The sequence below is a fragment of the Phaenicophaeus curvirostris genome, chromosome 6 (assembly GCF_032191515.1).
Source record: "Phaenicophaeus curvirostris isolate KB17595 chromosome 6, BPBGC_Pcur_1.0, whole genome shotgun sequence".
NCBI lineage: Eukaryota > Metazoa > Chordata > Aves > Cuculiformes > Cuculidae > Phaenicophaeus > Phaenicophaeus curvirostris.
The window spans coordinates 15,933,599-16,204,523 of record NC_091397.1 but is presented as its reverse complement, the minus strand read 5'-3'; the positions used below and the strand labels follow the sequence as shown (position 1 = coordinate 16,204,523).

Here is a 270,925-nt window from a genome sequence, read left to right as displayed (position 1 = left end):
AAGTGCAGGACCCGGCATTTGGCCTTGTTAAACCTCATGCCATTGGACTCAGCCCAGCGGTCCAGCCTGTTCAGATCCCTTTGCAGAGCCTCCCGACCCTCCAGCAGATCAACACTTCCACCCAGCTTAGTGTTGTCTACAAACTTGCTAAGGGTGCACTCAATGCCTTCATCCAGGTCATTGATAAAGACATTGAACAGGGCTGGACCCAGCACTGAGCCCTGGGGAACCCCACTTGTCACTGGCCTCCAGCTGGATTTCACACCATTTACCACCATTCTCTGGGCCCGGCCAGCCAACCAGTTTTCCACCCAGGAGAGTGTGCGCCTGTCCAGGCCAGAGGCTGACAGTTTCTCAAGCAGAATGCTGTGAGAAGCTCTGTCAAAGGCTTTACTGAAGTCCAGGAAGACCACATCCACAGCCTTTCCCTCATCCAGCAGTCGAGTCACTTTGTCATAGAAGGCGATCAGGTTAGTTTGGCAAGACCTGCCTTTTGTGAACCCCTGTTGACTGGGCCTGATCACCCGGTTCTCTTGCATGTGCTTCATGATAGCACTCAAGATCACCTGTTCCATGACTTTCCCTGTCACTGAGGTCAGACTGACAGGCCTGTAGTTCCCTGGATCCGCCCTGCGACCCTTCTTGTAGATGGGCACAACATCAGCCAGCCTCCAGTCCAGTGGAACTTCCCCAGTAATATGACAGACCACTTTTAATGGCATATTACAGGTTCTACTAAATTGGTTCAAGCAAATTTAGAACTACAATTCCTAAACTAAGCCTTCTGACCTACAGAGTGTTTAACGGCTCAACTGTTGACTGAGACTTCAACACACATTAGAAAGCTTCAAGACATAGTTAACGTGGAGGAAAAGAAAGGAACTGAGCACACGGCAGTACGAACTGAAGAGCAGAGGGCTGCCACTTAAAGGTAGGAGGTATCGCATCTACTTAAACCCGGGCATGGAAGTAGGCAAGTCTTTGGATAAAGCTGACTTTGGACCGCATGAATCCCAACGAGGCCATCCCTCCCCTTGCTTCACTGCCGCAGGCCTTCCAAAGCTCTTAGGCTGTTTTCAAACACTTCCCTCCTTGTTTTGCTCCATCAGATCCCTCGGAGCCCGGGAGGAGCTCTTTATTTCATTATTACCCCTACAAAAAACTTCTAACGGGTTCCTAAGCCGTCAAAACCTCAGCATCCGCCACACACAGAACCGCCCAGGTTGGGAAGGACCTTTAGGATCAGCCAACACACCCCCACGCCGCGGAACAAACGAAACCCCTGCGGCGGGAGGGTCCCTCCCAAGCCCTGAGGAGCCCGCGGGCTGCGACCCCGCTCCCAGGGCGGCTCCGCGGCTCAAGCGCTCCCCGGGCCGCCCCGCCGCCGTTCCTGCCCCAACCCCGCTCCCGTTCCTCCTGCCCCGCCGCCCCCCCCAGCCCGGCCCCCCGGCGCACGGGGGCGGAGGGAGCGGGTGCAGCCGCCCGTCCCCCCCACCCCGCTCCCCGGGCCGCGGCCCCCTCCGCCGCGGGGGGAAGGGAACTCACGCGCGCGCCCCTCGGCGTGCTGCGTCACGGCGGCGCTGCGTCACGGGCACGCGGCGTCTGACGTCACGGCCCGCGGAGGCCGCCCCGGCGCAGGCGCGGAGCCGCGGCCGGCGGGGAGCGGCGGGGCAGGGGAGAGGGGGGGTGTGCCGGGGCCGCCTTCCTTTATTTTACCTTTTCCCTTCTTTTACCTTTTCCTTTCCTTTGTCTCTTTTCCTTTTCCTCGTTCCCTTCTTTTCCTCTTTCCCTTCTTTTTCCTTTCCCTTATTTTTCTTTCCTCCCCCTTTTCCCTCCCTTCCTTTCCCCTCCTTTTCCTCCCTTCCTCCCTTTTCCTTTCCCTCCCATTTATCCCCTTCCTCCCTCCCTTCTCCCCTTTTCCTCCCTCCCTTCTCCCCTTTTCCTCCCTCCCTTCTCCCGTTTTCCTCCCTCCCTTCTCCCCTTCTCCTCCCTCCCTTCTCCCCTTCTCCTCCCTCCCTTCTCCCCTTCTCCTCCCTCCCTTCTCCCCTTCTCCTCCCTCCCTCCCCTTCCTTTCCCCCTTCCTTTCCCCCTTCCTTTCCCCCTTCCTTTCCCCCTCCCTTCTCCCCTCCCTTCTCCCCTTCTCCTCCCTCCCTTCTCCCGTTCTCCTCCCTCCCTTCTCCCCTTCTCCTCCCTCCCTCCCCATCTCCCCCCCTCCCTCCCCCCCTTCCTCCCTCCCCCCCTTCCTCCCTCCCCCCTTCCTCCCTCCCCCCCTTCCTCCCTCCCCCCCTTCCTCCCTCCCCCCCTTCCTCCCTTCCCCCCTTCCTCCCTTCCCCCCTTCCTCCCTTCCCCCCTTCCTTCCTTCCCCCCTTCCTTCCCCCCTTCCCCCCTTCCTTCCCTTGCCCCACAACGGGCTGTCACCATCCTGCAAGTGAGGGGCAGTGGGATGGGGGATGTAAGGGAGGCACACTGGAAAAATGAGTTTCAGGAAGGGATAGGAGTTGTTCTGGCAAATGTGCATGATGGACCAGCAAGCACCAGGCCAGAGGGAAGCAGAGCAGGTCGCCAAGGTGGCCAGCAACATCCTGGCCTGTGTCAGAGATGGTTTGGCCAGCAGGAATAGGGAAGTGATTGGGCCCCTGTACTTGGTGCTGCTGAGGCTGCACCTCGAATCCTGTGTTCATGTTTGGGCCCCTGACTTGATATTGAGGAGGGCAGCAAAGCTGGTGAAGGGTCTGGAGCACAGTTGCTGTGAGGAGCAGCTGAGGGAACTGGGGCTGCTTAGTCTAGAAAAAGGAAGCTGAATGGGGAGACCTGGTCGCTTTCTCAACTGCCTGAAAGAGGTAGTAGTGAGGTGGGTGCTGGTTTCTTCTCCCAAGTAACAAGACAAGAAGAAATGGCCTCCAGTTGCTCCAGAGGGGGTGTAAATTGGATGTAAGGAAGAATTTCTTCACCAGAAGAGTTGTCAGGCACTGGAAAAGGCTGCTATGTGTCAGTGCTTAGGGACGCAGTTAAGTGTCAGGCTTGGCAGTGTAGGTTAACAGTTGGACTTGATGCTTTTAAAGGTCTTTTCCAACCTAAATGTTTCTATGATGCCACAAAAAAAGGAAAAACTGAAAATGTGACAAAAATAGGATAATACGGGATTTAAGGGGAGACTGAAGGGAGACGTGAGTTGAGATGGAGGGAGTCGAGAAGGTACAGAAGAAAGAAAGTGTAAAATATATAGGTAAGGAAAGAGAAGGGAATCATAATATTTTGGGGGAAAAACAGGAACCTTTTTTGTTTTTCCTTCTAACCATCTGTTCTCCAACAAAGGTCATCCTTATGGGGAAGGAATAGGCTTCCTCTTGCAGGGCTTCAAAGATTAACGCACATTGGAGACATCTTCTTTTCCAGTATAATAATGTGATGCAGGACTGTCTCCATCTTCACAACCTCTCTTGCATGTGCTCTGCCAGTACACCCCCATCTTCTGGAAGCTCGCACTCAGCACAGCTGTTCAGTTATGCCGTAGCACTTTGCTGGAAAAAGGGGGTGACAGGGAACCCCCAGCTGCTGCTGGAATGAAGAATCTGTGAAGTAGCTTTGGCACGGCTCCTAGGAAGTGGAAGCAAGGGAAAGGGGGACGAAGGGGTTAGGCTAAGTATGTAATTCTGGTGTCTTTTGCTGTCATGTGCTTAGAATCATGATGCTGCTGTGGTATTAAGTCCAAAAGTACTAAAAATGACAAAAAAATATATCAGTGTGAGAGAAGACATAAGGAATATGGAATACCTTCCAAATATCTCTATTTCTTTACATGTACCTAGGGCTGAAATTGGAACAGTGTAGGTTTACATGGTATGCTAGCAATTAGAAATATTTTTAAAATACATGTACAGTTTTCTGAAAATCTGTTTCTGCAGCTCATTGCAAAGTCTCAGCTAAGGAGGAAGCAGATATCCTGAGTCTTTGTCCCTGAAAACTGATGTTCCAGTGCAGCCAAACAATAAAAAAGAAAAAATTCAGGTTCTTTTTAAACTCAGATTATGAGAATTAGAATTTGTTATTTTGACCATAAACATGATTTTATGAGTACAGTTACTTTATCTTGGCAAATTAAATATGGTAAAACAGGCAGACTGGCTCAGAGTCGTTTTAGAACCAATGTACATGTATGATACAATACTGTCCTTCAGTTGTGTGTGCATCTTGGAGGCTCTGTATCAGAAATAACTGCTCCTGTGCTCAGAATACTTCATTTAAAAGTCATTTACAATGTCAACAGGAACTGAAGTTTAAAATTAAACGTACTTATTGTTCACCTTTTTTGTGCCTATGAAAGCTGTGGTGTTTTGCAGTGGCAAAACCTATAAAATACAATTAGCTTGAAGGTGAATCCTCCAAGCAGTCTTAAATAATTATAATTCCTTTTGAAGTCATGCAAATCTTAGTTGTTGGTTAAGGAAAACCATTGCTGTATTCAGTATGTGTACTGCCTTTCTGAACCACAAATGAGGCATAATTAGCATAAAATGGTTCTTGATATATTACATGCCACTTGGAGAGACACAAAATATTCATTCTGATGTGCAAATGTGTTTGTGCCTTTACCAGCTGTTAGTTTTCATTTAAAAATATATAAAATACTTACTGTGGTGGATTTATCTGTTGCTGGTGAAAAAGAAAAGGGATCTGATGACAATATAAACTTATATTATAGACAGTTTTCAGTATTCATAGGAAAGATCGGTTATTTATAATAAAGAGTATTTTAATTTTCCTGAAACCTCACTTCATGATAAGCTATAGAAACTTTGAAGATTAATGTCAATCTGGAATATCAAGTTTTAAAACAATACTAGGAAAAATAATTCATTGTGACTTGTTGAAGATAGTATTTTCTGTGGAGTAGCACCTCAGTATCCTTGGTTATGATATTCTGAAGTAGTGTTTCTTGAATTATTTTCTGGAACGGTGTATCAGTGACCTGAATTCTGTTTTACAGGCTTTTGTGAATGAGTTTTTGTTAAAAGAAAATTAAAAGTAAATAGAACTTGGTAACTAATGAACAATTAATACAATGAAAAAAATGAAAGCTGTGATACCAGATGAAGGTATTACTTTCTCATTTTACAACCTACAATGAACAAAGAGATACTGTTTTAAAGATTGCATTCATAATATTTTAGAATAAATATTATGTATAGAACATTCCTCCTCCATCATCTACGAATTATAAGAGTGGTAGTGGACTGTCACATAGAATAAACTGAGGAGTATACCTGCACAATTAGGAATTTTATGTTGTACAGTATTAACATGCACTACTTAGAATCAGTAGTAATAATTTAGGGTAATAAACTGGATAAAGCCAATTCACACTATTAAAGCCCACATTAATTTTTTCATATTTAGCAATGTAGTATAGTTTCAGAAATGAATCAATTGCTGTGTTTGCAAAGAAATGCATTTGCTATGTATCAATGCAAGTGGAAGTGCCAGTCTGTTGTGATAAAGGGGTGAACCACTGTCTCTGCAGTGCTTTGCACTAAAGTATTTCTGGGGAGAGCAGCTTGAACCAACAATGGCAATACTTCCTTCCCCCACATAATCTGTGAAGTTTTAGTGCATTAATTGTTAGTCTTCTGTTCTCTCTTGCACTCTAGTATACATGGAGTAATTTTACATCACATTTAGAGAAAATCCACCCACATGCAGTAGGGTATTGCATAGTACCAGTTTGGTTTAGACACTGGCAGAGAATGACTAAGGTTAGTTTGGGTATAGATAGTTGAATCTGGAGTACTATGGCAAGCTTTGAGATTAATATGTTTTTTTTTTAAAGATGGGTAAGGTATTTAAATTCACTGCATTAAAGCACAGACTCAAAGAGTTTGGGGAAACAGGACGACACCAAACACAAGCTTTGTAAAACCTCTAAGTACCAGACTTCTCCTGCTTCCCACAGATTAGACCTCCTGCTGGCTATTTGTACCTGTTAAGTATATAAGACGGTTAGGCTTTAATGTCTGCACCTCAGTTCCCCCAGCTTTGAAACAGCAGTGATAATTCTGACTTAAATATTGTGAACATACATTAATAAATATGAGGAAAACTCTTTGAAGTTGAAAAATATAATGAGGTTTAAGCATATTCCTTTTTGTCATCATTAACCTGTCAAACCTTTAAATGCTGAAACACTGCTCTTGGATAAAAAAAAAAAAAAAGCCAGAAATGCCAGTTAAGATAATAAAGCCAAGATCCAGATCAACTAAGTGGAACAAGCTAGTAGAATAAATACGGAGGGGGAAATTCAAGGAGCAGAGCAGATCTAAAAAGATGTAGGTCAGAAAAATGATAAGAGTATCTGAAATAAATGGTGTCAACAAATGGAAGGGCAGTCAGTATGACATTAAGAAGCACCTCTGCATAAAGTTCAGAGTCCATGAGTGTTAATGTGTCAGAGAAGTCCAGGTAGCAATTTATCTCCTGAAGTCTCAAATGGATCAGTGGTGCTCTGAAAGTTCTTGTTCTCCTCTGGCTATAAGAGGAGCGTACGGCAACTACCTCACATCCATGAATCCTAGCTCTTTTAGAATTCAGGTACCTCCAGTGTTAGGGGATGGCTGGGTGGATGTTTTCAGGTAACAATTATAATCTAATCTTAAAAACCAACTGTACAAGAAGACTGAGACTGGGCAGAGGTCCGTAAGTGAGATGGGTGATAGACTTCAGTCTGCTGAAGTGGGAGAAAATAGACTTGCGAGAGTAGGTAGAAGGAGGAAGGATCAAATTTAGAGACAACAAGCAGAATACTGTTGTATGCAAGAGTGTATCCCAATCCAAATCCTGGAATGGATCCAAGACAATTTTCATATTTACCCTTACAATAAGATATTTGCAGACTAAAGGTTGAAACCATACAACTTCATTTGCACAGGGGATGAGAGTCCATCACAGCAGGTGGTTAGCCCAGTAGCTGAAAAAGAGGTCTGTATGGTGGATCACCTACCTAGCCATAAAGCGAAAGCAAATACAGAGTAACTGCTCACTTAGAGCAGTTTTGCTCTTTTTTTTTAAAAAAAAGAGTGAATACTCATAGCTAAGAACTGTATCATCAGGCATAAGTGCGTGAAAGCCAAAATAATGCTGGTTGGCATTTCCTGACTTCTAGTGATGTGATTTCTCAACCTCCTAATATTCTTTCAACATAGCTTTTGTGTTGTGATATGTGGAAGGCTAGAATTTATATCTATTATTATTGCTTCGTGGAAGAGAGTAGGAACGTAATTTTTAGTATTTATTATCCTTCTTTTGAGATGACACTTTCAAAAGCTTCTAAGAAATCATAAAGTAAGAAAAATCTCTCTTTGAACTGATGTTGTACCAGCTTAGGATGCCTGTTTTTTCAAAGACAGCAATAGATTTCAGCAACATGAAAGGCTTGACTGGTGATGCCAAATAAAATTATTTTAATAAAGCAACAAGCTGCTTGTTGTAAAGTTTTCAATTTGTGCCCAGCAAGTTGATCTCTGTCCTTCAAGGTAATAAAGTACTGTGACAAGCCAAGAACGTGCAGTTCTTGTCTGTCTTTTTGTTGTTCTTCATGAGAAATCAAGGAAACGTGCATGACTGAGAGGAAACCCGCAGGCTTACAAGCAGGAAGAAGTAAACTCACTTCTCCCACCATCGCAAAATATTTTTTACTACTGTCTTTACAAAGAACTCTGACAATGGGAAGCAGAGAGAAAGAAAATTCATTTTGGAAATTGAAAGATAAGAGATGTAAGTACATAAATAAAAATATTGTAAAAATAGAATGATAGTAAAAATGAAATTAAATATGTGGGAAAATAAGCATTCATGAGCAGAATAAAGAGGAGGAAAGGGAAACTGGGAAAAAAAAGCACAAGATTAAAAGGGAAAGATAGAAACAAATTATTCCGGAATGAAGATGCTGTTTTGTATTTATTTGGAATGAAATTTCTGTAAAGGTTGGACAACTTGGAAATAACAAAAGGTTTATAAAAATAGCTGTTCCTAAAAAGCAGCTAAGGAAACATTTGAAAAACATGCAATTTTAAGTCCGTCAGTCAGCCAGTTGCTACGCATCCTAAGGGATAAAAGATATTTGCTGCAAAGCTTTCTGTGGCGTTGTCAATGAAGCCTGAAAAGAGGGACAAAGGCAAGGAGACTGAAAAAATTCAAATATGGCCTCTTTTCCAAAGGAAGCATAGAATACCCTGTGTAACTACAATCAAGGAAATAATACTTTACCACTATATATCTTATTCTAGATGCTGCGTAGCAGTAGAGGATGCTGTGCTTTGGAGACTGAAGGATTGATTATTTTTGCTTAGAATTTTGAGTTAGTTGATGAAGCTGTTATAGTGATGATGAAGAGATACTTCATAAAAATAAACCTTTCAGTGAAGTTTACAGCTAACAGAGACCTTTCAAGGCAGTGACTAGAGCAGGAATCCTGCACGTATAGCCCTTCTTTTAACCCTGATCATCCGTGTCAAGGATACACTGCTAGTTTTGTAGATGGTTTATTACATGTTCCTACAAAAATCTTCAGTTGTGTGTGTTTTTGCAGTACATCTGTGCTGTGATACCAGGATCCATATCTGCGTTTCAGTTTCATAATGCAGAAAACTTACTCATTGAGTCTTCACTTCCAAGGGATGGTTGTCCCAAGATACCATTTGCACAGGACATACTGGAGTGTGAAGGCGGCACGCATGCAGCACTGTCTAGCAAGGCTGCAGAGTGGAGGGTGAGAGAATTGCTCTTGAATCACAAAATCAACCAATTGTTTTAATGAAAATTACAGTCTTTTATGTTGCTTCAGGACTTGTTTTACATTCTGTAGGTTTCCAAAATCTATGGGAATAGGTTGTGTGGGAGACTGTGAAGAACTTTCTTTGTTTTAACCTCAAGAAATTTAAAGTAGTTCTTCAATGCCTCCTAAAGCCGTTGTTATCTCGTATTTCCTTTCTTTCATTTTAAAGAAATAATTCATATACTTTCTCTGTACAATGCCCAGTAAGCAAGAAAATTATATTCTCCTTTTCCAGTTAGGCAGTGATACGAGGAAGCTGTAATATTATTGCAAGGTTTCTTGGAGGACCCCAGCCAATCTGCTCTGCCCAAACTGTTAAATGAGATGGAGGCTCCTCTTAGAGGCAAACCAGATAGGTAAAGGATCTTGGTATAGAAAAGCTGAGTGTCATTGAGCTATTGGCAGTCTTCTTTGGAAAGTTTTGGGTTTTTTTCCTTGTCTGCTATATATAATAGATATTTAAAGTCATGTTTGTTTTTTTTTTTCTTTTACCATTACTGGCAATCTGCAACTTCTACATCTCTTGTCTTCCCTGTACTTCACTACACAAGGGAGCTATAAATACATCTAAATTTATTTGGTCAGCTTCTGTATTTATACAGTTCTGACTGAAGTGAGGTCACTGAACTAGAGAACTGATTCTCTGACTGGTTCTCAAACCCCTGTAGCTGTCATTCTTGGCACGTGAAGTGTAACCTCTTGTTCCACAGTGGTAAGGCATATTACCAAGAGGTTTTATCATAGTTACTTGCTCCATATTTAATTAGTAATATTTTTTTCATGGCAGTGCATTTACATGGCAGTTTTATTTTTTGTTTCCAGTAATAACTCTGTGGCCTACAGATAGAAGTGAGAAAGCAAAGGTACTCATAAATGCTTGCGCTTCTTGAAAAATTTAACATGGAATTAAACCCCCAAAATTATATTCAGATTTTATGTACTCATATTCTCCAACAGAATTAAAAAATCATGGGAACCAGCTTCGGTCACCATGAAGTATCATGTGCTGAAACCTCATCACATCAATGCATCACCAGCTAAGTTTAGAGTAAACTTCTGGATGCGATCAAGTGACCCATGGCATTGGCAAAGATCTCACTTGAAGTCTCATGGGGAAATAATTTCTGGCTCTTAATTTAAGACAAGGTCAAAGAAATTGAGCTCAGCGAGTCCTACAGTTAAAACCCAGAAATCCTGTTTTGATTTGAATAGAGAGCTTCTCTGTTGTTAGCAGGTATGTGTGTAAGAGTTTGTGAGGCACAGATCTCCTGCTACTTTGCCCTTAATGTGGAAAAAATCAATCACCCTTTTTAAACGTTAGACTTCAGATAAAACACACAGTGCCTTGGTGGTTGTGAAAAGGCTTTCTTTTTTCAAGACTTTGATAAGAAGAGGCAGTTAAACAGAATTTTAACCTTTTTGTGAGTACATTTGAAGTGACTGAGGACCTGATTTTCATTTGCATCAAGGCTTCTGCATTAAGCTTGAAGAACCTTAAATGGGCATAAGCTGTAATTAGGCCCAGGTCCCCTGTCTCTTCTACCTTAATGTATTTAACAACTCTGAATCTTTAATGTCTATAGATGCAGCTCCAGGAGACAACCTCTGATGTCCAGAGATTCAGCTGTAGGGAATAGTGGCAGCCTGGCAACAGCCCAGAAATACAATTAAACAAAAGACTGTCCTTGGAAACCCCCAGAAAATCAGTATGTTTAGAAGCATTCCGAATTTATTTATTCTTATTATATTAATTATTATTTCTTCTTTATACTTGCTCTTTTCAGGATTAATATTGTACATATATATATGGAAACAACTAGTGTAGTTTTTAATCAATGGTGAAGAAGCCTAATAATTTTCATAGTTAATTATCCAAGTATGTTACATTGTTGACACATTTACTGTTATTTTATTTTTCATCTGTATTATTTGTACATAGGTATATTAAAATGTTAACAAGGTAAACCAAGGAAAACTTGAGCTGTAGTTTAAGTGAGCAAAGCCACTTGACATGTTTTACTTACTAATACATCAAGTGCCTAGTTTCAGAAGGTGTGTGTAAATAGTCTAATGCTTAGATAGTTCACTGTGATTCTCAAATACAAAAGTTATATAAACACAAATCTCAGTTTTAGCTTTGAAATCATAAACAGTATGTTCTTAGAAGGACAGCATGATGCAATAAAAGAAGTTGTTCCAATAGCCTTAAGATTCCTGAACCTTGACTTCCTATACATTTCTCCACCTCAGTCTCATTCGGGAATATCCTGATGCTCCCAGTTTTGCAGGAGGCGCCAGTTCTGTGGCGAGCATGCTATGATCTTGCTGACTTATCAGCCACTGACACCTAAAACAAGTGATCATTTCTGTCCAATAATCCCCCACATCAGTATTATTTTAGCTCACTGTTCTTCCCTCCCTGCTTATTGCTGCAAACACAGTAAGAATGTAATTTTCTTTGAGGCTTTACCTCTTTCAGATGTACACGAAGTTTCTCAGTGGATTCCTATGTTACTACCAGGGCACAGAGAGACAGAAAAAAAACCCCAAACATATCAAAAGCAGTGTTGCAAACATCTTATTTCCTTAGGCAGACAGGTTAAGAAAAGAAGCTTGGGAGGCCTGTGACAATCCAGCTCTTTGCAGTGAGAGGAAGGAAAAGACCAGTAATACTGAGCTGTGATTCTTCAGTGCAAATCCTGTGCCAAGACATCTGTGTCCTGAATAGAAAGGAGTAGAACCATTTTGGTAATGTCTCCTGGGTTGAGGGCAAAATATGTCACAAGAAGGATGCAGGATATCCGAGGGAATTCCTACTAATTATAGTCCACGTAGTAACAAGAACACAGATGAAGGGAGGTTTAATATACTCAGTGAATTGCTTAGCAGATGTAAAAGCAGAAAGAAGACGCCTGGTCTCAGGAGTCTTGTGATATCTCTGCTACAGAGGACAGCAAAGGAATAAGACAGGTACTTTTCATTACATGACAGATGTGCCCAAGGTGCAAGAGGATCCATTCAGTTTGAAGCTACTGGGATTGTTTTCATGCTGAGAGCTTGTTGCCGTGAAGTCTCCCACGGCTGCTTCCCCCCACGCTGGGTTCCAGAGCAGCAGGGACTGTCAGGACAAAAGTATGGAGGGCACTTTTGTTTAGCACAATCTAGCTAGAATTTCCAGCTCATGGAGTGAAGCTAAAGAAAGATATTAGCCTAATAATGAAAAAAAGTGTATTTAATAATATAGAGAGAGCACATATGCTATTGTATTTTAGTAAAAACATCATATCAATTTAGGTTAAAAGAAAGGTAGCCCCAGGACCACAAATAATGAAAAGTAGGAGAGTGTTCCAAAGAAGTACTAAAATATGCTTTTCTTTTAATATTCTTCCCTACATATCTGCTAGAAGATAGGACACTGGAACAGACGAAACTTTGGTCAGAAAAGCATTTTAATAGTCCATTTGTTCCTACCTTAGTTACTGAGATTCAAAGTTGAGTGTTTCATGCTATAGTCAGAGAAATAATTCAGTGAATCTGTTTCATAACAATGATAACATATACCCTGCTGTTTATTTTCCTTAAAAAATGTAACAACTATCTTTTAACTCATGACCATGCATATTATATAATTTAAGTTACATGAAATTGAGAGTCAGAGCATTATACCTCGAGATTCAATATAATGGATGTAAGTTGCACATCTGAAAGACTGAGTATGACGGAGTCAAAGTTTGATTTATACCTGGAAGGAACAAGGGAAAAGTATTAGTTTTGCGATTGCCAGGTTTTTTCCATATGTCACACAAAAAGGTTATTTAAAGCATCACTAATTAATTTATATTGACACTCAGTACAAGATTTTCCAGCGTTTAAGATATAAGTGTAGTCCTAGATAGATTAAATACGTGCATCTGAGAGAAAAACCCAAATGTTCTAATGTATGTCAATGTCTATTTAATATTTTTTTGAATGACATGCTTTAGACTTGAAAATGTAGTCAGGATTATGCTGAAATAAAAGAAACTCCTAGGAATGGGAGGTAAAAGCTGAAGTTTAGTAACTGTCATTAATGATTCTAGATCTGATGCTTTCATGCATAGCGTACTAAGCCAACTGAAGGTGTGTAATGAAAAATGTCACTGAATTGAGAATGTTAATTTTTCAGGAGATGATGTTGAGATGGTAGTTGTCTTTTTTAATATATTTAGCTAGGAACACATACCAAAGCATGTTCTATGTTATGTATAAATAACTATGTCTTTCCCTCATGCAGAGAAATCATGTCTCTGAATTTGCATTGATAAAATTCTAACTGCCAAAATATACACAATACAAAACCAGAATACGGGAGCAGGGCTGTTTTGATTTTCTTTCTATAGATGAGAGAATGAAACAAAGTTTTTGTAGTGCTACTCTTAATTGGAACAGGCTGAAGAAGAAAGTATATGAAATTAGAAATCTTTTTAATAAACAATAATCAGGAAAGATGCAGAGTGGGTATGCCATGGAGGGCATCAGTGGGAAAGTCATGGAAATGTCTACTTGGGTTTGTTCCATTGGTTTAGTTTATTCATTCATTGAAAGAGCACTGAGTAAAGTGCATGAAATAGAAGCACACCCTTATGACCTTTCTTCCCCCCAGTGAAGGTGCTTTTCTTGTTAATTATAGAACCTCCACAACTCTGCCTCTCTATGAATAAATCCTTCAGTATTCTGTGAAGCTATTCTGTAGTTTTTTATCCAATGGTAAATTCTAGGATGCCTACCAGAACTTCCAGGACTTTGGAGACTGGACTTAAAACTAGCAAGTCCCATGATTCTTCTGCTGGCATTTAATGATTTTACCAGTGCCACTTTTCCTCTGCTGACGGGCAGCATAGGGGTTGCTGCTGAGTTCCACAAGCGTGTCTATCAGAGTGTACATGCATTGGCAGGCATGTAGGCAGACAGATTTGGCAGTGTAGCTTCATAGGGCTTCTGAGGATATGTGAATATGCTTAATGGAGAAGGAGCAGGAAGATGAAGTCTGCAGAGCTGTTTTTCTGGAATCACTGCGCGTGATATGAAACATTCTGGTGGACTCAGCCAGCTAGCAGAGCTCCTGGGATAGATGGTGAAGCCAGACTCAGATGACTTGGCATCCTAGGAGATTGTCAGAAAGGCAAAGGACACTTCCACATCTGTGTCCTAGAAGTCACCTATGAGGTACAGGACTAGAGCAGCAGTGTGAAAGTTGTCCACAATACAGGAGAAACAGGTTGCTCTTGTTATTTGGGAAGCTGGCTACCCCCACTTACTGCCTGCTAGTAGTTAACCAGGTTGGGTCTGGCAGGTCGGCTTCTGGGCTTGCTGCCATGGGGGATTGAGATGTTTCTTACGGCAGTACTGCTCCACCAGGTGTATACACAGGAGGAACTGGCATCTCTTCAGAAAGCAGAGGGGAGATATTTGTGTCCACTGATTTTTGGGATCACCTTTTCTGCTTCATTTGCTCTGACAGTGCCTTCTAGATGTTCATGTTCAGTGACTCCTAGATGGACTAAATGTACCACTTCTGAAGGGCAGGACTGAGCCCAAGACCTCTGCAGCAGTCCACACACATGCATGGTAGGGCATTAATGATTACCACCTGGCACCTATGGCTAGATTTGGCTCAGAAAGCAGTAGAGGTTAAAAAAACCACAATAATTTCCCATCTAACTGTCACTGATGCCACTTACAAACATTAAAATTCTGCCAACCCTTGCAAGAGCTAAAAAGGAATAAAAAATAGACTTGGTGATATTCTAGATGAGCAAAGTAACATAAGAAAAGGCAGAAACTTCCTTGATTAGGCTTTTGGAAAAGAAACATACGGTTGGCATGTAACTATACAGGCTGGCAGAGGCAGTGGCAACAGAAGCCATTTTCTAGTAGACTGGACACCTTAGAGAATTTCACTGTAGTCCTCCCTTTTCCACAGGTCTATCCTTACTTTTACATCCTTATTCAGCTGTAAAAAAAGCCTTTAGTTTCTCTTCTTCCACCTAATTTGATGAAAAAGAAAATCTTTAGACAAACCCTGATCGCTATCCCACAGATGTAAAACAAGATTAACTCAGTTGACTTTAGTGGCACTGACTGGGACATACTTTACTGAAATTCAGCAATGATTAGATCACTTGGCTTAAGTCAAATGTATAAATAACAAAGGCTTTTCCAATGTTTTCTCTGTAAGGTGATTTCATTTGGCTGTCCTTGGAGTCATTCTTTGCCTTGAGTTCAAAAAGACCTGGATTTCACCCAGAGGTGTTCCATCAGCATAAATCTGGCTTAAATAATACCAGAATACCCTCTACCAGCTTCCAGTGAATCTTCCAAGCATCCTTTCAAGTGCAAGTTTGAGGCTTTCAGTACAGCTGTCCAGTATTCTGCTGAGGTTGGAAGGGAACACATTTCACCAGTGATGGGAAAACAAGACAAGAGAAAAATATTTACAATTCAAAAAGAAGAAAATGGAAAAGCATTGCTCGGATAAAACTCTGCACACATCCTTGCATAAATATCCTTTGTCTGTGGGTCAGGGCTAACTTGTGCTGTACTCTTTGATGTGGGATTTTATTTTCATACCACTGCAGACAGACTTTTTCAAAGCAAAAACTGTACTATTTACTGCACACCACAGCCAGTTTTAGAAAGAATTGCCGCAAAAATGTAATTTTAAAAGGACTTTCATGTGAAACTCACAAACTTCTAGGTCTTCTTTCTGAATATTATGTATTTCTACCAAAAAATAAGCTATGTTTCATTTTTCTCAAGAAGTAGTATCAAATGATTACATAATTCTTTTCCTCAGTAGACATGAATACTCCATCCTTTTCTTGTATGTTATAGGAGGGAACAAGAGGTTGCTTTGATTCTGCACTACTTTGTGTTTATGTATTATACTTATAATGCAAAATAAATGTAGGCTACCACCAGGTACATGAGCATTTTTCTATGCAGAGTTTGCAACCGGTTTGCCCAGACCACTACATACAAAGCAGTGCATTGGAGAATCGGGGCCCCACACTCAACTGAAGACACATGTAGACTGAGGGCCATGCCCCTGTTTGATTTACATCAACATTGTTCTATCTGTCATTGAAGGGTGAGCCTTCGAGGTTGAGCGTTTTCAGCGTCTGCCTGTCTGGGATGCCCAGAACTATGGTTTATTCTAATTCAGTTTTTATGTTGAAGTCTGGGCAGATTGCTGAGTGGAATAAAGTCATCTAATTTTGTTCTTCACCACTGCTGTGTGACAAAACAAATTAGTGACAAAACACAGAGGACTGGAACTGACTCAGATACCCCTGCCTTTAGCTAATTAGTGCTATAGTATAGATAGGCCTTCCAAAGAGTAGAAGAGACTCCAGCATCTTGTCTTCTTTCATCTCATGTTTTGCAGCTGTCTTCACCACTTTTTTATTGAGATAAATACAAGCAAATATATGTGCATATTACCCACATTGTTATTTTATATAACTCAAGATTTACCTGCTATTTATATACTATATATAAGCTCAAGGAGATTTTTCTGGCAGAAAATTTAAGATGACAACTGAAAAGCTAGTTCTGGGAGAAATACATATTTTCATAGATGTGAAAGCGCTATCCGCTGAGGAGCAAAGCTCTAAGCAATGTATGTCATTTTCTCCCAGACCCCTTTCCTATTGTACTCCTTCCTCTGCCTCTATTGATGCTGCTGCACTACAAAAAAAAAACAGCTTTAGGGCAGACCTTGCAGCCAGAGTTTCCACCAACCTCTTCCTTCCTTATTCTCAGTAGCAGAGGCTACTGCAAGGTTACTTTGCGATCAAGAAAAGAAGTTTGTAGGATGCCCCAACTCTATAGCTTTCAACTGTTCCTCATTTTTCCAGATTAGTACCTTAATTAAATCCAAATGTTTTTTATTTTCTCCCTTATGGTCCCTATTCTGAAACCTGATCCTGGCCATGGACGCTGTCCTCTTGTGACCTTTTCTCTTCCTGTTCCTGCTGCTGATTGGCTTTTAAATTGTGAGCAATAGCAAAAGGGTGATGATTGCACACTTTCTCAGTCTCTGCAGACGCCTGCAGGGCTGTTCCGTGTCCTACTGAAGTCAGAACCAGTCAGGAATCTACTTGCTTTTTCCTCTCTCTACAAGGCAGAAGTGAAGCAGAAGAAAACAGATTTTTAGCGGGTGGATAAAGCACTTCATACCATCCACCTGAGTCACTCTCAGCATAAACTCTTAATACATTGCAGCAGTAATTTATCACATCACGTAAAATGTATTAACCAGGTTTCTTAAGACTGGCTGTTGATTTCCAGATTATTTTTAGGCAGTTACCTTGTAAGTTGGGCCTGCAATTTCATACAAATTATTTTAGCAAAGCACATGGGTGCACATGAGGGCAGAAAGACAGCTGAAGTGTTCAACCCAGAGGAAAGATTTCAGTAAAACACAACAGCAGAAGTTTTAACTGACTCATTTGAAAGTTAACTTGTAACTATGACACGCAAATACAGTAAGGTAATGTAGTTGCACTAAAGGCAACAGAGAAAAATTAAATCAGCTAAGAATCTGGCCTAAGAACTTCAGAAAAGAAGAGCTAAAGGAAATAAAAAAGGGCTTAGTTCTCTTCTTATGGCATAAGTAGCCCTGTTTACTGGAATTACACTGATGTAAAATTGGTTTATGTAGCAAGAAAATTGAATCAGACATCAATTGGAATTGCATGACTGATGATAAACATGAAAATTAAGCATGAAAACTATGGCCAGTGGAGAAGGTGTTACAATGTGAAAAAGATGGCAGTAGTATCTTCAGTATTTGCATGACACTACAAATAAGTTATTTTTTATATCTGCAGGAACTAAAACGGAACTTCTAACACTTTTATGACTCTATTTTATCTTAATACAGACAAACAGTATGTCCGGCTTCTCAAATACAACTTTGTACCACTAACCTCATTTCTCTTTATAAGGTTTAATAGGATTTGTAGAAATCATGAAGATGTGTCTATAACAATTACAAGTACCAGAAGATGAATGATGTTCAGGAAAGGTAACAGTTTATTTTTTTCTGTACAGGGTTTGTTTGTTGTTCCCCTCAGGGAAACAGATGTGCAGACAGTATGATGTGCTGGGTGAAATGAGTGCCCTTTCTTTTTTGTTGCCTTTAAAATTATTAGAATTAAACCTATACTTTGCTGAGTGAAATGTTTCAACTTAATCAAACTGTGCTGTCATGACTATACTTACATTAAGAGTTTAAGAGCCCTACTTTGCCCTCAGCTAATCCTTCACATATGAGGTTTTCATGGTTAAATTGTCTGCTGCGTGAGTAATCAAGTACATATGAACTCTGCTGCTAGGGAAATTGAGCACAAGTCCAAATCCCTAAGAATGAATTGCTAAGAGGAGGATGGTTAAGGAAGAGAGGAGGAGCTGGCCTCATTCACCAGGTCCTCTGATTCTCTTTCTTAACTTGCAAATTCAGTGAAAGCCTTAAAGATGAACAAAATTTGCCCCTGTACAATGAATTTGCATTCAAGCCATGTGCTCCTGCTGCCACCTTTCATTCTTCTAATCATTCTCCTCTTTGCATTTTGAAGGGAAAACATGCATCATCTTAAAATTCTGACTGTGCTTACCATTAATCTAGTCTCAAAATACTCTTTTTTCTACCCCCCCAGGTACATGTTCAATATCGTCTATCTAGGAACAATAGCATAGATGGGAATAGAACCAGAGATCCTGTTGGTGTTTTATTTACCACAGGTACAAAGTCTCAACTGATGCTAAGAATTAATGTCCCTCAAAACAGTCTAAGGAGCTGTATTTTGTGCAGACAACATAGGGAAAATAATGCTGATCCATGGAATAAGATGCAAGACCTAAAGGACAGCGTCATTGTGTAAGAGTTTCCAAGTGGCAGGGAAGTGTGCCCAGCAGGAATGAAAAGGGCAATAACAGAACTTGCAGTTCAGAGGATTTTTTTGTAAGATCACTGGAAAATCTTGTCATTAAAAATGCAGGGACTGTAAACTTGAAAGCAATAGGACAGTTCAAAATTTCCAGACACACAGAGGTATACTAGCCAACGCAGGACCATTATTAATTTTTACACTGAAAATCCACAAAAAAGGAGGTGATAAACAGTTAAGATTTAGTTCTGTATGTAATGAACTCACTGCAAAGTGGCCATGTGAACAAATCACAAAATTGACTGATAAATGGAGCACAGCTCCACAAAATTGAATATATGGCTAGAAAGATAGTCAAGAGATCATGCAGCCCACTGCTTTACCCACTGTTGGGGAAAACTGTTTCCAGGTGAATTTTGACAGTTGTCTCACCTGTTCCTAAAAAACTCCCAGCGATGGAAATTCTGTGATTTCCCTAATCACAAATAATCTCAACTACCTCTCTGCTGCCTTACCACCAGACAGTTTTACCTAATGCTTAAATTAAAAATTTTGCTATAATCTAATCCTGTGATTTTGCAAAAAAAAAAAAAAAAATATTTTTTTTTATGGGGCCTTTCATCTGTTTGAGAGTAGTTATCCTGTATAGTTCCTTTTCCCTCTATCTTCTCTCTGTGTTCTTTAGGCTGTGCAAGTGTGTTTCTCTCCAGTTTCCTCCCAAGTTGTGTTTCCTATCGCTAATCACTCATGTTTGTCTCCATTGGATTGTTCTGAACTAGTTTCCGTGCTTTTTGAAAGGCATTGGATAAGCCTGCATATGATGCTCCAGCTGATGCCCTAGGGTTTCGCCCCAGAGCAGGTGAAACTTCTAACTTACACTCCTGTTTACACAGTCCAGTATTGAGCTGCCTTTTTGAAACAGCATGACTGTGTTGTGTCCTGCTCAGCTCATGGCTCGCTACAACTTCAGACTAATTTTTGTAGAGCTGACAGGTAGCCAGGTGCCCCCACAACCCATATTTGTTCAGGTGATCATTGTTGCATGAGTGTAGCTCTTTAAACTTGTCCCTGTTAATTTTCATTCTGGTTTTGCAGGTATTTTCTTTTATAAATTTCTTCAAGATAATTTTGAGTTCTAATCCCTACAGCTCCATGCCATCTGCAAACTTATTAAATATATTGCATTATCCAGGTCCTCAGGAAAGACATCAAGCAGAAAATTATCCAGAACAGATTTCTGTGGAAACCCTGCAGAAATATACCTATGCTGCAATAGAGAACTGCTGACAGATTTCTTTTCATGATGCAGTTCTCTAATGAAGGTTTTGTGACATCTGCAGATGGAGTTTATCAAGCAAGTGCAACTGATCTGAAAGCACCTAACCTTGTCTAAGAATTCCTTTAGCTATTCTTTGTTCTAAGCCCTGCAATCATTAGTCTTAATTGTGCTAGACAGCTGGTTAGAACCAATTATTTGAGTGAAAACTAAAGCAAAATTATATACTTCAGCCTTCTTGGCTTTTAGTTTTCCTTCATTTTAAAGCAGAAACCATTAGTTTCCTTGGATTCATCCTCATTACTGCTGAACTTGTCGGCCTCACATCTCTTGCTCTTTGCATCTAATTTTGGATCAGAAAAAAATGAATCAGAAAAGGCAAAGCATGGATTTTGGTCCTACATGATCAGGGCTACTATTTTTTAGTGCCCTGAGTGATCTCACTTGGTTTTGTTTTACTTCCTTTGGACATATATTATGAATGATCATAGCTTAACCAGTTTGGTCTATTTTTACACTGTCTGTAGTTTCTCTGATGTGGAATAATGTATACTACTGTCCTTAATGTCCTTAACTGTCTTTAATGGTCATATTCCCATAACTACCAGCTAACTGGTAATTTATCGAAGCCTCTGCGCTTCTAGTCCATCTACATTTTTTGCTCTTTTTCATCTCCTTTCCAAGGATCTTATATCCAGTGACTCCAAGGTTACTTACACATCTTGTCTTTTACCTTCACACTCTCACAGAGTTCTTTACTGCTCAGCATAACATCTAGAAGAGCCTGCTTTCTGAATACTTCCTCCACTTTTTTAAACAACATTGCCAGTAATTTCAGGAACTCATTGGACATCAGCATTCTGTTGCGTTCCTTCACCAATGAATATCTGATTGTTAAAATCCCTCATTTATATAAAACTCTGTCCTTTAGCTGATTCTGCTTTTTGGACACAGAAAGCCTCAGTTTTTCCTTATTTGGTATTTTGCAATTCCCACAATCAAAACCCTCATGTTCTTTTCTCCTTTTACCTTCTCAGATTGTAACTTGCTCCACATTCTGGATCTCCCAGCACACATATGTACGTTGAATGCAAAGCAATATATCTTTTTCAATCTAATCTTGCCTGTCTTTCTTGAGAGAGCTAATGTTTTGTTTATTAATATTCTAGTCACGCCACCACCTCAGCACAATTTGTGAGTGTACCAGTGAAAGCAGTACCCACTAATGGGTTAAAAAATCTTAGTGCCATTAAGAAGATGCATTTTCTGGAAAGTCCATGGGCTTTAAAATCTGCAGAAGAATTAGGGAAAGTCTTGAGGGGAAAAGGTAATCTCTCAGAAGCACAGGACAGAGCAGAGAGAGCGTAGCATGACAAAGGCTCACACCAATCTCCTTGAGGCAGGAGCTAAAATGGGACAAAATAAGTGCTCTGAGAGATCTGAGAAACCACAAGTGACTGTGCTTATTGGACACTGCAGCAGGGAAAGGCAGAAGTATTCACTTCTATAGAGAGAACCGAAATTAAATAAATATATTAAAAAAGGAATATTTTCCACTACCTACGAGGAGAGAAATCTTTGGAGACATGGCTTGTGCCAAATATTTTCCTGTGCTTGATGCATCAGCAGGATTCTGGCAGGTGTCCTTAGGAAAACAGAGTACACGTTTGTGCACATTCTGCACCTCCTCTGGGAGACACCGTTTCTGCAGGTGGCTGTTTGGGTTGTGTTTGGCACCCACAGTATTTCACAGGAAAATACATGAAAAAGGCAGTGACGGTGGCGAGGGTGCTAAAGTAGTGGGTGATATTTTTACCTGGGAAAAACTTTTGAAGAGCATGACCAGGAACTCTGATCATCCAGAGCCAGAGCTTTACCTAAATACCAACAGTAAATACCGTTTAGCAGAAGCAACACATCTGGGAGAAACATTAGGCAGGGTGCAGATAGGCCACTATGTCCATCCCAAACACATTTGCTTCAGAAGACAGGAAAGGTAAAGACTGAATTATCCAGCTGTCCCTGGCAGGCAGGGGAAGCACTGGCTGCTCAAGCCGTCCAACCCCAAACCTGCAGGGTGCTCCTGGATAAAGATGTCCTCTGACTGTGGCCACAGGGACTCATGGCACCAGCCTGTGGTGGCTTGTCAGCAGCTGTGGTAGCATGGAGAGCAGCTGGATGTTATTAGGCAGTGGCTTTGTCTGGAGCACAGTTCTGCTACGACATGTGCAAAGCCAGAGACCAACAGCTTGCGCGTAATGGGTACAAACAGAAACTGTCACTGCACTGACGCAGAGCAGGAGGCTTCAACCTGAAATCATGGATGGAAAAGAACTGTATTCTCTAGAAAGCTGGGATGACGTTGGCTGACAGTAAGCCATAATGTGAGGACCTGGTAAACTTTCTGTCAGGATTTGAAACATTTTTACAGGTCTCTGATTTAAAATCAGATACAAAGTTGGGAAAGTTTTATAGCTACAAGTACCTTTTCTATACCACAAAAAAGCAGAGAGCAAAAACTACTATTGAAGTATATTTCTTCTGATAAAACAATACAGTGCAGCCTTGGGCAACATGATTGCCAGAAGTTCAAGTACATATTAGGCAGAGCACGACTATACTTTTTAACAGTCTTCTCTAAGTAATCACAACTGATCTTTGTTGGTGACAAGGTACTTGGCTAGGTAGACCTCTGGTCTGGCAGTCATTTTGTTCCTCTGAACTACTCATGAGAACAGGGTGTACAGAAAACAGTGAAATCCGTGAGCAATAGTGTAGCTGGTACAGCTTATTTCCTTCTCCTGCTGAAACAGAGTTCTCATTGCTTGGAAATACTTCATTTAAAGGCACCGAGTAGTGATTCCAAAGTCACCACAAAAAAATGTGCTTAAAAGGATACATGAAAGTCAACCAACAGACTGAAAAATCTAAGAGAAGGGCCAGGGATGTTTTATATTGCCCTTAAATAAACAGTGCCGTTGTAGGAAGTTAAATATGGTAACATTTGCCAAAAATACTATTCAAGCGAAAGAGCCTGTGTTGGTAGCAAAAGAAATATCACCCCTTTCTCTCCTCCCCTGGCATGAAGCAGGCATAGGTTTGTTTATGTTGGCTCTATAAACTTGGTTGCTCCAAGAGAATTATTCTCAATTCCTGAAATAGCCTCATTTGAAGATATTAGAGGAAAAAAATGTTGATGCCCTGTAGCAACTTTTTCTCAGGGCAGCAACTTTTCTCCCGTCTATCCTTAAGCTGACACAGAGATTTGAATGTCTCACAGATGCAGAACTAGGACTCACATAGTCACGTTTTTCAAGAGAGTCTTGTACACGCAGTGACCCCAGGAGGGTGAGAAATTTGAGTTCCAGAACATAGTATAAGCAAAACAAAAATCTTTACAACCAGTCTGAGAATATGAGACCTGTGGAACAAAGTTTGTCCCTCAACTGTGTAAACAGAGTAGCTGCATTTTACAGCTCCGAATTCGAGAGGTCACTCTTTGCCCTAAAATGTACCAGCATGTGCTTAATGTCCATTGAAAACCACTGTAATCTGAGCTGTACCCAGTCCAGTAGGCAGGTCACGGAGGAAAAATATCTTCAAAACATACAGAGATTTACATACAGAAAGACAATCCTCCTGTGTCTAAAGAACCACAAAGAGCAGAGAAGGTACAATGACTTTGTCTAATGCAACTGCATCTGAGCAGTGGCTGGGAATCTGCTTCTTACATAAAGCAAAATGGCACAAACCACAATTTCTTCTCTCTGGGAACTAACAGAGTAGTTGAGCTAGCCTCCCGCATGCAGCCGAGCATTTTCTGCAAGGAGATCGTTATATTTAATCCAATGAGGCAGTCCCTGTTCAGGTCTTTTCCGTATGCTGCCTTCAATTTAATATTTAATGATTCAAGTTGCCCTCATACCTTTATGAATATAATATGAAATGGCTGGAAAAAACTATTTGCCTCTAAGATTCATTACCATCAGATAAAACTATGATATTTATGTGGTGCATGATACTAAAGAAAATTACTGTACTGGGGCATAGCTCAGTGCTGGCAGTAATCATGAAAGAGACTAAATTTCTGGAACTGCTGTGAAAGACTGTAAAAATTCGTTATTTTGGTATCCTAATAAAAATGTATACATTTAAATTTTATTCCATATAAGTCCACATACTAACACTCAACTAATAAGATCTTTTGTTTCAAGTTTCCCCCCCCCAAGCATTTTATTCAGGTCACACCTCAGAAATGAACAATGAGAACATTAAATTTAAACTTTTACATTAAGTTACTCAAGGGCTGAGTAGACTGAGTGCATATGGAGAAAAAAGCAAACTATTTTCTTTTCTCCACTTAATCATGCTGGTTATATTCTTCTGTTGTTCTGACTTGGAGATATGTAGGACGCAAACAGTATTTATAGCGTGAAGTCAATTTCACTTGCCTTACTTAATGCTTTCAAATGGAAGGTGTTGTGAAAATGCCACTGAGATTTTTATTCATGTAAATATATATCGTTCTGTTTCACACATTTTTCATGCCAGGTGAATGCAAAGAATTGAATTTGACAGTTAATTTCTAATCACTTCCTTTATCATCCATTGTGGTGCAGTAATAAATCCTACTTCACTTCTCTCTTGGACTTTTTTCATTCTGGTCACTGTGTTTCCATGGCTGTTGTTTTCATACCTCGGCCTCCTTTTTTAGGCTCTAATGTATGCTTCAGGACCCACTGCTTTGCAAAGCCCGCAAGCACCTAACATTTAGAAATATTACATTACAGAAGAGAAAGAGGTTTATAATTGAATTTTTCTCAATGTCTCTAGTTCGTTTGGTGATGTATATCCTTTTAGAATGTCATCTTCTGGCGTGATTCACATAAGAAAATGGTTAGCAACTTATAAAATAAGTTGGTGAAACCTTATCTGGAACACTGTTCAGCAATAGACTCCTGGGTCAAAGTTGACATGAGAACAAGGGCAGCAAAGAGGTACTGTGATGATGGGAAATGGAAAGCCTACTTTGCACACAGAGGTCAAAAGAGCTTGACTTATTTAGTGTAGCAAAACAAAACCTGATACGAGATGTTATTGCTCACTATAAATACACCAAGAGGTTAAACATCAAGAAAGGAAAAGATCTTTGAAGATAAAGTACAGTGCTGGCACTAGAACAAATGGGCACAAACTGCCCATGGATGCATTTTAGCTGGAAACTGAAAGACATTATCTAGCCAGTTGAGCACTGGAGAGAGCAGATTTCCAGTGCAAGTATGGGGGCACAAAAGGGGTTGTTAGATGGAGTGTGAACAGCTGATGAAAGACATTGCGTGATGTGCCTGGGGCTAGCAGGACACTGGGCTCTGAGACACAGGGGGTCCCTTCTAGCCCTCTGTTCCTTTGTTTTAATTTTCCTCAAAGGTATTTGGAGATTCTGCATGGTGATCTCTCACAGCTGGTAAATGATATCGCTCAGAGAAGAAAAAGAAATAAGCAACATGTCTTAGCTCGCCAGATGTATGCTATTACTTTATTCCCAATTCACAGGAAATGAACAATCATTTAGTACTGACAGGTACATACTGGAACTTACTATCTTTCTTTTAAACCTTAAAATAATGTACTACAGAAGTTTAGCATTAACCTTAAAGCAGACTTCACATTTTTGCCAAGGTTACTGTGGTATCTTGTGAAACCTTTTGAGGAAAACAGAAGAAGGAGGCAGTGGGCAGAGACTCTATGAATTGCTGCCAGCACATCTGAAACGTTAGCAAGGTTAAAAAAAAATCATCCAAAGGTTTTCTGCTCATAGAGATACATCAGTGAAAAGTCCCTTGGGAGCTGCGGAAGGTTAGGTATATCTGACTTTAATTGGGGTGTAAGCCAAATTACCTTCTTAATAGACAATTAGACTTAACACAAAAGTAATGGTAAAAGCAGCAAGTGTCTACAGTTTTTGCTGCAATGGAGTGGGTTACAGCCATATAAAGGTAGGTCATTGCAGGTCTAAGACAAGGACAATATGTTTTGCATTTGTTCACTGGGATGATTCAGTGTGGCTTTTTACATAACTTTCTAGTGTTTGGCCCTAAAGAGGTGAAGGTTATGTATGATATCAACTAAAGAAGAGTCAGGCCAATACTTTCTGATGTTGCTAGAGAGTTAGTATGCGTTTTTTAAAATACGGAAAAGACTGGACTCTCAGAAGCAGGCGAGTGTCCAGCTCCATCATCAACCAATTTGTCTAGAGGAAGAATCTGAATGGCATCTGAAACCCTGCAGGCGGCGGCTCAGAGTGCAACTGTCCCACTTGCTCCTTATCCACTAAGCAAGTAAAGGCCGGAAGTTACGTTGGAATGTCCTGGTTTCCCCACTCAGTTCTTGAAGTGGCAAGTGAGGATAGTTTCTAAACAGCAAAAAGAAATAGAATTATTCATGTTTAAAAGATCTTCCGGAAGTCACCTTTTCCAACCTGCTTTTCAAAGCAGAGTCAATTTGTCCAGCTGAATTTTGAGTGTCTCTGAGGATAGAGTTATCACAGCCTCTCTAGGCAGCCTGGCCACTGCTCAACTGTTTTCACTAGGATTTTTTCTCCCCTATGCCCATCTGGAATTTCCCACTCTGTTGTTTGTCTTACCTCTTATCTTCCTGCTGTGCAGCTTCAAGAAGAGTCAACCCTATCTTCTCTACAACCACTCCTTACGTAATTGAAGACAACAATAAGATTTCTCCTATCCTCTTCCCCAGGCTCAGTAAAGCCAGTTCTCTCAGCCTCATCTTATGTGCCTTGTGCTCCAGTCCCTTGAACTGGGCTTCTTATGGGCTCTTTACCACTTATTAATGTCTCACTTATACCACATTGTCTACTGACACGTTCAACATATTGTTCACCAGGACTGCCAGCTCCTTTCCTGGTGAAAGCTACCCAGCCTGTTTGCTGTATGGGGTTAATTCAGCCCAGATGCAGGACCAGTGTTTCCCTTTGTTGAGCTTCAGGAGATTTCTTGTGGCCTGTTTCTCCAGCTTGCCAAGGTCCTTCTCAATGGTAGCTCTGCCCTCCAGCATATTGATCACTCTTCCAAATTTAGAATCATAGATTCATAGAATAGTTAGGGTTGGAAGGGACCTCAAAGATCATCTCTTTCCAACACCCCCGCCATGAGCAGGGACATCCCACTAGATCAGGTTACCCAAGGCCCCATCCAACCTGGCCTTAAACACCTCCAGGGATGGGGCAGCCACAACATCCCTTGGCTTTGATGTCATCGGCAAATTTGCTGTGAATGCATTAGAGATTATTGTCCAAGTAACTAGGGAAGACATTAAACAGTGTCAGTCCCACTTTTAAATCTATAAAACCACTCAACTGGTTGCCAGTTAGACTGTGAACCATTGCCTGTTGTCCTCTGAACCTGATGGTTCAGCCAGTCCAGCTGTCCAGTCCTTATCTCTCTAGTTTGGCTACAAAGATGCTATGGGAAATAATCTTCAAAATCTTACTAATGCCATCTGTTGTACACCCCTGTTGTACAGAGTTAGTCATCACAGAAAGCAATCAAGCTGGTTCAGCACAAATTGCCCTTAATTGTCTCTTTTTCATTCTGAGTTTCATATTTAAGTTCTGAAATTACTCTACCACCTTTTCCAACACTATCCCTCCAACATTGTCTCACTATGTATCACTTTCAGTACATCAATAACATGATTAGTTTTCATTCTTGAGGCAGGATCAACTACCCAAGACTTGCAGATTTCTTTCACCAAAACCCAGAAGATGTCCTGACAATCATCATGGTCTTTCTTGCCTCATGAATCCATGCAAACATCTTAAAAAACAAGGCTAAGCAAAGGCCCCAGCCCTTCCTTCATGAATTAATTTTAGGCAAGCCATACTGAAAAGATACAGGTAGGAAAGTTAACTTCACTTTGCACTTTCCATCTTTGTATTTTTCCCTTGTGTGTACTTACATTTGTTTCACTAGAATCTATAAAGTCTGTTTTTCTCTTTTTATGTTGCTCTAGGAAGGAAATAAATAGGCTAGCACCCTTTTTTAAGCTTATGCACATTCTCATTTTCTTTGCAATATTTTTAATGGATATTCACGTAGCATTGGCCAAACTGAAGTCTTGCAAGTGACTGTAAGGCTGAACTACCTGCAGATAATTTTTAGTACCCTCAGAGGAATGCAGTTAACTTCAACTCATCTCCAGCCTGAGTTGGTGCTTTTTGAAGTAGGTCTTCATGGGGTGAACAGGAAGACTATGAGGGTTTTATTATAGTTGGCTGCCTTTACTGCATTAGCGTTTATGTTTTCCCAGTAGAAATCCCCAAATTGAAAATATAGAGGTGTCAGCTAGCACCACTTTAGTTAAGGTTGTGTCAACATTTCCTATAAACGTTGTTTTTCTAGGGTTTATAACTAGACCGTAAAAATGTGCTCAGCACAGAAACTTGGCATAGAAGAGTTTAGCCTGGGAGAGAATTTTCACAATTAAAAAATAAAAAGTCCATTCAGCTGTTTTAAAACTAATATCCATGTAATTAAATGGAAATGAGTTGATATAAAGATACATTTTTGTTCAGCATACTTCAAAGCAAACTTTAGTTTTAAATAATAAATTAATCAAGAGATTATTCCATTAATGTTGTCCTGTTGCACCTGGTGATTTTGACTTTTCAAGCTATTGCATGCTAGGAAATAGTGACCGCATCTGCAAATGCTAGTTTGTATAAAGCTCTTTGCTACACATAAGGAAATATTTTTAATAGGCAGGGCTAATAGTGCAGAATATGACGTTTGCCCAATATTTGGCATTATAAAACCACATTTTGAGACTTTGTCAAACTTCAGCCGTTTGGGCTGATATTTTATATTCCAGGTATATGCCCAAGGCTGAAGTTTTGGAAAAAAAATTTTGTCAAAACAGGTCAGCAGATTCTGGGAACGGGAATTAAGACAACATTCTGTTTTGTCCATGCTACAAAAAGTGTTAACAAACTGCTTTCAAAAGGTATAACTTTTGGGGGGATTGCAGCAGTGACTTGAAATGCAGGAGTGGAGGCAAAATGGTCTTTTCAGTTGTGAAATGCCTATTGCTGTTTTCATAGAATTGTCTCATCTATGCCTGGTTAGAAACTTTTGAAATAATGTCTACTTTGTCCATGCTGAATAGACATTTTTATTTTAGGAACTAATATCTCCATACATCCCATCTTTAAGGCACACATACAGATTTCTCATGGCTGCTGGAGAGGAGCAGAGAAGATGATGTTTGTCCATGCAGTGACTGTACATGTTCTGTCCTCTTGCAGCTCCTGCCTGGGACCAAGCTAATGTGTGCACCATCTTCACTCCAAGCTGAAAGCACTCTATCCTGAGTCAAAGAGTGTGGTTTTCTCCAGTAATGGTTGCTCCAGGTAAAAGTCAGAGGTGGGAGCTCTCAGAAATGTCCTTGCTGCCATCCAGGCAGTATAAGCAAGGAATTCTTAAAAGCGACTGGAAAGGAGGCAAAAACTTGACTAAAGGAAAAACACAAATAGCTGGTGGGACTAATAAGCAGAAATAGATTAGGAAGGGGAATTCACTGACCAGAAATGGAGGGAGGTGACAGTGGTGGGGTCTGGATTGTTTTGTTAATAAGGCTGCAGCTGAGAGCATGGATCTGGGACTGTGGTGGACGTTGTGAGAACTAGGCAAGAAATAAATATTCTTTCTTGAGAAGTTCTTTGTTCTCTTTGATTTCTTTATGCTGAAATTTCAGTGCAAAGCCTGTGCCAGTCACCAGTTAAGCATGCAACATCATTGTCATCTTCCCCAAGACTTTCCTTTCAGATGTCAAAGCCTGTCCCCTGCCCTGACTCAATGATGGAAGAGTGTGGAGAGAACCATGCTTATCCATGGTCCTGCATTTGGTTTGTGTCTTATGCATCTTAGGAATCCTGCACCATGTGCAGCATATAAGGGAATGGTATTTAGAGACAACAGTACTCCAAATGAGTTGGCTTCAACCCAAGCCTGGATACACCATTTTTAATATGTAGCAATTAGAAGGCAAGATTTCCATTGCTTTCCCTGAAATGGGAGCAGATCCTACTTCCTGAAAGGCTTCCTTTCCATTCTCTCTAACTGCTGCAGAGGTCTCTTGAAAGAAATGTCCCTAAAGAGATCTCTCAGCTCAAATCCCAGGTTAAGGGTTAGAAGAGTTGAAATCCAGCTGTCCTCCTTGAGATACAGGATATATCTCCAATGGTCAGGCAAGGGCAGAGTTTTAGACACACAGCTGAATTTCAGTGAAAGGGTTGTGGACTTGGAGTATCGAGTCAAGTACAGCTCTAGATTCTGGCAAGTCCTGAAAGGTGGCCTGCAGAGACTGTGTCAGTAATTCCAAGAATTCATCACCTGGATGGTTTTCTCCTTCTCTGTGGTAATACTGTAAAGACATCAAGACTACATTATGGTGTACTGTTATTGTCACTTCTTTACATAGCCAAGTGATGTAACTGAAGTAAAAATGTTAGTGATAGGATGAGAGGAAATGGCCTAAAGTTGCACCAGGGGAGGTTTAGATTTTTAGATTGGATATTAGGAAAAGTTTTGTCACAGAAAGGGTTGTCAAGCACTAGAACAGGTTGCCCAGGGAAGTGGTTGAGTCACCATCCCTGGAGGTATTTAAAAGACATCTAGATGTGTTGCTTAGGACTTGATGTTCTTAAGGATCTTTTCCAATGTAAATGATTCCATGATTCTATGTTCAGCCACTGCTGGGGAAGAGCTGCTCCATGCAGCTGTGAAGAGCAGAGGATAGTCTTCTGACTGGAAAGAGCAGGTGAATACTTACAGGTTAGCCTCCCACAAAGCTCACGGACAGTACTAGAGTCCTTGTTCCACCAAAACTTGGTGGCCTAAATGGTTCTTTCTTTCTGAGCAAATAGAAGAACAACAGCAGAGTGAAAGATCTAAAAGAAAACCTCTTTGGTGTTGAGCTCTCTGTGTTGGAAATACTGTATATCCCAATTAAATACAGCCAGGCTGTTTGAACTGCTGTGTTTTAGTAAGCAAGCAGTATATCACAGCAACACCTGAGGGTGCTGCTTTGATCACAGCCTGTCAGCATTTCCACTGTGAACTTTGTTTATTAGATGTTGGCTGCAAAAGATTTCTTTATGCTGAAATTTCAGTGCAAAGTCTGTGCCAGTCACCAGTTAAGCGAATAAGGAGAATAGAAACTCATATAATAGTGCATATTCCTATGTGGGATTTGTCTTTCAAAATCCAAGGCTTTTATTTCTTTTCTGAAAAGTAAAGTTTCTATGTCACCTCAAAGTGCATTAATCCTTACTGAAGAAGAAAATCAAACATCTCAATTATTAAAAGAGGTGCTTGAATGGCTAAAAAACTTCTCATCAAATTTTCATCCATTCATTTTGTACAGTTTTCAGGACACAAATGAAGCATTCTTCATCCTGTCTTTCTGCTGGACTCTGAGGTGGCTACACCGCATCTAACTGGCATGAAAGACATGGTGGGGAAGAGAAGGCAAAGGAAGTGTCACATCCTCTGTTGTGAATAGCTAACATGCTCACAGCCACGCTGAGCAGAACACTTAAACCCTTCATCTGACTGCTTTGGAGCAGGGACCTGGGATCAGGTCCTTCTGTTGTGTACTGTGATCAGTGGGTCTTGCTGCCCAGGCTCCCCTGCTGAAGCTGCTTTGCTTTGTATGAGCTGATTAAATATTCAGAGGATGGGAGTGAAAAGGGCTCTGCAGCTTGGGCTGGGGGTGCTCAGCCAGGAGGCCGGCTCCTAGTCCCCGTGCCAATGAATATTTAATCGCTTTGTACAAAGTGGAAGAGTTTCAAAAGGAATCCCTGAAATCTGTAGCTTGGCAGCTCAGCTGTTTAACCGAGGAGAGTTTCAGGTTGGAGCCCATTTTCAGAAGGCATTTAGAAGTGAAAACCTGAGAAGTGCTTTGGCCACTGCATTCTTCGGGATGCAGCTTCAGGGTCAGTGTGTGAGAGCAGGCTTAGGTATCCAGCTGAGTGGAAGGAGCAATGTCCTTCCCACCCTGAATTAACCACGCAAAACAACTCCAGGAGAGCAGTGCAGTCAGTGCTCTATAAGATCTGCTGGCTTTTGCTGAAAAGTAAGGCACCCGCATTGCACGGGCTGTGGAGGGCAGCTAAAACTTCACCATTGCAATACAGCTACTGCTCAGTCCATCTGTAACTTTTGTACTTGTGGCTGCAACTTAGCGGTGTAATTTTTCACCCGCCTGACAAGCATCTAGCTGTTTCCTTTGACAGTGGTGAGGTTGCACGCTTGCTGTGGGTGAGCCTCTGCCTGCTGAGAAGACAGTCTGAGTGGGTTCTTGCAGGCTGGGATGGGAACATAGTGCTGGTCAGCTTGTATTGCTGTATTCTTGGTCTGTGCCTGTCCATAGGAAAAGAGGAGACTTCAGAAAGCCCAGCAACTTCCACTGCTACAATAGTAATGGAAAAAGGAAGGAATCTAATTGTAGATATTTGGCCTCCTCCACAGCAACCTTCCCTACATACTTTTATAACTGGCTAGGAAAAGATAGCTATGTTATCATAGGCTAATTCAATTTGTATCTACAACTCTATCTATATACCCTATAGATAAAATAATACATATGACTAGCATACATACATAGAAATGTATACACACACACGTGTCAATAAAACTTTGGTGTTTGCAGAGTCTGGAAGTGATCATGCCTGGCTAGTAACAAAGCCGTCCTCCCCAGCTCCCTGCCAAACATCGCCAGAGCTTATCGTATCACTTCAGTAATCAAACAACAAATTCATTATGGATGAAACCCCAGTCTGGATTCAGAGAAATGCTTACAGATGTGCTTAACTTTCCATGAGTGAAATTCCACCCCTATTCTGCAACACATTTGATTTTGGTAAGACCCAGCTGCTGCACTCAGACTCCCATCCCAGGACATGCTGGTCCTTCTCTGAAGCAGGCTGGGCACATCAATATTAGTTGCAGATTACTGCGTTTTTTTACGACAACTTGATGAAAAGCAGGCTAGTTATTCTATGTCGAATTCTGTCTGTGGGAGACAGAAGGAGCAAAGGCTGAACCCCAAGAGGGGTTCCCTCCATCCTGCCGCTGGAGCCAGCAGTAGTCTGCCCTGCCTGCAGCGCTAACCCTGTGGACCACACTGCCTCTGGAGCTGGGACGTGCTTCAGCCAGAGCTACAGGTGGGTGCCTGTGGGTCCCAAGGGGCTGCACTCACAGCTCACTTCTGGCCTTGCTGCTTTCCTTGTATTCCCCCTCAAAGAAACATGACGCACAGGAAGCATCCTCATCTGCTTTTACCCCATGCCTGCTGGGTCACAATCTCAATGTGAGAAACCTTCCTGGCTTTCAGGTGAAATTGGACCCCTCGCTCCTGGTGAAGTTGACCAGATGTCACGGGTTCATCCGCAGCACCAGCACTGTGAGGGGAACCATCAGGTCACCAAAATGCTGGGCTCTTCCAGGCCCCACAGTGCAGATGCCAACTTGGAAATCCTGCCCCGAGCGCTGTTGCATGGGAGATGCCAATCGGCCAGATCTGCTGCCGTCAGCAAAAGACAAAACCTCTTGCAAGCCATGCGGCTGCCAATAAAAGGGAGCAGGCACAGGAGCAGCCCTGCAGAGGCCCCTCAGGAACAATGGCAATCCTTTTGGGAGCCAGCGACTGAAGGCCAGACAAAGGCACTCGCTGCCCCCAAACTCCAGCTGCTGCCTCAGCACAGAACAGGGGGGTGCAAATTTGGTTTCTTTCATCTAAATCCTCTTGGATTTTTTCTAAATCCAGTGTGGTGCAAATGCAGAGAGCAGGCGTGCAACCTCGCGTGTCATGCTCCCTCCCAGCGCCATCAATGAGCGCAGCCTCGAGGCCAGGCAATGATTTATTGTGGGTTTTTTTTTACTTTACGGGAACAAGGTGCTTTCTATGGTGGGAGCAGAGCAGGGACAGGGGCAGAGGAGGGGCATGGAGAATATCACCCTGGGAAACCGTGTCTGCCCTGCGTTTTGCCTGGAAAAGGCTGAACTTTTCATGTTCTGAAAAGCCAGATGAGCAGCACAAGTCATTAGTCACCCAGGTATTTACAGTGTTTTTCCTATTTCCTTTCTCCCATGGCCTCTGTGGTCAGCAGTATAAAATTCCTAGGCACTCCCACCTAAACACAAGTTTCCTGTTTATGCTCTCAGTGGCTTTTATGTTTAGCTGTTAAAACCCGTTGTCTAAAGTACCATAAAACAATATGAACAGAGACTGCAGGTGAGCAAGGCAGGGGGAAAATAAAAGACGCAAATCCTTGACCAGGCTGCATGGAGGTTGGGAAGCAGGGCCAGAGGAAACAAAGGAACAAAGATTGCTGTCAGCCAGCCTGCTGTCCCAGTGCTGCTGGACACGACAGCACCACTGCCTCTCTGCCACAGCAACTTCAGCCAGAGAGCTGGAGTGGCTGAGCTTCTTCACCTCGCATCAGCTAAAAGCACTTGACAGCAAAGTTAAATGTGTCAATGGGTAGTATAAGTTAATCAAGGTTTGTGGATTTAATGTTGAGTTATAATGCTTCTTTTAAGGATTTGCATTACAATAACCACTTGTGCTGCTCCTCTTTGGTCTTAGTCAGCATTTACACTATAGAAGTTCCTCTTCTAATGTCAGTAACGCACTTCATCCTGAAACCTAGGACAAAAGTTGTCAGAAAGAGCAACACTGAGATTCTCTAGAGCCACAGGTAGGGAAAATATCCAGCTGATCATCAAACTAGAGCCACTGTAAAATCCTGCTCTGCTGCAGGCTTTCATATGCATTGGTCAGACTGCAGGAACATTTTCAAGTGATGCTGACATCAGGTCATCCAATTTAAGAAACTTTGTTGTGATCACATGATGCCAAACTTGCTGAAGACGCAAAACTTGGTAGCAGTCACACTTCAGATTTAGACAGCTCTTCTCAGAACCTTTAGGTAACTTTATGTCTGTGTCTGTATCTATATCTGTATCTATCTAACAAGGTGATATACACTGATTAAGTCATTTTTATCCACTTCCCAAATATGCCACTTGTTCAATATAACATTCTCATTGGCTTTTATTCCTAGAGAAATAAAAATGAATAATCATAACAGTACAAAATAAACCTTAACCTACTGTAAAATTCATTATTAAAACTAATATGATTTCTGTGACAAACTTTTATTCACAACATTTTGATGTAAGAGCCTCTGTCAATATTGTCTTTGAATTTTTTTGTCAATTTGGTTTAGCCAGACACTTACAGCTATTTAAACATAGTTTTGTGTATTTAATTATATCATGCATGATGCCATTTTTTACTACAAATGCCCTTGACATTTAATTTATTTCAGCTAGTAATTAGTAAAGAATAATTAAGCTTTCACTACTATAACTGCTTTACAGGATTCTTGTATCCTGCAGAGCATGATAGAGCAGCAGCGGCAAAGTTTATGATTCAGATATTAAGATTTATTTGTTTTCAGATTATACATCAGTAATTTAACAGTTCTGTGTGCAAAGGAAGGGCTGGGACAAAAAAACATGTTGAAGAATCTATGTATTCCCTTACAGAGATCAGCATGAGTAAAGAATAGATCCACTGTCTTGAAAATCACAAAAGACACAGAGAGACTATTTTATGTATGCATATATATATATAAATACTTATGATCTATATATTACATAGATATTAATATTTGTATTTTTAGGAACTCCAGAAGGGTTCTATAATGTGTGAGACAACTCCATATGCAATACATGTAGCATCTTTTAGATGTCTCTCTTTTTACTGATAAGTCTCTCATGAGTGATCTGTCAGTTCACAAACATTTTTGAAAGCACAGTTACTGGCCATACATATTTTTATCCCCAAATATCATTAGATTTTCTGTGTATGATGCGCAGTGGAGTAGTGGTCACTCTTCCTTTGTTCCTGTTGAAGGTTTGATTTGTTTTATTACTCTAAGCCTAAAATTTACGTCCCTCAGCAGCTGCCACATGGGAATGATGTGCCACCTGAAGCATGGTGTGGACTGAATATGGGTTTGTACATGGAAAACACCAGATGGGCTCCCAATATTCAAGTATATGTGTGTCATCTGAAAGGCATCAAGTTAATGTCTTCCAGATCTACTCCACAAGTCAAAAAGAAGCTCAGCAACCTGGGACAACTGGGTACTTTGAAAGTTGGCTCCTGGTCCAAACTAAGAGGCTGGTGTAGATGCACCAGAGTGTTCAAGTATGGACCTTACTGTTGTGATTCCTTTCAATCTTCTGTTTAAGTGCACAGACTTCACAACAGTTTGTTTCCAAACTTCGGCATTTGATTACCTCTGTCTTGCCCTGATTATTTGAGTGTCTTCCCTGTCTTCCCTGTGGCAGTTTGCATATAGTCCTCCTGGTCTCCAGCTGACACCACTCTTTCCCATCTCTCTTTGGTCTGGCCATCAATGTAAAACCAATACAGCCTACAGACCATGGTAATTTGTAGATATGATGAAACAGTACAGTAAGAAAGACAGTGGAAAAAAAGACATGGGAAATTGTTGAAAAAGTCAACAAAAAGGCATTAGTTCAATGTAGTCTTGATTTAGCAAATAACTTTGGGTTCATGCTCAACATCCTAGTGAAGCCGTCAGCACCTGGACTTTGTGTAGGCAGAAGGTAGACAGGGAAATGAGTCACTGGCACTGAAATACATAGAGGAAGCCACTGAGCACAAGCTGTGGGAACCTTTGAAGGAAAATGAAAGTGTCTCAGATCACAAAAGGTTACAAACCTTCATGCTTGTTCCAATATGAACAGCCAACTGACAGCACTATTCTAAGAGCAACTGAGAAAGCAGGAGGGGAAAAAAACTAGTATAAGAGAAGCAATCCAAAATCTATACTTAATTCTACAAGCAATAAAGCTTTTGCCTGTACTGAGGCAGGAGAAGACCTGGCAGAGTGTGATCTTTGCCTTGCTGCTAGTTCTCAAGCAAATACAAACAGGGGTTTCAGCAGAAGACAGTTTGTTTCCTCTACCAGTTAAGGGGCTGCTATGTGGCAAGTGAGGACCCTTCTTGTGGTCATCTACCACCATTACTGGTGATGATACATGAGTATGTCCTTCACCTCTCAGTCTCTTAGAAGGTATGACCTTCGCTTCCACCCGTCGCAGAAGTTCTATTGCCAGTAAAAATATAAAACAGGTGTAACAAATTGTTATTTCTTTGTTAGGTCACTCAACAGCTGTGCTCCTGTAAGCCGGAGGACTCTCAGTGACCCCAAGGGAGTCAGGCAGCAGAGGAAGAGACCCCTGACTGCGTGGGCTCGCTCCCCTAGTGTTCACACAAGTGGCAATGATACCATTCCCCAAGGCAGTGGTGCCACCAGCTTTGGGGGCTCACACAGTTAGGGCTGTGTCCACCAAGATGCAGCTCCAGAGTAGAATTATCTCAAGTGAATTGGGGCTGCCCCAGAAGCATCTCACCTAGGTGATGGTGTTCCTGCTGTGGCCATGGTCCCCACCTGTGCCACTGGCATTTCTAGGACCATCTCCTACCAGTCACTGAGCTGCACGGGGCTGCGCTACTCCCTGCAGTAGGCAATGTAGAGGGAGAGCAGCACCTTCTCTCTAGCCCATATTCCCTGCCAGGTTAGGGGTTTGTGTGGATAGGCAGGAAAGAGGTGAAGGGCAACTCTTAAGATGCAGCCCAGCTAATGCTGCAGTCGAGACAGCTCCTGCACCCGTGGAATGGAAGCCGTTTCCCATATGCCCAGACACATTCATAAAGAGAGCATTCATCTGCTTCCTCCCTGCGCTGCATGATAATCCACAGCAACTCAAGAGACTTCCTTTCTATTCTCTTGCTCTCCACGAGAGTTGCTTCTCCAGCTTCAAGCTGGAAATTCAGCTTTAAAAGGAAATCATTGCTTTCTGTTCCACTGACATTCAAAACTGAAATACCAAAATGGGTCTGGACACAGATTTGACTTTCCCTGGGGATGCTTGCACTGGGCCCATTTTTAACTGCATAAAGTAAAACAAGCGAATGAGTGTTCCCTAATTCATATAGACATACTACTCTTTCCCTCCTGAATTTTACACATCTCTTATTAAACAGGAAAACAGAATTTTCACTGTTTGCTGTGCTTATGGCTGTTGTTTTTGCATTTTGACCCGACCGATATCTTCATTCTGAGTTTCATATTTAAGTTCTGAGATTACCATCTTTTCCAACACTCTCTCTGCAACACTATGTGGTAGTCCTCCTTAACTTAATAGAGCTCCAAGGCACCATCCCACAGATATCACAGGTGGTCCATCTCATAAATGAAGCATGACTTGTACTACCCCTGAGCTACAGCTGAGTGGATCTTCTGTAATAAGACAGGAAGCCAGGTGGACGTAGATATGGATCCCAGGCCAAGTTTGGTTCAAGTTTGCAGAATCACAAACCTTTCATGGACCACTTTCTTCTTCCAGGTGGGAGTCAGGCAAAACTCTGGCTTTGACTGTTTCTCTGAAAATCCGGAAACAAAGCACAGCTCAGCAGCTCGAGAGAAGTTTGGCTCTGTCCTTATGAATTTAATAGGAAATAAATCCCTGCAAACCCAAACTGCATAAAATAGCTTCAAGAACCCCTGAAGCTAGGATTGCTGAGATTAATTTACTGTCCCAGATTACTTCCCTGGTGTAAGTACACAATGATTTCTGCTGTCCGGCTCCCATGAAGTCAATAGTTTTGTAACATGTTCCATTGCTACAGTCACTTTCCATTATCCACGGGTGGCTTCTCCATTGGCAGATAAGCTGCATCCCAGGCCTGAGCCAGCTGAGCCAGCTCGGTGCAGCTCAGCTGAGCCAGGGCTGTTAGCTCAGCCCTAGCCCCACACACCTCTGGGTGACCACTGAGCAGATGCTGGAGCTGGCTGCTTTGATCTGTTGTGAAGTCAGGAGAAACTTTCAGAGGATTGGGAAGGGGGAAGGGAGGGTGACTGAAAGCAGTAACAGGACTGGGAATAAATAGTTATAAGCCTTTGGAAAACAGTGAGATGTGTACCTTGAGAATTCACCCTTCACCGAATTCACTATTGGCTGCATTTTTTAGCTGGAAGAAAAAGGTCTCTTAAGTGTAAATTCTTCTTGGTGCTTGTGAGCCCCAAGGCACAAGGGAGGTATTACAGAGCTGTACCTCCCTGTGGGCACCAGCCAGCCTCATCCTGCCTGAGGGAGGGTGCTGCCTGCTCTCATGCCCATAGGCAGACATTGCACCATTCTCCATCCATTGCTGGATGTTGGTGGGGAACAACCACAGACTCCACTCCCGTGCGGTCCTTGCCTGCAGCCCACTGTTCCAGGCAGCATTTAGCCACTAGTGGTGCCAGCACAGCTCCATGTACAGCCTCAGCCAACTTGCTCTACTTGTACTCGAGCTCAACACCCAGATCTGCTGGCCCAGGACTTTGGCTGCCTTGCTCATATTGCCTGACTTACACAAATGCAGCAGCCTCAGACCCGAGCTCTCAATTGCAGATCAGGCATCCTCAGAGTAAAGAACTGCTCCGACACAGACAAACCTTGCTCAAGTGAGTATTTTCTACTTAGTCTCTTTCTGATGAAGAGGAAAGGAGGAAAATGAAATGCAAAAAACATCTATTGCCTAAGTTTATGCTGATGCTAAACAGTGGAAATATATATAGTCCTGCCTTTATAGAGGAGGCCACATACAATATACATCTTTATACAGAGCCACATGTTACAGTTGCATGGCAACTTCTCTGTGGGATGGTGTCTTGGAGCTTTATTAAATCAAGGAGGAATGCAACTACATAGATTTTGGGGCAACTCAGGGAAGAGGTTTTATTGCTAGATAATCCAAATGAAAGAGCGTTAACGAATACCTAGAGTGCATGTGATAAAGGTTAAAAAATGAGTGAGCATGGAAAAAAACAGGAGCTCAACTGGTCAAAAACATATAAGACAGGTCTCTTTAATCAACCGCCTTTTTATTTCCAACCGATGAAATCGTTATTCATGGAGCTCTGCACCTCAGGTCTCTATGTTTTCAGTGAGTTTGTGTGGTGAGGGAGCTGTCTGTAGCAGCATGGCATGGACACAGCGTTCCTGACTGTCACAGCAACCTTATCCCACTTCCCCAACAATAAATAAGTTCTTCCCTCTGGCCTTCTATAACACACAAGGTTTCCCAAGGGTGTGTAAATAAGTGCTCTAAAAGATACCAACCCACTGCTAGACAGTTTTCAGATGAGATGGAGAGGCAAAGTGGCCTGTGCTAGGACAGCTTCTCTGGTGCTGTATTTCACTGAACATACAGAAGTCCTGAATTTTTCCCCACTGAATTCAGAGCTGAAATGCCAGGTCGACACAAAGGTCCATTTCAGGGCCTGATCTGGCACTTTCTGTCTTTCAGTGATGGACAGTTGCTGACACTAGCTCCTCCTCAAACCAAACTGTGTAGTGAAAGAGAAAGTTCACTCCAGTTATTTCATAACAGAAAGAATGAGAGTGCACTTAGCATTGATTTGCAGGTAACTTCAGCTTCTCCAGTTGCCACTGAAAGCAACTCTTTCCTTCCAGCACTGTGTGGTTTTGAGCTGTCACTCCCTAGCTGCGTGGGGGCCAGAGGAAGGGTTGGGACATGCTCCACAGTCAAGCACCCATTAGTAGGGGTGAGCCTCATAAGGGCCTTCTCTGGTCAGTGTTCCAGGCTTTACTCCACAAATTTGCAAGAAACTTTAGTAGAAATTCCAAAATTACTTGCCAGAAGCGTGTTGCTGATGGCAAAAACCCAGGAGAAGATAGAGAAGGAGGCTTGGTGCACTGCAGCAATTTCACCAGCAGGTCGTGGGAGCATGTTCTGCACAGTGCTATCGAGCTACATTGCTCTTCTGCGTTTTATAAGAAGGTGGGAAACACCAAGAATCAGAGTGAGCCAGAAGTGTCCTCAAACCACGACAGTAATGACCCTAACTAAACAACTCCAAACTGAATGGTCACACAGAGCTATAAATCTTGAGTAATCTCGCATGGCTGAAATTGTGTAACTGATGTCAGATTTTTTCAATAGGAAGACCTAACACACCTCAAGCCGAAAATTACATTAAGGATCAGAGAATAGACAGAATCCCTGTTTTCTCCTCCCAAATGGGTCTCTCCTTGATATATAGCTCCCAAAGAATCAAGAGCAAGAGGTTCCACAAGTAACAATTAGCTGAAAGTGTGTAGGATGACAGGAAAAAGAACCTCAGACAAAAACACCGCTGGAGATCTGGCAGCACCTTGTATCAAGCAGAGTGAAAAATTCAGACATCAGCAGTTTGGTCTAAACCCACTGTCTTGTATGTGGGTTTTACAAAACCAAGCTTGTACAACAGATATCATAAAAAGTCCTCAGACATGTCTAAGAGACAATTTACAGGCAGCTCACACCTTCTTGCATATTTTATGGATTTAATCCATAATCCAAGAATTTGATATCAAGCATGAAAATGTTTGAACTAAATGCTTGATTTGGACCTGGCTCCCCAACCTGTCTTCTTTCTGCTTGGGTTTGTTGGGAATACAATCCTTCAGACTGTGGATGTGTCATCTATTTTGTTTCTGCTGACTTTGGCATGTGAACATATCCTGCTTGTACAGACGATGAGGCCAGCTGAATGTATCTCACAAGGGACTACCTCCTGTTGAAGTAAATTGGTTTTTTTTTTCTAGAACAGAAGCCAGGAGACTTCTACAATAAATGGCCCAAAATATTGGAATGCCTGAAATCTCCAAGAAAACAGATTTTCAGAGCGCTACAGAGGGGAGTGGTGGCCTGCTGAATTGACCCTCTCTGATTATGAGACATCCAGAACTTTGTAGTGCAGGGTCATACTGTTAGTGACAAATTTGATAAAACCCACAAAAAGTAAATAAACTAAACTAAACTAAACTAAACTAAACTAAACTAAACTAAACTAAACTAAACTAAACTATCTGCTGTTTTGTATGCATGGATCTGCTGAAAGGTGCTGGATCCGCACAGATGCCTTGCAGAATAAAGAGCATGCTGGGAACTGGAGAACTGCTGCCTTGGGTGTGGTAAATGATACCTACATCCAAGCAGTCCTGCACAAGCCCTATGTGCCCAAAGACAGCAATGACCATACTGAATACATTTATTAGTACTATTTCTTAGTGCACAGTTATTGTTCATCTTAACAAATCTCACTATTGTGCATTCCATACTTCAGTGTTTGATACTTCTGCCCATAAGTACTGTGTTGCTACTTCTCAGGGCAAACACAGTCCTGCCCTAATGAGGTTTTGAGGAGGCAGTAGTGTAGCCTTTTCACATGATAAGGGGGGACAGACCACTTCAGCCAAGGATGTGCGGAGAAGTGGGAAAGGACTGAAGCTCCAGCACAGTTAGGTACCACTGACTCTCAAAGGACTCAGTATTCATAGAGAGAACCTGCATGATCATCTCAAGGGGGTGCCCATGTGCTGTAGCCTGGCTGGTCAGGACTGCCCCAAAAGCCACAGAGGTGGGTGGGGCTGGAGCAACTCCAAGCTGTACATCCCTGACCATGCCACAGCTCTACTAAGGCCTATCCATATGAATTTATGGGGCATTGAAAGTGGTGAAAGCTGTTCTGCCTTAGTACAACTTCCAGGACTGTGGAAAAGGAGCTGGTGTAGCCACTGTAGCAAAGATCTACACCTGTAGATCACTGTGCCTCTGTCTCCGCAAGTCAAAAAGAGTATAACCACTCATGAAATGAACAGATCAGTCAATATTTTTACATTTTCTCCTCTTTCAATTTTTTTGTGCTTAGATGCAAAATGCACTTGACCCCAAGGGTAATGGCCTGAAGAAGAGGGCAGATGCCTAAGCCCATGTGCTTGTCACCCCCATCATCACTCTGTTGTACGATGGCTACATAACTAGTTAGAAGAGCTCAAGGTTTGAGAGAATGCAAAGGATGCAGATTAAATTTTACTTATCACATATCTGAATAATTATTTCTACAGTAACACAATTCTCTTTTCATTCTTTGTAAATTCCTCCATGATGTCCTCCTAGGAGGCCACTATCTGTTCCAAAAGCTGTTGTATCCTCTTTTTAATGATTATCAGATGCATCCTCATAATTTAGACCATTTCATTCAAGTTGGTCTGCTGTAACCCAACTTTTAGAAATAAGTTCTACATTCATATGGGAAGAAAAATGGCACTGAAATCAAAACCACAAGAAGAACTGGGCCCGGTGGTCCAGGGCTGTGTTTGGAATGAGATGCTCTTCAACCTAAAAGTACTTGAGCAGAACCCTAAATATTTGTCTTCCATATGAAGTGAGAAGGTACCTGCTAGAGTCGCGTATGTTTCAGTGTGTGCCCATACATTGAATTTATCCTATCATTTTCTAATCTGTTAGATGCCACCTCCTCTATGACCTCTCATTTCCCTTCCCTGGAGTGGAGGCACTTAGACCTATGGACTGGGATCCTGAAAGCCTGGACTCATCTGAAAACACACAAGCCTGTCTAATCTACCATTTTGCCTCTAAATTCCCCTTCTGCGTTGAAGACCCGCTGTGAATACAGACATATGTTTTTTAAAAGACACAATTTTGTCTTGCTGATCGCAATGTAATTAGAAAGCTATTTGGCACATACAGGAACTTCTGTACTAATTTGGCACTATCCCATCCTGCTACTGGCAGCATTGGTTTTGCTCCCTGTTGGCTTTTCTCCTAGATGTCTTACAGCTCCTGGAAACATCAGCCATGCCTATTCAGGGAATAGGTCTGGCAGGATGCTGACACCTTTGCAGTACATCCAGCAGCAATGTGGCTGTGTGATGTTGGCTCATTATCAGACTCCACCACTGTATCTTCTGAGGGGATATGGCATTGTAGAGACAGGAGCATGGTTTGCATTATGAAAGCCAGCATGACACTTCCCATTGACTCAGCTTCAATTACAGGGTTTTATCTGCGTTATGCTTCAAAATGGGGTCCTATGTCAATTCCTCATTAGGTTTTTGCTGAAGAACTTGAAGGAGAAAGTAAGCATTATCCCCTTGGTCCTCACTTGCTTTAATGGGAAAAGACACATACAGCTCCAGAGCTGTGATATTTCAGATTTCAAAGGTCTCAGATATCCTTGTTGATGATCCATGAGAATATGGAGTCCTCTAATCTATCACACTGTCTCCAGCAGTCTCTTGCCACTTTTACCAGTAATGAAAATCCACATATTGCTGGTTGTGGCAACTATGGAAGAGAAGAGCTTATAAACTTTGCACTAGAATTTTCTTATAGCTTAGCCAATGACTACTTTTTTCCCACTTTGGATGTTTAGCTGTCCCGCTTAATTAAAAACTCACGCCCTTTAAATGAACACACATTCAAAACTTAAAATCGTGCTGAAGACCTTGCCTGCTCTTCTGCAGGTCTGAGCCCTCCTTCTTGGGACTATTAATCTTCATTTTCAGCAGTCTTTTGAAATCCAACCTTCCTTGTCTGCTGGATTATTTAAGCTTCTTCCAGAGCCTTTTCAGGCGAAGCAGGGAGTTACAGAGCCACTTTCTCTTTCCTAGCTCTTCCGTCCTTTTTCTCAGTCTCTTGGTGGTGTGGCTGTTTGTACCTCCTCATGCCTATTGAAATGTTCCTTGCAACTCCAATTTGCAATTCTGAGGAGCTATTCTGAGTATTGTCAACACAAACCACTCACATATTGTGACCTATCAAAACCAAACGCATGCAGACTTCATTAAGGGTTTTTTTGTTGCTTTTCTGAGATGTCACGAGTCAAATTTTAAAGCTTGTTTCTACAGGTATGAAAGCAAGAAATTAGCTACCTTCTTTTAATGAAAACTTTGATTTGTCATGCAGTATTACTGCCACTGGGAAAGGCCACAACAAACAACACTGGGATGAGCTCCATAATAAAGAATGAACAGCAGAGTATACCTCCTAGTTCCACCCTGGCTTGAATTGAACTCAGCCCACTATGCCAGGCCAGGTCTGTGCTGCCTCCAAGAGAAAACATTTTTGCTCTTAATATCATTTGCAGCCACTGAAACTAGTGCAGCTGCAAATGTAATTTGCATAAATGACTGGTGCCTTTCTAATCCTGTAGAAACCAGTAAAAACTTCCATCAGTGAATTCTACAAGTTTGCTTTACCCTACTTATTCACGGTTCTCCTTATCATCTTTAAAAGTGCCACCTTGTGAATGTGAGCATCCCTCATTCCTTGTTTTCTGGGACAGGCAGAACAAGACTGTCTGACTGGCAAAGATGTTGATCCTCTGTGCTCACGAAAATGTGGGAGGAATTAGGTCCTTCCTGCAGATTTGACTGTGTTCTCCAGAACCTAAGCTTTCATTTAAAAAGCTAATGAAGTGTTTAGCCCTTCTGGTTGTGAAGATAACCCTGCTTCAGTTTGCGTTTTGCAGAGGTTATCTTGTTGCGTCAAAGCCAGAGAAACTGCAACTAAGCCATGGAGTTATGGGCTTCCTCTGTTTGTCTTACAAGGAGGCTAACTGTAAAATGATGCATCAGGGATGTTGGTGCAGCACAGACCTGGGGACAGAGAAAAACTTTGCTGGAGTGAGGATATCTGAGAAGTCGGTCCAGCCTGGATGGGGGTTTCTGTGAGTTTCTGCTGTCTCCTGCCTCCTCTCTGCTCCTTATTCCTTACTGGCATCACTCTCCTCCAGCTTCATACTTCAGTCCTTCCTTATATGGTTCCTTCATGGGCCCTGGCTGACACAGTTTCACTTTCCCAAACCCAGACCGTAAGTATGTCAATAATTACAAAATGTAAGAGGCAAGATAGGTTATGATCCTGATTGGAAAATGACAGAATGGTGAATTTTTACAGAAACAAATGGAAATATGCTGAAAAGGAGCAGCAGGGCAAATCCTAGTGAGGAGTCTGAGTTCTCAGACACCCCTAATGCCAATGCAAATCTTTCCAGACTCCCATTGGTGCATTGCCAGAGATTGGCTGGCTCCTAGATCAAGTGACCAACTTCATCATGCTCAGCCCATCTACTCACTTGGGAAGCATGAATTATTCAGATCTTCTTTTGCCAAGCTCACATTTTACATGCAGTATCTAAAGTCAGATACAGCAATGAGTCTGATGGGCCACCCCTCTGTGTGCACATGTGGCTACATGTGCAGCTACATCTGCACACCAGGGTAGGTATGTTCTTATCCACTTCTTAATGCATCCCCCCACTTCAGCATCTCGGGCACATTTTTCTGCTACTGCTGCTTAGTATCTTTACTGAGCTGTTCACAATAATGCTCTGTTCTTTTCTCCAGAGATTACAGTTAATTCAGAAGCCATCAGTGTGTCAGAGTAGTTTAAATTAATTCTTTCAAACGCATTACCTTTTAGTTCAAGTTCATCTGCCCTCATGTTAGGACAACCACCAGTGATATCAGAGCTGCCTGGTGTTTCAAACAATCCTTTGCAGCTTCTCTTTTCTGATCAAGTTTCCATCAGCAGCATATTTTGACATTTCGTTGTTCTAATTCTTAATGTTATTAGGAAATGCAGTACTTAGCAAATCCACCGAAACTGTGATCACAGTCTTAAGACATGGGAAATAATTCCAAAAAATCTCTAGAACACCTAACAGGTATATTTCTTACCTGCAAGTCTGGTTTTGCCGCCTATCTGTTGTAAACAGATCCTCATAGGAACTTAAGGAAAACAGTGTAATATATGTACAACATATTCCCCTGTACATGGATAGATAAAAAATAATTCTTATAGACATCCTTAGGGCACTTCGCTCTTAATATTTTTCCACCTCAGGCTTCAGACATTTATTCCCACTGCCACCATGTCTCTTCTGCAGTTGTTAATCCAGGACAGGATTTTACCCCACCTTCTTGTTACTGGGCTTCTTTCATAGTCTCATGGGCAGAATCCTATTGAAAGCTTTTCAACACTCTAAATAAATTATATCCATCATCTTGCCTTATTGTACTGGGTTTTTAACTCAGAGAATTCCAGGAGTTTAGGAGAAGTGTAATTTACTTTTATGTATGTCACATGAATGTGTCCTTATCAAATTATGAAGGTTTTTGTGCTTTATTACCCTAATGATTTTCTCAGTATTCTACACTGAAGTACTTGATTAAAAAATTATCCTTTGTTCCTCTTTTACATGTGGGCTCCATTTTGAGCTCTTCTATCTGGATCAGTGCCGCAGCCTTTGCTTCTTATGAGGGAAAACTCTCTCAGCTTGTTAACTACATGCTGCCTTCAGATTTTATAGTAACCTGGTCAACTCTCGGGCTTGACTGCAGTAGAGAAAGCAGCATAGCTTGAAATAATAGGTTTCAATATTTTTTGTTGAGATCATTTATGGATAACTGTCTTATTGCAAATGTTCCGCACAGCTTTAACAAATCTTGTTGTAATAATTCATTTGGCATAATGCACAAGCTACTGTGGCGCAGTCGGTTTCATGAATGGCTTTATTTGGGATATTATTGCAATCTGAGGCAAACAGAAGCTCTGTGGGAACTTTAACTCTATCAGCTAGACTACTGTACTTAGCTATGAGAACTATTATTAACCCAGTTACAGAAAAAGTTACGTGAATAATGAATGAGCTATTGTTGCATGCTGTAGGCTCTGAGATTTAAAAAGAAAATCTGAAGGTGTTCACTCGGTGAAGTGGAGGAAAAATACAGGAAAAGGAAGTGTGCCATTTTCTTTTGTCAAATATTTAGTTTGTATTTCAGGTTAGTTTTAGAGAGGTATTGATCAACATCTGAAGACAATGATGTTCTTCCCAAAGACCGTGATGAAAACCAGTCTGCATGAGAAACTGCACCTTTGAGAGGCTGGGATAGAAGCTGGTCCTCAGAGACAAAAATCTTAATTTTTTTCTTCACTTCTCCTCCCCTCTCCTCTCCTCTCTATATTTATTATTATTATTATTATTATTTCTAGGGCTACTTTTGCTGCAAACATTTCATATGTACTGTATTTTCTTAATCTGAGACTGTTTCTTCTTGAGGACACACGGAGGAAGGATTTCTGTTTTCCAAAGGACAGCTGGATGGCTCCAACAACCTGTTCAGTCTTTCTGCTTAGCCATCTGGCAGAGGGAGCTGCAGGGACCCAGGCCTGGCCTGTGTGTTCATACTCTGCCAAATACAGTGCCTGCTCTTCTCTCAGTGGGAATCACTCTGCCATGTCCTTTGAACTTCATATTTATACTCTTATAGCTCATGTATAAGATCAGTCTGAGCTAAACATTCACCAAACAGAATGTGTTGAAGAGCAGCTCTAGATCAGATGAAATGTGCCACGGAGAGAAGAGGAGCTGCACTGCGCATCACTGGGAAGACCTCATTGCTTTGAAACTTCTGGCTTTAATTCACTTTTTCATTGGTTTCGCTTACTAGGTTTTTTTCTCTCACTTGTCACCTAGAAAATAATCCAGAGTTTGTACAGTGACACAAAAGTGATTTGAAGTAAGACTAGATTAATTTCTGTATTGCAGTCATTCCACGAAACAGCATAGCTAATATTATGCCCGAGGGTAAAACATATTTGGACTGCTTTCATATTTTAATGAAAAGCATATTCCACTGAGTATTAACACTAAACAACATTACCTAGAGATACGTTAATAATAGTTTTGTAGCTTACTGGAAGATTAAGATTTGACAATTCCCACAGAAGCACTGCATTCTATGTAAATTCCTCTTAAACCTTGACAACAATTCTACAGAACTGATTATTTATTTTAAAAATGTCAGTAGGGTATGACCACTGAGCTGAAATATCTCATTTTCAAGAACATCTTCAGGGATGATGGCAAATTACAGGCACTTATAGCAATGCACTTGGCATTAAAGAATACAGCGTATGATCAAATATGACAAGTAGAGGACTTAGGGTTTCTTTATAAACAGAACAATAAATTTGCTTAAGAGGCAGATAAATTATGATAGAATGTAATATTCTGTACTATGATGTTCTAGTCCAATGGCTCTGAATAACCAAAGAATTTTGTTTGTTTTTTATTTCAGAGAATTTAAACTCTTCAATCTTCACAGCTTTCAGTCTCTGTTAGTCATCAAACAGAGCCTGATATTGCACTAGGCAAAGAAATAATCACCTAATAAACAGCAAAACTGGATTTTTTTATGCAACTGGATTTTTTTACTCCTCCCTCCCAGGGAAACTGTTGTAGAATTTCCTGCTGCTACTTTATATAAGACACTGCTGTAGGGTTTGTGTTTAGTCAATTATATGACTTTAAAAAATAATTTTATCGTTCATTCTTCTTTGAGATTTATTTTTCACATTAAAAAAATCACAGAATTTTCACTGTGTTACAGAAATGATCCTGTGATCAAAACATACCAATGGCACACATGAAGTTTCATTTGCTGAAATAAAAACATGGGTATCTTAATTAAAAAATCTGTTTTCCATCAGAGCAACAATGGTCTGGGAACTACCCTGTCAGTAAATGTGCGTCCAAAGATCACAGAAGATATAGAAACATTCTAAGGGCTCAGTGTAAGATTTTCCTAGTGAAGAATGGCATGCTGTACATTTTTATTCCTTTTGGTAATACTGGCTTGGTAGAAATGCCTTTTTCCAAAGAAAACCCAGGAAGCACTCTGTGCTGCACAGCTCCTAGATGTAGATACTGTCACGTTTTAAAAGCATTAGGGTCAGATCCTCACCCAGGTCAGGTCAGCATGGCCCCACTGAATTCAGTGCCAGATCATAACAGCTGGGACTTCAGCTTTCATTACTTTAGTGAAGTCTCTGTTCTTATAGTTTTGTTGAGTACATGAATGTTTCAAAAGTGCCTGATGTTGAAACACAAGTGTGTTGCCTACAAGATGTTTCCCCCCATTTGACCACAGGGCTGACCATTGACAGGAACACCCCTGCAGGGCTGCGTAGGTACAGTAGTTTTGCTTTATCAAGACTCGCCTATCTGAGCGTGTTGATGCTTCATACCTGGGGCCTGCGTGTTGCCTGCCTTGCTCCCTGCATGCACATTTTCCCCATGATCACTCAGGTGTCACTGTGACTCTGCAGGACCAGGGCACACCAGCTGGAACCTACAGCACAGGAGCAGAGCACACAGACCAGCACCTACAGCAAACCCTCTGAAGACACATGTAAGACCTAGTAAAGCTGCGCCTACACCAAGTGACACAACCAGCAATTTTGCAGAAGCTCCTGAGAGCTCAAGTGTCACTTCTTCAATGGGAAACTATTTTTCAGTTCTAAACTAATGAGGGCTGCATTGAGCGAATGGCAGCTGCTGACTGCAGAGTGCCTGAGCCACCGCTGCAGCAGAGCCTGCCTCCTGCCTCATTCATTTCCCATACGCTGCTAGACACCCAGACAGACCAAAACCCCAGAACTAAAGCCATCCCAGCCCTCAGCTGTGGCATAAATGACTCAAGTGCTGGAACAAAAATCCAGGAAACAATCATATCCACCACATTGCTGGGATACTTTATGCTGTTTTACTGAGGGAAAACTTTCTTTAACATCCCCAGGATTCCCTTCAGTAGGGGAATCATCTAGTAGTAACAGCTTCTTTACCACCTCCTGTCACAGTCCCAAAACTAGGATGATGATTAAGGAAAAGAGGTCTTGAGCATGTATTTATATTGAATGTCCCTCCAATGTCCTGCTCCTACCACAGGCCTCGAGACATTCAAAGCAGCAGCAAGGTAGTCTTAGGATTGCATTCACATGCATCAAGAATGGCACAAGCCCATTGTTTTCCTCCTTATCCTAAGCTACACTGGATGCATCTTTACCATTGCTGAGATTTGGCCTGAATCCTACGGATCACTGTTTCAGCATGATGTCCTGCTGCGTTTTCCTTTTGGGAAGTTTGAGATTATTATCTGCAACAATCCTTGTGGACACTGTGGTTAAAAGCCTTATTCACAACTATTTTGTGTCTTGTGCCCACCCCGCAGCTAGGTGAACCTTGTGTTTTCTGCCCAGTTCTCACTTTCTGCCGTGCCCACAGAGCAACAATGACTGAAAAAATGTTCTGCCAGAGCTTCTGCCTTCACTTCAAAACAAAGGACTGACTGGAATAGTGCATATGCACCCAGGAGCACAGCAAAATCAAGGCAAGGACTCATTCCTCCAGCAGGCACCTGCAGCAATTGCCTCGTTCTCCAGCTATTGCCCATGATCCTGCAGCGTGCAACCCTGAGAGAAACTGGGGTGCTCAGCAAAGCTGAAGCACTTACCATTGTCTGCTGCATCTTCATCCCACATCCTCCAGCAGTCCACTGGGCTGGGCTTTAAGGCTGACTCCTGAACACACAGGACATGACAAGAATCTCATAAGATTGAATAAGAAATCTATAATCCCAAACAGGTTGAAATGCAAGAGGAGAGATTTCCACTCCGGACTAGACCAGGGATCTGTACAAAGATTGGAAAAAGGACTGATATGTAGAAGGAGAGGAACAGAGCTAATATTAGCACTGCCAAAGGAAAATTGAGATTGACCTCACAAAGCTTGAAACAGAAGAGCAACTGTCCTTCATGAGCATATACGAAAACAGAAGTGAGGCACTATGGATCTAGACTTTGCCTCAGTTTCCCAAAAGGGTGATGAGCCCAATCATGAAAGCAAAACACAGATGATGGGAACAAGAGCTGGAAATCATGGAAACAAAATTCAAGGAGGTCAATGCACTTGGTTCAGACAAACTGGACGATCTCGTCCCCGTGCTCCGGAAAAAAAAATAGCAGAAAAACATGGCGAGATGGGTGCTTCAGAAGAAAAACAAAGTGCTGAGATCAAATCTAGATTCATTAGTCTTTCTCAGTGGTATTCAGGATTTAAAACAGATTCTGAAGAAAATCGTAATTAAAGACATGAATGTGAGAGGAAAAATGTGATAAAATGCAACAGGGATGATTTTAAAGCAGTTTCTGCCAGATTGTCTTTCATGAGACAATAAATTCATCTAATAAAGAAAATGTTCCAGTCGAACTCTCTGGACTTCAGTAGGATATTTTGCTATAGGTCATACGGAAAGCCTTTCTTTAAAATGGAAAGGCTGGGGTCAATTGGGAAAGTGAAAGGTGAGTAAGAAGCTGGCTTAGAGATAGGAACATGGAAGAAAAAGGAGGCAATGAGTAATCCTGCAAGAAGTATGTAGCTGGAGGGAGGTTACTAAGCAAAACTCCAAAGTCTTAATATTTTGATAATGACCTTGTCAAAACCATTAGAACTGTGCTGATAAATTAGCTGGTGACCTAATGTTGAGGAACATCATGAACACAGAGGAATAGCAGAATATGAAATAAAAAGAGGTAAATGGCCCTCAGGGCTGGAGTAAAGGAAAGGGATGAAATCTTATAGTACCACAAATGAGCTCATGCACTTGGGAACATACAGACCCAGTGCAAGCTTCAAACCTAGGAATTTACTCAGTCACACCAGCCTAACACAACAGTTATGTAATTCTCATTGGCTGGAGTGGGAAGGAGTCTCCAAAACACCCTTAAATTATAAAGCATAAAGAAGATGATGGACATTAAATATCAGTCATTTTTCTGGGCAAAATTCATGTTGCATGGCCAAAGGAAGAAGAGGTAATGCTTGACACTCTGCTCCAGGGTGTCCCATCAGCAGCACCTTCATAAAACCCTCCTGTGTCTCACAGCCTCAAACACAGGACTAGTACAGCCACTGGAGCTCACAGTGCTGGCAGGTACCATACTACCCAAATGAGACAGTCTGTCACCACTTGCTGGCTGGGCACCAGGCAGCATGGGGTCACAGGAGACTTGAGGTTGCCCAGACTGCAAGGACTGTCTTACCACAAGTTTCTCAACAGTCATGCTCAGGAACAGGGGGTTTGGAGCAGGTTCAGTTAACAACAGATGGTCAGCCTCAAGGGACAGGTTTTGGAGCAGAGCTCTCCCAAACCCCTCAGTAAGAAATAGCAGTAGCTATTTTTTCCCCCTAATGTGGGCATGGCAACCTTCATTGCTTGGCACTTTTTTTTGGTCACTTTTCATGTGCTACAGAGGGCATGGGCACAGATGATGTTTCAAAGAGCAGTTTCTCTTGAGGCCTTGCAAAGCCACTAGCCAAAACACAAGCAGAAGCAGACTCTGAACTTGTTCCTTTGCCATACTGCTTTGCCATCACAGAGGCAAGCGGTTGAATCCAGGTCTTAGCACACGTCTGCAGAATAACAAATGCATTTCCCAGAGCTAGAGATACTTTGTGTGAACTGAATGGAGGCAGTTTAGATTAACTTGACTATAGATAGAGCACAGAGCCATAATTTGGGTCTTCACACACAGTAGGCTAGAGGAAAATGAGCCACCTTCCAGCTCGCTACTGGATAGTATTTTCAATAACCCTTACAGAGCATCTGTGATGACCAAACCTGATTCTATAAGCAGTGGATAAAGACCTCTGAGGTTTGAAAACATAAATGTTCTAAATATCAAGTCCTAGCAAGGTGCGCAGAGGGCCAGTGCTGTATGTGAACAAACTCTTAAGGTATCTATAAAAAGCCAGAAAATAACTTGCACAAAAATCTCTCAGGTCAGAAAAATAATTTTAGTGGCTATTTTTCTACTTTTGAAGGAAAGGGCGCCATAGCTTTATCCAATTTCCACATGTTAAGATCTCAAAATTGCAGTCAAATATGACTTTCCAGGCATTCCCACCGCAATATCAGGAGTTGTCTATAAAAAATGCGCAGAAAGAATTTGTCTGGAGAACAGGAATTCTCATGGTATGGTATCAGCAAGGAGCTTGCTAAAGACCCCAAATGCATCTATAAAACATGGGCTGAAATACTGGTTTAAATTTATTGTTCAATTACAGCTTCAGGCTCTTGGAGTTTATTGCTGCCAAGAAATATATATGACATTAAATTATAGAATATTTTGTTAAATATTTTAATATGTTTGAGTACTTGTAACATTTTATTTAAGCATATTATTCAGAGAACAGAAAACGTTACTCTTTCCTAATTAAAGGTGTGAGTCAGCAAGACCAACAAACTGCTTACTCCAGTGTTGGATAAAGCTCTTAGGAGAGAGAGAAATCCTATTAGAAAGTCCCCTGTTATCCTGGCAATACCTGCCTGAGTGACATCTCAATGTATTTTTGCTGAGTTAAGCCTTACAAGGCCCATCCACTTATGGCACAAGATTTCATGTCACCATTAATTTATTTGATTTGTCAAGAGATTAATAGGCATGTGAGAAGTTAGTTAAAATTTCACAGCACATTGTGAGGCTCTGTCAGCTAGAGGAAGGCTATTATTAGTGGGAGCATAGATTCTTTTTGAAGGGTGGAAGGCCACAAAACATGAGGTGGGACTGGCCACCTTTTTGTGAAAAGGGCCATGCAAACAGTGAGCAGCAAGTTCCTGCTGCTTTGGCCAATTAACTCTGTAGCAAGACTCATCAAAAAAAGAACCGGATAAAAGAAGATAACTTAATTCAAAGAATATCTGGCAGGGTTTGAGTCCCTTTACTTCTTGTGATCACGTCTGCAAGACATGCTTCACCATATAGCTCTGGAGAAGCATGAGAAGTAGCAGACTAACAGTTTGATTTCACTTACAAGGCTGGACCCACACCTGAAGAGCTCAGAAACTGCAGGCTCAGCTATCTCCATCTAGACTAGGCAGGCATACTCCTTGGGCAAATCATCATCGTCTATCATCCAGACCAGTGAGAAACAGTTTTCTTTTACTGTTTCCTTTCTTTGGAAACCACAACAGATAATGGGTGCATCCAGGTCTTACCCCTGTATGATTTTAGGATTTCAACAGGCTGTGCAGCTAGACATGAGAGGTAGGAAGCACCCTTGATCCTGCAGTTTAGATGGAGCTCTGTGGAGCAGCAAAGCCAAAGCAGAGGATTACTAAAAGAGTTTCACATTTACTCTAGCTTTTTTCACTGTTGGATGGATCAGTCATTAAAGGGGCTGTATTTAATCCACATTCTGTTAATAGGAATCCAGTATTTAAACCATGATCCCCTCTTAGCTGCAAATTTTTAATAAAATTTCTAAATGGCAACATTACTTTCATTACTAATGAAGTAGATACAATTATTGCTGAGTGAGCAGTCGATACATATTAATAGCATCTCATCCAAACATGCAGTAAAATTACATTAGTTCTAGAATGTACCCGGTAGGGAACAATCTCTCACTGCCAAGGCCAGATTCCCATGTTGTTCAAAACCATAACTAGAGGAATAATTCTGGTAACTTCTGATAGGTTTGAGAGAAATACATTTTCAACAAACTTGCCCAAACCAAGGCTCTGATCCCTTGTGATTGAAAGGCAAATTCACGGTGAAGCGTGGCCACTGGAATGCTTTGCACCCTACTTCTGCTCTGCAGCCTCCCTGCTATTCCCTTAACCCATCACCCTAAGTCAGTCAGCTGGGTACACTCCAAAGGAGGAGATGTTGGCCAGAACCTCTTCAGGCCATGTCAGCATCTGAAACCAGATTTCTCCTTCCTGGAATGTTCTCCCACCACTAATACACAGGGTAAAACCAGGCATCATGGAGCAGTGTGGCCACCTGGTTCTCAAGCTCTGTGCAGCTGGGTGCTGAACGTTAGGAGAAGACTTCCACCTCTGGGTCATGTCTGAGCAGAGCCAAGTGACATGAAGCTCTGAGTCATCTCTAAATCCTAGAGAGCAGTGATACCTCTGCTATTTTCTATTGCCTACTTCTAGGTAGCTACCTCAGCAGTAGCCAGGGTTTTCTGAGGACCTAACCCTCTCAGCCACTCTGTATGCATGAGCAGGCTAGATCTAACTCCTGCAAGCTAGACTTAACTCTTGCTACTGCATCGAAGTCCTGAACACCATATTGTAAAATATTGCCTGGATTGGAGCCACCTAAAAGGTTTTTTTCTTGGTGGCACCATCACACATCCCTTAGTCCCATAGCATCTGCCGGTGTGTCATCTGCCTTCTAAGAATCATAGACTACAAGGTTGGAAGGGACTTCGAGGATCATCTTGTCCAACCTTTCTTGGCAAAAGCACGGTCTAGATAAGACAGCACAGCACCCTGTCTGGCTGAATCCTTAAAATGTCCAGTGTTGGGGAATCCACCACTTCCCTGGTGAGATTATTCAAATGGCTGATTGTTATCATTGTTGAAAGATTTTCCTCTTGTGTCCAATCAGAATCTTCCTAGTAGTAATTTGTACCCATTACCCCGTATCTTTTCCATGTGACTTTTTCTAAAAAGGAAGTCTCCATCTTCTTTGTAGCCACCCTTTAAATACTGGAACATGCAGATAAGGTCTTCCCTAAGCCTTCTTCTCTCAGGACTGAAGCAACTCAGTTATCTCAGCCTTTCCACATTTGGCTGGTTTCCTGGTCCTTTGATTATCTTTGTACCCCTTCTCTGGACCCTCTCCAGCTTGTCCACATCTTTTTTTGCATAGTGGGGACAAAAACTGAACACAGTATTCCAGGTGTGGCCCAAGAAACGCTGAGTACAGTGGGATAATGACTTCTTTATCTCTGCTGGTGATGCCCTTGTTCATGCAACCCAGCATCCTGTTGGTTTTCTTTGCTGCAGCAGCAGCACAATGTTTGCTTCTGTTGAGCTTGTTGTCCATGAATAGTCGAGTAAGAATTGAACTCAGTTCCTATATCTACTTTTAAGGACTATTTGAACCAAAGTTATGTTTTTTAGTTGCAGCTATAGCTATCTCTTAAAGCAATTAAGAATCTGGTTTGTGTTCAAAATAGTTAGCTTTTGTGGAAGAGCTGGTATCTCTTCATTGGACTTCAGGTAATGCTCTCTTTGACCATGAAATGCATATACTGAGACAATAATGCCTTCACTGTAGCCACTCGACCAAGAGACATTTCAGAGTCTGGCAATGTTGCTACTGTACAGATATCCTGAAAACAGCTGTCTGCTGAAGTTTGCTATATCTTCACATATTTTATGAAATCCTTATAGAAGCTGTGGCTGAAATTAAAGCTGGTAGGAGAATCTGGTAGGATTTGAAAAGCACAATTCACTGAGAGTCATGAGAGTCATTGGAAGCAAACCTCTCTGAAGTTGGTACAGTCACTGTTCTGGATGAACATATTTGCCTTGACTCTATAGGAGTGGAGCACAGTCCCCACCAACGCAGAGTCTTGTTCTAAAGAGGGATTTTCTGAACATCAGCAGCTTGTCCAAATGCTAATCCTGAAATTATTAAAGCAACTCTCTAAAGACTCTGATTTTTCCAAATACATGTTAGAGCTTTATCCTGAACACTGTTTTCCTTTTCATTTGTCCACAAAATCTACAAGAGATTTTCCTATTTAGGACACAAGTCGGCACCTTTGAATTTAGTGGAAATGTTATAATAGAAATAATATGAATTATGATTTTTTTACAGTGTACAGAAAATAGGACATTTAAAATAGCTATGACACTTGAACATCAAGTAGTTCCCCTTTCTTGATGGGGAGTGGAATAGCAGTACTGCCAGTAGATAATATTCCCTGTTCTTCTTCCATTTCTCTCTCAAGCACTCACAACTATAGTGCATGTCAAGAAAATTACAGCGTCAAAAATGAGAGTTTAGAAGATGTCCAGAACTATAAAAATGTTGGACTGAAAACAGGTAGGAAGAGCTTCTGATTTGCTGAGCACTGACCATGAGTGCCACAGTGGAAGAAGATGGATTGCAGTAAGACACTGGCAGTCTATTTAGTGAACTCTCACTCACTGTAACTGAAAATAACCCAGATAACAGATATACCCAAAGCCATTTTGACTGAGACATAGATCTCCTCCTAGCTCCAGAGTTGGATTTCTGCACATTTACAGTGTCAGTGTTAGTGCTATTAGCCATCATGCTTAATTCTTTCCCTTCTAGGCAGCTCTGTTGGTATAATGCCATATTTTCAATCTAAAGATCACTTTTATCTCACAGTTAAAGGCCCCAGTGTAATGTTTTCAGGGGACTGGCAACCCAGAATTTACCTGGAATGTGTGATTGCAGTCAGAGGAGCCAACATTAAATGCTGGAGACTAAGCAGGCAGATCTAGACATCAAGGTCTCCACTGTAAGCACTACAGCACTGTAGCCTAGATGCCATAGCGCCCACGTCCCACATCTTCCCTTTGCACTATGTCTTGCTTTCATTACCACTCTTTTTCTGTCTTCAAAGCTCAACATTGCATGGGCACAGGGTGGTTTAAAACTGTTCTTGTAGTTCCTCCATTGTCCATCAGGGGAATACAAATGCATTTCTCCATAGCATATTTTCTTAAGTATTTCATTTAAGACCAACCCATTTATACAGCAGACATTAGATTTGAGCTTTTCAAAATCAGAATCAGCAGTATGTATCCAGATAAGGCAGGGCATATCTTAGGATACCTGCACTGCTCTTCCCATATATATGGGAAAGATGTGGATTCAAGACACTATGACTCCATGATTCGTAAGAACAACTCTGTAGTTTACAGAGTTTCAGCTTAACATGCAAAGCAATGACTCCCTTAATCCTGAAGATTTTCCCATAGTCTTCTAAATGCTGCTGGTTACTTGGAAATTACAGCAGTAGTGGGAACTTTCTGTGGGAAAATATCCAGACAGGTGAATTTACTCTTCTGCTTGAGGAATACATCTGTTAGTGTGGCTGTTTTCCCATAGAACCCACCAGAAGAATGCTGCTCTACACCTCCCACTCTTAAAAAACTAGTAGTCTTTTCTAAAAGTGAATGTGCAAAATACAAATTGACCCATAATGATTCATAGTTTTCGGTGGGAATAAGAAACCCAAGACTGAGTAATAAGCATGGGTAAATATTTTAAGCAAAGAAGTTCTGCTAGTAGCCATCTAGGTTAAACACTCTCTTTAAACCTCATACAGGCAACCCTGTCGTGACTATGAAACAATCGTGGCAAAGGAGAGATGATACTGTCAGTCCAAGGACATAGCTGAGCTTTACATGTTTTGTACCTGGAAATGGGTCAAAGATTTTCCTGTCCTTCTTGTCATTATCCCCACATGGAATGGGGAAATAACTAGTGCCATAAATTTCTCAGAACAGATGATCTGAGTGATGAGGTCTCATGCTTCTTCTTAGCCCATGTCTCTGTAGATTTTTCTTTGAATTTACTGTATTTTCCTTTGAGCTTTTTGCAGGTGGAAATGTTTCCTGGGAAAAATAAAGCTCCCAAAGAGAAGTAACCTCATTGTTGAAGCAGCTGTAAGCATGGAGCCTTCCACAAACATTTTCACAGGCTAAAGGAGTAGCCAGGCAATAGGCGTTTTCAAATTGTTGCTATCTACCTTAAATCATCCAGCCTCCAGGACAGTCTTGTGTACTCCCAGCCTCCAGTTTTTGGCCTGAGATGTGGGTTTCTTGAGCCTCCTGGAGTAACTCCAAATCCCGACTGAGATGACAGTGCCAAGGCCTTAAGTGCTGCAGCCCTGCTTCTATCGCTGCACAGAGCTGGGGAAGAAAAGCAATCTGGATCCTGCCAAGCAGCCCACAAATGACTTGCTGAGCCCTTTTTTGGTTTCTTTCCCTCAAAATAGGGGTTGTCTTCTTTTCCTGACTGTGTTTTGTACCCGTATGTAGTGCTGATTCCTAAACGTGAAACAAGACCCGGGGTGGGGGGAGGCTCTGAAGCTGCAGGGGCAGGAGGTTGGTCAAACAAAAGGAAAATCTCACGCTTGCTTTCCCAGCTTTGCCAGAGCTGACGACTGTCTCTGGCAGCAGGTGGATTGCCACCCTCCTGGAGGCAGAACCCATATCCATGGTGTCTTGGGCTGGGCCAGTCCTGGGTTTCCAGCTTTTAAGTAACCCAAATGACAGCAGCAAGAAAGTTTTCCTTTGACTGTACAGCCCCCCTGAGCCCTTTCCTCACCACACTTTCCACTTCTTGCAATGCACCAGTGGTACAGGCTCTGCTGGGCTGGAGGAGACCAAAGAGAAGGAAAGCAGGGGCAGTAAATGAGTGCACGTTAAAAGTTAACATCATCAGTCAGAAACCTCACATATGGAACATTATCAATCTTTGAAAGTTATTATGCAGAAGCAAACTGCTGAGTGCATAAATATTTTACAGGCCTTAAACTATTGAACAGTTATTGGAGCTGGGATTTAATCTCTTTCAGTCCGACTTGACAAAATAACAGAAAAGGGCTCATAGTGAGAAAACAGACTGCAAACTGATGTGATGAAACCCTGGAGTATATCCAGGGAACCCATTCTCCTCCCATAACAGTAATTGTTATCAGTGTCATTCATTGACTTTAAAGAAGTTACTTTCTATTCACACTCAAAATGAGTGGGAAAAGAATACAGTGCAAAGCTTTTTATTAATCTTTGAGAGATTTGCAGTATTTGAACCTAATCACTCATGATGCCAAGAGCATCTCATGTGCTAAATTTTCCTAGTGCCCTTCGACTGCAGATATGGACTCAGAAAGATTTTTCATTTTGTGATAAAACTGAAGGGATGGATGTGATAGATGAGGACCTCAACACAGGCCATAAAGTTCTTTCCATAAATACACAGGAAATTTCCCACTGTTTTCCTGAAGAAGTGATTTATACTGCAACTATAGCCCTTTCCACAAACATGATGACTTTATTTGCTGTGTGAATTTCAAGAAAAGTTGGGAAACAACCCAGCATGGCTTTGCATCTCATATGGCTGGGCTTCTCCCAGCTACACAGAAAAATCCCACTCATTCACGCAGCCATACTAAACAAGGATGAACCCACTGTTCTGCAAAGTAGGCTTTGCAAACACTTTCCTTTTTGGCTGCTTCCCATGTACCACGCAAGGAGCTCTGCCGGTGGACTCCAGACAATTAAAATTTGCTGCCTGCCTCGGGAGCAGCTCCTAAAGAGCTTCCACCTCCTATGTGTGGCCCACGCTGGTTGCCCGTGGTGGCAGGCACCATCTGGGGGGCTCAGGAGCAGGGCACTGGAGCTCTGTGGATATGTGGCAGGTGGAAGGTGAAGCCACTTTGAATGGAAACACAGCACCAACTGCTTTCTAGCAAGTCAGTGCGGCTCACCCTGCCCTCAGAGCATCCCCTGAAAGTCTGCCTTTCTCCCTGGGAGGGGAAGAGCAAGCCCTGCCTGTCCCTCTCCTGCTATCATGAGCCTCCAACTTCTCTCCATGTGCTCGCCAAGCAGAAGGAATCTACAGCGCAGAAAATGCCTGCCCTAAGCAGAGCCTGAAAAATGTCTTCTATTTTTCTCTTTTCCCTTTTTATTTTTGTCTCCCAAAATTCTGTGTGTGTAAGGCAGGAAGGTCTGCTTTCCTTGAGTCGCTCTATAAATTAGTTGACAGGCTCTGACCCAGTGGTAGAAAGGAAAACTCCTCTGTCAATCTATTAGAAAAGGGTCTCATTCCTGTCAAAAGGAGCTTTGTTTCTAGCTCCTGTTTTCACTGAATATTTTCATAAATTTTCTAATCCAAAATACTGGAGCAGATTTTTCAGTAAAGGTAAAAAATCCTCTTCTTTTGAAAAATTGTCCCTTTCTGTTACCTTTCAGACCTATCAGCCTTTGCCATGCTGAGGGGAGGTGCCCAAGGAGGACTTGTACCAGCAGTGACTGGAGAAATACTGGACAGGATTAGACCATGGATATATGATAGCAGTATAGCTTAGAACGCATTAAATTAGACTCCCCATTAAATTAAATTAGACTCCTCTTACTTCTTGGGCTCACCTGACAAAAAGAAAACTAATTGCTGTGATTTGCATGCTGCTTTGGCTTGTACAATCTTTGCGCCTCTTGATAGACACACATTTAAATCCATGCAAAATAAAGTAAATTAAGGCTGATTGAAGAAAACACAAAAAGGATGCCACTTTGACCAACTTTTACATGATTTTGTCTTACTAGTCTCAGCCCTAGCAAAAGCGGGAAGCCTTGAAGGGCACAGCAGGATGAAGGCCTTTCTCCATCCCTCCCCTCACTATGATATGACACCTCCCTGACCTCTGTAGCTGATCGAGCCCCATTGCCATTCCTGGGTTTCTTTGGTGGGAGCGTGGCATGTCTTTTAAATTTCCTAACTCCCTTCTTCATCCTTCCTTACTCCTAAACCTGTGACAAGCAAGGAATAACCATTCTTTTATTACCACTTAAGAAAAACTTTTAACATTTCATCCATTCATTAACAATTTTTGGTACAAGCTTCCTTCCTGCATATCTGTGAAGCTGGATACAGAAAGTGAGTCTGCTTCATTTTGACTTTCTGCCTACTTAATACCCCTCTCCTGCTCTTATGCAATAGCATAGCATATTAAGAAATATTTTCTGCATTGCAGTGACTATTTCCAGAAGCAGCTGATACAGAAACATTCTGTTAAACTTAGGCTGTGTCTTATTTTTAAAGATACTTCTCCACAATGTAAATTATGACTCTGGACGTTTCCTTCCAATGTTCAATCAACCCTTGGGAAATGCACTTCGCAGCAGCTGTTCTTTTGAAACTGGCACACCAGATCAAGCTCTGTGTTAGATAAAGTGTTTCTCATATATTCATTCAGAACAGTCAACATTTAAAGGCAGAGTTAGATATCTTTCAGATTCAGCAGTGCTAACAAGAGTCCACTCAGCTTGTGCCTTCAGCTATATACTTACAGACTCTCAGGACTTTATAGAGCTTTAGGAGTTCAATACTGCATCATACACTAATTGTAAATTTGCCTTAGCCAAAACCCAGGTTTTGTCTTTTGTCTGATTTTTCATTCTATCCTTCCTTCCTTCACTTTATTCTTTGTTCACAGACACTTGTTTGCTAGCGTCTACATGTTTGAGGGAGGCATAATCTTTCCCGTATGTCCACCTTGTATGCATTCAGGAACTGTTGAACATGATGCTGAAGTTCTCAAAAGCCTCAATCTCAGGCTTTAAGTAATACTATATTTTAGAAATATAACTTTATCAGATAATACAGCTGAATTAAGCTCAATGTCAATGATGCTGGAGGGAGCTTGGTCTTCAGAACATGTCCCTTGCCTGTGTAGGGCATTGCTGGGAGAGGTGCTGCAAGAGCTGAAAGAGGCAGCTGCATCACGAGACTCTTTTTATTATAGATCCTCTAAGTCACTGGGTTTTTTGTAAGCAAATACCAATAAAAGACACATTCCTATGCTTACACAAATTAGACAATACTCTGCCTCCATACGTTGTGCCACATTCTTTCATTATAAAATAGCAGTCTGGTTTTATACAGCATGGAGTAAGGCTGGTTTACTTTTTCTGCAGCCTTAAATTCACACAAAAGTGGCATTCAGTATTATTGATTTCTTACTTTTATATACATTGTCATTTCAATATCAGAATAGCTCAGACTGTCTTTATCAGCCAGAGTCAACAATTTTAGTCCTAAACATAGCAATATGAGTAAAACTACTTCCACTTTTAGAGGTGCAGGGAGCAAAATGCCTCTGCTGGGAGTTACCTGGAACAGAGATAACCAGCAGCACAAGGACTCAGGAAGTTTTAAGACTCTCCAAACTCCCAATTGAGAGTCTCTTTCAAGACAGATTGATATAAGTAGACTGTAGATGCCAGCAAATGTTAACTATTGTTTTAGGTTTAAGTTCTGTTTGGCTGGTGCGCTGCAAGGTGACTGTTGTCACGCTCATGTATGGTCCTGTAGATAACTAACGGCCCCAGCCTCTGCGTGCACAAAGCAGAAACACAGCCCCCTCACGCTACAGCTATAGAAGAAGATAACAGCAATTGCTGCTAAGAGCATACCAGAGGCAGCTGAGGATGCCACAGGGGCAATAAAAGTAAGGGACACAACAACTAGTGTCCAAAGCCCATTGGTACAAGGCAGAAGCTGGGAGGAGTCCCCTGGCTGTCTTGCATGGCAGGTTTCATCCCTGCACTCTCTCCTGCCTAACTCTAGGCTCAGCTCATCATGGGTTATGCCAGGTGGCACACACACTCCTCGTGATATGTTAGAAGAGAAAAGCCCTCCTCATCCTGAAGCTCTACTGACTTACAATGTTGTCAGATATGATTATTTATAATTCCTGAACAAAAAGGAATTGGTCCCTATCAAACGTTTTGAATAACTTACATCTGCTCTTGTTGTGAGATAAAATATTTAGTGAAAAATAATCCAAGACACAGCCCAAAATACATTATAGCCTGGCTAAAATGGCCAGTGAAGGTTTTTGAATTTCACCATACATGTTCTTAGAAGTTACAGTAATAACGTGACTCAGGCCAAGAGGTCGATAGATGGGGAGAGGGAGAGAAAAGCAAAGCAGAAGATGCAAAAAATGAGCAGTTGTGCACAAGTGAGCAGTGCAAATGCTATGATCTCCTCTGGGAGTGCCATTAGTAAGAGAAAAATGGATTATTTTGGAATTAAAATATAAATTGGAGCACTGAAATTTGGCAAAGACCTCCAGGATTGTTATGTCCCAAATATGGAATAGTTTGTCCCACATCTTAAGAAACTATATTCAAGTCAGCTGAGTGAAATCATTTGGTTCAGGCTTTGTGTAATGTCACATACTTCAGGGTTCAGCAACTTAGAAAGTACCTAAGAATTGTTCTCTCAGCTTTTTTTTTCCTTTAACAGTCTTCAAAATATGGTCCAGTATATTTTTCACTCAGTACTTTGATATCAGGGTGTTGTACACAATTTAAGCAACTGAACAAAAAAAAAAAAGAAAATAAATGAAATTTAGTAATACATATGAATCCCATGCTGTTTAGGAGCTTGGCAAAAATACTACTGAATATACGCTTTTCCAGACTCCTAGCTTAGGCTAAGCAAAATCAAGGATGTAGCTCAGGAAGATACTCTTAAAAGCTTGATTCTCACTACAGCATGTGTTTAAAATGGTCTATAGTACTCTGTAATCTAATTTCTGGTTTCCTTCCAGGCCTCTTCATTGCTATCTCCGCTTGCTGCAGAAATGGAGAAGTTGTGTATGTGGGAGGCATGGTGCAGCACGGATTTATCATGGGAAAACAGAGCACTCCTTATTGAAAGCACAAAGCTAATACCTCTGAAAGGCTACAGGGCCCGTTGGAGGGGACTTAAATCATCCACTGGTATTTATTTCAGCTCAAAGTTATGCATGCAAAATAGCCATAAAAAGGGTGTCTCAATGAATCTTTCCTGCCCTGAATGTGCAGTGCCCCTCCTAGGCGACCTGCTCTGGCACAGACACATGGTGCACAACCTCTCCCATCCCTGTCCTCCTCCCTTTTCTTCAGGAAAGAACCACCAGGTTTCAGCTGCAAACCCACTGGCTGTATCCTCCGAGACATGCAAGCCTCTGGGCCAGCCGTGCCCAGCTGGAGCCACCCCATTCCTCGGCACAGACTCCCTGCATGGGGCCACCAGCCCCAGTGCCAAGGCCCCTCTGGCAGCCCCCTGCTCCAGCCAGCTCCCGAGCAGCGGCGTTGCTGCTGCTCTAGGACATTTCGCTGAATCTTGGGGGTTTCCCATTCTCACCTCACACTGCTGCCTGAAACGGTTTTTACATCTCAGCCCCGATGATTCATTTCAGAGGTAAATGACATGATTCCTGGATACATTTGCTTTCTCAGTTTGTCAGGCACTTAAGTGCCTTTCATCTTGAAGTATCCTAAATGATAATACGCACTTATATAGCTCAAGCTCCTCTAATGAATGAGGTTCTTCATAAACACTTAGTAATTAGGCTTCACAACAGCCCGATGAGCTGGGAACAACTCTTTGCGGTGCTGCAGAGGGATGAGTTGAGGCTGCATGGAGACAAGCAGGGTACAGCCTGCCAGCTGGACACACAATAGCCCAGTGGCCACGAGGTACTGGGAGTTTGCTGTGCCCTGAGGATGGTCTCCTTCAGGCCCAGGAGCGAAAAAGCATAGAAACCACAATATTTTTCCCAGAGATTACTTCCCACATGAACAAGGAGAGCAAATGCTGAAAGGTTTCTGCTTCCTGAGTGCCAGCCCACTCCTGCAAAGAGCTCATGGTGACCTAGCCCAGCTCCTTGCCCCGGCACTGGTACTGTGGCTGGTGGGATGGGACCCCTGGCACCACTGCCAGGTCCTGTGGGGCACAGGCCCTGAACTCAGTCATTGCAGCTTCCTGGGAAATTCGCATCCATTTTGGCACAAGAGGGACAAGAGGGTTTTAGGAAAGCAACCAGCTTCAGACATGCATTTGAAGGAAATTAAAAAGAGAGATGTCAATATAATTGAGCAGGCACTTCACATCAGAAAACATTCCAGGCAAAGGGAGGAAAAAGGCTCTAAGCCGGTCTGCCTGCAGAGTTCCCTTGCTCTGGCTCTTTTTCTACCTTTCTCAGCACTGCTGTCATCTGTCACTGGCAGCTCTACTGTGGGAATTTTCTTTCTCTCTGATTTTTCAGCACTGTGACAGTCAGGAATTGTATATACCACAATTGTAGCTTTCAACTAAAGGGAAGGACCTCTTCTGCAAGGTCTTTTAGTGTGTCTTCCATAGTCTCTTTTCTAAAGATATAATGAGAACTACTTGCTTGAGTCAGATGAATTGGCACAGCTTAGATGCATGCAGCTGCTACTTTTCCTCTACTAGCATCTTATACAACTTTCAGATACTGAACTACCTTTTGCATGTCATCTTCCTAGCTCCTTGCTTCTGCCACTTGCTTTTTACTAACCCACAGGAATCAGTTCTCCTGCTGAAATACACAGAGAACTGATGGTAACGTTGTTGCCTTCCTCCAGAGATGACCATGAATTAATAAACGTACCTATTTCTCATTTTTCAAAGCCCTGGAGTTACCCTCCCCAGCAGAAAAGTGTTTTGCCTTGCTGACACAGCAGCAAAACTAAGACACCAGCAAGGCATTGCGGGAGACCTGTCCCCATGATTTTCTCAGTTCTGTTGTGTCTTCGCTGGTGGTCTTGAGGTGTTTTTTGTGGCCTATTCCTGCCCTATGGGGATGGTCTCCTCTTGCCGTTTGCTGCAGCTTTTAATTGAGTCTGCTCCCTAGTTCTCCTGCCAACTCCCCCCCTCATCTCTTTCTGTCCGTGCTTAGGTTTTCCTGCACTGCTCCCTGTCTCCGTCCAGCTCAGCAAGCCTTGGGACTGCCTCAGTCCCCAGCAGTAAGGGATGCCTGCCCTGTCCCCCCACCCCAGCATGCGCTTACCAGTGAAGCTGAACTCATGTTTTTCTTTGCCTCCCTTTTTCCCCCCTCCCTCTCTCTTGAGGTGGGTTCTGTCTTTCCTTATAGCAGATAGTGTGAGAAGAGAGAAACCAGACTCAAGGCAAAATTCCCATTAACTTCAGCGGGGGCAGGATTTCACCTCAAGTGTTTCATGTTCTGGGCACTGGACAACAACATGAAAGGGCTCCACACTTGTAAAACCTGAACCGCCACCGCCATTCGAGCCAAACAGACACAGATGCAGTTCCTGTTGCCCCTTCCAAGCCCCTCGCCTTGGCCACGCATGCTCCTTCCAAGAGCTGTGAAGGTCATTAATCCCCTCTCTTAGCTGTTTATTGTTGCCATGTTGGCAGCTATTGCTGAGTGCGTAGGTACCTCTGCATAGCCTGAACTGGGCTCTGACTTTTACTGCTCCCACCCAGCAGCACCTCAAACCTTCTTGTCTTTCAAGCGTGCTCCTCTTCAGTCCAGCCTTCCACATCTTGTTTGTGTTATTGTTACTGTGAGGCTTTACAAGCCTCTCTGGCTGCCTGAGTCCTGCTGGCTGGTGCCCTGCTGCTCCTCTGATTTCCTGGGACACATTTCCCCAGCACTCCTATGTCGAATCAGTTAATTCCTGAGATACTGCAATGCTTTCCTTGTTCTCCTGTGTGCCTGCCAGCTGCCTTCTGCTGATCTATCTTCAGTTTTATCTCCACTGCTGAAGACAGTACCAGCTGGGGTCACACTGTTGCCTCTTGTCCAATGGTTGGTCTTCCACTCAGCCACTGTCCTGTAGTGGCCTTATCCTCAGCTTCCTTTATTGTTGCAAGCTGCTGTTCTATCCTATTGTTATCGTGCTTGTGGCCACTGACAGCCTGTCTGTTAGCTTACCCCGGGGTCTTGATTTTTACTACTCACTGGTCTCTTGCTGAGTTGGTGTTTAGCCCCTGGGAGAGTTGCTGCAAGAGCACAGCATTTCCAAGTAGACATCTCTTCTTGTCTGTGCAGTTTTTGCTCCTGGCTCTTTTTACTGTTATTTCTGCCGTTCACTTGTTTTGTAGGTACCCAGGGGAAGAAGTCTTGTGCTCAGATTCCCATGGTAGTGAATCATTTGAATTTTGCTGCACTGAATTACAACCTCCTGTCTGAGAAAATGTACCTTGTGTTTCATGATCTTAGTTCTTGCTTGAATGCCCTCCATATAGTCCATTTTTTTAGAAAGAGAAGTAACAATTTAATATGGCCATGCAGTTCCTGTCTTTAAGTTCTGACTGCATTTTAGGGCTGGTATTTTCCTGGCCTGGTCACTGAATGCTCACAATGTTTGATGTACATCAGCTGAGCATCCCATTCTGGCTGGCAGGGATACTCACTGGCTTGCCTGCAAGTCCATCTCCAGATGACAGTCTGCTGGGATTACTGCTCTGCCTATTGCCATGATCATGGGCGGTCTCTTAGCAAGCAGCAGGGGTGGTTTCTTTGGTACTATCCCTTTACAAGTGGCAATGAGCTGCTTTACCCTCTATAGCACCCAGAGTTTTTCAGTGATTTGTTAGATGCCTCCACATTCCCAACACACTGTTATAATGTATTAAATACCGCTTATTTTCATCAGAGAAATACAGTACCTTATTTTCCACTGAAATACAAAAAAAAATATAAAGTAGTTGCTTGATGTAATTACATGTGTCATTAGGGCCTCTCTGGGATACCAGCGATGCTCAAAAACTCAAAGCTCAACTAAAGGACCCAAAGAAAACAGAGGAGAGAAACTCTTCTCTTGGTCCTGCTCTCTTGTTAGGTATGCTGGGACTCTGCTAGCAAATGCCCAGGGCTGGTGGATTTTGCTTGGCCTTACTCACAGCCATCCTCCCGAGCAGCAAGCTGCAGCACCGGCTGTCCCATAGGGACTGAGGCTGGTAGTTCACTGAGAAGACTCCTGAGGTCTCTTTGTGCCTGTTCCTGGGCTTTTCAGACTGCGGAAAGACAGCTGCCTGTCTGCACAAACAGCCAGATTTCTTCTTTTGGTTGGGGTTTGTCAATCAACGTCCTTCAGAAATCAACAGATGTCAGATGTTGAGGATTAGCATTGGGCTAATTTTGCCCTAATATTCTCCTTCTGACCTTTATGCTGAGGTTGCAGAGCACAGCCACGCATTCCTGTCTGCTTCCTCTGGCACGCAGCTCCATCTGCAATGCCCCCACAAGCGCTGGGAGTTGCTGGTGCAGGTCAGTTTGTGCTGCAGTGCCTTTCCGCCTGGCCTGATGCCCAGGGGCATTTCTGCCAAGCTTTACTTGCCAGGAGCCGCGTCCGGCATTGGTAGGTGGCTGAATGGCTCATCTGTCTTGGAAAGCCAGGGCCCGTTACTGTGCTGCAAGTGGTACACGCTCTTCCATACACTATTAGGTAGTGTCTCCTCATCCATTAATAGTGCTTTTCAATATTCAATTTAACTGCTTTCGGCCAGTGCAGATGCTTTGGTTACCTGATGGTTTTCTCCCAGCCACAGACAGACCTACTCTGCGCTGGGATTAGAGGATGAATGATGCCTGGTTTTGCAAGCCTGCCTGTCCTTTATCACTGTCTCGCAAAAACAAATGGTTCAAAGCTTGGCAGTCATGGGTGAGCCCTGTGGAACGGAGCAAGGGAGACTATTTGTAGCTTCAGCTCAGGCTCTCAGAGGCAGCTTCCTCCCTGGAGGATCATTTTGATTCTGCCCAGGGATCCACCTAGCCTCTCTCCTCCAGCAGAAGCAGTGGATGTTACTGGTAACAACAGCTCTGGCTTTAGAAGACTCAACAGATGCCTGTACGCCCTTACTGGACACAGAATGGGTTTGTGGTATCACACAGCTCTTGCAGGCTTTTCTCTACCTAATCTTGCTGCTCAGGAGTGCTCCATTCACCCAGCTGCACCCACAACCAGAATAAATGGTTATTTTGACAGTGCAAGAGAGGACAGAGAGCTTTCACTATTATCCCGTATCTGTTCTGCCTTTGTGTCCATTTTCTCCCAAAACAGTTTAGTGGCCCTCACTATTTTGAGGCATTTATCTATGATTTAGAACTGTTTCTTCTACCCATCACTCCTGCAAGCTGGAAGCACGTCTCACAAATAAACCTGTCATTAACTGGGTAATTTTTAATGTCTCCAAATTCATAAAGGATTCCAAATTTCTCATCTGTGTGGTATAAATCTCTGTTTTCCTCTTAGGCTGTCTCACCTGTCTGGAACAGGCTATTCATCTGACACCATTATCCACCAATTCTGTAATTTGGGTGTTATTTTTGCTGAAGTTTCACTCCTTGTCATTTCATCTGTGTACCGAGAGCAAGAGAAAGACAAGTAAAAAAAAAGTTTTACCTTCAGTTTCTTCTTTTCATGAGTATGGCTGTGGCTCTGTACAAGCATTCAAATTTTTTTCCTGCTTGCGCCTTACTCAAAGTATCTTTTGCCTGGAAATTCAGTGCTGGTCCACCCTGACTCTACCTGCTTTACCTACTAGATTCTGTTTGTTAATCCCACAACCTCCTAACAGCACATTCAACTACTGGGGCCAAAGCTGGGAAAATACAGAGGATGATATACAAATATGTTGCACCTGTGGCAAACACCAAGCCACGAGCACACAGATTGACCTTTTACTGCCATCTCCAAAGTACTGAGCCTTGCAGGCTGTTTTCCTCCCCCAGCTTCTGTGCAGGTTTGTATACCCAGAGTATAGCTTGAGACCTCCTACCAGCATGACCTCCAACCTTGAAAGTGCCCATTTTATTAAAACATTTCTCCAAGGTAGCCTGGTCCCATTTGACAAATAGGGAACCAGAAATTTCAGAAATTCAACTCTTTCCTCTGGCCTGGGGGGGACGGGCGGGGGGGAGAGTGGGTGGAAGAAACAGGTACAAGAAGATTCATTTTAATAAAAGCGCGTAATAAGAGGCAAAGAGTATTTTACTCCGCTATAATGATATACGAGCAGAGAAGAGAAAGCTTTAGATGGTATGATGCAATAGCAGATTAGAAAGTCAGACACTTCTAAATTCATCGCAAACTAAGAGCATATGTAATAGTATAATTGTTTTTATGTAAAACAAGGATAACTACATTTCTTTATTTGGGAGGAGAGTAGGACAGGAGTTCTAGGATATCATGAAATTTGGACTTTACAAATATAAAGAATTTTACAGAGTAAAAAAGTTACTCCACTAGGCTCCTCAGTTTGCTTCATCTACGCAACACAGGTGCTTGCAGTTCCCATTCCAAATGTATTGTATATGTTGTATTAGGGCAGTATCTGGCTGGTATCTTGAACTAATAGAGTTCTATCTTTCTTCTACAATGAGGAGAAACCACAGCTTCAGAAGCATATTTTGGAAAAGTAAATAAGTAAGAAAGAAGAAATTATGGCCTTTAAAGGACTTTTAAAGTTTCAGTGGAAAAGAAGGCTGGATACTGTGATTCTTTAATTTTAATTACACATTTTTCTAAGTAGCAAGAAAGAAAACACAAAATTAAAATAAAACCCATCAATAACATAAAGAACAAAACGAGCTTGCGGTTGAAGGATTTGTGTCAACATCTGGACCCAGGGCTTGAAAACTAGGTGGCTGAGGTCATCCCATTTTATAAACCCAGCTTAGGAACAGTATACACAGCACATGAACAAGTGCAAAGCCTGAAGTCACATAAACAGTGTTATTTATTCCTGGACATTGAAATAACAAAAAAGACATAGTCAAAGGGCTCCTCTCAGTATATGCTCTTTAAATATATGTGGAGGGTCCATATGACACTGAAACAACAACACTAGGAATATGGAAAATTAGACTAAGCTATATTTATATTACATTTCCTTTTTACTGGGGTGAAGGATTAAATACAGTTAACGACTGCCTGATTTGGTCAAGAATATGGGCTCCATCACCTTTCCAAAGTTCCATGAACAAATAAAAATAATAAAATGTTCTCATAGGATCAAATTCTCCTAGTAATCTGATGCATTTCTCCTAGAAAACATTTTTACTTGTTAAAGCAACTAAGAACACACTTGTTTTACAGTGCAAACTGAAATAAAAATATTAAATAGACAATTCCTTCAAACCTTTGGCATCCTTCTCTCCCATACACCTTCCCATCCCAGATAGGTCAGAGCTACCTGCTAGTGCACAGGGATTGCATTTCACAGCTGTGTATTTCACCTACGGTTACCTTAGCAAGAAGCCTTCTCTATTCTCAACATGACAAAGGAGAGCTCTGTCTGCAGCCATATATTGGCCTCATGATTTTTGGTTGACTTTGTCAATCATGGTAAGTTTAAGTGCAGCTCTACAAACAGAAAACTCTCTGCCATCTAGAAAAAAACAGGCTCTTGTTGCTGGGGGTGTGAACGCTACCCTTCATGTGGGATTTGCATTCAAAATCAGCTTAATTTATCTACCAAGGAGTGAACTGTGATGGTGATATCTTTTTGGTAGATACTTATTGCCTTCTCCTAGCTGGTGACCCATAGAGTGTGCCAATGATTTCCATGATTCATACCACAAAGCATTGGTTTAAGTTTGTTTCAAAGAAAACTGCCACGAGGCAGTCTTTAGCTGAGTCTGCGGAGGAAAAGGCTGGGTCTCCACTGCAGCTGCTCAGTGGATGGGCAGAAAAATTTGTCTCTCCACACGCTTGTTTCTGCTCAGTTTTACATGACCACCAAGTCCAGTGAGGGGAAAGCCTTAGTTAGAAAAAGAAATACTGTTTTTTTACTTCAATATTGCATACTATTTCCTGAACTTGTACATTCAAAGAAAATTTTCCAAGAAAGCCGATAAGATTTTTGTTTTATACTTTGTCACTTGAGACCTGTTATTTTCATGTTTTGAATTTTATCAGTCATTTCAAGGATTTCAGAACAGAGAAAAACATCTTGTCTCCATACACACAAACAAATAACAACACAACAAAGGAGATACCTCTTCCAGTTTCAGGCTCTATCTAACAATTTATCACAGAAAAAATTTTATAAGATTTCTGAGTGATTTCATTTTGCTGCCACTGAAATAATTTCTTATTCAGATTCTCAAGTTCAACATTTCTGCTAATGTTGTGTTTCAGACACAATGTGCAAGGTGGGTGCTTCTGCTGCCTTTTTCCTTTAGGAATGGAAGGTGGTGACACTTTAGTTACTTGTGGGATTTTTTTAATGACTACTTCAGAAAAATTTGTCCTCCTTTTCTAATGTAAAAATAAACATATGTGCTTAATGTATGCCTTTACAGTGCTCCAAAAATGTATGCGCCTTCCTTGGCCAGAAATATGTAATGAAACAAAGCCTTATTCTGCACTCAGTAGGGAGGTTGTATATCACCAACTCTGCTGAGTTCTGTAAGTGTGCAATGTACAGTTTTGTCTCCATTTCGAAAAAAATTAATCACATTTTTTATTTGCATATTTTTCTCCCCAAATCCTTGTTATGACAGCTTGCATATTTTATTATTAAGATTTATTTCCTTCCTATTACTTAATGCTCCCCAGAGACGGCAAACCAGCCTGACTATCTGTTAACATAAATTTTAAAATGGAGTGCAAACATTTAATTGAATTGGTTGTGTCAGTGACTTAATCACCTAATTGCTGGAATTTTATTTCTGTGATATAGATTGTCTGAATTTGGAAGATCAGTTACATTGCTGGAGGATGGAAATAATCTCTGTCCAAATGACATAAATAGTTGAACAATACTGGCAGAATATGCCCTGAATGTACATCCAACACAAACTTTGGCTTAAGCAAGTCAGAAAATCATGTCTCTTTTTCTTTAAATTGATTTTTATAGAATACTAGGTGCCTATTTGAGTTATACTTAAAGACAATGGCAGTAGTAGTATCATGCTTTTGCACGCATATGCTCAAAACCATATTAATGGTTCTTTTTCCTAAGTGTAGTCTTACATTACTTAGAGTAAAGATACAGAGTAAACAGCTCATTTTTAAACATATGCAATCAATATCATGATCGTCCACCATCTGCAATGCAGAAATGGAGAGAACCTGGAGGGCTGAGGCTTTCCAAAAATAAATATTGTAAGATAAGAGTGAATCAATCTTTGGAAACTACATCTCATATCTTTGTCTTAAAGACAGATTCTAGATAAAATCTCACCAGACTTTCCGTTTTTATTCAAATAAATCATGTTCTTCAATGGTTAATAACAGCATCACTCTGAATCTATATATTATTATATGTTATACGTTCCAAGTATTTTTTATATTTGCTGGTTGGTGAGTATATATCAAACCTGGCAAATTCATCCGGTGCTCACTCAGTTCCTCAGTTCCAGTGGGAATGAAATGAGAGCCAAAACACATACTTGAAACCAGACGAGAAAAGCTGAGGTGTGGCACAGATCAAGAGCTGGGAGTAGATGTGCTCCACTAAAAGGTGCTTTGCCTGCCTTTCTAATAGTATTCGCCTACTAACACACTAACATCTTTGGAAGTGGTACGTCAGTGGCAAATCTAAGGATGCAAACTTACCCAAGTTATGTTCTAGTATGAGTAGGAGCGGAAAGCCTTGTGATAACTCCCAGAGGTCTCATGGAAACTTTGGGCAGGGACTGTGGGTAGGTGATTGCTGCTGCTGCAGAGGTTTGTGGCTGTGCGGTGGAGGCACTGCTTCCCCATTGCCCACCAAGGGCTGCAGCGGAGGAAGGACACCTGACCTTGTGGTCTGCAACACTATAAACTCTCAACAAGCCCATAGGGAGGACATGGCAGATTCAGTCTCTGAACATGAAACCTGATGACTTTAACAGCTCCACTGTTTATGGGACCTTTTCCTAAGTGACTGATAGGAAATCAAAGGCAGGCCATGGGGGCCCCGTGAGTGGAAGGAAGCCTGGCTTTCTGCACAGCTCTGGGCTGCAGGGAGCCCAACACTTCTGAAACCTCACCTTTTGAATTAAACTCACTGTAGTGTGCAAAAGTTAATGAAATATTGGCTTTGATACACTTGGATTTTATGGTGACACCTTAAAATGCAAGGCTGGAGCAGGTGGATACTTCACCAAGATCCTAAACAATTTTAACTTGGATATGGCCAAACAGATATTGTATTGTTGTCACTTTTTGTAAAATAAATTCATTGCCAGACTGAGACTTTGCATGCCAAGTTTCTGGCTGTAGTGCATTTTATGGCTAAGTTATAAAGCCCTGGAAGAAGAGGTTTGTAACATAAATGCTGACACAGCCAAAGCTATAACAGAGTGAACAGTATTGCAATGATATCTTATTTACCTCTAGCAAGGAGCATCTAAGGAAAACTAAATAATGTATTCCTGCTGCTACAGATCATTTCATGAGGAAAACTTATCTCCGCTTTTATTTGATAGGTTAAAACTACAAGTTTCATGCATTGATTAAGAAAGAGTAGCAACAGTCCGTATATTCCTATGCATCACAAGATTCACATAGTCACACATGATAAAGCATTCCTACATTCACTTAAAATTTATTAAACACTCTTTTACAGAAAATACCAATTGAAAAAGAACAGAAAAGCATAGCACAGAGTAAGCAAAACTATTGCAGCTTATTGCAAATGACTACAACCATTTAAAAAGGGACATACAGGTGACTGCTGTATGTGATTGAGTACCCAAATATGAACTGATGTTGCTTTTTTTTCCAGGTATGAATAATTTACAGCAGAACCCCCAGAAATACTCTGCTGTAGCATGACATCTGCTTAATTGAACACGAGTGCATTGCATTAAGCTAGCAAGCTGAAAACAGGAGGAAAGTCATTCATAGGTAATCTGAAGAAAGCGGTCTGGGAATTATGGCCACTGCCTGCCAGTCTCTGCCACTAATATATATACAGCATGTCGGTTAGGGATGTCTGTGGTACAGAATTTGCTTGATCAACCTCTCTCTAGATTGGTCCTGTACAAAAACCATTGACTATGCTTTGGCATTTCTCTACTGTGACCTCTCTGATGTCCATTACTGGGTCTGGAAACCTGGGCTTGGCAAGCTGTGCTACAAAATAAGCCTACTAATTTTGAGAAGTGGTTTTTCAGGCTCTGCTGCCACTTCTGGGTGAAATACATTCAACCTTGTAAAGCAGACAAATAAGTCTACTCATACAGTGTGGAGTGTTTTCTTTTGTCCTTTATGGAACTGAAATGACTGAAATAATATTTCAAGGGAAGATTTTGCTATCCTTGCTCCAGTGTGCCTTGGCAGTCCCCACGCTGTGAATAGTTTCTCCAGCTTCAGTGGAATGCCTCTTGGACGGAAGATAGGGCTCATGGTGAATTTAGCTGGCTTGCTGCTGCTGCAGGAATTCAAGGGCACATTGCTACACGTTATACGGGGAAATTACACAAATGTCCAATGACAACTGTATATTGTCAACACTGTATCCAAGAAAAATCATTGTATACATTAAAGAATGTGGGGGTTTGGCACTTGCTGAAATAAGAACAGTCAAGAATTTGTGGCCTGGGCTTTTTAAAAATCTTTACATTATGAAATCAAACAACAGTTTCTGAGCATTTTTGCAGCACTTTCCTGTATCGGTCTCCTCCCCTGCTCCTCGCCAACAACGCTGTACAGCCTGCTGAGCGTTTACTTGAGATCAGCCACTACTGGTAAATCTTTACTTTTCTGCTTCAGTCCCTTTTTGCTTAAACACGGGACTGAAATACTCAAACTACTTTCTTTTTTGTAACTTGTTTATTTCTCCACCCACAAAGCAAATGCAATCTTTGCTCTGTAATTTAATGTCCGCCTCTTTTTCCACTAAGGTTGGTTTGGTATTTCCTTTACAAACCTCAATTATTGGCATTAAAAACTTGGCCATTTCAGCTCTACTGAACTAAACCTTGGCAAACAAATTGTCAGATAGCATTTAAATTGCTCTACTAAAATTTCTTTCTTTTTATGACTAATCTACGACCAGTCTTTATCCCTGCAATCCCCACTACATTTTTAGGTCCCCTGAAGGTGAATCAACTGGCTTGAAAATCCTGCTGACTCCCCTTACAAACCAGAGACTGCAGAGCCCAATCTCTGCACCAAAACCCAAAAATCATTCTGTCTGTCTGACTGACTGTGTGCAGGCAGACTTTCATAAGCTTCTCCATATCAGGCAAAAGTCTCTCAGCAAGAGCTACAAGGTAGAGAGTCCTTAAAAAAATCAGAAGGGTGGAGAAGCAAGAAGGGATGTAGTAAATCTCCCCTGATGCAAGGTCTGGGCTTGGTCACCTCAGTGCTCTGGCAAGGCATTCTTGTTAGAAAAGAAGAACTACCATAAAGGAGTTTCTACTTCCAGCAGTTTACAGGAGGCTGCACTGACTAACTATGCCCAAAAATAGTGGGACTATGGTGGTGGGAAGCCCAGCGCAAACACCACAGAACCAAAGCCCAACAGGCTGCTCACCCTAACCCAAGCAATAGCTTGCAGCAAGAGGAATGAACAAGAGAAAGGGGCTACGTTGTAGGACCAGGTGAGCTGGAAGCGGGAAAAGCCCTTTACTGCTGCCTGTGAAGAGCACAGAGGCTGTCAGTGGGAGACGTCTCTGGGCTGGGCAGAGCCAGCCCCATGTCACTCCTGCCCTGCCCACTGCAAGTGCCAGGGGTGGGGCATAATTTTAGTGCCTATTCCTTTAAAACCTTTAGCCAAGCTGTCGGTGCTGCTAGTCAAGTCCTCCCAAAAGGATTGTGCTTTTGATTTTCCTCATCTGTCTGAAGCAGCAGGAGCTTCGCCAGGCTGGCTTAGCGTCCCCCTGTTTGAGGTGGGATTTGAATCTGGCATATTAGCAAACATCCACCAGAAACCCTATTTGGCCTCACTATTAGTGATCAAAGGCCAGCAGCACAGTCACAGCAGCATTTCTGTCCCTCACTTATTTGTTTTGAAGCAATAGTGACAACATGAAGAAGACACGGTAACTATAATACAGAAATGTATTTCAATGGGACGTGCATCGGCCTCAGGAAGTACAAACAACTGTAATATGATTCTCTTCCCTCATATTTCTCCTTCCTGTGAAATAACAGCAAAGAAACCCTGGCAATATTTACAAGAGCATGATAGGAGATATGACTGGGACACAGCTCTTCCAGGCAAACACCCATCAGGATCCTGTGCAGGGAGAATGGTATTCTGCAAGTATGTGAACTCAGCTCCAGGCAATTGCTGGGCAGATCTAAATGTGTAAGTGAAGCAGAATATACCGCTCTTTCACTGCTGCGGGAAAAATTATGAGTCATATAAGGAGACCCACTTTAACAATCACAGAGGCTACCTCAAAGCATTCGGTTTACAGCACAGCCCAAACCTGAGTGGTAATCGTCAGCTTTCCTGAAAGCCCACAGCTATTTGGAGGGTTTCTGAAAGGCTCGAGGGGTGCTGAGGAATTAAGAGAGACCACCTCCTCAGCATATGCAAAATGTACAGTCATGTTTCAGTTCTAAAATCAGGATGTCTAAAAATCACTGACAAAAAAATTCTGATTTGCAATTACAAAACTAAGTTACATACAGTGAGATTATGAAATTAAGTTACATATAAGAAACAATCTTGGTGCAAACATGTTTAACTTTATTACCCATGACCATTGAATCCCTAATATATTGACTGCTAAAGGCTTACAGGCATTAAACCACTTTGCCAATTGTATAGTAAGGATCACCTGGTTCCCTATCCAATATGAACACTGAAAACTTTAAAATGTCTGTGGAAACAGGAAAACCTGTGCTTAACCCTGTCTTTCTCCCATTTTGATTGATAGTCTCTATCCGGTGAAATAATATCCATAACATATTGCTGTCTAGTAAAATATTTTTTTGCTTACAACACTATTGCTGTATTTTGTTTAGATGCAACTCCTTCCTTTTTTAAAGCCACCAAGGAAGCCATCAAAAGAGATCTGTGTTCAATTTTCATGAACATTTCACACAAAAATAACTTTGATATTAGAAAGAATTTTGCCTTAAAACCATCTCACTATACAAATGTTTATTACCAGGTTTTATTTTAGTCTGAAGCTTTGGTGACTCTTGCTCCTTGGCTGAAGACACTATAGTGAGTAGGCCATTAATCAGACTGAAATAATAATACCTATGTTCTTGTAGAGTGAATTAAAGAGAAAAGGCAATTTACCTCTCAAACCTACACTGCTATAGAAAGTAGCACTGATACAACAGCTCAAAGATTCAATTTGTAAATTAGTGTAAAGTGTACCTACTTCACATGCAGGGTACACCACTCAAGTGTGTGGTATCTCAAAGCGTAGGTTGCCCTCACCAGTCTTCCTCTGAGTAGGCACATCAGAGTGACATCCCAGCTGCATGGGGAGCTCCCTTAAGGTGGAGAAACCCTCTGCCAGGCTGCCCTGCTGCCATGGCCAAGTGCAGCACATTTGCCTAAAGCCAACTGGTAATTAAAACTTGGTCATAAATTAAAAAAAAAAAAAAAAGCCAGGAAAAATAAACTGTTTATTTGTCTGAGAACCATGGGTAGAATAGGGTGGAGCTGTCCAAAGAGGCATAGTTAAGGTTGATAACATTTGGTTCTTTTTCTCAGAAAGCCATGGAAAGGCAAGTGCAAGTCCCGTCCTCCCCAACTCTGACCCCCACCAGCTAACAGGCTATGCAGTTGGTAGGAGCTGGATTCATTTTAGAGGAGTAGGAAGAACAGGGAAAAGACTTCCTGACCATAGTCTGGTCACAAGATTCCTGGGAAATGCAGCAGAGACTACCTGATTCCTGGCAAACTGCACACACAGGTAATTGCAGTTTTTAAAGGAAAGCCTGTTCTATAACTGCCCATTTTGGAGGAAAGGAGGTATTCAGAGGGCTGTGGTTTAAATTCTGGATAGCAACTCCATTTTTGGTCTGCTAGCAATGATTCCTGGTCTGCTGGGAATGAAAGGCCACTTTGGTTTTTGGTAGACCCTACATTCTCTCTGATTGACATGGGAAAAACTCTTCAAAGCCTAGCATGCCAGGATGGATGACATTATTTTTCTGAACTCAGTTGCAGGATATTCTCTTGGGATAGGTGGCATAGCACCTGACTCATCTGCTGGTAGGGAGTGCTGCTAAGTGACCACAAGTTAAATAAACTTGAATTCCTTGGCCATGACTGAGGGATAATGAGGAAAGTTCCCTCCTGCTCTGCAAGTAGCTTCTGCAGGTGTTGGACATCTGGAATTCCCTCAGCTCCCAAGATCTATTAACCACAGGGAAGAAATTGAGTAGATTATTATGATTTTGGATGATACAAGAAATTAGAGGCCTCGCTGATGAACAAACACTCTTTATAAGTGCTAGCTACAATCATTGTTCCCATGTTAAACGGCTTTTCTGTAGTAGTTACCTTTAAATCTTCAGTTTTCATGAAAAGTATATAAGCTAAATAAGTTACCTGGTCAATACAGTCCGCATAAAACACCCAAATAAGTTTTTAGGCATGTGAGAAATTTATTTTATCATATGTCAGGAAAATAGAATAGATGTGTAAAGCCACATAATTCTGTAAAGATAACTTGTGCCGAAATACAACAAAGCATGTTCTTTTTAGTAGTTGCAGATCAGAAGTGGACATTTTACAGAGAAACCTACAAAAGCTAGTTGTACTTTCTGGTAGCAATTACCTCCCACAAATATGACTCACTTCTGCAGTCTAAATGCACTGGTTTAGCGTCCCAAAATCAACAGTTTTATAAATAAATCTCTGAATCACAGACTGAATGCCTGAAGTGTTTAAATATTTCTTACTGGCCTGGGAAGTAGTTTGCATTTAAACCTTTTACTTCATAACAAGTTCCCAGTGAGTCGTACTGATATTAAAATAGAGTAAATACAAACAAAAGAGGAAAGCTGCAGGGAGCTCTATGGCAGGATAGCATAAACTAAGTTTTCCCAATCTTTGGTACTTCCACTAACATGAATTGGGTTTGCCAAGTTTGATGTGAATAGGACCCAAGATGGAATCAGTTTTCCTGTTTCACAGGATCCTCTTCTATGGAAAGAGTACCTGGAGCTGACATTGCCTTGCGGCACAGCTTTCCTAGCAGAACAGGGGGCTGTTTCTAAGGGAGGCAATGCAGATCGCTTCTGTGAAGCATTGGCAGCTATCTCCCTGAAGAATGATAATAAAAGGGGAGGCCTCTCCTCTGAAAGCCAACACACTATAAGGCTGAAGAAGAAAATATTTTTACCTCCTAAGCATGGGACATTATACTGTGAAAATTATAGTATTATTTTTCTTGAAATGATGCAAGGTGCCCAGATGTTTTTCACCTGTTTGAGTGTCGGAGAATGCACTCAGGTTTGCTTCCTGATGCTTCACACAGAAGCGTTCTTGCAGGAGGGCTATAGGCTGCTGTCACGGTGCACGCACCATCCCGCTGGGAATCTGTCACACAGTTGAGGGAAGCCTCAAGACAAGTGCCTCACAAAGGGCTACTGCTGCCAAAGAGGGGAAGACAACTGGTCCTTGCGGGAGCAGACTGCATCAGGCATCCTCCATTCCAACCACTGCTTCTCAAAATTAGTTCTTGGTTCTTTCTGAGTTTACTTTCTGCTCTGCAGCTGCTCTTGCAGCCAGCCTGTCTGCCTGGAGCTGGCAGGATGTGGGGAAATACATCAGCTCAGCGGCCGCCAAGGGCCAGCTCCTGCCAGGGAGTGGGACTGCTGCTGGGGGTGGCTGAGCCTCCCCAGGCACGGATGGTGGCTGCTGCCACTCCTCTCACCCCCGGCTGATCCACTGCTCCCAGCCAGGGTGGTGGTGGAAGGATCTGATTCACAGCCAAGGTCCAACCCATGGCAGTGCTGCACAGAGCCACACTGACGCAGCCATGCTGGCAGCCTTGTGTCGTTTGGGAGCAGCATATGGACCACTGGAAAGAGGAAAAAGAAGAGAGTAATCTTACCTGTCGAGCTTTACCCGAAAGAAAATAAGCTCTCTCAGAAAACGCATGAGTTTCTGTTACTTCCTTGTGGGGATTCTTCTACTTTCATTGAGCATTAAATTCTGATTTTCCCCAGTCATGAATGAAAAAAAACCCAGTCACTCCCCTATATTGCTATGCCAGCACAGCTTTCTTGACTAGAGGTGACCTACATAATACTAATCTGATCAGATATAAAAGAAGAAATATTTATACATGTAAACATGTAAAAAAGTCATGATTTACACATGGTTATTTTTGCAAAACCCACACAGAAGACAAGAAATTCAGATATGCAGTGGAAACCTCTAAACCTTCTATCTTTATTTAATTACAAACTGTCAGTTAAAATCACAACTGAATCGGAGATTGCTGGTAAGAAGTTATATATTATAAGTGACAGCAGAGAACATGCAGTCCTTTTTATTTATATTTAATTAGGGAAAAAAAAATTAAAGAAAAAAAAGGAGAATGCAAGAGAATAGAAAGCTAAAGAAATAAGAGCTGAAAGAAGGAAAGGAGCAGGGACATTTTAGATGCCATCCTCTAGCAATTAATCAAAGATTTCTGAAAAGTTCAAGCGCAGACTCTGCTGCCTTATCTTGGCTTCTAAGACTCAATGTGATCTACAAAACAGCCCAGTTATGAGAAAATGCTTTCACCTCTTGGCTGACTCATCCTCAGACATTTGCCTTTCTCCTCTATTTCTATTTCAGCTGCTAGAAAATCTTCATCAACCCCACCTTTGCAGGATACGTGGATCACTGCTATTTCTGCTGCATGACCACTCAGAGACCTGATGTACCAGCCCCCTAAAGCAGAAAAATCCTCCATCTGGGAGTTTTTAAAATATTTTGTTGAGAACAGTATGGGGATATTATATTCTCTCAGCTTACCTCCAGCAATTGGGAAGTCTCGTAACTTTGTCAAGCCTAAGTTATATCCATTTACATTTACTTTATCTAGAAATAAATGCGTGTCTGAAATTATGCAGCAAAGTTTAGAACAGAGCACATCGTTACATAAATTGTGAAGCTCCATTTTCTATGATTGTGCACAATATCATTTATTCAATTGCATAAAAGCTGTATGGTGATTCCTTGTGAGCTGCAGACTCTAAGTATTGCCAGGTACTTCAACACTTACTTTCCACAAGATACCAGGCCTGGTGCAACGGGCAGACACATGTTGCATAAGATCATCTGAACTGATGCAAATCAGAAAAGAGTAAGGCCTCCTGATCTCCTACTTAGAGAATTACATTAATGTTTTGCACAAAATACTAGTGCCTTGAAGAAAATGAATAGGTAATAATGAGGAAAAGGGGGCTTCATTAATACAGCATGTTTTTTTCAGAAAGAAACAGAAAGGGAGAGCGACATAGCAAAAAAAAGAAAAAGTAGAATAGAATTATAGACTCACAGAATCACTTAGTCTGGGGAAGATCTTTAATATCATCAAGTCCAACCGTTAACCTAAGCCTGCCAAGTCCACCAGTAAACCATGTCCCTAAGTACTGCATCTACAGTCATCTCTAGGGATGGTGACTTAACCATTTCCCTGGACAGCCTGTTCCAGTGCTTCACAAGCTTTTTGGTGAAGAAATTTTTCCTAGTATCCAATCTAAACCTCTCCTGGTGCAACCTGAAGCCATTTCCTCTCATTTCCTCCTGTTCTATTACTTGTTACTTGGGAGAGAAACTGATGCCCACCTCACTACGAATAGAAACGAGTCAGAACTTCAAAGCAGAAAGTGTGACATCATGAACTTAAAGTAACAACAAGAATGAAGTGGAAACAACAAAGGAGGGAGATAAATATGAACATGCTGGTTGATCACAGGATTACCCTAGCCTACCAGCCAGTATGGTCCTGAGAAATGACAAGCTGATCATAGGATGCAAAAAAGTGCTGGTGGAATACAGGGAAAATCCAGGCTCTTGTCCAAGACATTGGTGACACCTTTCCTGACACCTTTTGAATAACTGAGTTGCTTAGATTCAGAAAAGACAAAGTCAAATTGGGATAGGTCTAGAGGAAGGTTAAGCAGTTTATTTTATGAGTAAACTACCATATGAGAATAAAAAACTTGCTAAATCAAGCCAGGGAAGAGATATAATTTCTCTATTTAAACCTCTCCTTTCAATCAGAAAAGGAAAAGTTATTGATGGTAAAGGAAAGGAAAGGGCACAGGTTTAGGAATGCTGTAGCAATGAAACACATTTGAAAACCCACGCTGGCTTTTCTGAACAATGCTTGAGGGCTGTGCAGGCACACCAGTCTTCCCAGAGCCAAGTCAGAGATCTGTGACCAGGCCCAGACAGGCCCAGTTAAACGGGTCCAGAGACAGAGCGTATGGCAAAAGAGCTGGCAGATCACCAGTATCTGCTGTGCCCGAACTACTTACCTAATCCTGTCCATTCCTACCCCTTAATCAGCCTTATAAAGAGTCTGGAGCCACAGGGGTGCTTTAAGAGCCTACAAATGCTGCCCATTTACTGTGGAGTTCTTCTCCCGGGGGAAAGTAGGTTTCTTTTTGGTACGCTGGGAAAGACTGTTTATCCCCTCTTGCATCACAAGTCTACGAGGTGGAGGCAAAGGGTGCCTAAATATAAACACACTGAGGCTTAGGCCTTCAGGGAACAGAGCTCCCATACAGCTTCCCCTGCTGTTCTTGCAGACCGTGTCTGCTCTGCCATCTCCTCTGAGAACAAATGAGTCGCTAAACATCACATTTCTCACTGGGGACAGGGAGTTCCTGCACAGGTTGTGCCCTAGGCATAACCACAGCACAGCCCCCTCCGTCCTTGCCTTCTCTTCTCTCCCTGCAGAGAGGCCAGGCATAGCTGGGTTCCTATTTTTGCTCTTTCTACAGAATGCCTGAAAGGGAAGAGAATTTTCTTCACAGTGAAAAGAAATTTGAAAGAAAAGAAATGACCCCTGAGTCAACTAAGCTTGGTGACTGTTGTGGTATCTTCCCTATATGTGTTTAGACACTTAATGTGGATGCTCCAAGCTTTGCTTCTGGTATATCATCTGCCTCTCCAATGCTCTGTGTAGACATTAGCCTTCTGCTTGGAATCACAACCATGCAATTCTCCAGGTGGCAATTGTGCTGTCCCCGGCTGTGGCTGCAGTGACAGAGGGGCCAGCTAAGTAACCAGTGGAGGCAGGAGGCCGGCACGTCACTGTGAGAACGCAATCCAAAGCAGTGAAGAAAATGGAGGCTGATTAATGCATCCGCAGTGTAAAAAATAGACAGTGATTGTCCTTTGTTTCTCTATTTGTGACTGTGCAATGTGGATTTGATTACAGCAGCCTGAACTCAGCAGATTTTCTCCCTGTGAACAGTGGAAAACATTGACACTCTATTTACAAAGAATTTCTGGGAAGCCTGTTGCACATACGTACTAACAACTATTTGCTTCAATGGTTTTTATTTAGTAGGGTTTTCAAAAGCATATGGAGTAAATTTCTGTTGTGGTGCATTTAACCTAGAAATGTGCCATGCCTGGAGGAATAAGCTCTTAGGAGTTACAATGCTTTTGTATCTGTGCAAAGTGTGCTGCTGGAGGGATGTGTACTTGGGCTCTTGTTTTGTTGTAACCCCTGGGCCTGTGGCTGGATTATACCTTGCTGGAGAGTTGAGCCTGTATGTAGGCAAGACTCTGTGTACAATTTGCATTTGCTAAAATTTTTTGCTCAAGGCCTTGAGTTTTATAACATTTTTTCTGACGTTTGCTCTTTGGAACAGTATCTACAATATGTTCATTTTCCTTTTACTCCAAGCTACAGCAATCCTCCTAAAATGCATTACATAACACAGCACATCTGGCCTGGAAAAGGACAGTTCAAATGTTCTCTATCTGGGTTGCGATCATTATTTTAATGTAGGTCTAGTGAGGGGATTTGAAGATGGATAATGTCTCTAAAATTTGAAACGTTCTACCGTGTCCTTTTATGGTATGTGTTTTAACTGATCTTTCTTTATTTTCACATCACAGGAGAAGTCCGTCAGAGCTGACACAGAGGAGTAACACGGACTACAAGCAAGATGTGTCTGAAGTCTGCAGGGACCAAATATATACTGCACTCATGCTTAAATTAGTGGGAATTGCAGGCCTGAGACCCCACAGCATTTGGTTACGTTTGAATTTCTGATGACTTGCTCCCTTACAAATAGTTTCTGAATTTCCTGGTGTGCAGCAGCAAGCCCAAACACACAAAAACCAGGTCACTGTTATTCTGACATTTTTTATTTCAAAATAACTCAGTATCTGATGCAACTCACGTTCAATAGTACATCCTCAAATTATTGTTCTAAACGCTTCCTTTAAAATTAAGGGACTTTTCTGTTTCCCTATTGAAATTTACACTGGTCTTTTCAGCAAGGAAGAAACTAATCAGGGTCCCAAATCTAAAAAGTCTTTACACAGACAGTTAACCAAAATAAAGTTAAATATACAAGTTAAGTCTTTGCAGGAATCAGACTCAGCTAACCATAAAAGAGAAGTTAGAAAATTTCACTATGCCATCCAAAGCTCAGAGCAAACCAAAAACTTGAGACCATTTAGTAACTTATCTCAATTTAGTCAAGTTGCAAGCAAATAAAGCACTAATTTCTTAGCCAGCACTGTGATCTTCAGTGGGAAGGTAAACCTTCATGATCATTCCAAACAGGTCTCACAAGTTATTTAGAAGTGCATACGCATTATTTATAGCTGAAGTATTTCTCTTGTTTCTTTTTCAATGAAGCTTATATTTGAAATTTTTATAGGCTTAAAAAGCATCCTTCAGCCTGGTTAAAGAGCTTACTTTCACAATGCGCACTGACAAATACAGTGCAGTCACAACACAGCAGGTAAATACAAAGGACAAATATATACATGCATATACGCGATGTGTAAGGCAACAGATCTCACATTGGGAAACAAGAGGGGGAACTGAAAGAGAAAAGACTGGGAAATAAGCAGAAGAAAGGAGACAAGAATAAGCACTAACAGCCTGAGTCAACATTAACAAGAAAAGACTCCCTGGAGGGAAGAGGTCCCTTTCTCAGGACTTCTGTGTTTATTGATTCAAATGGAAGAAGATAGATACCACATTGTGGACCGGTTTTCTAATTAGAACACAAACTAAAAACTGTAATTAAAACATCTGATTTAAAGAACGCATGAAAAACAACCTCACTGTTTAGACTGTGATCTGTTTAGTCTACTTCAAGCTTTTTAGAAGATCAATATCAGAGGTTATGGAACAGATGGAAAAAAATACTGCCAGCACGTTTTTTTTCCCTTAATTTAAATAATAGGACATGCAGTAGTCAGATACCACCTAGGTGGCAAACAAGCCTTGATTTAGCTTCTAGAACTTGTAAGCACCATACACATTGTGATTTTTAATTACTGAAAATCAGTAACATCTTTGGTCTGAAAAAATACCAAACGCAACTTCCTAGATCATTTTAAGATGCAGCAATGTGTTAAACTCGCACATCAAAAAAAGTTCCAGTTCACCTTGTTTATTCTTCTCTGTTTTACATAGAAGGGATGCTTTCTGCACACTGTAAATCAGTTGCATAGGCAATGTTATTAACCTTAATATAGTCTTCAACAAGGTTTTGAAGCTCTCCAGTGTCCCTGACATGCAGGGACATGCTCACAGCTTGCAGCAATCATGACTAAGTTGCATATATACTCCCACTAGATTTTCTAAGTCCAATGAAGTCACAAGAACATATGTGTTTGCACTTGATCCCACACTTAAGCTCACTGCAGGAAAAGCTGCTCAGGCTTGCTCTAAGCCTGCAGTTAAATGGAAGAAGACAAAAAACCTCTAGGGCCTGACCCAATATCCACCAGCATCTTGGGGAGTCTTGGCAATGGTGGCACTAGTCTGTTGGTCAGGCCCCTGGGCATTCAGTGTACAGCACACCCAGCTCCAAGAGCTGTTTCCAAATCAGGAGCAAGACACCTTATTTAAAATCTACTGGTTTGTGACCTTATCTCCAAACGTGTCAAACTCCAATATCTTAATTTATTGACATACGGAGTAACCTCTGAAGGAAAACAAACACATTTGCTGCCTTATCAAGAAAACAAAAGATTGGCACTGCTTCTGTAAACAATAGTAAGGCCGATTTTTTACCAGTGGTAATGCTGGTTCTACATTTATTTTATTTCTTAGAAGATTTTATTGATGACAGAAAAAAAAACTAATAGGAGAATGATAAGTGGACAATAAAGAGCAGAAGGGATTTTTACTTTGGTAGAGTACTGAGGAAGATTCAGAACCAGAGCCTCTGACTATGGCACATCAATATTACCTCTGTTTGGTAGCAATGGGCTGGACATGAAGACTATATTTAATGAAGAATGGAACTAAGATGTAGAGCTATCTACAGAGTATGTCAATTGATCTCCACTGAGCAAGATTCCAAAATTTTACACATCTCTACTGATATTTTTATTGACATGGTTGAAAATACCACTTCCCAAAGATCATTTGGTAATGCCTTCTAGGAAAACACCCAGGAAGAAGTCACTGAGTCAGTGTCATATGTTTGGTTTTACAGCAAGTTAAAGGCAAAAATAATTTATAAGAGAATAAAGTCTACACTTCTGCAGTTTTGTCTATATTAGGGAATTTAAACAGTATAATATGGATGCAAAATAACTTTATACATTCCACCAGCTAAGCCCACTAATGTTAAAATTGCTGGGAGGTTAAATATGTACATAGTTCTGCTGCCTTTCAGCATTTTTACTGGTGGATCCATCAGGAGTTCCTCAGTAGGCTAATTCTGTCCCTGCTTTGGAGCATGCTTGAGGTAGCACATGTGCTAAATATACTGAGATTTTCCACAGAAAGCAGAAAAAAACATCCTAACAAGAGGGTGATATCTTTGTTAAATTTTAAGCAAGATATTTAGAGGTTCTCTGTATGGTCAAAACAATGTATTTTTCTTAATTGCTTTATAGATACTGATGAATAATTTGCTGAACTTCTTGTTCACTCTCTGCTGCATCCCTCTCAGAAAAGTCAGATTGCAGAAGATATCCAGAAAGGGAAACTCCTGCCTAATCAGTTAAAATTTAAACCAACCAACACCTGAAATCATAGCCACCTTTTATAACAGAAATGTCAGACATCGTTAATTATAGGTTACTACCAGTTCTGCCTACAACAGACTAATTTTAGTTTCATATATAGAAATGAATGGAGTTTAGGGAGGAAAAAAACCCCATCTATTAAATCCAAAATCCAGGCTTCTCCTTCACTACCACTCTGCTTCAGGCCAGCCAAGCTGCTGCAGAATTCCCACCCGACTTGTTTGCTGTGGTTACACAGTCCTGTGTTATTTCCACTATCTCACACGCAGAGCCAGAAGAACTTGGAAGATGAAAAGACTTTTGCTTTCAAATATTTTTGTTTTAAAAGCAGAAAGCTAAGTGTAATTCTGTTAATGCATTATTATATTGGAGGGACTGCTGAAGTCAGGAAATTCCAAATCAATGTTATATTATATTCATTGTGCAGATGTACCACTTTCTATTCCTCTTTTCCTTGTTAAATATAACCTGTTGTGGCGTATTTTTTATTACAGAATATGCAGTGGGATGGTTTCTACAGCAATGCTGGAATCACCATCCAGGGGAGATTACTTACATCTAAAAGTGTAAAAAATGGCTGAAAGCAAGGCATTTTGTACCAGAAAATGAAAATCATACTCTATTGGACCTTTACTTGATAGATTCAAGAGACTGCTCATTTTCTGAGAGTTTTGTGGAAGGTGTCCCTGATGTCCCACTACAAGTAGCTCTGTTATTTTTTTGTAACACTGTGTATTGAAAAATCATACTCAAAATTCTGGAGATGATTGGAAACCACCTTGTTCTTTATTTGTTCATGACTATTTATAGAATAATAGAACCATAGAATCATTGAATGGTTTGGATTGGAAGGGATCATCCAGTTCCAACCCCCTGCCATGGGCAAGGGCACCTCCCATTGGATAAGGTCACTCAGAACCTCATCCAACCTGTCCTTGAACACCTCCTAGAATGGGGGATCCATGACTTCTCCAGGCAACCTGTTCCAATGCCTCTCCACCCTCAACATAAAAAAATTCTTCCCAATAGCTAATCTAAAACTATTCTCTATCAGCTTTTAAAGTTTTTTTTTTTCATTACCCTTCCTCCTATCGTTGTACTCCTAATTTTGGAGCACTTAATTCCAAACTACATAGGGATATAAAGTAAGGATATTTAAAATGTGAGAGAAAACAAAACACGCACACACACAAAACCAAACAGAAACAAACCTCCAAAAGTCCCCAAACCAAACCGATACAAAACCTAACTCAAGGGCTCTCAAGCTGCTGATGCTGACTTAAAGCCCAACGTTTTCTTCCCAGACTTAGGTCACTATCCTGCCTCCAGGCTCTTCCTAAGTGAAGATTCTTAATTAGCGGCTGATGCTTTAGGAGGCTTTCCGACCTGATGCGGCTGTTTTGTTGTACTGAGCAGGGCGCTGATGGGGAGGAAGCGGGGCAGGGGCTGATCCGAGCCCCTCCGTGGCCCCGTCCCCACTTGAAGCTGGAGGCTGATGAACGCGAATCAGTTGAGTTTTCAGAATTGTCTGGTTTATGGCTCTTCTAACCAAGCGGGGATTAAACACTCGAAGGCAGTTTCTTTGCTTGCAATTTCGAGCCTATTTTTTTGACAGCACTTTACCAAAAAAGCTTTTTTGATGGACTTTCTTCCCAAAGCACGTTTTGCTTTTCCTCTGGTTGCTTCTCTCTGGCTTTGTATGAGCAGCTTTGCAGGCTGTGTGCCAGTGACACCCACTTCCACCCATCCCTCCTTCCATCTGCAGAACTGACTTCAGACAACACTGTGTATCATTAGGTTTGGGGCAACGGATTTATTTCAGCTGTGTCACTCCAAGAAAGGACCATAACTGTTTTTTGCTTTTTATTGCCCTTAGATGAATAAAGGGTAACTACCGTCTGATTATTTACAAGTTGCACTGAAGCACTCTTACGATACAAATTGCTACAAAATATGAAATGTATTGAAAAAATTAATCATATTCCATGTGAATCAATTTAAAGCAAGGAGAAATGGATACTAAGCACCAGCAACTGGGTGCACAAAAGATACATCACTGATGCTGGCAAATTGTATTGTAATGCCCACTACAAACAGCTCTGTAGGGGCTTGCTAGTGATTACACAGTCACCCCAAAAAATCCTTCTGCAACAGGGGCCCTGTGGATGAAACCAATAGAGGTGAAGCTGCACATAGCCTGCAATTCCAGTTCTCGGGTACTGTGGGCCATGGCTCTCTCCTTGCATTTTTCCTGGATATTCAAAGGGAGAGACTATAAAAGCACTCCAGCCCTCCTGTTTCCTTCCATCATTTCCTCAGACCCGCAGCTGTAATTAGGACTCACAGGAGACAATCTGCATTCACATAATGCTGACTTGACTCAGCAGAATATGGTGAGGCACATGCCAAAAACCGCCTCAAAGAGCACTGCTTTCTGGGGAAGAGCCTCCTGGCTCTTCTTTAAGTGCCTTCTGTAGATTCCCTCTCCGGGAATAGTTGAATAAGCACCACTGTCAGGTAAGGAGGGAGCATGGTCTGTGTGGCAGCTCCAAAACAGCATGCAGAGCGTCTGACAATCAGTCAGATGGACTCTGTTTTGGAAACACATTGTTAGAGCTTGACAGAGCAGCACCAAAAATTTCATAATGAGAAATGATAACAAGGAAGCCTTTAGCCTTGTGGAATGTATTCTAATCCCTTATGGGAGAGGCACAAAGACAAACCTGACGTACTTTTCATCATATATCTTAACCCCTAAGATGTCTTAACGAATACCATAATCAATATATCTTAATCTTTGTGTGGTTTATTATTCTAATCATATTTAACTATGTCATTATTATTACTAAATGACTGTTCCTTATTATTTTCTGCACAACACTAAGCCAGTAATTTCTTAAACTCTTTGACTTTCTCTAGACAGGAAGGTTATACGCATTTAGCATCTAACAAAGCAGTTTAGCTTTCATCTGATACTGCTTTGAATATTGCTTCAATATGTACTGATTAAATATGACAAGCTGAAATATTCTTTCTAATATTGGAATGATGTTTCTTCTTATAACAGGATCCCAGATGGTCAGATAACAGAAGAGAGGTCTCTTGCACTGAAATGTACAGTAACTTAAAAATCAGAGATTACTAGTGCTTAAAATCAAATGGCATCTTCTAATGGGAAAGCCAGAAAAATGATTGCTGTATCACCGTCCTGAAACTTATATCCTCGGGCTGCATATCAGTGTCCTAATATGAATTAATCCCTATGTTTTCTTTTTGAGATCATACCTGTAACTAGGAGGTAGGGAAGGCTCTAAAGAGTCTGCTTATGGACTGTGGTCCAAGGAGCACTGGAGCCTCTTGAGGAATCATGTACCTTCCCATGACTTCAGGAAGTGATGGATCTCTGTAATGACGTCTCATGCTTACCTTTCATAAACTATCTAGAAAAATACAGGAAAATCCATATGGAACCTCCCAAAATTAGATATCACTTATCGTAATACCTAATTGTAAGGCCACAGAGCCAATATCTGTTGGAACTGGGCATAGGGTGAAATGTCAAATGCATATTTAGATACAAGCAGGACTGCAAAAGGGAAATTATGTGGTTTTGACATTCTTTTAATTGAGAAAGAAAGAGGTTCCTGATGAGTTTGTTGAGATTCTGATGTGGAAGAGCAAAAGGTTTGGAGAAATCTGAATCTTTTCCCAGCAGGAAAGTGGAATGAAAAGTACTCAGAGCTTTTCTGTTACCTACTCCCCCACGTTACTCCCCTGCAGAAATGCAGAGATGTATAACCTTAGCTGGTATTTATCATTATAGTAGATGCTGTTGGAACAAAAAAGTCCAGATTAATCCTCAATTAGTCTCTCAATAAAAACTCTTCTCAGTCAAGGAATTTCCCATGCTGTGATTTTGGCTAGTTGCTCAAAGCATTTGGGAAGCCAACTCTGATGAATGAAATCTGTCTGCTGATGTGTATGACCTTCCATACAGTGCATGTCATATAAGTCAAAATCAAACATAAGCATCTGCCTAGAAAGATCTTCTGTAAAAATTCCAAGATTTTCTTCAAAGTGGGGTTTGTATAACCTGCATGATTCGGATTTGGGAAGTATTTTGAACAAGGAGGAAAGACAGATTAATACACTAACAAGTGAGACATCTTCTCAAGGTGTAGGAAGAGATGGGGTAAGATAGCTAACATAATATGGGATAAAAATTAAAACTCTATGACTGAAAAGAGATGCATTCATTTTTCCATTCTGTAATGCTGCCCTCCATGCTGGATATAGCTGGAGCAGCTGAAAGCAACACTAGGAAATGGTAACCTCTTCAATCACATCAACTAAACGTGACAAAGACTGAGTCTGCAGCTGCTGGTCCAGCATGGTACTTTTAATTTGAACTACACTGCTTTCAGTTTGCTAATACACGGGGATTTGAACAGCAGCCTCAGCTGTGGTTGTAGTAATCTCTTGGGGAGGGATGGGGCAGGCAGATGTGGGTATAACCAAAGGATCATGAATCTAGGCCAAGCCCATGACTTTGTGACCTTCCTAATCCTTAAAAATAGCTTTATGCATATGTGTGTCTACACAAACAGATGCAACATAGTAACAGATATACACCATAATGTTATTGTTTTGCATATCTTTTTAATATTCTGAAAAGTAAGAAAAGCTAGTGAAGAAAGGCACTCTGAGCTCTCATGCAGCAGGACATTGGTGACAGCATCAACTGGCAAGCAAGAAAAAGAACACCCAGAAAAATTTACATAGAATATTTCCTTTTCAGTTTAACCATGAATTTTGCTCTGGTATATTGGGTGATCCCTGGCCGGTTGGACACTTTGTCTAGTATTTTCTTCTGTGCCTGAGGAATGGCCTGTTTGCTGAGTCTGGCATTTCAGTCTACATAGTCACAGCAATGGACAGGTCTGCCTGCTTTTTTTTATTTCAGTCTTTCCCAAGTCAACAGAGAGGGCTATCCATCACTATACCACAGGAAAAACAGGCTGGTAGAAGAGCACCAAAGCCATTTGCCTAGGAGTATGGATCAGTTTGAGGAGAATGGAGGCCCATGCAATGCACATGCCCTTAACATGCAGGTTCAGAGGTGGTGAAACTAACGTAGTGCATTATTATTCAAGAGAAAATGTGACTGTGATTTAGTCAGATTCAGACTAGACTGTAGTTAAAACATCTTGAAATAGAGTCTGAAAAAGAGTTGTGAATAAGCCACCTTTCACAGAGGAAATTAACAGTAGAAGCAAACATTTTTCAGATCTTCTGCACTAAACATTTAAGCAAGCAACAACAAGATAAAAACATGTCAGAAGCTATAAATAACATATAGGCACAAGACAGTATTTATGAAGACACCACCAACTAAAGGTAAAGAAGTATGCAGGTGAGTAATAGTCCTGAATTCATGATGAAGAATGCTGTTATGGTAAGGAGATTTTGCACTTTGAAAATTTATATTACACCTCAAATTGGCAATGAATCCCATGAAGTTCTTGAAATGAGCATTCTAAATTTATTCCAAAATGGCATGGCACCGAAGTATTATTATTAATAACAATTAAGGTTTCTTCTGTGTTTTTCTTCAAGATGCTGCTATGATGAATCCAAATACAAGCACACTTGGCTGCAAGATCAAACTTCGAGCTTTTGAATTATACATCTTTGCAGAATAAGGTTTTCACAGCTATCCTCTCAACTGACCAAATATTTTACAAACATTTGGCTGGATTACATTTAAAAAAAAAAGGCAATTTTTTTCATGCTGTAACAAGTAACTCCGCAAATAGGAGAGTCAGACCAACTAAGCAGAGTACACCAAGGTTTCAGTTCACATCTCAGAAAATAGCCATTCCAATAGCCATGTTTCTCCTCATAGCATTGACCATTCAGAATATGTACTGCAAGCTTCAGTACTACTTCCCTTTGTGTATGAACAAACATTTCCTGCAAAATTATAATGAACTCCATAATGAGAAAAAACCCAAAAGACATATGAGAGATAACAAATGAATAGCATCTAACATTAGGATGTGTTCCAGCAATTAAAAAAGACAGATATAAATGAGAAGAATGTGCAATGAAATAATTAAAAAATCAATTTTAAGTTGGGATTTAAAAAGCTGAGTGAGCCAGCTGTACAGATACCGTAACAAAGAGGAACTCCAAATGAGAGCCAAATAAGCAATTGCAGAAAACTGTGAGACAGCAAACAGCAAGAGATCTGGAGAGCAGAACTAAATCAGAAACAGTGTAAGTTACAGAAGGAAACAAACGTGAACCATATGGGAAAAAATTCACGATAGTTTAGTGTTTAATTAGATAATATAATGGATAAGGACACTTACGCACAGTCATCATAAACAAAGATGAGTGGAAAATGTGCTACTAATAAAACTGGGTAGTCTAGCTGCACTACAACTGTAATTTGATCAGTCACAAGCTCAGATGTAATTTAAAGCAAAAAATAATATTTTTATACAGTATTTTGCTACTGCATGTAGTTGTAGAAAAGAAAGTACTGATGTAGACATCCTCAGCTGAAGTTGTGGGTACTTTGAAAACAAATTAAAAAGTCACAACTGTTCACAATCCAACGCTTCTACCCAAATTTGCATTCCAATTCCATTTTGAACATGCAAGATTTGCCTTTTGGATTAAGAATGTGGAATGACCTTTTCAAATTCTTTCCTTTTCTAAAATAATTTTTTGCTTGTGTGAAGGTTCTGAAACAGAGATCACATCTAAAGTTAAAATTAGCATAAAAATGGAATTGTAGGTCCTGGTTATGTTTTCATACGTTTATTTTATGCAACATACCAACCTGACATAGGTATCAGCAGAGGTTAATTGTTTTCAAGAGAAAAACAACACGCGACAAGTAGGGCAAAAGGAGAGCAAGAGAAACAAAATGGTTTTGAAGGCCTTTGTGATCTTCACAAACACTTTTTCATAACAAGGAAGATTTTTAAAAAATCAGTTGCATATATATAAGTCATTACAGCTACATATAGCTATGTACACACTGATGTTTTATGGCAGTTTGTACCCTTATACTTAAATCTTTCAAGCAGACACAGCATTCTCAAGTCGTGCAAGACATGACAACTTATTAGCAGTAGCTTTAAAAGAACAAACAAATTCATGGCAAAGTACAGAAACAGGGAAAAAAATGATAAGCTGAGAACAATTTCTCTTGATAAATATTAATAATTTCTGCACTAAGTGAATGTGCAAATTTCAAATGGCTTTACCATTTTTGGAGACTGTACAAAACCCCAGGGTACACCTTCAAAACTTCTTAGATTCACTTGGAAGCAAAAATAGAAATCAAAAGACCATCTGGGTCTATGGGCACTAAAACTGTATGTGGATATCTTTAAAATCCACATTTTATTCAAGATTAGTTCATCACCTAGCTGCAGTCAACCAGAATATTTCTGGGTCATTGTTCTAGTGAATCTTTCAACTACGGCAAAAGCATATTTCCAAAAAGGAAAAAAAAACCAATCATCAACTGAAAAGTAAATTTTAGGAACTGACAGTCCAAGAAAACACAGAGAAGTGAAAATAAAGATTCACTAATGGAAATCAGAAAAAAAAAAAGAAAAAGGATCTCCACAAACCAGAAATGAAACAAGAAACAATTCACTGAGTCATTTGCCAGTGTAATTCTAAATTCATTCAACTAAATGAACACCATTAAATCTAGAATACTCAAAATAGGATGTGCAACTTAATTTCATAAACACGAATAAGGAGTATACAAACAGAGGACTGAATGTTTTTATTTAATAATACATGCTCAAGAGATCATAAACCAAAACACAACATACATGACTACTTTTAGAACAGCAAAATCTGTCTGTAATAATCACTAGCTGGTTTTCAAGCATCCATGCTCCAATGTGACTACTGAAGTATTTTAATTTTTGTCTTCAGACAATGGGAATAAATTTAAAAAATGGGGAAGTACAGCAGCTATGTAATCTGACATTTCAACTACATTATGCTTGTTTAGGTTGCCTTAATTCCCATACAAATTATGACACTAGAAACAAACCGATTGTTATGGATCACCACTACCTTAGAATTCTTCCTTTAAAGAAACATATTGTCAAGCCTGATACATTTAGAAGGATGGAGAAAATACACTGCTTTCCTGAGATTTTGCAAATTAGTACACTAATTAATTCTTGAAAAGTCAGATCGAAAGCTATGTACCATAAAGAAAACCAGAATTTTTCATTCTTGCAGCACAGAACAGTTTAAGCTACATACACAATGTGAAGAAGAAGGTATTAGGTCAAACCACTCTGACAGTACCTGCATGCTTACTTGTGATGCTTTTCAGCACAGTAAATAATGGGAACTTCGTATACAAAGATTTGAAGTGCGCAGTTGCTTGGATTAGATTTATAAAAGTTTAAAAACCAAAACCTCAAAAGCCAACCCATTCGTCTATCTATTTAGAAGTTGTGAATGAGATGCTTTCCACAATGAATAGTGATTGGGGTAATCATTAACCAGATGCAAAACACTATCCTCTGCTTTTTTAGTTTCTAGACCTCCTTGGTACCAAAGATAACACATAAAAAGTTTGCCTTGGTTTTCTCTTCTCATTTATCAAAACTAAAGCAGTGTAAAGCTAGCAATGCTCCTGCCAGTTTCAGTTCTGCTCTGCAAAAACTAATGGGCAGCAAGAGTTGTCACTGGTTTCTCCTAGCTGCTTGGAAATCTCAAGAGACACTATGCTCAAACAGACACCATGGCCATTCGAAAAAGAGCAGTAACAAACACCAGGAGACTGTTTCTCTCCTCATTCTGTTAAGAAACATAAATTGCTCAAAATGAAGAGACAAGGATTCTTACCCAGAGATGAAAAGTGACAAAACTCAATGAAAACAACTTACTTGAAAGTCACTTAAAGAGGGACCTGGAATTTTGTATGGGCATGCTAGGGAATATTGTTACAAATCTTCAAATATTTTTACATACACATCAATATTTTTATTTTTGCAACTACCTTCTAAAACACAACCAATTTTAGGGAACTGAAAACTAAATATGAAAACTTATACACGATATTTTGGTTAAATTTATCCACAGAATTACAAAACTATCCAAGAATTCCAAAACACCTTAAGCTCTCATTTCCAAGCAGTTTCATACCCACAGGTATCTTTTGCACAAAGACTTGATAAGCAAGAATACTGAAAGCAGGACTAAAACAAGATTCTCCCTTAAACTTTGCAATTCACTCACTCAAAATTAGATGACAAGTTTCATTTTTATCTTTTAGTTGGTTTCATGTTGTGGTTCTCAGCTACCCTTGTGTTTGGGGTTCAGTACTCCCAGCTAATGCCAAATCTAATGCTTTTCAATGACTTCTATTAGTCCATCAAACACAGCGATAGGAATGTCTGATTTGTTACCCTTCTTTAATATCTCAGATAGATCCTCATTAAACTGCTGAAGTCAGCAGGCAGTTCATGCTGGGTAGATATGCATGTAAAACACTACACCTAAATTTACCAATTTTTGAGAGATGTTAGACAATTTCTACCTGTAAAGAAGGGCAACAACTGTTTCCATGTGAGTATTCCCCTCCAAAACTCACGTACATTTCTGAGTACAATTAATTTTGAAAAAATCCCTTTAGCTCTTTACCTATCCCTGTATCCCTTTTAGCCCGATAACTCTTTTCTAAGCATTTCTGTTTGTAGTGATTTCTGGGGAAGCTTCAGATGCCAGGGACTTCCACAAACTGCTAATGTTCAATCGTTTGTTTTCTAGAAATGCATTATGCTGTGAAATATCACAGCATGTGAACATATAACACGTGGAGACAGATGGATGTAGCATAGGTAAAGGCCTCAAAATTCAGTAGTGCATCAATTACTTATTAAAAGTATCCCATTAACAGATATGCTTTCACTGAAATCTAATTTGTTTGGATAAAAGCATTCCCCAGAAGCATAGAACTATAAATTCTACAGAATCATTTCAGGATAAGAAAAAAAAAAAGGAAATAAGAAAGCCTAGAAACAAATGGGAACATAAGAAATTATTTTATTGCCTGAAGTGAAAAGTGAAAGGCAATGGTAAGTAAACAGTAGGAGTGTTTGATGGCAATGTTTTAATTGTTGATACAATAAATATGTTCATTGAGTACAAACGAGGGGTTTTTTTAGTGCTTATCTGTAAAAATGGCTCCCTTCCCTTTCTTTCTTAGGACATAAAATTTTATACCTCTTCTCCTCCTCACAGAAGCGGGAAGTTTCGCTGCGGGAAGCCCCAGGAGGGCAGATTTTACACCGGGTGGGAGCAGGACGGCTCTCGCCCGGCGGCGCCTTTCCCGACGAGCCCTGGGACGCGGGGTCGCGCTCAGGATGCGGCTCCGGCGGGGCAGCGGGGACCCGGCCGGGGAAGGGGCCGGCCCCGGCTCGGCCCCCGCTGCACCTGGGGAGGCTGCGGGGCGGGGTTCCCCGGCGGGACCCTCGTCGCCACCTCCCGCCCCACGGAGACACCTCCCACTGTTCCCCCCCAACACCGGGGATTCCCCTCCCCTTTGCCCCCCCCGGGAGCCCCGGCTTCTGCCCCCTCGCCCCTGCCCTCCCCGCGGGGGATCGCCACCCCACGGAGACCCCCTTACTGCCCCCAAGCCCCATCTTCGCTGTCCCCGCCCCGCAGGGATCCCCCCGACTTTCACCGCCCCCGCCGGGACCCCCCTCAATGCCCGTCCCCGCGCGGGGAATCCCCCCCATCACAGCCCCCCCCCCCCGCGGGGGATCCCCCTCACCGCCCCCGTGGATGCCCCCTCGCCGCCAACCCAGTGGGGGATCCCCCCCTTACTGCCCTCCCCCAGTGGGGGATCCCCTCTCACTGCCACCCCCCCCGCCCTCCCCCATGGGGTATCCCCCCCCCCTCACTGCCCGCCACCCTCCCCGCGGGGGATCTCCCCCTTACCGTGCCCCCCCCCTCCTTAGGGGATCCCCCTCCCCGCCTCACGGGGCCACCCCTCCCCGCTCGCTCCCCCCGCGGGGATCTCCCTCTCACTGTCCCCGCCCCACGGGGATCCCCCCCCTCCCCAGCCTCTCCCCCCACTCCAGCGGGGATCCCCCCCGCTGCCCCCGTTTCCGTGACGGGGTCCCCCCGCCCGGCCGCCCCCCCGGCCGCCGCCGGTACCTGCGGCCGCAACTTTTTTTCCCCCCGCCGCCGTTCAAACGTCCTGCCGTAAAGCGCCCGTCTCCCCTGGCAACAAGGTTCCGGGCGAGCGCTAGGTGTAGGAAGGTGATGTAAAAGTAAAACCACCCAGTGTCGTAAACCAGGTCCGGGGGGGAGGGGAGGGCGGGAGGGGGGCGGGCGGGGGAGGAGGTGACTGGAGCATTTAGACACCAGCGCGAGGATCATGGCGGATGGCCCCAGGTGTAAGCGCAGGAAGCAGGCGAACCCGCGCCGCAACAACGGTCAGTCCGCCCGCGGGGCAGCGCCTCGGCCGCTCCGGGGCGGCGGCGGGGCCGGGGCGGGGGGCCGGGCGGCGCCGTCCCGAGCGCGGAGAAGGGGAGGGAGAGGGGGTGGGGGCGAAGAAGATCGGGCGGGCGGCAAAGTAATTCCCCCGCCGCTCCCCTCCGGAGCCCGGCGCCCTCCGCACCGTTATATCCGCTACCTGGTGCCTCCCTCCTCCGCCTAGCGGCGCCTCCGCGCTCCGCCCGGGACCGTTACCCGGCGCTGCCCCGCCGCGGCTCCCCGGGGAGCCGAGGGGCAGCCCCGACTCCAAAACTTGTTACCTGCGCGCCCCCCGCCCGGGGCTCCCCGCCCGCTGTGGGGGGGGCGGTTAGGGAAGGTGGGGGGGAACGGAGCCGTCCCCGGGGCGGGTCCCGGCGGCGAAGTTTGTTCCCCCCGTTCGCTCTAGGCTCCGGAGGTACCTGTTTGTGTCGTAACGGGCGGTAACGGTCCGGCCGGGGCCCCGCTCCGCGCGCGGGGACCGGCTGCCGCGGCTATATAAGGAATTACATCTACATTTCAGACTTACGGGCTGCTCCGGGGTTGGCTCCCCCCCCGGTTTCGTACGTGTGTGACTTTAAGATGCGTTGGGAAGGTACGCGGCGGGGGGAACAAACGCTCTAACGCCCGCTCGCTACTTCTTTTCTGGAAAATGGAGAAGTAGTTCGGTTCTCGTAGCGACTCTTCGCGATAGGGTGTAAAGCGGGAGGGTTTGGAGCCTTCCCTGTCAATTTTAGGCTTTATGTGGCATTTCCTGTGCGGGGTCACGGACGGGAAGGCTTTTCCCCCGCCAGCCGAGACGTTTTCGTACGCGGGGAACCGGCTCCGAAATAGATCGGAGTCACGATTCTCGCCTCTCCGCTCCAATCCCGCCTGTTCGGGGCGTAGCGTGATGATAAATAACGGCCTTCCCAGCGCCCAACGAGTTGATTTGGTCGCTTTGAACTTAGGAAGGTTTTCTTATTTTCGCCGTGTGTGTTTTCCAGCGAGTGTTTTTGTTCGCACGCTCGTGTTGTTAATTCCTTGCCCTACTGTAAATATAAATATTTAGCTTATGATTTGGCTGTGCTAAAGGTAAGTTTGGAAAGTGCTTTTTCTCTTTACCTTGTTAAAAATGTTGAGGAACAGAGAAAGGGGCTTTTCTTATTGCTGACGACATGTGTGTGACATGTGAGTCTGAACCACCCAGCGTCTGTGCAGGAGCTGTAAACATGTTTACCTGAACAGGAAAGAGAATGGATTTTTCTCTTAAAGATCCAGTGGTATGAATATTGTACTCTTGAAGCATATCAACAGATGACTTGGGGGAGAAATTTTGTGAAAACCTAGCTTTTGAAATCAACGGGGAAAAGGGATTCTTGATCACTGCAGCAAATGGCAACTTGTGCAGGTAGAAAAAAGATGGTGTTTAGTTTTCTCCTGCATGCATGTCAGCCCCCTCCTGTCTGCTGCTTTCATTCTCAAGGGAGGGATTTATTTACCACGCTTGCTGTCAGTGTTTTTCCTTTGTGCTTAATATTAGAAAACCAGATTTGAGGCTGTTCAGCACAAAACGTTTTGTCTGCAGCATGTATCACTTGCAGAAAACAAAAGGTGTGTAACACTTAGTATCGTTCCAGGTATCTTTCATCTTCATTACTTTTGGACCTCATTGCTGCACCTGTTTTATAATAAAAAAAACTCTTGAGTCTTCATCAACTAGTTCTGCAATGTAAAATGTAGTATGTCTTGTTTTAGGCTGGTTTTGGTTCCTTTTTTTGAGGAATTAAAACCAACTTAAGTCATTGTGCATTGAAGCATCAGGATCGGTTAGATAATAGATTCTGGATAATAGAGATTTCTCAGCAGTGGGTTTATGTTTGACTTGCAAATGTTTACTAAAGAAAATGGCTTGAAAAATGTTAACCCTTTAGCCTTTAAAATAAGCCCTCCTCCCCCCCAGCCACAATCTTATAGGTGAGTATCTTCTGTTAATGGGATTGGAGTACAGGAGATTCTACAAAAAGCCAATTCCTGAAGTATGTACTAAATCAATTTTATGCTGTTCCAGTTTCCTTTTCCCCCCAGTTTCCCATAGAATGTGAGATTATTAGAGATTGCAGTCGACATCCAGTATGGGCTGTGGTCTTGAGTTACTGTACTCTAAACTTTCCTTCTGTTTAACACAGCTATCTTCTGATACTGTAAACTTGTTTCCTTTTTTTTTTTTTTTATTTTTCATCTCTCTCTGTTTGGGAGCCAGGACTTACAGCTGCCATCCTGATGAATTAACTGTAGCTGGAAAAAACTGCTTTAACTTCTCAACTCTAGAGCTGGTTCCTTTTCTACCTTGTTTATTGGCCCCTATAGGGGATCAGTAAAAAAGCAGATTTCCACTTAGAGGAAAATCTGGCACTTCATACCTAGAGAAAACTATCCTGTGTCGTTGTCCTTACTTCTGGCCACTACACAAAAATGTCCCCTTAGAGCAAAGGAGTTAATGAAGTATTGTGATGATAGCACCATGTTGATAAAGCAGTAACACAGTGCTGGTCTTCTCACGGTCTGTCTTCCCATCTACCTTTCCCTCTTCTGTCCCTCTTCAGGTAGGAAAGTGAGGAGGAGGCAACAAGGATGTGATTTTTGCCAGTCATCTGCATTGCCGTGCTATGCGAATCCTTTGCGGACTTCAAATAGATTCAGGATTGCCGAAGGTTTTCTTATTTTGAGTTGGCTTTCAGTATCAGGATTAGTTGCTTTCTTAGCATCCCTTATATATTATAGGGTTTGTATTAATTCTTATTAAACAGCAAAACTAAAAGTAATGCATCTTGTTCTAAAGCAAAGCTGTAAGAGAAGCAGAACAAGTGAAGTATTTAAAACTTGCCTCACTAGAAGGTTAAAAAGATATCAACCTTTTATACTGATGTTCTGAAAATAATGTAGGTATATCTTAAGGTTTTCGGCAGCATATTTAATGGTGAAATGAGCGTGTAAAACTGAATGAATTTTGTGTCATGCTGTTAGGCATATGTGAGAAGGGGATATGAGGCAGGCTTTTTTTTTTCATTTACCCCTTAGAAACAGTGAGTTCATTGCTAAAAGGTTATGTAGATTGACCTGTTAGAGTGCTATTTCAGTTGCTTTACAGTTGGAATTCCTTTTATTAGATAATAATTTCGTATAAAGTTTTGTTACAAAGCCAAGGGCTGTAAGAAGATCCTAAAGTGCCTTTGAATGAGGCAAAAGCATGGCATGTTTCTGTTAGCTCTAAGGTGTTAACTACTGGCAGGATGTCAGGTGTTAGTGACGCTTGGGATACAACATTCCTTGTTGTGCCTTTCTTCTCTTGCTCCCCTCCCTTTCTTTTTCACTAAGTATTATGTTTTCACTCCAGCATTAATTTGAATTTGCAATTTGGGAATTGAGGAATGTAGCCAGAGTTAAAATTCCAGGCACAGTGAACAGGTCTATTTGGACAACTGAATTAACTGTTTGAGTCCAGGGAAATCTTCTCTCATGTAAACAAGTCATACTTCTGCTTTAATGTTAACTACTGAAATATAATGGGAATACACTTAATGCCATTATCTCTTCATTTTTCTCTTGGTAGTCAGTGCTTGTTATTTCAGCAGTTGTGAAGCAGGATGTTTTAAGGTAATTGGCTACCTGAGGCAGGATTTTTAAGGCGATTAATTCCTTGAAACAGTTTGTCTTGCTTATAGGACTCTGGTAAGCATGCTGCTGAAACAATTGATGAAATGTAGCAAGTAGATGAAAATTTCCCTCTAGCATGGGCTCCTTTATCATAGTAGTAACTCAGATGGAATTTTTTTAGATAGAAGTCTGAGGATTTGACTTCTGTGAACTCAGCCTGAATCTTCTGTTGGAAGTTCTCTGTGATATCAGATATGCCGCCCCACTGAGTCTTTCTGTCGACTTTGGGCTTTATTACAGGTCCCGTTAATAGCAGCGCTTCTGACTTCAGTTAGGCCCATTTAGGCCCATTTGAGCCTCTCGGTCAGCAGTGCGGGGGGAGAAAGGGGCTGACAGGCGTCCTCTGTCTCTGTCCCCACTGGGAGTCAGGTGGTGGTATTAACCTGTCATTTCTCCTTAGAGGAGTTTCATAGAGTGGGAGGAGAGGCTGGAGTAAACTAAAGTAGAAATATCACTGTGATGCCTTTCTTCATGTGGAAACATCTGTTTTAATAGGGTTTAAAATGCCAGTGAGAGGTGGCAGGCATCTTTAACATGCATGGGACTCCATTACTGTGTCAAAGAAATAAAACCAAATTCTGTAAAGCTAGGGTTGTGGGGAGTTTGCTTGCTTGTTTGTTTGTTTTGGTTTTTTTATCTGATTTTTGAGCAACTAGTCTTTATCACAGGGAAGAGCTTCTGGAGTGACAGTATCTAGCCAAAAGGCTCTTAAGAATCCTTACTTCTAAATTCAGTCATTATTTACCAAAAATACAAGTTCATTGCTTTCAACTCGTTAGCTGTTTGTAGTAATTTCAAAAGCTCTAACTAATTGATAATACAAGCTGATTAGAATATGCTGTGCTTCATTGACTATAAATCCAATATTTAAAAGTACATACTGCATCTATGGAGATTATAGATTCTACTTGTGATAGGTTTCACACAAGTACACAAAACAAGAGCTTGAAAATTTGAAATAACTTTGGTTTTATGTAGGCTTTCATACCAATTTTTTAAGTACAGTTTCAGGTGAACTTTCAAGCACTTCATGTCAATATTCCTGAAGTTCTGGTTATACTTATCTACGTTTTGAAAAAGGGCTTGCCAAGTTAGATCTTTTCTGTTATGGGCAAGTAAGCAGAGCTTGGCTTGTATCTGTGGGCTCAAACTTTGCTGCTTCATTCTGGCAGCTACAATCGGCCTGTTTATTTTTGAGGACAAAATTCTCAAGTGGCTTACCCAAGGTCACACCGGAAGTCCACAGCAAGACGGGGTCTCAATTCATTTTTCAGCCTTTGGACTACCCTTACATTTGGCTTGATGTAGAGCCTTAAAAAGAGAACACTTTTATCATTCAGCAGTTAGTATCTCTTTCAGTTGAAATATTTAACAGTTTTTGTATCTCTTGTCTTGAAATACTTCTCTTGTACTCTCAGCAAACAATTGGCAATATGCAAAACTCAATTTTCTCTTTAGTCATTTTTAGATGGTATTAAGATGGTATCTTCACTGGTGATGTTTCCTGTGAATAGTGATGCAGTGATGTGCTGGGGAAGCAGAATTTTGTCTTCTAGTGTTTTTTGTATTCCCAGATCTTAAGTTCAGAGGTGTGTAGGTAGACAAAAGTAAAACACAACAGAAAGGAATTGCCTTGAGAGCTCCACTGTTAACGCAGGCATCCATGCTCCTGTGTGTGGGGTGTTTAGATTCTTTCTGTGGTGGTTAACATCTATGCAGAGATTATTCAATCAGATATTGGGTTTGTTGGGTTAGTAATGACTAAAGAAGAGTCTCAGCATGTGTTTGGTGCTTATAATATTTGAAAGTGATTGCTAGGTAAATAAAAAAGCTTAAGTTGTCTTAAAAACAAAAATTCCCCAGTAATGTGTAAATAAATGTCAGGCCTGAGAAGTCTCCTTGCCAAGTTTAGGTTTTACCATTGGTACCATTTGTCACAGGGCACTGCTGCTGCTAAGATGGAGCCATGTGGGAAGTAGGTATGGGTGCAGGAGGGCGCTGCTTCTGCCTGGGGGTCTGGGCAGATAGGCAAGGTGGGTGGGGGGAGTATTCTGGTATCTTTGTTAGTGAAGATGTGGTTAGCTGTAGTCACGAGACGGTGCAGTAGATCAGTTATGATAGGTGCCCTTTCTTTCTAAGGGAGGTGCTGTTTGAAGTCTTTAATAATTAAAAAAAAAAAATTGAACGAAAGCCCTAGAGTCCCATGGAGAGTGGAGGGATGTGTGTATGAGTGGGCAGGGGTGTGTGAGCAAGGCAAAGAGTATGGGGGAAGGAGGGAGGATGGGATAGGGAAGAGTGTAGTCTGCTTCTTGCTAAAGCTCTGATACCTTCTTTCTGATGCAATGAATCTGCTCCCTGTTTGGCTGCACAAGAAGATGGCAGTGGGAAATAGCTTTGACCTCAATTGACTAGGTCATGCCTTGAAACAGTGGAATTCATGGGGGACTCTATAGGTAGAGTTTTGTGTGCACAGACTTCTGTAATGCTTTCTGCTTCCATGTTTAGCCTGGAGAAGAGGAGGCTGAGGGGAGACCTCATTGCTCTCTGTAACTACCTAAAATGAGGTTGTAGAGAGAAGGGTGGTGGCCTCTTCTCCCAAGTGACAGGGGACAGGACAAGAGGGAATGGCCTCAAGCTCCGCCAGGGGAGATTTAGGCTGGACATTAGGAAAAAAATTTTCACAGAAAGGGTCATTGGTCACTGGAACAGGCTGCCCAGGGAGGTGGTTGATTCACCTTCCCTGGAGGTGTTTAAGGCACGGGTGGACGAGGTGCTAAGGGGCATGGTTTAGTGTTTGATAGGAATGGTTGGACTCGATGATCCAGTGGGTCTCTTCCAACCTGGTTATTCTCTGTTAGGTTGGCAAGTTTTTAAACCTCTCACTAAGCCATTTCCTCTGATATTCTGATTGAGTCAATTTCTCGAGCTAATTATCAAGTGCAGGATGTTTCTCACAGGCTTGGTTTGCTTTTCTGGATGTCTAAATCCTAGCATCTTGTTTTTAAATTATTGGAAAAAATAACAGTAGTTTGATAGTTTAAAAAAACTCTTCACAGTTGTAGCTTTTTAATCTTTCCCCTCCTTTCCTAAAAATGAGTTATTTTCTATTTTTCTTGTGCTGAGCCTTATTTTTTGTTTAATAATCTGTTTGTCCCTTTCATGCATAGATAAGTAGAATTCCTCTGTGGTAGTTGAAGAAAATGTGAAGCCTAGTCAGGAAGAGTAAGACTTGATGGATAAAATACTGACTACAGTTAAATGCAGCATAGCTTTATAAATCTGTTTTGGTACTCCTGAGAAAAATACTACCCTCGTCACCACAGCATGTAAGCACCTTTCAGGCAGTAAAAATATATGTACTGAGTCTTCCCTTCCTATATCTGGGCCTGTACATCCGATCCTTATGTGAGTACCTGACAGCTTACATTCACATGTTAGGAGAATAGGTGGTGGTAGAGCAGAAAGAAGAAACTTAAGTGTGTGTTTTACATGTGGAGCAGCCAGGCAGTGATTCAGATGTTTTGGTTGGTTAGTGCTGAACATGTGAACTGGGATTCTTTAGTCTTGTCTTGTACATCTATCCCCCAAAGGAATGCCAAATAATGAAGAAAGGAGGCTTTTTTTTTTTACTTTGCCTCACTCTCTGCTTGTTTCTGATGCCGTTATTGTACTGTAACTGTATCTGTTATTTTAACATGCTTTTTCAGAGCAACAGAAGTTAACTAAAAATATGTGCTCTCATCTTTGAGAAATAAGTACTGTTTGGAAGCAGCCTGTTTCAATTCTCTCTTTTTCAGCTGTCATTCCCAGCTGTCAAAACCTCCTTGATGGTGAGGACTCTAACCCTGTTGTTGCAAAGCAGTTTGGTTAACAACTACTGTCACCCAAAGGTTAAAAGCTGAAAACTGGCATCCTTTGCTTCCCTTATAAATGTTTGCTTTCTGTTAGCAAGCATCTCCCTTGTTGCTCTGCCATCAATATGTTCCATCTATCCTATTTTTGGAGAACTATGTAAAGCAAATGAATGTGTCTAATGATGAATGTGTTCTTCCGGATGCGTTAGGGGGCTCAATTATGGTTGAGGGAGAGAGTGAAAAAGATAAATTTTGTCCTGTGCTGAAATGATGTTCCATCCTCTCCAGTTAGGCTCTGTAAGTACAAGTAGCAGTCCTTCTTGAGTAAAGGGACATTTAAAATTATTTCATTAAACACTAAGAACTCCATACAATATTGGAGCGTATCAGAAGGAAAAGAAAAAACTTCTTAACTATCTCTTATGTACTCCTGTTAAGTATATTTTTGGATTTAATGCAGATATCCTCTTTCTGCAAGCACTTCTGTTTTTTAGCTTCTCAAGCCAAGCGTTAGATCAGGAACATTGGAGGAGCTGACAAGAGCATCAGAGATAAATGGATTATAAACCTGGCCTTTCATCTTGATCCTGAGAGTGACTTTCATGGATGACACCTGAAATAAAGGGGTTAAAAGAGGCTGATGTGTTAGAGAGAATTTTTACCTTTGGACTAGTGTGCCTGTCCTTGTTAGGATAAAATGTTGCTTGGACCAGTGATGCTAAGGAGGACCTTCGGTTATTGTAGTATGAAATATTTTCATTATTTCAGCCAATATCCCTTTTCAAATTCTGTCTGACAGACACTGAGGACAGTTTTCTGATCCATTTTGTAGAGACATCTGCCCACAGAGTGTATAAGGGGGAAAGCAAAATGAAATTACAAAACATGAGAAATAGAACATGATTGAAAAGGGCCTGGGGAAATCTATTCTATCTGAAAAAGTGCAAACTAAAGAACAGAAAAAAATCAGACCTTAATTACAAGGATTAGGTTGCATTTTGCTGAACTGGTATATTTGACCTAAAGAAGCAGGCCAGATTTTTTGTTTTTCCCTTTTTTCTAAATAAATGTGGTTTTAAACAATTTTTTTTTAATGCCTTGAGGATTTTCTGCCTTATGGCCTTTCAGGTATGCATCAGATCTTCAATCTTCCCACCTCCTAGCTCATTTTATTCTTTAAGTTCCTGTATGCTATCTACCGTAAGTCACGGGAGGCTCTAGACTGGAAAAGGAGGTACTAATCAGAATCTGTAACCTCTTTGGTCTTCTGTCCTGTTTTGTCCATAGCCTTTCCTTTCTTTCCTCAAGTATTCCTGGTACAGCTATTTGGTAATTTCAAGTTAAACAGAACTAGCCACTTGCTACTGGATTCATTCTTGTGTTATTGTTCACAGGAAGGACCTAGGTATGGTTCGCCCAGCAAAGCACATGAAGCAGTGAATAAGGACTTTGAAGCAGATTTGGAGCTGTAATGACTGGCTTCCTTCCCTGCTGCTGTCCCTTCCCCTTCCTTGCAAAGCTTTTTCATTTGAAATACTAAGGTGTGGTCATCAGGCATATCTGTTCTCAACTTCCAGTAATTTTTTGCATACTGCTGAGCTACACTGTAATTACATATGCAAATGTAGGGTTCCCCCCCCGCCCCCCACCCCTTACCTTGTACGAGTGGGAGAGAAAGATAAGGTTGCAGAGTACTGCCAGGGATGGTGCTGCTGTTGAGAAGGACCTGAAGATGACCACAGAAGAAGTACTTGTCCTTCAGAATAAGACTTATGGGGAATTTTGGAACTTCTGTGGCTCAGAGGCAACAAGACACTGTTCTTGCCAACTTTAAATTCTAGATAGGAGCAGATTGTTGGATGGCTTGTTATTATGATCTGTTTTGATATGTTTTAGATAATGAATGCTGAGAGTGAATTTGCATTTACAATAGGAATTTGTTTTGTACTTAGATATATTCTGTCCATAAATGAATCTATTAGTCTGGCTTGAGTGCTCCCTGTGTTAATACAGGGTAGACTTGTGTTGTTTGTAATAGTGCAATGATACTGAAACCACAGAGTAATTCTGTGGAAAGACTATTCTGACAACTTCTACACTTCATGGTAAGGCTTACCTTCTACTTTATCCTGATTTTAAATTGAGAAACTGTCAGCCTCTGGACAGGCGCACACTCCCGTGGGTGGAAAACTGGTTGGATGGCCGGGCCCAGAGAGTGGTGGTAAATGGAGTTAACTCCAGCTGGAGGCCAGTGACAAGTGGGGTTCCCCAGGGCTCAGTGGTGGGTCCAGCCCTGTTCAATGTCTTTATCAATGACCTGGATGAAGGCATTGAGTGCACCCTTGGCAAGTTGGCGGGCGATATTAAGCTGGGTGGAAGTGTGGATCTGCTGGAGGGTAGGGAGGCTCTGCAAAGGGATCTGAACAGGCTGGACTGCTGGGCAGAGTCCAATGGCATGAGGTTTAGCAAGGCCAAGTGCCAGGTCCTGCTCTTGGGGCACAACAACCCTATGCAGTGCTACAGACTAAGAGAAGTCTGGCTGGAAAGCTGCCTGGAGGAGAAGGACCTGGGGGTGTTGGTTGACAGCCGAGTGAACATGAGCCAGCAGTGTGCCCAGGTGGCCAAGAAGGCCAGTCGCATCTTGGCTTGTATCAGAAACGGTGTGACCAGCAGGTCCAGGGAGGTTATTCTCCCTCTGTACTCGGAACTGGTGAGACCGCTCCTTGAACACTGTGTTCAGTTCTGGGCCCCTCACTACAAGAAGGATGTTGAGGCTCTGGAGCGAGTCCAGAGAAGAGCAAGGAAGCTGGTGAAGGGGCTGGAGAACAGGTCTTACGAGGAACGGCTGAGAGAGCTGGGGTTGTTTAGCCTGGAGAAGAGGAGGCTGAGGGGAGACCTCATTGCTGTCTACAACTACCTAAAAGGAGGTTGTAGAGAGGAGGGGACAGGACAAGAGGGAATGGCCTCAAGCTCCGCCAGGGGAGATTTAGGCTGGACATTAGGAAAAAAATTTTCACAGAAAGGGTCGTTGGTCACTGGAACAGGCTGCCCAGGGAGGTGGTTGATTCACCTTCCCTGGAGGTGTTTAAGGCATGGGTGGATGAGGTGCTGAGGGGCATGGTTTAGTATTTGATAGGAATGGTTGGACTCGATCCAATGGGTCTCTTCCAACCTGGTGATTCTATGATTCTATGACATTGGTAATTCCTGAAACCTAAATATGTCTTACAACAAATAGTGGAGGTAAGGTAGAATCGGATCTATACTGCAACCAAAATGCTGTGATGCTAATTTGCTGCACAAAAGTGTAATAACTTAATAATTTAAACAGAAATGAAAAGCAAAATTTAATTGGTAGTTGTAATATAGCAAAGTTCCAGTGTCACACAACACAGTATAATGTGCCATGGTTCTCTGTGTTTCACCACATGATTAGTCATCCCTTCAGGGATGAGCCTAGGTAGTTACCTGACAGAGCGGGACTCCTTAAAAGGTTGAGCCAGGTTTGTACCTCAGCATATGTTTTCTGTTTCTGTGAGCTGAGCCAGCTAACACAAGAGGGACAATTTTAGCTTTTCGGCTGCAAAGGATGCAAATAGACTTATCTGAATAGAAATAATGACACACAACAGAGGTTTATGATCCTGGCAGAAAGTTCTTACATGGTATTTGTTGCAAATTGTTGCCTGTGGATCTGATGCTCAAAAAAAAAAAATTTTTTGCCACTACTGCCTCTGACTCTGAGATGCTTTTCTTCAGAAACAAAGTAAGGCAGTTAATGCCCATATTTGCTGGAGTTCTTTCCTTTTTTGGTATGCAGTGGCAAGCCTTCTCCGTTTAATTACCCTAACCTCTTTAAAAGAATTAAGCTACTTGTTATGCAGGATGATATGCAAAACCAGATGCAGTGAAATGCAGTGTATGATGTCACCATAGTTTAGGATATAGGAAAGAATATACAACTTCCCCCCCAAAAAACTGAGCTCTTTTATGAGCAGGTAAGAAAACAGAAGTGCTGAAGTTTTCAGTTTGCGAAGTGTCTTGTTCCAGTAGTCTACAATTGCTTATGTTTAGCCCTTATTTCATCTTTCTAACTTTTGCTTATATTTTTTAAGCAATTTGAGAGTCTTGTATAGGAAATCCTCAGAATTGAAAGGTGTTTGACTTCTCAGGTTCCAAGATGCTCATTCACTAAGTAGAGCCTTCCAGGTTTATGCCTTAATGTTTCTTAATAGGCATCTTAGGTGTCTTTTTAAAAAATTGTCTCCCCAGCCTATCTACCTTTTAAAAGTTTTCCTTCAAACGCAGAAGCATTAAGTAGGACTACAGTGAAATATGCGTCTTATTGCTTCTTGGGTTTACTGTCGAAACATTTAGTAGCTGAAGTGTGCATGCACATGCACAACCATGTGTGCCGTTTTCCTGCCTTTTTCTTTTGTCTGTCAAGCTTCTGGCTGATAGCAGATTAGCCATCTGAATGTGGGCAGCAAAGAGTAATGGGCTGCACAAAATGCCTGAGGCTTCTTGCATACAATAAAATGACTCCATTATAAAGCAAAAAATGACAAGCCTGCCATGGAGGATATCTGTAGTGGGGAGATGGAGAGAATAACCTTTGGTTTATGATCACGTTAATGGATGTAAAATAAACTTAATTTTTTTCAACTGTCAAAAGTATTCCTAGGTGCTTTACAAAGTAGTGCTGAAGATCCTTCTAGCATGAAAATACAGATGAGCTGAATGGTTGATGTACTACTGCTATTCCTGCTTGGTGTGTATTGTTGGAGGGGGGGAGGAAGTGAGTTGTAGCATGATGGCTCAGTTTCATTTTCATCATGCAGGTAAGCATCCATTTCATCATGCATTCTTTCTTTCAATTCTTTTATTTCTTGTTTTGATTATTTACAGGATTACATCATCAGCCCTGCAGAAGTGTTTGGTTTATTAAGTCTTTTGGAAGATGTGCTAAACTGATTGGAAGGAAATTGGGCCAGAAACATGGCTGACAGAGGGAATCCAGATGTTGGAGGAGAATGAAATGTAAAGCTGTAGTGAGTTGGATCAAGCAGAGGCGCAAGTCTGTGCAGAAGCAGTAGCAGGAAAAATAGCTGGGTTTCCTTTTAGGGCATTGACAGCTATACTTACCCACTGTAAGAATCTAGCGTTTAAAAAAACCCAAAACCTCTCAATTGTTTACAGGTTACTGTATCTGTAAGCAGTAGCGGCTACTCTTGCCCTCCTAACTTGCAGTTACTGCTTTCAAAAAGATTTATTTTTGTTTCTTTTGTCATGCAAGCTCTAAAACTTGCTTCCTCTGCCAAAAAACATGCACCACTTTCATTTATGCTTGGTGGAGAATCTTTCTGGATTGTATCTGCTTGGGAAATGAAGACAGTTTCTCAGATGTGGGTTTCCAAACTAACTGGCAAGTGAACATTAAAACAGTTTGGACTATAGAATATGGAGGAATTACTAAAACATGCAAAACTTAGCCTAAAATGCTTCATCTTAAAGTAGGCTCTTGACTGGTATTTGTGTTTGTCTTGCCTCTTGGAATTTGTGGATACAACCTATGTGGAATCTGAAAATTTATGCTTTAGCAACAATATGTACCAATTACAACTTGTAATAAATAAAATAGAAAAACTATTTGAATAACCTTTCGTGGGTTTTTTTTTTCCTCATTCTGTCAGCTGCTGCCACATGTCATTGTGGCTGTTCTGGACTTAACTTCCATCTGTTACATGGGTCATGTCTCTTGAAGATCTTCTTTTAGCTGCACTTTAAATACTAGTTCTTACGCAGTCCCTTAAGGAAAACCAATCTAAGGGAAGCCCTTCTCCAAATGTGTACTTCATATGTACTTCTTTCTCTCCCTCCCCTTCCCCCAAGAAAGTCTGCGCCTCCCCATCCCCAATGAAAAGGAAACAACTGAGAGTGATCTTAAACAACTGCATCACAGAGCTACACAGATGCTGCTCCCTTGACAGCAGTATTAATTCACTTTACATCCATTTTTATTTTGCAGTTCAGGACTGTTTCTGTGATCATAGTATCTTTTTATGGTGATGAAGACTAGCTACTTATGAAGGAAACTGGCAATAAAACAGAAGCTTAGTTAACTATCTCTAACTGTAGGTAATCTGTAGATGATGACGAGTAAAATGCATTCCAGGCCAGTTTATTATGAGAGGATATGTGGGGTTTTTCTCCTCTCCTTTTTCCTTGCTTTATGTGATTGCTGTGGTTTGCAGTAGGAAGCCACTAGTTTCTGCATAGGTGGAAAGGAACACAGCCACTGGTATGTAATACAAAGGCATTTGAGTAAAAATAAGAAAGTGAGCTCTCTTATGGGCAAAGGAGTAGCTATGGATTTGAGAAAGTTGCAGAATACCAAAGACAGTGGTAAAACAGTTGAAAGCTCAACTTCACTAACCAGAAGGAGAGGTAGGAAATAGTTTTTGTTGTCTTAAAGGTATTTAGGTAACAGAAAAATATAATCGTAATCATTTGGCAGATAATTTTACTTGCTGTTTCCTGTGGCAATTAGTCTGCAACAGTGGAGTAGCTGGCTGAAATACCATGTATAGAAAAGATTGTTGATATGAAAGAATTGGTGTTAGGTTAGTCCAGACACTCATAAGTCTTGTGATGGGATATACCATGAGGAGGCGGCAATTTACTGTTCTTGCTTCCTTAAGTTATGTAGTTGCTCTTAACCAGTGGCAAGTGATCTGGTATAGCTGTCTGACCAAGCTGTAGACCCTTTCCTGCTGTTCTATGTAGGTAGAACAGAAGTGTGTTTCTACAGTAGAAGAATTGGAGTCTATGGTCGTGTTAACAGAGATGTTTGTTTCCATCTTTTATGTGTTGTAGGCCCTGTCTAAATCCCGGTGACTCCACTTGTATGAAATTTCTTTTCTGTGAAAAGTCTCTTAGATGTGCTTCAGAGACAGATGTTAAAAAGCGTTACGTTTCTTCATTGTCCTAGAATCAGATAGCTCTTGGGAGATGTTGAAGGAGTCAGTACTATGTTGCCTTCCCTCCTGGATGATGTAGTGAACTTTGTCATGCTATCTCATCTAGCTGTCCAAGAACTTCCTAGATTATAAGCTATCCAGAGCTACAGTGTAGTTTCATCTCCTTTCTTCCTCCTCTTTCGAGGAAGACTGTTTCAGAGAAGGGGCAAAATATACTACCAAAAAAAGTGAAATTAATGTTTTTTAGCTTAAATAAGGCTTATGATTATCTCTGATATAATAATAATTAGTTTAGGTTTCTTGAGGCAGTTCATAAAGTTCTGCAAAACCTGTGTGACTGTTGAAGAGTGCTTCAGTGGACACTGCCTGTTATAGTTGCAGGCTCTTTAATTTTGGAAATGTAATCCTCAGCAGAGCAGCCTGCAGCATATGAGAGCAAGGTGTGTTAAGCTCCATTTTGGAGGAAGCACATTCAGAATCTTTCATTCATTCACATGTGCTTGTTCTTAGATTTCCTTTTGCTTTGTAAGTATGTTCTGGAAAACCAAACAGCCAAAGGCACGTTGATATTGCTGCCTTGGATGCAGTTGATGATATCTAGCTAATACCTCTGATTTCTTTTTTTTTTCTTTTTAATTGAATCTTATTCCTGTGTACCTCACAGATTCCAAAATAATGTGAATCTATCAAAACCATCTGCGAAACTCAGAATATTCCCAAACTAATAAGCCACTGCCTCAACATGACAAATCTGTTTGCTAGCATGGTATAATAGTATAGGAGGGATTTCTGTACTGTCCTGAACACAACCTGCTAGTCATTAGGAAAGCAATGTGCTTTGTTCCCACTATGCAACAAAAGGGATATGGAGAGAAATGAGGTCTGTCTTGTCTTGTGATGTCTGTGTTGTCATCCTCATAGTATCACATGAGGAAGAACAACAGTTTTAAAATCATCTATCCCAAACCCTTTAGAAGTGTGTCCTTATTTTTGATGTTTTTCTCCATTTCTGCAAGTGGGACACTCATGGAAAGCCGTGGGTTTCCGTTTAGGCATGAGAGTACTGGAACTGGATGATGCCAATCTGCTATTTAAATTGGGTTCATAGGTGTTCTTGGGGTAAGGGTGTAAATGAAGTATTGGGCATCTGAATGTTTCAGAGGGCCTCTTTCCTTAGCCAAAAGAAAAGCATGCTTTGTGCTTCCTTGAGAGACATCTTATTCCCTGTTTGTCAAAAGGGTAAAGGCTGATTTCTGCCCAAAGATTATTTAAATTGATGCTTGAGTGTATAAGTGTAGAATCATAGAATAGTTAGGGTTGGAAGAGACCTTAAAGATCGCCTAGTTCCAACCACCCTGGCATAGGCAGGGGCATCCCGCTAGATCAGGTAACCCAAGGCCCTGTCCAGCCTGGCCTCGAACACCTCCAGGGATGGGGCATCCACAACTTCCCCTGGCAAACGTAATGTAATGCAAGTAATTCCTAATGGTGCATGTCCCACTAAATGCAGACTCTCCTGCTGCATCCTTGAGAGTTGAGAGTCCTGTGTCTGTCATTACCAAATGCATGCTTTTGGTGGAAAACTCAAGGAATAGAGGCTGCTTTTTGGCAGATGAACTCAAAATGTTTCAGCATAGGAGTTAAGGGCAGTAGTAGGAGATGTTGATACCCTACCATTCAACTTTGGGGAACTCTATGTTGCTAACAGACTGACTGAAACCTGTCTGCTAGCTGTAGCAAACCAGTGTCCTTATGTGAAAACACCTCCTGTACTGATGGCAACATGCTATGCTATATGGGTAATACTTACAGGCATATAATTGTTCCTAGGAAAAGATTGCCTCAGAAATGCCACTTTTTAGTGAGTAGACCTCTTAATCTGCAGTAAAATAACAACTTATTTGCTGAATTGTGAACTGTTTTGCAGTGACAGTCTTGCAGCTTGCTGAATCGACAGCTGGGCTTACCACTGTGCTGCCCGTAGCTGAGAGCACACTTCACAAAGGCGTTGGACGAATACATTTGTTTTCCTGTGCTGTTGTTATTTCTCAGTGGGTTTTTAGTTGCTGCTCCCCCACTTTTCATAGCCCTGAAGCTGCCCATTCTGCTACTGTTTCAAGTTAGGTTCTAGTGCACCTTCTCTAAACATCCTGAGTGAAGGCTAAATGACTCAAATAATATTTGATAAACTGAGAAAATCAATGAAGAGTTATTAAATAAAGCTGATTGAGCTTTCTTGTTTAGTTAAGTGATTTAAATATGCGCTTTTTCTGTTTTAATCAACTGATAAATCTTTAATTATGTAGAAAGAAGCATGTTGCTTTTTGTTTTAAACAGTGAAGGTATATAACTTATCAGACCTTATTTCTAATAATAATTCACTATTCTGCAGATGAATTATGTGAGTTGACATAAAAAATCTGGCTAAAAAGGAAAATTATGCATCATTTCCGGATGAGACAGTGCCAGTTGTGACGATTAAATGTTTGGCCAGAAATTGTTATCTTTGAGCTAAATTTTACTAAACATGCTATGAAATATTCTTGGCTGGCACAAACTATATGACAATGTCTGTGGTGATGGGGGTTTAAACTAGTTCACTTTAAATCCTAGCAAGCAGCAGCTGAAATGCTGCTGAATGACCTTTGACATAGGGACCGATGAATGCCCGAAGTATGATTTCACTTTCACCACGTTCTTTGTCAATCTGAATGCTTGTCAAATCAGATGTGTGTTTAGACCTTTTCACTGAATGTGCTTGGAGGGAAAGAACAAAGCCTGGGGTCAACTTGGCATAATCCCTGCGTTTATCTTTATTCTATTATAGTAGCTTGTGGGGGATGGAGCAACTATTCTCCATGAGGTGAAAGTGCAAGTAGAGTGTAGGTAGGCCATCCGTCTTTTCTTCCAGATTTTCCCAACAACCTAGCTGGTCTCCACAATTTACTTGCATTAATGTATGGCTGACTAGGCAGATTACTGGTTGATCCATGTGATCTCCCATTTGTTCTACTCATCCCTAGTTTGTAGCTGCTGCACCTATGGCTGATGTAAACAAACAAGTATAGCTTCTCCTGGGTCGCACATGCAGAAGTGCATTTGTGTTGCATAGTGCTCTATTCTCCCCAGTGGGGATGGGAGGGGAAATAACATGGATTTTTATACTACAGGTACTTTGGCTTCAGTGCAAACCTTTTTGTTTTTAAGAGGGGAACAACTTAATATACTGTAAGGTACATATATATTTTTTGCTTTTGTAGGCTGTTAGTCATACTCGGGTAAGGAGTGACTAAATCTGCTATTACCCATTCAAATTGCAAAAGCCTCTGTCTCTAAGGGAAGAACCGTAGAGTTCTACTAAAGAATTGTTATAGACTTTTTGAAGTATTTTTAGATTTTACTCCTGTGGTAGCTTCACTTCACAATACAGGATTGTTTCTGTGTGGAGCTGGAGTGGTCTGAATCTGTAAACGAGCTATTGTGTGGTAAAGTACAAGTGGGTGGAGGAACTCTGTGACAAAAGGCCTAGTTACCTTTACAGTTTGTTCGCTGTACCTCATACACTTTGTTTCAGAAGAAAAGCACTATTCAAAGACTTGAGTATAAGGAGGCAGTCTTTCACACGAGGCTTGTGGGAAATTTCTCTCCGACTTGTGGGTTTTCAGATTGTGTAGATTTACCCTGTGCCTTCTGAGGCCTTGCCCGAAATGGCTTAACGTGTCTGTCTGAGCCGTGCACCTTGCGGGTGAGCACTGCTTCATCTGACTCTTCGGCCAGCGTTTTCCTCCTTACATGTGCATTTGTTTGGGATTTTTCTGTTCAATTTTCAATAAAACTCTGCAAAGTTGACTTTTAAGTAAAGAAGGAGGTTTTTTGGGTTTTAAGGGCTTCCAAACTAGGAAATAACTTGCCTCCTTACCTTCAGAGATAAAAAGCAACATTAAGCAACAAGGACTTTTTTTTTTTTTTTAAATAAACCTTATAGTCATGCTGAAAGCATGAGTGTGCTTTTGTGTTTTTTAAACTAAACTTTGAAACTTGATGTTCTTCATGTTAGATCTGCAGTTGCCTTTGGCTTCTTCCATGTGTTTCACTGTTTACTTTCTCTTTTCATAGCTTGGTGGGTAAGTGCTTAAAAACAGATTCTTAAAAACAGATGCTTAAAAACATTCTGCTTGAAAACAGATATGGTTCTCCCAGCACCCAATTTTCAGATTTAAAATGCTTTCACACAAAGACTTGCTGATGAGCTGGGTGGTTTTGTTTGTTGTTTTTGTTTGTTTGTTTGTTTTTCTAGTGAGAGTTGTTTTTGTTCACCTATAAAGAGGAAAATGAGTGATCTGGAGAAAGCTGGGCTCTGCTGCTCCCTCCTAGCCCAGATGAGCCAGGGTGGCTGAAGAAGATCAATTGCCTCACTCCTCTGGCTCCTGCTTCCATCACTGGAGCAACTGAAGAAGTCCTCAGCCTCACAAGTCACAGCCCGGCACGTGAGCTGGAACGTTAGGCTTTAACCTAGCAGAGTAATTTTAAAGTGAAGTGAAGGAGGGCTGGACTTGGGCTGTGCTATGGAGGCAGTAGCCACTGGCAGGGGGGCAGAAGAGGTATTTGGGGTTAGGAAGTGGTCTGATAGGGTTTCAGTAATGGCTTTCATTCCTTGTTAGCTGCATCCTTTCAAATTTTGCATGTGTTGGGGAGACATTTGCGGTTTCCAGTCTGCTTAGTGCTACCAATAACTCCTCCTGGGGAACCTACTGTTGTCATTATCTCTTGCTGCTTAAGGGGTAGGTTTAGTTCCTCTGTTAAACATTGTCAAGATCATTTTGTTCTGTATCTCAGACAGCTGCACGGAGTGGGTTTGGGTTTTCTTGCAGGTTCTTCCCTGATTGTTCATCATAACCTGCCATACTCTATTTCTATGGATGCTACACCAACCTGCATACAGAACCCTAAGTATCTGGCTCTTGTGTCCTTGTTGCATACTGAATTTAATTGTATAACATTAATGACGGCAAGAATTTGCATCTTAAAACTCCCTTACTTTTGCAGGCTGTAAACTAGTAAGTTATATCTAGAATATTCACCTACACATATATATATGCCTCATCGTTTACTGTTCCACAGTGTAGCAAGACTGAACAATTCCACCATAGTTGGATGAAACTGATACCTGTTTTTCAGAGCTGCTTATGAGCTCTCATCTACTGATCTTGGGTGCTTGTAAATAATACCAGAAACTCCTTCACTTCTGTTAATCAGAACTGAAAAGCAACAGTCAAATGCTTACTTTGCAATATTGAGGGTTTTTTAATTGGTAAATCAAACCTACCTTTCTTAAAATGCTACTTATACTGTTATATAATGACAGCTTTTCTTCTTATTTCTGCCCACCTCCTTTTATGTCAGGCTATGAAACTACATGCTGTGTAGGAACTTTTCTTTATGTTCTTTTTTTTTAAGGCTGAAACAGACTTGAAAGATGTTAAGGGAGATTTTCTAGTAGCTAATGCTCCCGTGTTTGGCTGCCAAATCTGGTATGTTGTGGAGGTGGGATTTGGAGAAGCAGCCCTACTAGCTGTGACATATAAAGGCAGAACTGGAGGAGCAATGCTGAAGGAAATGATCCTACTGTTTCATACCTATTTGCAAGGCAGTACATCCCTACTTGCTCTTAGGGTCTTCCAAGAAGGCCAAAATTTCTGTTCTTCTTCTGCCAACCTCAGGTGGGAAGAAATGCAGCAGAGACAAACAGCTAGGGAGTAAATTAGTGACAGAGCAGGGAACAGCCAGTCAAATGTGCTATTAAACGGCATTTCTTTTAAGTGATACAAATATTAAGGAAGTAACAGTGCTCTTGTTTTTAGAACTTAGGCATTGCTAAAAATGTGTTACAGAACAAGCAAAACAGTCTGTGTGCTGCTTGTCTAATTTCACATTGAATCACAAATGCAGCTTAGTTTGAAGAGGCAGCTATGTGCTTCAGTAATACCAACAGCTGACAATTCAGGAACATAAAGTTAACACATCTGATCTTACATGTCTCTTACTATCCTAAACACAGGTGCCTGGAGGAATAAATGAGCTCTAATGTGCCTTAAATGCTGACTAATTTGGAATAGTTTAGACTCTAAAGGCACAGGCAGAAGTGCATTCAAGCTATGATTCCTGGCTGAATAACTGACCAGAAGCCTGCTGTGTGGGGGTCCTTCAGCTCATCTGCCTCTGCAACTTGCCACACTGCAGAATCATCTTACTAATTTGGAAAGCCCACATTCTGAGGCCTGTAGCCTGCTGACTTGAAGCATTCCTTCAGTCTGTACCAAAATCTGCATTTGCAGTAAATCATCATGGCCTGCTATAGTTTTGAGATCTTGAAGAATGTAAGTGTTTTGAACATGCAAATGGCCTAATCTTAAAATGTGAAAGCAGTGGTTCTGGCCCCAAGTTTCCCTCTGTCTGGGGACAGTGGAGTTAACCCAGTTAGCATGTCCGGTTACTGGCAGCCCCAAGTTTTTTATTCTTACTTTTACCTTTCATTAAATATTGTAACTTGGTTATGTTGTAGAAAATTTCCATTGCGAAAGGGAAACTAGGAGCACCTCACCTGTTCATTTAAAACAGTCTTTGATCCTATTTAAGTAGGAACTACTAAAGACTCAAATGAGCTGACAGCTCAGCACCTTTGGTATTGAGGAATTGGTTTCTGGGGTTTCTATTTGTCGTTTTTTCTCAAAGTCAACATTGTCCCAGTAGTTAAGAGGGATTATAGGGCAATTAAAATAATTATGAATTTATGCGCTCAAACAAAATAACAGAAAGGTTGGATGAAGTATTAGATGAAGGAAATAAAGGCCCATTAAGCAAAGGTTCAGGGAAAGCATTTGCTCTGGTCGTCATGATGAAATATTAGTAGAAGTGTGGAAATGACAGATTTTGTGACACTTCAAGAAGGTGGAATAATGCAGAACCAATGCCATGTTATTTACAGCAATATTTCATTCAGATCTTGTAACTGCTGCTTGAATCTATGCTTCTTCATCCTGGTCCTTGATTGAAAATAATCCCTGGTCAAGCTGGCAGGTAACCCAAAGGAGAAAGAAATACTGAATTGTAGAGAGAGGTGTCAGTCATCTTCCACTGTGTCAAATCCTGGTCACCAAGAAGCTGTATGGACCCCTCACGATAGGACAGCTGTTGTCATCTTAAGGGTCGAGAGCATAAGTCCATGCTTTTTTTTCTTCTATTTCTGTAACTGTGTGATAGTGAGGAACTGAGAGAGAGAAGGATGCTAGGCTGCATAATTGTTGAACACATCGTCCCAGTGTAATTCTGTAGGCAAACAATAGATGCAGTCCTTGGCTCTGTCAGCAAATGAATCCATGGAAGATGTAGGATGCAGAGATTATGCTCTGTATTTATTTTATCTCTCAATTGGGACAGATTAAGAACAAGTGGTCGATTTACAGCAATTCAGGGAAATGGTACTTTGTTGTCATATTGTAGTGTCTCAGCATGACCTAGCTTTAAATTCTCATGGCTTCTATGGTGTAGGTTTTTTCTTTTTTTCAAAGAATTGATTATTTTCTTTTGCTCAACCTTTATTTGTTTAGTTTTATAGTTTCTAAGCCTATTGCTGTATACACATATATAGCAGCTGGTGAAAAATGTGGCACAACTATAATACTTATTAAAAAGCTAAATTCTTGTCAGCCTTTCCCTGCTCACACAGTTCGTGAAAGAGGGATATTTTTCCTGACCAGTTGTGTGCTGGAAGTCATTCAGATGTGTTACTATTTTTGAAGACAACTTTTGTAGGACAGAATCTCTCCCTCCTTAAGTTTGTCTAGAAACCATTTGCTTTTCATACAGACTGAAACTTGTATGGAACGTAGTTCAGGAATTCAACTCATGCTCTATTAGCAGGCTTTCTTACTGTACTGGCTCTTATTTTCTCATGAGAATCCTTGTTTGGAAAATGTTTGTTTTTTTTTTTACAGGACCATTCTCCCAGCAGTTGCTTACGGCGTGTGTATGTTTCCTCTATCAGCATGCCTGTGTGTTTTGGCTCTATAACTCCAGGGCTGGCTTACAGACTTGAGCACCTAAATTTAGATGCCAGGGTGTCAGCTCATTGCCTGTGCTCCGATTATAGTCTGCAGATAGCTAGCCAGTGGACCTGAAGAACTGTTCAGTCAATAAAACTGATCATAGTAGGAACTTAGGTAGTTGATGTATTCCTAAATCTGTTTCATTTTCTGTGAGGTGTATTTCACCCTAATGCTGGTTTTATCAGTCGTGGAACTGTGTGATGTTCTTTTTGCTATTGTAGTTCCCCTTCTGAGTTCTCTCCTGTGTTACTTTTCTTTTGAAAATAATAATTGTAGTTGAAATTCCCGAGTGCTGAATGCTACATTTGAAGATAATGCCTGTCTCGAAGCTTTATCTAGAAGTCTCATCTTAAGTATCTTCCAGTTCTCTGGGACTCAGACTGGCATCTCCCCTCAGCTAGGAAGCAGGCATCCTGCTTTCCCTCTGCTCTATGCACCTCCCTTCAGAACATTTTGGTGTTGAGCTGCAGCTGGACCCACCTGAGGTTTCTGTTCTCTCATACTGGAAAACAAATGAGTTTCTTACAATCAGTATGCCATCTTGAAGTCTTGCTAGGAAAGAGCAATGAACTCCTGTTTTCTCTTATTCAGCTGCATGTGTGGTCAGAGTTGGTCACAACTAGCATTTTAACCTAAAATGTTAATTTCTGTTGATTACTTAAATAGTGATCTTGTACTGAATTGAAGATCATAAGTGAAACTGTTGTGTGATGCATTCAAGTGTGGAGGTTTGGTAATTGAAAAGCTACTTTGATGTGTGTGATGTCACTATGGAGAACTAAGATCATATGTATTTTTAATAGCAGTGATTTTTTTCAGTGCAATGGCCATGAGTTCAATGTGGTTAGAGTAATTGCTTGTTATTTCAGATCAGGGAAGAGTCAATTCTGTAACTAAGCAGCTTAGACACAATCATGTCTTTTCTTACTCCCTTGTACTTTCTTCCTGTTGTAGTAATACTTCCTTTTTAAAGGTTTCTTCATAGTGAGAGAGCGTGTCTCTGAATATACAGACAGCTTGGAATTGCTGTCCTCAATACTGAGAGTGCTTACTAGCCACAGGATACATTCTGCACTTAATTAGTGAAGTGGCTGAGCAGGGAGACAGAGACAAGAACCGAAGAATGGTGTTTAAAGCAAATAGATGGCTTTAGTTAGGTCTCCAATATTGTGCAAAGCTCTTGCTAAAATTCCTCCATCTTTTAATGTTCATACTGTACAGTGTTTTTTTTTACAGTCTTTTTGACCTTAATTATGGAGATGAGACATGTTAGAACATAAGTAGGTTTGCACCATTGCAGTAAATTAGTGGACTGGTGAAGCACACAGTTTGTATCTTTTAGGAGTCCAACTAGTAACAGTCACTTGTAAAATCTCAGAATGTGAAGTCATGATGTGATTGATTGAACAGCACCTTCAGGTGTAGGTTTCTCAGGAGGAGACTAAAAGGGACCTGTAGCTCCCTTCTTTCTTAAACATCGTGCTGTCTTTTTCACTGTGTTGTTCAGCAGTTACCAATTCATGCAGCCTGACAAGTATCTTTGTGCTTCCTTCTTTTCTTTTCTGTAACTGTATCAGGGCAGCATCTGTCTACTTTGAAACAGCCGTTTGTATTGGTTTCTTGTGTCGTGGCTTTTACTTGAGAATTGTCAGGTGATTTAGAACTACAGAGGAGCTAAATCTATCTGCGCAATTATATTAGAATTTTTACATTAATATCTCCAAATTGCCACTGAAAAGAACTAGTTTAATTTCATGAACTAAAAGTTATATTAATCTACTTCCGTAGAAATCAACATCTCTAAAGATTATCTAAGAAGATCTATTAAAAGTTATCTCCTTCCTTCAATGATCTTAAAATGTGATGTTTGATTGCTAAAGGTCTATGCAATGTTCACTTCTGATCCTTTTACGTTAGTGTAAATTTTAAGAAGTCTTTAGGAAATGTTTGTTTTTAGAAACCATTTTTTTAGCTGTTCCAAATATCCTTTTGAAGACTTCAAATCCACATGTTTGATAGCTAAACTTATGAAATTAAATACAAAAGAAACTAGTGGCCTGAAAATAATTAGTCGAATATGTAGCAGTAAGTAAGTAAGATTATCTACTCAGGGGGAATCTTCACTTGCTGACTTTTAATATTGACCTTTGGGGGATTTCAGTCCTGAATAACCAATTTCAGTAGAATGTAATTTCAGAAAATACAAAATAGTTCTTCAGACTCTAGTTGCTCTCTGCTGTAAATGTCTGCATACCTTCAGGTGATGCTGAAGGATGTTGAGATTCATGATGGCTAACTTGGGACGCTCAGAAATGGCTTCTTGTGTGCAGGAACATGCTAAGTTGGTGGTGCTGCAGTTGGATGTATCACTAGTGAAGACCACAACTAGAATGTCGTGCTTGTGTTTTGTGCCAGCTCTTCAGAACAGTTGCCAGCATAGAGTAAATTACAGGAAAGATTGTGTCTGCATTTAGTAAGAAAACAAAACCAAACAACAAAAGAAACAAACCACCTCCTACAAAAGAGAGCTTACACAAAAATTACAGTGAAACTATTAATGCTGAGAATAAAGAAGCAGAGTTTGAGTTTACCCCAAAGAAGGGTAGGAAGTGTTGTGCTAAGTCTCAGTCGCATAGCTCAAAGGGATCAAGATGTGAAAGCTGAAGTTGGGTAGTTCTGTCAGGCACAGGTAGATACACATTGCTTTACAGCCATTACTTTTGGCAGAGTTTCTGCCTCTATGTGCCAGATGTTAAAAGGTGGTTAAAACTGGGGAATTTATCAGAAGTTATCTTGTGATGTCCGCAATTGAACTTATTAAATGGGCTTATAATGCCTTTATAAAATTTTAATAAATAATAAAGCAGAAACTGTGAACTTCTCGAGCTGGTGGGTGAAACTTCTGTGATCAGTGCTACTCACGATATCTGACTAGATCACCATGTTGGTATCTGGGTTTTAATCAGGGTTGAGGGGAAGACAATTCTTTACATATTTGTGAATGAATTACAGTCTGTTTACAAAATTTCCAGTATTTGTGTTCTGGGAAACTTTTCCAAAAGTGCTTGCTTAAGCAAAGTTAAGAAAAACTTATTCAGATGTAGTTCAGTTAAGATAACAGGTGTGCAATGCATTGCAAAGTTTGGAAAAAACATGGAGTCTTAAATATTCTTTTAGGTGTTAACATGACATGTATATCTTCTACTCTGTCTTTGCTTAACATGGATATGCCTGTGTTCCTCTCCCATGGCAAAAGTACATCGCTGCAAAAGAGTCAGTGAGCAGCACTGGCATCTGTGGTGTGCTTCCATAGATAGTTCTAGGGAAATCTGGGGGCTGGTACAGGGTTGTTATTTGCCCCAATGGGCAAACAGAGAAGTGAATTAATGGCTGATTCTTATGCCGCTTCCACAGTCGAGTTGTATGTGAAGTCTAGAGGGTTGTAGGAGGATATCTAGGTTCTTTGATTCATATCAGGACAACAGCAGGTAAAATGCCTACTCAGGTAGAACCGTAGATTATTTGCAGTACTTAGCTTTTCAGATATCAGACATCTAAGTTTTTAAATAATGCACCTGGCCATACTTTCTCTGGAGGCTGGGTGCTGCCAAATTCACTTTCTCAGGCACATGTGCAGTAGACTCCCCACAGTAAGCTGGAGATGCTCTTGGTCTACACCTCGTATCCAAGATGTCTTTCAACCAGATTGTCATGTTGGGAAGAAAAATAGGTAGTCCCACTACACACAGTATGAGTTGCTGTTGACTGCTAAAAACTCAGCAAGAGTGAGTGTACTGTTAGCATCCCTGTGTTAGAAGATCCTTTCCGCCCCCTGATGTTTGAGTATCTTTTAAAACCAGCTTTAAACATGATGTGCTCTTGACTGGAGCAGGAGGGGAAAGCTTACATTGCAAATACTGCAGACCTTTTTTTTTCCTTTTTTCTGCTGTTTGAGTGGAATAACTGATTAAGGAGATTGATCCTTCTTTGTGTGCCAATGCACCTTAAACTTCTGCCTCTACCAAGAGAGGCTGCAAATTCACTTTTCGTAGCAGTGTGCAAATGTAGTATTTTTTATTTGAAAGCAAACCCCACCGCCATGCCCTTCTCCTCTGTCAGTTAGATATTGCGTCTTCCAGAAGGGGGGAAAAGTGGTTGCTGTGCAAATCAGACAGTAAGGATAAAGGAAGTACGCCAGTAGCCAGCATCCTTGCAACTCTGTAGTTGTGAGCTATTTTGCAAAGTGATGATGTGAAACTGTAATCTTTCCCCCCTTCCTCTCTTGAATGCACTCTTCTATATTCTCTTGCTAGGCAGTTGGTGGCTGGTATAAGGTGTGTAACCAGGGATGTCAGCTTCTGCAGTGCAGCAGATGCAGTATGTTCACCTATCCTCTGAGCTGGTTTTCTCCTGAACGTGCTTGCTCTTTGATTAGGTGCTCTGCACTTCAGCCTACCTAAGGTGCTTGGCCTTCTGGAAACACAGCCCAACCTGACCCTTCACTGCACAGCTGGCAAATGGCACTGGTCTTGGCCAGGATCAGATCTGAGATGCTGCCAGCCCCAAGAGCCTGTCTGCTTTTTGTATCTGGCAGGAGTTGTCTGGGGGGCTCTAATTGGTGACAGTAACTCTGTGTGAGACTACTCCCCAGGGGGGGATCAAGCAGCGTCTGCTAAACTGGATAGGAACAAGTGTCTTTACTTAACATCCTCCTGCAAATGAAACAGAACAGAGGTTTTTGAGGAGAGTAACTTGGTGAGGACCATCCACATTCAGTGCAGTTCTGTTCAGTGTAGAATGTAGCTCTTTGTAGAAATGAGTGAAGAGTTATAATGTCAATGCTTGGTTGCACCGCCACAAATTGCTTTGCCACAAGCAATAAGAGTTATACTTTCCTAACTTGATAAACTCTTCGCAAGAACTATTTTACTTGAGGTGTAGCCTAACTCACGCATATGCACCACAGGCTTTCTAGAGCTGCATGTTGTTTTAAGTTGGAGTGTATTTCCATAGGAACTGTATCCTACCTGATTTTTTTAGGTTTGTGAGAGCATTGTTTTACCTTATCGGCTGAAAACTTACACTTTCAACAGCATAAACCAAAATATCTCCAGGTTCTGGATGTTGTAGGCTTTCACTGTATTCATTCTATCCCAAGAGAAGGGACATAGGAAAATGTTTTGATGTTTGTAAATTGATTACACTTATTTCTTCTTTTGGAGGATGTTATTGGCCTGGTATTTGTGTTGCAGTAGTGTGTAACAGGAGTTGAACTAAATCAATGCTAGCAGTCTGTGGTGTAACACCAACATTGAGGTGTTAATCAGGTTCAGAAAAAAACATCCATGGTCTGTGCTGGAAGAATTTAAGTCGAGTTTAGACCAGGCTGCATCCATTCCATCCCAGATTTTCTTTTGAGTTATCTAAATAGTTCCTTGTCTCTCACCACACCCACTCCTCCAGTTCTTGTATTCTTGCTATGGTCTTCACTATTTTCCTGTTTATTTTGCAAAGATAATGAAAGGTGAATGCTTTTTGGGTTTGAGGCTCAAGTGGACCTTGACAGTTCTTGAACTGTACAGGGTTTTCCATTTCTTTCCTCTTCTCCACGGTCTTCCCAACTCAACCTAACTGGGATGTTTAGCTCTAGCAGCTCTATATCTAATTTCTGGTGAAGCAGGAAGAAGCTTCTGCCTTCAGCAAGTGTAGAAAATCTGTATAAAGTACTACATGTAAGGTATGTACCAAATACACAAATATGAAATTCAACCTTGGGTTTGTTTTAGGATGATGCTCAGGAATTAAACTTGTAATGTTTTGAGCAAGGTCAGTAATGACCCAGAACAGTCATATAATAATCATATAGAATTGTATTCTGCTTGTATGTGAAGGCAGTGGACAGGGACATCTGTATTAAATAACCAGTTTTATAATGGGAGCTTATATGAACTAGTTAGGTATGTTCTTGTTGTTTTGAACTGGTCAGGAACAGGTATGTTGGTTTTAAAACATAAAACAAACCTGTTGCTTACAACTTCAGTATTTTGGTAGTTTCCTTGCTGCCAGGTAACAGCAGCAAGTTCCTACTGCCAGGGAGTCAAGATAAAACATAAAATAACGAGTCTTGGTAACTGATACGCATCTCTTGTCCTGTGACTGGATTAACTGCTAACAACATTATCATATCTGTCAGTTATTTCCTTTGAAGTATATCAAACAATTTTTCTTAGAGACAGACCCCTGCTCTGGTGTCTACTGGAGTCTGGACTGCTGGTTCCTGTTTTTCCAGTGGCTATTTTGAACCACTAAAGCAGCAGTTAACATGCTAAGGGACCATGTAAAATCTATATGGTCTATGCTTACTTTAATAGAGCTGTTCAGTCAAGTGAAACACCTTCAAATGAGTCAAACAGTTTTTGGGCACATTCAAAGCATTTCATGGAGAGTAACTTCTGAAAAGTACCCATACATAATTTCTTTCAAATGGTTACCAATGTTTTTGATACCCTGGACTGTAACAATTTTTCAGTGTGGAAAGCAGAACAACTATTAGCCGTGGTTTGGAAAGTTAATGAATATTAAGGGAGAGGAAAAAGGGGGAGAAAGTTCTATGTGTACAAGAATTTCTTATCCTAAACCTTTTAGCCTTATCATTGTTGCAGCCCCCTGTGAAACCAGTATCACAAGCAAACAAACAAGTTTGCCCCAAGTTTCCAGTGTGCTGGAGTTTGGGAAAAGTCTCATGAAGAGTATTTCTATAGCTCTTAGCTCAAACAAACAAACAAAAAACCAAAGAAACCCAAACCAACTCAAACAATTTAAAATGTGTTTGGGACAGATGAAACAAACCATGAAGCAAACTACTGTGAAGATGTCTGCTAGTATGTTTTGCAGCTCATTTGCAGGCAAAATGTGTGGCATTTAGTTGGTGCTAAGAAGCTGTCCAGACTACAATTCAGTTATTCAGGGTTTCAGAATCTAGCTGTTTACATTTAGAAATAAATGTCACTGGTATTAGTTTTGCTATTTTTGATTCCACATAACCACATGCTATTGTTACATTAACAAATAGCACAGCCAACAAGATATATTAGGTGTGGCAGGAGGCACTGTTAAAGGCTTCCACTTTCATCTGTGAAGGTGAGTTGTAAAGCCAGAGCACAACTTGGTTTTGAACTGAAGAACATCAGTTTGCTGCTGTACTTCTAGTGATCCGAACGTGAAAACTCTTAGCTTGTTGAACTAGCTGCTTGGGGGGGATCGTAGCACAGCTTGCTAATAAATTATGTTTAAAATGACCCAACTTTGTGAAATGTTGAGATGCTCCTATGCTACTGCACAATATAACCATGTTGTGCTGCCTCTGTCCTTTCCTTCCAGTCAGTCTGTCCCTGGAATGCGAAAGGCAATATCAGTAATTGTGTTCTATGATACTGTGCCATCAATAGTCTCAATAGAGGGGCTACTGCAGTGCTAACTGCAGTTCAGAGAAGTTGATCTGGGGATGTTTTGGCACTTCTGTGGTGTTCGTATGGATGCCTCTTCTGCATACAGAAAAGGCACTGAAGGACTGTGTTTTCCAGACAACACTAATCTGGACATGAGTGGCCTCTTTGATGTTTTCTGCTCTTCCCCCAGCTTACTCCACTTTTATAAATGTTACTGGAGCCAGGGGAGAAATGAGAGTGGGGGTGTGAAGTTATGCCTCCTTTAGCTGTTAAAGTCTTAATTTAAGATGTAGGAATGATACTTAGCCTTATCTTGAGTGGGCATTCCTATGGTTCTTGTATTGTGCTCTAAGTGATTTTAGTGGCCTACTTAACAGTTTGCTACAGGCCTTCTGCACAGAAATAACTTTGGAAGCCAAGTTTTAAAATTTGCCTCTGTTCTTTAAGTTCAAACTTCTCCATCAGAAATAGGAAAAGCAATTCCAACAGCAGCATGTCCCAAGAGAAGAAGATATTCTACAGATATCTGCTTGGCTTTATGTGAGGAGAGGAGCCCTTCTTTTAAGACACCTCAGAAGTAACTTCTAGCAAGATCAGGAGAAGTAGATACTATAACACATTCTTACTGTCCAAGTAGCATTATGCGGTTGCTTGGAATAAGAAATAAGAAAGGAGCTGGTGGAGTGGGTTGTAAATCCAGAATCTGTTACTGCATGCTAATTTGTCTCATTGTTCAGGATGTATATCGCTGGATGCTATATTGTCTGAAGTATCATAGAATCGTTTGATTGGAAAAGATGTTTGAGATCATTGACATCAACCATACCTGTCCACTACTAAACCATATCCCTGAGCACCTTGTCCACCTGTCTTGTAAATACCTCCGGGATGGTGCCTCAGTCACCTCTCTGGACACCCTGTTTCAGTGCCCGATAACACTTTTGGTGAAGAATTTTTTCCTGATGTCTAATCTGAACCTTCCCTGGTGCAACATGAGGTCACTTCCTTTCATCCTTATTGCCTGTCACTTGGGCAAAGAGACCAACACCCAACCTCCTTTCAGGTAGTTGTAGACAGTGGTAAGGTCTCCCCTCAGCCTTCTTTTCTCCAGGATAAACAACGCAAGTTCCCTCAGCCGCTCCTTCTAAGACTTGTTGTCCAGCCCCTTCACCAGTGTCATTGCCCTTCTCTGGATACTCTCCAGCACCTCGTTGTCTTTTTTGTAGTGAGGGACCCAAAACTGAACACAGGATTTGAGATGTGGCCTCACCAATGCCATGAAAAGGGGTACAATCACTTCCCTGGTCCTGCTGGCCACGCTGTTTCTGATACAAGCCAAGATGCTATTGGCCTTCTTGGCCACCTGGGCACACTGCTGGCTCAGCCAACATCCCCAGGTCCTTCTCTGCCAGGCAGCTTTCCAGCCACTCTTCCCCAAGCCTTTAGTGCTGCACGGGGTTGTTGTGCCCCAAGTGCAGGACTCGGCATTTGGCCTTGTTGAATCTCATGCCATTGGTCTCAGCCCATTGATCCAGCCTGTTCAGATCCCTCTTTAGAGCCTCCCTGCCCTCAAGCAGATTCACACTTCCTCCCAGCTTAGTGTCATCGGCAAACTTAGTAAGGGTGCACTCAATGCCTTCATCCAGATCATCAGCAAAGGTATTGAACAGAACGGGACTCAACACTGAGCCCTGGGCAACACCATTTGCAACTTGCCTCCAACTGGATTTAACTCCTTTTCCCCAGTATGGAAGCATCCTCAGGCTTTCTCAACCATAATTAAATATATTAAGAATTAATCTATTGTTTTTCTCAAAAAGTTTCTGGCCTAGAAGTGAAAAAGTCCTTATCCTGATACTGAAGCATTTATTATATATGAGGAACAGCTGAGAGAGGTGGGGTTCTTTAGCCTGGAGAAGAAGAGGCTATGGAGAGACCTTGTTGCTCTCTACAACTACCTGAAAGGAAGTTGTGGAGAGGAGGGAGCTGGTCTCTTCTCCCAAGTAACAGGGAACAGGATGAGAGGGAATGGCCTCAAGCTCCACCAGGGGAGGTTTAGGCTGAACATTAGGAAAAAAATTTTCACAGAAAGGGTCATTGGGCACTGGAACAGGCTGCCCAGGGAGGTGGTTGATTCACCTTCCCTGGAGGTGTTTAAGGGACAGGTGGACGAGGTGCTGAGGGGCATGGTTTAGTGATTGATGGGAATGGTTGGACTCGATGATCCAGTGGGTCTTTTCCAACCTGGTGATTATATTATTCTATGATTGTAAAGTTCACTGACCTATTTGAAACAGAATGGTAAAGCTTTTGGTGTGGCCTCTCCTATTGTATCTCTGTTCTGTTATTCTAAGGATTTGTTCTGCATGTGATTTATTGTGTATGTTTTGAGTAAGACGAGATTGCTGCTGTGACATGCAGTTAATTCACTTTAAATGTATTATTTGGAAGGGAAAAAGTTTGCCTCAGTAGATGGATTTAATTGTGAAGTACAGAAAATTTGTCTGTGAAGCTGTGGATGGGGGAAACAAAGTTGATATTCCAGCTGTCTGTTGTTATCTCATCCCAAAGCACAACTGTATTTCAGAGAAAGTAGAACGCCAAAGCCAAGATACTCGTGTACTGGAAACTTGTCCTGGTTTCAGTGCTGTTGACAAGAGGTGTGGCAGTGTGACTTGTGACTGATACAGCTATGGCAGTAATATTTCCCTAAATTACAATGGATCTTATATTGACAAAACTCTGATTTTTCTGTAACCCCTTTGGAGATGCTAAGATAAACCAGATAATACAATTAGAACTGTGCGGGTCGTCAGTTGGTTTTATGTGTTACACAGGCAAAACTTTTCAGTTACAAATCCCAAGCTGTACAGCATGGAACAAGATTCTTATGTGTAGAGTATGGGCTTCCTTGCCCATGAGTCTGAAGGATGGTGTAGCATGACCTCTCTTTTATGCTGGCATTTGGTGGCTCCAGTGGCTGTCTAACCAAACTGGCCAAACACAAAAATGAAACTGATATTTTGGAGGATCGGGCTTTGCTCCTCAAGCCTGATGAACTGTTAATTTCTCATCAATTTAACTTCTGCTGTGTCATGCCCTGTACTTTAATAGCTGTGATTCACTATGTGTGCACCAGTTTTGCTAGGTTCAAATAATAGCCTTCACTCGGCCATGGCCATGCTTCTGCATCAGGCTTTAGCTGTGAGCGGCATTGGGTTACTCACGAGAGGAAGGGCGTGGAGGAAATGCGATAGGGCTTGACAAATGGCCTGTAACCCTTTTAGCCTGAACCTGCCAGAACATACACACATAGGCAAGGACATATGCTGCTTAAAGATTATTCTATATATGAAAAGAGAAGAGCAGCTAGTAGACACAGCTAATATAAAGGAGTTTGTGGAGTTGAGATGTCTCAAGCCTGAAGCTTCTGAGAACCAGCTTTGTCATAGTAGAGCTGTAATGACTTAAGGCTGCACTTTAATTCAAGGGGGAAAATCAGTTCGAAGGTTTCTGGGTTTATTTTTTTTTAAAGGAATTTAAGAAAAACAGGAAGAATGATCAGAAATCATACTTCAAGTACAGCTGGTTGGTGTGGTGCTTTTTCTGAGAGAACAGTAGACAATAAATCTGAATGAAAAAACAGTCTCATACAAATGGAGGTACTCATAAAGTTTGAACATTTGCTGTAAAGTCTGAAAGTGGAAGAGTAACCCTGAGTGAGGACTGAAAGCATTGGAATAAGAAGTTTTCTGCTTCTTGGCACAATTGTTTTTTTGTATTTTTTGCTGGTAAACATCACAGATTAATATTTGAATACTGACATTTGTTTTCAGCTAACAGTAAAATGAACTCAAGCCAAACAGATTTGTGCTCTTAAATCTCTTGTAAAGACCTCCAGCCTCCCTGATACATTGAAGAAATGATTCCAGGTATTATCGCAACAAGAAACCCTAAAAGAAAGTATCCATGTAACTGCCAGTACAAATGGTGTTGAGAGGCTGTAGGCTTTATTGAAGTCTCGGTGTTGCTTCAACAGCCTTGTTTGCCATCATGCTAGTCGAAGAGTGGCGAAGGGAATGGCTTGAGGATGTGACTAGAAATGCACTGGAAGAAGGAGCCATGTTCTCAAACCCACTTTTTGTGTCCTTTTTACAACCATCTCCCTTGCACTTACCTGGGCTGAAGGCATTTATATGTAATTATTAGCTTGTTTTAAGTTCATCCCCTACCATCCACAGTGGACTTTCTCTTCAACTGCTTATCTGCTTCGGTATCATACTGCGGGTGAAGAGAAGTAGGAACGTTTCCCAGTGATTGGGGTTAGATTCAGCCAGGAGTGACCTTGGGTTGTGTTTCAGAGCTCCTGCACCTATTCTAGGGAGGTGGGCTGCAGTGAGAGGGGTGCACAGGGAAGCAGGCATGAAAGGAGACAAGGCAGACTGTCCTGTGGGATGAAGGTTAAGGTGCACTTGTTTCATCTTCGTTTAATGTGAAATGTGGGGGAAGGTTGTGGAGAGGGATTGTAAGCTCTGTATTACATAAAGATATAAGATTCCAGAACATAGCGTTGTATGAAGGAAGTGTTATGTAACAGAATAAAATATGAGATTTCAAGCAAGATTTAACACAACTAATGGTAATCATAGTCAACTGTATTAAAGCAACTGGATTTGTATTATTCAAAAATCTAAGAGCTGGCTATTATGTTCAAGGGAATATCTCCCTATGGGTGATCTGTACTCCCATCCTTTCATCTTCCCTCTATTAACATCCCCTCTTTTGAGGGAGGGTGTTGTTACGTGACTTTTATGGATTTGAGACTGGCTTAATATACACAGATTTGCAGTAACTTTTTACAAATGTAAAGTGGTAATGATGGCTTCCTCCTCCTCCTGAAAATACATTTTACGGTTGGGCAACTTGTGGAAAAAATCACTTAAGTTTTCTAACAGTGATTTGTAATACTCCATTTGCTGGTGGGGGTGGCCAAAGTGGGGAAATGAGTTTGGCTGCATGTTCCATGTTGGATGTGTTTTGCTAACCAAGGTCAATGCATACATTTTCACTTCAGGAGTGTTTGGAACTTGTCTTTGCTAGACCTCTGGAAGAAGCAGTTTGTTAAGCTTCATTGACTATTGAATAGGATTTTAGTGAATAGTTAAATTGCTTTGTGTGTGAACTATGACTCTTTTATGACCTGTTTAAAACTAATTAACACGCCATGCTTACTGCAAGCAACTTGTGAGTTTTGACTTTGAACAAGAAAAAACTTCAGCAAGAACTAAACTCCCTTTGGTTAGGCTTTAGTCCACTTAAAAAAAAATTCTGCAGTATCAGATGTATGAAACCAACACCCTCTATTTTCTTTCTTATTTTAGTCATCCTTTTTTCTCGGTTGCAGCCTGTCACAATAAAATACTATATTATGTTCTGCCATGGGAGGAATGGCAGTAGCAGCACATGTGGAAGTTTCAGAGTAGAAGCATATACAGTGCTACTTCATATTTCATGCCCAAATAAAATTCTCATTCATACTCTGTAAAGGCAGAAATCTTAACCTGTAAACAACTCAATATTATATAGACTTTCCATACTTCTGCATTAATAATGTGATTTTTATGAAAAGGGTTTAGTTACACATACTTGTTCAAAACTTGTTCTGAAAAAGTTGCACTTGGCCGATTTATACATATGATTAGAAATTACCCCTTTGACTGTTGAATAACTCTCCTATGGAAGTTGTCTCCTGAAGATTTTTATGAAGTTCTACGTTTTTTGGTAGGTGGATCGTATCTAAGTGCCTCCCCTTAAAAAAACGCCTCCCATTAAGTAAAGAACTTGGAAAAGAGGAAAAAAGTATAAAGTATGTTAAATCATGCTGCTGGCTGAAGTATGCTGTTGCATTGCTGGGAGATTTTAATCAGGTTGAGTGGTATAAAGAAACTGAATTTGTAGCGAAGTTTTACTACCAAACTTGAAATCATAGTTGATGGGATTCTACTTATTGTTTGTTTGTTTTGGTGGTTTGGGTTTTTTTAATTTGTATGTTGGCTCCTTATATGGAACAGTTTTATAGTCATGAGTAACATTTCAGGAGCCATATCAAAATAGATACCTTCAGTTTCCTTATCTAAAAATGTAATTCTTTCTGTTGGGGTAATCCTTTGCCTAGCAGATACATGAAAATTACTTTTAGTGTCAACATCAAGGATGCCTTAAGTCGTCTTTCCCCTGTCCCAATGATACATAACTTAAAATAGAGCTTCTTGTGAGGCTTTCCACAGCTATCTCTCTGTATTAAATACTGGAGAGTTAGTTCTAATCGCTAGTATAGTAGGCAAGCTTGTGCCACCTCATGTATTGGAATGTGCAGTTGTGGCACATACTGCGAAGAAGAAATCTGATTTCCAGTGATTACGTGGCAAAGACAGAGTCTTAAGACATTACAACTGAAAAATAAGGAACCTGAGAGGATGAAGAAAACAGACTGGGTTATTATTATGATTAACTGACTGCTCATTGATGAGAAGCTCGACATGAGCCGGAAGTGTGCACTCGCAGCCCAAAAGGGCAACTGTATCCTGGGCGCGGCCAGCAGTTTAAGGGAGGTGATTCTGCCCCTCTTCTCTGCTCTTGTGAGACTTCACCTGGAGCACTGTGTCTAGTTCCGGAATCCTAAGTATAAGAAGCATATGGAACTGTTAGAATGGGTCCAGAGGAGGGTCGCAAAGATGATCAGAGGGCTGGAGTGCCTCTGCTATGAGGACAAGGTGAGAGGGTTGGGGTTGTTCAGCCTGGAGAAGAGAAGGCTCCAGGGAGACCTTATAACAGCCTTTGAGTACCTGAAGGGGCTACAGGAAAGCTAGAGAGGAACTTTTTACAAAGGCATGTAGTGATAGGATGAGGGGGAATGGCTATAAATTGAAGAGGAAAAGATTTCGCCTAGACATTGGGAGGAAATTCTTCACAATGAGGGTGGTGAGGAACTGGAACAGGTTGCCAAGGAAAGTCATGGATGCCTCGTCCCTGTAAGCGTTCAAAGGCAGGTTGGATGGGGCCTTGAGCAGCCTTGAGGTGTCCCTGCGCTTTGCAGGGGGTTTAGAACTGGATGATTTTTAAGTTCCCTTCCAACTCAAACTATTCTGTGATTCTGTATTGTGATGTTCCTTTTTACATGTTTTTCTGCCAACAACTGAATACAAGTTTGGAAAAAGTAAAGCTATTTTTTTTTCTGGAGTATTGAGACTTAATTCCAGCTTCATTGAAGTGCAACATGCTTGATCACTCTTCTGCTCATATCTTTCTGAAAAAAAACCACAAAACCACAAATCATGATGCTATGACATAAATTCTGAATTTTTTGGGGGGGTAAATGTTAATTTTAAAGCAAAGCATGTATATGAGTTTGAGATCAAAATGTAGTAGTAGCATTAAGTACATGCTGAAGAGATCACAGTTTGTGCTTTTCAAATCTGAAAAAGTAAGTAAAAAAGTACTTGCAGTAGAGCACCAATATGTACAATATCAAAGATTTAAGAGCCCTCCAGTGGCTAAGTATATCTTTAACTTATGAACATGTGGAGTGTGGATTAATATGATTTTATAGAGGTAGGATTAAATGCATTTGTAAGATTTTCCTTTCATTTTTCTGTTTAGGCTTTATCCTTTTTAATGCCTGGTGATAGTGCAAAAGGAAAAAGTAGCAACAGCTTTTTTGTTGTGGGCATCTTCCCCCTTACCACTCCCTGTATTTTTTGTGTGTTTATTTTAGGGTTAGCTAATAGAGTGGCAGCATTTACCAAAAGCCCATGAGATAATTGCTTTTTGAAACAGTGGCTTGCATGTATTGTTTTCTTAGTGTCATACTAGAGTTGTGCTAAATCTCCTTGATTGTAAGAGTACTGCCACTACTCGTCAAACACTGAGCTACTGCTGTGACCCTTACTTGCTGCTGAACCATGATGTAAGGCCCCCTCTCATCCTTGCTAGACAGAAAAAACAGTTGCCTGGAGTTCCTTGCAGTCTTCCTCTTAATTACGCTGTCTCCTAGTCTCCTCTGCACAGCAATGTTACATTTTCTTTGCTGTGATTTTGTGTGTGAGTGAGGGTTTGGGGGCTTTTGTGTGTCTTTCAGGAACTTCTGAATATTAGAGATCGACAGTAGTGACAGCTGGCTGATTGCTCGTGTGGTCTTTAGCAGGCAGATGGAGCAAAAAACGTCAGTCTTTTTGGCACTATTTCAGCTACACTTGCCCTCTGCACAAAGGACTTTTGTGTTTTCCATTGCACTGAGGATCCTTGTATAGCAAAACAAATCATGATGGGAAAATTAAGTATATGGGATATTTGCACCCCTTGTGACTGTTTACTATTGTAATCCTTCTGTTCAGTTAGTGATAGACTTCATGTTGAAGCCTTTGTTCTTTCCAAGGGAGTAGTGCAATGCCTCATCTTGCATCTTAGAGCAAAGCACACGAGAGCTAGCAGTGTAGAGGGCCAGGCTCTAGAAGAGCATACTTGTTACTCCTCAGCATACAGAAGGAAGGTCCTTTTTATATCTCTGTGAACAAAAGTATGCAAAAGCCTGTAAGAATGTGGGATCAAGAGATACTGGAGGAACGTATTTATGAAACTGAATATCATTAAAGGGAGTTAATTTCTGTTAGATATCGGCCTGTTATTTGGGTTACCCCAAGATAACAGTAAAAAACTTTAAAAAGTGTGTTTTTCTCAACCCTCGGGTTTGTTTTTAACCTCTGCAGATTAATATCCTCAGGCTAAAAAAGGTAAATTTAAGATAGCATCACATCTTGAGGAAGTTCAGATGTGTTCTTTTAATTTATATTTAGTATATGTTTTTATCACTTAAGATCTAGAAACTATTACACAGACTTACAAGAAGTGGAGAGTGTTCTCTCACTGTGATAGAGAAAAAGAATTAGAGGGTTTGTAAAGTCTCAAAGTATTTCTGAGTTTATATAAAACCGGGATTTATGCAGCTGTTTGTTAGACCTTTTTTGGCTGCCACTGCTGTATCCATTTTTCTGTAAGAAATTTTCAGTGAGGCCACTGTCACCATTCACACCTTGCTGAAAGCTTGTTCTTCTGGAACAGTGATGCCTTTTGAGGGGATGGAATGTATCCAGAACCGCTTTTGTACAAGCTGAGTTGTTGCACCATTTCGTAGACAAATGGCCTTGTTTAAAGTTTCACAGGAGTTCATGAGCAGACAGTCTGGAAACAGTTAAACTTCTGCCCTTTTGCATGTTAACTACATCTTCATCTCACAGAATTTATCTAAATGAACTCATTTAAGGAAGGAATTTAGCTTAGGAACTTCTTGAGACAATTTAAGTTAAGTTTTCTTTATTGTTTGGGTTTTTTGGTTTTTTTTGTTTCTACCTTATTTTCTACCTTATTTTCTATTTCAACAGAAGATAGCTGATGATGCTTTCTTCTTAATCTAAAACTCGATCTGTACTTAGCCATAAAGTCCATATTTCAATAAAATATAGACGGTATTTTATCTAGATGCCTCTTCGTGCACCAACTACAGGATTTAACCTCATAGTTTTTCTTTTCTTCACTTAAATTTTTGAGTTGGGGTTTTGCATTGAATTTAGAAAACTAGAACAGAGTTTGGTCTCTCATCTGTTTTCTGTGTAACGTGAGGCAGCATATGCACACAAATTGTGCAGATACGCTAACATGCATTGAGAATGGAAATTCCCTGTGCAGAGGATGTAAATATGTTGAATGGGCTTTGCTGTGGAATGAAGAGGGGCACTGGTGCATTGCTGCCATCAGTCCAAAAGTTCTGCATGACTGTGGAAGGACTGAAACATTTTAAGCAATCAGATAAACTGCTCATGCAGTTCTGTTTAATTGAGTGTTAGGATTAGACAGATATTTTCAGTAAATATTTAAAATACATGTTCTGTTTATCACCTTCATTGCAAGAGATGTAAGACTGTAGAATGTACAGCACTCAAATACTTATTTAAAGTGTCTTTCAGTCTTTTTAGAAAAGTTGGTTCTAAGTGCACTGAAGAACTCCATCTTCCATGGCAGATTAAAATGAGACTCAGTATTTTTCCTGGAATTCTTAGTGGTGTTCCTCACATACCACTGTAGTCCATCAGGTACTTCTGGGACTGAACAGTTGTAGTCTGAAGGGTATTTATGCTATCTGTCTTAATACATGGGCCTACAAATTGTGGGGTTGTATGTGAATATTTGCATGTGTGTTTGTGTGTATGTTTAGGAAAGGATGATGTTGCTTTAATCTACATGCTCCTCCGAGCTACCTGTAATCGTTTCATCTGTCTAGGTGATTGTTGCTCTTCAGTTATCTGAGGATGGAGAATAACACCTCTATTGCTTGTTAGCCTCTGCTTTGGTTAGAAGTCTATCTCAGTTTAGCTGGATAGCCGTTTACACTGAGTGTAGGTTTACAGGGGCTTAAACTACCCTTTCCAAATGTAATAAGCAGAACAGCTTTTCTGAGCAAGGATATATGAAATGGTCAAGATATAAAAGAAATGGACATGTCTAAGAAAATCCTCAATTAAGTTACCTTTGTTCTCAAGTTGAAAGAAATAAGATAGTTATGTTTTTTATTTTGAAAAAGGGTGATTCATGGCTTACCTAACGTTGAACAGTGAAAACTGCTAAGTTGAAGGATGAAGCATGCCAAAGCCAGAGTTTTGTGAAAGCATGAAATGTCAAATTAGTAGTAGGCATAGTCAAATCATGACAGGACTTCAAGTATGGATTTTTTGTTTACTTGTATAATCCTGCCTCAAGGAATTGAAGGATAAGCATTTTTTAACATAATCGTAACCAAACTGCCTTTAAGAACCTTGGTCAAAGAAATTAATGCCTGTCTCATATTAAACTCTTATTCAAGAAATTTCACAAAATACAGAAGTTGAGCTCAACTTATAAAGCTGTAAGGAATTCTGACTTTTCTAGCTAGCCACTTCGGTATTTCCACACTGAATCTCACTACTGCTTCTGTTAAGTCATTTCTCTCCGTTTTCAATTTTTTTCTATTCTAGTATGAGAGTGTGGGTAAAGAACTTACTGACAAAGTGAAATCGGTGACTGCTTTTAACCTCAATAGAACTGTCTAGAGATTTGGTTAGAGGTTTGATGTGTGATGTGTGTCCTCCTCGTAATAAACACTGTTTTCTCACTAGTTACACACTTTCTCTTCCTTGCTTGATAGGAAGAGCCTATCCATCCTATGGAGTAAAAATAAATGTAATCTTCACTTTTCCTAGTGTCTTTAACCCGTGTGCTGTCACTAGATTCAAATGGAGTAGTTGTGTTTGGTTTTATGTGCTATCAAGCTCTGGTAATCAATGACTGGAGCCTTTCTCTTCTAAATGAACGATTTTCCAGGATAATAGTAGGCACTGGCTTTAAAGTTGCTTGGTGGGAAATGAAGAGAGGGGGGTCGAGGGTTTGTTAGGTTTTTCTGGGGAGTTGATTGGGTTGGGTTTTTTTTATTTGACTAACATTTTATGTAGCATGTCTTCCACTTTAGTGTGGGTTTGGATATAACTCAATAACTTAGAGCCATTTAGGTAGTCTGCAGTCTCCAAGTATTGTCAGGAACATCCAAACCTTTATAGCAGATGGCTATTGGGAATTAAGTTACTATGAAAAATTCTCTATAATAATGATGATCTGCTTTCTGTACTTATCAAGAACATACCTATCTAATGTTCAGCATACTACTTGCTGCTTTGGACTGCCATTTTTATATAATATTTTAAAGTACCACGTAAGTTAATGGGGAACCACTTCTTTGTTCTGTTGATAAACAAAGATAGTCACCAACTTCTTGCAGTCGAGTAGATGGTTGAGGAAGTTCCATGAGTCTAATGCCAGATTTAAAGACTTTCCCCAGAATCATACAGAGGGCTCTTCTAAGGCTTGATCCAAAGGTGTCTTGCTTATTGTTCATCTCCTCACATTGACTTGCATTTCAGTTAGTGTCCTCGTAAATAGCTCACTGCTTTGCCTCTAAGACTTGTTAGATAGGTTATGCTAATAACAAATGTTATGATTGCCATTTTAAGAAGCAGCATGGACCAAATTACTTTCTGTAGAGAGCCTCTGAAACTGTAAGAAATTTCTTAGCTGCATTTAGCTCCTGATGCCTTTTTTTGATTTCTGACTTCAGTTCAGGTTCCTTCTAGGTAAGTGCAGGACGAGAAGTAAAAACTTGGTTTTGGTGAACTGTTTTATACACTACCCTGCTTCCTTTTCAGTGTATTGATATCCCTGTTGAAAGTTCAGAGCAGAGTTACAGGACATGGTCTAACTTTAATCTACCCAAGGAAGCATAAGCAAGAGATGGTAACGTCTTCCCAAGCTGTAGAAAAAATGCTACCTGCATACAGGAAATGTACTGTTAATTTCAGCCTAGGCTGTAATAAAGTGGTGGGGAAATTAAACTTCGCTGTTTATTTAAGGTTGGTAATGAACTGGAGCCATCCAGAGCAATCCCTCAAGTAGAGACTATATTGAAAATTGATTATAATTACTTAAGCTTTTTACCAATAGTTTTCATAGTTTATTTTGTTTATTTAAAGAATTAAAGCTGGAGCACTTGAACCAGGTTAGCTACCAAATGAAACAGAAAATAAGAATTTGAATTATCATTTTTACTGATGGTAAATCCAGAGGTGCCTGATATAACAAGGATACAAGTTATCAGAACATACATCAGCTAGCTGCATAAATGAAGTTTCACAAGAGAAATCAAAACAACTTATGTTCATGGCTTGAGTAAATAGTGAGCAGAAGTGAGTTCCTCTGAATGTTTTTGCAGAAGTTTTGCTAAATACTGTGTAAGTGAGTAACATTCTTGATGGAGCGCAACTGTACACTGGGGCATAACTAGCAGTTATTAATAACTGTAGATGCTTCTAAATTAAATTCCTTTTATATTAGGAAAATAATAATTTATAGTAGTACATATTACAGTATTTCCTGAACAAAGTAAATTTGAGAGGCAGCTTTTGTCAGTATAATTAAGATTTTTATGGTATTAATATATCTAAATCATACTTGTCAACATTTTAAACCTAGACCTTCATAGTGAGACCGCATCCAGAAATGCTCTGGCTTGAGCAATATGAAAATAAGCACATTCACAAATGCATGAACATTTTTGTCTGTCTCTCTTAATAACCTCTTCTCACACCGTGCGGGATGGCAGAAATGACAACATACCCAAACAGAAAAATTAGTGAAATAATAATTATGAATAACTTTAGTTACTTGTGCTTATCAAGTCTGGCAGCTATAAAGCTTTTAGTACATGTAAAGGTCATTATAAGCTATGCGGTTTAGTTGTTCAGGAAGTTAAATACTCAGCTTATCCAAGATCTTCAAGCTGTAATACTTTGTGTTTGTTAAGCTTTCAAGTACTGTGCTAAGGCACTTCAGTACATGAAAGAAAAATGCTTCTGCAGGAGACCGTGTGGTCTTAGAGTAGAACCGCGCTCACGTCTCTTATTGCTACCACCCATGCCTGCAGAGTTTCCCTGGGCCTTCATGTCCACCAGTTACTGCTTGTCTTTAAGACTCCAGCTCATTAATTAAGTTAATGCTAGCAGTCCTCAAGAAAGGCTTGAAACTGTAATTGATGGGGTTTCTACCAGCTGGTTTTCTGTTTCTTGAAGTTGCAGTTGTGCTTGGGAACCTGGTTTTGAACTCCTGGGTGAAAAGCAGCCAAAGCAGTAGCTATTTCAATGTGAGGGGTTGTGTTATTAATGGAAGAGGCAGAGATAGTATGTAAGTGATTAGCCGTCTAGGATGGGAGTGGAGCTGGGAAGCAGGACAAGTCAGGCATGTCCCACTAGTTTGAGAGGGCAGAGAGGCAGCTGAACTAATTACACTGATCTGTGTCCTAATAATTGGAGGATCCTTGTGTTCTGGGAAAACAGGCCCCCTATTAAAATTAAAATAGCATTCACGTGTATCTTGTGATGTTCCTTAAGGGAAGTTTGAAGAGAGGAAGGGCCTGACTTTAAACAATATTGACAAGACTGTCATTGTGTGGTAGAGATTCTGTGGAGGAAAAAGCCTCCTGGCAAGACTAGTGCTGCCTCTTGTTAGCCTGGCTCATCCTTCCAGTGGTCCAGTTGTTTTATAACCACCGCTGGTTTGCTGAAAAGGATTTGTTTATAATGACTCTAGGCCCCTGTTGGCAGAGTATTGTGTATTTAAACCACACTGAAAGTGATAGAAGTTTCAAATGTGAGGTGTAGCTGTGTAATGGTGTTGGACCACTGTTATGGTTATGTGGAGATGGCTTTGATCTGTAACCACTTTGTCCTGAGGGCTCAACTGAGAGATCTGATAACTGATAGGGTTGTGTCTAAATGTCAGTAAAAAGTCCTTATGGTATTTAGCTAGCACAGGAGAGCTTGTGTTTTGCAGTCTGAAATAACTAACTGGTTTTGGACTTGGTAGCTCCATTTTAAATAGTGATGATCTGTGTCTCCTAATTTAGATGAGATGTAGGAATGAGAGGGTAGGATGAAGGTTAATACTTAATTTTAGATGCTCAAATTCAGACTGATATTTGATTCCAGCCTCCTGTATCTCTCTAAAGTTGAACTATATTGATCTCAATGTTAGTTTTGTGAGGGTGTTTTGGGGAGTTTGGGCTTTTTAAGTTGGAAAGAGAGAGTGTTTACATAAAACTGATGCTGGATTCTCTTTAAAAATTTTCTCAGATCAGTTAATATTTGTCAGACACTGTGATGCTTCTGTTGGTAAGCATGGGCATTAGTGTTTTACCTGGTATGGTCGTCCCTGTATTTAGAAAGATCTACCTCGCTATAAACGAAGTTACGTTGTTCACAGGGAAGTTGAGAGTTAGCAGGATAAAAGATGATCCTTCCAACATCTGATTAATTCAGAATGGTATTTTGATCTTCAAGTGCTGGTGTTTTTGCCAGTTGTCTAAATTTTTCTATTTGTTGAATAATACTAAGTATTTGGAAGGCTGTTGATATTTGGCAGTGGGAACAGGTGACAGAACTGTTTTATTACAGACTCATATGAAATGCTTGTTGCTTTTCACCATCTACCTGGGCATCTTCTTGGCTTAGATAACCTACACTTGTGTATCTATTAAGATTTTTTCATTTGTTCTCTTGAAAAGTGCTACTTTTAAGGGTCTTTTTGCAGTCATTTAAAGTTAAGAGCATCATGAAGACAACAGCATCTCTCCAGTAGCCTTTTGTAGGAATTTTATCTCTTAAAAAGGCGGTTTTCCTTGCAGGGAGAAGTATGAAACTACATATTCATCTCAGGTATTACTTACAGATTGAGTTCCTGAGGAATCATAGAATCATAGAATAACCAGGTTGGAAGAGACCCACCAGATCATCGAGTCCAACCATTCCTATCAAACACTAAACCATGCCCCTTAGCACCTCGTCCACCCGTGCCTTAAACACGTCCAGGGAAGGTGACTCAACCACCTCCCTGGGCAGCCTGTTCCAGTTCCCAATGACCCTTTCTGTGAAGAATTTTTTCCTAATGTCCAGCCTAAACCTCCCCTGGCAGAGCTTGAGGCCATTCCCTCTTGTTCTGTCCCCCGTCACTTGGGAGAAGAGGCCAGCACCCTCCTCTCTACAACCTCCTTTCAGGTAGTTGTAGAGAGCAATGGATGTATCAGGAGCTACTAAAAGTATTTATATTTCAGGGAAAAACTTAAATAGCAGTTCAGAACAGACATTGCAGTATCCTTCTTGGGCACTTACCATGACTATACACAAGCGAGTGCTGTTGTACTTCACTTACTTGAATGGAGACAAGTTGTTCAAAACTATTTGTAAAAAAGCGTGACTAGCTTCCATCATAAGAGAAGAACATAAACAGCTGCAGATTGACTAAATCTTAAATTTTACATGTTTTATTTTCAGTGGAGTAGGTAAATGAAGTATGAAGTAGGTATAAACTTTACAAGCCTTTCATGGTAGGATAATAGTTTGCAGTCCCATACCTTGTGAGGGTGCTTCTGTATAACATTCATGGGGTTTGGTTTGGTAGAGTTTTTTTGCTCTACCAAATTTTAAGTCATTCTTCCTTTTTGCTCTTCAACAGTCTCTATTATAATCTTTCCTCATCCCTTTTGTTTGTGTTTCTTTCAACTAAGTTGCTGCTCACTAAATTTATGTTTCCAGATAGTATCTAGTTACTAATGGGCTAGTGTTTAGTTACTAAGGAGCTACTGCACTAAACAAAACAGATTTATAAAACAAACCTGAAAGGTAGATTTAAAGTAGAGTAAGTGCATACAATTAAATAGTGTGTGGGGGGCGGTGGGGCACACACGGCAAAAAGAATTTGGTTAAGAATGAAGAGATTGAAAGGAAACCAGAGAAATGACACTTACTCTGCTTGTATGTAACTAGTCATGATTCTTTTTTAAGGGCCACAAACAGTTAACCTAGTGTAGCAGTCTGGTGTAGGTTTAAAGTTGAGTGGGTTTTTTCTGTTCAGTCTATTACTAGCACAAACACATAGGGTGTAAAATGTAAAGCTATTGGGCTAAATTAAAACATTGTTCTCTCTTACTTCCATAAACATCCTCCCATCTTATGGAGCACAGTTGAAGACTACAGCTGAATAGTGTGCTGCATTAGTGATGGAAGTCTGCACTATGTATGTTCACTGTCAGTTTGGTACCATGAGGGATTTTAAATGATCCTTCCAGATTATGAACTGGTTTTCAGTGTAAACTACCATCCCTTTACTAGCTTCCAGTTTTGTGCTAGCATCTCCCTTGTCAGAATGTAGAACAGCAGCAGGAAGAAGGAGGAAAGGAAGCTGGATGTGTCTCAGTTGCTGAACAAGTCACAGAATGTCCTTATGAACTATTTAAAGAGACTCTGCTCTTGCAAGAAGCAAGCAAGCATTGGTGCTAATGGAAAATGCTGTATCATGCTTTCTGCCATGCACAACTTGGCATAGTAGCTCATAGATTTTGCTGTGCAATCTGCCCATTGCTGCAGGACTTCTACAGGAGAACATAAATACATTTCTGCTTGTGGAATTTCATTTGTTTATAATTGGTTGTTGCTGTCTGGGAATGGATCAAATATACAGTTTGAACATATATTTGTCTAGATGATGTCAAATTCAGACTGCCACTGACATACCATGGTTTTAATTTTTACGTATTTTTTAGTTAAACTTGTGAACACTTATAGCTAACCATTCATTCTTCTATGGAACAAGCTTGGATGCAGTTATTGCACTCACGTTTGGCATGTACAAATATGTAAAATGCATAATCTTGTAGGAAGTTAAATATGTTCCAAATTCATTGTTAATAGAGAGGCAGAAGTTTATATTCTGTATCTGTGGCTTTAGTGGTTCATTGTTGAAAGTAACCAGTGGTAATAAATGAGAATATTTGGCTGAAGTTTTGTGTGCAAAGTATAGAGACTCTACAATGCTGAAGTTAAAATGTGTGATGAAATAAAGTTGTCCCAAGTCCAATGCAATAATGGCATTAATTCCTGTTACTCTACTGTGCAGAGCAGAAACCCTGCCAATCTTTTCTGTTTTGAAGGGACAAAAGGGTGTGGAAGAATGTCAGACTGTTAGCCTAGCTTTCCAGTCCTGTTTCAGATGTTTATTGAGTCTTCTAACAAATACATAGTGAGCCGGTCCTTGTCAAAGAGACAAGGTTTTACTCCTTTTGTTGCTCTTGTGCCATTATGTAATGCAGTTACACAGCAGTGGGTCAGAAAGTTAACTTCCACGTTTTGTGATCCTGACAGCGTTTCATATTGTACACTGAACACTTTTAGCTGAACGTGTTGTAAACCAAGCAGGCTACATTTAAAACCATAATTCCCTGAGTGGTTTTTGTAGTAGGATTGTTAGCAGGATGGGACAGGACTCTGAGCAACCAGTGTAAATGAGTTTCTTTTCTAATTTTCTGTTTAAGAAAGCTCTGATTTTGCCTCATTTGGCTTCTCTGAGGTCAGAAACTTGTCACAGAGTCAGGGGAGGTCTTTCTGCTTCAAACTGTCAGTGCAATTTTTTTTTTTATTATTACTTACTTGTTTTTCCCTTTTGGTCAATTTATCTGTAGTACCTTGGAAAGGAATTTTGATTTTCCCTAAATACTATTTCATAATACAAAGTCCAAAAAGGAGCTGTAAAGCATTAGTTTTCTACCCCCTCTTTCTAGGTGCCACTTCCTTGTGAATAAATTGTGTACAGTGCTTGTGAGGGTTAATATTCAAGTTACCAGCCTTAAGTCTGTGGGCATCTTTTTGGCGTAAGTTTAAAACCAGATGCTCTACTTGCAGACTTTTCCCCACAGCTGTTGTGTGTCTCTGGGCCTCTAAGAACCAAAGTAAACTCAGAAAGTCTGTACTAAAAACCCAACGAAGTACAAATCTTGAATTTTTGTGCTCAGTGTTTAAACATTACAAAATAAAAACAATTTTATGAGAAATCTTAGCAGTGTTCCCAAAATTATCAGTCGTATGCTGTTTAGATTAAGTGTTAATGCACTTATGATTTCTAGACTAAGTGTCGTAAACCAATACAATCTCACCTGGTGTTTTATGGAAGAAATACATTGGGAGGCTCTCAGCAGTGCTTGAATGAACAGATGCAGGTAGATTCACTTTTAGAAGTCATCTCCCTGCCATCAGTCTTTCATATGAGAAAGACTACTGAAAACATGGGGTTTTGTGGATGCGTTAAGAGTTGCAGAACCTGAGAGTTGCTGCTTCTACTGATACAGATTGCAACTACATGTATTTATCTTTTTAATCTGCTGCCCACATACACTTACCTATAAAAACACTTGTCTTTTAAGGATATCGTACATAACTACTGACTAAGTTTCAGCAGTGAGTGAGTGGTTTGTGTAAGAAGCTGATGGCATTGACATTCAGCGCAAAGCTAAAGCTGTTGGTGACTGTAAACTAGTTTCTCCTGGAGTTGTATAGAGAGCATAGTTCTTAATGTTCTCTGTGCTCCCCAAGGTAGGAAGATTACTGGGGGATAAACTTGTGTGAAGGAATAATGTTTTAGGTTATAATTTAAATGGGGATGTAGCTCTTTTGCAGTCTTTGTAGGATGAGCATCTTCATCTTCAAGTAACAGAAAGATTCTGCAACAAGAATCCATCATTTACTCAGAGCAAGTTCTTTACTGCTTGTCCCCTGTGCCCCCATTACTTGTGGTATCTGGTGTTTAAAATATTTTTGTCTTTGAGAAAATCCTAGTTTGTTTTTCGTTTTACTCCACAGATAAGTCTTTATAGCTTCATAATCCATTTTCTTACAAGTGTTAATTGATGGCAGCAACACTGATCCAAGCAATAATCCCTCATGCAGGGCTTGGGAAGAATAATTGAAACTGAAATGGAATACCAAGCAACATCCCTTGCAACCTAAGAACTTCTGAAGTATAACACTGGTTCTCTACTTCATCCATTTAAATGGAAGACGGTTTTCTACTTTTTAATGATGTTCAGGCATTTTTGTCTGATTCCAGTTTGATATAGCGTTCTCCATATTGATGTTAAAATAACATGTCTTGTGCTCCCCTCCTCCCCAGAAAACACACACTTGCAGACAGACCTTGTAGCTCTCTGTTTTTTTATGTTGACTTATCAGCATGGATTAAGCTTTGGGCGGGGCGGGATATGTGTTAGAAAACTGTTTTTTAAAGACAGATTTAGATACATGCTACTAGGTGTCTAGGACATCTCTGCAAGGATGAAAGCTTCATCCCTAAAAGCACTACGTGCACCAGTATCGAGTGGAGGGGTTTTCTTGGTAAACAGTATTGCTAACCTTCAAATGCTATAGTCTTTCCATTTATGTCTACAATAAGTCATTAGTAAAGAACAGGCTACAGGGCTGGGTAAGAGATGACTTGTGTTTTGATGAGATTCAGAGCTGTAGAGTTGTTCACATGCTGATCTTACGTTGAAGGAGAAGTTCTGGTGCTTGTGTGGTTTTGGGGAATTTGTCAACAGCCTACTTGTATGTAACTATCTTAAACATTTTATAGGTTACTTTCAGATTTGTATTTTTTTGATTGTTTGAGTGCAAGTTGTGTTCCTTGTTCTAAGGTGCCTAAGAAAAAATCAGTTCTGATTCTTTAGGAGGTTTCAAGCTGTTTCAAAGAGTAATCGTATGTAACTGTACTGTCTTGACCTACTTATAGAATTGTATGGAAATATTTATGTAAGTCTTCCCTCAGCCTGTGTGGAGACATAGTGAGCTTTGTCGTTGTTTGTGTTCATATCTGTATTGGGGCACTGCTTTCTGGGACTCTGATGCCCCCTCATGAGAAGGTCTCTTTCTTGTGTTGGCCCTTTTTAAGTGCATGCTGAGCAAATAATTTCTTTTTTTCCTAAAGCTGGTATGTGGTTTAAAAATAAATGCTCATCTCATCTGTTACTTTAAAGTAGCTCTCTGGATCTTTCATGCTGGCAATTACGTTTCCCTCTGTGAGAACTTAAGTGATGAGACTCTTTATAGTTTTTAGTATGTGAGCATGAATTGTGTGAAATGCTTAACTGGGAACAATAAACTTAAGCAGCAGTGGTATTTTGTAAGTATAAGTAAGGCAATTCTTTAAGCAGATGTTGTTTATCCATGGTAATTAAGCAACCTGTATTAGTCACATTGGAAAAGCATTCAAGCTGATCAGGCCCTGGGTAAACTTTCATATTAAAAGCAGAAGAAAAACCCCTTCTTTTATTCTTCTAAGATTTCAGCCTCCTGAAAATGCACATGACTTTTTTTTTGTGTGTAACACAATTTCAAGAGCCAAGCTATTGAGGCCAACACCTAACGTAAATGTACCTTATGGGGGTGGCATGCAGGCATTCTACTGCCATGAGTATTAATTGCTAATATAACTGGAAAGTATACTAATATACTAACTGGGAAATTCTGATGTAACTGGGAAGTCACAGGTGATGTCTATATGCTGTTTCTGAATTTCTATAAAAATTACAAGTATTACAGTTTGGGATTTTACATTTAGAAGTCTGTAGACACTGTTTGGTTTAAAATACTTAAAATTCTTGCTTGGTTTGTGTAACAGATGCCAAATAAATAGTCCTTCAGGAGAAAAGCTTGTGTATGTATAGTACGTACATTTTAGTTGTCAGTACCTGTGTGTAATTTGAAGAACAGGATTTTATTCTAACTATTGTCCTACGTTTTTATTATTAAAGTCAAGTAAAAAAAAATTAGTACTTCAAAGTATTTCCAGTCCTTCAGTATTTGAGTACTGAAGTTACACGTCGGTATGTTTCTGTAACCTACAAACTTCCTGCACATGCACATTTGTGCAGAGGCTATATAAAGTTAAATAAAGCAATTCAAAAGAAATGAGAAAGGTCAAGTAGAAGAAGGGACTTACCATACTTTGCAGGTAAAGACATATGAAAATGCAGATCCCGCTGTAGCATATAGATGGGTTTTTTTGGTCCCCTTAGCCAAATGTGGGGATTTTTGAAGCATTTCTTATTTTATTTCCTATCCTTTCCCCTCCCTCCTGTACTCTTTATGAAACTGTTCTTAACCTCTGGCTGTAAAACACCTTTATGTTATTAACTTGTTTTTAAATCTTCATAAAACCATTTTGTAAAATGTCCAGTTACGACTTCTGATACTGCAAAAGATCTCTGTATTCTTTCCATGCAAGTTGAAAGGGAAGGCCCCCGACCCCTGAAAAAGGATCATTCTTTCTCCTCCTTCTCCTCCTCTGAATTAATCTAGAGCAAATTCTGTCAGTTAAATTTTTATTTTAACCCTAGTGGTTTTATTTCCTTTTGCTTTCAGATTAAAGATGAAAAGTAATTTTGCGCAGCCATGGCATATTGATAGCTTCCAGGTGTTAGATAGGAACTAACAACATTCAAGAAACCATTATCAAAGCAATTTGGATGTTCATGGCAGTAAGTAAAGAAGTATTGCTAAATATGTTTCTGTCTAGCTAAATAATTAGGTATAGGTATCAAAACATGCACTATAATGAATGGTAAAGAAAAGTACAATACAACTGAGGCATATATTGCATGAATTTTCTGATTATATGACTCTACTAGTAAATGAAAACAAAATGCAAATGGGGAGGAAGAGTAGATAACAAAGTCAAAATTAAGTTTAAAAAAAAACCCTAAACTAAAAAGACCTGACCTGTTACTCTGACTTGGAGATGAAAATTTCAAGAAAGGTTTGAAACATCTGGGAATAAAAACTTCTTCCTGACCAAAGGTAGTGCCAAAGCATTTAGGATATTTTACGTTTAAAAAAGCAAGGTAATAGTGTATGATCATACTGTCTTAATCAGATGGAATGATTGTAAGGTAAAATATGTATTCATTGTCTATTTGTGAGTAAGAGGAGTTTTTCTGACTTTTTGGTAACAGAAAATCTTAAATTTTGTCCTGTGTCTCCACTGTCTCCTGGTTGCTCAACCCCTGAAACACAGTGAATTCATAAAAGCCGCCTGTAATGTTTACTCCTGTGTGCAAAATTTCAGTTAATATTCCTGCCCATTTCAGTTTTTGAAGAGTGCTAAATTCTTAAGCCAATCAGAAATGAACAACAGGCTTTCAGTCTTCTCTCCTGAACTACAAGCTCTTACTAACCCTTTTCTGTACATGAATCAGGTACAATCTTGTAGGTTTTGGGGGGTTGTTTTTTTTGTCGTTTGGTTTTGGGGGGGGGTAATAAATAGTTTTCACCTATTCTTAGTACCATATCAAGTGTCCTGTGGCCTACATTCTCAATCTCAGAGCTAGGATCTTATTATTACTTGTGCATTAAGACCACAGGGTGGTTTTGCATAGGACTTGTAGGGAGGTGTTGCACCTGGCCAAATGTTCTCTGCTATCTTCTTGTTCTTATATTGCTTTGCTATGTCAGAGGCACCCATTGTCTGTGTTCTGCAACAACTTTACCCTGAATAACCAGCCACTGAGACTTTTTGCCCATCACAGATGAACGTCTTGTCCTTCCCTTTCCTCCCTCCCAACTGATGCTCAGTAATTTCCAGTGAACTCTTTGGCAGCCTTGCTGTGTCCTCACTGCAGTACTGGTGGACTCTTGCATGTCATGTTTGAAGAATGTCTGGTAAACTTAGATTAAAACATTAGTCTAAAACCACCACAACAAAAAAAAATCTCTTTATCCTGATAGGAAAAGAAACGTTAATGTTAAGGTCCTTCAAAAGCATACAAAGACATTCAACAGAATTGGTGAGCTTTGGTCAACGTTTAAACTTTTTTTTAACCTTTTTTTTGTTTCTAAAGCTACTCTATAATTTTTGTGACTGTAGAGCATCTATAATTTCTTTTGAAGTTGATATAACTACTAGTGTTTATGATCAAGCAGAATCAGCTTCCTTATTTAGTGGCTTAACTATAAGTCCAATGGAATTTTCTTTAATCAGTATGATGTTTAGAAATGTCCTAAGTGAAAAATATGCACTTCAGAAGTAGGAGGAAAACAGCAGTGCAACTTGAAGCATCTAATAGAATAATGGTCTCCTAACTTGTTTACTTAGCTAATCAACAAAATATTTTTCGTAATTTGGAAAACATAGTGGAGCTTTCTGTAGAACAAACATTTTTTGCTGCTAATATGGGATTGATAAATAGTCCTTATGGTGAGGATTATGAAGCTCAATGAATGTATTCTAGTTCTTCGTCTTTATACATTCATACAGCTACTGAAAATATTTACCTGAGAGTTCAGTGCAGTGTTCAAGCCTTGATGATTGCGATATTTGAAAATATAAAATTCAAAGTTTCTTCAGTTTCAAGATATCCTCTCAAAATGGATATGAAATATTTACATTGTTATACACTAAAGTTAATAAAAAACTTCAAAATTCAGCTGTGAATAGCTTTAATTTTAGTGTGGATTTGCCTTAAATTTGCAATGGTTTGGGTGGAGTTTGTCTGGTTTTGTTTTTAAGATGCAAATAATTCCCTCAAATTTTATGTCATGGCTTGAAGAAGCCAAAGGAAATTATTAAATGCATATTAATAACAAAGTCTGAAAATAAGTTGTGTAAAAATTACCGTAATTAATTTTTTTTCACTCATTTCTTAAATGTTTTTGAAGAAAAGCTGGCAGGCTAATTTAGTTACAGTCTAATCTCTGTGAGCACTGTGAAAATGCATATAAGTAATTTTTTTTTTTATGAGAATGACTATTGTTAAGAATTTTTCTTATTCACAGCTGTCCATAAGGATTTTTATTCATGTTTACATAGAGACTTGTCTATCATCTCTGCTAGGTACCATGACCTTATACTTCTTCTGACATTCCAGCATGACACTTTCAGGATTCAGTTAAACATGTTTGCAATGTATTGCTCTTGAAAACAGTTAGTTGTGTTTGATAATGCAAGTGTGGTTTGTATAAGGAGCTTACTACTTAAAAAAAATTCTCTTGCAATCATTTTGATTTCCCATCAGTCAGTACTGACCAGGAAAACACTGAATGCCCCTTCGCATAGGTATTTCTGATATGAAAGCTAATCCTAGTTTCCTATCTCAATAGGGAACAAGAAAAAAATGCAGCATTAAGGGATCTGAGTCATATTCATACATTTTCTGTGCTTTTATTAAATAAAACAATAAATTAATTTTATTGATGTCTAGGCTTAACCCAAAGCAATTTGTTTTCAGAAGGCTGTAAATGTTATGAGTCCTCACAAGCTGAAAAGTCTGTTAGTAGTCTTGTTTTAGCACAGTATACAGAGGGGAAAATATATTAAGTATTTACTTAGGTGCTTAGAGTGGGGAATGCAGCACACAAGTGAGCCGCAGAAGTGCAAAAATAAAAGCTGTGATTGCTGAAGGGGGTTGATAGAGCTTTCAGTTAATGCTAGAGCATGGGAGCAGCCTTAATATGTAAATCCATGCACATACAGACAATAACATTGTCCTCAGTTGAACTTTGTTATCCCCTCAAGGTCACAATAAAATCATTGCCCACAGTGGTTTTATTAATAGTTAACATAATCTGAAGGATCTGGAGCTACCTTTTAAGTTATATTTATAAGACTTTCAGATTCTAGGAGGCCAGAGATACACTTGGTCCTCCTATTAGAGACAGTGGTAAGTTTGTACAAGAAATTGTCAGTGTATCAGTACACAATTTGACACATTCACGAGGCATCAGAAATATCATGGACTAGATTGTTGGCGAGCTTGCAAGGAAAACTAGTTTTGACTTGTTCTAAACTATGTGTTGAAGCAGAGTTAAGATAATGCTGCTATTGAGGAATTCTAATGTCTGTCAGACTGTCTGTCATCCCTGCAGCTGTCCTGGGATGTTGCAGCTGTCCAAAACAAGTCCTTTGTAGTTGTGTTGAAGCTCTCCCTGACTGGGAAGTCTGTAAGAGAATTCCGTAACACTAAAAAGAAATTAAAAGGGGCAACTGTGAGTGATGTGATTTTATTTTATTTTTATATATATATACTTTTTTTTCTCTGAAACCTTGAAAACAACAGGTAACCTGCAAGTGGTTGACTTTCGTGAAAGATCAAGAGTTTGTATGATTAGATGGTGCAATAAATAGAACTACAGAAAGAGGAACGTAAGTTTCTCTCATAAAGTTGAAATGGTGCTCAGCACAGGGAAGAGAAAAGTGTGTTAGGTCCTGGCAAGATTAATCTAAAAACATGGAAGAGGAGGCCCAAACAAGTTTGGGAAACAATTTATAAGGTGCCAAAAAACTAATAAAGCCTGTTTTTCAAGTGCCAGAAACAAGAAGATTGTTGTAATACTAGAAACTGATTAATGTATAGAAGTCACTGGAAGTAAGTAAGGTCACAGTAGAAAAAAACCCAATGCTTTTAGGTAACCGTGTTCACATTGTAGGAGGTTGGGAAGGTTCACTTCAGACCAGCTCTGCTCCCTTGCAAAAGGAAAATGCCTTAGAACAGATGGCTAAGAGTTTGGGGGTGGGTACAGTGGGCAAAATGGACAACAAACCCCCAGAACAAATGTAGTCTTCATCATAAATGGCATGAGAATGACATGGCTGAGCTGGTCACGGCATGTAATAAGTTGCCAGGGACTGGTTCAGTATGGGACATTTTGGGAAGGAGGTGAGGGTCCTGAGTGCTCCTGGGTGAGGTCGGATTGCTCCAGACCAGCAGGCTTGATGGAACCCTTCTGCTTTCTGCAAAGGAGTCACAGAGCTGGTGGCCAAGGGGAACGCAGTTGACATGGTTAACCAAAACCCTTGTTAAAGTCTACATTAAGGAAAGTCATTGGAGAGAGCAATTCTTTTAAAATTTAGAATACCAGAAAAAGGGGAGCAATGGTAAAATTGTTTTCTGCATCTGTGTGGGTGTCCCTTCTGTAATCTGTGATGTTCAATATACTTCTCATGCTATAAGTAATTTGGAAAGAGTAACTTCTAATGATGTGAAGTTATTCAGGGTCATAGAAACAGGAGTGACATGGAGTTGTAGAGAGATTGCATGCTAGAAGGGCAGAAAAGACAAAATTCAGCGTATTTAAAAACTCTAGTACTGAAGCAGAGTATTTGTCCTACTATAAAGGACACGTAACTGATCTGTGATTTCAAATACATGCATCAAAAGAACAAGCAGTTGTCTCGTCTTTCAGAGAGACTCTACTTTAACATGATAAATAACGTATTTCTCAACAGACATGCAATAAAGAGAATCAAGTGATGTAGCAGCATCATCATGAAAATAAATAATAAATGTAGTATTAAATGTATTTAAACTGCATTTTTTTCTGCTAACAAATTAGGCACTGTTTTAAGCAGGAGACGTATGACAAGTAGAACCACAGTTCAAAAGAGGTGGAATGACCATCTGAAAATAGAAGATGGCAAATAAAGTGCAGTTACAGACAAAGTAGAAAGCAGAATTGGAAAACCGTTGAACTTAGACCCAAACAAAATTGTTGTTTCATCAAAGCTCGGGTTTGCTCTAATTTTTGGAACCAAATATTGCTGCATTCCAACAGCTGATTGTGAGCCCAATTATGTAAAATCCATTTTTCAAGAGTACAAAATCAGCTAACATAAACTGTATAGCTGCAGCCAGTATTAAGAAAAAAATCACAAGTGTAGAAAGTGAGACTTGGAGAGAGGAAACTAGAGTGAAACATAAGAGAAATTCTGGTAGGAAAACTCTTGACTTCTCAGAGAGCATTGGTTTATGTTTTAATCATTTATTTGAGGCAAACGATTCTGATTACTACAGTTGAGCTTAGTGTCTATCTCCAAAGATATTGATACTGTTTCACACCATGAAACTAAACTAGAGTTGTGATACTGGCACCCTGAGAATGTTTTTATAGCTTGTCATATATCAAATGATGGCATTTACCAAGTTAAATAAAGGGAAAATACCAACAACATTTTATCAAGTCTGTAACCAGTCTAATTTAAATGAGTATGGTACAAAAAAACAGTGCAGAATGGGAAAGAACAATAAAAGGGAAAATTTCAATCTAAGAGGCAAGAATAATGCAAGAAGGAAGAAAAATCCTGCAATATAGTTGCTCTACACAGTCACTACTACCACAGAATTACTTCTCTTGTAGAAAGAACCAAAAGAACGGATCAATTCACTGTCAAATCAGATTTTCCCCTTGAGACTACACATAACATTAAAAATGGGAACTGTGGATTTTTAGCGACTCTTCACCTGATCCAAAGAGTGTTGCAGACTCCAGAGAGTGCATCTATTTGCCATAAATTCTTCCTTTTCCAAGACCAGTACAAAGCATGCTGTTCAACATTGCTTTTCCTGTTAACTCTTACATGAGAAGACTTCTGAAATATATTCTCTGTTCGGTCTCCAACTGCAGTAATGGAAATATTCATTTCAAATGAAGCACACCCACATTCCCGTCTTTCTCTGGGTTTCTTTTTTATCCTAGTTCAAACCTTTAGGATCAAGCTTTTTGAGTACCGATCAAGAGAAGGCATGTGGCTAGGGAGAGAACTTGTCAGCAATTCTGTTAATTAATATATATTCTCCAGAAATGATTGGCAGGTGTTGAAGTTTATTTTGGACAAAGGGTTACTATATTTTGCAGGGATATTCATCCTTAGTCATGCCTTTGATATGCATATAAAGTGAGTCACCATCACCCGTTCTTTATTCAGTGTAGAGATAGAGGAGGTGACCTGTGTAGCATTAGTTTCCTTCCAGCCTTTGTCATGTCTGTGGATATTCTAACCAAGAAACAAACTCTTGCATCCAACCAGAAAAGGATTGCTTTTAAAAATTGGTGGCTTTTTTCGAGTAGTTTCACTTATTAAACTTTAGCAGCAAAAGAAGCTTTTAATGTTTTAAGTAGGCTGTGAACATAATTTACCACTTTGAGTTTAATTAATTGTTGATATCCAAATCTTGTCAAATGTAATTTGCTTTGAAAGAAGCATGACAGCACATGGAGTACCTGGAGATTGTATTCTAGGACTTCAAAGCCATGTTCTATTAAAAAGAAAAAAGAACCCTTGAAGTGAGACCCTTCTAAATTCCTGTCCTTGATCTACATGCTCTTACATCTGAAACATGGGGGTTTTAGCTTTAAGTGAACATTAAGAAGGTAAAAAAATGCCAAACTACACAGTTAATTTGTATCTCCTTACTTTTCCCCCTCTGTTCTGGCTTCTCCAAACACAGGTGCTCATATTCTCCAGTGAACGTGTGTTCACGTATATAGATGCATAAATGGGCCTACAGGAAAGCTAGGGAGTGCAATGACAAGACAAAGGGGAACGGTTTTAAAATGAAAGAGGGGAGATTTAGATTAGGTAGTAGGAAGAAATTTTTGACTGTGAGCATTGTGAGGCACTGGAACAGGTTGCCCAGAGAGGTCATGGAAGACCCATCCGTGCAAGTGTTTAAGGCCAGGCTGAAATAGGGCTCTGAGCACCCTAATCTATTGCAACATGTCCCTGCCTGTGGCAGGGGGGCTGGAACTCGATGATCTTTAAGGTCCTTTCCAACCCAAACCATTCTGTGATAATTGCAGTTAATTTCCTGATCACATGCATTTTTCCACAATACTCCTGTCTCGATGCAGATATGTAGTATAGACTTCATCGAAATGTAGTTACAACCGTTTTCCACATTGCTGTTTCGTGTGTTGCTTTGTGTCTTATCGTATAATATTCAATTCTATTCTGAAATAAAAATTATTTGTAAGTGGGTGTTCATAAGACTTCGCAGTTGTTGTTCCTTTTGCTTCTTTGAGGTAGAATTGTTAAGGGAAGGGTTTCTGTCAATTTTAGGTGATTTTTTTTACATTCTTAAATACTTCAATGTTTAAACTTGCTTAACTTGTGCCTTAAACATAGAAATTCTGTGTAATACCAAGAACAGCTCCTGCTAGCTGTTAACTGCAGCTGATTATTTAGGAGTTTGCTTTAGAAGCAAATTAAGTTCCATGTTTGAAAAGCAGAGAAAGTAGCATAAATAATAAGGTCAAACAAATTTGATCTCAGTGGCCTGCTTGGCATTAACAGAGGTTGTGTAGCAAAGGCAATAGTAGCATGCAGTTGCATCAGCTGAATTTGTCTTACTGCAGTCTGTCACAACTTTTCAAATTCTGCAGTAAATGAGCCAAAGATGCTGAAGTCACATACGGATTCCTGTTCTTTCCCAGTGGAGGTGCATCCTCTACACTGAATAGTATAATAATATAGTTTTGGTGGGAAGGGCCATGTAAATAATGGTTTGATATGACTTTATTTTCAGGTAGGGTGTGGGAGAAGTGGAGTTTTTTAAAAGACTCAGCTGATACCTTTTCACTTTCAGTTTCATTCTGTCAGCCTGTATGCAGTTTACCAGCAGGTTGTAAACCCTTGAGTTCCACAAGAAATAATACCAGTTTGGCTATTGCTACTGCTTATATTGATCTCCCTAGAACAGGAGCAAGCATGTTTTGAGAGCCAGATGTATAGCATTTGCTAAGAGAGAAGAAAGATAACACTTAGGAGTTTTACGTTCCCTTAGAAGCTTTGGAGAAGTCTTTCTGGAAAGCATAGATGATGCTGCTTCTTTTCCTGCAGCTCTGGGCAGGTAAATTACTCCTATCTTATTTTCACCCCTCCTGCTGCTGCTCCATCTTTGGGTGCTTGTCTTAGTCACGTTCATGGTACCCAACTGCATTATTCCGAGTTCCTATATCCCACTCTCTTTGTTCACTCTATACCAGTATCTTCATGGAAGCTTAACTTGTTCCCTTCTCCCTTTTAACTTTTTCTGACTATGATTCTTTATTTGCTTCCTTGGATTTTTTTTTTTTTTTAATTTTTATATTTTAAATTTTTTGTGTGTTTTTTTGATCTATTCTTTTTTGTTGTGCCTCCACCTCACCTATGTCTGCCAGGAGAATTTGAAAAGAGCTACATTAATCTGTCTTCCTCCTGTTGCCTTTTTGCAGCAGTGATCGTGTCTCCATGTCTCTTTCCTTGCATTCCCAGAGTTTCCTGACTCTGGTGTTATTCCCTGCTTGTACTTTTCCTTCTGTTCCCAGAATTTTCCGACTTTCTCAGTGTCTCCATTTTCACTATTCATCCAACTGCTTAGTTAGTCCTTTATCTACCATTTTTCTTACTGACTTCTGGTCCCTCACTTCTTCTGTCTTCCATCCTCTTAGTCGAAATCATTTGGCTTTCCACTGACTCTCACTCCAGTTCCCACTGGCCTTGCCAAGTAGGCTCAAATCCTCACTTGCCAACTTCCTGCAGGTTCCCACTCACCAGATCTGTTACAATCTACTTTTTTTTCCTTTTCCTTACTTCATGCAGGCCCTTTGCATTCTAGTCACATTTTCCTTTCTCTGTTGCCTAGGTGTCAGCACAGAGCAGTTTGAAAGTATAAGAGAAACTTTTCTGGCTTCGGGATTGCATTTGCAGTGCTTACCTAACCAAAGGACTAAAGCTGTGGGGAAAATCCATTTATAAAAAGACCAACTTTATCCTTGAAGTCATGTTTGTTAAAGATAGATTGTAAAACTTTTTTCTTTTTTTTTAAAGTTCCAAAACTTTCCCTAGCTACGCTGTGGCAGTACTCTTCCACATAATGTCCATGCACAAAAGATACTCAGTTGTTGGGGCTGTGTCTGTGTACTATATAAAACCATTTGGGTACTGTAACTTGGAAACTTTTACTCTGGGGAAAATGGAGCATGGAGACCCCTGACAATACCGGAAGGTGTCCACAGTTCTTAGAAATCTTAGCTAATAACCTTGGAAAAAACCTCCTGAGACTTGCGAGGTGTTGCAGCTCTCAGCATTTTTTAAATGACATTAGATGGACAAATTTCCTGTTTCCACAGTGCTCTGAAGATGTGTTTTAGGCCAGCTCTGGGAGACAAGGGCAGCAAAAGGCAAATTCCTACCGTATGAATTGCACGTTGTTAAACATATCAAGTTCCTTCTACTAAATGTAGAGGTGCCACCTCAAAGACAAGGTTTCTGTGTGTGTGTATGTGCATTTTGCTTGGCTTCTAAACTTTATCCAAGTTCCTTGAAATGATTTGAGCTGGTTTATAGCAGATAAGCTGCATGTTGAGTATTTGCCTCAAAGGAGATTACATACCAAAACTTTAACGAAGTTGACTGATGTTACTTTTATAAGTAAATGAAAATTCTGTATTCAGGTATTGAGCAATCTTTAAATTTCATTCTATCCTGCATAATTTTAAACAGTTTTCTTGAAATAACAATTAATGCCTTGGTTCCCCCTGGGTCTGTTAGAAGAGGGAGCTATCCCTCAACTGCGATGACAAGATAATTGAAATCTCTATTCTGCCTCTTGACCTCAGTTGTCCCTTTGTTCTTGCACCCTGAGTGGTGCAAGAGTACAATTCAACCACAGCCAAACTAGTAAAATATGGTCTAGAAAATGGATTTTAGTGCCTCTTAAGATAAAAATTACTCATCAAAACTATTGCCTATTTTTCTGCAACTCAGTCATCAGATATGATTCTAAGTGTTGTCTGTGCTGAATCAGACTAAGGATCTAGCTAGAGAATGTCTTCCACTTGTACTCTGTATGGTTTTTGAGGCCATCCCTCAATGGAGGTTGAGGACAACTGGATCTACCTTCATCACTGATCATCGAAAGGGTGGGGAGAAACCTTGCTGAGACCCTGCTGTATAATCCTCATCCCTGCTTGCAGGGCTGAAGGGCCCCTAACCATGCCGTGTGCTGATTCTGGCAGGTAGCACTAAGGCTAGAGAGTTTAGAGGCTACATTTAGCTAGCCTTGGTGGATCCCATGCTGCTTGTCTAGTCTACTCACTGCATCTCTGTGCTGCAGAAGTGGAGGGCTGCCTTACCTCTTGAAATCTTTTATCTCAGGCAGGTCCTTCTGGAATCACATTTCTGGGCAGAGCACTACTGATCATAATCCACAATCTCCCTGGACACCTTCAAGGATCAGTGGGTATAGGCAGGGTGGCTCTGCTTGGTGTCACCTTCCAGATAATTTTTTAGCCTCCAAACCTTGTTAATTATTTAATTTATTGTTCCTTTATGACAGTTGGGCTGTTTTATTTGGCTAAGGGGAGGCTAATACCCAATCATAAATAGAGAAAAACATGAAAGAGAGTGACTAATAGCAAATGCTAAGGGAACAACATGAAAAATGGCAAGCAGCAAATCATCCAAATTCAGTAGTGTGTGGCTCTGGCAACTTCCTGAAACAAAATCTCTGCATGTATTAAAAGTCAAGCTAGAAGGATTTATATGTATCTGCTCTTTGTCTTCTGTATGATCTAGTATGCTGTATTATGTCACTTTACAAAGTTTTCTCATCATCCCTTATAAAGATGTCATCTTTCTATTTAGATCTTCTGGTTTTCTCTCTGTGTTTCGCTCTGCATTTTCTAAATTGCTGGGTTTGGCTCATTGGGAGAGATTTCATAGTGGCAAACCAGCAGTAATAACAGCTATTTTGTATAGTAGTAAATTACCTGAAATGCCACTTACTTTGTTTTTAATGCATAACAACCGACATTTCTACCTGAACTGTCACACGTTTCATAGTTGTTTTGTTTAGCGTTAAATAAAATCACAGTTTAAAATAAGCAGTGATTTTTACATGTTTTCAGTTAGAGCTCTGAATGTGAAGCAGCTATTATGAAATGCACTCGAAAACATTCTTAACAAATTAAGCACTGAATATGTGGATGCATGCAAAGATTTTCATTTTCTATGTTAAAGTGGGTGTAAAAAGTTGGTTACAGTGTTTAACCTTTCGTTTTAGAAACTTCATTAACATAGTTTTGCTTTTCACCATCAGCCCATAGCAATACTCAAAAGCCATTTGATGGGGTTATTTCTTTGTATCCTTATTGGAATTGCACTTGCCTTTACTCAGTTTTCACTATGTGTAAATCTAGTTTAGCATTTCAGTGCACTGATTTTTAGTTTTATCCCCTTAAATGCACAGATGCACAGGTATTTATATATGTGTATGTATTTTTTTTTTTTATAAGTAAGGCTCTTTGTCTTTTTTATATTAAGTAAAATCATTCTGGGACACAGAATGAAAAAACAAGTAGTGTGTGCCACTACATTGAAAATACTTTGGAATTTTCTATCTTCTGCCTTTGATATGTAAGAAGTAATCCTTTTCTGGATTTCTCTGTCTCTCTTAAGACTGTACAAAAAAAAAAAATCTTTCTGGTTTCAGTGAATCTATGAGAAAAAAACCTTGTCTTGATGGTAGTAACTCAGGATTTCCTAGCATGACACATGGGCTGGAATTGGATGTGACAGCTGGAGTAACAAACAGTCTTGAGGAAATCGATTATTTGATTTTGCCTATTTATCAGTTTCATGCTGTTTTGAATTAGGTACACCTGTCAAACTGAAATGGAATATATTTTAGTGCACTTCCTTAGACAAAATATAGAGCATTTTTCAAAATGAGTGCTGTAGTGACTAGTCAACTTCATCTGTTCTGCTTGGACGTTTTCCTAATTTGTTTTTTCCTTAACACTGCTTATTTATTCTTTTCTCCTGTCTTTCAGTGTTTAGTTTTACGTTAGAGCAGTAAAAACATGACCCTTTGAGGTCCTACCTAGCTAACATAACCTGATATCACTTAGGCAACAGGAGTTAGAAGGGATCCTGTTTGGCCTTTTTTTCTTTTCTTTTTTTTTTCTTTTTTTTTTTTTCCTTTTCTTGGAACACCTTCAGCTTGTGAAAGTTGCAGCTTTACCCTGCAAGTGGCATTTTGATTTAAACATAAATCTGGAAACAAGCAGGAAGTAGTGGCTAAAAATAGCTGTAAATATTTCCGTATCTTCTAAAGCATTAATTGACAAAAATCTATACTGCCCTCATCTGTCCTTTTCCTTTCAATTCCTAAACATCTGCTTCACTAGCTTTTCTTCTTAATAGCAGCTCCAGACTCTAAGATTTTTTCTTTGAACGAATATTTGACTAAAGTGTGTTAAATATATGCAGTACCTGGGTAATGTTTTCCCTAGTAAAAGCAGGGGGTTTTTTTCTTGGTTGCTGATTGCTTTGCAAAAACTTCAGCATTCTTGCTGGAGTTTGTGCTTCATTTCCACCTTAGTGTGCGTGTCTCCATGAAAAACCCATTTTTGCTGCGGAACAACTTCACAAAGTTTGGAGTGAAGTTTGAGCAAGTTATTCCTCTTAAGCTGTGAACGCAGTGTTCTGTAGGGTTTGATTAAGGATTTTTACTTGCTTTTTAACTGTAAAAAAGGTATCTAAATATATGTGATAAAAGGATAGCAGATTCAAGGTCAGGAAAGAAAGGTATTTGTATGGCTGGTGATGTACCCTTGATGAAACTGTATTAGAAATTCAGGGTCCTCAAGTGCAGTTTATGAATGTGTAATGTTGTTAAGATTTAGTTACCAATCAAAGAGTAGTTAAATAAAGTGTGTTTCATCTTGAATAGTTAAATGATAAATTTTTTTTTGCTGCTAATCATAATTGCTTCTATAATTGCAGGAGTCGCCAAAATGATCATTTTTAGGTGCCCTTAGTATCTCTCAAATTAAATCCATACCTGAAAAACAAGTCTACTCAGTAAGGTTTTGCTGCTAACCCTTGGAGATGAATGTGGTTCCATTTCACATGATGTCCTTATGTGCTTATAATCTTGGGACATCATGTAAAAAGAAAAATAATGAAATGATAAAGTTTTAAAAACTGTGGAAAAACTGTCTGCAAAACCTTACTTTAGCCCAGTGATGCATGCACTTGAGAAAAGGCTTGGCATCCAATTTTTTAATTGAATTTAAAATTCTGTGTATTTCTCCCATTACTTCTATAATTTTGATGTTATGTTAACCTGTTTGAATTCTGTGGGTTTAAAGGAAAAGAAACTGTAAAAAGGAAACCTACAAACTAACTGATGGGAGGAAGAGGAGGCTCTAAGGAGACAGACACAGAGCAGGCTGTGGCTCCTTGCTAGGGCTGGTATCAGCTGAGCTTGGGCAGAAAGGAGGAGCATAAATGTTTGCAGAGGCTTTTAAGATAGCAGCAAATCCTATATAGGTAAAGCTTTGTCTTTCAAAGTTTTGCTTTCATTCATGTCTCCCCTGAGAAGTTAATAGTATCTTTTGAAGATGTCAGTGCAAGATTATTTCAGATCTCTAATTGGAAACTCTTGAGAGCCAAAATAAATTGGCGAACATTACCAGCAGTGTTGAGAAGAAAGGAAAGGTCCCACTCCAGCCTGCACGCTGAGTTACTGCAGTCATTACGAGAGCAGCTGAGATCCAAGAGGCCAGCTTGGCCACCAACTGAAGCAGAGAGCATATGTAAAATGTGAAACATTGCTACTCCGTACTTGGGACAGTAGTGGTTATGATGATCTTTATTTAGAATTACGCACTTTCTGCTGCATGTGTTCTTCGTTCAGTGGTCAGTGAATGGAGATTGCTCTTGTTCTCTGCCACTCAGGTCACTTCTGAAGCCCTGGGTGTTCACAGGAGTAGCTGCAGTCTTGAAATTCGCTTCTGCAAATATTCATGGCTGTCAAAATGACAAATACTTTCAAAAAGCTGGACTGAAGTACTTAAAATTGAACTTCCAAATTATTGAGCACTTTGTTTTGTGGTTTGTTTCTTTTTTTAAAAAGGTCTTACTTTCTCTGTCAAATGGAGCCAGTTCTTATTGTCAGAGGTGTGTTGTGAAGATGGTTAAGTACATGGATACAAAGAAGGAATGCAAGAAATTTTGGATTGAGTGATCATTGGGTCATACCTGTGCAAACAAAAACTGACTGTCTAGTGAGAGAGCACGGCTTATCCCATATGTGGAATGATACAGAAGTCATGTGGGAAAATAGCAGGCAGTCATGTAAGTGAAACCTCTGTAGTAAAACGTCTTCAGGGACACCCTGAAGATTCAAAAGGAGACATTATTTTCCCTTCAGCTGACTCAACTGTGCAGTCTTTTTTTGCTTGACTTCTGATTATGTTCTTTATGTAATCTATGCTGAGTTATTTTTGTATGCTGAGTCCACTTTTATCTCTTCTACAAGTCTCAGTGCTTTTCAGATTAATTCCTACAAGTGTGTATTAGTCAGAACATTGATGTATCACATGCCATGCAGACGATATCTGCCCATGGCATTCAACATTCAATTTGTGGATCCTAAAACTTCTCTGGGGATGATGCAGATTTCTGCATTATGAATTCAGGTCTGGTAATATACTTTCCTAGATACTGTTAGCAGAATTCTTTAAAATGTTATTGATCTGTAAAATAAAAACTTAATGGCTTTACTTCTTGTAATTGTCTATTGAAAACAGTAGTTTTCAATAGAAAACAGTAGTTTTCAATAGAGAGTGTTCAACAGAGAATTCAAAAAATCAGCTTCTAAAGACATCTTTCCTAAAGCAGGGAAATTAAGTGCTGACTAAAAGAAAATCAAGGTAGATTTCAAATCAAGGGGAGGGTGGGTAACCCAAAACTTACACCTGCTTTAACTTTTTTTTCCATTCACAGGCATGATTTTCTGCTTTTGATCTCAAAACAAACAGTTACGCCTAGTCACATGTCTCTTAAAAGTGGGAATTTAGTACAGTATCAAAATTAGAATACGTATTTCAATATATGACAGCTTTTTTTCTTCACACGCTAAAAAATATTTAATACCATTAATTTTAGTTTTACTTTAAGCTGCCAACTATTTTTAACTTCTGAAATTTCAGACTGTTTCACGTCCTTCTGAGGTAGACTTTGCTCACCTAATGGCTGCAGCATAGCAAGTGGTTACAGGATTCTGCCTTTAGTAAGTATCTAGGACATTAATGCATTGCTATAATAAACCAAAAAATGTTAAAATAGCTTTATACATGAAAAAGAACAACACAGGAATTATGTCTTGCTGTTTTGAAAACAGAATATTAATGATGTTGAAACCTCCAGGAGCACTTCTGTCAGCCTCCCCTTGGAGTCGGCATGCAGTTTCTTCTTTGTTCTGATGTGGCTTTGTTTCTTCATTCCAGAGATGAGGACTGATGTATTTATAGCAATTTTGTTGGCTCAGGAAAGACTGTTGACCACTTTTTTTTGAATGTTGTAGATGGTTAAAGTAATTTTTAGTTTCATTAAAAGCATAGAAATTAGGCAGAAAAGCAGTGGACAAGATAGCATAGATCTCATTGAATGAATAGTGAAACACTTATATTTGAAGTTGATACCCATCTTAATGCTGTGAGCCGCTTAGCTAAGATAACTAAAAATGGTGAGCATTAGAAGACTTGCATACAAATACTGCATTTTTTAAGATATGCACAAGTAAAAATATCTGATTGCTCTTCCGTTCTGTTAGAGCATAAAGATATCCTTTGCAAAATGATGAATTCTCTTATTTTAGTTACGCATGCACTGGAACATCACTGTTTCTGTTTCTCCTTTACTCATTGCGTTGAAATTATTGAATGCGCAGTTGCTCCTAACAAGTGCTGTAAAGTCTGCACCTTTACCTTTTGAAGTGGCAGTCATGATTTCCTTTTTGCTTTGAAATTGCTATCAGATCCCGAAGAGGAGTTTTGTGGAGTTTTGTTTCCCTTAGCATTGAAAATTGAAATTTTTTGTGGTCCCTTACTTGTGATTTCAAAATTATAAGTGTTATCATGATTTGTTTTCTAAATGTGTGGGTACATGTGCACATTTGCAGTGTATTCAGTAGATGGACGGTACGGCAAGGAGAGGCTGTGCAGTGCACAACATTCAGCTACTCCTGCAGAGCCACTCTGAGTCATGGAGTTGATGCTGATTTGTGACTACAATGTGTTATTGAGACACTATTTGAAGTTTGATGAACTAAGAAAGATCTAATGATTGGGCTACAGAGGATATTATGTTACTGGAAATAATCTAATTGGCACAGCTTGCAGATGGCACGTTTCTGTCTGCTGATCTGTTAACTGCTTGTCACTGCTTCTGGAGGAAGAATTTATTTGGTGATATTTCTTACAATTAATCTATTTTGGGGATCTTTCTGAACTTGTTAGAGAATATGTTTTTTAAAAAAGTGAATATTATGTATAAGCATTTCTTAGGTAAAACCTTTAATTTCACATGATACCATGAAAAATAACTTTCCCTTTACCTTTCCACTTCCCCTTTTCTAATCTTCAAGGTCATTTTTTTGTTTCAAGTTTAAAGTTGACTTTGTGTTATAAGAATGCTTTTTCTCGCCCTCAATCCTGTCTGTCATTTGCTGAAATGTCACCATTTCAAATTTGCTTTTAGAGAAGATTTCAGATGAGGTTTTTCTGTACACAGATTTTGGTTAACTAACCTGGGGGAGGAGGAGCTGCCATGTAAGTACTTCCTGATGAAAGTAAGAAAGTAAAAGGATAGTCTTGAGAACAGTGTTTTAGCCTGAGTATACAAGGCTACCAAATGTGCCCTGAACAAACTCTAAGCTGCTAATTAATAAATTAAAGCATAAATACGCATCTGTGGACATTACTTCCAGAGTTTTTTCCACCCACATAAACTTGTTCAACACTGCTATCTCCACCAGTCCTGGGATTTCTCACGCTCTTCACTCAGCTGAGAAAACTGCCTCCTTCCCACTCTGACTTCCCATTCTTGTGTGGTCAGCAGAAGGCCAGGAGCTCCGGGAAGCTGCAGCCCCGGGCTCTGACCTTTTACAAAGCTGGCAGAGGTCGGTGGAACTTTGAGTTCTGTCTCAGCACCCCTCATCTCCCTTGGGCTGTATGTGGTTCTCCCATACCAGCTGGGAAGAGAGGTCAGAGACTTATCACCAGTTATCTTGTAAATGTATGTTTTTCTCTGCTGTCAATTAAAGGAGACACTTATAAATGTTAGAATAATTGCAAAAGAAACCCACAGATAGGAAAAGTTGTCTTTGTCTGAAACATGCTTTTTATGTTCTGAAAATAAATGCAGCTTATCATTATGCCTTGTAAGTATAACATGGAGGGAACCTGTGTAATTCCAGTTGTGTGAAGTAATTTCAAGTGTAGTTGGTTATTTAAAAGTTGTGATCACATTTACTGTCTAAAATATTGTGTTAGGTTTAATGGTTAGAAATATTTTTGGGATAAATTAGTTGAATCTCTGGCATAGGTGTAGAATTGAACTTTTCATCTAAAGAAACTGCAATTAATATTGCACTGCTTTTTTATTCATAACAGTGGAATGGTTTATGTTCCTCATGCAATTATGATCTACAGAGCCTAAAAAACTTGCTGAGGGTGTTCAGTGTTTCCCCAGGAATCTGTATGTTAAATTCAAGAGTATTGTATTAATTCACTGACATTTTCCTACTACTGATAAGCTTTTAGTAGTCTACCTTCAGTGTATGAGGTTATAATGAGTTTAAAAATTGAAATGGGTATAGAAATCACCCTTTGATGTAATTGCATCTTTGGCTTAGAGGATGATTGAAATATGGACCTGAGTATACGTAGCTTTGAAGATGCAGGGTATGAAAAAACTGTCCTGTCATATTCCTTCTCAACAGACCTACCAGCTGCACCAGTGTGTAGCTAATTCAGGATGACTTTAGAAAGCAAAATGTACCTTCCCCTAGATACTTTCTGACAACTGGCTTATCTTTTCAGATTATTGGCAAGAACCACGTTAAGCCATTCTGTCACTGATCCTTTTTTCATCGTTCTGATTCCTTTGCTCAGCATGGCAAACTACAAATTCTCTTGGAAATTCCGGACTGGTAAGCTGAGAGAAGATGTACTACATGTGACAGGACAGCTGAACATGGGCTGCCATGCCCACAACGCAGCCGCTTGCACAGAGTGGCTTCTGAGCAGCCCAGATTAGCTGGTGCTCAGGGTAGAAGAGCAAAGTTCAGAACTGAAGATTAGGTGCCAGCTTTTGTTTCAGTGTACCTAGCGGCAACTTAAAGTTATCATAAAATAAATGTATCATTTAGTTATCCTGATTAATTTCTCTAGGGATTTGATAAAGCATCTGAGGTACCTGGTATATTGTTTGACATCAGCAGTGTTGATGTAGACACAAAAACAAAGGACGCAGCATGCTCTAAATCCAGGAGGAATTTGAGCACATCTTAGTTATTTGCAGTAGAGAACACTGAAAGCAAGCAAATTCAAGTTTAGAAAACAAGTGATTGTGATTTTAAGGTGGTATTTTTAGTTTAAAAAGAATCTTCTTCTTTTGGTGCCTGCATTAGTTAGTTTGTCAGCTTTATTGCGCTGTGTATTTTCTGTTTAGGCACATCGACAGCTGTCGCTATGTTCAAGTACTTCTACAATACTGATGCAAAATGCAATTCAGTCAGAAAGCTCTGTGGGCTTCCTGAAGGGAAGTGTTGTGCAGCAATCACCAGTGATGAAGAAGAGCCTTTACACATGTTGGAAAAAACTAAGTTATGGTCGCAGTTCCGTGCAAATCCCTGTAACATAGGTCTCACAGATCACCTTCCAAACCCTATTTTCTGACTATACTCTGGCTAGAAATCAGAAAAAAGGCCTATGTTTTTGAAGAGCACTTTTATAGTATAAGTGAGTGTAATAGGATTGTAAACTCATACCTGTAATCTCACCAAATTGACGAAAATGGCTTTATGAAATGTTATTTCTGATCAGAGTTATAATTTCTAAATAAGTTTTCTTTTAAAATCTTCATTCCTAGTTCTACAACAGCAGCACAGAACCATAAGAAAAATTGTGTCCTGTATTACAGTTAGGTTAGGATGTTCAAACCTTCTTTCAATTTTAAATATGTTTTAGACCTCTTGATGTTTCTCCTACTGTTTTTTTTTTTCTAGCAGTTTGTGACTAGGTTAGGGACCCAAGCATGAATATAGTCATGAGGGATGTTGCTGGTAGAAGTGCCAGACAAAACTAAGCTTCCTTCTACACTGTCAGTCATTAATTGAAGGAAATTAGACTAAACACTCCCTTCACACTAGTTTTATCTCTTTCAAACTGTAAATCTGTCTGAAGTGGGTTTGGAGTGGCAAATCTTAGCTTACTAAGAAAACTCTCTGCCCTCTGCCCACAGTATTGTAACTGGAGCAAAGGAGCGGCTGCTGTTTGCAAGCTTTAGGAGCATCTAGCTGATCTTGCTCCCTTTCTTTTTATTTAATTTTTTAGCTCTTCAGTTTATTCTTAGTTATATATATTATTTTTTGGATTCAAGTTTGCCTGCACTACTGCTCTGAATTAGTTTGAAATAGCTTATATATGTCTCTATGGCAACACACCTGTGCTAATAAGCCAGGCTAAATAGCAGGATGCTTGGCAAAGATACGACACTTATGAGGGTTTTGGTTTGATGTTGACTTCAATCAGGTTAAGTTGGAACACTGGCAGGTAGAGCTCACTTCTGCTTGCAAAAGAGTCTGTATGCAACTGTAGGCCCCTCTGTGCAGTGTACAGAATGCCTTAGTTCTGTAAGACTAGTTCAGCGATGGTAATACTGTCAACCTTTATAGTTGCTCCTGGTGAGTTAAACTTGTCCAGGATTACTTGCCTGTTATGCTGTCCTCCCTTCTATTTTCTGCAGGTGGGACTCAATTTCTGTACAATTAGGGAAGTTGAGACATCTCTTCCCAAGTATATTTAAATTATATTTAAGTTAGAGAAAACCAGGGATAAATCTGAAAGCCGAATGGGTTTTATGCAGTGGAAGTTACTTCAGTTTGCTGATGCACATTGTTTACCTGCTAACTCCCAGGGGGAGGTTCAAGTACACCTTAATCCTAAAAGTGTCTGTTTCCTTTCAGGTGGTTGCCAGGTGTCTTCTCATAGGTATGTTCTTCCTTAGGTACCTTGTTAAGCTAGGCAAGAGTCACCCATGCTAATTAGTTGTCAGCATTTTGGATGTTGAAATCTGAGCTAGTCCTGCTACATTCATTGCACTTCATCTTGGAGGGAACTAAGCACTTCTACAGGACACCCCACCTCTCCTAACTTGGACAGCTGTCAGAGTACACTAGGCATCCATTGGAAGCACCAATTTTATTCTGTTTTAAAAGATGTGAAACTCTTTGTTAACGTAACTGCTGAAGAGGAAAATAAAACAACAAAACATAATTTTAGGTGCTGCTTACTACTGGTTCCTCTGATGCCATATTCAATGGAGCATGAGTATGATAAGTGATAACATACTGTATCTCAATCCGGGTATTTCATCATGACTGGGAGATGTATATTTGTCCTTAAACTATTTAATTCCATGTAATTTGCATAAGTATATCTATTAAACCATACCAAATGAGTTACAAGAGTGTTGATAGGCACTTTGCAAGGGGTAGGTATATGTTATTGATAGTACTTACACCTTCGCTTGAACCATGCTGTCACCAGGTAAAATGACTGGGAAGGGTTTGAAGCAAGGAGGCAGAGGTAAGAAATTAGGCAAGGCTCTTAATAAGCAGCTCAGTAGGCCAGCTTGTGTGATTTCTAAGTTTATCTTGAATAGATTAGGGCACTTGAGTAGCATTGATTTATACAGTTTAAAATAATTTTATTATAGTATGATAAAAGGAAGGCTGTGATTTTTGGCAGTGAACTCATGTTCATGTGCAGATTCCTGTTTGAGTGTGCCCCAAGATCCTCCTTGGAATGTTATCTTTAAACATCAGTTGAGTTAGATGAGATTTCATCCCATGTAGGCTGCCCACCTGCTGTTTTTTGGAGTTTTTACTGTGTAATTGTTGGTTATCATTCTCATTTAGAGTTCATATAGGCACAACTATTGTGCTGCTTTCATCTGTGCATGTGTATCACAATCTTCTCCACTTACTGTGTCTTGGTCCTAATGCATTGAGTAATATTCTGTCATGAGAGAGATGGGTTTCTTTTTAATTCTTTTGGTTCTTAGCTGAGTTGTATCTTTTCTATTTCACTGTTCACATTTACAGTCCTGCTTCTCTTCTCAGCTCAAATCGTTAAGAGTACAAACGAGGCACTGAGGGGCATGGTTTAGTGTTTGATAGGAATGGTTGGACTCAATGATCCGGTGGGTCTTTTCCAACCTGGTGATTCTATGATTCTATTCTATGAAACATGGCAAGGAGGAGGGGACCTTCTTGAAGGGTTTACAATAATATTATGTCCCCTGTAGTTAGCTGACTGTCAAACAGGTTGCAATGGTTTTCAAGGATGTTGGGCACTTCATAAATAATAGTAGTTAATTACATGTATATATGTGTGTGTAAATATATCTGTACATATGTATTCCTGACATGTTTTTTCTAAAACTCAAACCGTTTTGTTTTTTTTTTTTACTCTTCATAGAAGTCACCTCTGATACTAATGAATACAAATACCAGGTATAGTTTTATTATGTTTTATGTCTTTACTGCTTTTCACTGGGTTTGGGGCTCATCTTGCTCTAAGTCCTTTTCTACTTTGAGGTGTACTCGCTTCTTGTGGTATCGGCATCCAGAGGTGATGGGATTTGACCAGTTTCATTTGCATGATCCTCTCATACTTTCTTGTGGAGGTGGAGTGCCACTATGGGACTGCAACTTTCTTGATCTCTTCACAGTTCAGACTTGTCATCTCTTCAGTTTGTTGTGCTTTGTGGATCCCAGCTATCCTCTTCTCACTGTGACGGGAAACATCTCACAATTCTTTTTGTTTATCAGAGCTTAATGTTCCTTCACGGCTTCTCCAAGGTTGTGAAATAACTGAAAGCAAGCTATCGTGAGACTCGCAGCAACCACTGAAACTACTCTACCTGACAATTACCAGATTATGAACCTTTTTCTGTACTGAATGAGAAGAAAGGTTTCTGTTTTGTTGCAGACAAACAATTCATTCAGTGAAGATGTCCTCTCAATATCAAGAAGAGCTTGAAATCCCTTCTCCCAAAATGCTTCTACAAGTAAGAAATGATGTATAGTTGACTCTTTCTTCCAGAAAGCTCTGAAAGATTGTGAGCATACTGTAAACGGCGCATGAGGCTTTATCATTACCAAAAGTACGAAAAGGACAGGAGTGCAGAAGATCTGTCTTCTATAGAACAAGTGGCAAAGTCAGGGGTGGTTTGTTAATGAATGTAGAGCAACAGAAGATGATGCATTTGAAGCATATAAGTGCAAACTTTTGGAGGCAAAAAAAGGAGCTTCTTTTCAGATATTCATCCATTTCCCTGACATAAGTGGAAAAGAAAGACCTTCAAGTTTTATTAATTGCCATAGGAATACTGTCCTAGCTGTTAGAAAAGATTATGGAACTTAAGGTAGACGGAGTGCACATGCCTAAGCAAATGAAGTTTTCAAGCTTTGAGGTATGAACCAGACTTGATATTAAAGTTGAGACTGAGCATTTCCTTGTTCCCAACTTCTTGTTGGTGTCTTTCCTTTTCTAAGTATTCGGTTGGGGCTGTTGTGAGGGACTTGACACTGAAGTGGATGAAAAAGTAACATGCCTGGTGTGGAAATAAACATGTTCCAAGATGCCTGTTGACATCTGAACCTTTTCTCCTTCTGTATTATCTGGGAACTGAAGGAGCAAAGTTTGTACCTTGAAGTCATACCTCGCTTTTAGATAGATCTTGCTGTGGTCAGCTGTGATTTTATCCATTCACTGCACAAGCTGCTGTAATATGCTTTATTTAGGGAATCCAGGTAGAAGGTATAGCTGTGTAGAATAGCAGTACTGCCTTACTGTGGGAAAGGGCTGAGAACAAAGTGTCAGTGGATCCTATACTTGATCTCTAGGGTGTTTATGGGTATAGGTAAAGGTTTTTGTAATTATGAAGTACTTAATTGGTATGAATGCCATTTACTGGGGAGGTTGCTCTTGCTCTGTGGTGAGGACATTGCAGAGGCAAGATGATACAGCAGGGCTGTTAGGTTGGGCATGGTACCGTGGGGCTAAAGCTTCTCAAGTATAGGCAGAAGGAACTCATGCCTCCTGTGTCTCATGATATTCTCACGTGTAATATTGAGGTATGTTTCTTGGCAGGAAGATTCAGGTGCGTTCGCTGCTCATGTGAAATAATTTCTTAAGAGTCAGATGCATAGCAGCCTGTGAACGAAAATAAACTTCATCTCATGTTCAAAATGCCTGTGAACTAAATCTAAACAATAAGTCAGAGGGGGAAGAGAGTGGCATTGGGGTGTGCTAATCATGGAACCCAATTTCTGGAATTAACTGTCCGCAATGGAGTGATAAGGTCTATGGACATTTGGACAGATACAGCGCAATGTATAAGCAGGCATTTCTTTTGTGATTTTGAAAAAAACACAGCTAAGTGTCTATCTACACATATGAGCATCAAGTCAGAAAAACAGAACTTGTAGTAGGAAGGAGTGTTCCAGTACTTACCACAGTAACACCTCAACCAGGGGTCAGTAAGATGAGGACTATTTGATTCTTTTTTTCTTCTAATTCTTTCTTTTTCTGAATTAACTTCTTTAAATTTCTGTCAACTTAACATCTGCAATTATTATAATTATTCTGAGGAAAAATATCCACACAATTATAAATGTTTCTAATGTTTATCTTTTTTTCCCTAAGCTAATTTGTAAAGATTTAATATTATGTCATGTCCTTTTATCAAGTAATCTTAAATTTGAGATAAATTGGGAAAGAGGGAAGAAATAAGAACTCGTTCCTACTTGTGGAGTTCTTTTCTGTTTTTTCTTTATGTATTCATTTCTAATTATTTAAAATCTGAAGACAAGTAGAAAGCAGGGTCTCATATGAATCAGTTGGTTTTTTGTGTTCTGCTTCTGGGAAAGCACAGAGGAGCTGTTTCGTATTCATGTAAAATCTTTGTGTAGTAGATTTACTCATGCGATGCATGTGTTGTATTAACTTAATTGGTGTTACTGTATATTTGTAAATAATGCTGTTGGAGCTGGATTTTATGAGCAAGTCTTAATAGTTTCATTTCTTTCAGATCTGTTTGCAAACTATCACATAATTGGTCTGGTTTATTGATCTTGAAGAGATTACACATCTGACACTGTTTGCACCAGTTAATAAACGGTTTTGTTGGCTTTCTTTAAACTGCATATTTGAGAACGCAGTTCTGCTATGCTGTAGAATTTAAATTGCTTATGTACTGGAATATTTACTACCGTCTTTGTTGTTTCATTTCAGAATGACCTTATTTAAAAATGTATGAGGCTATTTATAATCGACTTGGTGGCAGTGATTAAAGAGGTGTGAATAATAGCTTATTGGAAGTTGACAGCTCCTTGTTTGCTAAACTGCTGTTAGAACATTTATGCTGCTCAGTTGAACCTCATTTTTCTGAGGGGAAGCTGCATTTTGACAAGTGCACAGAACAGGTATATGTGACATTTTTATTATTTAAAATATATATATTTTTACTTCTTTAATTGTGTAAGGGTAATTAGTTACTTGTTCTGTGTCTAAAGATCTGTCTATAGTGTATTATTAAAATGAGAGTGAAAAAATACGTCTTTACTTGAAAAATCAGATGTTGTTCTTCCCAAATAGAAATAGTAGCTCCAAATAAATATGATTAAACGGTCAGACATCTGTCTTTCTGATGAGAGTTGTACTTTCTAGATTGTTCTCTGATGTTTTTGATCTCAGATTAGGATTCTAAATATCTCTAACTCCAGGAAGGCAATTTGGTACTATTTCATTGCTATTCAAAAATAAGAACCAAGGGAAAAAGAACTATGACTTATTTAGTTGCAAATCATATTGAAGTAATTCAGTTTTATGTAACGATGTAGATAGATATCACTGAGCTTGTAAATAAGCTAGTGAGATAATACTCAGTGTTTATTCATACAGCTGGTAAGCATAAATGACTTTACGGTTTATGCCCTGCTGTTATTAGTATCCCATTTGACCTAATGGATCCATTTTAAAGGTGAGCAGTAATTAAAGCGCTTGGCTTATGGGAATAAGTAGTTCCTTATAGGTCTGTACATGGTGATGGTGTAAACCACAAGATATTTTGAACTATTTTGGAGAGAGTATGTCAGAACTTTGCAAGGACTTTCATGTGCATCTTGAATTTCTTGCAACCAAAAACTGATAGTCATTTTTCTTCACAACAGTGTTTTCTGTTAGTAGTGACGTGAACATACTTCATATCTTACTGTGTGGATCAGAACTGTGTACTCAAAGAGTTTAATAAATCATGCAGAAATTCATCATTTCTTGTTACTAACATTGGCTTGTTAGTGAGAAGATGTTACTGATGTTACTGCACTGTCATGCTTAGTTGTACAGATCACAGTAGTACTATAGAAATAATTTATAATTTCTCTAGATTCTTTAAAAAATTCTTAATAGAATAAGTGGCTAGTAACAAAATGCTATCATCTTCATAAGTGGTAGCTCATAATTTCAGATTTTTTACTCCATAAGGCATTAAAATAACAGAGTGCAGAATTAGTATTCGGAGAGCACTGACTTCATGGGCTACTGTAAGATTTAGATATTACTTAATAAATACGTTGTATAATTAATCTGCACTGCTTGTGTTCTTAAGAACTAGATCACGCTTTTTACAGAGCAGGGATGTTCTTCCATGGGTGTGCTCAAATTAGGACAATAGATTCTTTCAGCCATTCTGTTAGGTTAGTGTAAAAATAATTGCTGGTTTTGTCGTTGTAAACTGCGATGCTTATTTTGGATTGAACTTTTATTTTAATGTGTTCAGGTATACCATTTTAAAGCACAAGATACAGTCTGCTTATTTATGCTCATGGTTTTGTTTTCACTGTTTAGTCCTCCTTATACTGCACCATCAAATTAAAGATGGGGAAAAAAGCAAATTTCAGTAATTTCATTGCATGAGGTCAACAGGGATGTAAAGCAGCGGAAACTGCTAGCAATATCAACCAAGCATTTGTCCAGGGGACCTCCAACTAATGTATAGCTTGACATAGGTTCCAAAAACTCTGTAATGGAAACGATAACTTTGAAGATGAGGAGGGTTGCGGACATCCTTCCGCAATAGACAACAACCAGTTGATGGCCAGTATTGAAGTGTACCCATGGAAAACAACTCAAGAGGCTGCATAAGAACTAAACGTTGACCATTCAACATTTCCAATATATTGGAAAATGAAAAAAGCCCAACAAATGGGAGCTGAGTGAAAATTAAAAAAAAATGCTGTTATGAAGTTTTCTCTTTGCTTCTTCTGTGCAATAAAAACAATCCATTTCTTGAGTATATTGTGGCATGAGATAGAAAATGGATTCTGTATGACAAACAGTGGTGTCCATGCAGTGGCTGGACTGATTTGAAGCACCAAAACACATCTCCAAACTGAAGCTGCATGAAAAGGAGGTTATGGTCACTGGTGGTTGGCCAGTGCAATCATCCACTATGACTTCTTGGATCCTGGTGAAACCATCACAGCAGAGAAATATTGCCAGGAAATCAACAAAATGTACCAAGAACTGCAACATTTACATCCAATATTGGTCAATCGAAAAGGAACGATTCTTCTCCATGACAAAGCCTGGCCACATGTGTGGCAAATAACTGCGGAAGCTGCATAAATTGGGCTATGAATCTTTACCTCACTCAGCTTACCCGCAAGACCCCTCCCCCTCTTCAATTACCACATTTTCAGGCATCTCAACAACTCTCTGCAAGAAGTTTTTCCACAACCAAGCAGCAGCTCAAAACCCCTTTGAAGAATTCATCAGTTTCAGGACTCCAGAATTTTGTGCCATTGGAATAGACAAACCTGTTTATTATTGGCAAAAATGCACGCGTTCTAATGTTTCTTATTTTGATTAATAAATTTTATTCTAAGCTGTGATACACTACTTTAAAGTTGATGGTTAAAAATGGCAATTATTTTTGCACCAACATCTGATAGCTGATAACAACAGTCTTCAAACAGCTGCCTCAAAACGCTGCTCTGTTTTAGCTGGCCCAAAATGAACCTGATATTCCACTCAGGAGTTGGCTAGTCTGTAGCGCTGAGTTTTTGTGTTGTAGGTAGTCAGTCAAAATGCCTGGGAATTCTCCAGGAGAAAGGAATCTGAATATAGTGCAGCTTGAAGAAAAGAGTTGGATAGCTTTGCAAAACAGACAGCATTCCAATTAAACAAAAAAATATTTTCTGTAACAAAATTCTGGACCTATCTGAGTACTTAGAGTGCTTTATATTGTTTATTTATATTTATTACTTATTGATCCATATGAGGACAGGCTGAGAGAGTTGGGGTTATTCAACCTAGAGAAGAGAGGGCTCTGGGGAGACCTTATAGCAGCCTTCCAGTACTTAAAGGGGACCTTTAAGCTGGAGAGAGTGCAGGGGTAGGATAAGGGGTAACAGTTCTAAGCTGAAAGAGGGTAAATTTAGATTAGGTATTAGGAAGAAAAGTTTTATTGTGAGGGTGGTGAGGCACTGAAACCAGAGAAGTCATGAACACCCCTTCCCTGGAGGTGTTTAAGACCAGGTTGGATGAAGCCAAAAAGGGCTTCTACAAAAAGGGCTTCTACAAAAAGGGCTTCTACAAAAAGGGCCGCAGGGAGGACCCAGGAAACTACAGGCCTGTCAGTCTGACCTCAGTGCCAGGGAAAGTCATGGAACAGGTGATCTTGAGTGCTATCATGAAGCACATGCAAGAGAACCGGGTGATCAGGCCCAGTCAACAGGGGTTCACAAAAAGCAGGTCTTGCCAGACTAACCTGATCGCCTTCTATGACAAAGTGACCCGGCTACTGGATGAGGGAAAGGCTGTGGATGTGGTCTTCCTGGACTTCAGCAAAGCCTTTGACACAGTTTCTCACAGCATTCTGCTTGAGAAACTGTCAGCCTCTGGGCTGGACAGGCGCACACTCTCCTGGGTGGAAAACTGGTTGGATGGCCGGGCCCAGAGAGTGGTGGTAAATGGTGTGAAATCCAGCTGGAGGCCAGTGACAAGTGGGGTTCCCCAGGGCTCAGTGCTGGGTCCAACCCTGTTCAATGTCTTCATCAATGATCTGGATGAAGGCATCGAGTGCACCCTGAGCAAGTTTGCGGACGACACTAAGCTGGGTGGAAGTGTCGATCTGCTGGAGGGTCGGGAGGCTCTGCAAAGGGATCTGAACAGGCTGGACTGCTGGGCTGAGTCCAATGGCATGAGGTTTAACAAGGCCAAATGCCGTGTCCTGCACTTGGGGCACAACAACCCTATGCAGTGCTACAGACTGGGAGAAGTCTGTCTAGAAAGCTGCCTGGAGGAGAGGGACCTGGGGGTGTTGGTTGACAGCCGACTGAACATGAGCCAGCAGTGTGCCCAGGGGGCCAAGAAGGCCAATGGCATCTTGGCTTGTATCAGAAACGGCATGACCAGCAGGTCCAGGGAGGTTATCCTCCCTCTGTACTCGGCACTGGTGAGACCGCTCCTCGAATACTGTGTTCAGTTCTGGGCCCCTCACCACAAGAAGGATGTTGAGGCTCTGGAGAGAGTCCAGAGAAGAGCAACAAAGCTGGTGAAAGGGCTGGAGAACAGGCCTTATGAGGAGCGGCTGAGAGAGCTGGGGTTGTTTAGCCTGGAGAAGAGGAGGCTGAGGGGTGACCTCATTGCTCTCTACAACTACCTGAAAGGACGTTGTAGAGAGGAGGGTGCTGGCCTCTTCTCCCAAGTGACAGGGGACAGGACAAGAGGGAATGGCCTCAAGCTCCGCCAGGGGAGGTTTAGGCTAGACGTTAGGAAAAAATTCTTTACAGAAAGGGTCATTGGGCACTGGAACAGGCTGCCCAGGGAGGTGGTTGAGTCACCTTCCCTGGAGGTGTTTAAGGCACGGGTGGACGAGGTGCTGAGGGATATGGTTTAGTGTTTGGTAGGAACGGTTGGACTCGGTGATCCGGTGGGTCTCTTCCAACCTGGTTATTCTGTGATTCTGTGAAGCTTTGAGCAACCTGATCTAGTAGAAGGTGTCCTTGCCCATGGCAGGGGTGTTGGAACTAGATGATTTTTAAGTTCTCTTCCAACCCAAACCATTCTATGATTTATGGCTTATTCTCATCAAAATGCCCTAAGATTGTACTTCTTAATCTAAAAAAATATTACCTGAACTTGCTGTTCAGCTGAATGTCATAGGATAGGCTTTAGTGTATGCTCTTATAGCTTACTGTTTTTATTTCTTCAAGGTTCCTGACTTTCCTGACTTTCTCTTCTGTGTTTAACCTCACTGTTGCTTGGGAATGCAATACTGCTGTCCTTTCGGTACACTATTTATTGATGGTCAGCAGGCACATCATAATTTGACTAAATATTAAGTGGCGTTATCTTATAAGTCTTCATCATCCTGGCCAGCCAGGTTTATGCCTCAAAAGTTACCTGTCATTGTTCAAAACACCCAGTCACAGAGAGTTTAAATAATTTTTGTGCTAAGGAAGTTTGGTTCCTTTTACAGGTTTCAATGATTGTAAGTTGATATGAGTGGTAACCTGACATTGTATAAGTCAAAGAAGGAACCTGGACTGAAGCCAATGTGTGGAATGTTCGCATGTGTTTCCCTGCACCATGTAGTATGCTGAGGTTGGAAAAGTTTAATTATCCACTGTACTCCTTTTTTTTTTTTTCCTTCCCTTACCAAATACTTGTGTGGCCTTGAGTTTGTTAATCAACAGAGCTCGTAAGTGAGCCAGGTGATGTATTGTTACAGTACCTTTTACAGCTGCTAGTTTCCGGAGCACAGTGATTACCTGCAGTGGCCAAAGTTAGTTGCTTCTTATTAGAGTACAGTGATTGCTAATTGATCTAACTTTAGCTGGTAAAACAAAGTTGGTTTTCACTGTACAATGAAGATGTTTTTTAAGTCATGTAGTGCTTAAACTGTAATGTCAAGCCTTGTGAGTCAGTTCTTAATTTTTTTGCTTTTTATCTCAACCAGTATGTGATTTATATCAGCTTGCAAAAAGATGGGTGTTCTAACAGCAGGGGACATTTACTGATGCGTTTTCAAGGAGGAATATCTATTTCAACTCACATGTCTCATGTTAGGCTTGAAAAAAAAATTGTGGGGAAGAGATTTCATATGCATTTCTCTCAGTTTTTACCAGTCCCTAATGCGTGTCTCAAACTTTTATGTAGTGTCTTGAACAGAAAGGTCCGTCCTAGTATTTCTTATCAGTCCAGGAGAAAAGCTGTTGATCTGACTTTGGATCCCAAGAGCAGTGCAGGTGTATTTGTTCATTACTAATATTTACCATAATATTTTCAGCTATTTCATTAGAATTTTTGCCAGGCAGCACTTCATACTGGCTGTAACACCTTTGAATGCTGCACTCTCTGCTGGGAAGGAAAGTCAGGATGCCTGTTAGTTTCAGTCTTTCCGTACAGTCCTCAGCACGGTGGAAATGGATCTTTTTCCCTGTGCTCTTGTTTTTACCAGAAGAGTAATACTTCTTTCAGGCTGTCTCACAGAGTTGTGGGGTTTATTTCTTTTTGACCATTGCTCTTCTCATCCTTCCACCTTCATTTTATCTGTTTGTCTCTCATGGGCATATTGATTTTTCTGTTCAGCGACTACTACTCAATAGCCTTCTGCTGACTGACATGCTAGGTTAAAATGTTTTATATTTATTAGCATTATTGTTATTGCTGTTACTCCTCTTTTTTTATTCCTGTGTGAAAGTTTTTCTCCCTTTTTAGATGTTAAGTCAGAGAAAAAGTGCAGTAAGCTTGAATGTTCATTTGCCTCCTAAACAAAATATTTTTATTCTTATCCGAACGTTAGTTTGTTAGTGCTCAGCTGATTTTGTAGTAATCTTTAGCAAGAGAAAATCTTTGTCTTGAAGTGACTGAGGCATCATTTTTACTGTCCTCCTCAGTATGCAGCTGAAATCAGGCATGTGTTGGTTAGTTTCCTACTCTCTTTTCCATTCCTTTGCAAAAGGCTGACAAAATTAAATTAAGGAATGCCTGTAATGCATGCCAGGTCATTTACATGAATAAATATGAGGTCTGATATTTTCTCCTTTTCTTTTTTTTTTTTTTTAGGCTACCCAGTAGTTGATCCTTTGTTAGATTCTTCTTTATCACTGTTCATTCACCTTACATATGAGTTTCAATGTCAAATGGAACAGATAAGCTCTTTTAAATTAAGGTCTTTAAATGTTTAACCTCATCCTTCTGTAGACAGTGAGAATTTGGAGGTGTTGAACTAAATTGAATACAGTTATTCATCACCATTAACAGGTCTTGGAACATAAAGTGCTGTACAATAAATTCCAGTATCATACTTTAAATCTCACAGTTGTCTTTTATGGACTGATATGTTAGAACACCTGCATTTGCTGGACTCTTTCAAAGAAGTATTTTTTTGTTTGGAACTTTTTACAAGCTTTACTGTAACATGTGTTGATACTGTACAAGCATGAGTGCTTGCTTTCTTGGAAATTCAGTGTATCATAGAATCATATAATAGTTTAGGTTGGAAGGGACCTTAAATATCATCTAGTTCCAACGCCCTGCCATGGGCAGGGACGCATCCCACTAGATCAGGCTGCCCAGGGCCCCATACAGCCTGGTCTTGAACACCTCCAGGCAACCTGTGCCAGTGCCTCACCACTCTCATAGTGAAGAAGTTCTTTCTTATGTCTAGTCTAAATCTGCCTTTCTTCAGTTTATACCCATTGCCCCTAGTCCTATAACTACAAGCCTTTGTGGACAGTCCCTCCCCAGCTTTCTTGTAGCCCCATCAGGTTCTGGAAGCTTGCTGTAAGATGTCGTCAGAGCCTTCTCTTCTCCAGGCTGAACAACCTCAACTCTCTCAGCCTGTCCTCATATGGGAGGTGCTCCAGCCCTCTGATCATCTTTGTAGCCCTCCTCTGGACCTGTTCCAACAGTTCCGTATCCTTCTTGTGTTGAGGATTCCAGAACTGGATACAATACTCCAGGTGGAGTCTCACAAGAGAGGAATAGAGGGGCAGAATCACCTCCCTCAACCTGCTGGCCACGCTTCTTCTGATGCAGCCTAGGATGTGGTTGGCCTTCTGGGCTGTGAGTGCATGGTGCTGGCTCATGGCGAGCTTCTCAACAACCAGCACCCCTAAGTCCTTCTCTGCAGGGCCGCTCTCAATCACATCATACCCCATCCTGTGTTGAAATCAGAGATTGCCCTGAACCAGGTGTAGCTGCATACCGTAAGAAGTAATTATGAATATTTGAGAAAGGTTATTAGCTACTATTCATTCAGCTCATAGTGCAGTAATGTTGCAGTGACTGAAGAACGTCAAAAAGCTGTTGTTTCTCACCTTTGTGTCATGCCAACACTTCTTTTGTCCCTCCAAATAATAATTGTAGGTAATCTTCAGTCTCTTTTATATTAAAAAAAACCCCACAGCAACAAACAAATGAAAGATTAGAAATATTTTTACTGTGGGTGGGTTTCTCAGGAGACCCTGCAGAGGATGATGGACAGAATGGCTTTTTCTGAAACTCATTACCAAACCCATTGCTCTAGTTTTGTTCAGTAAGGAAAGTTATTTCACTTCTGATTGAAAAAAATTGCTTTTTTAAACAAGATAAGTTCTTTAAATTAGGTAGAATTAGTTAAAAATGTTGGAAATCCTTGCCCTTATGCCAATAATTACCCCTTCTTCCTGTACTGAGCTTGTTTGGAAAGCCCGTGCCTCTCTTCTAAACAGTTGATCAATATACAAATTTTCAATATCTGATAGGAGTTTTAATTGCTAGTAGTATTCAGAAATAGGACAGTGGATTGGAATCAGTGTAATATAAAGGCTGGAAGGCAAAGGTTGCCATTCTGAAAGTGCCTTAATGCTTGGGAAGGGAAGCAGGCAAGAGTGGGAGCTGAGCCTCGTGTGTGCTACCAACAGTCAGTACTGTGGAGCCTGTGGTAATGGCCTTTGGCACCAGGTCCCTTTTTCTTTGGTTTACTCATACCATGCTTAGGCATGACAAATTGAACTTAGCAGGTTTCAAGCTTGTATTCATTGACAGATCACTGAAGTCTGTGTAAAAGTGTGTTTTATGTATATAGCTGCTCGGAGAGAGGAGGGGGGTCATGCTTGATTTGGCCGCAGGAAGCAGCAATGAGGAGTCCAGGCAGGTGCTCAAGTGTTGGGTGTGTTTAAGCAGAGCTGCGTGCTCTGTCACTACGCTTTTGTCGGTATCAACATGTTGAGTTAGGCAAGTGGTTCAAAAAAGTTCTTTACTAGGGGTCATGTATGCAGTCAATATTTTCAGGAGTCAATTATCTTTAAGATTGTAAGATTTTTTTTTTTTCCTTAGTAATAGCATTTTCTTCTATTTCTCTGTCCAGACAGAGGCAATATCCTGTCATCATGTGGCACCTCTTCTCAAGTTCCCACTCTGGAAGATATTTCCTTATTCATTAAGACTGTTTTGAAAGATAGACTATTGTTCTTCAAGGCTAGCAGTGCTGGTTTCTCTGGATATTATTTCACTTTTTGAGGAAAACAGTCTGAAATAGTTTGCTAATACATCTAATAGCTACTAGTTGAGTCTTCTCTCTCTGATGGGGAGCAGATGTAGTGTCACAGAGGCAAAACAGCTGTGCAATCCTGGAAGCCTGTGGTGTTCTCTTCTCATACTTTCTTGCTGAACCTGACTTCTTTTGAGGTATGTAGTAGCTATGTCTGTGAAATACTGTAATAGCTAGGTGAGGGTTATGCTCCAACATGGGGACTGAAGAACTGCTTTGTCCAGTTCTTGGCCCAAAAATCTGGATATAATTGCCTTTACAGGGAGATTCAGTAGCTGTATGTGGACTAATTGTGTACAGGAATGGAACAGTGCAAATCCAGATGATAGTTTTCAAGACGTTAACAACCCTGCCTTTGGGAGGCATCTACTATGAATTACTCAATCTTCAGAGAAAAATAAGATCTCACAATAGTTTGCGGTGGACTAGATTCACGGCCTTTTGAAGCGAAGAGGTTAGTATAGCAAAACATGTTTATTTGCTTAATATGATGTCAGAAATATCCATTCTGTATGAACTTTTATAAATATACAAAGTTTTGTTTAAATGTGTAAAAATTCATCAACATACAATTTCATGTCATTATAGCAATATATATTGTCCTGATGAAATTCATCTTTTGAAAGTTAAACTATTCCTTAAGCTTTGTACTTCCATTTAAAAAGGATAAATGAGACCCTCCATAATCTCATGTATCCACCTGTTTAAACATGACACCAGGGAATATCTACCCCTGAAATCCAGTAAAACAATGTAAATCTATTGCGTATGTTTTTTCTGTCTCTTTATTCATGCTCCCACACTGCAGTAGGTTTCTAGGAAATGATAACTGTTCATTATCTTGCAAAATGAACACTTAGAATTTAGGTGTTGCTTTATTTCCCATTTCACACAAACAAATTATATAGGTGGTCAGTGATTTATTATTTTTAAAGTATTGAAAATAAGTAATGTAAAAAATCTGTAATGTAAAAATGTATTAGATAATTAAAAACTGGAGAGTCTTGGAACTTGTCGTGCCACTCCCAGACAGTAATTTTCTACTGCTAGTGTTCGGTTGATTACCTGTGAATATAAATGCGCAAAATTATGTGCATGTCATATATGAATACGCATAATAAACTCCCGTTACTCAAGATGCAAAGCTACATGAAGCAAACCATATCATCCAAATTACATACTAAAGCTCTGTTCATCTACATTTTGGTGTTCTAACATCTTTTGGTAATCTTTATTTTCAGGAAAATTTAATTAGAATCTGCAGTGATAATAACATATAATATATACAAATTAGACAACCTAAATCCAAACATCAGGACCCAACTTTTGAAAACTGAAAACTAGAACATCATTAAAAATGCTTTTCTGTTATTATGTGAAATCAGAGAGAAGCCAAAATGTAGCCTGTCAACTTAAAAGGCAAATTGAAAGGGAAAAAAATAAGTCCTTTCTTCTGTGCCATAAGCAGGGGACAGCAGTGGAGTAACTTGCATACTGGAGTGTTTAAAGACCTATAGTCAGAATAAATAACTGACCATTATGCATTTAACAAACTAGCTCTCTTTCAAGAGGTATCTTAAGAAATTACTTAGAGGTTAAGAAAAAAAGTTGTGGAATATGAAATGAAAATTATACTTTCTAAATAAATTTGTTTTGATATTTTATTGATTTAGAGCATATTTATGCAACATTACATAGTTGCTATAATAGGCTATTCTTGTATCTGCCTTGTATCTTAGAAGAATCTCAAAACTTTTAAACCAAACTGGTATTCCTGTATTACAGTCCTTTAATTTTCTGTGAAATAAATTATTGCTGTATATAAACATAGGTAATGATGTTATATAAAATGATCACTATTATGAAATGCATAATATACATTTGTGTAAACATGTCAGCTCTGTCTTACTGAAGAATTAACCTGGCCTAATGATATCTGAATTAATTTCACAGGATTCAGGCCAGTTCAGTAACTGATACCCATGCAAGATTGCCACAGGAGTGGAATTATTTCATGCAGTGATTGGGTTACTATCGTGGAGTGATTTTGTTTGCAATTGATTATTTGTCCTAACCTGAAGTTTTATGTACAGTGCTAAAACACAGCTGTCAAGTTTTTGAGCATGGATTAAAGTGATTATCAAACAATAAATCAGATTAAGTCTTCAATGATGATGAGTCTAAAGCAACTGTGTTACAGTTGGATTCAATTTATGCTACAGTTATGAACAAAAATAGGATATTACTATTTTTAACAAATTGGCCAGTATGAGAGAACTTGTACGTAATTTTGAAGCATGCTACTGTGGTGCCTGTGATTTATGCCTGTATATATCTTACAATGAGTACCTCCATCTTACTACAGTCAAATAAATTCCTCTTACTGACCACATCCTCGCAAATGATCGGTACCTATTGGTATGTGGTAGCAATCAATGATGAGATAGTTCTCTGTGGCTTGTCTTAAACTTGGTGACACTTGCCTGTGTGCATGGGTTAATTTTTACTGTAGTAATAAATCATCTATTTGTAAAAATCTTTCTCTGAGAAAGTAGTTAATGATCTTGTCTTTTAACTGCTTCTCTTAGCTAACTTTTTTTTTATGTGTGAGAAGTTTTGTAATGGAAAAATTATAAGAACTGTATAGAAACAATGTGGTTATTCTATGAACAGAGCATTTTGAACCTACAGCAGTGTTGCACTGGCCAGTGGATAGATAATTTTTGAAGAGTAAAAGAGACAATGTAACCCATGGAAATACTTTCTTCTATCAGCCTGTCCTCAGTTGAATTCACTGTTTCCAGTTGTTGGGTAATTGGAAGTGCTAAAAGGTGAAGGCTTCTCAGATATTTCTTTATCTTATGCTTTATTTTGATGATCACCGCACTCAGTTGTCTCTGGGACAGCAAACCATTGTGGCTGTCAGACTATACTCGGCTGTGAGGGACACCGTTTGTATGTGTAGGTTGTTTTTTCCAGTTTTCTGAGCAAAATTATAAACTATGATACTGTTACTGCTGACAGAAGTGCAAACTTCCCTGAGGTGAAGTAGGACATGAGGGGAAAGTTTCTACTTTTCACCTCTATAATTTGAAGGAAATAATGACTAGATCATTGCCACCTACACAGAATTGGTCCCCACAGAAAATTCTTTGAAAATTCAGATTTTTTTAAAAAATTTAAACATCTGGATTTTATCTATCTGTTATTTGTGTCAGTATAATTTTAGGGGGAAATTGTGTGTTCTTTAGAAAGAGAAAAATGGGTAGAAAGGAGGAGATTTAGTCAAAAGATCCTGCCTATGCATTACATGGCAATCCCCACCTTCTAGCTGGTATTTAGTTTGTCCACAAATATAAATATTTTTTAAAACTTCCATATTGCATAGGAGAGCTTTTGTCAACTATAATGACTGAATACTTCTTTGCATTTTACGAGGCTATTTGAGGGACAACCGGTAAAATGGGGGAGCTGAGAGGAAGGAAAATTAACCAAAGTATGGCTTCTCCCTGCTGAATGTTTAAAGCTGTAATGAAATTATTGAAATTATTCTTTTTTCCAGTAGATAAAAAAAAATGTCAGGAGGGGATATGGTTCTTTCTGTTCAGTACTCTTAAGTTTTTGTAATTACCTCCTTAAAGTATTAAACTTACTTTAAGTTTTTTTAAAAGTTCCTGTAAGCAGCAGTTGACATGGAATTACAGAGATGGAGTTAAGTTCTCATTTGACGAAAGCTCTTCAGCCTCGGCTTGTACAATGGTGATAACAGGCAAAAGGTACAGTTAATTTTCTCATACGCTGTCAGCTGTCTTGGTTCTGAATGTTAATTTTTTACTTTTGGGACCATTTTTAACATTACAAAAAGCATAAGCACCTTGTAATAATGCCATTTTCCAGATCATGCTGCCACAGAGAATTTTCATATTTGCACGTAGAACTTACATCAATCCAGAGACTTGAAGGAGAGAATATTTGGACAATAGTTAGCGTTTTCATTAGAAAAAGGACCATCATTTGCAAACCCAGTAGAGAAATTACTACTGCAAGGCCTTCTGTCTTAATGAAGAAGTGAAAGCCTTCATTTTTCAAAGCTATAAGGCTTCCATTTTAGTGTAAAATAGCTACAGAGTAATTAAATCGCAAAGCAATGTGCTGAAAATAACATTTAAATTGCTTTTCTGAAGTAGCCCAAATAAGATAAGTATTTTAAAATTATTTTATTTTTATCTGATTGTATAGATATGCATTTCCAAATCTAATTTAAGGTTATCAAACCTGAAAATGTTTATGTAATATGTATTTTATATATATACACATAAAAAAATTATTTTCCTGTATTTTAAAAGCATTATTAGACCTAAACACATATAATATTTTTTGTATACTCTCTACTTCTTGTCCCTGGACTCATACCAATTCTACATGCAAATAAGTTCTCTTTAGCACTGGAGTTGATTTTTTTAAATATGTTTCCCACCCTTAGAAGTGCTATAAATTTTTATCATGTAGCATTAAGGCACCATTGCAGCATCTGGAAAGCCATTTGTAGTGCTGTGTGTTTGGCAGCTAACGTCTCTAGGAAAGGCTTGCATAGTAACGCAGGTTACAGCTGCTGTGGTTGTATTGCTCAGGTGATGGACAGTTAAAAGCACAAAGTATGTGCACTTGGTGACCTAGCAGTCCTCTGTACTAAGGCCTCTTGATGAAAGGTCCACTTGCATAGTTTTGGTGACCCTTTATGATGAGTGTGAAACCCGTGTCCCAAACTGAGCTTGTCATCTGCAATCTCAGGAGTTACCTAAACGTATATAGTTGCAGCAGTCAGGTCATCTTACTAGATGGTGCTTGGCAATGATCAAAGTTGTTGCCAGTTGGTACTGCAGATGGGAGCAATTATGCCTGTGATCTTAAGATGTCTCAGGAGAGTGGAAGGTTTTCACTCAAGAAGCAACTCAAAAGGAGTACTATACATAGCACATACAACTACTTGTCACCGGTCCTAGAGCTCCATTGCCATTCACTCATCTTTAACCCAGCACTGCAGCGCTGAGTGATTTGGGTGCTCACTGGTATCCATATCTTCCGTGCCATCATTGTCTGTCACCCAGAGGTCCTTTCCAAGCTTTCCTGTGCTGCTGTTGCAGCTTCTCTGTCAGAATGTTTTTTAGCAGTATAGATGCAGACTCTTTTTGAGCAGTATGGAATTCAGTCTGTAGAAATTGTCACCACTTTAATCTCTGTCTGATGGTGGTCACTGTTTCTGGCCAGCATCTGTCACCAGCAGCTCTTGGCTGTCTGGAAAGACCACATAGAGCTTTCCTTTCAATTGCTGATGTGTGCTGCACTCATGAGTCTGTCAAGGATTTGATTGATCCCTTCAAAAATTAAATCCCTAGAATCATAGAATGCTTTGGGTTGGAAGGGACCATGAAAGTCATTTAGTCCAGCCCCTCTGCAGTGAGCAGGGACATCTTCAACTAGATCAGAATGCTCAGAGCCCCATCCAACCTGACCTTGAATGCTTCCAGGAACATGGCATTTACCACCTCTCTGGGCAACTTGTTCCAGTGTTTTACCACCCTCAGCAGAAAAAAAATCACTTCCTAGTATCTAGTTTAAACTTCTCTTTTAGTTTAAAACCATTACCCCTTGTCCTTTTGCTACAGGCACTGCTGAAAAGTTTTTCTTCTTCTTTTTTACTTTCGAAGAGAGTAAATGACTTGGTTGCTTGTAAAAGGGAGGATCAGGATAGGTGACCCAAGAGGACCCTCCGCTCTGCAGCTTGAGATTTCAGTGCCAGTCACACTTGAGCAATGGAAAGTTTTATCCTTTAGACTCTGCAGGTAAGAACTTTGTGTCTCTGCAGAGGTGTTTGGCTGCAGGTACACATCTTTCAGTGTCTTAATTCAGATCAGGATTGTGCTTTTTAAGTGAATCTCTTGTTTGTCCACACTTACTGTATTTTGATTTGGGAACATTCCTTTTCTTTAAACAAAATGAGAAGATAGGCTCTGAGAGCACACTTGTGTGTTGCAGCCACTAACAGAAATTGACTCCAGAAAACCAGACTAGAGCTGATTTTATTAAGAGACCACTCTGAAACGTGGAATGTGAATACGAGGTCCTCAGTATCAGCAGTTTCACCATATATTTCTGTTTCTCTTTCACCACCCAGCTTTCTAGCATGTGTAAATGCTCGCTATCCTTGCCATCAGAAACAATAGCTCTTACAAATCCTTTAGAGTCAGTGGGACTTGGTTTTGGATACCTCTCTTGACTTGGTGTTGGGCTTAGCATCGCAGAAATGATACAGAAGTAAAATCTAATGTCTTAGGTGTGTAGTTTTGGTGGGATGGAGGGAATACATGTATTCTTCTGCCCAAGACTCATTTTATTCATAAACAATGCATGTAGTTGTCTAAAGCAGCTGCCCACAAGGAGCAGCCAAAGAAGCAGATTCCCTGCCTGCTCTCTGCTGTCTGCCTTTACTCACCTTGGTGGCAGAAACTCCACTGTGTCTGCTGCACTAGGAAGCCTTGAGCTGCTTCTGCTTCTGGATTTCTAAATCATACACTACTAAACTGTCCTGTTCCAATGTAATTGTGCAGATGGGATAAAGTTAACCCTAAATCAAACTAATGATCAGATGAACAAAGGCAAACGGCAAAGATTTTAATCACTGAGGCTGGAATATTTGCCAGATTTGCTCCAAGTATCGCTTATGTCCTCTCAGAATTTAGTGCCAGAGCTGTAGCCGTCACCCTAATGCTGGTCCTGGCTTAAATCGTCAGGCTTTGGTCCAGACTTTGCCATATTGATAGAAAAATTCAACATAGAGAATTGGGGATTTTTTATGTTGAATATTGATTGATTTTTAAACCATATTTTAAAATTGGCAGGCAGAAAATTTGTATTTACATCATTGATATTAATGTGTGTTCTGTAAGCCAAGCCAAACCTTTAGTCTCCCTTCTGGTACAGCATTTACAGGACATTTTAGTGTGCAGCGTTTATTCTAAATTCAGAGTTTCTTTGAGTCGGCCGGAAGACCAAATGATCCAGTACACACTGTAAGAGACTAATTCTGCTATGGAGATGGTATTGAGAAGATTTGTATACCTAGTGCATATTAAGATTCTTGAATTTTGTGAGGTTTATTGTGTTGGAATATTAAGTAAAGATGTGTGTCAGGCTGTGTTTGACTGAACATTAGTATTCAGTTAGGAGGTGTAAAAACATTTTGATAGAGACGTTTTTATTAGTTAAACAAAATTATCAGAAATGTCCTCGATACATGTAAATATTTGGACTGAAATTTTTACAGTATTTGTATATTTATATAAACACACGTGAAGATGGAAGTTTTATCACTTCAGGCAGAGGAAGGACTCAATCTAGTTCCCCTTTTTCTGTGTGAGCACACTCATATGTGTATATGTCGAAACAAACAGCGAGTCCCCCTTATATATAAAGTATGGTTCTGTTCTCCAGTTATAGCACATATAGTGTTCTTAAAACCAGAATGACTTTTCTGAAAATTGCAAGTATGTTTTTAATTTAAATTTGAAATGGGGTATTTCGGAAACTGATTTCTGGCACAAAATGAGATCTCATTGTACCAGATGACGTGATAGAGAGCTGCCCTGCAGAGAAGGACTTGGGGGTGCTGGTCAATGAGAAGTTCGGCATGAGCCAGCAGTGTGCACTTGCAGGCCAGAAGGCCAACAGTATCCTGGGCTGCATCAAAAGAAGCGTGGCCAGCAGGTCAAAGGAGGTGATTCTGCCCCTCTAGTCCTCTCTTGTGAGACCTCATCTGGAGTACCGTGTTCAGTTCTAGAATCCTCAACATAAGAAGGATGCGGAGCTGTTGGAACAGGTCCAGAGGAGGGCTACGAAGTTGATCAGAGGGCTGGAATGCCCCTGCTATGAAGGCAGGCTGAGAGAATTGGGGTTGTTCATCCTGGAGAAGAGAAGGCTCTGACAAGATCTTATAGCGACCTTCCAGTAGCTGAAAGGAGCCTACAAGAAAGATGGAGAGGGACTATTCATAAAGGCTTGTGGTGATAGGACGAGGGGGAACAGGTATAAACTGGAGAGGGGCAGATTTAGAATAGACATTAAGAAGAATTTCTTCACCATGAGAGTGGTGAGGCACTGGCACAGGTTGCCTGGGGAAGCTGTGGCTGCCCCATCCCTGGAGGTATTCAAGACCAGGTTGGATGGGTCCTTGAGCAGCCTGGCCTAGTGGGATGTATTCCTGCCCATGGCAGGGGGATTGGAACTAGATGATCTTTAAGGTCCCTTCCAACCCTAACGGTTCTATGATTCTATGATTTTTACTGAGTTCAACAGACTGCCTAATGTTCTGCTGCCTCCACTCCCCTCTGTACAGCCGCTGGCCATCATTCTACAGAAAGTCACCCTGCTGCCTGGCAGAGGCTATGACATGACTGAGAAGCAGCAAGTATTTCCATTAAAGAATTGCTTGTACTTGTTTAGCAAATAATAATTTGGTTTCCAAATAGCCAAGCAGTAGTAAGACAGATAAAATTCTAACTAGGTAGAAGTTACCATGATTTATCCCCAGCTGGCAACTAAGCACCCCACAGCCACTCATTCACTCCCCTCCTCCCCAGTGGGATAGGGGAGGGCATCAGAAAAATGGGTTGAGATAAAGACAGTTGAACAAGTAAAGCAAAAGCCATGCATGCAAGCAGAACAAACAAAGAAATTAATTCACCGCTTCCCATCAGCAGGCAAGCATTCAGCCATGTCCAGGAAAGCAGCGATCCACCACACGTAACATACTTGGGAAGACAAATGCCAAAACTCCAAATAGCCCCCTCTTCCTTCTTCTTCACCCAGCTTTTTATGCTGAGCTTGATGTCATATGGTGTGGGACATCCCTTTGATCGGTTGGGATTAGCTGTGTCCCCTCCCAGCCTCCTTGCCCTTAGGGCACTGTGAGAAGCAGAAATGGCCTTGACTGAAAGCGCTGCTCAGCAATAGCTAAAACATCCTTGTATTATTAGCACTATTCTCAGCACAAATCCAAACCACAGTTCCATAGTAGCTACTGTGTATTTCAACCAAAACCAGCACAAAGTGAAGCAACATATGGGGAAAGAGGAGCAGGGTCCCCTGATGGATTCTGAGCTGATTGTTACAACTCAGGAGCAGCACTTTTAGGGTTAAAGAAAATAAACATATAGTAGCACCAGTTTAATTACTTGCACCAGCCAAGAAAAGACCTAGAATATGACTTGCATTATTAGAAAAGTATAGAGAGGAAAGCAGCATGTTGTTATGCTGCTGTTCTAATCTGTGATGCAGATGTGTGTCAAATACTCTGTGCAGTTCTAGGTTGTCATCTCTCCTCCTGTGATGCAGCAGAACAGAAGATACAGAGAGGTGCAGCAAAAATGATGAATTTAACAACTTCTAGAAGAGTAACAAGTGGACAAGAACTCCTCATGTGGAAAAGAGGGCTGTGCAATGAAGTGTATAAAATCATGAACAGTGTAGAGGACACAAGTGGCAAGGGTCTAGGAGAAACCCACTGAATCTAGTACAGAGCAGGTTCAAAATCAACCAAAGAAACTCATTCTTCCCACAACACGTAGCTGTGAGACTGCTTGCCTCAGGATACTGTGGATGCCAAAATTTTAGTGAGTTCAAAAAGACAGATACATTGACAGAAAATGAGGTATGAGGACAACACGTCTCATTTAGGAATTCCAGAAGCTAGGGGAAACAAGTGGAGAATTTTAGGAGAAGCATCAATATAGGCTGTTTCTTTTCTGAAGCTCTTCAATGTGTTCCTACTTCAGATGGTAACATGGTTTTATATGTATTATTGCATGGAAGATACTTATTACATTCAAGTGTATGTATTAAACTGAGAGGAAAAATATGAGAAGACCATGAAGATCTAACTATACAAAAGATACTGGGCAGCTTACAGTGCAGAGATGGAAGAATGGCATTTCAGTAAAGAATAGTAATAAAATAGATAGCAGACCCTAAAATCTAAATATAAAATACTGAATGCTAAATTGTCAGGTTTCTGCCTTTGCAATATATTTTGCTAAAAATATTTTAAAGCTAGAGCAAAATAATATATAGGTGCAGATTTCCAGTTAAGCTGACAGAGAATAAATGGTTTCCAAGAGATGATTGTAGGCTGTCAGAGTAGAAATCTGTGAACTAAGAAAGTACTTCACGGAGCATGGGAGTTCTTCCAGTTCATAGAATCAAAGATTTCTTTTCTAACAGTAGTCCTAAATAAGCTTTCAAAATTTATTGTTAAAACTTGGAATTCCAGGCTTCTGGAAATAGGATTTTTAAAAGATCAGAATCGCTCATACCTGATTCTACATCTCCAGCCTTTTCAGTGTTGAGATACTGAGCCCACACAACTCAGATGTGTTGTGTCCAACTTCTTAAAAAAAACAAGGGTGTTTATATTAACTTGCAAATTCCAGAAAGTTTATTTGTTCTTTGGAAGTGGGTAGTGTTTCAGATTTGAAGTATGCAGAGCTATAAGAGGCAAGTAGTAAGAATGTTGGACCAAACTCCCTGTGAAAGACAGTGACCACTGGCAAGTATTGAATAAAAGATAGTAACAGGTCAGGTCCAAAGCATCCTTCCCACTGTATGCTTCCAGATCCTGGTAATTCAAATCAGAGGTTACAGCTGAGTTATTTTGAAACCTGTCATCTTTTTTTTTTTTAGTGCTGTTCTGCGCCTTTACCGCCTGATCTCAAATTGTTCCAATATATATTTCACCACATACTTTTTTTCTTGTTAAGTAAATGTCTATCAGAACTTGTGTGCTATGAACTTTATTGGGTCATAGTTTGTCTTGGGGGTGGTAAAGTAACTAGCTGTTAAATTTCATGTTGTCTGATGATTTTGGTGGCAGATCTGGAAGAAGGGTGAGTGAATACCTGCTGCCAGCTTTTTGAGCTTTCCTTCTATTGCCATCCAGGTTACTCACCTTTTCAGGGGCTCTCCCATTATAGTATATGCTCTGGAAAGAGTGAGTCCTATTGTCTTTCATCACTGCCCTGTTAGTTTTCACCTTAAATTTCCTGGTTCCACTAATTTTTAAATCAGAGAACTAATGATGCTTTTCCTTTTAAATACTATGTATGAATTTGACTAAGCATACATATCATGGTTTCCTAGCTGTATTCAACCAGCAAAATAATGCACTTCTCTGTTTTAACACCTTAATAACTATTCCATTTGAACATATTCTGGTTTTAATTAGAATTATGCAATGCCATACGTCTTCTCTGCATATAGCCCTAAAGGACTATAAAAATCCAGAAAGGAAGACTCATTTTCTACAAGCCATTTTGCAGTCATTTACTGTTAAAGCACTGAAAGCTTCAACTACGGATACTCATTTACTCTTTAAGAACCAGGGTACTGAAGCAAGAGAGTGATCAACAGAAAACGAAAAAAGCACTTGCACTACATAAGATGTATTTTTCATATATTGTTTTTAGTGATTATTTCGTCTTTATTTCAGAAGACATAAAGCAATGATATAAAAGTTTATTTTTATTGAAAAAATATTTAGGTTTTGGTGTCATTTGTAATCCGTATCATTGAAAATGAGGGCTTGTTTTCTATTTGTCTGGGAAAGTAAGGCTGATATTAATAATGAAACTGTTTAATATAACAATGTACATTTTTATGTTAGGGTGGGCAGACAGAATAGGCCCTTATGTCTGTTATACATCATATGTGCTTATCTGGTGACCTGTTTTCAGAGGCTTGCAGCCCCAGTTCGTGATCTGAGTCAGAGTTAGCTTTTATAGTTGAAGATAAGATTACCTTCAGTGATCTGCTGCTTCTTCCCTGCTGCTGCTGGCCATCCCTGGAGCAGTGGCAGCTGAGGGTGATGTAACCTCTCCATCCGCCCTTGCTTTTCACAGAGCACCGTTTCATCATGCAGACATTGATTGCCGTTTGTGCCAGTTTTCTGTGTTCTAGGCTGAATCATTTTGCTTAGGTAGTCACTACTTTTAAATGACGCTAACTGAAAGTAAATATTACTGAAGTTCTAAAATATTTGTAGTTATTTCTCTGAAAAGCTGAAATAGTTCTTCTGGGCAAGGTTTTACATTTGTATTTTATTTTCTGCTTGGAATAGTTGGCCAAATTAGGAGCCCCTTGAGTCATCATTTATGTATATTCGATTGAATTTCTTTCACGATTGTAAGCAGTTGTCTCTACATATTGCTTTTGTATTGAGTATATTTCAATCTCTATCGAGAAAGGTTTAATTAAATGTATTACTCCTAAATTCTCCCAGGCTCATGAGCTGCTTGTCCTCTTCTTTCAGTGATGCTTATTCTGTGGAAATATTTGATATGAGAGGAGAAAATACCCAAAACGATGTGCAGAAAGGCAAGATCTAAATTTGGCTCTAAATATTGAGCTGTTGAAGGGAGAGAGGGAGGATTGTTACCCCTGGAATTGGATGCTGGATGCTGTAGATCCGGGGTTTCTTTAGTGTCTTCAGAGAGCTGTGAAACATGTAGCCAAAATGTGCCTGAAGCCACTGAAAGACAGCAACCCACTACTACAGACTCTGCCACCAATCTCACAGGGCACTAGGAGCAGATCTGCATTGCTAAAACTAAGCTTTGCAGCCATGCAGGCGTCAGTATGATACCATGTAATGGGATTTTAATTTTAATTAGCTAAAAATACAGTAAATTACAGGGTTTGATTGTTTTTAACCACCATTTCTATTAAAGAATATTAATACATTCTTAGAAATCAAATGACTTTGAAAGTCAAGTGTTCAAAAAAAGTTGGAAAATGTCAGAATGAAGATTATTCAAACTGTTTTAATTTTTCCTTTGCATGTATGCATAATGATAAGATCTTTAATTATGTGATCACATAATTTTTTTCACAGGAGGAATGATGCTCAGAGAATGAATCAGGGATGTTTATTAAAGGAAGCTGTTGTCTCCAGAACCCTTGCCTTAATTGCTGGAAAGCATAGTAATTTCAGTAGAGGGCTGCAGGAATCAAAAGCATGCTCTCTAGGGCATTTGAAAGCCCCAGTGAAAACCTGGATTTTGTTCTTTCTTTTTCAAGGAGTTTGTGATTCTGGAAGGTCACTTATTTTGGAGGTGATCTTTATGTTTCTAGCTGCAGCGCACGCATGCTAAGATACTTGGACTCTGAGCACACCTGCATTTGGAATGAACACAAGTGTGCTTTGAGTATATAAAATGCAGAAAAAATGCAAAGTTCTCTCACAAGTAAGGCTTGAAATACTTCATACTGACATGGCAATGCCAGGATTTCTGAAATCCTTTGTCTTTTAAGCAGCCAGATTCTTCTCTGTAAAAGGGAGATACAATCATATTACTACAGTTCAGTTAATTACACATTTTGAAGCATTCCTCCTGAATGTCATGCAGGGAAATTACATATAATATGCACATTTGTGTAATCATACAATCTATATTTATATAAATGTATCATATATAGTATCTTACATGATATAAAATGAGGAATTGCATTTTGACTAGCATACTATAAATGAGGCTTTGGGAACACTGCTGTCTGATAGGGATAAAAACAATGTATAATCACTTTGCAGTCTGAAAAAATGAGGCAGGATCCTACAAATGCTCAGCTCACTCCTTAAAACTGAACATGTTTGCTATTATTACACTAGATGAAGTAAAGATCCTGTAGAGGGAAAACAGCATGTTTATTTGGAGTTGCATGTAGATATAGATGGTTCCATTGTTCTAAGTGCTTGACTTTGTGCTGCACCATCCCAAATGTGCCAGATTTGGCAATTAATTTCCCCTAGATTACCCAAAACTCGCAGTAAAAGGAAAACCAGAATGTAAGAGCCAGATTTCTTACTGATTTTGTTATGTTGCCTTGTTGTCAACTGATCTCTGGTGGAAGGAACCACAATCCCAAAGATCATTTGCTCCTTGCTTTTTATGGAGAAGGAGGAATTGTTAAGTCTTGTCAGGTTAGCAGATGAGTGAGTGTAGTGCAAATATATGAAAATGTTTACAAGATAAATAGAGCCTTAATGAATAGATATATTTAAAACTAAAAAATATGAGGAAAAGAGGAAATGTTTTTCTCTCCCTATGTGTAGTCCCTCAGGACAAGCTTTCTGATTGTATTTTCATTTTCTGTAAAAAACCAATCTAAATCTAATATAAGGGATTCCACTTATTTCCCAAATGAAACAGGAAATATATTTTTTAAATATCAAGAATTAATGACCTAAGTTACTGAAATCTGAAGTTATGATATATGTATTGCAGTTAAATTTTGATCTCTGGTCTTACTGATCTCCTTTGCATGTGGCGAGATAAATATGTTGGTGTTTCATGTTAATAATCCCCTACATCTAAGAGTCACAGTAAAACCTGATTAAGACAATAGGCTAAAATAATTTTTCCACTCCTATTTTGTGTCTTTTTTTAAACTTCTTTTAAAATTACATTTACCATTGCTTAGGCAGTGGTAAATTCTTCATAAATCATGTAGAATCATTTAAGTTGGAAAAGAATAAAAAAAAAATATTAAATCATTCAGAAATCTCTTCTGCTTTGGTGAGAGGGTTCCTTCTCTTTCCCATGGCGTCACAGTTTCCCTTACAGTACCTATTTTATTTTGCAAAAGCAGTTAGAGGATATAAAGGGAATATCAATTTATCAGCTCAGATGGACCAGATACTAGTATTTAGGCAATTTGCCTAAATTTGTTGTTTTAGAAAAGGTTGATACCATGAGTAATGGGGTGTTCCTAAGTATTTCAGATAACTTTGAGTATAAAATATGGAAGCACAAAGTGATTTTTTTTAAATTCAAAAGGCTCTTTTGTCATGGTTGTACATGTCCTAGATGAGACATTTTCACCTGAATTGGAAGGAAATTAGATACTTGCTTGGCACTTCTTAATGTTACTCACTTTCCCTGTTAAAATGCTTTTTTAAATTACTAGAATATCTGCTTTAAAAAAAACCAGCTAACTTCAGAGGAACAGGTGTCTAGTTTGCTATTTATCTACCTTAACAAGCAGGATTTCACATGAAAGAATCAGTCTGGCTTCTCATGCTAACAGTGACAGGATGCAAGTACAGTAATGTAACATGATTATGTGCCTCCTAGGTATAATTCTGATAACCACTGAAGAAATATTGCAGCCAAGACAAGTCTTGTTAGTTTATTCATTGATAAATTTCTTCTCTTGAACTGTATTTTGAAGTGTTTCAGTAAGACATTCAAGCTTGGCAGTGAAGAAGTAGTACACATATACACCTTCCATAAATGTTTAGTAGCTTAACTTCAGTATGAGTAACAAGGCATTTTAACAGGTGGTAAAAGTAATTTTTGCTTAATACATAATCCTTACAGTTGAAATAGAAATGATCATAATTGATCTCTTTTGCTTACAAATTAAGACTATTTTAATAATGATCTGCTCCCATATGACAGAAACATAGATCCTGGTGTAATCCTTTGTCCACTGGACTCTCACAATATGTTCTCAAGGCTGAAAATGTAGACTTATTACATTCTCATTTGTAACTGGGGAAAATGTTATGTGAGATATCCTCCCTAAGTCAACTCTGAGATTTTTTTTTCTTTGCCATTCACCATGCTGAGTCTTTAATGATCTTTTGGTGTAGAAACAAGAGCATTTTAGGTTGGATCAGAAGCACTTCAAACTTTCTGAATCAAATCTCCATGTTGTTCCCATTCTTTTGCTGTTTATCACTCCTCATTCACATACCCAGAGCACGGGACGCCATCAGTTCCAGGAAAAGCCAATGAGAAGTTGTGCTGGGTGAGCACAGATATGTGTGTATCTGCTGTGTGCGACCAGACAAGAGTGACTGGGGTGTGTTCAGCCTGGGGTCACTCGATCTTCAGTGCCTGTTGTTTCCCTGCAGTTTTGTTTCTGCTGTACCCCACTGATTGCTATATACATACAGCCTATCCTCAGTGTACGCATTAACAAAACGTGCGATAAATGGGTCTTATCAGTATTAAGTGTTTTATAAACTATTGAGCAGGCCTATCGTATTCTCAAACAAAACATACGCTAATGCTAATATCCAAGTCGGAGAGATCCAGCTGGAATCGGTGGCCCAAAAGACAACTCTGTAGCGTCCACTGCCTTTTCTTGTGCAGCCTTACCCTAGCTGTGCAGAAAGGAAGGGTAGCGTGTTTCCTATCAGTGGTTGAAGCCCAGCAGCTGCCAGATGTCTCCTTGTGTACTGTCATTACATCCCAGTTACTCGCAAGACGCTGCCATCCCCATGTGGAAAGAAGAAATGATACTGTGACTCCATAGAGATGTGCCAGATAAAGCATGTACTGAAACCTTTGGATTTCCATGCTGTCAATTAATAGTATATTGATCAGTATTTTGCTTTTTGTCTCTCCACAGTCACCAATTATAATAACGTGGTAGAAGCAAACTCAGATTCAGACGATGAGGATAAATTGCATATAGTGGAGGAAGAAAGTGTAACTGATGCAGCAGACTGTGATGCTAGCGTGCCAGAAGATGACTTGCCAACAGACCATGCAGTATTACCAGAAAATAGTGAAAGAGAAGGGAGTACAAACAGTTGCTGGGAAGATGAAGGTATGTTTATTTTCACTGATGACACTATGTAGAGAAAGCTTTCTGAAGGATTTGATGGGTCTTTTTTTGGTCACTTTGTTACTGAAATAACATGTAATATTCACAGTCAAAAAAAAAAAAAACATGAGGTTTTCTGTTGTGTTTATTGTAATATATTTTGTGTTCTTCATTTAATAATTGAGGCAGGTTTGGAGGTGTGTTCATTCCATTTGTTATTAAACAGGAGTTTCAAATCTTTGGATGCAGCATTCTCAAGGGTGGTCAGAGACTAGTTAGTTGGTTTTAGGTTTTCCATGTCTTTTTGAATGACAAGTATCTGCCATAGCTCCCGGTACGGTTCAGGGTTTGCTCAGCTTAGGGAGTATGCAGTAAGCCAAAACCATGAAACAAAATAATATTCAGGTGTAAATTTCTGCCTGTGACCTGCTTCTGCCTTTTGCTTTGTAAAATATAGCTAGAAAAAATAGTTTTTAGATTATCAGTTTGGAATTGTCTATATTACTCGTAATGAATCTGTATTTTGAAAATGGGAGGAGGAGGTAAGTGTACTTATTGCGCAGCAGCTTTAGAAACTGCAAATTCAAAATGATCAGGAATCCTTTTTTACTGTGGAATCAGATATACTGAATTTCATAATATCACAGCATGTTTATGTGTGAGCCAAATTGGGATAAATGCATAAATTAATGGAATGTATTTCAGAATTTGGCCTTAATTGCTTGAAAGATACAGAATATTTTCAGGCTTATCCCCGTTTGCAGTTCTTTAGCATCTACCTTGTTAAAACTGGTGGTTGCATGACCTCACATCTAAACAAACACAAAGCAGTCATATGGTCCCTAACTGCAATCCAGCTGAGAGAGCAGCTGAGAGTTCAAAGAATAGCATCAACTCAGCCTGTTTTTACATAGCTGCTATTGCCAAGGTATGCTGTGCAGGGAAATGAGTATTTTGGAGCTAAATTAATAGGTAGGTAATTTTTTTTTTTTTTTATGTTTCTCCTATAATATGTTTGCTGTGCTGCAGGCTGTATCTGTCAGGAATTCTGGTTACATAAATGTGTGGAGTGTTGAACTCCTCAAGCATAGGTGTAGGAAACCCTGAAGGATGGAGTGAAGAGAAACACTGGCTTACGGGGGTGCTGGATCAAGACCCTTGGACTGAACATTTCTTGTAGATGTACCTACAGGTAGTCATGACACAGCATCTTGCCTCAGACAATGTTTTCATGTTTTTCAGAGCTCTAGACATGTGATGTCATCCTTTTTGATTCCCTATTTCAAATTTGCCATTTTTAACCTTTTAAAATATGTTTGCTGAAATGCTGCGTTTGAACCAAATTCTACTGTGATTATAGAATCATAATGCAGGCAAGGTTTCCTCTACCTTGGCCATTGCTTACAAAGACAGGTTTTCATCAGCACTTAGGCAGGCAAAAGATATAAATAATTGCCATACAGGCTTGCTCAAACTACCATAAATTTCTTCTGCAAGAAGTGCATATCCCCAAGTCTCTTTTGTAGCAGTCTAGAGGTTTTTTTATTTGATAGCAAGGTTTTTTCAAATAAATTGTTTGAATTTCTGGCTATGACTACATGAGAAAAATGAAGGCTGCATTAGGTTTTATGGAGCTTTGATTTGCTATTGTAAAGTACTACTTACTTTTTTACAGCTTTCTTAGAAGTAAAGCTGTGAGCTGAGAATCATATCATCGGTCTTGCTTGCACATTAGAAATATGAAGAGAGGGGTATTGAATACATGCTCTCTCTCACACAGGGAAAGATACTGGGTCAAGTGTCCATACAACACTAATACCATCTTCAGAACTGGTGATTATTTTTTGAAAACGTACTCTACAGCAGTTTCAGTAAGGTCAAGTAGTACTGAAAGTTCCTGGTTTCAGTTGAACTTGACAGAATCAGTCTTTTACATATTTATTCTGTTCACAAATGCCCAAGAATAGAAACAACACACGTAATTTTTCTTTATCTGATTAGTTTCCTTCCGTTTCCAGTCATTCTAACTGAATTTCTAAAAGACCTTTAAAACAGGTGTTTTAAGTATAAGGTGTGCATCTCGAGAGGTTTAACTGAAACAGTCACATGAGTTTGAAAAAGTGAACCACATGTATCCTGCAGAAGTTGTTGGCAGTGTACCAGCATTCATGTTGCAATGATTCTGTTTTATGATTACTTTTTTTTTTTGCTTGAGTTTAAAATAAAACCTATGGTGTAATTTAGGGAGGGGGGAAAAAAAAAGCAAGGGTTAAACTTCTTGACTTACATTAATGCACTTAAAAACATTATTATGTATTATAAGTATTTAGCAATTCCAACCTGGAACTAAGACAACTTTGAAAAACTGAAAATATAAAAAGATTGTACAGACCTTGAAATAATGTTTAAAAAATTAATGAAGTTTTTTTTTATGTTTAAGCACCTCCTGGAATGCAAAAATTCCTGTAACTCATAAAATTTTAGGTTGAGCTCATGCGCTGTAAGGTCGATGGTGTTCTTTCAGTGTGGTGGGCTGCTGAGGAAGATTGCTGGGCTCCTTTCTATTAATTTCATTTGGCAGGAATGCTAAAAAGTGTGGCATCTCTTTGATTGACTGGGCAATACTGTAAGCTGTAAATAGTGCTTGCTACGTGCACTATGTACTTCAGAAAATTAGCTCTAAAGAATTTAAATTAGAAACTCTTCTGCTGGGTTCTGGAATTTATTCCCTTCTCTGAAGATAAGATTGTGGTGAAGTTTGCCTTTCTGCCTACAACCAAGATTTTGATTTTGCTAGTGGTTTTAATCTGATCAGTTGCCTTACTCATCCAGAGATCTTTGTAATCAGCCTATGATGCAGTGATAGTGTCGTGCCTATTCACTGCCAATTCACACTGTTGCTTCTGATATGGAAATCATTAGCATTTAATCCTAGGAAGTCCCAACATATCTATAAGCCTCTGCTCATAACCAGTGATGAGATACAGAAGCCCAAGAACATGTTTTACAAGTATCCGGTGTGTCCAGATGTAATGCCAAGATGGATATTCTTGCCCTAGATGCTATTTATGGAGGCTCATATTTAAGCAGTCATTCAAGAGAGAGCTCAAATTTCTTCTGGAATTCAGAGCTGTCATTTCTCCTTGGTGTAACAGTTTCATAGGACCTGTTCCCCCATCATCACATCCCTTCCCTTTGCTACGTAGCAGCTGTATTTGCAGCATGGTAATTTGGCTTTGGGGGCCATAATAGCAAATTTATTTAACTGTCCTGACTAGTCATAGTTGTAAAGATGAAGTTCTGCATAACATTTTTCAAATTATTAGTTATTCCTACAGCATTAAGGAATATCAGCCCCTGTGGAAAAGGACTCCTCCCTGTCTTATACCCCACTTTTAGATATGGGGAAGAGAAATCACCAAACAGAGGCTATGTTTATTAGAATTGAGAGGAGTTTTAACTTCACTGAAATTAATCTATAATGCCATAAATTCCTTGACATTCCCTTGGGAAGAATGTCTTTTATTTGTACTGAAGCTAGTGGAATTCACTGGAGACACTACAGTTTAAATTTCTATGGTTATAATTTACTGATACTTCCCCTTTTCATCCTGGTTGTTTCCCCCATCATGTTTGCTCTTGAGATATTAAAGTTTGGGTTTAAATTTGCTTTGCATGCAGCCATCCATCTTACAAATCCTGAACCAAGATTGTAGTTTCATAAGCCAAAAATATAATTAGTTCACAACCTAGTATTGAGCAATAAAATATGGACTGTTTTGGTCTGGGGTTTTTTTTAGATGACAATTAAAATTAAAGTAAGATTTAAGAGTTATGGTTACCTTTTAAGCTTATTTCTTGTTTTCACTGTCTGCTGGTATAGCTTTCACATATTTGGGATTTCTGGGATTTTGTCAAAGTAGACAGAATTAATAATCATTGCATTTGAGGAAGCTAATTTTGTCTGAGAACTTAAAGATCACCTAGACTTTGTCATCTTCCTTTTAAAGGAAAAATTGGCTTTTCCTGTAATTAAAATCTGGAATATTCTGGGGTTTTGACTAGCCCAACCAAAGGGTTTTTCTCTGCAGTGAAGTAAAGTAAATAAAAGTGTAATAGTTGCTGTTTCAGGTGATAGTAGTTGTGTAGTCTAACCTCCTGTATCATGTAAGAGTCTTTTCTGCAGTGTATCTCTGAAGCATCTTAGGGTTCCGTAACAAAACTATGAAATAATGCTTTAATTTCACATATATTAGCATAGTGCTGATAAAGGACTGAAAAAACCCAGGATGGCTTTCCTGTGCACTCCTGCTGCAAGCCAGTTACTGAAAGAAGTGGCAGCAGCAGCTTTTCCCAGTAGGAGTTTCCATGTCCGGGCTACCCAAAAAACATTAATTAGGCACAATTTGGACTGTTTATTGATTTGAATGACCAACCTGTAGTGAGTTAAAACTTCCATGCTGCATCCTTGAACGTTGCTGCTTAGCAGGAGTTGATGGAGCTTCAGAGGCAGGTAGGCTCTGCAGTGTTGGTTCTGCAGACGTTAGGTACCTGCAAACTTCTACAAGGTATTGGAACTGGTATGTGAAACACTTCTGTAGTGCACAGTGATTTTAAATGGGGGTCATGTTTAAAATCCTTGTTTGTTTAAGCAATTGCAGCCTATAACTGGTTTCTAGACAGTTTACAAGAAAGAAAGCATTAGGTAGCTGTTTGGAGACATTACCAGCAAATCATCAAGTCATTACCAAAAACTGCTAATTGGAGAAAATAAAGTAAATGTATCTGGTTTATGATACTCTGGTTTCCAGAAATAATATTCCACTGTATCAGATAGCTGCATTTGTAGGGAGGGTTATTTAAGTAGCTGACTGTATTTCCTGGAGAAACACACTGTTGCTGGCTTTACATCTCTTCAAATAGTGGTTAGGGTTTAGTATTAATTCCTCTAAGATTTTGTTTCCCTAACTGTGGAATATCTGTGTGGTTCAGCTGATCACATACTACTGAAATAATGTGGAATTCGTATTTTTGAAAGAACATTGTGTTTAAGTGCAGTTCTTCTGAACAGAAATGGGAAAAAGTGCTGAAGAACAACTCAGGTTGTTGTGTTTGTGGCTTTTGGTGGGGGTATTTTTTTTAGATAGTATGTTGGTGGTATTTTTTTTCTGAAATGTACTATTTCAGTAGGAAAAGAAACGAAGGAAATCCTGGGGCCTGAAGCTCAGACAGATGAAGTTGGATGTGCAGGTACGTCTGTGTTAGTCTAAGTCCTTTATGGGGCTACGAGAAAGCTGGGGCAGGACTTTTTACAAAGGCGTGGAGTGATAGGATTAGGGGGAATGGCTTTAAATTGGAGAGGAGCAGATTTAGACTAGACATTAGGAGGAAATTCTTCACAATGAGGGTGGTGAGGCTCTGGAGTTGGATGGGGCCTTGAGCAGCCTGATGTAGTCTGAGGTGTCCTTGCCCATGGCAGGGGAGTTGGAATTAGGTGATCTTTAAGGTCCCTTCCAACTCAAACTATTCTGTGATTCTGTGATTCCTAAAGTGCTATTGAATTTTGGCTAGGTTAATATTATTCTGAAACATTTGTGGTTCTCCCACCACTCTTTATAAACTGCTTTGCTCTTCCACACTAGAGGTCTTAAGTTGTCAGCCGTACTTCAGCTGAGGAAGAATAGTCTGGGCTCATTTTGAATAGCCTGGGCCTGGAGATGTAGTTGACTGCTAACACGGAGCAGTGCTGTTGCCCAAGGGCTGACTGCAGCACTGATGCAGCACCACATCTCCGAAGAGTAAAGAAAGGAATAACACTAATCTTGTGTATGGAATACAGCTACAGGTCAATAGATAGTGTTTTAAACTAATAAGGAATATAACCAAATAAACTTAAGCTAATACTGTATCTTCTTATCAGCTCCTCTGTACTGATTGTACAGAAGGCAAAATAGAATGTGTATTTCTATTTCAGACTCAAACTGAAAGGCATGCTTTGTTATTTTGTTTTTTCACTTGTTGACAAAACTATTTAACATATAACCCATCCACCTATTTTGTAAACAAAAAACCAAAAACCTTAAACATGCATATAATGAAAACTGTAGATTCAGTTATTCTTTTTTACCTGCTATAAAGTCAAATCTCCCCAAAAAAGTATGAAGAACTACATTATGTATTGCATTACAGTCTATAAATGCGAAAGACTGTCTCATGTCATAAAAAGATTCTATCAAATTGTAAATTGAGTTTGTGACTTCACAGTGAGTGAGGAATCGTAAAACTTCTTCCTTTAAAAAATGTATCTCACATTATTAATAGTGGAGGATGTCTCATAATTCAGTGTGCTGCAGGCAGTGCTCTCACAAAATGTTCCACCAAGGTAGACGTAAGCTCTGTGAACAATGCATTTAGGCAAATACTTCATAGCAAATATTTATTATGCAAACATGAAGTAAAATCTTTAATTTATTTTTTGTGAACTTTGAAGTACAGTTCCTCATTGATTGTCTTCTTAGGTTTTAAACTGGAAAATATTGAAGGATATTAACTAGATCTGAAATCTTTTTGATAGCAGTTTCCAACACTGAAGGACAAGGCACTCAAAATTCAAGTTTGTTGCGTTTCAGCCAACCAACTTGATATTCAGAATTTAAATATCTTCTGGATTTGCGCTAATGAACAGGTCTTAAATAACAGTAAAAATTATGTCTTGAAGGCAACAAATTTACTTCTGGAACATAGGAGCCAAGACTGTGAGCTGACCTTCAAGCTACAAGGGCTAAATCATAATTAATGTTGCATGTAATATTTTTAAAGAAGTTGGAAGGAGCAGCTCAATCTAAAATTATAAAAATGCACTGAGCTGAAGAGCCAAACTGTGGTTTTAATCAGTTTTTTCAGTCAGTTTTTTAAATGTAATCATGCCATTGGCTCTCTGTTTTAAAATTTGGCATATGCCTGCATCTTGACCTGTACTAGTATTTGTAAAGAATTTTTAAATCCTGGGCAGTGTGAATTACCGAATCTCATTTATGTTTTGTTTAAACTCTACATTTCATCTCTTGTATCTTGTTTCTCACTCTTAGTAAAAGAAGATGAATGTGATTCTGATGCAGAAAATGAACAAAACCATGACCCTAATGTTGAAGAATACCTTCAACAAGAAGATACAGCTGTCATTTACCCTGAAGCACCTGAGGAGGACCAGAGACAAGGCACACCAGAAGCTAGTGGTCAGGATGAAAATGGTAAATATACCACCAGTTCAATTCTTACTGAATAAATTATTCCAACTACTTGACCCAAAAATTCTGTTGTATATTAGAAGACAACATTGCATACATTTATAGCTTTGGGGAGGAAAAAATCTTAGTTAAAAAATTATAAGAGGACAGGACCATCATGCAAAAATTATTACTTAATTTTGTGAAACAAGACATGCACTGGGGTTCAGTCATATGGGCATCTCAGTGGTAACCTCCACTAACTGGAAATAAAAATTCCAAGTTCTCATAAATGCAGTTAGTACCATTAAGTGGAAGAACAGAACAAACATTTATTAAATACAATGGCACTGAAGCAAGAGATTATTTACATAAGAATAATGTAGGGGGAGTTACAACAATTTTTTAAATGTAGTTCTAAACAGTGTTGCCAGAATAATCTATTATCTAGAATTTATTTTATTAGGGAGCTAGCCTATGACAGGCTTGTGGATTTTTCCTGAAAAAAACAGCGGTGAAGGAAAAAGAAACGTTATTTATACAAAAGGTTTATGTGAAATAAAATAATGACCCACTTTTATTTTTCTTAATGGGAAGACATAAGGAAATACTGACTTTTCAATAGACTTTGAAAATATTATTTCATAATGAAATGAGAAAGGTTCTTCTGAGTGAGGTAAAGTCATACTTTGTTCATTTCTTCATTACGAAACACTGAAGGCATCTCCATCATTAAATATTTGAAGGCAAAACCTGTTCACGTTGTTTTTGTGGTCTGCACTGCTTTCTGAAGTGTTCGGCTTTCATAGCCTGTGAAAACTGCAGTTTCAACCAGATTGCAGTACTGTATTAGAGTATTAAGGATTTGCTAAAGAAAGTAACATCCTACATAAGAGATTAGGAGTTGTCATGTTGCAGTCATTTAAAAAAAGGTGTACGTAATTGAACGAAAAATGTCGTGGTAGCTGTACTGGAGTCTAAGGAGGCCAATGAAAGGGGTAATGCCAAGAATTTTGTCCTGCTCTTTCAGAGTTTTTGTTATTAGCGATTTTAGAAAAAGAAACGAAGTTAAAATATTCGAGACACTTAAACTGTGGACATGACTATTTATATACAGAAATAGGACCTGAATTACTAATATTTTGTGTATACAGGTTTTGCAAAATTTAAGTAAGAGATATGGCCAACAGTAGCACCTTGAAAATTATAATGTAATTAAGATTTTAATCTGTGGCTACAGTGGCATAAATTGTCAAGTTGGTTTTACAGGCTTGCATTATGATTGCCATGTAATCATTAAAAATAAAAATTTGTATAATAATTTAAATTGGACCTAGCCTAATAACTTCACAGGGAAGTATGCTGAAAATCATGGTGCTGTATAATAATGTTCAGTATTTTAAACATTTGGAACAGAAAATGCCAAAAAATGTAGTGATATTTGCTAAATGTTAATGCTTCTAAACTGAATGACTGGACAAGAGAAGTGACAGAGAATTGGAATCGCTTTGGTAAGTCATTGTCATTTTGGCATTTACTCCAGTGAAAGCAGAATTTAAGTTTAACATGTTTCTGAAATTTTCACTGAGTTGTATTTACACTGAGATGGAGTATTCTTTGTGTCAGGTGAATTGAATTGTAGGCAGAAAAAAGAGATTTGAAGGGAAGCATACTGTGTCCGTGCATGTGAGGAGAGATTAGTTTTTTGACCAGCCGCCAATTCCAGGAAAAGCAGACAAGGGCCAAACAAAACAAAAACCAATGCAGTACAAGCGTTACCTTGCCTGTTACTGCAACAAGTGTAAAAGAACCTATGTGACAGAGTAAGTGTTGGGGTTTAGTAAAAATGAAAACTGGTCTGACTTTTCCTTTTCCACTGTTGGAAGAACAGTAAAAATAAAGTTCAGTAAATTCCACGCAAACAGAAAAAAATGCTATTTATAGACCTTTTAATCAATCTATGGTGATAACGGCAGGAAGAGGTCATGAAAGTAAATTATTCAGAGGTACTTTATAAATTGCTGATTAATTTTATGAGTATTAATAATGCTTATAGTTCTGCAACTTAAAATGCCAATGTGTGCCCCTCATGCTTCAGAACATAAAATGATAAACAGTAAAGACCATCCACCTTCCTCTCTTGCTCTCACTCAGCACAGTGGATAGGTGCGTTCTTACAAAATTTTCTTCCCATTTCCCTTGAAGCATGGAAGAGTAGCATCATCATTGGAGAATATCACGCCTTATAAATTGACAGTTTGATCAAATACAGCAAACTTAAGCATTTACTTAAACACACTTAGATGAATCTATAAAGATTTTTTTTAATCTTTTAAAAAAATAATTTTTCAAGGGCAGAATAAGTTACTATATATGGGGGCTAAATATATGCTGGTAAGAAGGGATGGAGTTAAATCATGAATGACTTCTCAGAAATAGACTTGAGAAATTAATATTCAGCTTCAATCTGATTTCACTTTGTCCTGTACTGATACATCAATAACTTCATGAAAGCCAGCAGACTAGATTCCATCAATCGCATTCGAATCTTATTTATGGCCTCACATTTGATCTCTTTCCTGTATGTCCTACTAACAGCTACGTATCTGTGTATCATAGAATCATAGAATGGTTTGGGTTGGAAAGGACCTTTAAAGGTCATCTAGTCCAACCCTTCTGCAGTGAGCAGGGACAACTTCAGCTACATCAGGTTGCTCAGAGCCCCGTCTAGCCTGACCTTGAGTGTTCGTTCCCAGGGATGGGGCATCCACCACCTCTCTGAGCACCCCATTCCAGTGTTTCACCACCCTCTTCGTAAAAAATTCCCTCCTTGTATCTAGTCTGAATTTACCCTCTTTTAGTTTAAAACCATTACCACTTGCCCTTACACAACAGGGCCTTCTTTTCTGCAGGCTGAAAAACCCCAGCTCTCTCTGCCATCCTTCGTAGGAGAGATGTTCCATCCTTCTGGTCATTTTTGTGGCCCTCCTCTAGGCCTGCTCCAACAGGTCTATGTATAAGAATTATATACCACATTTCTAATAATTTTTTTCATTTCTCTTTTAATTTACAATCCTGTGTTAGGTAAAGAGAAAGAAAAGAATATTCTCTGCAGTTTGCAAATATTATTTATTCCTTAGGAGCTGAAAACAGGATGACCAATAAATCTTTCACTGATCTACTTAAATTTGTAAACAGGATTTGAGGTTGTCTGTGATTGAGCTGACCAGATCTACAATTATTACTAGATGTTAAACCATATTTCATAATTTTCAGACCGCTTTTTAAACAAAAATGTGTATAGGCGCTCTAGTGCTGTATTGGGAAATCCAACAGACTCGCTGTGAGAGGTGTGGTTTTGGGTAATCATATTGTGCTGACTCTCTCCAGTGTTCACTGGGGGAACCATACCGTACTGCTTTTGTTGTCATAATACTTGTGGAAAAAACAAACAACTATCATTATTCCTTCTCTAAAACAGATGGATTGTCTAGCAGCTACATGTTTTCTTACAGTAATATATGAAAAAGTGAAGTATGTTTGTTGATGTTAATAAATTTAGAGCTTACATTTATTTAAATATTGTGTATTGTCTCTCCTGTGTAGGAACACCCGATGCATTTTCGCAGCTGCTTACTTGCCCATATTGTGATCGAGGGTACAAGCGTTTTACCTCTCTGAAGGAACACATTAAATACCGCCATGAAAAAAATGAAGATAACTTTAGTTGCTCCTTGTGCAGTTACACATTTGCATACAGAACACAGCTTGACCGCCACATGACATCACACAAATCAGGAAGAGATCAAGTAAGTGGCATTTGAATTAAGGCTTTAACGTCCTCTGTGGCAAACTGATTTGTTATGTGAGCAAAACTATAGAGAGCAAGTAAGCCCTTCATATCAGATTATCTACATGCTGAATTGCAATCCTGGAGCATGCGCTTAAACTTGCTGCTGAAGCCAGACTGTTTCCATAGTTGTCAAAGGATGAGATTGGAATTTCAAGTTGCAGTACTACATAAAGCAACAGAAAGGGATAAAGGTATTCTGAGGTGGTTTCTGTGGTTCATGGGCTGACCTGAGGGCATCATTCCTTGAAATGCCCTCTGTGAGTTAGTCATCACTACAAGAAGGTCCTGAGATTCTATTCCCATACCCCTTCTTTTCTTTTATTCTTTCATTCCCACAATTTCCTATCATTCTTCGTCCATTATATGCTTCCATAGCTTATCAGACTCTCTCTGAGGCTCAGGAACCAACTGAAACTCAGTGAAATGGTCAGGAATCATCCAAGGAAAAAAGGTGCAGATTTTCCACCATGAGGTTGGAGAGAGAGAGAGGGGTTTGGAGATGTCCTCCTCTGAGAACAGACTAAGACTGATAATTCTTCAGAGAGAAAACAGAAACATCATAGAAAGACACACAACAGTGAATAATGAAAGGAATATAAAAGGAAAGGTGCTTCAAAATTTCTTGCAGCTCCAAACCCACAGAACTTTCAATAACATGAAAGGCTGTAACACAGACTAAAGGAGGTGCTTTTTTTATACATTGCGTGTTAACCTCCATTCTACAAAGTATCTCTAAGTCCAAGAGTTTATCAGGCTTAAAAAATTATTATAAATTTTTATACCTGAGCGTTTACCTTCATGGGTAAATTAAAAAGAAAAAAACTGTTAAAGTTTCAGCCACCCTGCTGCAGGGATTTGACTGTCTCACAGGGTTTGGAATATCCTTACCAGCATATTCTGATATGGCAGTTCTTGTTTATTCAAATAAGTTTACTATAAACAATTCATTTCTGTCTTGCTCTCTTCCTGACTTGTCTTCCACTTTAAAGTTACTATGGTCTTATCTAAGTTTTATATTTCTAACTAAAAAATCGATGAATGTTTTTTGTATGATAATTTTTTGTAAGCTAATTTTCAGTTTTTCCAACTAGAAGCCTAAAAGCAGAAGAATAAATTAGTTGGAAGGGCTAGAAGCCTTTCCTATATTTACATTAAGTGTGAATGAAAGGTAAAAAATACCAGGCAAATAAACAATCTCAGAAGAATTGCTAGAAAGGGAAACCTAAATTCTATTCCTGCAGATATATTTTAGTGGGCTTATATTTTTGAAGGCAGTATTGTATTTGATAAATGTTGTTTCTATGAAGTACTTGGAACTCAATATTACACCCATTTAGGTAATTTTTCTCTAGTGTCATAGACAGAATCAGAACCATTACACGTGGGTTTAGATATTTGGTAGATTTAAAGTGTGTTTGTCATGTCTTCAAAATTGGCTTCATGCGCATGAAAATTATTACATCATTTTTTGTAATGGAAAATGGGGTTTATTTTCCATAGTAAAGTATAGACCTCTTGGTTGTGGGTCTTAAACAGCTGCATCTTCAAAACTTAATATCTTACTCTTAAAGGACTTCACCTGGAAGTGGATTCTTTGGAGAACTTTGTTAGCTGGTTAATGTTCAGCTTGTGACAATTTTGTAGTTGTTCTGCACAAGGAAGCAATGAGCAGAGATAATTTGTAGTGTAGTGAAGGCAGCAGAAAAGATCCTCACACAGTGTGTCTCCTGCTGAGGAAGGGGGAAGTTTGCCAAGCTGCAGCTACTTCTACTCCAGCAGAGCGCTGAGAGTGATTCCTGCACCCTCTTTTGTCCCTCCCTCCTCCCTGTCCCTGGCGTCTCTCATAGCTACCCTGACTGCTCATACACCACTAACAGTTGGTAGGAGATGATGCTATATGTGGATTGCCTGCTTTCACATGTGAAACGCAGAAAAAGCTGTTGATCTGTGTGTTAGTGCTGCTTGTATTTGTTTTATTTTTCTTCTCAACAAGCTACAAAGCACCCATAGGTGGTCTGTTAAAATTTCATATTGCCATAGGCACTGATGAGAAATGGCAGTTCTTGAAAACCATGGACAAATTAGCTGCAAAAAAGCACTGATTTATCTTTAATTCCTGTTTTCCAAATATTTTTTGAGGATTCCCATTAATTAGTTTCAGCTCTTTGTTATGAAAAGAGTGGACTCTAGTCCCAAGCACAGTAAATATTTGATGCAGGGCTGTATTAGTGGCAAGTTAAAGTGCTGATGTTTCTACTTTCAGTCCTAAATTGAGTGCAGGGGAGTATTTACAAAAAAAAATATAGGACAGACAGCAAAAATTAGTTACAGATATAATAAGGTAAGACAAAATAGATGGAAACACTGCCTACCAGGAAGTTCAGAGCAGCTTTTGGCTATGACCAAGAAAACAGGAAAACTCATTAAAAATTCAGTAAGAGAAACGTGGGCTTCTGTCTTGGAAGTAGAATGTTGAATTTTAGAGACCAAGGCAAAAACATTTCTGACAGATTGAATACATGCACTAATATTTAGTATGAATATTTATGGAGTCCAGCATCTACACTAGCTCTATGTATGCTGAGATTCTTTAATTTATATAATCTCAAGTCAAACCATAGTAACTGATTCTCTGCAGGCTTAAGTAAGTTCTGCAGAGGTCCTCTAGTCTCAGTGAAGTTGGACCATTAAAGTGAAATGCAGCAAGTCAGGCACAATCATCTAGAACATCCTCTTCAAGAGACCTAGCTAAACAAAGCTGAAAAGCCATGTGGACTAGAGAAAGACACCTGACAAACCCAGGAATAAGGGTCAGGTGCTAATCAGGCTAAATCAGAGTGGAGACCTTGCTGCAGAGCCTGGGAAGAGGTGGGAAGGAGCCTGAGGAGACTGGGAGCAGTATCTGCTGAGAGGTTTAAACTACAGCTTAACCAAACACTGCTCCCAGGGGAACTGTCGAATTAAAGTACTTGGAAGCAATTTAGATTATCTTGTTTCAATTTGTCTTCTGTTAGCATCTCTATCATATGGAGGAGGACAGGGTGTACAGCGGGAAGGGTTGATAATTTGGACAGTTTATCTCATAGCAAATTGTGGAGACTCTCATCCAGCAAACTGCATGACTGCGGGTTCCTCAGCTCTAAAAGCATAAATGAGAACAGGAATATCATCCTGCCTTCCTATGCATTCCCACTTCTCCAGCACAGCTCTCAGCCCCCAGCTGCCGTGCCTTGCATTCAGGTAACAGCCTCAGCACTCAGTAGGCATCGACTGCAGCAGATCAGCATCGGGTGTAGGAGCTCCCCGACACAATTCACACCAGAGGAAGTTCCATGGCAGCCACTCGTAGACAAGCGTTTCCCCAGAGTACATGAATAGCTTCATTAATGACTTTAGGAAAATACTTGCCCCGGTTACGAAAAATCTACAGCTACATCTAAATGATGGTAGAGTATCTTTTTGCAAAGTGAGCTCTGCCTAAAAGGAGCTACTGTTTTTTTTTGAATAAACAGTTTGTTTGAACAGAAAAATTTCTAATTCCTCCATTTTATGTTGGTAATTAAGCAGCTCCAACTTCTGAAATGTATGTAATTTTCATCTTTAAAAATAGACACTCGTAGATTTATAGTTTGTGATCAAATTATGTATCTTGCATATACATATCACATATATACTACATATGGTTACACAACTTTCTTAGCTTTTCCTTTTTTAAAACTAGTATAGCAATAAAGATAAATTAAAATTAATTTGGAGCTTAACAATAAATGCTATCACAATGCAAACTATAACAAAAATAACCACAGCACGTCAGTGCAAATAGTGAAGAGGTTTGACGTTGTGCACTTGGGAAATCCCTCAATATTGTTATTTATTTTAATTTTTTTTTACATTTATTTTGAGAATTAATTCTGACTGAGAGTGCCTCTGTTGTCACTGAGCCATCTTCTTTTGAGCAATCCTGTGGCATCATTTCATAGAGGAATCCAGGGCCAACAGTAAGCGCTGGAAGCATGTAAATGGAAAAATCAAGTCAACTGATTAAACTTTAAACAGGCTTTTATATGCTTGAATGTTTCTCTGTCCTGCATGACATATTCTGTGGGTGGTGGGCTTGGGGATTTTCTTGGTCTTTTTCCTTTCACAAGTAGAATTAGCGTGCATCCTGGAACTTCTTACTCACATAACGTCTCAGTGCAAGCTTCATTTGAAGTTAGAAGGGGCAAGTATATTTTGGGGTGGTTTTTGTTTTTTCTTTTTACTATACCAGATTTATTCAGAAGATACAAATGGCTCAGTTTTAACATGATGTCTAATTTGTTTCTTTCTCATGCATAACAGCAAACTACCTTCAGTCTTTTAAAATTATGATTGCTTCTTTTCAGTTTTGTATTGCATTTTTTCTGTTACAATGTGAAAATACAAGATGTTTTCCAACATCCTTTTCTATGGGATAATTACGAATTCTTTCTTACAGAGACATGTGACGCAGTCCAGTGGCAATCGAAAATTCAAGTGCACTGAATGTGGAAAAGCTTTTAAGTATAAACATCACCTAAAGGAACACCTACGAATCCACAGTGGTAAATAAACTAAGCATTTAATTATGTACTAATGTTGCCATTTCTACTTTTTATGACTTTGATGTGCTATCAGTCTTGTAATTTAAGTTTAAAATACGGGAATTTTCCTTTTTTTTTATTCTTTTGGGACTCTAAGCACTCACTGCAGCCTTCAGCTGTGTGCAGGAAATACATAGGATAACTCAAGAGGGTTTACATTTGCAGCTTAAGCTTTGACAGTTAAGGAAAACTTGTGGCAGAAGAAATGGGGCATACTTCAGTCATTTTTAACTTGTCTGGTTTTTCTCAGTGCTTGCAGACCACTCAGCATGTTAGGACCCTTGATAGAAAATATTTATTGGCAATAGTCAAGACATAACAGCTATGCTTCCTACTATCTGTGGCTGTGGTTTTATTAAAATATCACATTAAAATACTAAAATAGCCTCCAGACACAGGTCTGGAATTGAGATATACTGTCACAAAAGTTTCAATTCACAAGAAAAGCTCCAATTTGTAAGAAATTTAATATATAATATTACCTATTAATATGTAATAATAAGTAACTCAAAAGAGTTTCTTCATTTCTGTCTTTAACTCAAATTCACCCGTTGACAGAAAGTCTGCAAACAAGATTTTAGGCCACCTTTTCCTTTCTTATCAGTTGCTTAGCCATGATAACAGCAATTAAGTACACTTCACATAGAAGTTCAAACGTAATTTCATTTCCAGAGAGTAGTGGCACTATGCCTGTGAGTGCAAAAGCCTCCATCATCATACTTTTCAATCTGAAGCAAGCCAGCTGTTTAAGCTCTTTCCTTTTCTTCTGTAGCACAGATCACCTGAAAAGCCAACTCTGGCTATGGGTGTAGTGATTGCATGGTTTTGTGCCTCTTCCTGGCAATTCAAACTGACGTTCATCTCTGAATATGCATCTGTCTTCTGCATGTGTCTCATTTCCCTACGCTTAAGCTTTGCCTGGTTTTGTTCAGCTGATGAGTGTTGTAAGAAGATACAGATACAGTGTTTTTGAGCTTGCTACAATAAAATGCGCAGAGCTATATACATAATTATGACTTGTATTTATGGCATTTGTATTTTTCATTTGATTAATCATATTCACATTTTTTTTCCATTCTTGAGGTAGTTTATGCAGCTTCAGAAGTCAGTTGTGATACTACTTGAACGGAGTTTAATGAAATCTGCAAGTATCATACAAGCTAATTTATATGATATGTAGACAGTTAGTGGGAAATGCTGAAACATATCATGTTTGTATGGGCTCCATCCTATATCTCGTAGTGGCTCATAAACTTATTAAAGGACCCTAGGATCAGAGTGATAGGTGAAGTAATTACTCTTACTATGCAATTCACTGTATAAGATTTTTTACCCTTATAATTCTTTGAGAGTTCATTTTGATGTATTCTTTTCTATTTACTATTGCTTGATGAAGTTACACCATAACATTGTAAACTGTTGCATATGCCCTTTTTCTTCTTGTTTCTTATCTTTAGGAGAGAAGCCATATGAGTGCCCAAACTGCAAGAAACGTTTTTCCCATTCTGGTTCATACAGTTCACACATAAGCAGTAAGAAGTGTATTGGTTTGATGCCCGTGAATGGTCGAGCCCGGTCAGGGCTCAAGACATCTCAGTGCTCCTCCCCTTCCCTTTCTGCATCACCAGGTAGCCCAGCAAGACCACAGATACGACAAAAGATAGAAAATAAACCCTTGCAAGAGCAACTTCCTGTTAACCAAATTAAAACTGAACCTGTGGATTATGAATTCAAGCCCATAGTGGTTGCTTCAGGAATTAATTGTACAACCCCTTTGCAGAACGGGGTTTTTAGTGGTGGTAGCCCATTGCAGGCAACCAATTCTCCTCAGGGTGTGGTGCAAGCTGTTGTTCTGCCAACAGTAGGTCTGGTGTCTCCCATAAGCATCAACTTAAGTGACATTCAAAATGTACTTAAAGTGGCAGTGGATGGTAATGTAATAAGGCAAGTATTGGAAAACAATCATGCTAATCTTGCATCCAAAGAACAAGAAACAATCAGCAATGCATCTATACCACAAGCTGGCCATTCCCTCATTTCAGCTATCAGTCTTCCTTTGGTTGACCAAGATGGGACAACCAAAATTATCATCAACTACAGCTTGGAGCAGCCAAGTCAGCTTCAGGTTGTTCCACAAAATCTAAAAAAGGAAAACTCTGTTCCTACGAATAGTTGCAAAAATGAAAAATTACCAGAAGATCTTACAGTGAAGTCTGAGAAAGATAAGAACTTTGAAGGAGAGACCAATGATAGCACTTGTCTTCTTTGTGATGACTGTCCAGGGGATCTTAATGCACTTCAAGAATTAAAGCACTATGAAACTAAAAATCCTCCTCAGCTTCCTCAGCCCAGCGGAACAGAAGCTGAGAAGCCCAACTCCCCTGTCCCATCAGAAACTGGGGAGAGCAACTTATCTCCTGGTCAGCCACCTTTAAAGAACCTTTTATCACTCCTAAAAGCATATTATGCATTAAATGCACAACCAAGCGCAGAAGAGCTTTCAAAAATAGCAGATTCAGTAAATCTACCACTGGACGTGGTAAAAAAGTGGTTTGAAAAAATGCAAGCTGGACAAATTTCTGTGCAGTCTTCTGGACCATCTTCTCCTGAAGAAGTTAAATTAAGCAGTCCCACAGAAAATGATGATCAAGCAGCAACTACAGATGTGAGCGAATCCCAGAACAGCACAAATAATTCACAAAATCCTGTCAATACGACAAAATCTCAGACTTTACCAGGGGGATCAACTCTGAATGGTTCACGCAGTAGCACACCATCCCCATCGCCACTAAACCTTTCTTCATCAAGAAATTCACAGGGTTATCTGTACACAGCAGAGGGTGTACAAGAAGAGCCACAAATTGAACCTCTTGACCTTTCACTACCAAAGCAACATGGAGAACTATTGGAAAGATCTACCATAACTAGTGTTTACCAGAACAGTGTTTATTCTGTCCAAGAAGAACCTTTGAACTTAACTTGTGCAAAAAAAGAACCACAAAAGGACAACAGTATTACAGACTCTGATCCTATTGTAAATGTAATCCCACCAAGTGCCAATCCCATAAATATTGCTATACCTACAGTCACTGCCCAGTTACCTACAATTGTTGCCATTGCTGACCAGAACAGTGTTCCATGCTTGAGAGCTCTCGCTGCCAATAAGCAAACCATTTTGATTCCACAGGTGGCTTACACATACTCAACTACAGTTAGTCCTGCAGTCCAAGAAACACCACCAAAACAGACTCAAGCCAATGGAAATCAGGTACTTGGATCCTTGTATGTATTCCTGCATGTTGTATATGACATATTCATTCTGTATACATGCTGAACTAATGAAACGCTGTCAAAATAAAGTAAATAAAATGTAAATGTAAGCTATCAGGTTTATTCAGCTTGATTGTTAATGAGTAGTAGACATTATTGTTAACTCTTCTGCAAAGCTAGTTAGCTCAGGCAGCTTGAATCCAAACTGACAGAAACTATATAGTTCTGTGCATGGACAAGTCAGTTCTTTTTGGCCACTCAGGAGTGTCTTCTAGGACATCAGTGCTCAGTATTTTAAAGACAGTTTAAAATCAAAAAGCAAAGCAAGGCCATGGCTTATGTTTCTTGCTACCTCCATATCTCCTTTGCCCCCGCATTCAGAAAATAAACTCTTTGGAACTTTTGGCTGCTCCATTCACAATGCTCTGCTTTCTTGGCTCATAGAATAGCTGAGTTCATCCTGCACCATAAGGGCACTTCAAACAAAACTGAGATGTGTTCTCAATTGTAAGTCAGGCGGGTGTTCATCTTCTTCATCTGCTGTTCCTGTATCCTGCTATGTTCCTGCCTGGGTACGTCCAGATGTGATCTAATAGGAGTCAGTTCTGCTGAGAATGTTTCTCAGAGACAGAGCAGATGGACAAATGGCTTCTGTAAAGACTGAGCATTTCTAATTAATTCTTAGAAATTGGATGTCCGGGATTTTGAGACAGGTGACATTTGAGGTAGCCAACACATACATTATAATATTCAGATTTCATAATATGCAATAAAAGCAATTCTGCTTGTAGTGGTACTGCTGATATCAGTAGAAAACACTGTGCTTCTTACAGGTGAGCTTCAGGGCTTGGAGTGCTTAGAAGTAGACTACAGTTTTGATTTTCAAAAAATTGTTATTAGAAACATTTAAAATCACCAAATTTGGGGTTAAATAGGATTTGTGGTAGTTTTGAGAGGAAGGGAGTAGTCAAATATGCAAATTCACATGATAACTTAAATAACTTACTGTGAACATTTCATCAAAAATACAGTCTTAACTTCTGTAAAATCCACAAGGTAGCAAAATATGGGTGACAAACATCAGTTGAAAAATGCAGTTAGATTTCAGATTTGCTCTTCTAACTTACTGAGGTACTTCATAGGTGTGTAATCTTCTTTTCCTTCCTAACATTGCATTTATTTAATGGGCCCGAAAATATGATGTGTCAGTGTAGCTCAGACCTGGCCAACAGTCAGATCTGGACATGATTAAAGTCAGTCCCTGTGAGAATTCTGCATCTGTATGGTGGCAGGGACTGCAAAGCAGAGCATTGCAGTGGAAGATTTTTTTGACTATGGAAGTCTAAATGATTTTGTTTGGCTATTTAGAGAGTTGAATGAGAATAACAGTGCAGCTTCAGCTTACATTTTATAAATTGTGTGCTGCATCCGTGCATTTTTTTTATTGAACTCAACCTTTTTTGTAATTTTCCTTAAGGATGAAAGGCAAGACACTAGCTCAGAAGGAGTATCGAATGTAGAAGATCAAAATGATTCTGATTCAACACCCCCAAAGAAAAAGATGAGAAAGACAGAAAATGGGATGTATGCCTGTGATTTATGTGACAAAATATTCCAGAAGAGCAGCTCATTATTGAGACACAAGTATGAACACACAGGTATGTACTAGAAAAGCAGTTTCAGATCATTATTTCACTGGTAGTATGTAACTAATATTCTCAACTGGAATCCAGTTCTTGGAAAGTGCAGGGAAGTGTAATAGAACATCTTTATCATCAGTACTCAGCTGTCTTTAGAAAACTATGTTTTGTAGATTTTTTTGATGGAACTGAAATTCTGTGTTTCTTTAGATTTATAAGACATAAACCCTGAACAGGAAAAGGGGAGTTTCTTCCATCTGGCTCATGGACAATCATTTGCCAGCCACAGCCTGTAATCAAGGGTTTATTACATCTGGTTTATCTTTCCTGGCTCTAAATTAGGAAAAATTAAAAATCAAAATTGTAAATAAAGAAAAAAAGATCATGTATGTGTATGATACTTTACATGAAAGGTAGTGTATCTATCAAACATGATGGATTTTCAAATTGAGCCACATCTGTCATTATCTGAAGTTAACAACCATTCATCAGATATGGAGTCTAACCTCCAAAAGAACACCCTGTTGGCTTCAATTTTTATTTTTAATTTCTCATAGTTGTTTCTTTTGGCTCCAATTCTGATATCTTCGGTCTTTTTTTTAATAACTGTTACTTTCAATTCTTCTGCAATGCCTTAAAAATTTTTTTGTTGTTTCGTTTTTCTTAGTTTATTCTAAATAATAATGTTTTATTTTATCACATATATAGAATTGAAAAAACTAAAAATTTCCTTTTATCTTTACCATTTGATCAAGTTTCTCAAGTTGTATTCCTTTAAGACTATTTTCATACCTTTCCTATCCTGAGACTCTTGCAATTCCTCTTTATCATAACACAGTTGTTCTTTCAGTTCTACTTTTTAATTAAGTGCAATGTTCAAATTCATAAAACCATTTAGGTCAGAAAAGACCCTTAAGAATATTAAGTTCAACTATAAACCCAACAGTGCCAACTCCACCACTAAGCCGTGTCCCTAAGTGCCATATCTACACATCTTTTAAACACCTTCAGGGATGGTGACTCAACCACTTCCCCAGGCAGCCTGTTCCAATGCTTGACAACCCTATCGGTGAAGTAATTTTTCCCAATATCCAATTTCAGCCTCCCCTGGCACAACTTGAGGCCATTTGCTCTTGTCTTATCACTTTTTACTTGGGAGGAGAGACCAACACCCACCTCACCGCTTGTTTGGCATGAGTTGACACAGAGTTGTTGATCATCTGTGTAGGGTGAACAGACAACTGCTGTCTTATTGTCTGTATCCGTTATGTCTGGGCTAAGACTGTACAAAGTTGTTTTGCATAACAACTTTGAGTGTTGAAATCAAAATAACATTACTAGGCTCATGCTATGTGTATAAGAGACATTAAAACCAAGGCAACAAAGTAGAAAGCTGAAAAACAGAGCAAAAGGAGAATTAGGTGCAACTGGAGAACAGGCCTTATGAGGAATGGCTGAGAGAGCTGGGGTTGTTTAGCCTGGAGAAGAGGAGGCTGAGGGGAGACCTTATTGCTTTCTGTAACTACCTGAAAGGAGGTTGTAGAGAGGAGGGTGCTGGCCTCTTCTCCCAAGTGACGGGGGACAGGACAAGAGGGAATGGCCTCAAGCTCCGCCAGGGGAGATTTAGGCTGGACATTAGGAAAAAATTCTTCACAGAAAGGGTCATTGGGCACTGGAACAGGCTGCCCAGGGAGGTGGTTGAGTCACCTTCCCTGGAGGTGTTTGAGGCACGCGTGGACGAGGTGCTAAGGGGCATGGTTTAGTGTTTGATAGGAACGATTGGACTCGATGATCTGGTGGGTCTCTTCCAATTTGGTTATTCTATGATTCTCTGATTCTAAAGCAGATAGTTGTAGTTGATAGATGTGTGGTCAGCAAGTTTTGTGCATAAGGCATTTACCTGTTCCAACCTAGATTTTGTAATTGATTTTCTTTTACCTATATAATGTGGAAGAAGGATTTGGTATTCAAAAACCAATATGAAAGCTTAGTTCATTTAAAATTTCCATCAACGTAGAAAAGTTAAAATGGTTTTGATTTGAAATAATGTTTCCTGCAAGAAAAATTACTCCTTTTCTAATGTACATATATTCAACCTTGTTTTGGTGCAAGAAATTTTATCTTAGAATCTGTTTAACCTTCTATGTTCAGTTTTCCTAAAAAACTTACAAATTACCATGTAAATGTCACAACATACCCTTGTACCCTTGTCCATTGGGCTTGGGTGACAAACTTAGGCTGAGAAACCTAGGCTGAGGATGCATGGAGAAGGGCTTGTTAAATAAAATCATCAATTGTTGGTAATATGTCCACCAACAGCGTTTTATAGTGAAGACAACAGTATATATTTTTAAAGCTTCAACTACGAGATGTTCAGTTGTTTGTGCTTTATTTTATAGGTAAAAGACCTCATGAGTGTGGAATCTGTAAAAAAGCATTTAAACACAAACACCATTTGATTGAACACATGCGACTGCATTCTGGGGAAAAACCCTACCAATGTGACAAATGTGGAAAGCGGTTTTCACACTCGGGGTCTTACTCTCAACACATGAATCATCGCTACTCCTATTGCAAAAGAGAGGCAGAAGAGCGTGACAGTACAGAGCAGGAGGAGACAGGCCAAGAGGTCCTCAATAACGAGCATGCTGGTGCCAGGGCATCTCCATCACAGATCGACTCAGATGAGAGAGAGAGTCTAACCAGGGAAGAAGAGGAAGACAGTGAAAAAGAGGAAGAGGAGGAGGAAGAAAAAGAGATAGAAGGACTTCAGGAAGAAAAGGAATGTAGGAAATCACAAGAAGTAGAGGAGGAAGATGAAGAAGAAGAAGAAGAAGAAGAAGAAGGGAAAACTGAAGGTAACAAGAATTGTGAAGCTGTAAATCAAGCAAGCAATGCAGAACCAGAAGTTATACAGAGTAATGGGCAGGTGTCAGAAGAAAAAAACAAATAAAGCTTAAATGATAGTTTTTTTCTATAAGGAGAACAAAATTGGTAATGAAGTTCGTTCTATATTATACATGCTTTTCATGGAAACACAGTAGCCTGCATACTGTGATTTCTGTTCACTACTGTGTAAAAAATATATATATAAAAAAGAGAAAAAGAAAAAAAAAAAGAAATCCAGGTGTGCCTGAACCTCAAACTTAGTAATTTTTCACACAGTTTTCAAAGTTAGGAACAAGTTTATAACATGAAGCAGATTAGAAAAATACAGTGACTCTGAAAGCAAAGATTTAACAGGTTGTAGGAAACCTGATTTATTAGACAAGCATCTGGCATTGTTTGTTTTATCAGTATTAATTTTCATCTTAAGTTGATTAATTTTGAAGCTGTACAATTGGGAGAGATTTATATGATTTTTTTTTTAATGGTAAAACATTTCCTAAATCCACTTCAGTATTTTCTTATGTTTTAAAATGTGAGAACTTCTGCACTACAAAATTCCCTTTTGCAGAAACCTGTCATGCAGTTGCAAACATTGCTTGGCTACCTTTGTAAATTCAACCTAGAAGGTAGCGGTTTATGACATTAGATGTTGTAGTAGAGCATATTATCATTTAAAGTGTATTGTTAGCCTTAAGAAAGCAGGTGATAGAGGAACTGAAGTTTCTTACTCGTGATTAAAAATGTAGTTGAAAAGATTGTCGTTGAGTTCTGATTGCAGGGACTAACAGTGTTAATACTGGAAAGGACAGCAAAGTCGTCAAGATCAGTGTTTGTAATTGTGCTTTGAGTATGTAGTGACAATATGAAGGATATGATATGAAGCTTTGTATCTCCTTTGGCCTTATGCAAGAGCTGTGTGCTGTAAGTGCCATTTATCAGTATTATAAAGGCTCTAAGCAGCCTTTATCCAATGCGTGGCCTACAATAACTAGCATTTGTTGATTTGTATCAAACTTCTAAACTATTCATGGGGAAAAAAACACTCAGCCATCAGAAAAGTAAGAACACTGGTATATTTCATTATTTAATTATTTGGTGGTATTTTGGGTTAATACCTGACTTGCAGAATTTCTCTACAATAATTACAAGGGAAATTTTCTAATCTGCTTTATTGCTTTATTGGTTTACTTTTATTTCAGACACATACATGACATGTTATCTGGCTCATAAATATTTTCAAATGTTAGTTATTATGGACCCCATTTATTAACAATGTTAGCTGATTTTTACCTATCAGTATTATTTTATTTCTTTTAGTTTATAGATCTGTGCAACATTTTGTACTGTATGTCTTCAAACCTGGCAGTATTAATACCCTTCTTACTGACATATGTACCTTTTTAGTTTTAGAAAACTTTTATATTTATGTGTCTTATTTTTATATTTCTTTATTTATTACACAGTGTAGTGTATAATACTGTAGTTTGTATTAATACAATAATATATTTTAGTATGAAAATTTGGAAAGTTGATAAGATTTAAAGTAGAGATGCAATCGGTTCTCTTGCATTGAGATTTGATTTAACAGTGTTATGTTAACATTTATACTTGCCTTGGACTGTAGAACAGAAGAATTAAAATGGGAATGTATTAATTTTACAATTGCAATCAATTCATTTTACCTTTATCCAGTTTTTAATATAAAGCTCTTAAATTTTGAAATTCACTGTGTGACTAATAGCATGATGCTCTGCAGTTTTATTAAGAGATTAGTCTAACCATAAACCTCTCATTTCCTTAGTAAGCCAAATTAGAATAATCTTATAAACAGTGTTGGGAACAATGTTTAACATTTCTGTGCCAATTTGTTCCTGTATTCATGTATGTATGTTACAAATCTGAAATTTCATTTTTAAGTTCCTTGTTACATCATGGTCATTTTCTAGTTTTTTTACCAGACTCCCCATCTCACAATAAAATGCGTCAACAAGTCTGACTTACTGTCATTATTCTGGTAATTTAGAAAATGGTTTTAAGGTATTTCTATGAGATGTTATTCAGACAGCGTTCCTGCTTCAGTCTTGATACTCGGTTTCAATTGTATGTAAGGAGCCACGGAAAAGAAAGGGGTTGCTACCTGACTATGGATTTGCCAATGCTGTGAGAATAACAGACACTTGTTAGAACAAGTTTTCAAGATGAACCATGTGGATTTGTGGCTTTTTTTTATTCCTCTTTTACCTACCTGTTCAGTGCTCTCTTTCAGTAAGTGCTTTTAAAGGAAGGATGTCTATAACACTTTTCTTGATTTGGCAGTAAGCCAGTGCAAAGGTTGATGCATACATTGCTGTTGAACTTCCCAGAGATACGATGCCAACATTAAGGATAAGTATAGTTTCAGTAATGTAAGTATGAAGGCTTCAAAGTTGTATTACCTGTGCATGTTTACAATGTTTTGCAGTTTAATCAAAGTGTAGGGTCTGTTCTTTAAGGAAAGGTCTGTTCTTTAATGGTTGTTAAAAGGGGATTTCACTTGTTAATTCTTGGGGGTTTTACATAAACACGATGTAAGATATTCTGTGTTCACATATCTAAGTTTTAAATTATTCTCATTTTATTATCTCAACACTAATATATACAAAATATTTATTTCATATATTAATTGTTTCACTTTGTCTGTATTTTGCTGTAAAATATACCCAATATTGCACTTTTAAGTCGACTGAGCTCCTAACTCAGTAGTATATCATTCAGGTAAAAGTGAGGAAGGTGTTATGAAAAAAAATAACTGTTTATATTGCATTAATAATGTTGCCTTGTAGTCATCATAAAAGAGTCCATCAGGTAGTTCAGATTTTCTCACAGGTAAAACCACCTCTGCTCTGTACTAGGTAATGAAACACACCTTTATGAAATTATTTTAACACTTTTCACATTTTTCATAATCCCTTATTATCTTTCTCATCTATACTAAAAAACCCACTGAGACATTTGTTGAAAACGGGATGGTGATGTGAATAAATTCAGTGTTACTCACGTAAGTGACAGCTGCATTTGAAAGGCCAGTAACTTCAGTTTCTAGAACCTTAAAGGAAGCAAGAGAAGGCTATGCTTGGACAGAGAGCCAAGTCCAAGCTGTTTTGATTCACGTCCTGTGACCTCTTTGATCAGAAAATGGAAAGTACATCAGTTGCTTTGTGTGCCCATGCTGCTGTCTGTGTCTGGTTCTTCCTCCTGCTCTCCATGCGTGGCTCATCTCAGCTAAGCAATCTGGGGGACAGGGGACAGTTTCTAGTCAGACTGACGAAAAGTGTACTTTGAATGTGGTGTGGGACAGAGCACTGACCCGAGACTGATGGTCTGGGTTTGCTTCTGCGATTAACCTATTTTATGAATCCAGAATATAATAAATTGTAATATTTAGGATTCACAGAGCTGCAAAACACCCATCAGGTAATTTAAGAATAGGTAAAATATTACAGAATAACTACCAGAGGAATGTTACAAGTAGTAAATATTAAGTTTCATGCTGTGGGGTGGGGAATACCCTTCTGAGATCCTGAGTTTAACTGCTTTCTCGTGTTTCAGTAGCATGCACATGGTATCCCAGTGGTGACTGGTGGCATTCTTTCAAATTCTCCATAGCCACATTGCTGTCTGCTTGCCAGTTACCTGGAGCAGCCTCTCTATATGTGTGATTTTAACATAGCAATGCTCAGCAATGCTGTGTGTATGACCTTGAATGTTTTTTTTTAAAATGGTATTGGATTGCAAGTAATCAGATAATTAATGGATACTAAAGAAATCTGGAAGTTTTGATAGTTTGGCTAATCGCAGAGTGCCAGTGTGTTTCAGTGTCTTTTAGTAGAAGAATGCATGATGGCATATCAACCCAAAATGCAATAGTTACTCTAAAAGGCACTATTCTTTAGGCAGATTGAGTAAAAATTGCTTAAGCTGGCAACAAGTGGTACATTTGCGCTCTTAAGTAAAATTATTCTAATGCAATTACTGCAGGTAAACCCACTATCAGTGTCTGTACAAGCAGCACTTTACTGATGTCTGTGCTGGCAAAGTGTGCCTGGGATGGTGGTGGCCACAAGCCTGAGAGGCAATTTGAAGGTAAAGCCATTTACAAGAGAGAAGGTATGACACTACTAAAAGCACAGGGTTTGCCACAGCAAAATGCTGCACTGGAGCTTTTATCATCAAAGCGATGAAAGATCAGGAGTTCACACTCCAAACCAACATAGTCTATAGCAGAGAAATGGCCATAATGAAAATACTTTCTAGTGCACAGAGAACCATTAGAGGTGAAGGTAATGATGTGAGGATGAGAAAAGACCATTTTGCTCATGGTGGTTGTCATGAAGATAGAGGATGGCTTTTGAGCAGAGGAGGAGGAGAAAGAGGAACGAGCTTAATCTGTGCTGTCCTGGACACCTATTGTTCTTTTTAAATTACTTCCCAGAGTGTATAAGTCCACGCACAATTCTTTGCTTGGATAGAGGTTTTGCTGTATATGCTGCAATTCTCATTCTAGTAGTTAAACACAAAAGGTTTTGGGGTTTTTTTTTCTTTTTCCTTGGTAGAATATCTTGTTTAATTATCACTAGAATAATCTCTAAATTTCGTAATGGGGTTGTTTAACCTGGAGAAGAGGAGGCTGAGGGGTGACCTCATTGCTCTCTACAACTACCTGAAAGGAGGTTGTAGAGAGGAGGGTGCTGGCCTCTTCTTCCAAGTGACAGGGGACAGGACAAGAGGGAATGGCCTCAAGCTCCGCCAGGGGAGGTTTAGGCTAGACGTTAGGAAAAAATTCTTTACAGAAAGGGTCATTGGTCCCTGGCAGAGGCTGCCCAGGGAGGTGGTTGATTCACCTTCCCTGGAGGTGTTTAAGGCACAGGTGGATGAGGTGCTGAGGGATATGGTTTAGTGTTTGATAGGAACGGTTGGACTCGATGATCCGGTGGGTCTCTTCCAACCCGGTTATTCTGTGATTCTGTGATTCTGTGATAACAGGAATTCAATATTAGAGTATCTTTCAAGAATCTTTTTTATCATTTATTGTTCATGTTTTTCTTGGGCAGCTGTTCTAATTATATTTGTACAATCTGATTTTCACAAAAAAAACCCAGAAGAGTTATGATGATGAAATTTACTCTTTAAATTAGTCAAACATTTACGAATATGTTTTATTCCTCTGCTCTTTCATGACCTCTGGTCACACTAATCTGTCAGACTGTCTTCTGAACTGTGTGTGTCACGCATATCATGCACGTTGTATATATGTTGTCTCTAGGGGAAATGGTATATTATGATATATTTCATTGCTTCAGCAAAAATATCCACTCATCTTTTAAATCATAATTAGAAAATAAACTGTTATTTGGGATTAATCATTAAGTGTGCTGATGTCAGGAGCACTTTCATAGCAAAGTTTCTCCTAGTAGCTTGATGCAGTCATGTAGTATTAATCTTACAACTATGTAAAGTTCTCCAAGGCCTCTACACTAGCAGATCCCCCAAAAGATCTTAGGACAATGGGAAGTAATCTTGAAAATAAATATATTGAGAATGCCAGGTTGGTTTTTCCTTTGGTTTTTCAGTGAGTCTCAAGTTTTCTAATTCTGATTGTAGATTTTAGGCTTTCTGTACTGGGAACTGTTCTTGGGTTTTGCAAAACAGGGTTTGTGCAATAATCACGTGCATTGCATGTTAATTCAGGAATTGAGGGGATAAATCAGTTAAGCCCTAAAAAAACCTAAAATGCAGCTACACTAACTTTGTGTCATTCTTCATGAGTTTCTGTTCCTTTTTCACCTGGAACACCTCTCACTTTTAGCACACCCTGAGCCCAAAGACCACAAGCCTGACAGTACTTTGTGTGACTGGGTCCTGTTTCCACCTCTTACTCTCAAAACTCCCTTTAGGCCAAATTCTGCATGACTGCTAATGAATACCACTGGAACCCTTGAATTCTGTGATAATGACAGGTAAGCTATTGTAAAGGTAGAGAGGGGAGCATTTTGCTCTTTTCAGTTTGCAAGAATATTGGACCAAATTGTTCAAAGCTGAAAAGAATTGTTCAAGAAATAAGTTCATTGGAAGATCATGCAAAATTCTAAAAATAACAAGGGCTTTTGACAGTTTTGAAAGGTCATGTTGCTATACACAAAAAGAGGACATGGAATTTTTTTGCCTCCCTCAATCAAATCAACCCACTAATAGGAAAACATTTCTGTGAACAGCAGTCCTCAATTTCTTTTCTTCAGGCCGAGTGTAATATTGTCACTGGTCTCCAAACCAGGAGCTGAACAGCTATCTAACTTTTACCTGCTTCTTTTTGAGTCTTTGGAGCACTAAATGTTGGAGTGAGGGGGAGGAATATTTAAGCATTGTGATGGCTGGAGCTGGTTGTCCTGCCAGGAGCACCTTTCTGTGAGCTGCTGCTGATACTGGCCAGGGAGTGCTTGACGTGGTCATGGTTACAACCTGACCAGGTCAAATTATTTCTGCTCCAAAGAACGCCTCTGGCAGGAGCCAGCAACTAGGCTTTGGAGGAGCTGCCAGCCTGCATCACCTGAGGCTGGAGAACGGCAACCCTTCGGTCTGTAAATTATAAATTCTTGAGAGTAATGACTCATGTTCCCAAAAAACATGGCATTGTCTTTAGAGTCTTTTTCTAAATCTTTTTAATCATAGTTTTTCTTATCAGCATTCTGATCTCTGAGACAACCTTAAACGTGGTGAGAGGCACTCTATAGGAACAAGGAATTCTAGCATTTGCACTTGTAGTGAGTGTTATCATAATGTCTCTATCTTTCCCAACCCTTACTCAGGTTGCTTTCCTGGCTTAGGGAAAAAAAAACAGATAAAAACTTAACTGATGAATGATAACATAGCTTGCACAAGGTTATTCAGGCAGAGCTAGGAACAGAACTGAGCATGACCAAGTCATCTCCCTTTTACTTGCATGCTGTTTGTTTTGAAGGAATATGTAAAATAGAGCATTTCAATGATTCTCAGTGGTACAGTGGAACTCACCCTTTAGCAGCTACACCATTTGACACGCTTATCCCCTTTCACCGCAGTCAAAAGGCCGGCGCTTCAGCTCAAGCAGCAAAGACTCATACTTTGTATACAATAGGCGCATCTTACTCAGGGCAAGTAGGTGCCAAAAAAGGGCTGGTGGGACGTTTGGCTAGGTGACCAGTTGCTGCTGGCAATTTGCTTCCTGAACTGTTTCTAGAAACCAGTAACATTTGTGTCCTGTTGCTCCCTGGATGGGCTGATGCTCTGGGATTGCTGCTACAAGTAAAGTGGTGAGTGGGCTGTCAGTCTGGAGAGACTTCAGGTACTGCTGGTGACTCTTACAGAGGGGAAAGAATATAAACTTTGCTGATTCCCCACAGCTCCTGCTGACCCAATAAATATATCATCTTGTTCCTTGTAGGGGTTTTTGTGAAGACCACCCATCAGAAATGTGTTGTCCAGGTCCTTATGGCTCCCCAGTGGGGCTCCAGCTGTAACCCCTGGCAGAGAGAAGCGGAAGAGAAAAACCACCCTAGTGCAGCAAATTGTTCCATGTGTTAATAATCCTTTATAGAAATTGCTCACCCCATGATTACTCACGTAAGTTAAAGCAGTGTAGGTTTTCTCCTTTGCAATTAGAATATTCTGATGGGTTTTAATGTTAAGGAAAAGAAAAGTTTAAACTACAGTAAAGCAGGAATTTTTAGAGCATTTCATCTAGTTCCTGACAGTGGCCTCACCGTCTCAGTTTAAGAAGGCTGGAACTGCCTTGCTCGCTCTCTGATAATAGAAATGTATTTGGTTCAGGGAAATGTGAACCTGTTCAGCTCACTGTATCTAAACCTACTCGAAAATAACAGGAGAACCTAATGCCAAAAAATGCAAATATTTCATTAACAGAACCGTGTATATGTCAGAGACAATTTATGTTCCTGACTTTTTAAACTATGTGTTGAAAAATGCTAAGTCCATCCTCTGCCCCTCTTGCCACCTAGTTGCTACCCAGCTGCTCTTGGGTTTGCCCTGTAGGCCCAATGCACCCAGGCACATCTGCACCTCTTGGGACTGCTGTAGGTAAACGAGACTGAACTCATGTGGCAGCTGTGCTCCTGCTGTGCAGCTGCCTCTGCTGCTGGAAAAGCAGCACTTGAAAATGCCAGAACACCAGCCTGGCTTCACTGTCACAGTAGGACTGGCTTCTGCAGTCAACCAGAGAGCATTGCACCTCATCCACCACAGCCTAGTCCTGCACTTCCTTCTGAACACAAATTTTAAACTTCTGTGGGATTTCTCATGGTTAACACCTTTGTTGTTTCACAAATGAGCTTTTCCTATAATCCTACTAGTTGAACAGTCTCTTGTAGCTTCTGAAGTGCATTTTGCTCACCTTTCTACTTATACATGTGATGTTACCTGATGTGGAGTTTGCTGAGTGCTTGCAGGGCCCAGTTCTCCTTGTGGAAAGCAGAACCTTTGCTCCCTTAAAAAATGTGCATTACCATCAGTGTCCTGCAGCACACAGAGATGCTCTGCTGGATGACTGGCAGTGCTAAGGGGTGGAAGGATGCTGGTATATAGTCTCTGGAGTGCTCTGAATTTTGGATATAGATGTACTTCTCAGTCAAAAAAAATGGCAGCAAAAATTGCAGCACACTATTCCCTTGCTATAAACACCTTGTAACCAACAATATTGGGTTTGGCTTTGGTCTCCTAAGCCATGCCACTTCTGAGCCTGTGCTGCATGTTCCTTTCTCACATCTTAGAATACATCTTGACCAGATGACTATTCCTGTCCAGCTTTGACAGAAAAGGTGATGTGTCAAAGATGTGAAGTCCTTGCATGGCTTGTCAAAACTGGCTGCCTAGGGCGCAGAAACTAACTAATATGCTTGCTAAGCAAAGGCAGGTATTATTAAATCCCTTCTTATTGTAAGTGCAGTTCTGAACCACCCTCAGCATGTGCCACTGCTTGTCCAGCTGAGAAAGGCAGGAAAGGTGATAGAGGGTTTCATTAGTTCAGTTGCTCTCTTGTTAGTGTTGTTATTTGAGAGGATGGAAGAGAAAAGAAAAAGCACACAAGCAAGTATGGATTTCTAATTAGTAGTTGACTCTTGCACTCTCTTTGAAAAGGAGATTTGAATTATGGTACTAACTACAGTGTCTGGCCATTATTCACGTGGGACGTTGCCAACAGGACTGACACCCTCATCTCCACCACAGGCTAAGAATCATGTTCTTACGTTCACCCTACAGCCAAATACAAAATCCTGTCATTGAAAACAGCACTAACCCAATAATAGAGTCTGTGTCTTCCAGAAGGGCTAGTATACAGTGTGCTGCCTTTGAGCCTCCTTAAGTGGAAAAACTAAGCATAAGTTTCATCTATCCATCACGAGTACTGTAACATTGACATAATCATGGATTGTCCTGTTTTTCCACAGCAGTGTGCAGCTCATTCCAAATGGTTTAAGAGAGTTTAGCCTGTTTAACCATGGTCCCCAAGCGATACAGGTGAAGGAAGACCCGGTCCGTGAGCTCTGATTGATTAGTAAGTATGTTGATGTGAGTGGACTTCTGAGAATGCCCGAAAGCAGATGTTTAAACCTACAGAGAACTGTTATTCCAAACACCGAGCCTGTGATTCAACAACAATTGCAGTCAGTGTTAGCAAATGCCTCTGCGGCTGGAAAGGAGAATCCAGCCCCCTCTCATGCTCTGCCCTCTCCCAGGCTGCCACTGCCCCATCCAGTTAACAATAATGAGTCATTTTTTAGCTGGATAAGTTCACCGAGTAATACAAAAGCTTTTGCTTTTGGAGCAAAAGATGGAAATTTGGGGCACGGGGGTGCTCCTTTTACACGGGTGTAAAGCAGGCACTGAGCATGTGCTTAGCTACAGCCTGAGCTGCCCAAGGCATCCCTGCCTCCGGACAACAGCAGCACCTGACTCGTGCTTCTGAGGGCTGCGGTTTTGTGTACAGCTGCTGAAAGCAAGAATTAGCTCAGATGGAGCTGTTTGGTCCTGGTAGTGGATCTAGCTGAAATGCTTTTTGAAGATATTTTATGCTTACTGATAATATTCATCATCTTCTTAATGTCGTCCTGGAATGTTCTCCACTTGAATTTAAAGCTGGGTTACTATAGAGTGACAACCTGTACAGAGTTTACTGTTACATTGCAGTCTGTAACAGTAGCAGCTCACAGTTAAAATCAAACTACTGGGTTTTCTCTACTCTCAGCACTGCACTGATGTCTGTTACCCTGAAAGGCAGTGTAACCAGGGCTGTGTAAACACACGTCTTTGTTCCCGGTATACATGGCTGCAAAGACTTCCAGCTATTGCTAAAACTTAAATTATTTTCTGATACAAGCAAGTCACTTCATTGAGCTAAGAACAATCTCCTGTACTGGTTGACTTAAAATAGTGCTTCCACGCTCTCCTACTCCTGTGTCTGTGCTCTGCATGCCACTACTTTTGGTAAAAATAACAAGTATAGTCTGGATTACAGAGATTTTACTCTTCTAGGTTTGCTTTATCCATCACAAGGTTTCTGTACGTTGTGGTAGGTACCAGAATGAAGCCAAGAGAGTTGATGTACCGATAAGCAAAAACTGAAGTAAATTACAAATGTGAGTAAAACCTCATCAAGAGCGCGCTGCTGGCAGCATGGCACCTTCTCTGCACAGGGCTGCCTAGTGCAGGCTGCTGAATTATTGCCAGAGCTAGAAATTGTCCTTTGCCCTATTGCATCAATATCTGTTTTTCACTCCCAAGCTATTACAAGAGCAGAGGCCACGATTAGCTCTATTAGCCATTTCGCATATTCAAAATCAGAATGGGTTGGGTTTTCCCTTGCTTGTGAATGAGCCGCTGGCAGCAGGACGTCATCACTCCGAGCCTACAGACGAGGCATAAGAAAGGACTTCAGGAGCTGACCTTGGAATAAAGTCCAAGGATCACACAGTGCAAAGGGAAAATTGGTTGCACTAAAACATGATGTAAATCAGCTGGCACTTCCTGGGCTCAGGGATGCACTTGGGTCCTTCTGTCCACTCATGCTCTAAAATACAGGCTTCTCCCTGTGTTTTCCTGGGCCTGTGCTTCTGCTTATGTCTAAAAGGTTAAATTATATATGTCAGGAGGAGAAACCCAGTATCCTGTTTAATCCACCTATCATCATCTCAGTGACTGAAAAATGCACCCCAGTGGACACAGGCTATTTCAGACCGGGCTGGGATGCTGCATTTCCTTTTTCTGAGGATGTTTTCCTCCTTAGACAGTATTTCAGGACCTGGGTGAAAGTAGAAGATGAGGCAAGGAGACAAGTGTCATACAAACAAGCTGAGGCACCAGAGAGAACCTGTCTCTGACCCCATGGGAAGAGCAGTGTCTTGATGGAGAAGATGCCCCTACGTTGATTGCTGTGGCCCAAGGACTGGTCCACACAGGCTCAGCCACTGATAGAGCAGGAGATGACAAGCACCATCCTGAGCACAACACAGCATCCTTGGCGAGTGTTCTTGCTACAAGCTGCTGAATAAGGGACAAGTACCTCCTCCACCCAAACTTTAGAAGAAAACATTGGCAGAAGTCATCAGTGCACATGAGATGGGCTCTGGTCGCAGCCAGAAGGTAGGGATGCTTGGGAGATTCTGGGATCTTCCCAGACTAGGTCTCCTTTACCTCATTGCCTTGGACAGGAAAGAAGTGCTGGCCCACTGGCACCAGGGTGGCCCTGGACACCTGGGCTGCAGAGGCCTCTGGGTGCCTGTGAGAGCTGCCAAGGGCTGTTACAAGAACTCACATTAGATCCAGCTTTTGCTATCTACGTCATGTCAGCAAATACATGAACCAGCTGTTTATACCAGCCATGGCAATGAAAAAGAAATGCATCAACATCCATTGTCTCACTAGTTTTCACCCAGTCACAGTACAAAATCTCTCCAGTGAAGAGACAGGCCCTGCAGTGTTTCCAGTCCTGGCCCCACATGAATGTTTTTACAGCTATCTGGCCAACGGTCAGCAAAACTTCCAAAAACTACCCAAATATCAGCCTCATTCTCCCTGCCCCGACATGAGTGGTGGACTGCCCTGCTGAATAAAAAATCCAATATATGTTTTGTAGGGATCTGAGGCGGTCTTCTTACCTTACATAATCCCTTTCTGTCAAAGCTGGGTGGCAGAGCTGCCTGCAGAGGACAGCCAGGTGCCTGCATCCTACACTAGTGTGGGAATGAGAGGGGTGGAGGCAGAAACCTCAGATCACAAATGTCAGAGTCAAGGATGAAAACAACTGAAATGTCTCTGCAGTGAAGAAAAAAAAAATCCCTGTCTCTGCTCCAGTTTCTCTATCTTTTGAGGAAAGATAAGCATAAATCATTATCCACAGGCATGCTGTGCAATTGAATTTCAGTAATGCCTCGCCAGTGAAGCGAAGGAGCTATAGGAGAGCAAAGCCATCACCATGCAGATGGGGTTGGAGCATTGCCTGCAGTACAGAGGTCACCTGGTGTTCAGTTGCCAGATGTCCTGTGCAAGATGGGTTGTCCTGTACTTACTGCTCAAATCCCAAGCCTCATCTGAAGGGAAGACATGTCGTGGTTTCCCTGCACTTTTTCTGCAACACATTACACTACATCCCTCACGGGCGATGCAATTCTGCAATAGTTGTACCACACCTAGGGCTTTGGGCCTTTGAGGACCTGGGTGGGGAAGGTGGTGTTGGAACATCCTCAGTACTATGTCAGAATAGGCAAAGCTTTCCTCTCAACGGTAGGATTTGCCACAGCTCCTTCCTTTTCTATTGGATAAGGCGGGCAGCAGCTTTTTTGAGGTCAAGTATCTCTTGTCTCTTGCAAGAGTACTAAGGCAGAGACTGTCCGGACAAAAAAGAAACATGGCAAAATCTGCTAAAAATACACTAGAAGTAGGGACAGGCCAGCCAGGCAGGGAGATGGAAGAGGTGGGTCTCTGTTGGTTTAAGGCTGGGGCTCCCAGGGACTTGAGGATGAGGTGTCCAGTTAGAATCATAGAAGCATTTAGGTTGGAAAAGACCTTTAAGATCATTGAGCCCAACCTGTAACCTAACACTTCCAAGTCCACCAGTAAACCATGTCCCTAAATGCCACATCTACCCATCTTTTAAATACCTCCAGGGATGGTGACTCAACCACTTCCATGGACAGCCTGTTCCAGTGCTTGACAACCTTTCAGTGAAGTAATTTTTCCTAATATCCAATCTAAACCTCCCCTGTTGCAACTTGAAGTCATTTCATCTTGTTCTATCACTTGTTACTTGGGAAAACAGACCAGCCCCCACCTCATTACAGCTCCATTTCAGATAGTCCTAAAAAGCAATAACGTTTCTCCTCATCCTTCTCCAGACTAAACAATCTCAGTTCCCTCAGCTGCTCCTCATAAGACTTTGCTCCAGACACCTCACCAGCTTCACTGCCCTTCTCTGGACAACAGTGCAGCACCTCAGTGTTGTTCTTGTACTGAGTGGCCCAAAACTGAACACGGTGTTGAGTAGAGAGGCACAATCATTTCCCTCCTGCTGGCCACACAGTTTCTGATATGTGACAGGGTGCTGTTGGCCATGTGTGCTCACTGCTGGCTCATAGACATCTGGTTGTTGACCAGCACTGTCAGGCCATCTTCCACCAGGCAGCTTTCCAGCCACATTTCCCCTTGTGGCATTGTGTGGGGTTGTTGTGACCAAAGTGCAAGACCAGGCATTTGGCCTTGTTAAACCTCATATAATTTACCTGGGTCAATCAATCCAACTTATCTATGTTCCTCTGTAGAGCCTTCCTACCCTAAGGCAGATTGACACTCCACCCATCCTGGTATCCTCTGCAAACTTACTGAGGGAGCACTTGCTCCCTTCATCCAGGTCATTGATAAAGACATTAAACAGAACCAGCCCCAAAATTGAGCCGGTGCTGTGGGATCTAGCACAGTTGCTTTGAATTCCTCTGCAACAGCTGCCCACGCTTGTCCCCCACAGATCTGCTCATGCTGGAAACAGGGCTGTCCACATGCAGGACAGGAAGAGTACGTTTTTCCTGTTGCTTTCCAAAACATACAGTTGTGATTTATGTTTATTAATGCAATTAGCTCAATATTTATTTGTAAAAGTAAAAAGCTCACTTCAATTTCAAATGTTATGAGACAAAACATTATGGAGAATGACTTCAGTATACACTTCACATGCTTAATACTGTGGTCAGGCAAGAAGGGTTCATACGCAAGCAGACTGCAGCCCTGAAAGGCTTTTGTTCTTCCTAAGCAACCTTCTCCAAGACACAATGAGCTAAGGGGAAACATTGCAGCCAGATATAACTGGAGGCAGTCATACTTCATCATTAATGAAGCCTGTTGTGCAATACCTCACAGTAAAACCATCAGTCACAAAACAGCAGAAATATTTACCTTTATTTCGCAGAAGAAAATATTCCCTGGAATCAATCTGGTGTTTCTCTTTTTTCCCTCTGGCGTTACCCAGTGAGCCACTGCTGGACAACTTGTTCTAGAGACAGGAAACTACATCTGAACACGATGGAGGATGCTCGCGATCGTCTTGGCAGACGGACGTCAGGCTTTGCACAGCTGTTTCCTCAACTGAGTCAGGAAGAAGGATTCTCACTGCCTACAGCCTATTGCTTTTTCGTGCTGGTATTTGTGATTCCACACTGTGAAGAGCTTTGCAGTTTGGCTGTTGGGTCACACCGTTATCTCAGTGGCCTACAGCAACGCTACTGGGCCTGGACATCATCCCTCTCCTCCACTGCTGAGTGTTGCTCCATTCATTGAGCAATGTTTCCCTTACACTTCTTTACAGATAGAGTCAAAATACAGAAATAATGAGGATATTTCAGTGTGATAAATAGAGAAACCGAAATGATAATAAGCTATCCAGAGTCTTCCATGAGAAATGGAGAACAAGGGTACCTGAAAATCTGGAAGTTGCCCACATTGCCGAGGAGACCACTGCCAGCAGGCTACATCTGTGCACCATATGAGCAAGTGAGAAAATGTATTGGAGAAGGGTATAATGTTGATCCTGTGTCAATAATGGATACAGTCCAAGGTACTGAAGCATCTGCTCTGTATTTCAGTATTTTATTTCTTACACTTGTAAGGATATTCAACTAGGTGAGCATCTACACCTGAAAGACTGCATTTAAAAGAGAAGCTCAGATGTGGTCACCACCAGCCAAAATACTCACTACCCTAGGAGGTACTTTGGACTCTACTTCAGGTAACATGTCAGCGCTAGAATCAAATGATCACCATGTGTAGGTCTATAAAGCTCCTAAATTAGCTGTGCAGAGGGAAGCTCTGCAACATTTATTGCTGGATGTTTAAGTGCCGGTGCAGGTGAATTAAATTATTATGAGCTCCAAGTGTGACTCCCATATGGTGCTGATCCATTACCTGTGGCCGAATTGCCAGCAGAGGGGTGCAAAGCTCTTTCTCATCTCAGGATGTATCAACAAAAAATAAGTGGTCTGTCAGTGGAACCCAAGCAGAGGCCCATCAGCCATCCTAGATGTGAATCCACACATAGGCCATCCTAGATGTGAATCCACATGAGAAGAGACGTTTGGAAAGCAGCAATTTAATCCATGTCCTATATGTTCACCCCAAATGATAGCTGAAGATATAGACTTTTATTGCATGTGACTTGGAAGACAACAAATCTCAGCCCCCATTACTCCTTCCTTCGATCTTTTACAGCCTCTCACTCACCCAATGAGGGGAGTTTTCTTCTCTTGCTTTTACAATAGAATTTGCTATGCCCTGGGACAGGTGAGATGCTCTTTTGTGTTGAGGTGTTCACCCCACCAGCACCAGTGGAAGGCAATTACAATACTGGTGAAGCTCTCTCCTTTCTTGAAGAGTTAATGAATTCTGTCCTTCTATTGTTGTGAAGCTGAGCTTTCCCCAGGACCTGTACTGGGGCAAGATCCTCTGTGCTCTGCAAAGAGTTTGCTTCGTGGTAACAGAGCAATCCATTAGCTCTAGTTCTTGAACTGAAAGCTCCGTGCTCTAAAGCCCAGCAGGAAGAGATAAATTGTGTATTCTGGGAAAAATCCATCCACTTCTGCCAAGACTATAGAAGGCCACAAATACAGTGGAAATACATGTGAGGTGGATGCTTTTTGCATAAATGTGGAAGGAAGTGTGCATGAATGCACTTTTGGTCAGTGTGGCCCAGAAATAGGATCTGGGGTTAATGCAGGTCTGTGCCAGCTCCACACCCTGCCTAAGCAGAGGATTTAGGAATAATGGCTTCAGTGAGGGAAGAGAAGGCAGTGCCTGTAAGGTTGTATTTCTGTAGTAATGTGCCAGGGAAATAGCTCTTAGCCTGGCCATTTTCATTTTCCTGCTGCCTTCAGCATTCATATGTGCAGCCTGCTGCCAGCCCCACTGGGCATTGAATTGCAGTTGGTCCTTGGACAACTTATGGTTGTGGATGTCCCAGTTTCAGTTTGGTAGGATGCTGTAGGATGGAGAGAAACCCCATCTCCTGCCTGATAGTGTCACTGCAGCATGGTGTAATTCTTCATTCTTGCACTGGGTACCCCTGTTAAAAGTGATTTAATAAAACTACTGCTGTTATAATTCCTATTCCTCTGTTTGGACAGTGGGCACAATTGAGCTGCTTAGGTACAGGCTAGTTCCCTTTTCCCCCTAAAAAGTGCCATATGAGTCCAGCTGCTGGTCCAGAAACATGCAAGTCTTCTGTAGAACCTGTGCCATACCTACAGCCCTGGCAGGTGGACCGCTGGAGATTCCCGTGTTGGAAATTACTCAAGCCCTGCGTGTCCAGGTTACTCTCCCAGAGCAAAAAGCCACAGGCTAGATTGACACGGAGCAGTAAGAACTGTTGAGTCCCAGAGCTTGTCTCAGTTTGATTGCAGCATTGTAGGACTAGACCATACAATCTCAAGACAACTTGATGTGTCCAAAAGCACTTGGTTGTGATGGATATGGGCCACAATACCTGATCCTGAGGGGAATCTTGAGAGATTTTGATCTGAGGAAGGTCACATATTAAAGGTCTGAAAATGCTCTAACATGCGGTCTAAATTTGCACTGCAAAAGTAGTCCTGCTATACCAAGCCCACCAAACAAAAGCAGAGAGTGGAAGACATCACACTTCACATCATGAGTTTATGATGGACAGAAAGAAGTAACGTTTCTGCCTGATAGTTAAGCTTTTTAGGTTTCCCTCGACTTTCCACACAGAAGACACCCACTCCATCAGACTTTTGTTTCAGGCTGTATCTTCTAAACTCTTTTTCTTTCATGTAAGTTCTTTTGGACCTTGACTTCCAGTTTTCTTAAAGTATGGTTCTGAGAACATACCCAAACTCCAGCTGAGACTGCACCAGTGCCAAGTAGAGCACAGTAATTTCTTCTATGTCTTACAGAAATCATTCTTGCAAGTGTGTCCCTGAATGACATTTGTCTTTTCTTGTACTGGGGGGGACCATATCAAGGGCCCCCACAGTTACTGGATCTCTAAAGTCATCGAATCATAGAATCACTAGGTTGGAAAAGACTTTTGAGATCATCAGGTCCAACCATATCTATCCACCACTAAATCACATCCCTAAGCACTTCATCTACCTGACTTTTAAATACCTCCGGGGATGGTGACTCAATCACCTCCCTGGACAGCCTGTTCCAATGCTTGACAACCCTTTCAGTGAAGTAGTTTTTCCTGTTGTCCAATCTGAACCTCTCCTAGTGTGTCTTGAGGCCATTCCCTCTCATCCTATCACCTGTCATTCGGGCAAAGAGACCAACATCCACCTCTCTACAACCTCCTTTCAGGCAGTTGTAGACAGCAATAAGGTCTCCCCTCAACTTCCTCTTCTCCAGGCTAAACAACCACAGTTCCCTTAACCATTTCTCATAAGACTTGTTGTCTAACCACTTCACCAGCTTTGTTGCTCTTCTCTGGACATGTAAAAATCTGTGGGTCCTTCTCTGCACACTTCAGCCTGACGGGTCACTGTTCATGAGGCCTGCAGACTAGATTTGTTTGTTGGATACTTTCGCATTTGATATTTCCCTCTTAAGTGAATTTTACTGTCATCTATTTGTTTTCTTTCCATTCCTTTGGTCTTTTCTCAGTCAATTTGAATTGAAAGTTGTCTTCCAATGGGAAATAGTATGCATGACTCGTGGACAAGATAAACATCTATCTTAGTTTGGGTACTATAAGACTGGCCAATCTACATTGGCTGTATGGACTTGTGCTTGAGAGGCAGGGAGAATTAGTTGACCCAAAAGGTTGTAACGCCTCACAGAAATTAGTATTGGTTTCCCTTCCTTATTAGATATCATAACTATTTGGATGTTTAGCAGACAGTTCTCAGATTTAAAATAAATTGCATATTGTTCATTGCCTCCTGGTCCCTGGCTACAACCGGTTACTTCAGAACTAGTTTTTATTCCACCCCTCTTAAGGACCAGATGTGAAGGACCTTTGAAGCTCAGTTCAATACTGGGTGTGCCATTCATGTTATTGGGACAGTATGGTAGGTGGTGAGCAGCAGCTGACACGTGGTGGGATCTAGTCTAGTACCCAGGACCGAGCCCTCTGCTTCTCATTGCGTGCACAGAAAATGATCAGGGGTAAGATCACCCTTGGGCATGCAATCTACCATAGGACACCCCATCCTCATCATACTTTAACACTGAGTGTTCGATTTGTGTTATAGACTCGAGGCTGAGATCGCTGTGCCAGGCCTGGGCAGGGCATCACCCTGCTGCTTTGGTTTTCTGTCGTGCCATTCAGTAAGCTGCAAAGAGCTTTCTGGCATCCAGCTGCCAAAAGTATCATGATTAGACTAGAGTTGTGCTGTGATATTTCATGTTTTCTTAGCTGAGGCATGATGTTAAATGCCAGCTTTGGCTTTTATAACAGCATTTGGCTGCTGCCTTTGTCCACTCTGTACCAGATTTGTGAAAAAAATTGTTAGGACATAACTTAATCCTCTCATTACAATGAAATGTTGATTTTTATAAGAACAACACACATATTGTTTTCCAACTAGATTAACACATTTCTTGATATGAAATCTAGATCTCTTTCCTGCTAGTTTCCATGTGAGATTGTTTTCAGGACTGCACCGTGGAAAAGGAATTAAAGTAAGAGGATGTACAAACACAAATCTCCAGAGACTTGTTGCTGCATCCCAGCAGGGCTGTTTGTGTAACATTCCTGCGAGGTTAGACATTGAGTTTATTACAGAACTAGTTTTTTTTTTCTATTAAAATCAATTAAAAAGATCAAGTTATAGATAGGAAAGCTTGCTTGGAAAAGCAGTAAGAAAGAAGAAAAGAAGCTTGACAGTAGATGTGTCGGGTGTTATAATCCTGGGGAGTGCTGTTAGTTCAAAGAACAAGAATGGTACAAAATAGATGGTCTTTCAGCAACATAAGAGCCAGCATAGCTCTTTAAAGTTCTTACAGTGGCAATATTGTATTGACTTCAAAGGTTCTGACTGGACTTACAAAGGGTTATCAAGGGGTTCTGTGGAACATGAGCTATGGAACTACTGCAGTGCTTCAGACTAGGAGAAGTCTGGCTGAAAAGCTGCCTGGAGGAGAGGGACCTGGGGGTGCTGGTTGACAGCCGACTGAATATGAGCCAGCAGTGTGCCCAGGTGGCCAAGAAGGCCAATGGCATCTTGGCTTGTATCAGAAACGGCGTGACCAGCAGGTCCAGGGAGGTTATTCTCCCTCTGTACTCGGCAGTGGTGAGACCGCTCCTCGAATACTGTGTTCAGTTCTGGGCCCCTCACCACAAGAAGGATGTTGAGGCCCTGGAGTGAGTCCAGAGAAGAGCAACAAAGCTGGTGAAGGGGCTGGAGAACAGGCCTTATGAGGAACAGCTGAGAGAGCTGGGGTTGTTTAACCTGGAGAAGAGGAGGCTGAGGGGAGACCTTATTGCTCTCTACAACCACCTGAAAGGAGGTTGTGGAGAGGAGGGTGCTGGCCTCTTCTTCCAAGTGACAGGGGACAGGACAAGAGGGAATGGCCTCAAGCTCCGCCAGGGGAGGTTTAGGCTGGATGTTAGGAAAAAATTCTTCACAGAAAGGGTCATTGGTCACTGGAACAGGCTGCCCAGGGAGGTAGTTGAGTCACCTTCCCTGGAGGTGTTTAAGGGGCGTGTGGATGAGGTGCTGAGGGGCATGGTTTAGTGTTTGATAGGAATGGTTGGACTCAATGATCCTGTGGGTCTTTTCCAACCTTGTGACTCTGTGATTGAAAACCTCACACCCCTTTGAAAATGTAACCCCAAGTGCATCTCATTATTGCTGAATAGATCACTTTCCTGTTACTGGTTACTTATGATGCTGGATAGCTCTGGATGCCAGAGAAACAGAAATGTGCTGAAGTTTTGTGAGGAGGGGTGTTGTTTATTCCTCTATCTATATGTAACTTCCCTTCCTCCTCCATTTCTCAAAAAACATCCTGTTGGATTAACAGCACCCACGTTTTGCAGCAGCTGCCCTCAGATCAGCTGTGAGCATGTCCTGCAACATAAGAAAAAATCTGCAGCAGAAAGAGAATGAAGAAGTGGTTTAACTGGATCCTTCAGGACTTCTAAAGACATCTTGGGTCCTCTGACAGTAATCCACAAATGGAGCAGTATTCCTTCAGTATCAGCAGGGTTGCTACAGAGGTGCTATCAGTATGATGAGTAAATAAGACCTTCTTCCAGTGATGAGCTTTGTTGTCATTTGTATGACAAATCCTCATGATATAATGTGTGAATAAGGAAAGGGGTAGAATGACTTTGAAAAGCAAAAATATTGGTGTTTGCCTGGATTCCTAGGACATGTTACTGCCTTAGCTGAGCTCTCCCCACGAGGGAGCCCACACAAGAAGGTTAAGTGATGACATTGCTGTTGGCAGCAGTAGCTCATTATATTCCTTCAAAACACAGAAGGATGTGCAGGGATCCACCATCAGCAACACACTTGCGGTGCTCAGAGAATGAAAAACAGCGTCTTGCATACAGCAGCTTTATCCCAGCCCTGAGCTGCCCCAGCCCTCATCTGCCAGCTCCCCAGGCTACCACAGAAACTCATGGTGACGTTGACCGTCTAACTGTATGGTATGGATTTAATGTTATTGTATTGCAAGATTGGTCTCAGGTCTCCTGTTCACAGCCTTCTGGAGTCAGAAGGGAAAGGCTGTGCACTGAACTCCAGGTGAAATGTTTGCTGCTGCCACACACTGGAACAATGCGCTCCTGGGGCTGCCTGGCACTGCACATAGTGGCTGGTTCCCCATGACACTCTCAATGGGATTTCAGACCACATTGTCCATCCTGTATATTAAGAACTTCTTGCAGGGCTGCAGCATTGTACCCATGCCCCTTTAAGAGCCTAGGTAGTTATGTACTAGATGACCATAATTTGTTTTGTGCTTTCTCTAGGACATCAGATTCTTTTCCTTGTTATTTCTCTGATGCTGAAGCTATTCATGCAGTAGTGATGTTCCTCTTTCCTTCCTGCTCCTGAGCCCCCCAGGCACAGCTCTGGCTGCTGGAGTGTAGCTGAGAAACTTTCTTGTCCGCCGCTCCCACCTTCCTGCCTCCCATCATCTCCTTCCAGACCTGCTGGGGTTTGAAGCTCTTAGAAGGAGCGATGCTTTGTTTAAGCGTCATCACCTTTTCTGCCTGGAAATTAAAAAAGAAGGGAAGAAGTTAATGGTTTGAGTAAACATGTGAAACTATTCTGAACCCACAGAGCTAAGCTGTGGCTCACAATTAATTATATTTCCCTACAAAGAAATGCAAGAGGTCAAAGGACATGGTGAAGTAATACGTTATGGGGAAGCTGACAGAAGAACAGTAAGTTTGGGCTTAAGTGAAAAATTTCTTGCTTTGCTGACTCTTGGTATGGAGCCAATAAAAACAGAGCAGGAGCTGGCTTGAAATGACCATGAAAAGCAGGTGTGCTGCAGACATTGTTGGAACTACTGAAAATAATACTCCAAGTTAGTGCACTTCTGTTCAATGTCTTTAAATAATAACAATAATATTAAGACAGTCTCATGGTACACATTTGCCCTTTGAGGGATGCATGAGCACCGAAACGCTGTTTTACTAGAATTGCTTTGCATCCCTGGGAAGAGTTGTATGGAAATCCCACTATGCTGTGTGAAAGCAAAGAAGTCTTGTTTGTTTAAATGTAAGTTTTGTTTATATGCAGTTTGTTGAAGAGTCAGGAGTCCAAAGTTTATTAGGGCTTTTTAAGAGAGCCATGCAAAAGCTGCTTCCCAACAGTGACTCTTTTTGTTCCCCATTTTATGCTCTGTTTTGCTGCAGGGAGTCAAGAAGCAGCTATGTATTCCCAGCACCAGGAGCCATTTCCAGGAGAAGAGATTCTGCTGTTACAAATCCCAGTCCATGCTGCCTGCATTCAGGAAAATAATTTTACTTTGCTCAAAAACCTTTCACTCTCCACCCAGTCAGTGGAGACCTTTTCATTAAGTAAAAGGCCTGTGGCCATATCCTGAAGCATAATGAGCACCTGAAGTTCTCTTGAAGCTAACAAGAGTTTCTTGCAAGGCCTTCATGCATCTCAGGATTTGGCTGTGCATGCTTAGCAGTCCACATGCTGACGTGCTTTTATTTCACCAATTGTCTATTGTCTGCAGCACGTGTTTCCCCTCCAGTGTCATGCCATATAAAATCACTGTGATTCTGATCCAGCTTCAGCTGACTCCTCACCACCACACTGGTGAGAGATGAATTAAAAATGCTGTTTCCGTGCTGCAGGCACAGAGACCATGCCCAGCTCGTCCCTGAGTTGCACTGTGCATGGAAATGGAGTAAGATGAATGACAGACAACATCTGAAACAGCAGCAACAAAAGAAAGCTTTTCACTCAGATAAGGCTTTTGAGCTTTTTTTCAAGAGTCAAACCAAAAGCATTGAATCCATGTAACAATAAGGTTTGTACTTCAGTTGCACTAGTGAGTGCAAAGCTACACAAGCGGCAATCTTTCTCCTTAAGCATATAACTCCATTGGCAGGTAGAGGCAGGAAAAAAATGCCCTATTTCTTGCAAGTGATGATTAGATGTTCCACAGAAACTTCCAACATTAAATATCTCAGAAGAAAAGCTCCTGGATGGAGATGAATGGCTTTTCATGAATGGTGTGACAAACCATTATTTCTGAAGAAGGGCAGGGCTCACATGAGTGGATTTGCTGTGTATAACTCAAGTTAGATAGCAGTGAACGAGTGAAGAGGAATGACCAACTGATATCTTGATGTCAGGATGGTTAGTGTTTTGGGGTATTTGATAAATTTTCTTGAAATAATGGCAATTTCTTTCATAAGATAGATTATTAAATGAGTATGGTGCTGATTGCATGACTGCATGGTCATCACAAGCTCTTCTGTAACTTTTTTTGAACTGCTCTTCAGAATGACATTACAAATATGCAGAGGAAAACAATCAGTGTAACTCAGTTTCATTTCACCTTTGTTTTCTTTTGACTGGAAAAAGAAGCATGATGGTACAGACTTACAAAGACATAATTTTTGCTGGAATAATCTGCTGCTAAGGGTAAGAGAGAGAGCATGACAGGAGAAACGTGGTCAGTGTCAGAAATACAAACGTAAGAGTGAATCTCTCATGGGATAAATAATAAGCCCGGAGAGAGATATTTTGAAGGAATAGTTACATCAAACCCAGCTAAGTCCAAGTGCATGTCACCATCAAGGGCAGGGCAGGACAGAGGTGGGGTGCTTCAGTTTCCCCAGCAATAGATGAATCTGTTACAGCAGCACTGAAATCTGCCAAGAACCAGAGCATGGTTGAAAAGCAAAAGCTTCCCTGATTCTTCTAATCTAAGTACGCCTTTGAGGGAGGGAAAAAAAAAAGAGAGTAGTCCTTTGAGAGGCAGAGGCTGACAGAAAAGCATGAACTAGAGAGAGCTGGAAATGTTTCTAAAAGGTAACAAAGATTCTGGAGAAAATTAAGTCAGTCTAGATCGAGAAAAGGACTGAACTGCCAGGGGAGATACAGGCTTGACATCAGGAAAAAATTTTTCATGGAAAGGGTCATTGGGCACTGGAACAGGCTGCCCAGGGAGGTGGTGAGTCACCATCCCTGGAGGTGTTGAAAAGATGGGTGGATGAGGTGCTGAGGGGCATGGTTTAGTGGTTGATAGGAATGGTTGGACTCAATGATCCAGTGAGTTCTTTCCAACCTAGTGATTCTGTGATTCTGTGATTCTCAGAGTGAATTGAAAAATCAAAACAGGGCACGTTAACACACAAAATCTGTGATAGAGTGAGGGAAGGTGGGGATAAAGTAAAGAAAAGCCTGGCAAAAAGAATGCCAGATGGGAATTGAGGATAAGTTCTTTCCCCTGTTCTCCTGGCAATATCCTGCTGTCTTGATCAGTGGCTGGTCTGAGTAACAGAGCTACAGCAGGAGGCAAGTGTGTGTGTATCAGGCATGGGGCGATACTGGGCAGGGGTGGAGAATACAGCATGACTGTGGCTGAGAGGTGGAGGTGCAATTGGTGCTGCTATCATCATCGTGGAGGTTGTTGGTGGGGAAGGGTCTGGTGGGCAATGGCATGGCGGGGAAGAACAGGACCAACCACAGGTAATGAGCACAGCTGAAGAGAGCAGTGGGGAAGCAGTCGGGAGAGAAGCCCATTTCTACTAGAGCACTTGTTCATGGTGAAGGCAATGGAAGTCTTCTCGCAGGTCAGACTAAGAATCTTCCAGATCTCCACTTCCTGGGTCCTCTTGAGTCTAATACTGCCTCCAGGAAGCAGGAAGATTCCCTGAAGAAAATGTAGATACAGGGAGAGAGTAATGGGGCTGGTCTTCAATGCAGAGACCACAAGGAGCTGTGAGAGGGAAGAACCAACCGAAGTTGGGCAGAGCAGATGGGGAGAGCATGAAGCAACACAGCCCCGGCAAGTGCCATTTCCCTGGGGCACAGAAATTTGGAGACGGGATGGAGGAAAAAGGGAGAGATGCTGTGGGGAAGACACCACTGGCAGAGCACAGGTAGCAAGAGAGATGCACAGGAGACAGAAAAAAACATATAGAAACTGTGAAAGAGGGGATAAAGGGAGATAGGCCTGTGCCAGGAGCAGGCTGAGGCCAGCACAGAGAGGAGACTGGAAAGACAGAGGGGCTGGAGTGTTCTTTGAGCGTGAACTTCAGGCTGAGGGGTTTGGCCAAAGAAGCTGTGAAGTTCAGGCAGATGTTATGCCCTGACACTTTGCCTGCACCACTGACTTGCTGCCTGCAACAGGGAGAGGCCACTTGCAACCAATATCATAACCCAGCACTGTCTCTGTTGCCCCATTAAAGCTTTTACAATGGACCTTGGGGAATGCAGCAGCAGCTGCTCTTTCCAGAGCCACCTACTGAACATCAAATGAGAGTAGCTTTAATCCCAGTCCTTTTTGTCTCCAGCAATAATCTCTGCAGTGCCAGAACAGCCTTAAATAAATATTTTGGCAATTTCTGCAATGACAGATGAGACGTAAGTGTTTTGTGTCGAGCAACCTTTTTTTCTTAGGACTTTGTACAGTGCTTTTTTGCAGATTGGTGAGCAGAAGTTTTGTTTCTGCTTTGTCCCTCTACTTCAGACACCAGTCACTGGCAGGCTGTGCAGGAAGAGCTTCTCTCTGAGATGTCTGTGGGCAACTCTCTTACAGGAATGAAATTATGCTCCTTTCCTATGACACTGCCCCATAATTTAAAAGTCAAATTCACTTTAAGTGATTACACTCATCATAAGTAATAACCCAACAGGAGACACAGACCTGAATTCTCAAGTAAACCTCTCCTTCAATGAAAAAATCTGTACTATTTCTAGAGGCAGATTAAAATTTTTCTGAAGTTTTGCAGTTCTGTGCAGTTTGAAGGTTGCTGGATAAATTCCCCAGGAATATCCCCCCTCCACCACACATCTCTCATAGGCACTTGACTAAGTGGCAGGTGGAAGAGCTGAGGATGACAGTCTGTTAAGAGAGCAGCTGAGAAATGCATGGCAAAAGCAAAAGCAGTGGGAGAGGAGCCAGACGGGATGGAGCAGCTCCCTTGCATGGGGCTGAGCACTCCTTACCATCAGAGAAGCAGGAAATTCTGCAGTGGGACTACTAAAAATGTTTGGTCCTTGGGGTATTTCCAACCCAGTCCTCTTGCTGGTTCGTTTCCATAGCCGATGCCTGACATCACTCACATACCACTTCGACACTGTCCTGAGCACTGGCTGCTGGCCATGGCAGGATGATGTGGCCCCACACCCCAGCCTCCAAGATGAGGAACAGCAGAACCTGGACCCCAAAGCAGAGCCAGAAATAGGGAAGCCAGTTATCTGAATCACAATGTCCCAGTTTAACCTCTCCTGGCCACATGCCGTCTGCTCCTTGACAGCCTTGCGCTAATGTTACAGACATCAGCAGGGTCTTGCTTAGAGTCTCTGCCTTCCAGTCAGAAGTGGAATCACGAGCTGGAAAAAAAGCAAATACAAGCTAAAACTGCAACATCTTGAGGCAAAGGAGGAGGTAAAAAAACAACCTGATGGGGATGGCTGTAATGCTCTGCATCATCTTACATAAAAGCACTTTCTCAGCCGTCCCAATTTAAAAGTGTGGGTGAGGGTTTAGTCACTCTTTAAAACTGGCATTTCTGAGGCTGCTGCTGTTTGTCATGTTGCTAAAATGAGGTACAATGATAATGGGAAAGAGATACTGGTAATGATTGGGGTCCAGATAATCATAGCAGAAAAGATAAAAAATTGTTCAAAGAAACCTCATAGATCCAGACAACTATGACGTCCATGTCAAACTGGATGTTTGCCTTGCAATGTACTTTACTGAAGACAAATATGCTCTGCCAAGTGAAGAGTAACATTTCCAGAGAGCTTCTCCTTGCCTTGTAGGTTGACTGAATTTTGATGCAGATCCTTCAAGCCCAGTGCTGGTGCTGGGCATGTCAAGGCACCAACCCTCTATTCTGGCAGCAAGGGTGAGCCTGGACACCAAGGGGCTGCTGTCCTCCAGCTCTCAGGGCCTGCACTTTCCCAGCAGCGTTCCCAGCATCCCAATCCCCTGAGCCTCAGCCTGCATGGACCCTGGACATGGACCAAGCCTCCAGGATTTCCCCAGGGAAGTCCCAGTGCAGAGACAGGGGCAGCTGCCACGTGCTGGTGGGACCATCGGTGACCTAGCTGGGATGTGTCAGTCGGTTTACCCAGTGGGTCTTGCCAGCAATGGGCAGGCACTAGAGGCATAATTTGCTTCCAGCTGTTCTTTACCTAAAAAGAACTTTACCTCTCTAAAGCAGGGAAGGCAGCGCAGCTCTTCCCACAGCACTTGGCCACAAGGATAGGGCAGCTCTTCAGCGCTGGCTCTTTCTGGTAAAGGAGCAGGAAGCAGAGCCTGCAGTGGGCTGCCCTCGTGGGTTCAAAAACCCAAAAGGGAAGTGAGACTGCCCTTTCTAGAACATGGAAATGCTGAGGGGGTGTTTCATGCTTCAGCAGCCAGAGAGTTTCAAAGGGCAGCAGAAATCCCCTAGTTCTTCAGCTAACATAACAGTAGGTGTGGGAGAAGGGGCAGCACCGCAGACATCAGAAGGAAGCAGCTGGCAGGCAGCTGAGGCAGTGATAAGGAGCTACTTAGTTCCTGCTGGCACCTAAGAAGGAGACAAGAGATAATGAGGGTGTCCCAAAACCCAGAGAAGGGCACTGCACTTGTAGAGTGTGGGCAGACACTGACCCACTGCCATTATCAGACATTGAGAGGGATGCAACTAGATATGTGAGATCTGCACAGTAAATACCCCAGGAGAGGCCAGGATCAGGCCTCCCTCAGAAATCCCTGAAGCAATTTTTCCCCATTTTTACTGTAATCCTGTAATTCCCCTGTTCTGCTTGTCATCTCCCCACAAAAGGGATTCTAAGCAATGCTACAGGGTAGATCTACAAGGAAAGATTTTTCAACATCAGTCCTTTAATCAATGTTTCCTGGAAATCGTGCATTATAACATAGCATAACATCTAGAAATAAAAAGACACCTAACACATAAAAAGGCTTTTGTTGCAATGACTAATTATAATGGCTGCAAGGGCATGGGCCTGAGATCTAAGGACAAAACGACATGCAATGAATCCTTTTTTTTTAAAAAAAAAATGAAAAAAAGACAAGGAAAGGGGCCTCTGGAAGGAATACTTTTTGCATTAAGAGATTATGAATAATAACAACCAGCTGGAGAAAGAAAGCCCTCAAATTTATGTAGAGACTGTTGAGCTGCCCAGACACAGCATGCTAAGAAGATAAACTTCTTTCTTCCAGGTCAAGTTACTGCCAGGTAAATTGTGTCTAAGTTACATTTGTAAGAAGCAATAGTGACCTCGCATGGCTTACTAAATTATTCCAGGTGATTGTGATCCCAGGTCTTGTTATTGCCTTTATGGAATAATATAAATTCAAATCAGACAATCAGGTCTGAATGCCAGGGCTCTCCCATTCTTCCAGAGATGCTACTTCATTATATGCCGGCAAAGTTGGTGACATGGGGCAGGAGACTAGAAATACTATTCAGCCATTGAAGTACCTTACAGGCCATGGGAGGAGTCTGATCCAAGGATCTAATACTTTCTTTGCGTCTAAGATGTTTGATATTGGTGACCTCCTTGCAGCTGACTTGGGGCAGGGAAGGAGCAATATCCAGGCTTTGAGAGTTCTCTACCGACAAAATTTTTGGCTGGCAGTTTTGGGTAGGAGTCCCCATTTGGGAGAAAATTATTATTTTCACAGCTCTTTTTATATATCAGCCAGGCTATTTCATTTCCAAGACATCAGTCACTGTGCAGTTTAAGCATTAAATATAGGAACTCTCAGGAAAACTCCCTTTCTGCCCTCCATGGCCCTATTACAAAGTTCTTTACAGGGTTTGAGCTAGGAGCCTTCCAAACAGGAAGCATCTCTCTCCCACATACTGACCTACTGCAAAGTCAGTAGCATTTTTCTAAGGAGAGAACTAGTTGAAATTTCCTACTAATGCCATATAGCAGTGCTACAGCCCTGGGGGCTGAGGATAACCGGGCATCCAAGGTCAAGAAGGAAGTACTTTAACAGCTAGAGAGTAGATGGCTCTCTAGTGTAATCAGAGCTCACAGTCCGAGTAAGTTATTCTGACCAACTGTGCTGGTGGTAATGATGTGAACAGTACTTAAACCTCCCGCCAGGAAGCTCACAAGCACTGCCCTGTTCCAGGGTGATTACAGACATCTCCTGGTTAGCACAAAACTCTCCTCCATCTTCAATTTGGTCCTGGTGCTCCATACATAGGTCCTGGAGCTCCAGATCCAGAGGGGACACTGCCAAGGATACTGACAAATCAGCCCATGTCTCATATCCAACACGAGCTCTGGGAATTCTGCAGCAAGGAGAGGGATAAAACCTTAGGGTTTGTAGATGCTCTGGTCTGTTTTCAGCCCTTTGGCACAGTTTGTACATACTGAAGCTTTAAGTCCACCCCAAGCCAAGAAATGGCCTGCCAAAAAGCTTCTCACATTGTAGTAAGTGTGCACAGAGTTTAGTTTATCAGAGATCTGTGCATGACTGCCTGTGGAGGAAGGGGATAAGGCCTGAGGTCAACCTTTATTAAGAAAGGAAGATGCTGAGGAAAGTCGATGCTGGGTGTGCAGCTTTCCACCACCTCTGAAAATCATTCTTGAAAGCTGACACCACAGTAATTTTTTGTTTTGTTCTGAGGTGCTCATGCTTCAGACGGTGGCATCTTGACATTCACATCCATTATGTGAACGGATTGCGGAAATAACTCGGCTCTCACTTTCTCTGTGATATTAATCCCCAGGCACTGGCAGTAGCACAGAGCCTGCCTCGGACAGCAGGCACCTCGAGCTGCCCGCTGGCTCCCCAGCCCCTGCTGTGCTTGGCCACAAGGAAGGCAGAAGAGCATTTCTAAAATCAAGCTTTTCCTGCTGCAAAATCTGAATCCAAGTTGGCACATTAGAGCCTTCCTCCTTGCTGAGCAGCCACAGGTGCCCAGGGTGAAATATAAGGCGTTTAACATGAGCATCATGATAACATAATATTGCGTCATGGGAACCAGGCGGGCTTCATTAAACAATGGCTGAAAATTGTACAAGTGAGAAAGGAGCCAGCAAATTAAGATCCACAACTCTTGTTCACACAGCAAAACATCATTAGTTTTGACGTGGGAGACTCTGTTACCTTTTACACCCTGTTGACTTTTAGTGCTGGTGTTTTCAATACGCAAGCTGCAAGCTGGTTCGGGAAATGCAAACTGTGGTAATAGCTCCAAAGCTTGGTTCATCATTGCTTGGAACAGATGTCAGCAGGACAGGAACCTGCAGAAGGAGAAGGGGAGGAGTGATAGAAAGGGCTGGGGAGAGGAGCATAAAATCAGACTAATTTTGCATTAGTGAAATGGGATACCCATTTGGGCATAGACAGAGGGCTGGAAGTGTGTAGTTACTGCACAGGAATTTGCCATATTGTCTGGTCCTTGCTTTTAGCAGAGGGCACTTGTACAATCAACAGCATCTAAGAGAAAACACATCAGATGGGGGATCAAAGACCAAAAACCAAATACTTCCTTTGCCCAAGTATTCCCACAGCTTAAACCTTGCCTAGCTGTAAAAAGCAAAGGTGATCCATTTTCTTTCTTTCTGTATTTCTTTGAGGAAGGAAGGAAAAAAGAAGGGAGGAAGACCTGATGGAAAAACAAAACCAAAATAAAAGCTGCCTTAGAGCTGCAGGAGCGAATGCTGCTGGGGAGAGCAAAGACCCGCTGACAAAACAAGCCAGGAATGCTGAGGCCCGAGTTCTGAAACACATACGGTTTATGTTGTTCTTACCACAAACCAAAAATATGTTCCCATTTGAAATGGTTGAATCCACAGCTGTTTTAAAATCCCTTGGTACTTCTGAGACAAATGATCCAAGTCAGACTGTGCTAACAGGGTCAGTTTTAGAGCCAAGCGAGAGCTGTGACTGATGCAGAATCACTGCAGTTCCATCCCTTTCCACATCAATCATCGCTCAATGAAAATCCTGTGGGGCTGTCGGGCTCTCTTACAATATTGTTTACATTAGAAGATGATGTAAAGCTCCTCCAGCAAAACTGCACTCCTGGATTATGATCCTCACAAGCAAAAGAGCTTAAGTTGCAGCTGCAGGACAGCATGGATAGATGCAGGCGCATACCACCAAATTTACATCTACAAAAGCAGTCATTAATGTTTCATAAAACACACCCATTGATTCATCTCTGCAGGCAAATTGTCTCACTTTAAACCGATGATTATAAAGCACCTTGGGGCGAGTCTACATCCTAGATGTTCTATAAAGTAACCACCTTATTGTCATAAAAGCTAAAATGGCTTTAATCCATTTCCTCACAATAGCAGTTTTAATTCACTCCAAGAGAGCTGGCTGTCAGGAAAATAATATTTTTCTCAGATTCACACCTGAGGTCAAAACCTTGCCCTCTGTGCCAGAGCTAATAAATCACAATTCTTTTTTCCAGCTCCTTTTGAACAGCGAGGACAGTCTCTTGCAGAAAGACAAAAAAAGGGTCCTTGCAGGAGCAGGCAAGGCATCGTGGGGGAGGGATGTGGAAACAGCCCCAGCAGCATCCCATAATCATGTACGAGGGAGGGCAGGCTCGCAGCTGTGCAGAGGCTTGAAAAGAAAGCCTCGGCACCTGTTTAATCTTGACTGAAAGGTCTCGAGTTATGCCTGTTATGCTCTAATACACCCCATTAAATATTTGCATATTAAACATACAGAAAAGAAAACCTTTTTGAAGTGACAGTGAGTGAATAGCATTGCAGCCTCTCCTGCTCTCCATAGGTCCCTCTAATTGGTCCCTCTTGTCCCAGCATTTGGTTGCTCTGGAGCAAGAGCAGGTTTTAAGGCACAAATTCCCCAGGCATTCCAGCAGTGCAGAGCAACCACTGCACGCAGACAAAGCCCTGGCAGTCGCCATTGGAGGTACCTGGGAGCCAGCAGCCTTTTCTACAGCCCAGGAGAGGAGACTGGGCTGTGTTTCATGCTGTGTCAACAGGAGCAGTCTCAAGAAGTCAGAGCTCTCTTCAAGCCTGGCTTTCCCACCATCAGCATCTCTTCCCCAAACCAAGGAGAAGCCTGAAATCCAGAACCATTTCCTTCTACCTGCAGCCTCTGCCTGCATCCCCTGAGTCCCTGTGAGAGGTCCTATTGTCCACCACAGGTCCTGCTTTATAGACCTGGACAAAAAGGTTTTCTGCATTGCAAATAGCCAAGGTGCCCACAGCACCAAACAGCTCCTGCTTCTTGGAAGACGACGCTCATTTGGGACCACTCCAGTATATATCTCACCTTAGGAGCCAGTAAAATGCCCCACATTCATGACAGCAGACAGGAATCTGTCCTTCCCAGCTCAGCGTCTGAGCACTCAGACAACCCCTGGCATGCCTGCTATCCTAGCAGGGGGCAGCTGAGGGGCTGGGGGGCGCTGGCAGCGATGGGAGTGTTTGCACGGAGATGCCTGAGGCTGCTCCGTCCCTTGGCGGGTGCTGCCAGGAGTGAATGCTCCTCTTCATGGCGCCACCGTGCCCCAGGCGTGGGGACAACAGGAAATGTGGTCACACCAGCCATTTTGCCACGCTCACTTGGCAGATTCAGCTTAAATCCAGGCCTTACATGTGGTTTTAGAGGTAGCTCTTGTATGGTTTGATGTTCTGTTGACATGGTTTGTTTTTAGATGTGGTTTTGAGCATGGGCCTCACAAGTGCTCCCGCCTTTACAGAGTCTTTTTCATTTTGGAAGGAGTAGCAGAGAGGGCTCCCTCAGCTCATGAGCTGGGTCTGGACCAGTGTCAGAAGAGCACTGAAGCACAGGCGTCTCTGCACAGGGTGTAAGCACTTGTTTGGGGTTTTCCAGGTCTCCAGCCATCATGTGAACAGCAACCCTGGCCTGGAAGGGCTCAAGTGAATGGGCCACAAGCTCCTGGTGTCCCCTCCATGTCTGGCATCCTCGGAGGGTTCCCGGCATCCTCAGAGGGTTCCCGGCATCCTCAGAGGTTTCCCAGCATCCTCAGAGGGTTCCCAGCCTCCTCACCCTTTCATTTTCAGAGACGACCATGAAGCAGCAGGGTCTCAGCTCTGCACCCTCGGAGATCCCTCCCCCAGCAGCACGGCTAGGGACCTTCTCAGGCCTGAGGGGAGAGGCGGGTTCAGGAGAAGACCTCTTCCAGTAACTTGTTTCTTTGAGATCAATGCTGCCATGTGTTTTGCTGTGAGAAGGCAACATCAGAGAAAGATGCTTCACGCTGGGAAAGGATGACGGCAAATGCCTGATGCCGCCCAATCTCATGGGGTGTTCCTTCCACTGCTGCACACTGGAAATGCTCTCTGCTCCCTGCACAAAGGAGCTTTATTCTTATGGCAGAGACTTGTATTGTGCCAAAGGAACTTGTTCAATACAGCAGCCCTCTTTGTGCCACACGCAGTCCCAAGGCAAGGCTTGCATACTGCGGAGGGCATTGCATGATCCCACTGCACAGAGAAACGTTCAGCTCTAACAGTGTTATTTTTGTCTTATTCTTTTGGTGACTGCTGGGAGGAGGGACACAGATGAGGACAATGGTAGGGAAAGTGTGTGTGAGTCTTGCAGACATTTTATGTATTTTCACTTACAAACATGGAGACCATTAAAAAAAAATAAAAAAGAAAAAACACTGAGTTCCTGATGTGCCTAATCGCCCAGCAGTGGCAGAAAGTGAGTTGGCAGTGTCTGTGTAACCTGCACTGGCTGTTTCCTCGCCTCACCATATGTCTGCTCAGACACTCACAACTCCCCTGAACAAGCCACATGGCAGCTTGGACAGTCCATAAGGGCTGTGCATGCTGTTCTAGAGGAGTAATCAAAAATAATTCCAAATATTCACTGTTTCCGTCCTCGCTGGTGACTAGAACTGGGCTTTTATGGTGCTTTGCTATTCTTTCATTATAAGCATTACAGATGTTAGGAATGTAATCCTGCCGTCTTAGCAGTCACAACTTTAAACAAATGGTTACTCGCAATGACCAAGCAGGTTGGCATTTCCTATTGCTCCTTACTGACTGGGTTATTTTTCAGCCTCAAAACATCTGCAGTTGCATTTTAGCTTGTAAGAAATGCCCTCTCTGTCAGATGTTATTGCTAAATGACCCCAAGCTGGAACGGCTACAGGCTCTTAGAAGTCTGGAAGGTTCAGCTAGCGCTGAGTTTCTGGAGCAGCACAGCCTGCAAACCCTTGCCTTCCAGCTGGCTCCTGCTTTCACTGCACCAGCAGAAGAAAACACTGCTGGGTGTTACACCAGTTGGCCCCTCCACCAAATCAACATGTTTCAGAATGACATTTGGCAGTACTCTGAGCTTCTATCTCAGAGCATGTAAGTACCTCTTTACCGGAATGTATGCATTTCAACAATCAACACAGTAGTCTCAACTTCTTGGTTCTGGCTGCTGAGGGGTAGGGAATGCCTGCAAAATCTTTTGGGTTTGTTTAACATTATTATCAGCAAATCACCATTAGATGCTTCAGTGTGATGAAGGGCATTTTGGTCTGACAGTCCTAGCAGTAGCAAGGGTTAATAAATATCTTGCTGTGAGTGCTGGATGCTTCTATCTCTCTTGGCATTTGGCTTCCTAGTACCAAAAAGCTGACAAGTGCCTTTCTCTAGATCTGCTCTCCTGTTACGGGCTCAGTCAGGGAAAAATCTTAATTCGTGTTTTAAGGCCATGAAACAAAATAACTTTACTGAGAAATAAGGCCATGGTACAGATTTGGACATTTATGTTAATCACTGGAGACTCAGCATCTTTTCTTCTCAACCGGTTTTATGTCCCCTGGCAGTTAGATATGTGAGCTCCTCTTTTTAACTACCTTTAGCAAGCAAATGGACCCTAAAGGCAGAGGAAGACTTCTACCAGTTCTAAAAGCACTGAAACTGGCAGGAAAGCCACTCAGCCTAGGGTGCACCTAAGAGAGATGGGGGACATACGTCTTTGCTGGACTCTCAGGCCATCCTTCTCTCCTCCAGCAGATGCATGCAGAAACATAGATGGAAATGTTTTTCACACAGGCACTTTGCAAACCTTCACCAAGCAGCCATGCAATTCAAATCCTCAAAGAAACAACTACCAGCTGAGGAAAAGTGAACACTGGGCTGTTTGCAGACCTTTGGGTCCACTCCTACTACTGTGCCTCGTGTCTTTTAGCTCCCCTCTGTCCCTAATCCCCTCACAGCTATATGTGTTAGTGCAAGGGTAACAGCTTTTGAGGTCAAAGCAATGGTTCCTTTTACCATGCCCACTCTCCTCAGCAGTCGCTCATTTATTGCCAGTGGCGTTCACTGCACCTGTCTTCTATGAGCATCACTTTTCCCATAGCACTGGCACACAATATACGTAGCTAATATTTATTAGGGTCAAAAGGAACTACTTCATGACACGTATCCCTTGTGTAACATAATGCAGTGAGGATCGTAAGTTTCTCAGGTGAAATGCTCAAGACTAACCTAAAGGGATTAAAAGTCTGAGCAAAGTATGTCTACAAACCCTTTTTCCTCACCTGGAAGCAGAAGTGCTTTGCTTGCTTACAGACCTGGAGAGCCTTGACCTGCAATTGTGCATGCCAAGATATGGCGTACTTGTATTATTCATGTGTTCCCTATGAGGAGCATTGGAGGCCTCTAAGTTTCTCTAAGAGCCTTTATTTTCCACCCAAGTTTGGGTGCTGAGCACTTTCTTCATCAATGTGCTGCAGACCTGCTCCAGAGGGCAATACATCTTGTCTGAGGGCATCACTCAGTTTCCATGTCACTGAAACCTCAGTTTTTCTGCTAATACTGCCAATAAAACCACATACTCAATGAGCAGATCAGATCTATCATTGCACCAGTGTGGGAGAAACCTGTTAATTTTCTCCTGATTAATACACTTGTCTACCTTCCATCTTCCTTACTGGCTTCCTAGTTTCATTCACCTGCCACAATTTCTCTCCTGGAACATAAAGTCATTGAGGGTAGGGAATGTCATATCTGAGATAGGCTTGTGCATGGGCCACCACAGTGTGTCCTGATCAGGGTGGCATAGAGAAGTCTTGGTACAGGACAAACTATGGATAATAAAAGCAAACTATGGATAATAAAGTTAGTTGTTGGAATCAAACAATGTTTGAAAAAGCCACCTGAGGTGCTGACTTCAGAGTACTGTCCGGCTCTCCTGAACTTGGGCTGCCAAGCTGTAAGTGAAAGACAGAGTGAAATCTGATCAGTTTCTGAGACACTCACCCACCAGAATTAAGCCTGAGAAGCCACAGCTCATTTTCAACAGCGTCAGGGAAACCCAGAAGCTGCATAAATATTAAAGTAAGTTCTCTCCTAATTAGGTAATTAATAAAGTGCTGCAAAAATTAAGTGACTACAATCATTCCCTGCAATACTATATAAAGTTATTTTATTTTCTGTGACTCCAGTTCCAGCTACTCAAGATGAGATAGTTAAGTCCAAATTAAGCATCTGGGATGCGTTTGCAGACAGGTGTATTATTATTATTTCTTTTGCTGTTGTTTTTGTCTGAAGCATGAAGAAGGGGCCACTGCCAGAGGCAGGGTACCAGGCTTGACAGACTAGTGGTCTGATCAAGTCTGGCATATCCTTTGTTCCTCTGTTCCAATTTAATGCCTGCTGGGAGTGAATTCCAGTCATGTGGGGATGTTTTTGCCAATGAATATTTACCAACATCCTAACTTCCCTGGGAATCTAGTTAAAAAAACAACTCTCAGAGAAGTGGACACACACTAGAATAAACACCTAAGAAATAAGTCATGAGTATCTTTCTTTAGCATTGAAATAAACAACATATTGGTTTGGTCCACATGTACATTTTGGACTAAACCAACCCAAAGGCACATACTCCATGTGTCATTGTTACAAGACCTAGATTTTTAGGCCATTTATAAACCTGTCTATCAGGTTGTGAGAATATATTACTTTAACGACCCACTGCATCTTATAGTCCAGTAGTCAAATAGGTAGGTGGTAGTCCAATTTCCTTAACTGCAGAGAAGATGACTCAGTAAATACATAAGTTTGTGTAGTGAACTCCAAAGATCCTAATCCTTGAATAGTACCAGGAACTCCTCCATCACATTGAGTCCAAATATATGTCAGTACATGTCATCTTTTTTAGCTGCTTTCCCTGTTACCGTTTGAGGACAACTTAGTGCTTATACGTAGGAACTGGCTGATGATGCAGCATTTGTTCTACCACACTTCTAGCTGCTAAACTCTATTAAAACAAGCAAGAAATCAATTACATTCTCCCCTGGTGTCACATAGAAGAGTAAGTAATTGCGGCAGCTATGGGGATGACATGTCAGCAGCTGAAGGAGATGAGGTGGGTTCTGCAACCATATGTGTAGGTGGAGGACATTGTCACTGAGTGATCTCTGCTTCAACCAGCTAATGAGTTTCAGCCCTCACACTGGATTTTTTCATCTCTTGAAACAATGTTGTGGGGAGGTAAACGTGAATTGTTCCTGGCCTCAAACATATCAAGTGAAACCTGTGAGGACAGAGGGCATCTGAGGTCCTCAACTTCCTCTTCCCAAATGAGGTTCACAAGAAAGACACACACCTGCATCAGAGTTTTGTAGTATAGCGCTGATAATGCAGTGGCTGGAAGGACAGATTTGTTCTCCTGGAATATCAGGGGCCACATGCTACTCACAGCGAAGGATTTATTTTTGTGCTGTTTTGTTGCCTGGGTGAGTTTCACCTCTACAGAATAACTCTGGTCTATGTGGTGCTCAACAAAGCAATGCTGGCAGCCTCAGCATTCTGCATGTCCATGTGCATAAAATGACAAGATTTTAAATAGTCCACAAGAAGAATGGTATATCTTCTGAACTTCAAGTATTTTACATTACATTTTTTTCATTTTTTTTTTCTGGCATATTTCTTTAAGAAGAAGGATTAGAAAGTTGTCAAGGAGCTTCTGTGTGTGTTTTTGTTTGGTTTACACTGAAAACATCCTGTAAATCCTTGTTGCAGAGTCTATGACTTCAAGAAAGAAAGAAATCAAAGCCTCACTATGAAAGCTCTGGTGCTGTATCACAAATGCTCTGTTCTGCTCTGTGATGTTGACCCACTATCCTGCACACAAATCCCCAGCCTCCAGAGGGGAGAGAGATTTACCTTCCTACTTTCATGTGCAAAGTGATGACAGGGTCAGGATTTTCTCAGACAGAAACTGTTTTGGGCAGAGAGAGATCTAGTGCTGCCAGTTTCACCTTGACTCATAGCACTTTGGAGCCTGGATAAAACCCAGGCTCTTGGAAGAGCATGCCTGTTCTCATCCCTGCTTTCGTTGGCATTGTCCTTCTCCCTTCCTACAGAAGGAGAACTCACTGCAGGTCTGGAAAGAAGAGTAGCTCAATGTGGGCTTCCTGCTTCTTCCTCCTGCCTTATTTGGGTCTCATGTGCACGACTAGTGAACATTTGCATTTCATTGGTGAGAGCAAACGAGCAGCACAAGGGAGCTGTTAGTAGGTAGCCTGAGACAGGAATGCACATTTGCACCTCCTCCAGTCCTAGCTTATCTGGGCTGATGTGGATCTGGATGCGGTGGAAGGAATGAGGCAGAACTCCAATATTTATACAGGTCATCATATAACCACAAGAAAAGTAGGACAGACAATTTTGCATTAACCTGTGATGTTAAGTACTTAATCAACAACTTAAATATTCTTCAAATTCCCAGCTTGATTGACAGCACCTGAATAGCTTTCTGCAAATTAAGTGGGCTTAAATTTAAGCACATTAGGGTTCTCTAGTTAGTATTGATAGTCATAACCAAGGTTTCAGCTATGCATATTTATGTTACAACACAGACAGAGTGTTCAATCTAGATTTGGAGGATTTTGGAGTTTTTAGAGTTCCAAAAATATACGTAATGGACTAAAGCATGACAAATACGACATCTGCTCTAGTATGTGATTTGCGAGAGACTGTGGGTCTGTTCCTTTGAGAGTATTATCATTGCCAGAAAACACTAAGTCCTAAAAAAAGTGTCAACTGTAATTTGCAAATACTGAGCCACATTCCTCACTCGGGGCTTTCCGGGGCAGCCTGTCTACTCTGTATCTGTCTAGGACACTTCTCTCTTTTTAGTGTCAGAGAGTCTCACAGCCTTAAGTGTACATATCTTCACCTTCCTTGCAGGGTAGTAAAGTGCTGTCACCAGTCTTTTAAAGATGGGGAACATGAGCCTTTAGCTTGCCCCCAGTCTCTGATGTAAAGCAAGGAATAGAAAGACTGTTTTCAAAATCCTGGTTTCCCTTTCATCCGTCTTACTGGGTGGCTCTGCTCTTTAGGCAGCAGCTTTTAATGTGTAGGTCTGCTAGTGAATAGTGAACTTTAAAGCAGTGGTTCACCCTTCAGCCACAGCAGTCTGGCTACATGCTGCTGGTTAAAAAACGAAGGTCCATGTGCTTGTCACAACAGGCAGCATCTCTATTTTACACAATGCTCAACAGAAAATAAGCAATTGCAAATGATTCATATTTTATACTTGTCATTTATATCTCTGCCTGTCATTTCCTCAGGTGCCCTGAGTGCTATTGATACTTTGTCATTTCCAAAGTGATCAAGTCAGAAAACTTGTTTACAGGAATACGGTTTTTGGCACAGCTTTCACACTATTAAGAACAAGGCTCATAACTACCAGTGGAAAGGAACTGTACAAGGGCTTTATAGAGCTTGTGAAGGCTGTTTTTAGTACCTTTCACTCCGTTCTAGCTTGCCAGGAGATACAGTTCTGAGTTAAAGACATTAAATAATGCCTCCACGGTGGCTTTCAGAGGCTTTACTTTTTGACATAGGTTAAATAGAATCTGAGTTATAAATATTTTCTTAGTCTTTCTCTCTCTCTGCCCCCCACTCCACAATTGCATCAAGTATTAGATTTTTGCTACTACTGAAAGCCTAAACTCTGCCACATGGTACATGTAGGCTGAGAAATCCTGAAAAGAGCTGTATGAGTAATGGATTTTACTTATCTGGCAGCCAAGACTGTTACAAAAAGTAAACACCCAAATACTTTCCTCAGGCCAGAGATAAAAGTTTCTTTTGTGAATTACCTGTCCTTACCATCCTGATGAGCATAAGTCAAGGTTAAAATAAAAATGAAAAGTGTATTTTTTTTAAATACAAAAATTAATTAACCAGAAGTTTCAAAGTTTTTTTTCCTGTTTCAAGGAGATGCTTTTGTTGGGTTTTGGCCCAGGTGATTCACTGTTCACATCTGCTAACAGATTTTATTGCCCTGTAAATTTCTGGACCATTCAGTTTGGTAAAAGCAGCCACCGCAGCCTGGGCTGAGCATAACTTTCTCAGACACAGGCTCTGCTCATTGAACTACACGCACAGTAGTAGCTGTTTTTCCCTCCAGCAGTTCCTTAGAAGTCTAGCAGGCAAATTACCTTTTAAGACAAAGTTAGGTGCTAAAAATGCAGCCCCTTTTATCATATTATTATGTTGAAACAATCATGCAGCAATCCTTAAACCCTAAGGCCTCATCATCAGTCTATGAATTCAGTACATCACTAAGAAAATGAAATGTTTCAGGTAAAAACCTGTTAGACACCTTGAACAAATATTGGTTTGTGTTTTCACACATCCTCTCACTCAGAACACACTGTCACAGCATCTCTGAAAATGCAACTTGTGACTTTTTTACCCTCTCTCTTTTTTTAATATTTAAAAATAAAAGAAGCTGATACTTTGTGCATGATGCAAAAATAGAAAACTTAGGAACTTTCTGAAGAGAAAAAACTGGCAACAGGCTTCAGAGGTTGCCCCCTTAGACCACAGACTTGTCACCAGCAAGGGGCAGAGGTGGAGTGCATCCCTCATCCCAGCCTTGCACTCTCAGGATGAACAGCTCTACCACAGCTGCCTCGGAGGAGAGATCTTTGGTAGAGAAAAGAGGATTTACTAATGTAGCTGTTAGCTGCCATTAGCAGGGGACCAGGTGTAGACTATGTGAATATTTAAAGTCTAATTTAATTTAGTATTCAGATTAGGTGTATGCTATTTATAAGTAAGCAATGCCAAGTGATTCCTTGGGTCCTGCAGCAAGTGGGATCCTATTTACTGCAGTTCACGGAGTGCTGTGAACTCTGCAGGGTGAAGCTGGGAGCCCCACATGGCTGGTACTGCAAAAACTCACGATATAGAGAGGAGATTTAAGTTACCTAGCTAATTAAACATTTATTAATGTGCAATGCAAGTGTGTCTCCTCAGCTTTGTAATCACTTCCCCAGGAAACATTTTTATGCTAAATAACATTTGCATGAGGTAAGGAGAAGTGGTTTGTTCTTACTTGAGGGCTCTCGCTGGTAAGGAAGAGGGTTTGGTATCTTCCACTGGGCACAAAGAGTCACTTCCAACCACCTGGGCGTGAGGCCATGGTGAGGAATTGTGTGGCACCACACTGCATCATGGAGGCAGTGAGCAGAGGGTGGACTCGGTGCTCTCGCCACACAGTTTGCTTCACTGTCTAGACGTTGTGACTGTTATTAGATCAAATAACACTCAAACTGAAGACGTGGATCTGGCAAAGTTTTCAGAGCAGTAAAACATTGTCAGAGATAGGAACAGAGTACTTAGCCTGTCAGATTTGGACCAGCTGCAACCTTGTCAGTGGAGGACAGAGCTGGTCCCAGCAAAATCACTCTAAAATCAGGATGAAAAGTGTGATAGGGAATGCCTAAAATCAGGGGCAACTGTCAGCTGAATTAGAGTTTCTCATTTATTTTCCATGTCTTTGGTTGTTAAAAATTTAGCAGTACAGGCTGTTGGCAAAATGATTGATAACAAACATGATAACATCTTTTCTCTTACTTACTGTCCTAGCATTACATTATTGCAACAATAAATCCTTTGCATAGAGCAGGACACGTACCCTAGACATTCAGTCACTGCAGTCCTACACTTCTGACTATGTGAAACATGACAGGCACCTAGTCAGCAGGACAGGTGGACCAGGTGCACTGTCAGGTGTCGAGTGCCTGTCCCCGCAGCTGACTCCCAGAAGGGTTGTGCGTGAGTGCTGCCATAGTATCTTATGCACAGAAAACCTCAAGCACTGCTTGTTTGAAGGGTTTGAATGCACTTTGTCCCACTTTATTTCCTCTGTCTATACCCTGCAGTTTGCAGACAATACCAAGATGGGAAGATAATTGATACGTTGGAGGGCAGAGCTGTCACTGTTCAGTAGTAGCTTAATGAGCTGGAGAAATGAACTGAGAAAAACCTCATGAAAATCAACAATGGCAAACACGAAGTCCTGTACCTTTGATGGGACAACCCCTTGCAGCAGGACAGGCAGGTGTCAAACAGACAGACAAGCGGTTTGGCGTAAAAAGAGCTGGAAATCCTGGTGGACCTCATGTGGGATATGAGACAGCAGAATGTCCTTGCAGCAAAGGCAGCTGCTTCCACACTGAGCTGTACAAGCATGAGCAAAGGCAGTAGGATGAGGCATATAAGACTGCATCTGGAGCACTATGTCCACTTTTGGACTCTACAGTACATGAACAAACTGGAATGCTTCCAGAGGAGGTCACAGACATGGTGAGTGGATTGAAGCAGACGATGCTGAGGGTTGGGTTTGTTCAGCATGTAGAAGGCTCTTCAATGGTGCACAGTGATAGGCAAGAGACACCAAGTGGGACATGAGAAATTCCAATTAGATACTGGGAAAACCTTTTTAATCAGTGGAGCAGGTGAAGGTCCTGACACCGCAACAGGTTTCCTAGGGAGGTTTTAGAGTCTCCATCCTTGTAGATACTCAAAACTCAGCTGGTCAAAACCCTTTGTAACTTTTCGTGGTTGAACCTCTTCCGGGCGGCAAGTTGGCAAGATGATCTCCATGACCTAAATTAGTATGTGGCTCAAAGTCACTGTCCACACTATACTGACCAGCTGGTCTCCTCCAGCCTGTGCTCCAGAGGACAGTTCCAGGTTAAGTTCTTAGATTTGTCTTTCGCTCTTTACTGAGACCTTCGAGAGATGAACCCAGTAAATAGATGTGCAGTATTTGATTGTGGGAATATGCTTCTTCATGATCGGCCGTAAGTTTTATGACATACATACAGCTGTGAATGTCTAATTCTGCTGCAATGCTAGTTCTGCTTATTCTATAAATCACAACTTGAACCTGGATCTTTTTGTTTCTTACAAGATGATTATATGGCTATTATTTAAGCTTTCCAAAAGCTTTGGCTAAATACTGTTAGTATTGCCAAGCATTTAATCACATGCTCAGCTTCATTAATATGGACATCAGTGGTGAGACCAAAGCATTTATACCCTGTGCCATCTTCAGTCAAATGTCCATGCTGTGGCACACTGTATTTTTCACTGGGTATTTCTGTCTGCTGCTTGTTTTCACTGTCCTAGTTGTTTGCTGCATGCAGAACTACATGATGAAATGTGAGAATTGTGCTGGTTTCAAAACTGCAGAAAAAAGACAGCAAATGCTGGTGTAAATAGCTGGTTTGGATTTCCTTGTTTTCTTTTTTAACCTGTCTCAATATCTTTTACTATGTATTTTGAGTTACTTGTCATGAAACTACTAATGCATCAGTGCACAAGCTCTGTACAGGTGTGTCCACATTGTTAATTAGCCGAAGCCTGGACCAGG

The 270,925-nt window shown here is 40.6% G+C and overlaps 1 protein-coding gene and 4 long non-coding RNA genes across 5 annotated transcripts; 3 read left to right on the top strand and 2 right to left on the bottom strand.

Annotated features, from left to right (window-relative positions):
• Nucleotides 1–82,126: 82,126 nt before the first annotated feature.
• Nucleotides 82,127–88,247, bottom strand: LOC138721871 (uncharacterized). Its single transcript, XR_011337633.1, has 3 exons — nt 86,244–88,247; nt 84,649–85,195; nt 82,127–82,190 (listed from the first exon to the last, which is right to left on the bottom strand). It is a non-coding gene; the product is annotated as an uncharacterized lncRNA (long non-coding RNA).
• Nucleotides 88,248–98,486: 10,239 nt separating this feature from the next.
• LOC138721869 (uncharacterized) lies at nt 98,487–101,428 on the bottom strand. Its single transcript, XR_011337631.1, has 3 exons — nt 101,308–101,428; nt 100,568–100,658; nt 98,487–99,747 (listed from the first exon to the last, which is right to left on the bottom strand). It is a non-coding gene; the product is annotated as an uncharacterized lncRNA (long non-coding RNA).
• Nucleotides 100,739–228,803, top strand: ZEB1 (zinc finger E-box binding homeobox 1). Its single transcript, XM_069859389.1, has 9 exons — nt 100,739–100,848; nt 203,380–203,580; nt 208,765–208,827; nt 210,666–210,827; nt 214,410–214,612; nt 219,134–219,239; nt 220,736–222,546; nt 224,026–224,206; nt 226,588–228,803. The coding sequence occupies exons 1-9, from the start codon at nt 100,791–100,793 to the stop codon at nt 227,139–227,141; spliced, it is 3,339 nt and encodes a 1,112-aa protein (XP_069715490.1). The 5' UTR covers nt 100,739–100,790; the 3' UTR covers nt 227,142–228,803.
• LOC138721870 (uncharacterized) lies at nt 101,555–114,093 on the top strand. Its single transcript, XR_011337632.1, has 2 exons — nt 101,555–101,959; nt 113,344–114,093. It is a non-coding gene; the product is annotated as an uncharacterized lncRNA (long non-coding RNA).
• On the top strand, nt 175,050–180,366 carry LOC138721868 (uncharacterized). Its single transcript, XR_011337630.1, has 3 exons — nt 175,050–175,377; nt 177,606–177,796; nt 179,220–180,366. It is a non-coding gene; the product is annotated as an uncharacterized lncRNA (long non-coding RNA).
• Nucleotides 228,804–270,925: the final 42,122 nt, after the last annotated feature.

What these genes read in the sequence shown, in the direction of transcription:
- ZEB1 (XM_069859389.1), top strand. Translation starts at nt 100,791, where the DNA reads ATGGCGGATGGCCCCAGGTGTAAGCGCAGGAAGCAGGCGAACCCGCGC. An exon ending in ACAAATCAGGAAGAGATCAA is followed by an intron (nt 214,613 to 219,133) that starts GTAAGTGGCATT and finishes TCTTTCTTACAG; the next exon opens with AGACATGTGACGCAGTCCAG. An exon ending in CTCAAGCCAATGGAAATCAG is followed by an intron (nt 222,547 to 224,025) that starts GTACTTGGATCC and finishes ATTTTCCTTAAG; the next exon opens with GATGAAAGGCAAGACACTAG.